The sequence below is a fragment of the Scyliorhinus canicula genome, chromosome 2 (genome assembly GCF_902713615.1).
Source record: "Scyliorhinus canicula chromosome 2, sScyCan1.1, whole genome shotgun sequence".
Taxonomy (NCBI): Eukaryota; Metazoa; Chordata; class Chondrichthyes; order Carcharhiniformes; family Scyliorhinidae; genus Scyliorhinus; species Scyliorhinus canicula.
This window is the reverse complement of record NC_052147.1, coordinates 128,313,535-128,601,892: the sequence shown is the minus strand read 5'-3', so window position 1 is coordinate 128,601,892 and position 288,358 is coordinate 128,313,535. Positions and strand designations below refer to the sequence as shown.

The window sequence follows — 288,358 nt, the reverse complement described above, 5'->3', positions numbered from 1 at the left end:
TGGCCAAGGCACAGAGGGACATGGCCAAGGCAGTGAGGGACATGGCCAAGGCAGTGAGGGATATGGCCAAGGCAGTGAGGGATATGGCCAAGGCACAGAGGGACATGGCCAAGGCAGTGAGGGACATGGCCAAGGCAGTGAGGGACATGGCCAAGGCACAGAGGGACATGGCCAAGGCAGTGAGGGACATGGCCAAGGCAGTGAGGGATATGGCCAAGGCAGTGAGGGATATGGCCAAGGCACAGAGGGACATGGCCAAGGCAGTGAGGGACATGGCCAAGGCAGTGAGGGACATGGCCAAGGCACAGAGGGATATGGCCAAGGCACAGAGGGACATGGCCAAGGCAGTGAGGGATATGGCCAAGGCAGTGAGGGACATGGCCAAGGCAGTGAGGGATATGGCCAAGGCACAGAGGGACATGGCCAAGGCAGTGAGGGACATGGCCAAGGCAGTGAGGGACATGGCCAAGGCACAGAGGGATATGGCCAAGGCACAGAGGGACATGGCCAAGGCAGTGAGGGATATGGCCAAGGCAGTGAGGGACATGGCCAAGGCACAGAGGGACATGGCCAAGGCAGTGAGGGACATGGCCAAGGCAGTGAGGGACATGGCCAAGGCACAGAGGGACATGGCCAAGGCAGTGAGGGACATGGCCAAGGCAGTGAGGGATATGGCCAAGGCAGTGAGGGATATGGCCAAGGCACAGAGGGACATGGCCAAGGCAGTGAGGGACATGGCCAAGGCAGTGAGGGACATGGCCAAGGCACAGAGGGATATGGCCAAGGCACAGAGGGACATGGCCAAGGCAGTGAGGGATATGGCCAAGGCAGTGAGGGACATGGCCAAGGCAGTGAGGGATATGGCCAAGGCAGTGAGGGATATGGCCAAGGCAGTGAGGGATATGGCCAAGGCAGTGAGGGATATGGCCAAGGCACAGAGGGACATGGCCAAGGCAGTGAGGGATATGGCCAAGGCACAGAGGGATATGGCCAAGGCAGTGAGGGACATGGCCAAGGCAGTGAGGGACATGGCCAAGGCAGTGAGGGATATGGCCAAGGCAGTGAGGGATATGGCCAAGGCACAGACGGACATGGCCAAGGCAGTGAGGGATATGGCCAAGGCAGTGAGGGACATGGCCAAGGCATGTGAGGGATATGTCCAAGGCACAGAGGGACATGGCCAAGGCAGTGAGGGATATGGCCAAGGCAGTGAGGGACATGGCCAAGGCACAGAGGGACATGGCCAAGGCAGTGAGGGAAATGGCCAAGGCACAGAGGGACATGGCCAAGGCACAGAGGGACATGGCCAAGGCACAGAGGGATATGGCCAAGGCACAGAGGGACATGGCCAAGGCACAGAGGGACATGGCCAAGGCAGTGAGGGACATGGCCAAGGCACAGAGGGACATGGCCAAGGCACAGAGGGACATGTCACAGGCAGTGAGGGACATGGCCAAGGCACAGAGGGACATGGCCAAGGCACAGAGGGACATGGCCAAGGCAGTGAGGGACATGGCCAAGGCAGTGAGGGACATGGCCAAGGCAGTGAGGGACATGGCCAAGGCAGTGAGGGATATGGCCAAGGCACAGAGGGACATGGCCAAGGCACAGAGGGATATGGCCAAGGCAGTGAGGGTATTGGTCAAGGCAGTGAGGGATATGGCCAAGGCACAGAGGGACATGGCCAAGGCAGTGAGGGACATGGCCAAGGCACAGAGGGACATGGCCAAGGCAGTGAGGGACATGGCCAAGGCAGTGAGGGATATGGCCAAGGCAGTGAGGGATATGGCCAAGGCACAGAGGGACATGGCCAAGGCAGTGAGGGACATGGCCAAGGCAGTGAGGGATATGGCCAAGGCACAGAGGGATATGGCCAAGGCACAGAGGGACATGGCCAAGGCAGTGAGGGACATGGCCAAGGCAGTGAGGGACATGGCCAAGGCACAGAGGGACATGGCCAAGGCAGTGAGGGACATGGCCAAGGCAGTGAGGGATATAGCCAAGGCAGTGAGGGATATGGCCAAGGCACAGAGGGACATGGCCAAGGCAGTGAGGGACATGGCCAAGGCAGTGAGGGACATGGCCAAGGCACAGAGGGATATGGCCAAGGCACAGAGGGACATGGCCAAGGCAGTGAGGGATATGGCCAAGGCAGTGAGGGACATGGCCAAGGCAGTGAGGGATATGGCCAAGGCAGTGAGGGATATGGCCAAGGCAGTGAGGGATATGGCCAAGGCAGTGAGGGATATGGCCAAGGCACAGAGGGACATGGCCAAGGCAGTGAGGGATATGGCCAAGGCACAGAGGGATATGGCCAAGGGAGTGAGGGACATGGCCAAGGCAGTGAGGGACATGGCCAAGGCACAGAGGGATATGGCCAAGGCACAGAGGGACATGGCCAAGGCAGTGAGGGATATGGCCAAGGCAGTGAGGGACATGGCCAAGGCAGTGAGGGATATGGCCAAGGCAGTGAGGGATATGGCCAAGGCAGTGAGGGATATGGCCAAGGCAGTGAGGGATATGGCCAAGGCACAGAGGGACATGGCCAAGGCAGTGAGGGATATGGCCAAGGCACAGAGGGATATGGCCAAGGGAGTGAGGGACATGGCCAAGGCAGTGAGGGACATGGCCAAGGCAGTGAGGGATATGGCCAAGGCAGTGAGGGATATGGCCAAGGCACAGAGGGACATGGCCAAGGCAGTGAGGGATATGGCCAAGGCAGTGAGGGACATGGCCAAGGCATGTGAGGGATATGGCCAAGGCACAGAGGGACATGGCCAAGGCAGTGAGGGATATGGCCAAGGCAGTGAGGGACATGGCCAAGGCATGTGAGGGATATGGCCAAGGCACAGATGGACATGGCCAAGGCAGTGAGGGATATGGCCAAGGCAGTGAGGGACATGGCCAAGGCATGTGAGGGATATGGCCAAGGCACAGAGGGACATGGCCAAGGCAGTGAGGGATATGGCCAAGGCAGTGAGGGACATGGCCAAGGCACAGAGGGACATGGCCAAGGCAGTGAGTGAAATGGCCAAGGCACAGAGGGACATGGCCAAGGCACAGAGGGACATGGCCAAGGCACAGAGGGATATGGCCAAGGCACAGAGGGATATGGCCAAGGCACAGAGGGACATGGCCAAGGCAGTGAGGGACATGGCCAAGGCACAGAGGGATATGGCCAAGGCACAGAGGGACATGGCCAAGGCAGTGAGGGACATGGCCAAGACACAGAGGGACATGGCCAAGGCAGTGAGGGACATGGCCAAGGCACAGAGGGACATGGCCAAGGCACAGAGGGACATGTCACAGGCAGTGAGGGACATGGCCAAGGCACAGAGGGACATGGCCAAGGCACAGAGGGATATGGCCAAGGCACAGAGGGACATGGCCAAGGCAGTGAGGGACATGGCCAAGGCACAGAGGGATATGGCCAAGGCACAGAGGGACATGGCCAAGGCAGTGAGGGACATGGCCAAGGCACAGAGGGACATGGCCAAGGCACAGAGGGACATGTCACAGGCAGTGAGGGACATGGCCAAGGCACAGAGGGACATGGCCAAGGCACAGAGGGACATGGCCAAGGCAGTGAGGGACATGGCCAAGGCACAGAGGGATATGGCCAAGGCACAGAGGGACATGGCCAAGGCATTGAGGGACATGGCCAAGGCAGTGAGGAACATGGCCAAGGCACAGAGGGACATGGCCAAGGCAGTGAGGGACATGGCCAAGGCAGTGAGGGACATGGCCAAGGCACAGAGGGACATGGCCAAGGCACAGAGGGACATGTCACAGGCAGTGAGGGACATGGCCAAGGCACAGAGGGACATGGCCAAGGCACAGAGGGACATGGCCAAGGCAGTGAGGGACATGGCCAAGGCACAGAGGGATATGGCCAAGGCACAGAGGGACATGGCCAAGGCAGTGAGGGACATGGCCAAGGCAGTGAGGAACATGGCCAAGGCACAGAGGGACATGGCCAAGGCAGTGAGGGACATGGCCAAGGCAGTGAGGGACATGGCCAAGGCACAGAGGGACATGGCCAAGGCAGTGAGGGACATGGCCAAGGCACAGAGGGACATGGGCAAGGCAGTGAGGGACATGGCCAAGGCAGTGAGGGACATGGCCAAGGCACAGAGGGACATGGCCAAAGCACAGAGGGACATGGCCAAGGCAGTGAGGGACATGGCCAAGGCACCGAGGGACATGGCCAAGGCATGTGAGGGATATGGCCAAGGCAGTGAGGGACATGGCCAAGGCATGTGAGGGATATGGCCAAGGCTGTGAGGGACATGGCCAAGGCAATGAGGGATATGGTTAAGGCAGTGAGGGACATGGCCAAGGCAGTGAGGGATATGGCCAAGGCAGTGAGGGACATGGCCAAGGCACAGAGGGACATGGCCAAGGCACAGAGGGACATGGCCAAGGCACAGAGGGACATGGCCAAGGCAGTGAGGGACATGGCCAAGGCACAGAGGGACATGGCCAAGGCACAGAGGGACATGGCCAAGGCAGTGAGGGAAATGGCCAAGGCAGTGAGGGACATGGCCAAGGCAGTGAGGGATATGGCCAAGGCAGTGAGGGACATGGCCAAGGCAGTGAGGGATATGGCCAAGGCAGTGAGGGATATGGCCAAGGCACAGAGGGATATGGCCAAGGCAGTGAGGGATATGGCCAAGGCAGTGAGGGATATGGCCAAGGCACAGAGGGATATGGCCAAGGCAGTGAGGGATATGGCCAAGGCACAGAGGGATATGGCCAAGGCAGTGAGGGATATGGCCAAGGCAGTGAGGGACATGGCCAAGGCACAGAGGGACATGGCCAAGGCAGTGAGGGATATGGCCAAGGCACAGAGGGACATGGCCAAGGCACAGAGGGATATGGCCAAGGCACAGAGGGACATGGCCAAGGCAGTGAGGGACATGGCCAAGGCACAGAGGGACATGGCCAAGGCACAGAGGGACATGGCCAGGCAGTGAGGGAAATGGCCAAGGCAGTGAGGGACATGGCCAAGGCAGTGCGGGATATGGCCAAGGCAGTGAGGGATATGGCCAAGGCAGTGAGGGATATGGCCAAGGCACAGAGGGATATGACCAAGGCATTGAGGGATATGGCCAAGGCACAGAGGGATATGGCCAAGGCAGTGAGGGATATGGCCAAGGCAGTGAGGGACATGGCCAAGGCACAGAGGGACATGGCCAAGGCAGTGAGGGATATGGCCAAGGCACAGAGGGACATGGCCAAGGCAGTGAGGGACATGGCCAAGGCAGTGAGGGACATGGCCTAGGCAGTGAGGGACATGGCGAAGGCAGTGAGGGATATGGCCAAGGCAGTGAGGGACATGGCCAAGGCACAGAGGGACATGGCCAAGGCAGTGAGGGACATGGCCAAGGCACAGAGGGACATGGCCAAGGCAGTGAGGGACATGGCCAAGGCAGTGAGGGACATGGCCAAGGCACAGAGGGACATGGCCAAGGCAGTGAGGGACATGGCCAAGGCACAGAGGGACATGGCCAAGGCACAGAAGGACATGGCCAAGGCAGTGAGGGACATGGCCAAGGCAGTGAGGGATATGGCAAAGGCAGTGAGGGATATGGCCAAGGCAGTGAGGGACATGGCCAAGGCAGTGAGGGACATGGCCAAGGCACAGAGGGACATGGCCAAGGCATGTGAGGGATACGGCCAAGGCAGTGAGGGACATGGCCAAGGCATGTGAGGGATATGGCCAAGGCAGTGAGGGATATGGCCAAGGCAGTGAGGGATATGGCCAAGGCAGTGAGGGACATGGCCAAGGCAGTGAGGGACATGGCCAAGGCAGTGAGGGATATGGCCAAGGCACAGAGGGACATGGCCAAGGCACAGAGGGACATGGCCAAGGCACAGAGGGACATGGCCAAGGCAGTGAGGGGCATGGCCAAGGCACAGAGGGACATGGCCAAGGCACAGAGGGACATGGCCAAGGCACAGAGGGACATGGCCAAGGCAGTGAGGGATATGGCCAAGGCACAGAGGGATATGGCCAAGGCAGTGAGGGACATGGCCAAGGCAGTGAGGGACATGGCCAAGGCATGTGAGGGATATGGCCAAGGCAGTGAGGGACATGGCCAAGGCATGTGAGGGAGATGGCCAAGGCAGTGAGGGACATGGCCAAGGCACAGAGGGACATGGCCAAGGCCGTGAGGGATATGGCCAAGGCAGTGAGGGATATGGCCAAGGCAGTGAGGGACATGGCCAAGGCAGTGAGGGATATGGCCAAGGCAGTGAGGGACATGGCCAATGCAGTGAGGGATATGGCCAAGGCACAGAGGGACATGACAGAGGCAGTTAGGGACATGACAGAGGCAGTTAGGGACATGACAGAGGCAGTTAGGGACATGACAGAGGCAGTTAGGGACGTGTCTCACTCACTGAGGGACATGGTCCAGTCTCAGTGCTCCATGGCTGAGGTCATCGAGACCTTGGTTATGATGAGGGCGGGCCTCTAGGACTGGCTGCGCTAGGTAACAGTAGATGCTCTGAAATTCACACCGGCCTCACTTCCATCCCGTAGAATACCCAGGGGTCCATCGAGTACCCCGAGGGAGGAGGAAGTGATGAGGTCTGTGCCAGTGTCGGCCGCAGGGGAGGTGCTGGAACACCTCAGCACTTCCGAATCCCCCCATCTGATACTGGTGTATCTGATGGTCATCGGGCAGATTAGGCTGACATGCCTGGGTGTGAAAGCCACTGTGCAGAGGGGTTACCCCACACTTACAAAGAAAAACACTTGCTTTAACTTTGTCATAACACCAAATAACTAAATTATTGTCACAATCATTAAAATGTTCTCCCACTAAACTCCTTTAAATGCCCAGTTTTATTCCCTAAAATTAAATCCAGAATGATATGGGCCTCATTTAATGATTCTGGTCTATCTTCCTTCTTCAGACTGTTTAACCAATGTATCCAAATCCCCTACTTTCATGTCCCTTTGTCCAAGTGTACATGACTCCTCAGGTACTGAAGTAGTCCATTTCCATATGCAGTAAGACTTGGACAACATTCAGGCTTGGCCAGATAGGTGGTGAGTAACATTCATGTCAGACCCATGGCAATGTAGTTGACTCTTAACTGCTCTCAGAAATGGCTTAGCAAGCCACCTGGTTGTATAAAAGTCCGACAGAAAAGTCAAAAAGGGAATACCCAGCACTGGCCCAGGCATTGGAGTCGACAATGGTACACCCAGCCCCATTGACCATGCGAGAAATTACAACTCAGAATGTTCCAGCAACGTTCTGATACAGTCATACACACCGACTGATCCTTTCTGTTAAAACCCCAGAACCTTTCATCATAATTCCTGGGTCTGTCCTGTCCCATCAGGCAGACCCACTAGAAATGGGCAGCACGGTGGCATTGTGGATAGCACAATCGCTTCACAGCTCCAGGGTCCCAGGTTCGATTCTGGCTTGGGTCACTGTCTGTGTGGAGTCTGCACATCCTCCCTGTGTGTGCGTGGGTTTCCTCCGGGTGCTCCGGTTTCTTCCCACAGTCCAAAGATGTGCAGGTTAGGTGGATTGGCCATGATAAATTGCCCTTAGTGTCCAAAATTGCCCTTAGTGTTGGGTGGGGTTACTGGGTTATGGGGATAGGGTGGAGGTGTTGACCCTGGGTAGTGTGCTCTTTCCAAGAGCCGGTGCAGACTCGATGGGCCGAATGGCCTCCTTCTGCACTGTAAATTCTATGATAATTCTATGATATGAAATGGGGGGTAGTGCTATACGGTCAAGGGGTAGTTTCGCTGGGAGTTCTCAACGTTGGCTCCGGACCCCAAGAAGTCTCATGACATCAGGCCAATCATGGGCAAGAAAACTCCTGCTGATTACCACCTCCTGCACTCCCTCACCTGGTGAGTCAGTGCTCCTCCATGCATGGGAGTCAGTTAACTTGGTTGGCTGTACGGCTGGTTCATGATGCAGAGCATCGCCAACAGCATGGGTCCAATTCCCGTACTAGCTCAAGTTATCCATGAAGGCCTGCCTTCTTAACCTTGCCCCTCACCTGAGGTGTGGTAACTCTCAGATTAAATCACCACCAGCCAGTTCTCTCTCAAAAAGGGGAGAGCAACCTATGGTCCTTGGCGACGATGACGACTTTGATTTCATTTCACTCCTCCATGTTGAATACAAATTGGAAGAAGCACTGAGGGTGGTAAGGGCGCAGAAAGTACTCTGGGTGGGGGAACACCAAGGGTGGCTCAGGAGCACCACTATTAATCATATTGGCAGAATCCAGAAGGACATATCTGCCAGACTGGGTCTGAGGCACTAGAGAGAAAAAAACAACTTGACCTCACCCTCACCAATCTAGCTGCGCAAATGCATCTGGCCATGAGAGTATTGGTAGGAGTGACCATTGCACAGTACCTCCCGAGAAGAAATACTACTGTGCTAAAGGCGATAGGTTTCGAACAGATCTAGCAACTCAGAACTGGGCATCCTTGAGATGATGTGGGCCATCAGCAGCAGCAAAATTGTATTCGATCACAGTCTGCAAACTCATGGCTTGGCTTCCCCCCCATTCTGCCATTATCATCAAGCCAGGGGAATTAAACTTGATTCAATCATAAGAACATAAGAACCAGGAGCAGGAGTGGGCCATCTGGCCCCTCGAGCCTGCTCCGCCATTCAATGAGATCATGGCTGATCTTTTGTGGACTCAGCTCCACTTTCCGGCCCGAATACCATAACTCTTAATCCCTTTATTCTTCAAAAACTATCTATCTTTACCTTAAAAACATGTAATGAAGGAGCCTCAACTGCTTCACTGGGCAAGGAATTCCATAGATTCACAACCCTTTGGGTGAAGAAGTTCCTCCTAAACTCAGTCCTAAATCTACTTCCCCTTATTTTGAGGCTATGTCCCCTAGTTCTGCTTTCACCCGCCAGTGGAAACAACCTGCCCGCATCTATCCTATCCATTCCCTTCATAATTTTAAATGTTTCTATAAGATCCCCCCTCATCCTTCTAAATTCCAATGAGTACAGTCCCAGTCTACTCAACCTCTCCTCATAATCCAACCCCTTCAGCTCTGGGATTAACCTAGTGAATCTCCTCTGCACACCCTCCAGCGCCAGTACGTCCTTTCGCAAGTAAGGAGACCAAAACTGAACACAATACTCCATGTGTGGCCTCACTAATACCTTATACAGTTGCAACATAACCTCCCTAGTCTTAAACTCCATCCCTCTAGCAATGAAGGACAAAATTCCATTTGCCTTCTTAATCACCTGTTGCACTTGTAAACCAACCTTCTGTGACTCATGCACTAGCACATGCAAGTCTCTCTGAACAGCGGCATGCTTTAATATTTTATCGTTTAAATAATAATCCCGTTTGCTGTTATTCCTACCAAAATGGATAACCTCACATTTGTCAACATTGTATTCCATCTGCCAGACCCTAGCCCATTCACTTAACCTATCCAAATCCCTCTGCAGACTTCCAGTATCCTCTGCACTTTTCGCTTTACCACTCATCTTAGTGTCATCTGCAAACTTGGACACATTGCCCTTGATCCCCAACTCCAAATCATCTATGTAAATTGTGAACAATTGTGGGCCCAACACGGATCCCTGAGGGACACCACTAGCTACTGATTGCCAACCAGAGAAACACCCATTTATTCTTTGCTTTCTATTAATTAACCAATCCTCTATCCATGCTACTACTTTACCCTTAATGCCATGCATCTTTATCTTATGCAGCAACTTTTTGTGTGGCACCTTGTCAAAGGCTTTCTGGAAATCCAGATATACCACATCCATCGGCTCCCCGTTATCTACTGCACTGGTAATGTCCTCAAAAAATTCCACTAAATTAGTTAGGCATGACCTGCCCTTTACGAACCCATGCTGCGTCTGCCCAATGGGACAATTTCTATCCAGATGCCTCGCAATTTCTTCCTTGATGATAATTCCAGCATCTTCCCTACTACCGAAGTTAAGCTCACTGGCCTATAATTTCCTGCTTTCTGCCTACCTCCTTTTTTAAACAGTGGCGTCACGTTTGCTAATTTCCAATCCACCGGGACCACCCCAGAGTCTAGTGAATTTTGGTAAATTATCACTAGTGCATCTGCAATTTCCCTAGCCATCTCTTTTAGCACTCTGGGATGCATTCCATCAGGGCCTGGAGACTTGTCTACCTTTAGCCCCATTAGCTTGCCCATCACTACCTCCTTAGTGATAACAATCCTCTCAAGGTCCTCACCTGTCATAGCCTCATTTCTATCAGTCGCTGGCATGTTATTTGTGTCTTCCACTGTGAAGACCGACCCAAAAACCTGTTCAGTTCCTCAGCCATTTCTTCATTTCCCATTATTAAAACTCCCTTCTCATCCTCTAAAGGACCAATATTTACCTTAGCCACTCTTTTTTGTTTGATATATTTGTAAAAACTTTTACTGTCTGTTTTTATATTCTGAGCAAGTTTACTCTCATACTCTATCTTACTCTTCTTTATAGCTTTTTTAGTAGCTTTCTGTTGCCCCCTAAAGATTTCCCAGTCCTCTAATCTCCCAGCAATCTTTGCCACTTTATATGCTTTTTCCTTCAATTTGATACTCTCCCTTATTTCCTTAGATTTCCACGGTCAATTTTCCCTCTTTCTACCGTCCTTCCTTTTTGTTGGTATAAACCTTTGCTGAGCACTGTCAAAAATCGCTTGGAAGGTTCTCCACTGTTCCTCAACTGTTCCACCATAAAGTCTTAGCTCCCAGTCTACCTTAGCTAGTTCTTCTCTCATCCCCTTGTACTCTCCTTTGTTTAAACACAAAACACTAGTATTTGATTTTATTTTCTCACCCTCCATCTGTATTTTAAATTCCACCATATTGTGATCGCTCCTTCCGAGAGGATCCCTAACTATGAGATCATGAATCAATCCTGTCTCATTACACAGGACAAGATCTAGTCAAGAACATTACATACTGTTCTAGGAAACTATCGCGGATACATTCTATAAACTCCTCCTCAAGGTTGCCTTGACCGACCTGGTTAAACCAATCGACATGTAGATTAAAATCCCCCATGATAACTGCTGTACCATTTCTACATGCATCAGTTATTTCTTTGTTTATTGCCTGCCCCACCATAACGTTACTATTTGGTGGCCGATAGACTACTCCTATCAGTGACTTTTTCGCCTTACTATTCCTGATTTCCACCCAAATCAGGAGTGCAGGAGAGCATGTCAGGAACAGCATCAGGCATCATTAAAAATGAAGTTCCTTCTTGGTGAAGCTACAACACAGGGTTACATGTAAGCTAAGCAGTGAAAGCAGCAAGTGATAAGCAGAACCATGCGATCCCACACCTACAGATAAGACCCAATCGTGAATGATGGTGGACAATTAAACTGGAGGAGGAGGTTCCACACTTGACCCCATCTTCAATATGATGGAGGAGATCAGCAAATCAGTACAAAGGACAAGGTTGAATCATTTGTAACTATCTTCAACCAGAAGTGCTGAGTGGATGATCCATCTCGGCCTCCTCCTGAGGTTCCCAGCATCACAGATGCCAGTATTAAGACAATTCAAATCGCTCCACATGATATCAGAAAATAGCTGAAGGCACTGGATACAGAAAAGGCTATGGCTCTGACAACTGATGATTGCACTGTGTTCAGTGCCATTCAGTCCCCCTCAGGTAGTGAAGTAGTCTGTCTTCGTATGCAGCAAGACCTGGACAAGATTCAGGCTTGGGCTGATGGGTGGTAAATAACATTTGTGCCACACAAGTGCCAGGCAATGATCATCTCCAACAAGAGGGAATCTAACCATTTCCCCCTGACACTCAATGGTATTTCCATCGCTGAACCCCCACCTCAACAACCTGGAGGTTACTAATGATTCAAGAAATAACTAGACCAGCCATATTACTTGATTACAAGAGCAGTTCAGAAGCTGGGAATTCTGCAGTGAGTGACTCACATCCTCTCTCCCAAAGCCTCCACCATCAGGAAAAAGTTAGGAGTGTGATGGAATTCTCTCTAATTGTCTGGATGAGTGCGACTCCAACAACACTCAAGAAGCTCAACACCATCTTGGCCAATGCAGACCACTTGGTCAGCACTCCATGTTCCACTTTAAACATTCACTCCCTCCACCACCATTGCACAGGGGCAGCATTCTGTACCATATACAAGTCACACTGCGGAAATTCACCATGGGCGCGATTCTCCGCAAATGCGGAGAGTCGTAAAGGCTGCCGTGAAACCGGCCATGTTTCACGGCAGCCTCCGCGCCCCCTCCCGGGACCCGATTCACCGCTCCCCCCGGTCGGGGCTAGCATCGCGGCCCCAGGAAGAACGGCAGTGCGGGTTTAGCGAACGTTCTCTAAACCCGGCCGCCAAGACTCACGGCGGCTGACGCGCACGATGACGTCAGCCGCGCATGCGCGTGTTGGGCGGCTCCAACCCGCGCATGCGCGGATGACGTCATCGCGCATATGCTTGGTTCACTGTCTGTGTGGAGCCTGCGTTGGTTTCCTCCGGGTGCTCCGGTTTCCTCCCACAAGCCTGGAAAGATGTGCTGTTAGGTGACTTGGATATTCTGAATTCTCCCTCCGTGTACCCGAACAGGCGCCGGAGTGTGGCGACTAGGGGATTTTCCAGTAACTTCATTGTAGCGTTATTGTAAGCTTACTTGTGACAATAATAATAATGAAGAAGAAGAACGGCAGAACATTTGTTCATAAACTAGTGCCTTGAACTAAGAAAGAATCAGCAAGAGAATAGGTGTAAATGAAGGAACAAGATACATACATTCCCGTACCAGCCTCCCCGGACAGGCGCCGGAATGTGGCGACTAGGGGCTTTTCACAGTAACTTCATTGAAGCCTACTCGTGACAATAAGCGATTTTCATTTCATTTCATTTTCATTTCATTTCATTTCATACATTTATCGAAAGTGAATTTGCAACGGTATTACATGACTTATGGAAAACCTTGTTGGAGCAGGTCAGACATAGCGGAGCCGCTAAATTTGAGATAGGGGTCCCAAACGTTTTGGAATGTGTGTGATTTAGAATGGAGTAAGGAAGTCAGGAACTCCATAGGAATACATTCCATAATTATTTTATGATAATTTTGAATCAAAGCAACCTTTTCACTCATCCAGGAATATACTTCCCTGCATCAAAAGTTATGATGCTATACAGCCTTTTTTCCACTAATGTCACTAATCCTTCTATAGGGGAGACCCAGAATTAGGAATAAAAGAACACAATCTAGGGTCGTGCCAAATATCCCCTCGAGCTCTTTTAACTACACCAGACTAATAAGATTACATTTTAACACAGGACCATACGTAGTGCAGTCAGTCACCCATGACTACCTGCACTTTAGGCACATTGAAGATATAGGGCGAGATTCTCCCGAATGCCCGCGATGGCCTGATGCCGGCGTAAAAAACAGCGCAAACCACTCTGGCGTCGGGCGAAATCCTCCGCACTTCCGGGAGCTAGACCAGCGCCGGAGGGGTTGGTGCTGTGCCAGCCGGTGCCAAAGGGCTGGCGCAAGTTAGCGCATGCTCAGAACTGCCGGCGTGGTTCCGTGCATGCGCAGACCGGCCGGTGTATTCTAGTGCATGCGCAAGGGGGTGTCTTCTCCGCACCGGCCCCTGTAGGGCTCTGCCATGGCCGGCGCGGAGAAGCCACAGGAAGGAGTGCCCCCATGGCACAGGCCCACCCGCAGATCGGTGGGCCCTGATCGCGGGCCAGGCCACCGTGGGGGCCCCCACCCCGGGGCCAGATCCCCCCACGCCCCCTCGAGGACTGCACCAGCTGGCCTACCAGCCAGGTCCCGCCATGTGGGATCATGTCCAATCCACGCTGGCGGGACTGGCCAGAAACTGACAGCCGCTCGGCCCATCGGGGCCCGGAGAATTGCCGGGGGTGCTGCTGCCAACGGACCCCGACTGGTATGGCGTGATGCCCGCCCCGCCAAAAAACCGCTGCCGGAGAATACGGCAGCCAGCGTTGGAGAGGTGGGGCGGGATTCATGCCGCCCCTCCAGGGATTCTCCGAACCGGCGGTGGGTCGGAGAATCCCGCCCATAGCAGGATGAAACCAGTGTCTTAAACCCGGTGTAATGTGAAAACAGTGCAATATTTTTTAACTGAGACTTCTTCATTCTATTACATACTTTTATTGGCATATTCCCGTATACTACCTCAGGTCTCCTCATCAATATTGACTACCAAGTCTTTTTCCAAGACCTCAGTGCTTCAGCTATACTCACGCATAATCTAGAACCCAAAGGCATGATTTACTAGGGGAAAACAGTGCTGAGAAATGTTGTACTATTTAACTTTGCCGGTTGTTTTGGCTTCGGCCAGGAATGTCCCATCGAGGCTGCACTTACCTAATTTCCTGCACTGACAGGGTCAGTTCACCAGTGCAGGAAGATGACTTGCGGGTCAGGGCGGCATTTTAATCTTTTAATCCCTGTCAGCCACCCCACTGCGGCCTCTGAACCCCCTGCCTCTCCTGCACCCAACCTACCTCTTTGGGGGGGGGTCCTCGAGCATCCCCCTTAACCCACTTTTCAAGGACAAGGGCAGTTTACATCCCACCCCAGGCAGAAGTGAAGAAGGCGGTTGATGAATTATACACTGTGATGGAACAATCAATTCACCAGACACGTGCTTTCTGATATGAACAGTAGTTTTAATCTACTTACTACAGAGCCAGCCTGTTACCCGGTGATGAACTCTCGGTGAACTGCAGGCTGGCTCTGGACACGGGTATTTATACAGCAGCTCAAGGGGGAGGAGTCATGGGCGGAGCCAAGGGTGGAGCCCTGTACAAACTCCTGAGCATTCCCAGAGCTACTCCCCCTAGTGGTCGGATAACGCTACTATGATTACAAAGATACAGTGTGAATTACCAAGTTACATTCACCACATTCACCCCCTGCAAAAAAACCAAGTCTGGCGGGGGTGGTGGTCTATAAAGTCAGTCTGTCCGGTGGTCGAACTGTCCGCTGTGATCTGCGGGGCACCGGGGCTGCAGCCTCTTGCGGTGACTGGATGGGTGTTGTGTGCTGGGGTACAATGGCGGACTCCAGGGAGGGTTGTTTCCGAGCTTCATACTCTCCTGGTTCGACCGGGGACTGGGGGCGCTGGGGGCTGGCCGGCGTGGGTGCGCGGAACTGGTGGAGCGAGCTCGTGGGCTCGGGAGCGCGAGGGGGCAGCAGCATGGGGTGTAGGGTGAGGGGTCCTTCTGTGGAGGCGCTGGATCCGGCGGGTGCCAGATCCCGGAGGGATTCAGTGTCCTGACGGCCATCAGGGAACTCGACGAAGGCGTACTGGGGGTTGGAGTGGAGCAGGCGCACCTTTTCAACAAGGGGGTCGGTTTTGTACGCCCTGACATGTTTCCTCAGGAGTACGGGGCCCGGCGTCCTCAGCCATGCCGGAAGTGAGACCCCCGTGGTAGTGCCCCTGGAAAAAATGAAGAGCCTCTCGTGAGGGGTCTGAGTGGTCGATGTGCACAAAAGGGACCCAATAGCGTGGAGCGCGTCTGGGAGGACTTCCTGCCACTGGGAGACTTGGAGCTTTCTAGACCGGAGGGTCAGTAGGACGGTCTTCCAGACGGTCGCGTTCTCCCTCTCCACCTGCCCGTTCCCCCTGGGGTTGGAGCTGGTAGTCCTGCTCGAGGCGATGCCCTTGTCGAGCAGGTACTGACGCAGCTCGTCGTTCATGAAGGACGAACCACGGTCGCTGTGTACGTAGCTGGGGAAACCAAACAGGGTGAAGATGCTATGCAGGGCCCTAATGACTGTGTGGGAGGTCATATCGGGGCATGGGATAGCAAATGGGAAACGGGAGAACTCATCTACGACGTTTAGAAAGTAAACGTTCTTGTTAGTTGAGGGGAGTGGCCCTTTGAAATCAATCGCGAAGTATTCAAAGGGCCTAGAAGCCTTGACCAGGTGGGCCCTGTCTGGTTTATAGAAGTGCGGTTTGCACTCTGTACAGATCGGGCAGTCCCTGGTGACCGCTTTTACCTCCTCGTTGGAGAAAGGCAGGTTTCGGGCTCTGATGTAGTGGGCGAGCCGGGTGACCTCCGGGTAGCAGAGGTCATTGTGGATGACTTTCAAATCGGTCAATCTGCACGCTGGCGCATGTCCCGCGGGATAGGGCATCCGGAGGCTCGTTGAGCTTCCCGGGTCGTTGAGCTTCCCGGGTCGATACTTAATATCGTAATTGTAGGTGGAGAGTTCGATCCTCCACCTCAGAATTTTGTTGTTTTTAATTTTGCCCCTTTGCGAGTTATCAAACATGAAGGCAACCGATCTTTGGTCGGTGATGAGGGTGAACCTCCTACCTGTGAGGTAGTGCCTCCAGTGACGAATAGCCTCCACAATGGCTTGTGCTTCTTTCTCGACTGAGGAGTGTCGGAGTTCTGAAGCGGAGAGGGTACGGGAGAAAAATGCGACTGGTCTCCCTGCCTGATTTAGTGTGGCTGCAAGAGCTCCTCTGAGGCGTCGCTCTCAACCTGGAATGGAGTGGATTCATCCACCGCCCGCATAACCGCTTTGGCAATGTCCTCCTTGATGCCGTAGAAGGCCTGGCGTGCCTCAGCTGACAGGGGAAATCGTGTGGCCTTAAAGACTGGGCGGGCTTTGTCCGCATATTGAGGGAGCACTGGGCATAGTAGGAGAAGGAGCCCAAGCACCGTTTGAGGGCCTTGGGGCAATGGGGGAGGGGGAGTTCTAAGAGGGGGCGCACACGGTCCGGGTCTGGGCCCAGGACTCCGTTTTCCATGACATAGCCGAGGATGGCTGGTCTGTTTGTGCGGAAAACGCATTTCTCCTTGTTTTTCGTGAGATTCAGTTTCTGTGCAATCTGGAGAAAACGGTTGAGGTTGGCGTCATGGTCCTGCTGGTCATAGCCGCAGATGGTGACATTGTCCAAGTACGGAAACGTGGCCTGCAGCCCGTACTGGTCCACCATTCGGTCCATTGCTCGTTGGAACACCGAGACCCCATTAGTGACGCCGAAAAGGGACCCGGAGGAAATGGAAGAGGCGGCCATCGGCCTCGAATGCCGTGTAGTGGCGGTTCTCCGGGCGGATTAGGAGCTGGTGGTATGCAGACTTCAGATCCACCGTGGAAAAGAGCCGGTACTGGGCGATCTGGTTTACCATGTCTGCAATCCTGGGGAGGGGATACGTGTCAAGGAGCGTAAATCTATTTATGTTCTGACTATAGTCGACAGCCATGCGGAATTTTTCCCCGGTCTTAACGACCACCACCTGAGCTCTCCAGAAACTATTGCTGGCCTCTATAATCCCCTCACTGAGAAGCCTTCGGACCTCTGTTCTGATAAATACCCTATCCTGCAGGCTGTATCGCCTGCTACGAGTGGCTACGGGTTTACAGTCCTTTGTGAGATTGGCGAAGAGAGGAGGGGGAGGGATTCGCAGCGTAGCGAGGCTGCAGATAGTGAGTGGGGGCAGGGGCCCGCCAAAGCTGAGGGTGAGGCTCTTAAGGTTACATTGAAAGTCTAGGCCTAATAAAAGTGGCGCGCAGAGGTCGGGCAAAACGTAGAGTTGGAATTTTGAGTAGCTAGCGCCTTGGATTGTGAGTGTCGCGGCGGTGCGCCCCTGGATCTGGACCGAGTGGGAGCCTGAAGCGAGCGAGATAGTTTGCCGCACGGGGAAAACGGGGAGCGAACAGCGTCTTACCAGGTCTGGATGTATGAAGCTCTCAGTGCTCCCGGAGTCGAAGAGGCATGGCGTTTTGTACCCGTTGATTTGGACCTCTGCCATCGAGTTTCGCAGATGCTTCGGGGGTGATTGGTCCAGAGGTACTGCGCTGAGTTGCGGGTAGTCGGCGGCTCGATCAGCTGTGCTGGAGTGGCCCCGTGATGACTGTCCTCTGAATTCGTAGTCGTACTCTTCCGATGTGTTGTCCGAGCGTGGAGATGCAGGTCGGGCCCGTGGATCGCATGTGGCGGGCGGCGAGGAAGATGGTGTCCAAGATGGCGGCCCCCATGAGTCGCAAGTGGCTGGCTGCGTGGTCGAGGTTTGCCAAGATGGCGGCCCCCATGGATCGCACATGGCGGGAGGGGGCGGAGTCGGGGCATAGGCCGCAGCGTTTCGGGCCCCGCGGGCCTGCGGGTGTGGAGAGCGATTATTTCGTGCCGCTGGGGAGTTGGAAGCTGGGGCCCTTTTTGCGAGGCACACTCTTGCGTAGTGGCCTTTCCGCCCGCAGCTGCTGCAGGTCGCGTTGCGGGCCGGGCAGTGCTGCCGCGGGTGCTGATTCTGGCCGCAGAAATGGCAGGCTGGAGCAGCATAGTGGCTGGCTGGAGCAGCATAGTGGCTGGCTGGAGCAGCATAGTGGCTGGCTGGGCAGCATGGTGGCTGGGCGGCCGCGTAGCACAGGCCTGGGGGAGTCTCTGGTCGGGGGCCCATGATTGGGTTGCAGGGTCCGTGGGGAACGTGTTAAGGCTGCGGAAGGAGACCTCCATCGTGGTAGCAGCTTCCACAGTTGTTTCTAAGTCTTGGGCCCCCTTTTCCAGCAGTCGTTGGCGCACATAATTAGACCTGAGGCCCGCTACAAAAACATCGCGTACAGCAAGTTCTCTGTGTTCAGCCGCGGTAACCGCTTGATAGTTACAGACATTTGACAAATTATTGAGTTCCCTTAAAAATTCGGCGAGTGATTCTGTAGTCCGCTGGCGGCGAGTCGTGAACACATGGCGTGCGTAAACTTCGTTAATGGGCCTTACATATATCTTATCGAGTACCACTAGCGCTGCAGTATATGAACTGGCCGAGTTTAGTTGTGTAGAGATTCTGTGGCTCACCCTCGTGTGCGGTAGACTTAACTTCTGTTCCTCTGTCGTTTCGGCTGTGCTCGCTTCTGCCAGGTAGGCCTTAAAGTGCCGCAGCCAGTGGGAGAAGATTTCTTTTGCCTCTGCATCCTGTGGGTCGAGTTCCAGGCGTCCAGGCTTGAGGGCCGATTCCATGATCGATCTTGACTGTTCTTAAGTGGATTAAATTGATGGAACCATCAATTCACCAGACACGTGCTTTCCGATATGAACAGTGGTTTTAATCTACTTACTACAGAGCCAGCCTGTTACCCGTTGGTGAACTCTTGGTGAGCTGCAGGCTGACTCTGGACAAGGGTATTTATACAGCAGCACAAGGGGGAGGAGTCGTGGGCGGAGCCAAGGGTGGAGCCCTGTACAAACTCCTGAGCATTCCCAGAGCTACTCCCCCTAGTGGTCGGATAACGCTACTGCGCTTACAAAGATACAGTGTGAATTACCAAGTTACATTCACCACACACTGCTATAAATAAAAATTAAACAGAACACCCGGAGGCCTTGTTCAACATGGCCGAGGGTTCAACCACGTCAACCTCAAGAGTGATTTGCCAAAATTCCACCAACACTTCTCCTATCCCACCAGGGGCACCAACATCCTCGACCACTGTTACACAAACATTAAGGACGCCTACCAATCCATCCCCTGACTGCACTTCAGAAAATCGGATCAAAAGACTTCTCCCAGCATACAAGCAGAAACTTAAGCGGGAGTATCCGGCTAAGAAACTCGTGCAGTGCTGCTCCCAGGAAACAGAAGAGCTCCTCCGTGACTGCTTGGAGTCAGTGGAGTGGTCCACATTTAAGAACTCAGCGACCTACTTAAATGCGTATGCCACCACCGTCACAGACTTCATTAGCAAGTGTGTATAAAACTGCGTACCAAAGAAAGCAGTATGTACGTTCCCCAACCAGAAACCATGGGTTAATCGGGAGATTCACTGCCTGCTGAAGGCCAGGTCTGAGGCGTTCAAGACAAGTGACCCTGACCTATACAAGAAATCCAGTTATGACCTCCGCCAAGCCATCAGGAATGCCAAGAGACAATATCAGACCAAGCTAGAGTCACTGACGATCGACACGGACTCTTGTTGGTTGTGGCAAGGCTTAAACAACATAACGGGCTACAAAGCAAAGTCGAGTAGAATCTCCGCAGCAGCGCACCCTTCCCAATGAACCCAATACCCCTAAGCTCGTTTTGAGCAGAAAACCAACAAACCATTGCCAACCACCCCAGCAGCCGCAGACACACCCATACCCACCGTCAAATCCTTGATTTGTTTTGAAATATTGCGTTCAGTGTTATTTAAAAAGAGAAAAAGAACTCGTTCATGGTCCAAATTAAAGTTAAAGCTTCCGAAGTCAGATCGGCCTTCTTGAAAGTGAACCCTCGGAGAGCAACAAGTCCTGACGGAGTCTCTGGTCGTGCACTCAGATCCTGCGCGGACCAATTGGCGGGTGTGTTTGCGGACACCTTCAACCTCTCCCTCCTGCATTCTGAGGTTCTCACAAAGACCACCATCATACTGGTGCCAAAGAAGAACCAGGGGAATGTGACTCAATGACAACAGTCTGGTGGCCTTGACATCGATCATTATGAAGTGCTTCACGAGGTTGGTCATGAGACACATTAACTCCATACTCCCAGAATGCCTTGATCCACTGCAATTCGCATACCGCCACAACCGGTCCACAGCAGGCGCCATCTCCCTGGCCCTACACTCATCCCTGGAGCATCTCGACAACAAGGACTCCTACGTCAGACTCCTATTCATTGTCTACAGTTCCACCTTCAGCACCATAATCCCAGCCATAGGGTTTCACTCTATGCGGATGACCTGCTTCTGTATGTTTCGGACTCAATAGAGGGGATGGAAGAAATCATTAGGACTCTTGGGGAATTTGCCGGTTTTCAGGGTATAAGCTTAATATGGGAAAGAGTGAAATGTTTGTGGTCCAGGCGAGGGGATAGGAGAGGCGACTGGGAGAGCTGCCATTCCATTTAGGTTAGTAGGGGGAAGTTTTAGGTACCTAGGCATCCAAGTGGCGCAGGAATGGGACCGGCTGCATAAATTGAATCTGTCCCGGCTGGTGGACCAAAAGAAGGATGATCTTCTGTTGTCTCTGGCTGGGAGGGTGCATGACGGTCCTCCTGAGATTCCTATTTGTATTTCAGTGTCTCCCCATCTTTATTCCGTGGTCCTTTTTTTAGCGGGTCAACAGAGTGATCACGTGCTTCGTCTGGGCGGGCAAGACCCCGCGGGTAAGGAAGGTAATGCTCGAGCGGAATCGGGGAGAGGACGGGCTAGTGTTGCCAAATTTTAGCAACTATTACTGGGTGGCTAATATAGCCATGATCAGGAAGTGGGTGGTGGGGGAGGGGTCGGCAGGGGTGCGTATGGAAGCGGCTTCATGTAAGGGCACCAGTTTGGGGGCTTTGGTAACTGTGCCTCTGCCGTTCCCGCGGGCACGGTACTCCACCAGTCCAGTGGTGGTGGCGGCCCTGAGAGTTTGGGGCCAGTGGAGGTGGCATGTGGGAGCAGTGGGAGCATCGGTCTGGGCCCCAATCTGTGATAATCACCAGTTTGCCCCGGGGAGTATGGACGGGGGGGGGGGTCCGGTTAAGGTGGAAAGCGGGGATTGAGAGGATGGGGGATATGTGCATAGAGGGGAGCTTTCACAGATGAGGGCGTTGGAGGAAAAGTTTGGGTTGGTGAGGGGAAATGAATTCAGGTATCTGCAGGTGCGGGACTTCCTTCATAAACAGGTGTCAACCTTCCCGCTCCTACCGCTAAGGGGGATTCAGGACAAAGTAGTTTCTAGAGGGTGGGTAGGAGCAGGGAGTGTCATGGACATTTCCAAGGAACTTATGGGGTCAGAGGAGATGCAGACAGAGGAGCTGAAGCGCAAGTGAGAGGAGGAGCTGGGAGGTGACATAGAGGATGGTCTATGGGCGGACACGTTGAGTAGAATCAACAGGTCCGCAACATGTGCCAGGCTCAGCCTGATACAATTTAAGGTTGTTCACCCGGCTCACATGACAGTGGCCCAGATTAGCAGATTCTTTGGGGTGGAGGACGGGTGCGCAAAGTGTGCGGGAGGACCAGCGAACCATGTCCACATGTTTTGGATATATCCAAAACTTAGGGGATTATGGCACGTGTTTGCGGACGTCATGTCCGCTGTGTTAAAAACAAGGGTAGCGCTGAGTCCAGAGGTGGCGATTTTCGGGGTGTCGGAAGATCCGGGAATCCAGGAGGAGAAAGAGGCAGACGTTCTGGCCACGGCTTCCCTGGTAGCCCGGAGACGGATACTGTTAGCATGGAGGGACTCAAAGCCCCTGAAGTCGGAGGCGTGGCTGTCGGACATGGCTAGCTTTCTCTGGAGAAAATCAAGTTCGCCTTGAGAGGGTTAATGTTAGGGTTCACCTGGAGGTGGCGACCGCTCGTCGACTTCTTTGCGGAAAATTAATCGTCAGCAGACGGGGTGGGGCGGGGGGAGTAGTTTAGATTAGAGTAGGGGGTTAATAAGGGTGGGTGCTGTACATGAGGTAAATGGCATTTGCACTATGTTTATGGTTTCATGTATATTGTTTATTTCGTTGTTGTTACTCTACCAAAAATACCTCAATAAAATGTTTATTAAAAAAAAAGATGCCAATGTTAGTAATTCTAACAATTGTGATAATGGGGGGAATCCTGGGTGATGAATGGTTAAAATACGTGTTTCCCAAATGTAGGTTTTAGAAAGTATACCACAATATACTCTCAATTTGGGAATAAATCTGAGATCAATACCAATATTCTGGGTGGAGTTTAATATCTCAAACACTGTGAGGTTGGTTTCAGATTGGAGATTGTTGCTGAAGATGTTTTGTGTAAGACATTGTTCTGCGAAAATCTGGCAGATAATCGGAAGGATAGCGATTGCAGTGCAAATAATGGAAGTTCCAATGTATTATTATAGCTGTGATAACATACTGAACAGAACTCAATGTATTCATTTCATTTTGTGAGTGTCAACAAATATCCAGTAAATTCCAGAGATTTGAGATGAATAAAGTTTAACTTGAGCCTGTTTGTAATAACTAACAGCATGTGTACACTATAGAACAAATTAACAATGCACAATCTCTTTCATGGTAAACTAACACTATTTGTCAATATTTGTTGTGAAGCAGTTTTCAAAAATCCTCCCCTATTCCTGTGCCTTTTGCTGGTTGGGTAAAAATGGCCTGTAGATGTTTGTGAGTGGACTAGGTCACTAAAGCTAGCGCTCAGGAACAATGGCTAGTGTTGCCAATCTTGCCTGCAGCACAGGGGAGAGAATGAGGACGACTTCAGGGCCATAAATGGCCAAAGAGTATTTGCAGCATAAAGGGAGGAGGGGTGGTTGACAGGATTCTGTATCGACCAAGGGGGAGAATTCAAGAGCACAAGGACATAGTGCAAAGGCAAAGGTAGACAAATGGCTGTGCAATAAAAATAAATAAAATGTGTGATGGCGGAAGGTAAGGACTTCATACAACACCAGGGAGGCAGGATAGTACAAGGTTTATTTACTCTATCCGCAATACTACAATTACACTCCTTACCCTGCAGGGTCACCCGCCCAGGCCTGCTCCCAGGTCGGGGTTTATATCCTGTGAGATTCCTCCCAAATAGGGGGGAGGCTTTGCCCCCTTCCCCCCCCCCCCCCCCCACCCCCACCCCACACACACAAACACAAACACACCTGGGGAGTTTGTACTCCAAGGTGTAGGAGGGGAACTGTATACAATATAGGATTTGGCCTCTGAGGGGATCGTAACAACATGTTAACACAATCATGTCATAATGCTGTGCCTATTATTTTAGCAGATTATCTAGTTTACTTCAAACAGATATTGGTAAAATACCATAAATTTCATAAAGAAACTTGAATCCGTTCATTATTGATATTGAACAGTGGAAGTTCAGCCAAAAGGAACAACCAATCTGTTTATATTTTGCACATTACCAAATATTCAAAGGATATGTATCTAGACTTTTACTGGTAACTCAGGAAACGCTAGTTACCTAGATCCACTCTGCCCCTCCCCATATATTCTTACTGCGGTCTGGGCCTGGAACTCATGACAAGTGAATGTTCATCACATAGGAGTCCCCAATCTCCCACTCCAGATCGAACCTCCAACTGGAATCAACTCAGGCTGAGGATCAAGGTTCACCTGATCAGTAAAGCAGCCCCACAACAATAAAACAGGACCGTGGGCTGACAAATTACTTCACACATTGTAGTCCCGGTAATAATTGTAATTTACCATTCCGACTTATTAATTGTACAGGGGATAGTATCACAGCCGTCTGTCCTGTGTCATTTACATCAAAAGATATGAAGACAGCAAGTTTGAGCTCTGTACTTGAACCCTGAATTTCTCTCCAACACTGGTGCTCAATTTACTTCATGATGTGATCACTTTGTGGTGAATGTGATTCACACCGGATTATAATCTGTACATGTGTCTGTATTGTAAGTGCAGTTGCACTACCTGTCCTCCAGGGGGAGTAGCTCTGGGAATGCTCGAGTTGTATGGGGCTTCTCCCTTGTCTATGCCCAGGACTCCTTCCCCGGAAGCTGCTGTATAAAAGCTCAGTGCCACATGGTCAGCCAGCCAGTTCACCGAAAGTTCAATGGCTAACCGGCTGGCTCTGTTGTGAGTATATTAAAACCGCTATTCTAATCCTACAAGCACGTGTCCGTAGAATTGTTGGTTCCAACAATTTAATATACTCAGGAAACAGTCGAAGAAATCATGGAAGCAGCCCTCAAGCCCGGACGCCTAGAACTCGACCCAGAGGATGCAGAGGCTAAGGAAATTTTTTCCCACTGGCTGAGATGTTTTAAAGCCTACCTGGCAGAAGCCAGCACCGCCAGAACAACGGAGGAACAAAAACTCAGCCTACTGCATGCGAGGGTAAGCCACAGAATCTCCACACAGCTAAATCCGGCCGGTTCTTACACCGCAGCGCTGGCAATATTGGACAAAATGTACGTTAGGCCCATTAACGAGGTTTATGCACGCCACGTGTTTACGACCCGCTGTCAGCGGCCTACAGAAACGCTAACCGAGTTTGTAAGGGAATTGAACAATCTTTCCAATGACTGTAATTATCAAGCCGTTACCGCGGCGGAACATAGGGAGCTTGCTGTGCGGGACGTTTTCGTGGCGGGCCTTAGGTCGAACTATGTGCGCCAAAGACTGCTAGAAAAGGGGGCCCAGGACTTAGACACTACTGTGGAGGCTGCTACCACTATGGAAGTTTCCTTCCGCAGCCTCACCTCGTTTCCCGCGGACCCCGCGACCTCATCGTGGACCCCCGACCAACAGTTCCCCCAAGCCTGTGCCGCACGGCCCCCCCAGCTACCGTGCTGCCAAAGCCAGTTACTCTGCTGCCCCAGCCAGCTACTCGGCTGCTTCAGCCTGCCATTTCTGTGGCCAAAGCCAGCACCCACGGCAGCACTGCCCGGCCCGTAACGCGACCTGCAGCAGCTGCGGGCAAAAAGGACACTATGCCAGAGTGTGTCTGGCGAAGAAAGCCCCAGCCTCTAATCCTCCCACGGCTCAAAGCACCCGTTCCCTGAATTCACAGGCCTGCAGGGCCCGAAATGCTGCAGCCTGTATGCCGACTCCGCCCCCATCCGACATGTGCGACTCATGGGGACGGCGATCTTGGCAATCCTCCTCCATGCGGCTGGCCATGTGCGACTCATGGGGGCAGCCATCTTGGCAATCCTCCTCCATGCGGCCGGCCATGTGCGACTCATGAGGGCGGCCATCTTTGGATCCATCCCCTTCAAACTCTGAAACTCACCTCGACGACTATGAATTCAGAGGGCAGTCATCACGGGGCCACTCCAGCTCAGCTGATCGAGCCGCCGACTACCCGCAACTCAGCGCAGTCACCCTGGATCAATCCCGCCCCAAGCACCTACGAAGTTCGATGGCGGAGGTCCAGATCAACGGGTACAGCACGCCATGCCTCTTTGACTCCGGGAGCACCGAGAGCTTTATATATCCAGAGCTGGTAAGACGCTGTTCGCTTTCTATTTTTCCAGTGAGCCAAACTATCGACCTCGCTTCGGGCTCCCACTCAGTCCAAATCCAAGGACGCACCATTGCTACGCTCACTATTCGAGGCACTAGTTATTCTAAATTTGAACTTTATGTCCTGCCCGACCTCTGCACGCCACTCTTATTAGGCCTGGATTTCCAGTGCAACCTCAAGAGTCTCACCCTCAGCTTCGGCGGGCCCCTGCCCCCACTCACTACCTGCAGCCTAACCACGCTGGGCATCTCCCCCCCTCCGCTCTTCACCAATCTCACTCCAGATTGCAAGCCAGTAGCTACTCGCAGCAGGCGATACAGCCTACAGGATAGGGTCTTTATCCGATCGGAGGTCCGACGGCTGCTCAGTGAGGGGATCATAGAGGCCAGTAATAGTCCCTGGAGAGCTCAGGTGGTGGTCGTCAAGACCGGGGAAAGATTTTGCATGGTCGTCGACTATAGCCAGACCATAAATCGCTTTACGCTCCCAGACGCGTATCCCCTCCCCAGAATTGCAGACATGGTTAATCAGATTGCCCAATATCGGCTATTTTCCATGGTGGATCTGAAGTCTGCATACCACCAGCTCCCAATCCGCCCGGAGGACCGCCACTACACGGCATTCAAGGCCGATGGCCGCCTCTTCCATTTCCTCTGGGTCCCTTTCGGCGTCACTAATGGGGTCTCGGTGTTCCAACGAGCAATGGACCGAATGGTAGACCAGTACGGGCTGCGGGCCACGTTTCCGTATCTGGACAATGTTACCATCTGTGGCTATGACCAGCAGGACCACGACGCCAACCTCCACCGATTTCTCCAAACGGCACAGAAATTAAATCTCACTTATAACAAGGAGAAATGCGTTTTCCGCACAAACAGACTGGCCATCCTCGGCTACGTCGTGGAGAATGGAGTCCTGGGCCCAGACCCGGACCGCATAGAACTCCCCCTCCCTCAGAACCGGCTGGCTCTGTTGTGAGTATATTAAAACCTCTATTCTAATCCTACAAGCACGTGTCCGTAGAATTGTTGGTTCCAACACACTTCATCGAGTGGCTTTCTTCACCTTATCAGTTCGACCTCCCTCCCTAAACTCTGGCCCTTGCTACTTACATTTGGCCTTGCATGACCTGCGCAAAACAATCTTTCTCATCCTGCCTTTGGTCATCTTTCCGAACTCTCAGTATCCTTCTCTTCTGTGAGATGCCTTGTTACATTTACTATGCTGAAGATATCTAATGATGTGGAGATATCGGCGTTGGACTGGGGTGGGCACAGTAAGAGGTCTTACAAGACCAGGTTAAAGTCCAACAGGTTTGTTTCGAATCACTAGCTTTCGGAGCACCGCTCCTGCTCATTCACCTAATGAAGGTGCAGTGCTCCGAAAGCTAGTGATTCGAAACAAACCAGTTGGACTTTAACCTGGTGTCGTAAGACTTCTTACAAAGATATACAAGATCGAGGCCTCCATGCTCCACACATGTGAACATGCTGTTGCTTAATGAGACAGTCAAGAGAAACAGGAATTCTTGAGGACAGCAATGGTTTCTCACTGTCCCTGCTGAAGGCGTGTCTTGTGTTGGATTATGGTGTCAAAGGCCACAGCAGCCCTCCAGTGTGTCACCACCGACTATTCTTCACAATATGGCACAGCGACTATTTGACTTTGTAGGGCATCACAGCTGAGCTCACTCCTGTCCTTTAGTACTATCTGGCAGATGTCAGTGGAAAAGGAATGAGAGAACATTTCCTCGATATCGAAGATCCAGAATATTAACTAACAAAATTTTAAAGTACTATTTAAAATTAACTAATTTTGGCCACATTGCCAGATGCAGATACCCTGATTCCACAGCTTTGTTGGAACCTCTTAAAATATTGGCGACAATTGACACAGTCCCATGGCCTCCTGTGAATAATCACATTCCCAGGGAACATGTGTGAATCTTAACACACTCCCAGGAACCCTTAGCTATGATTAACACACACTGCCATGAATAACCATACACGCCCCTCGACAGACCAAACGTGGCTCCCATGGACTGTGAATAATGGCACTCTCCCAGAAACCCCATGCACTGATTGACACATGCCCATGGAACCCTGTGAATAATCGCACAGTCCCTCAATCGCACGCATGCCGTCAACATTCACACAGTCCAAGGAAGTCCTTGTGAATATTGTTCCGAGAAGCCACCTACGAGTTTTGTCACAGCTCCCAGGACTCCCTACCAATATTTGCTTAGAGAGCCCAGGGAAGACCCTGAGTATTGACCCAGGAACTGCACGTGAATATTGATACACTCCTGGGACACCTCTACATATTGTGACATACCTGAGAAGCACCTGCACTTACGACTATATTCTTGGTGCCCACATGCAAATATTGGTCAGGGGAGCCCTTTATAAATACAATATGATCCCTTTACACATATTGGCATACTGCTGGAGAATCCTTTACAAATATTGATGAAAGATTTGAGAAAGGCAGACCATGCTTGACTGATCTAACTGAAGTTTCAACAAGTAAAGAAAATCGATGAAAGAAATGCAATGGATATTGTCTGTATGGATTTTAAGAAAACATCTGACTGAAGTTCCACATAAAAGGCTGTTTACAACATGGACACTCACGGAATAGAAGAGTCAGTGTCAACTTGGCTAAAGAAAATCGGCTTAAGGACAGCTCTCCAAGCACCAGTTCTATGGATGCTGCTAGTTTTGATAAGTATAAATGACTTGGATTTTGGAATTGTTTTGTTCATTAATTTGTTGTCACCAAAGCCTTAGTAGGGCTGTTGGCATCATCTTGCTTCTTTTATGGCTCCCTTCAAGTTTGCTTCAATCCACATCTCAATGTTGGAATACAGAGAGAATTACAGAGTAAATTTCAAAATGTGCCGATCATACCAAACTTCGAAGTGCAGCACACAGTGAGAATGGTGTCAATAGACTGCAACAGGACATAGATAGTCTAGCAGAGTTATTTTTTTTTAATTTTGAGCACCCAATTCTTTTTTTTCCAGACACAGGAAAAATGTGCAAACTTCACACAGACAGTGACCCAAGGCTGGGATTGAACCCGAGTCCTCGGCTCCGTGAGATAGTCTAGCAGAATGAGCAGACAAGTTGGCAGATGGAACTTAGAATAGAGACGTGTGAGGTGCTGCATTATAACAGAAAGGATAAGGAAAGTCCATGTAGACTTTAAAAAAAAAAAAATATTTTATTGAAATTTTTACAAAATATAAACATCTTAACTCTATTAACAAACAACCGCGGTAACACCCCAAGAACAATACCCCCCCAACTTCAAACAAAAGGAAAAAGAAAAAAAAACAAAAGAGCACCCAAACAACAAAAGGGAAAGAAATAGCACCCGCCACATCCCACAGACCCATGTACACAGTTCTTCCTCCCCCCAATCTAAACCCCCCCCCCTCCCTCCCTCCCCCCCCCCCCCCCGGGTTGCTGCTGCTGTCGGCCTATTTCCCTACCGTTCCGCCAGGAAGTCCAGGAAAGGCTGCCACCGCCTAAAGAACCCTTGTACTGATCCCCTCAGGGCAAATTTCACCCTCTCCAATTTAATGAACCCTGCCATATCATTGATCCAGGCCTCCACGCTTGGGGGCCTCGCATCCTTCCATTGGAGCAAGATCCTCCGCCGGGCTACTAGGGACGCAAAGGCCAGAACACCGGCCTCTTTTGCCTCCTGCACTCCCGGCTCCACTGCAACCCCAAAAATTGCGAGTCCCCAGCCTGGCTCGACCCTGGATCCCACCACCCTCGACACCGTCCTTGCTACCCCCTTCCAAAACTCCCCCAATGCTGGGCACGCCCAAAACATATGGGCGTGGTTCGCTGGGCTCCCCGAGCACCTAGCACACCTGTCCTCGCCCCCGAAAAACCTACTCATCCTCGACCCAGTCATGTGGGCCCTATGCAGCACCTTCAACTGTATGAGGCTAAGCCTTGCACAGGAAGAGGAGGAATTCACTCTCTTCAGGGCATCCGCCCATGTCCTCTCCTCAATCTCCTCACCCAGCTCCTCTTCCCATTTACCCTTCAGTTCCTCCACCGAGGCCTCGTCTACCTCCTGCATCACCCGGTATATGTCCGAAATCCTCCCTCCTCCAACCCACACCCCCGAGAGCACCCTGTCCCGTACCCCACGTGGGGGCAACAAGGGGAACCCCTCCATCTGCCGCCTGGCAAACGCCCTAACCTGCATGTACCGAAACATGTTCCCCGGGGGGAGCCCAAACTTCCCCTCTAACTCCCCAAGCTCGCAAACCTCCCCTCCACAAACAGGTCCCTCAACCTCCTAACCCCTACCCTGTGCCAGCCCAGAAATCTGCCATCAATGCTCCCTGGGACAAACCGATGGTTCCCCCGTATCGGGGCCTCCATCGAGCCCCCCATTTCTCCCCTGTGCCGTCTCCATTGCCCCCAAATTTTGAGGGTAGCCGCCACCACCGGGCTCGTGGTATACCTCGTTGGAGGGAGCGGCAACTGCACCGTTACTAGCGCCTCCAAGCTCATGCCCACACAAGACGCCGCCTCCATCCTCTTCCATGCTGCCCCTTCCTCGTCCATTACCCACTTACGCACCATCGCTGCGTTGGCAGCCCAATAGTACCCACAGAGGTTGGGCAACGCCAGCCCTCCCCTATCCCTGCCTCGTTCCAGGAACACTCTTCTAACCCTCGGAGTCCCATGCGCCCACACAAATCCCGTGATACTCCTGCTGACCCTCCTAAAAAAGGCCTTCGGGATAAGGATGGGGAGGCACTGGAACAGGAACAAAAACCTCCGGGAGCACCGTCATCTTAATGGACTGCACCCTCCCCGCCAGTGACAGCGGTAACATGTCCCACCTCTTAAGCTCCTTCTCCACCTGCTCCACCAACCTTGTGAGGTTGAGCTTGTGCAGGGCCCCCCAGCTCCCCACCACCTGGACCCCTAGGTACCTGAAGCTCTTCCCTGCCTGCTTCAATGGGAGCCTACCAATCCCCTCCTCTTGGTCCCCCGGATGTACCACAAACACCTCACTCTTGCCCAGGTTCAACTTATACCCCGAGAAACCCCCGAATTCACTAAGAATCCTCATCACCTCCGGCATCCCCCCCACCGGGTCCGCCACATTCAGCAACAGGTCGTCCGCGTACAGCGACACTCGATGCTCCTCCCCACCCCGCCCCAAGCCCCTCCAGTTCCCTGACTCCCTCAGTGCCATGGCCAGGGGCTCAATCGCCAATGCGAAGAGGAAGGGGGAGAGGGGGCACCCCTGTCTCGTCCCCTGGCACAGCCGAAAGTACTCCGACCTCCTCCTATTTGTGGCTACACTCGCCATCGGGGCCTCGTAGAGCAGCCTCACCCACCGAATAAACCCCTCCCCAAACCCAAACCTCTCCAACACCTCCCACAAATACTCCCACTCAACCCTATCGAAGGCCTTCTCCGCATCTAATGCCACCACTATCTCCGCCTCCCCTTCCACAGCCGGCATCATAATAACGTTGAGGAGCCTTCGTACGTTTGTATTCAGCTGCCTTCCCTTCACAAACCTCGTCTGGTCCTCATGAATGACCCCGGGCACGCAATCCTCTATTCTAGTGGCCAGGGTCTTTGCCAGCAGCTTAGCGTCGGCATTTAGCAGCTAAATCGGCCTATATGATTCGCACTGCAGAGGGTCCTTGTCCCGCTTCAGGATCAAGGAAATCAGCGCCCGTGACATAGCTGGGGGCAAAGCCCCCCCTCCCTTGCCTCGTTAAAGGTCCGGACCAACAGGGGGCCCAACAGGTCCAAATACCTTTTATAAAATTCCGCCGGAAACCCGTCCGGCCCCGGCGCCTTCCCCGACTGCATGCTCCCTATCCCCTTGACCACTTCCTCCAGCTCAATCGGGGCCCATAGTCCCTCCACCTGCTCCTCCTCCACCCTTGGGAATCGCAGCTTGTCCAAGAAGCGCCCCATTCCACCCCCATCCACCGGGGGTTCCGACCGGTACAGTTCCCCATAGAAGTCCCTGAAGACCCCATTAACATCTACTCCCCTCCACACCACCTTCCCATCTCTATCCATCACTCCCCCAATCTCCCTGGCCGCATCTCGCTTCCGGAGCTGGTGTGCCAGCATCCTGCTCGCCTTCTCCCCATACTTATACACCGCCCCCTGTGCTTTCCTCCACTGAGCTTCCGCCTTTCTGGTAGTCAATAGGTCAAATCTGGCCTGAAGGCTACGCCTCTTCCCCAGCAATCCCTCCTCTGGGGCCTCCGCATATCTCCTATCCACCTGCACCATCTCCCCTATCAGTCTCTCCCTCTCCCTCTGCTCCCCCCTCTCCCTTTGGGTTTGAATGGAGATCAATTCCCCCCTCATCACCGCCTTCAATGCCTCCCAGATCGTCCCCACTCGAACCTCCCCATTGTCTTTGGCCTTATGGTACCTCTCGATACACCCCCGAACCCTCTTGGCCACCTCCTCATCTGCCAACAGCCCCACCTCCATGCGCCAGAGCGGACGTTGGTCCCTCTCTTCCCCCAGCCCGAGGTCCATCCAGTGCGGGGCATGATCTGAAATGGCAATGGCGGAGTATTCCACATTCTCCACCCTCGACACCAACCCCCTGCTCAGGACAAAAAAATCAATCCTCGAGTAGGCCTTATGTACATGGGAGAAAAACGAGTATTCCCTGGCCCTTGGCCTCGCAAACCTCCAGGGATCCACACCCCCCCCCCATCTGGTCCATGAATCCCCTCAGCACCTTAGCCGCCGCCGGCCTCCTATCCGTCCGGGACTTGGATCGATCCAATGGGGGATCCAGTACTGTGTTGAAGTCCCCCCCATGATCAGGCCCCCCACCTCCAGGTCCGGAATGCGGCCCAACATACGCCGTATAAACCCCGCATCGTCCCAATTTGGGGCATAAACATTCACCAACACCACCCGCTCCCCCTGCAGCTTGCCACTCACCATCACATACCTCCCGCCACTGTCAGCCACCACATTTAACGCCTCAAACGACACCTTCTTCCCCACCAGGATCGCCACCCCCTTACTCTTCCCATCCAGCCCTGAGTGGAACACTTGGCCCACCCATCCCTTCCTCAGCCAAACCTGGTCCACCACTTTCAGGTGTGTCTCCTGGAGCATGGCCACATCTGCCTTCAGTCCCTTCAGGTGCGCAAATACCCGGGCCCTTTTGACCAGCCCAATCAGCCCCCTCACATTCCAGGTTATCAGCCGGATCCGAGGGGTCCCTGCCACCCTCCCCTGCCGATTAGCCATACCCCATCCCTTGCCCACCCCCGGCCAGCGTCCCCCGCTCTGCCAGTTTCCCACGGTGGCAACTCCCCCCCTCCAGCACCCCCTGCGTCTTCCAGCTCCTTCCTGACCGTTTCAGCAGCAACCCGGTACCCCCCCCCCCTCCCCTCCCCCCCAGGCTAGGACCCCTCCTAGCCGCGCCCCTCCCTCCACAGCACTCCCGTGAGCCAGCTAACTTCTGCTGACCCCGGCAACTCCCGCCCTACCTTCGGCTCCTCCCCACGTGGGACTGCCCCTCCTCCATTGTGCCCGTCAACGGGTCCACCCTCCCCCCGCTCTTGCGCGGGAAAAGAAAACAGCCAGCAATGACCCGTGCATCTCAGCCCCGGCCCTGCCCCCACCATCTCACAGCGCGGGAAACCCGCAGAAGGCCCGCGCTTTCGCCCTGCTGGGCCCCGCCTCCTCCAGGGCCACTCCCATTGTCAGTCCCCCCCACCAGCTCCCCGCACTGCCCGTTAAGCCCTCTGCCCGAACCCGTCCACTCGACCCCTGCTTAAAAACCCATATAGAAAAAACAGTACAACATTCTTACATTAAACCAAGCAAATGCAAATACAATATTATACAACATCCCCCATCCTAGACCCTCAGTTTGAGTCCAATTTCTCGGTTTGCACAAAGGCCCACGCCTCCTCCGGAGACTCAAAATAATGGTGCCGATCCTTATAGGTGACCCACAGACGCGCCGTCTGCAACATGCCGAACTTCACACTCCGTCTGTGGAGCACCGCCTTCGTCCGGTTGAACCCGGCCCTCCGCCTCGCCACCTCCGCACTCCAGTCCTGGAAGATCCGCACCTCCGTGTTCTCCCACTTGCTGCTCCGCTCCTTCTTGGCCCACCGGAGCACACACTCACGATCCACGAACCGATGAAACCTCACCAGCACCGCCCGCGGCGGCTCGTCGGCTTGGGCCTCCTAGCCAGAATTCTGTGGGCCCCCTCTAACTCCAGGGGCCCCTGGAAGGACCCAGCCCCCACCAGCAAGTTTAACATAATCACCACATAGGCCGCTAGGTCCGACCCCTCCAGCCCCTCCGTGAGGCCCAGGATCCGCAAATTCCTCCTCCTCGACCGGTTGTCCAGCTCCTCGAACCGCTCCTGCCATCTTTTATGGAGCGCCTCGTGCATCTCCACCTTCCCCGCCACGGCCACAACCACGTCCTCCCTTTCGGAGGCCTGCTGCTGCAGCTCCCGGATCGCAGCCCCCTGGGCTGTCTGGGTCTCCATCAGCTCCCTGTTGGTTACCTTCAGCGACTCCAGCAGCTCCAACTTAAGCTCCTGGAAGCAGCGCAGCAGAATCGCCTGCTGCTCCTGAGCCCACTGCCTCAGCTCCTCGAGGCCTTCGCCGGCCGCCATTTTATCTTCCTGCCCCCGTTTTTTCAGAGGTGCTTTCCTCGGTTTTTTCCTTACACCACTCCTGGTCCGGACCATGGGACCGTTGGGGTCGACTCCTGACCTCTTCCCACGTTGGGATTCGCTGCTACAGCTCCGTTGGGGGCCCTGAAAAGAGCCCCAAAGTCCGTTCTCCGTGGGAGCCGCCGGATGTGCGACTTAACTGCTCATTGCCGCCACCGGAAGTCAAAAGTCCATGTAGACTTAATGACACAATTCAAAATGAGTGTACAGAAACAGAGGGACCCGGGACTCATGTGAATCAATCTTTGAAGGTAGCAGGCAATATCGAGAGAGCAATTAGCATAGCAATTGGGGTCTTGGGCACCATAAATAGAGGTACTGAGTACAAATGCAGGCGCCTTTAAATGAACTTTTTAGAAAGCTCTGGTTAGGCCACAATTGGAGTATTTCATCTGTTTCTGGCATCCACATTTTTTAGGAAGAATGTACGTGTCCTTGAACGGGCACAGAGCAGATTTACCACAATGTTTCATGGATGAGAGATTTGAGTTACAAGGTTAGGCAGGAGAATCTGGAGTTGTTCTCCTTGGAGAACAGGAGATTTGATAGAGGTGAACAAGATTATGACCGGCTTAGATAAGAAAGACAAAGAAAAGCTGTTTCTATTGATTACACAGGACTAAGGGACACAGATTGAAAGTGCTTCACTCTCCTGTTTTATTTAAGCTGTTCCATTCTCCAGTTCTATTGAATATTTTACCATTGATCACAACGTATTAGTTGACTTCATTAATCAGTCCCAAGGATCATGCAAATACTCAGACCCCCTATTCAGCCACATCTTGTTAAATTCACGCTGACGTCCAGTGGCGGCCATGGAGTGGTGGCTCCCGCTCGAGGAGGATTTCTTCGGTCCTTCCCCACCCACAGTGTGTGATGTTTGAGGGCAAAAGGTGTGTGAGTGTCCGGGGATTGTCATTCTCCTTTGGTGGGACTTGAAGATGGCTCATCGGATGAGGAGTGTCATGAGGAAGAGAGAGCAGCTGCAGCAGGAATGTTTTTGTGGTGCGACACAGGAGAAGATGGCGGAGAGCAAGGGGGCAATGCTGCCCGCCCAGTGATCTACGGAGCAGCTGGTAGAATTCTTCAACAGCAGGTTCCAGCAGCAGAGGAAGGAGGCTGCAGGGGATTTGGCTAAGGTGATGGAGTCACTTAGGGCGGCGATCGAGCGGGTGAAGTAGAGGAAGAGGCTCAGAGACTGACGATTCACAAGGTGGAGGAGTAGGTGGTGGAGCAGGAGGATCGGTTGACCTCGCTGGACTCCTCCAAGCGGCTATGGATCTGCTGGAGCGACATTGACATCTCTCTCTGAACGTCCCGGCCACTCCCAATCATCTCCATCAGCTTCGGGTAACCCACGTCCAGAGGGAGGAAGAGCTGGAGGTCACTTGGAGAGTTGGGGGGTGGATACTACCTGGAGGGGGGGTGTGGGGGGTGGCGTTGGTGTCTACTCAGTCGTGCTGCTCTATGTAATTCTCTGACCTTCTTCCTGCAATGCTGCTCAGTCCTGATGGTTATACTGTTGGAGGTGACAGCTCCAGTCACCTCGTCCCAGGCAGCACCGGCTGCCTTGTGGCTCACCGTCCGGGACCCCCGGGGGAACAGGACATCCCTCCTGGTCACCACCACGTCCAGGAGCCTCCCCAGGTCAACATCCCCGAATCTTGGGGCTGTTCCCCTCGGCACCATTGTTGCGGGCGAGCTGGGGTTGGCTGAACAAGGTCAATTTAAGTGCTGCTCTACCTTGTTAGCGGGAGGCTGACAAGCACGATCCCGACAAATCGGCTGGCGAGGCGTTAGTTATGGCGAGAAGCCTGTGAGGCCTCGCTAAGTGGACCAATTAATGTTGAATTGCGTTGCCGGTTTTGCTAGGCCGAGCGCCAGGAAACTCGCAGCAATTCCCGTTCGCTACCACAATTGGAAATATTTAATGAGAATTGCGTCCCATATCGTTGGTCTGTATGCTCGCCTCTGGTGCCACATATAACAGGCACACCCACGCCACAAATCTCAGCCCAAACCCGAACCTTCCCAGGATCTCAAACAGGTCTGCCACTCCACCCGCATCCATGGACACCACTACCTCTGGTATCTGGGCTCTCGACAAGGTCTTGATCACATTTAACAGTCTTCTTATATTACTAGAGGGTTGCCTGCCCTATACGAAGTCTGTTTGATCCTCCGCGACCACCCCCGGGACACAACCTTCCATCCTTCCCACCACCAACTTAGCCAGTACTTTCACATCTGTATTTATAGGCGATATGGGCCTGTATTACCCACATTCTAACAGGTCCTTCCCTTTCTTTGGTATCAATGTGATCGTTGCCTGTATTATCGTCCCCGGCAGCTCCCCCTTCTCCAGCGCCTCACTAAATGCCCCCAACAGATGTGGTGCAGTTCCGTCGCAAACTCCTCATATAATTCCACCGGGTAACCATCAGGACTCAGGGCCTTTCCCGACTTCATACCCCTTATACTGTCCAATACGTCCCTCAGCCACAAAGGATCCTCAAGAGCCTGCCTCTTCTCTTCCTCCAACTGCGGGAGGCCGACCCCTTACAAACCTTTCACCCCTGTTCCCCTTTGTCGACTGAACAGAAAAAATAAAAATCCTCCACCTGGGAGGAAACAAACCCCCTTCCCCACCTCCATCCCCATTCTACCCATATCTTCCATTACTCCAGAGTGCCAGCATCGCCATCTCCCAATAAATTTCAGTTCTCCCCCAGTTTCTGCTCCTTGGTAAAGTCATTGGCCACTTCTGGGGGCACAAAATAGTATTCCCGGCCCTCATCACCCATATTTTAGCCGGGTAAAGCACCCCAAACCTGATCTGCCAATGATATAGTACCGCCTTGGCCTTGTCTAACCCTGCACGCTGTTTTGCCAGTTCAGCTCCAATGTCCTGGTACATTCGGACTATCTTCCCCATCTATTCTCAATTCCGCTTCTCCCTGGCCCACTTCAGAATCTTCTCTTTTTCCACAAACTTGTGGAGTCTTATGATCACTGCCCGTGGTGACTCCCCAGCTCTTTGCCTCTGCCTCAGACGAGATGCATGCGCTCTGTCCAGTTCAGGAGCCTTGTCCAGCACCCCCTCTGCCACCAGCATCCTCGAGATGTGCCTCGTGGCACTCGCACCTTCCACCCCTTCAGGCAGGCCACCGATATGCAGGTTCTGCCTTCTAGACCGGCTCTCTTGTTCTCAGGGTCTTGCAAAGGTCTCCTAAGAGCCCCACCTCCGCCTCCAATGCCACTGCCTGATCGCTGTGTTCCGACATCACCCTCTCAATCTCTCACATCTGCAACCCGTGCGTCTCCAAACACTTCTCCACCCTCTCCATCGAGCCCTTCAGGGCTGCCACAGCCCTTTCGATGGCCTTCGAGTGATCCTCCTGCATCTCCTTCCTCTGCTGGTGGAAATCTTCCTTGATGAAGGCCATCAAATGTTCTATCTGGGGGCCTTCCAACTTGCACTGTCCCTTCCTCCTCCGCCATCCTTCCACTGGCTGCTGCGCTACAGGTCCCTTCCAACTCCTTGGCCAAGGCTTTCACCTTCTTCTGCTGGGTTTGGTAACCAGCAGACATACCACTCCCAGGGGGAACTTCTCCGACCTTCAGCTACACTTTTCCATCGAGGTTACTCCCGTTTTCGGGTAAAAAGAGCTTGTTTCTATGCCTTCAAGCAGGAGCTGCCCTGCGTGTGACCACTCACACCATGGATGCCACCGAAGGTCTGCTGCCCAGGTTCTTGTTCGTGTTCCAGAACCTCCCCATCTTTGTTTCTAAGTCTTTTTTAAAGAAGGATAATTTTGCGTGGGCGAGCAGGACTCCGCGGGTGAGGAGGGTGTTTTTGGAAAGGGCCCGGGGGGGAGGGGGGGGGGGGGGTGCAGGGCTGGTGCTGGCGCTCCCAAGTTTGATTAATTATTATTGGGCGGCAAACATAGCAATGGTGAGGAAATGGGCTGTGGAGGAGGGTCGGTGTTAGGGCAAATGGAAGTAGCGATGTGTATGGGGACGAGTCTGAGGGCACCGTTGTTGGCGCCCCTTCGGTTCTCGCCGGCCAGGTACTCCGTGAACCCAGTGGTGGTTTCGGCATTGCGCGTTGGGACAAGTTCAGGCAACATTTTGGGTTAGAGGGCATGTCGCTGTGGGTGCCGATGTGATAATCACAGCTTTGTGCTGGTGGGGCAGAATGTGAGGTTCTGGGGGTGGCGACAGGTGTGGATAGGGTACTTTAGGGACTTGTTCATAAGGTGCAAGTTTGCAGGTCTGGAGGAGCTGGAGGAAATGTATGAGTAACCAAAAGGGAATGGTTTTAGGTACCTGCAGGTGAGGGGTTTTGTGAGGAGAGAGGGGTACCATCCTTCCCGGGGCTGCCGCCTCCGGTGTTGCAGGACAAGGCGTTGTCAGAGGATGCTATTGGGGAGGGCCGGGTGTTGGACATCGACAGTGAGTTGATGGAGAGGGAGGGCACGCTGGTGGAGGAGGTTAAGCGTAAATGGGAGGAGGTGTTGGGTGGGGAGGTGCGAGCCGGGACGTGGAAAGAGGCCCTGTGGAGGGTGAATGCCACCTCATTGTGTGTGAAGTTAAGCCTCATCCAGTTTAAGGTGGTGCAGAGGTCCAGATGGTGGCTGCGAGGATGAGCCGGTTCTTTGCAGGGCTGGAGGATAGGTGTGGGCGGTGCGCGGGGGGGCGGGGGGGGGGGGGGCTGCCAATCCCATCCACAAGTTCATGACATGTCTGAGGTTGAGGGGGTTCTGGCAGGGGTTCTCGGACATGTTGTCCGAGATTCTGGGTTTTGGGGTGGTCCCGAGTCGGAGGTGCCGATATTCGGTGCGTCGGATGATCCAGGAGTCCAGGTGGGAAGAGAGGCTGATGCTTTGGCCTTTGCCTTCCTGATAGCCCAGAGACGGATTTTGTTGTGCCGGCTGGCCTCGGAGCCGCCGATAGCGGGTGCAATAAAAATATTAATAATAATAATGTTTATTGTCACAAATTGGCTTACATTGACACTGCAATGAAGTTACTGTGAAAAGCCCCTAGTCACCACATTCCAGCACCTGTTTTGGTACACAGAGGGAGAATTCAGAATGTGCAAATTACCTAACAGCACGCCTTTCGGGACTTGTGGGAGGAAACCGGAGCACCCGGAGGAAATCCACGCAGACACGGGGAGAACGTGCAGACTCTGCACAGTGACCCAAGCCGGAAATCAAACTTGGGACCCTGGCTCTGTGAAGCAACAATGCTAACCACTGTGCTGCCATGTATGGGTGACTGACCTGTCAGAATTCCTGCGTTTGGAGAAGGTCAAGTTCGCTTTGTGGGAGTTGGAGGAGGAGTTCACCTGGAGGTAGAAACTGTTCATTGGATTCTTCACGGTGGATTGAGGGGTCAGCGGGATATGGGGGGAGCGGGAGGGAGGGGTGCGGGGAGGGTGGAGGGATAAGGAGGAAAAATTCTGAAGGCGGGGTGTGGTGGGGTGCTGGCATCAATGGAGGTTGGGGCCTGGTGGTTTTTGTTCACGTGGACCTATTTTCATATATATGTGTAAAATACCTTGAATAAAAATATTTCTAAAAGCAAAAGTTATATTCACACTGCAGTCAGCCTTTATATTTCAGTGTACAAATGAACATTTTACTCACCAGTAGCTTCTAACTGGGTGCAAGGGATCAAACAGATGATACAGGCTGTGCTGTGAAGATGCAGGAATTCAAGGCACGCCCTCACAGAGCAGACCCCACCCAGCAGACAACAAAGATGGCAATCACTCTCAGCCACGTCAACAGCTTACTTTTATACTTGGCATACATGTCAACTCCCATTACTGGGAGGATTTTTCAAGGCTTCAAAAGTCGAATTATACGCCAACATCTACAGTAAATTTAAATTTTAAATTTGAGGTTTAAGATTTGGGCAAGAGATGAAAGGACTTTTTGTAACTTTTTTGCAGTGTGTCGTAATGACCTGGAATTCACTGCCTATGAGGTGATGTAAACAGAGATAATTGAAGATTTTAGAAGGGACTTGTGGTAAACAGACTTCTTGGGCTATCATGGGAGAGAATGAGATTGAGACTGGGTGGATCGTTCTACAGGGAGCTGGGAAACTGGCCTACATTTGTGTTGTAATTATTCTACGAATCTATTGTCATTCTTCCCTCGAAGCCCAAGTTTTTTAATTCACCCTTTTTCATTGCACAGTACTCAATCCCAAATAGCCTGTTCCCTAGTTAAATTCTCATCAAACTAATCCAGAAACATTTCTTCTACACATTCCAGGAACTCATTTTCTACACCAGGGGTGACAACATTTTTGTGCAAGGGGGCAGATTTCAATTTTTTCTCACTTACAGAATGAGTAAGCGAATAGTGTAGAGTCTACACTAGGGGCATCATGGTGGCGCAATGGTTAGCATTGCTGCCTCATGGCACCATGGGCCCGAGTTCAATCCCGGCCCCGGGTCACTGTGTGGAGTTTGCCCATTCGCCCCGTGTCTGCGTGGGTCTCACCCCAACAACCCAAAGATATGCAGGGTAGGTGAATTAGCCGTACTAAATTGCCCCTTAATTGGAAAAAAAATTGGGTACTTTCAATTTAATTTTAAAAAGTTGACACTATTATAAAAATGAATATCACCAGAGTTCCATAGGTTTCTCTGCCCTCAGAGAGCTGACTGCTGCTAATTTAAGCTGAGAGTCCATAGGAACCCTACAGTGCATAAGGAGGTCATTCGGCCCATCTAGTCTACACCGACCCTCCGAAAGAGCACCCTATCTCGGCCCACTCCCCTGCCCTATCGCCGTAACCACACGCATTGATCATGGCCAATCCACCTAACCTGCACATCTTCGGACAGTGTGAGGAAACCGGAGCACCCGGAGGAAACCCATGCAGACACGGGGACAACATGCACCACACCACAGGTCAGGGGAAAGGTTAAGGAGGCAGGGCCTTCATGAATAATCTTAGGCAGGACAGGAATTGAACCCTCACTGGTGGCCTTGCTCTGCATCCATAACCAGCTGTCCAGCTAACTGGGTTGATCAACCCCCAATCTACACTTTTGCTGCAAATTTGGTTTGTCCAGTCCATATGAAGATTAAAATCCCCAATGATTCACTTCCCCCCAATGCATGTGTCTCTGATTCCCTGATTTATACCTTGGTTTACCCCTCAACTATTATTTGTGGCCGAAGATCAGCTCCCACTAACATTCTAGTTCCTTGCTGTGTCTTACTTCATCAAAACTGATTGTGTTACTTGATTTTCGGAGCTAAGGTCCATCCTTTCTCCTCTCTTTATTCTATTCTATATCCCATTATTGTAATGTTCTTGTTGAATGGCCTTATATTACAAGAACACTTGAAGCTAAAGCTATAAATGATTTATTAAAAATAAAATAACATTAACTGTGGGTCAAATATATACAAAAGAACAGTGAATAACAGTATGATCATGCACAAACAACCTCTCTCTCAACTCCCTAGTCAGTCTGAGGTCACCTGTCTCTAATATTCACTTATATTTTAATGAGACTCCTAGTGGTCAGTCGGTGAATTACAACACAACCATGCTATCACTACATCCCCTTTCCTTTGAAGAAATAAATTAATACACTATCATCAGTATACTTACATGTGCTTTCATTAGCCTGTGAGTCTAACAGTATAAATTTTTTTCTTTAATTTTTAAAATAACTGATTTAGCAGACATATATATATATATATAGAAGAACAGCAAGTATAGTATGTGCAAATGATTCAAATCTACAAAATGAGTCGATCAGGTTTTCTTGTTTGATTGTAATGATGTGTCTTGCATGTGTCACAACAACTGACCACCGTGTCAATATCCTGGTTTATACCTGGCCAGTAAACAGAGTCACGAGCACTTGGTTTACGCTTCTCAATCCCAAAACGTCCTTCATTTATCCTCTCAAGTACATCCTTATGAAGGGATTGTATAACTATAGTGTTCAACTGAAGTACCACTCCATTAATGATACTGAGTTCAGATCTTATATTGTAGAACTCCGTACATTGACCTCTGGGCCAGTGTGAGTTGATATTCCTCATCATTTCATTTTTTCATTTTTCATTTCTTTTTTCACTTCTTGAAGAGTTTGATCCTTCCTGGTCTCTCCTTGGATCTCATGCAGTTTCGTACCCGCTACTGGTGGTAATGTGGAAATAAGATTAACATGCAGATCTAAATCTTCATCAATTTCACTAATATTTTGTATCGACGCACTCGATAATGCATCTGCTAAGGACAAATATTTGCCTGGTGTGGAGATGAGATTGAAGTCATAGTGTTGTAACTTCATCACCAACCTCTGAATGCGCAGAGACATTGGTTGAGATTCTTCTTGATGATGTCAACCAAAGAATGATGATTTGTCTGAACTGTGAAAGTTGAAAGCCCATTGACCTAGCCGTGGAATCTCTCCAAGTCTGTAACTTAATCGAGGCATTCTTTCAGTGCATTCATCCGCCTAAAAAAAACTTTGGAATAAAGATCGGGAGGTTCTGGAACACAAATAAAAACCTCGGGAACCGTCATCTTCACGGACTGCACCCGCCCCACCAACCACAGTGGGAGCACGTCCCACCTTTTATAATCGCCCTTCATTTGCTCCACCAGTCATGCTAAATTCAATTTATGTAACTGCTCCCACCCCCCGCCATCTGGGTACCCAGATACTTGAAATTCGCTCCCACTACCTTGAACAGCAGCTCACCCAAGCTCCTCTCCTGCCTCCTCGCCTGGATCGGGAATACCTCACTCTTCTCCATGTTTAATGTATTCCTCTAATATGCCCATGATCCTACCAATACCTCCCAGTGGGTACGATGTATAGGGTAATAAATCATCCGCATTCAGTGAGACACTATGCTCCACCCGCCCCCGCACTATCCCCTGCCAACCCCTTGACGCTCTAAGCACCATTGCCAATGGCTCTATCCCCAACTCAAAACGCAGCAGGGAGAGTGGCCATCTCTGCCCCATCCCACGATGCTACCTAAAATACCCCAAACCCACCCAATTTGTCCGTACACTCGCTGCCGGTGCCCGGTACAACAACCAGACCCAATCCACAAACCCCTGCCCGAACGTGAACCGACCCAGTATGTCCCACAAGTAATCCCATTCTACCTGGCCAAAGGCCTTCTCCGCGACCATAGCGGCCGCAACCTCCACATTTCGTGCCTCAAGGGGCATCATTATAACATTGAACAAACATCAAATATTGGCCAACAGGTGCCTCCCCTTTACAATCCCTTCTGGTCTTTTCCTTTCACCCCCAGCTCACAGTCCTCAATCCGTGAGGCTAAGATCTTAGCCAGCAACTTGGCGTCTACATTCAGCAATGAAATTGGGCGGTAGGACCCACTCTGCTCCAGGTCCTTCTCCTTCTTTATAATTAAGGAAATTGAGGCCTCCTTCTCCTTTGCCTCATTTAATGCCCTTACCAGCAGGGGCCTCAGGTCCCGCGAGAATTTTTTATAAAGTTCCACCGGGAAGCCATCCGGGCCTGGGGCCTTCCCGCCTGCATCGCCCCCATACCCACCATCACCTCCACCAATCCAATGGCCGTTCCCAGCCCCTTCACCAGGTCCTCTTCCATCAGGGGAAACTCCAACCCATCTAAAAAACGCCTCATTCCCTCCACCCTGGCCGGGGGGGTCCGAATCATATAGCCTCTTGTAAACATCCTCAAATACCTCATTCACCCCAGCAGGTCAAAGACCATATTACCCCCTTCTATCCTTCACCTTTCCAACCCCCCTCGCCGCCTCCTGCTTCCTCAATTGGTGTGCCAACATCCTACTCGCCTTTTCCCCATATTCATAGACTGCTACCCCCTGGCCTTCCTCAGCTGCCCTACTGCCTTACCCGTAGATATCAGTCCAAACCTTTAAGTCAGGCATTGATCTCCTTGTTGCTCAAGGAGGATAAGGATCCGACAGAGTGTGAGTCGTATGGGCCCATATCACTCTTGAATGTGGATGCAAAGGTGTTGGCGAAGGTATTAGCGGGTAGGCTGGAGCCTCCTGAAGGTGATAGGGGGTGATCAGATAGTATTTGTAAGAGGGAGGCAGCTTTTTTCAAACATTAGGAGGGTTCTGAATGTAGTTATGGCACCGGTGGAGGTGAGGGAGACAGAGGTAGTAGTGGAGCTGGACGGCGAGAAGGCATTTGACTGGATAGAGTGGAGGTATTTGATGGTGGTTTTGGAGCGGTTTGGGATTGGGCCACGATTTGTGGATTGGGTAAAACTACTTTACAGGGAGCCGAAGGCAAGTGTCCACATGAATAGTATTAGTCCTGAATATTTTGCTCCACGTCGAGGGACCAGGCAGGGGTGTATGTCCTCCCTGTTGTTTGCGCTTGATATCGAGCCTTTGGCCACCATGTTGAGAAATTTGGGGGTGTGGAGTGGGATAGAGTGGGAGGGGGGGGGGGGGGGGGCGGTGGAGCATAGGGTATCTTTGTACGCAGATGACTTGCTGTTGTATGTGTCGGAACCAACTGCGTTGATGGGTGGTATATTGAGGCTGCTTCGAGTGTTTGGGTCTTTCTCGGAGTATAAACTAAATTTGGACAAAACCAAATATTTTCTGGTGTCCTGGCTGGGAGTGGGAGCAGGGGGTGGGGGGAGGGAGGGGGGGGGGGGGTGGGGGGGGGGCTGCCATTCCGTCGGACAGTAACCCACTTTAGATACCTGGGGGTGCAGGTGGCACGAGATTGGGGGGAGCTCCGTAGATATAACATCATTAGTTTGGTGGGGAGGGTGAAAGTGGATTTGGCAAGGTGGGATTGTCTTCCTCTGTCGCTGGCAGGTCGGGTGCAGGCAGTTAAGATGAATGGATTGCCGCGGTGTTGGTTCACTTTTCAGTGCCTGCCGATCTTTTTATCAAAGGCGTTTTTTAAGGAAGTAGAAAAGATGATTACCTCATTTATTTGGGGGGAAGGTGGCTCGGATTAGGATGGTGCTGTTGCAGAGAAGACGGCAGTCAGGGGGATTGGGTCTCCTGAATTTACTGTATTGTTATTGGGCGGAGAATGCTGAGAAGGTGTGGGGCTGGGTTAGAGGGGGGGACTCCCAGTGGGTTAGAATGAAGGAGAGTCTATGCAGGGGTCAGGGTTGAGGGCATTGGCAACAGCACTGCTCCCGATGGCCCCAGGGAAATACTCAGGGGTCCGGTGGTAGTGGCAACGTTCAGGGTCTGGAGGCAGTTGCGCCGCAACTTTAGGTTGTGGGCGGGGTCAAGGGAAATGCTGATTCGAGGGATCATAGATTTGAACCTGGGAGGTGGGATGGGAATTTTTGGAGATGGGAGGAGAGGGGAGTTAGGGTATTAAAGGATTTGTTTGTGGGAGGCCAGTTTGCGAAGTTGGAGGAGCTGGGGGAGAAATATGGGTTGGGGCAGGGGGAGATGTTTAGATATGTGCAGGTTCGAAATTTTGGCAGGAAGGAGAGACAGAGCTTTCCGATTGCACCGGCCCCCACACTGTTGGAAGAGTTATTGACGGCGGGGGTATTGGGAGAATTTTATGGGTTTATTCTGGGAGTTGATAAGGTATCAATGGATGGAATTAAGGCAAAGTGGGAGGAAGAGTTGGGGGAGGGCGTGGAGGAGGGGTTGTGGTGTGAGGTGCTTCAGAGGGTGAATGCCTCAACTTCATGCGTGAGGCTGGGGCTGATACAGTTGAAGGCGATGTATAGGGCGCACCTCACAAGGACCAGGATGAGCCGACTTTTTGAGGGGGTGGAAGATGTCTGTGAATGTTGTGGCGGGGGCCCCCCGCAAATCACGTCCATAAGTTTTAGTCCTGCCCAAAACTGGAGGGGTATTGGAGGGAGGTCTTTCGGGTAGTTTCAAAGGGTGATGCACGTGAGACCTGAATCAGGTCCCCCAGAAGCCATATTTGGGTTGTTGGGATCAGCCGGGGTTGGAAGCGGGGGGCGGAGGCAGATGTCTTAGTCTTCACCTCGCTGATCGCCCGAAGGCGGATTCTGTTGGGGTGGAGGTCAGCTTCTCCGGCCTGTGCCTCGGTGTGGCCTGCTGTAATTCTTAACGCTCGAGAAAATGAAGTTCGAGCTGAGAGGGAAGGATGGAAAGGTTCTACAACTCATGGGCTTTGTTCATCATGCATTTTCAGGAATTGGATGACATCGAACATTAGGGGGCGGGTTTGGAATGTATAAATTAATGATGATTCTTTTTCATTAGTGTTTTATATTTGAAATGTTGGGAGCTGTTTGAGGGTGGGTGGGATGAGGGGATTGTTGGCGAGGGGATTGCCATTCTATTTTTTGTTATTGTTAATTATTTGTTGTTGGAAATATGATGAAAATGTGAAAAATTAGAATAAAAATATTTCTAATAAAAAAAAGATATCAGTCCAAACTCCATCTGGAGTTTCTGCCGCTCTTTCAGCAGCTCAGCAGAATATCTCCTATCAACGTCTCAGCCCGCTCCGCCATGTCCTTATACGCCCGTATCGATATAAACTTCCCTCTGATTACTGCTTTCAGTGCCTCCCACAGTGTGGCGGCTGAGACCTCACCCATGTCATTCAGCACCACATACCCCCGAATAATAGCCCTCAGCCCCTCACAAACCTCCCCATCTGCTAATAATCCCACATCTAACCTCCACTGTGGGCGCAGCCTCCCCCTCCGATCCACCTGCAAATCCACCCAATGCGGTGCGTGGTCTGAGACCACGATTGCCTAGTACTCTGCCAACAAAGTCCCATCCACCACAAAGTAGTTTTTCTGGGAGTACACCCTATGTACATGGGAGAAGAACGAAAGTTCCTTCGCCCTCGGTTTTCAAAGCCTCCATGGGTCCACCCCCCAACCCCCATGCGCTCCATAAACTCATTCAATTCCCTCGTCACTGCCGATACCCTCCCCGCCAGTGGACTCGACCGATCCAATTTTGGCTCAATAATCGTATTAAAATCCCCCCACCATTATCAGCCGGTGCGAGTCCAGATCCGGGATCTTCTCCAGCATCCACCTCATGAATTCAACATTGTCTCAATTTGGGGTATAAACATTCACCAGGACCACCGGCATCCCCTCCATTTTCCCACTCACCATTACGAACCTTCCCCCTGAGTCTGCTACTCTACTCCCCACCTTGAGGGGCAGCACAGTGGCGCAAGTGGTAAGCATGGTTGCCTCACGGCGCCGAGGTTTCAGGTTCAATTCCGGCCCTGGGTCACTGTCTGTGTGGAGTTTGCACATTCTCCCCGTGTTTGCGTGGGTTTCGCCCTATTGCTCGTTGTGCTTTCTCTTTAATTGCTCTGTTTTAATAACCTTTGCTCTAGAGTCGCCAGGTATCTTTCTGATACCACCACGAGGTTCAAAGCCAAGTGCTGATCAATAACTCAATACACCAGTTAGTAAGTTTCAAATCAAAACACATTTATTATATACAGTCAATCACTACTCATGCATAAACTCTACTTAATAAACTATCACTGCTACTAAAGGCCTATACTTAGCTTTCGAATGGCCCACCAGGTCATTTGTACGGTTCTGAATCTGCTGGCTTCAAGCTGGTATGGAATAATAGCTAGGAGCGTCTATCTCGTAGCGTGCGTTGACTGGAGACTTACTTGGTTGATGCTGCTGCTAGGCAGGTCTCTCCTCGCTGAGAGTCACGGTCAAGAGTTCTTTGAGACCTGCCAAGAGAGCAAACTGACCTTGGGGACTCTACTTTATAGTCCCCAGGGGTTTCGCGCCCTTTTGGGCGGACTCCGGACTTGGTCCCAATTAATTGGACCATGTCCCAATAGTTTTTATCGATTTCCTCCAATACTGGAGTTGTTCCCTAATCGTTGGGCGGCCCCTATGTGTCCGTTGGCCTGCCTTTGTCCTGGCTCCCACTGGCGCCGGGGAGTCCGGTTTGGTCCCGATTGATTCAATGTTTCTGATTGTTTCCGGGGATCGCTCATTAGTATGTAGATGGCTATTGGTTTCGGTTCTGTCTGGGTTCTGAAAATCTTAATACACAGGAAACCTTGCACCTGCTTGTTTTCCTTGTAGCTGGCCAATTTTCCCTGTATTCTTTGTGGGCATCCATTTTGGAATCGGGACGTGGTCACCCCAGGTGGCTACAGCTCCCACAACCCAAAGATGTGCAGGATAGGTGGATTAGCCACGCTAAATTGCCCTTTAATTAGAAAAAATGAATTGGATACACCCAATTTATTAAAAAAAAGAAAAAAAAGATATATTCCCCACCTCAAACCCTAACCCTAACCCCCTTATTTATTAGGAACACCACCCTCCGCATTTTCATATCTAATCCTGAGTGGAAGACCTAACCTACCCAACCTTTTCTTCACCTGAGGAAGGAGCAGTGCTCCGAAAGCTAGTGTTTGAATCAAACCTGTTGGACTTTAACCTGGTGCTGTAAGACTTCTTACTGTGCTCACCCCAGTCCAACGCCGGCATCTCCACATCATGGCCCTTTTCTTAGCCTGGTCTGATCCCCGATCTTCAGACCTGTTTCCTGCAAGAATGCCACATCCACCTTACAGCTCCTCAAATGCGCGAACACACAGTACCTCTTGACTGGCCCATTCAGTCCTCTCGCATTTCATGTGATCTCTTCTCTGCTGGCTGAACTTTTCATTCAAAAAGTCCACCAGCTGCGCCATTGACCACTGAGATGGCCGACCCCTTGCTCTCCGTCATCTTTCCCTCTGTCGGAGGAATCGTTTCTTGCTCTAACAGCTCCTTCCTTCTAAAACCACTTCTGGTCCACTCCTGTATCCTTTTCCTTTAAAACATCCGCCTGTTAGAACACACTCCCACTCTCCCTCGCGGGGAGAGTCCAGACGATCAAAATGAACGTACTGCCCAGGTTCCTCTTCCTGTTTAGATCCATCCCGATCTACATCCCTAAGGCCTTTATCAAAATCCAGGGGGGGGCTAGCCCTCCCAAACCTACATTTCTACCACTGGGCGGCAACAGCCGAGCGAATAAGGGGATGGATCCAGGAGCCAGAGGCCGAGTGGGTGAGCGCGGAGGAGGCCTCATGCGTGGGGACCTCCCTCCGGGTCCTCGCCACGGCAGCACTCCCATCCCCACCCAAAAAACACTCCAGCAGCCCGGTGGTGATAGCCACCCTCCAATCCTGGAACCAACTGGGCAGCAATTTAGCCTGACCAAAATGTCTGACAAAGCTCCCATCGGCAACAACCATAGGTTCACACCAGCACTGACTGACGCCACCTTCAAAAGGTGGAGGCAGGACGGAGGGACACTGACAGTCAGGGACCTATACACGGACGGCAGGATCGCAACACTGGACGAACTGACAGAGAAATTTCGGCTAGCCAGGGGGAACGAGCTAAGGTATCAACAGCTTAAAAACTTCCTACGAAAGGAGACAAGGACGTACCCACAACCACCACGACAGACACTACTGGAAGAACTACTGGACGCAAGCATACTAGACAAGGGAAACTGTAGTGACATGTACAACCGACTGACAGAAAGGGCCGACACCGTACTGGACGCAACAAGAAGGAAGTGGGAGGAGGACCTGGGGATGGAGATAGGGTGGAGACTCTGGAGCGAAGCACTGCATAGGGTCAACTCCACAACAACGTGCGCAAAGCTCAGCCTGACGCAGCTAAAAGTGGTACATAGAACCCACTTAACAAGAACCCGTATGAGTAGGTTCTTCCCGGAGGTGGAGGATAGATGTGAACGGTGCCAAGTAGGCCCGGCCAACCAGCGGGATGGGGCGGGGGGCAGGGAAACGGGAGCCGGAAGGAAGGCCCAGGATGCCAAAACGTGCATGACATCTCCAGGAGCGGGGAACGAGGAAATTAAAGATGGAGGGCGGGAGGAGCAGCAGAAGCGGAGGTGAGCGCGGGACAGCAGCGAGAACCGTCCGGGAGAAGCAGGCGACAACAGCACACAACACAGCACCCAAATGTATATTTTTCCCCCCCAGTCCCCGCCACCCCTGCCCCCCTTTCCCCCCCCCCCGCAAACAGTCGCGTACTTACATGGTGTAAATAATTTGGCCAGATGCACAGAGCTGCCGCTGTCGAGCTGGTGCACAGTACCCCAGCAGTTAGTCTATTTCATATTTTATTGTATTCTATGTTGGGGTGTGCCCTTCTCTTCTAAATATATGTATATATATATATATGTTTCTTATTCTGTGCACATAACGGTAATTATACCTTGTTCAAAAACCCAATAAAAACATTTATAAAAAAAACATCCGCCTGTTAATCATTCAGTCCAATTAAGGACCAATAAAACCGCCTCGAGCAGGAGCTGCCAAATGTGCGACCACTCACACCATGGCCGCCATCGGAAGTCCCAGGCATTCTTTTTCGATTTGAGCGTACCACTGCTCTGTTGTCATCATGGATAGTGATGCAATGCACTGGTTTCCAATTGGCATGTTCAAGTTGCAAAAGAACTGCTCCTGGACCATCGTTCGAAGTGTTTGTTGACACTTTAATCTGCTTAGATGGATCAAAAAATGTGAGAACTGGCGTGGTGGTCAGTATTAAAAGTGCAGTACTTTGTTCCTCTAGTTTAGTTTTCAGAAACCTTCAGATGAAGAATTGTGCACAGCCATCTCAACTGTGATTGCCTCACGTTTTGGTATTTTGGAGTGTTCTCTTTTAATATTCGCGTTAAGACCTTTGGGATCCATACATGTGTGAATATTGTCATTCTTTTTCTTTACACGTACCAGGTCAGTAGGTTCTTCTATCTTTTTGATTACTTTAATTTTGTCACTCTGCCTAGCTCCTTTTCGAGGCGATCCCGAGGAGGTGCAGGTACTCTTCTTGATGCCTGTATCACAGGTTTTGCATCCTCTTTGAGGTGTATCTTGTAGGTGAATGGTAGTGCACCAAAACCTGTGAACACATCGCTGAATTTGCTGCAAATGTTCTCAGAATCATTGGAGTGTCGATCTAATCCTTTGTGGATGCTTATACCAACTGCACTGGACCTAATTCTTCACCTGATCACCTAATAATTAATCCAAACCCTCGGATACAAAATAGAATGGGACAGAATAAACTGTGTTCCTTACCACCAAACTCAGGTCACAAGTACTACAACATTTAATGCTTGAACCATTATAATCTCTCAGAGATATATTGAGTTTTCTTCTATTTGGCTGAATTTTTAGATTTTATAAATCAGTCACGCTGATTAAATTGGCTTTGGCACCAATGTCTAACTTCAATTGGACCACAGTACCGTTCACTTCAAGCCGTTGCAGCCATTTGTCATCATCAATGGCATTTATTTTAAATGGAGCATCAGTTTGCATTCTTTCAAGTGCTGGAGAATTTTCTCATGTCTGCAAAAAATTCTTCTCCTCTGTTATTACCCCAGCAAACACTGGAGACTGGGTCTTCTACTGTGCTGACTGATCTGGGGTTGAGCTTAGAGTAACAATTCTGAGCAAAGTGATTTATTCCTTTGCATCTGGAACAAAAGGTACCGAACACAATTTGGTCCTGAGTCAGGAAGTTTCTAGCGCAGAAAAATTACAGGTTTTAGCTTTTAACTTTAAATCAGTGATGAAAACATCTGTGGACACTTCTGTCGTCTGTAAACGTGATCTAAGAACATAGGCCGGGATTCCCCGACCCAGTACCGGGTCGGTGAATCCCCGGGAGGGCGCGGAAATCGCGGCCCGTCACCCCGACGCTGGCTTCCCCATTCTCTGGCGCCGTTTTTCGGGTGCCGGCGGGATTGCTATCATGCCGGTCGGGGGCCTTTGACAGCGCCCCCCACTCCGGCGATTCTCCGGGCCCCGATGTGCTGAGTGGCCGACATGTTTGGCCGAGTCCCGTCAACGTGGGTTACTCAGGTCCCACACGGCGGGATCTGGATGGTGGGTCTGCGGGGGCCGTCCTGGAGGGGTGCGGGGGGATCTGACCCCGGGGAGGGGGGGGGTCACGGTGGCCTGGCCCGCGACTGGGGCCTACTGATCGGCGGGCGGGCTGGTTCCGTGTGGGCCTACTTTACTCCCCGCCGGGCACCTGTAGGGCTGCACCATATTGCCCAGGGGCCGGCGCGGAGAAGGGAACCCCGCGCATGTGCCGAATCACGCCGGCCATTCCGCGCATGCACTAAAATAAAGCGGCCGTTCTGCGCATTTACGAAAATACGCCGGCCGTTGTGCGTATGCGCAAACTCACGCAGGCCGTTCCACGCTGAATGGAGCTGCGGGGACCACTCCGGCGCCAACCTAGCCCCCTGGAAAGGGGCTGTTGACGCCGGAATCGTTGGCGCCGGTTTTCACGAAGGCGTGGGGACATAGCCCCATTATTAGAGAATCCCGCTCATCGCGTTCATAAATTTCATTCTTTCTGGAGGTGCAATGTTCATCAAATCTTTGCATTACTTTGTTAAAATGTTTACTATCTTCATCGTTTGCAAACATAAATGTATTAAACACAACAATTGCTTCGGGCCCTGCTGCTGTTAGGAGCATCGCTACCATACGGGAATCTGATTAATCTCCGAAAACACAGATTAAATTGTTGTTTAAACACACGCCAGTTGCCGTCCATATTACCATGAAATCTGAGACTCATTGGAGCTTCAACAACTCCATGTAGTTCATTTGTGCAGTCTGCAAAATCTACAAATCTCTGTAGACCTCGTGGCAGGCTGATACTTTCTTCTCAGTGTTTTATACCATCCTGAGGTGGTACCATTCATGTTCTTGTCGGATGGCCTGATTTCTATTACAAGAACACTTGTAGTTAAAGCTATTAATTATTTATTAACATTAACTGTGGGTCAAATATATACAAAACAACAGATGAATAACAGTATGAACATGCACAAACAACCTCTCCCTCAGCTCCCTCGTCAGTCTGAGGTCACCTGAGTCTAACATGCACTTATGTACGAATGAGACTCTTAGTGGTCAGTCGGTGAATTACAACACAACCATGATATCACTGCAATTTCTTTAAAGCCCGTAATACATAAATAATTTTATCCACCTAGGGTATGTTTCCTACATTCCTTGGGACCCTTGATCAATATTGGTACATTCCTGGGGAACCTTTATCCTCTTAGGTGGGGTTACTGGGCTACGGGGTTAGGGTGGAGATGTGGGCTTAAGTGGGGTGTTCTTTCCTAGGGCCGGTGCAGACTCGATGGGCTGAATGGCCTCCTGCTGCACTATTGGGATTCTATGGGATTTGTGGTGTCATTTCTCTTCCCCCTGAGGGAGAACAGAGTTGGGTCAGTAATGATGCTCTAATGATTAAACAGCTTTCTGACACTCGGGCCTAAATATTTCTCCATGAGTCTCGCATCCCACCCAGCCCTCGGCACGCTGAGGGCACAAGCACATTTTTTGAGTACACCTCATTTAATTTCTGTTTTTCCTGCAGCAACCTAAAGGGACCACATTCCTCCAAGGTAGGGAAATAGTCTGAAGAGGCCCCACAAGGTACCTGGCTCAATTGCCTGATTGTGATTGAGATTTTTGCAGTCAGATTTTGAAGAGCTCCTGTGGGCCTGAGTAATACTGACTGCCAGCTGTGCCCTGTTGCACCTCTTGTCCATTGTTGCTGTGGACGTACTGACAGGGAATGTGACATATGCTGTCTCATTCTCATGACCACCCCATCTGATTCCCTTTGCGAGCAGGAACTTCTGACTGGAGAGTGAAGTCGAAAAAACACCTCAAACGTTCACATTGCAGTGATCTGTGAAAGGACCAACTGTGTCAGAGAATGGTGGGGAGGGTACATGGATAGCTGACAAGTACAAAGGTCACATCAGGAGTGTATGCTAGAAACAAATCCCACCATACTTGCCTCTGTATCAGCCGTCACTACAATCTGGGAATAATTCATGATATGGAACACTTTGGCATGTTTCAAGCTGCTTCATGAAGCTAGATATGGTATTAAATTTAACCTGGTTGCTGTTACAATTTATGATGATTGTGTACAAATCCATGCTTTATGAACCTGGAGTTTAGGATCCCTCACACTTTCACACATGAAACAGCCAACATTCCCTGTACAACCTGGAATGTTTCCCAATCCTCCCCACTCTGTTCTGCGCACACAGTTTCAACATCAGGCATGCCCTCGGGTTCAAACCAGAGGTAGCAAACCAATAACAGCTATCAGTGTCAGATAACCTCTTGTCAATTTTATCTCTACCTGCGTAAGGGATAAGAGAAAAACAAATGGTTAGTCCCTCAGTGGTTAATCTGGAGATCCATACGGAGAAGTAAAATCCGACAACTAGGCCAGGATCAGACCCGGGCTTGGTTGGGGAAGTGAACTATCAGCCAGGGTTCCCCACAACTGACGCTACCCAGGGAGTCCTGGTGGGAAATGGGTGCACGTATGCACTGGATGAGCACAGGCTCACTTTGGTTAGCAGGCCCCGAGAACAACGCTCGCACATGTCCCCCACCTCAGAAAACAAACGCTCATCCTCGCCAAAGACAAATGTGTCCTGTGCACCACCTTGGACTTGATCAGACTAAGCCGAGCGCAAGAGGACATGGAGTTGACCCTGTGAAGTGCCTCGCTCGACACCTGATCATCCAGAATAGGATCCAATTCACCCTCTCACTTCACTTTTACCTCATCCAACGGAGCTGACTCTGCTGATAGGATCTGGCCATAAATACACAAAATGCTCCTCCCACCAGACCTGGCTGAAGACATAATTCTCTTCAACAAGGAGGAGGGTGGTGCCAAGGGGAAAGAGGGAAAAGCCTTAGCGAAAAATCACGAATCTGAAAATATCTAAACAGGTTTGAACCAGGCATTTAAATCTTTTTTCAACAGCTCCTTAAAGCTGGCAAATCTTCCCCCCCATGAACAAGTCTCCAAGTCTCTCCAAATCCTTCCCCTCTCTTGACCTAAAAGCCGAGTCTAAACCCTGTGGTAAAGAAAAGGTGATTACTTCAGATAGGGGCCAGCAAAGACATGAAGCTAAGTTTAAAATGTTGTCTGAACTGATTCCAAATTTTCAGGGTGGAAACCACTTCTGGATTCGAGGAAAATCTTGACGGAGAGAATGGCAACGATGCTGTTACTAATGCACCGAGGCTGGAACCCTTTTTAAAAAAAATATATTTTATTCTTCTCCTTTTTCACATTTTCTCCCAAATATACACCCACCAACAACAAACAATAATCAGTAACAAATATGTCAATCCCCATATCAACAACAACGATCCTATCCTCCCACCAAACCCCAAACATTAGCTCGCATGTTCACATAAACAAATGACAAAAAGGAATCTGGGGCGGAATTCTCCCCTACCCGGCCCGGGGGGGGGGGTCCCGGCATAGCGGAGTGGCGCCAACCACTCCGGCGTCGGGCCACCCCAAAGGTGCGGAATTCTCCGCACCTTTAGGGGCTAGGCCCGCGGTGGAGTGGTTGGCGCCACGCCGACTGGTGCCAAAACCGGCGCCAACGGCCTTTGACACCCGCTGCCCAGCGTTGGGGCTGGCCAAAAGGCCTTCGCTGGTTCGCGCATGCGCCGGTGCGTCAGCGGCCGTTGATGTCACCACCGGCGCATGCACGGTAGGGGGCGTCTCTTCCGCCTCCGCCATGGTGGAGGCGGTGGCGGTGGCGGAAGAAAACGAGTGCCCCCATGGCACTGGCCCGCCCGCCGATCGGTGGGCTCCGATCGCAGGCCAGGCCACCGTGGGGGCACGCCCCGGGGTCCGAACGCCCCGCGCCCCCCCAGGACCTCGGGGGCCCGCTCGCGCCGCCAATCCCGCCGCCACCAGAGGTGGTTGAAACCACGACGGCGGGAGAGGCCTGACAGCGGCGTGACTTCGGCCCATCACGGGCCGGAGAATCGCCGCGGGGGGCACACCGATCGGCGCGGGGGCACTCCAATCGGCGTAGCGCGATTCCCGCTCCCGCCGATTCCCGGGTGGCGGAGAATTCCGGCTACTGGAATCACCCATAGTCACCATCAACACACACCACCCCCCTCCCCCCAACCCTCCCACCCCCCCCAACCCTCCCACCTACCCTCCCCAACTAATGTTCGATGTTATCCAGTTCTTGAAAGTGCATAATGAATAATGCCCATGAATTGTAGAACCCCTCCATCCTTCCCCTCAGTTCAAACCTAACCTTCTCAAGGGTCAAGTATTCCAACAGGTCCCCCTGCCACGCCAGGGCACAGGGTGGAGAGGCTGCTCTCCAACCCATCAGGATCCGCCTTCGGGCAATCAACGAGGCGAAGGCTACAACATCTGCCTCCGCACCTGTTTCCAACCCTGGCTGGTCCGACACCCCGAATATGGCCACTTGGGTGCCCGGGTCCAGTTTCACGTGCACCACTTTAGAAATTACCCTAAAACCCTCACTCCAGTAATCCTCTAGCTTTGGACAGGACCAAAACATATGAACGTGATTAGCCCCCCTCCCCGCCCCCCACCCCCGCAATGTTCCCACACATCTTCTACTCCTTCAAAGAATCAGCTTATCCTCGCCCTCGTGAGGTGTGCTCTGTGTGCCTCCTTCAGCTGTATCAGCTCCAACCTCGCACTCAACATGGAGGCGTTCACTCTCCGGAGCACCTCACACCAGAACCCTTCCTCCATATCCTCTTCCAACTCTTCCTCCCACTTTGCTTTGATCCCTTCCACTGGTGCCTTCTCCTCTTCCAAAATAGCTCCGTAAACCACTGACACTACCCATTTCTCCAGACCCCTGTTATCAGCACCTCCTCCAGCAATGTGGAGGCCGGCTCCACCGGGAAGCTCTGTATCTCCTTCCTGGCAAAATCTCGAACCTGGAGGCTGGAACCCTCACAAGAACTTGCCTCCATTTGCTTCCATATGGAACCCACATCACAAAATCACCCCAGTACTTTCTGAATATTGGCTGCTCAATAGTAAACCAATAAATTGGGTAAAGCTAAACCTCCTGAATATCTATCTTTCTGGAGGAACTCCCTACGGATCCTTGGGGTCTTACCCGCCCAAATGAAAGATGACACTAATTTGTTAATTCTGACAAAGAAGGACTTGGGGAGAAAAATGGGGAGACACTGAAAAAAAAAAGAAAACCTTGGAGCGCATTCATTTTATGGGCAGGGGAGGTTATCCCAGTTTGGCAAGTCAGACTTGACCTCATTGACCTGGTTAATATAATTTAATTTCTGAAGCAAGGCCTAATTGTGGGCCATCTGAATTCCCAGATAACAAAAGTTAGATCTAGCAAGACGAAAAGGTAATATCCCCAGATTGACTCTGCTCCCCTCCCCGGGGGGTTAACTGGGAAGTATTCGCTCTTATCCAAATTCAATGTATACCCAGAGAAGCAATCAAAACTCGTAAATAGCTTAATTATCTCATCCATGGGAGATACTGGGTCCAGAATACAAAGAAGCAGATCATCTATGTACAAGGACACCCTATGCTCCACCCCTCCCCAATTTATCCCCCTCCACTTTTTGGAAGGCCTCGGGCACTATGGCAAGCGGTTCTATTGCTAAAGAAAATAGAAGTGGAGACAATGTATATGCCTGTCTCGTGCTCCTATTCAGTGGAAAGTAGCCAGAGTTCGAAGCATTTGTGGGCACATTAATAGTGGGAGGTCTATTCAGTAAACTAATCCAGGATATAAACGTTTGCCCAAATCCAAACCTCCCAAGAATGTCAAAGAGATTCTCCACTCCACCCCAACAAACATCTTTTCTGCGTCCAGGGAAGCAATCAACTCCGGATACTGAAGAGTGGGAGAAGACACCATTTAATAGCGAAGGTATATTGGCGGATAATTGCTGACCCTTGACGAAGCCTGTCTGGTCTGCCGAGATAATTTTTGGGAGGCAGGACTCCAACCGTAGTGCCAACACTTTTGCGAGTAATATAGCGCTCGCGTTCGAAAGTGAAATAGGTCGCTATGACTCACGTTCCATAGGGTCCTTCTCAAGGAACAGTGGCCTGCACAAGTATAACAGACAACAAACCTGGGAGTCATTATCCATATCTAAAATTAGAGAGATCAATTGTTCTGCAAATTTCTTCCAAACCTCAATGGGGAAGTCACCAAGGACAGGGGCTTTACCTGTGTGCATCCACCCAATAGATTTCTGAATTTCCTCTGGGTCCAGCAGAGATTCCAACTCTTCCCACCTCTCCCTCTCCACCACTAGGATGGATGACCCATCCAAAACATCTGTCATGGCCGAACCCTCCACCTATAAAGATCCCTAAGCGGGGTGGAGACCAGACTGCCACTTGAGTCCCTTATCAGCACATTCTCCCTAGAAGCTGTCTGCCACCACAGCTGGAGAGCTAAAAGGCAACTGGCCCTCTCCCTGTGTTCATAAAATACACCCTTCAAACATTGCAGCTGGCCCACCGCCTTACCTGTTGATAGTAATTCAACATTCTTACTTGTCAGCAAGTGAATATTGATGGTCCACCTCAAGGATGGAGATCTGCCTCTGCTGCTTCATCCTCAGATTCCTTTCCATATACACTTTGTAGGAAATTAGCTCCTTCCTGATAACCATCTTAAGGGCTTCTCACAATGTAGAGGTGAGATAAACTCACATTTATTAACTTTAATATATTCCTCAATGGCGGTGGACATGCGTTCGCACGATCTTTTGCCTGCTAACAATGCCATATCAAACCTCCATGGTGGACATTGGGAGGGACCAGGCCCCAGTGTCAAATCCACAAAATCTGGGGCAAGGTCTGAAATACAATTACCGAAAGGAGGAGAAGCCCATCTATCATTAAAAAGTCAACATGTGAGTACACCTGATAGACATGGAAGAAAAAAGAAAAGTCTTTATCATCCGAGTGCAAAGAACATCCCGGGCCTGCCACCCCCCACCTCCCATCTGCTCCAGGAAAACCAACCACGCCTTTCACTTCCCTGAAGGGCCAAGATCAATCCATCCTGGGATCCAGAAAACAGTTTAAGTCATTAAGATGATGCAAAACTAAATCAGGAATGGAGGTTAGCATCTTGTAAATAAAATCCGTATCATCCCAGTTTGGAACATAGACATTAACCAGGACCACCGAGGTGCCTGCCAGAGAACCACAAACAATAACGTGTCTACCATTCGGATCCGCCAAGATCTTAGCGGCAGATAATTGAACCCTTTTATTGACTACAATTGCCACACCTTGGGCCCTACATCAAACCCGAATGAAAAACCTGTCCCAGCCTTCCGCAAATGAGTCTCCTGCAGAAACACCACATCAGCAATCAAACTTTCAAGGTGACCAAATACTCTCGACATTTTCTTTAAATAAATTGAGAGTAGTCAATTATTTTTTTCTGATTAAGAGGCAATTCAGCATGGACAATTCACCTACTCTGCACATCTTTGGGCTGTGAGGATGAGACCCACGCAGACATGGGGAGAATGTGAAAACTCCACACGGGCAATGACCCGGAGCCAGGATAGAACCTGGGACCTCGGTTCCGTGAGGCAGCAGTGCTAACCACTGCGCCACCATGCTGTCCCACTATTTCATCAGTGAACCACCCTGCTCATTTCATATGTAAGTTAGAAGGGTCATCGCGCCGCCTCCTTCTCAACCTTCTCAGTGGCCCATTCAACCTCCTGACATTCCAGGTAACCAAACAAATTGCCCCCCCCCCCCACCACCATTTGGAGTCAGCCATTTCCACCAAGAGGGATTATCCAACAGATCCTTAGAAAGTACAGCAGCCAGGCCGACTCAAATGGCTGCCAAACTCACTAGCACGACTAAACCAAGAAGAATCTGAAGTCACCATCAGCAAACTACCCCTACTCCCCACCCCGTCCCCCTCAAACAATGTCACATCCAAATATACATGCAAAGAACAGCAAGGTGAACAAAATCAACTGGAACCTACTTCTAATAAACCTAACCCCAAACAGAACAAAAACACTAAGCTCGTTAACTAAAACAAAACAAAAATGAGCTGCAGTCACTCCCACCGTATTACTCCCGATAGTTAACTCTTCGGTCAGCAGGGCGGCTCCCACCCAGGGTGGAAAAAAAAGCTAACAGAGAAAGGACAGAAAGTACAAAAACACCTTGAAATATAGTACTCCAACAGGGAGCTATATATGTACATAACAATTATAACAAATTTATCAAAGCCCCCCCATAGAATTAAATCCTCCACTCGCATCCAACTTACAAAACATTCAATCCACCCAGTAACAAAGAAATGCAAACATGAACATGAACAAGGAACCCCAGCAATTCCCCATATCTACATTCCCACCTCCAACATCCAAAAAGCCTCAAAACCTCAATCATCCCGTCCCCAGCTCATGCTTTTTTAACAAAGATATCCACCTCCTCTGGTCTGGAGCATCAAAAAAGTCTTTCCCCTCAAAAGTCACTCTCGGCCATGCTGGGTAGATCACTCCAAAGCCACTCCACTTTTGTACACGGCATCTTTGGCCTTGTGGAACACCCCCTGCTTCTTTGCCAGGTCCACTCCCACATTCGGATAAAGCCTGATGGCTTGGCCTTCCCATTTGTAGTCACGATTCCTTTGTCCATTTTAGGATCCGCTCCTTTATTTGAAAGCTATGAAATTTCACAATATCTGCTCACAGTGGTTCGTTAAGACGGTGCTTCTATTGGAGCGTCCGGTGGACCCGATTCAGCTTGGGAGAGGACGCGAGTCCATCCTCCCCCACCATATTCCCAAATATCTTTGCAAAATACTCTGTGGGTGTTGTGCCTTCCATTCCCTCTGGCAACCCCACAACATGGATATTTTGCCTCCTTGAACAATTCTCCAGATCATTCACTTTCGCCTACAGCGCTTTAGCCACCTCAGCCACCAGAGACATCTCCGCTTCCAGAGAGGCAATCTGGTCACTGTGCCTCGAAAGAGACACCTCCATGATGTGTATCACGGCACCTTGTGCTTTTACCGATTTGTTCATTCTTCTCCAACGGCAACAGAATGTATCGGCTTCCGAAGATCCCCGACACTACCCACTGTTGTTTTTCAAATTCCACTGGCAAGATGCCAGTAACCTTCTCAGCCGTTAGTGGAGTTGCTGGAATCACAGAAATTGCCTCCACCATTTTCTCCACCGACGAGCTCCACAAAGCCTCCGATTCAGTCAATGAGCTTCTGCTTTCAGCCTTTTCCCCCGGTCTTTCTGGGCATTTCCTCTATGTAGGCACCTCATTCCATTCAATGAGTGGGGTTTTAAACAAAAATATCCCCAGAAATTGGTCGAAAAGGCTAAAAGAACAGTACCCTAGCGGGACCCACCTCGTGCACGTCTTCACCTACATATCGCCACCCAAAGTCCTAAAAGTCTAATGATTGCCATAAATCCATTGTCGATTGCTGGAAAAAACCCAGTGGTTCACAAATTAGGACGGGTTATTGGGTTACGGGGATCGGGTGGAAGCGAGGGCTTAAGTGGGTCGGTGCAGACTTGATGGGCCGAATGACCTCCTTCTGCACTGTATGTTCTAAATGTCCTTGAGGGAAGGAAGGAAATCTGCCATCCTTATCTGGCCTGGCCTACGTGTGATGCCAGGGCGCCAGCGATGTGGTTGGCTCTTAAATGATCTCAGAAATGGCTTGGTAAGCTACTCAGTTCAAGGGCAATTAGGGATGGGCAATAAATGATTGCCCAGCCAGCGCCACTCACAACCCATGAATGAATTAAATAATAGACAGTGGAAGCAGAGGGCTGGATTCGTCAGCCGTGCCTGTCGCAAGATTGCCACAGATGAGACAGGGACCATGTAAAGATCTGTTGACCTCGGGCTGGAATTTCCAGTCGCTGGGTGGGGCAGCCGAAGAATCGCGCCCAGAGTCTGTTAAGATTTTTAAGGCTGAGCTAGATAGATTCTTGATTAACAATGGGTGAAAGGTTAGGAATGTGGGGTTGAGGTTACAATCAGATCAGCCATGATAGAACATAGAACATAGAACAGTACAGCACAGAACAGGCCCTTCGGCCCTCGATGTTGTGCCGAGCCATGATCACCCCACTCAAACCCACGTATCCACCCTATACCCGTAACCCAACAACCCCCCCCCTTAACCTTACTTTTTAGGACACTACGGGCAATTTAGCATGGCCAATCCACCTAACCCGCACATCTTTGGACTGTGGGAGGAAACCGGAGCACCCGGAGGAAACCCACGCACACAGGGGGAGGACGTGCAGACTCCACACAGACAGTGACCCAGCCGGGAATCGAACCTGGGACCCTGGAGCTGTGAAGCATTGATGCTAACCACCATGCTACCCTGCTGCCTTTATCTTATTGAATGGTGGAGCAGATGTGAGGGACCGAGTGAACTACGCTTGCTCCTAATTCTTATGTTTGTATGATAGATGGCATTTATTATCAATGTTGTGAATTGACCTTGAGGTTGCAGTGTTGGCTCATCGCAAATGTCTGGGAAGGAGGCAGGGCCGTTGGCATGAGTGAGAATTGATCACTTGGCAGCCTAGTTGAATCTGCTTAGAATCAAAGCCCTCCTGGTATCCCTGGCTTCTAAATGTTCCTCACCACTGCCTCCCCAAGCTCCTCGTCGGATTTATCATGAGAGTCAGCCTCTGCTCCTTGTGGAGTTGTCTTACTATCCCCATCCTCCAATGGTTTTTCCCTTGCCAGAGCCAGATTGTGCCGGTACATAGCAGGCAACGGCTATCAATGAAAAGCGCTCTGGAGCATATTGCGATGCTCCCCCAATCAGTCCAGGCATCTGAACCACATCTTCAGCAACCCTAATGGTCCTCTCGATAACCACCCTTGTGAAGAGATGACTCCTACTGGACCTCTCCTCTGCTGCTGGAGTGGTGTCATGAGTCACCTTTTCAAAGAATAGCCTTTATCACCCAGGGTCTACCCTTTAATTACTTTTTAGGTTTCAATGAGATCATCTCTCATTCTTCGAAACTCTAGAGAATAGAGGCCTAGTTTCCCCAATCTCTCTTCATAAGACCTTCCCGCCATTCCTGGAGCCAATCTGATGAACCTCCGTTGCACTCCCTCTACGGCAATAATATCTGTTCTGAGGTAAAGGGACCAAAACTGCTCACAGTACTCCAGGTGTGGTCTAACCAAGCTCCTATACAATTGACGTAGGACTTTGCAATTCCTGTACTCAAACTCTCTTGCAATAAAGACTAACATTCCATTAGGCCTTCCTAATAGCTCGTTGTGCTTGCATGCTAGCCTTCAGTGACTAATGGGCAAGGACACTTAGATCCTTGTGTACATCTACATTTTCTAATCTCTTACCATTTAAGAAATACTCTGTATATCTGTTCCTCCTACCTGACATTTTTCCACATTGTAGCGTGATCCAAAGGCCATGCTGTGCCTGAAAAGCAGCTCGCAGAGCAATACGGTGACACAGTGGTTAGCACTGCTGCCTCACGGCACCCAGGACCCAGGTTCGATCCTGGCTCTGGGTCACTGTCCGTGTGGAGTTTGCACATTCTCCCCATTTTTGCGTGGTTCTCACCCCCACAACCCAAAAAGATGTGCAGGTTAGGTGGATTGCCCATGCTAAATTGCCCCTTAATTGGAAAGAAAATAATTGGGTAAATGAAAAGCAGCTTGCCGCGTGGCACGCCGTGGCCAATTAAATCAGGGAGACCACATGATCTCGCAAGACATTGTGATGTAAATCCTGACCATTGTAGGTGGGATCACTTTTTGGCAAACCTGCATATTAGAGCGAGGCAGCTAACCTCAGTCTAATGTGAAGACTCCCAAGGTACCTGAGGCTTTGGGATTCACCCCCTTACCTCAGAGATCTCGAGCGAGCACCGTTCTGCACGGGTCCCCACAAATGGGTAAACTGTGGCAAGAGCGAAGCCATGTTCTTTGGTAACTGGGCTGACTGGTCCTTTGTCCCCTTCACCGTCAGATCAGATTTCCTGAAGGTGCTGGGGATATCGTTAGGAGTGGCTGGGCATGTGCCAACAGTTTGGAGGAGCACATCGCCAAGGTAAGACAGAACTGGGCATGTGGGAGCAACGCTCCCTCTCCATTGCGGGGAAAACCTGGTCATCAGGTGTGAGGCACTCTCGGTGTTGCTGTACATAGTGCAGGTCTGGCTCACTCCCCGATCCTGCGCCGCAACAATCACCTGAGCCATCTTCAAGTTCATCTGGAGATCAAAGATGGATCGTGTCCGAAGGGACACCATGTACAAATCTCTGGATAAGGGATGGAGAAACGTACCCAACGCCGCCCTCATCCTGATGTCCACCTTTGTGTGCAGCTGCATCAAGCTGTGCATGGATTCCCGGTGCACCAAGTGTCACTACATACTGAGGTTCTACCTGTCCCTGGTGTTGCGAAGGATGGGTCTGGCCTCGTTGCCGCGGAACTCTCCAAATGATTGGACCGTGCCTTATCATCTGTGCCTCATGGAAAAATTTGTTAAGAAAAACATCTTTGACCACAAGACAATCAAGCAGTGGTCTGCACGTAATGTCCTCGAGGCCTTTAGGTAAAAGGAGACGGTGGATCATGTCGGATGGTTCCCTGTGCAGACTGTCAGAGTCATCTGGCAGAACGCATCCTCACTAGAACTTTCAAACAAGCACCAAGACCTAGCTTGGCTGATGGTGAGAAGAGCACTCATCGTCGGATCCTTCACACACATCCAAAGTCTAAGCGCCTTTGCACGCTGCCCTCGAAGCGGCTGCGGGTAGGATGAGATGGTCACATACCTCATTGTGGAATGTGTCTTTGCAAAGAAGATCTCGAGAGAGATGCAGTGGTATTTGTCCAGGTTCATCCCGAGCGACTCTGTCATGCAGGACTCTGTGCTCTACGGGTTGTACGGGCATACCAAAACAAACATCAACTGCTGCTGAAGGATCATCAACTTGGTGAAAGATGCTCTTTGGTCTGCCCGAACATTGTTGATCTTCCAGGCCGAGTGTTGCAGACTGGCACATTCCAAGTTCCAGGACTACGTGCTGAGGGATGCACTCAGGCTTGGGGCAGTCGCCGCCAAGGCCACTGTGTGAGGCCCTTTAGCAAATATACATCAAGTGGGCGGGAAACTGTGTAAAACCCCTCAGTCTGTATGATTAACACTAACTGTATTGAAGCACTGCAGGTGCAAGTGACCAATGTAAATAGTTTGAGAAGAAATGTAATGTAATCATTGAAATGTATGTAATGTCCTCATTATTGAATTGAAGAAACCCAAGTAAATCTGGACCTCTGGAGAAAATATAAATAATATCGTACTTTACAGTTATGATAATTTGAAATGTTTTTGTCATTTCTTTTAGAGATTTTCTGAATAAAGAATATTTTTGAAAGAAAAACTGGTCTCCACAAGCAGAGACCAAACAGAACGGCACTCGTGGGGGTCTCCCAGAGGATCAGTGGCACCCAGCTGCATCCCTTTCGGGCAGTGTGGTGCCCTGGGTCTGCTGGTGCCACCTGGCACCCTGACATTGCCAGCCTGACACCCTGGCACTGCCACTGTCCAGGTGGCATTGCCAGCTGGCATGGGCACTGCCAGGGTGCCAGGTTGGCACCGCCAAAGTGCCAAGCTGGCATTTTGTGCACAGGTGTGATCAGGCCGGGATGCTCTGTGTGGGTGTTAGGGGATAATGTGTGTGGGGGGGGGGGGGGGCGTGCTGGACACCCTCCCATGTGTGTTGGGGCTTGGGAGGGGAGGTCAGAGGTCACATCAGGGGCTTTGGAGATCGGGGTATTATTTTAAATAGCGTCCCGATCTCTCTGGTGAGCAGAGCTCCTCGCTGCAGAAACCAATGCTATGGGCGGCCTCGGCCGCACGTTCCCCGCTGAGGCTCCTTATTTAATGTGAGTGGCGTTGTATAGCCATATGTTTCTTGATGCTGCGAGCGCCGGGAAACATGCAGCTAAATGCGCTCGCTTTGGGACTTTGTTCCCATTTAGTTGAATAACCCCCAGAGTTTGCCAACGGGAGAATAACCTGTTTATTCTTACTCGCCGTTTTCTGCGTCAGTATATTACCTCCTTTCCCATGCACTTTAATTTTGCTAACAAACTTCCTGTCAGAGAATGTATCAAGCATTTTTAAAAATCAAAGTATACTGTCTTTATAGGAGACAGGTTTAGATAAAGGATCTGGATCGGCGCAGGCTGGGAGGGCCGAAGGGCCTGTTCCTGTGCTGTAATTTTCCTTGTTCTTTTTTCTTTCTTTGTTCTTTGTTCTTTGTACTACATCCACCGACTCCCCTTTGTCAATTCTCTCGGAAATATCCTCAAAAAAAAACAACAGTTTCATCAAACAGGATTTCTCATTCATAAATCCATGTTAACTCTGCCCAATCAGATCATTATTATCCAAGTGTCCATTTATTACATCCTTTATAATAGATTCTAACATTTCCCCACTACTGATATATGACTAACAGATCTGTATTTCTATTATCTTTCTCCCTCCCCCTCTTCTTAAATTGTGGGGTGATATTTGCTACTTTCCAATGTGCAGGAACCATTCCGGAATCCATAGAATTTTGGAAGATGATCACCCATTATCTCCACAGCTTCCCCTTTCCACACTCTGGGATGTAAAATACCAGGTCTCAGGGACTTATCAATCTTCAGTCCCATTAATTTCTCCAATACATCCTTCTTACTAATAGAAATTTCCTTCGATTCCTCATCCTCCCATGTTCCTTGGTTCTCTAATTCTGGGAGATGTCTCATATTCTCCTCAGTGAAGACAGACACAAAATAATCATTTAGCTTCTCTGCCATTTCCTTATTCCCCATTATAAATTCTCCTGCCACTGCCTGTAATGGTCCCACATTCGCCTTATCCAAACATTCCCTTTTTGCATACCGAGAGAAGCTTTTACAGTCAATTTTTAAATATTTTTTGTTGGTTTTAATTTGTATTCTGTTCTCCCTTTATTGCATTCTCGGGTCTCCTTTGCGGTATTCTGAAATTCTCCCAACTATTTACAGGCATTGTTTTTTAGAACCATAGAATCTCTACAGTGCCGAAGGAGGCCATTCAGCCCATCGAGTCCACACCAACTCTCTGAAAGAGCACCCCACCCAGGCCCACTCCTCTCCCCTATTCCTGCAACCCCATAACCCCGCTTAACCGTTCGGCACTAAGGGACAATTTAGCATGGCCAATCCACCTAATCTTTTAATCTTATACACCTAGAACTGAGAATTTCAAACTGATATGAAGAAACATTTCTTGGCTCTGTTATGACACTTTGGGAAAGTGTGCGGTCAGTTTCAGCCCCACCCATCCAGGAGTCACAACACATGTAGATTAATCAATAATTCTTATTACAAAATCCCAAAGTTTATTCCCTTGGCTACTGAATAATTAGAGTCACCAGGTTTGAACGTTTAAACACAATTACTGTTTATTTATAACGAGAACTATAATGAAATACGCAGCAAACACATTTGGTAAAATATTAATAAGTACTTAACTCCTACTTTAACTTGCCTCCCCACCCTCTCACACACATACACAAGACAGACAAATACAGAAGGATGGAAAAGGACAAAAACAACTTAAGTGAAAGAGGAAATAATCTTTGCTTCAGGTGTTGCAGGCTGTCTTCACGGTAAGCTTGTAGATCACAGTCTTTGTTTTGCAGCCTGTACTCACAATTTTCCTGGAGAGGCAGAGTCGCTGTTTCAAGAAACTTTGCTTTCAGTTCGTGGCCTGCCTTCAGGCCTTGTTTTCAGGACTTCAACATCCAGAGGCTTATTGAAGAGAGAGTTAGCTGGTTCCTTCTGGAGAGAGCTACAGCCCTCACTGCGGGCTTTCTGGAGAGAGTTTAGCTGGATCTTTTAGGAGAGGCTTAGCAACAGCTCTCTGGAGATGAATATGCTGGATCTTTTTACTGAGCTGCCAGAATCAAAACTGAAAGCTCCGTAGGTCTCTGAATCATTTCAATAGCAAAAGATCCAATCACTACCCGTTACCGTGCAGAGCACAGCCTTTTGCGCCACTTAATTGGCCACCAGCCAAATCAATCAATCCGAGTCCCAGCCAATCTTTGTTATTGGTGCCAGTCAGTCTATTGGTCCAGTTTAAACCAACACAGGGTAACACATCGACCTCGCCTGCTGCTGAAATCCTCTCCTTGAATTAAAGGCAAAGGCCGCTTGGCTTAAAGACACATGCCCATTAATCATCCATGAATCAGACATGTAATAGTACAAATTAAAGAAAGGGGAAATAAGGGAATAAACAAGGAATAAACAGGAAGGACCCTTACTCATTCGGTTGTGATATTTTGAAATTCCCAGAGAGCTGTGACTACTCAATCATTGAGTACATTAAATGCACAGGATGATTGATTTTTGGATACTCAAGGAATGAAAGGATATGGGGATAGTGCAGGAAGGTGGAGTTGAGGTTGAAGATTAGCCATGATCTAATTAAATGATGGAGAAGGATTGAAGGGCCAAGTGGCCTCACAAGCTCCTACTTCATGCTTTTATTTAACAGTAATAAATGTTCTGGAGATAGGAAAGAAAGGCTATTTGAGTAACAGTCGAGAATCACCCAATTGGATACCCCATTCACTTTCCACTTGGCTGGTGAGGCTAGGAGGCTGTGAGGATATATCAGCTGACCAATAATAATAATCTTTATTGTCACAAGTAGGCTTACATTAACACTGCAATGAAGTTACTGTGAAAGCCCCTCGTCGCCTGTTTGGGTACACAAAGGGAGAATTCAGAATGTCCAAATTACCTACTAACACGTCTTTCAGGACTTGTAAGAGGAAACTGGAGCACCAGGAGGAAACCCATGCAGACACGGGGAGAACGTGCAGACTCCGCACAGACAACGACCCAAGCCAGGAATCGAATCTGGGACCTTGGCGCTGTGAAGCAGCAGTGCTAACCATTGTGCTGCCGTGCTGCCCGAAATGCAGGAGTGCGTGAGCAAGGTGAGATCCATCCAACAAAATGTCAAGAAAACGACAGGTGGACTTGTAACAAAAAGCCTTTCACCTTTTGAAGTTTGTTATGTAAGGAAAAGGAAACTTTAGAATGCCTGAAACTAACAATAAAAGCAGTGCGTGCTTTGAGGAGCAGCTTTGAGGAGAAACATGTCAGAGCTGGAGGCAGTTAGTGAGGAAAGAATAATAGGGCTGTGAAAGCACCAAATAGAGTGACAGACTGCAGGGTATAATCAATGCAGATTAAAGGGAAAATAAAAATCTGAACTACGAGCAGAATTCCTTCAAGGCTGACAGACAAAGGGCAACAACAGAGCATTCAGAGCACAAACATGTAATTAGTGCAGCAAGAACTGGTCTGTCGAATAATATGAGACAATCACATCACAATAAATTACTCTCAAATTACATTGCTTGACCCTTGATATCTCTGTCTGTGCAAATACCATACCATCTGCAACCTCCCTTTCCTCTACCAGTCATTGAACGTCTTTGTCACCTCCCAAATCTATGCCCACCCTTCAACCCCTCAAAGCAGGTTTCCACACGTATCATTGTACCTTATCGCAGTGACAGATGAATCCACCCTATGTGCTCCATGGTAACCTCTATCCTTATCCTGCTTCACTTGGTTGCACTTTGTGATATGGTTCACCACACCATCCACCTCCAATGTCTCTCCTCCATTATCCAGCTGCCTGGGACTATCCTCAATTGTATTTCCACACCCAAGAAATCTTCCACAATGGCTTCTCTTCCCATGCCTGGACCGTTACCTATAGAGTATCCCAAAGCTCTTCCTTCAGTTATTTACTGATTCACCTATTTTTCATCCTTTAAAAAAAATTATTTTGCAGGAAGTGGACATTGCTGGCTAGACAATTATTTATTGCCCATCCCTTGTTGCCCTTCAGAAGGTGGTGGTGAGCTGCCTTCTTGAACCGCTGCAGATCCTGAGGTGTAGGTACACCCACAGTGCTGTTGGGGAGGAATTTGAGGATTTTGACCCAGCGAATGTGAAGGAATGGCGATATATTTCCGAGTCAGACTGGTGAGTGACTTGGAGGGGAACCTCCAGGTGGTGGGGTTCCCAGGTACCTGCTGCTCTTGTCCTTCTAGATGGTAATGGTTGCGGATTTGGAAGGTGCTGCCTAAGGAGCCTTGGTGATTTTCTACAGTGCATATTGTAGATCGTACACATGGCTGTCCTGGGTGGTGTTGAACTTCTTGAGTGTTGTTGGAGCTGCACTCATCCAGGCAAATGGAGAGTAGTACATTACACTCCCGACTTGTGCCTTGGAGACGGTGGACAGGCTTTGGAGTGGTCAGGAGGTGAATTACTCACTGTAGGATTCCTAGCCTTTGACTTGCTCTGATAGCCAGAGTATTTATATAGCTAGTCCAGTTCAGCTTTTGCTCAATGGTAACCCCCAGGACATTGATTGTGGGGGATTCAGAGATGGTAATGCCCTTGAATGTCAAGGGGCGGTGGTTAGCTCCTCTCTTGTCGGAGGTGGCACTTGTGTGGCATGAATGTAACTTGCTTCTTGTCAGCCCAAGCCTGGATATCGCCCAGGTCTTGCTGCATTTGGACATGAACTGCTTCAGTATCTGAGGAGTGCATTCAAGGATATTGGAGGGAATCTATGTATGGAACCAGAGGAAATGGGCGAGATACTAAATTAATACTTTGCCTCAGTATTCACCAAAGAGAAGGACTTGGTGGATGAGAAGAATAGGGTAGAGTGTTCTGAGTCATGTTGATATTAATAAAGAGGAGGTATTCGACATCTTAAAAAGCATTAAAGTAGATAAGTCCCCAGGACCTGATGGGATCTGCCCCAGAATACTGAAGGAGGCAAGGGAGGAAATTGCTGGGGCCTTGACAGTAATCTTTGTATCCTCATTGGCTACAGGTAAAGTTCCAGAGGACTGCAGAGTAGCCAATGTTGTTCCATTGCTTAAGAAGAACAGCAGAGATAATCCAGGTAATTATAGACCAGTGAGCCTTACGTCAGTAGTAGGGAAATTATTGGAAAAGATTCTTAGAGACAGGATTTACTCACATTTGGAAACAAGTGGACTTATTAGTGATGGACAGCATGGTTTTGTGAAGGGGAGGTCGTGTCTCACTAATTTGATCGGGTTTTTTGAGGAAGTGACAAAGGTGATAGATGAGGGAAAGGCAGTAGATGTTGTATACATGAACTTCAGAAAGCATGGCGAAGAATTTTGCTGGAGTGGCGGTCGGCATCGCCACCGGGGGTAGTGGCATGGTTGGGTGACCTGTATGACTTCCTGCGGTTAGAGAAGATAAAGTATGAGTTAAGGGCCTCAGCAGGGGAGTTTGAGAAAAGGTGGGGGATGTTTGTGACCGTGTTTGAGGAGCTGTTCGTCGGTGGGAGGGTAGGTGATGGGGAGGGGGGGCGAAAAAGGAGAAACATCTGTACAAACTGTATAGTTGATTGTTGGGAAGAATGTTTCCCGGGGTGTTTATTTGCTGTCACCTACTTTGATACAAGTTTGAATAAAATGCGTTTTTAAAAAAAAGAACTTCAGTAAAGCCTTTGACAAGGTACCTCGTGGTAGACTGGTACAAAAGGTGAAGTCACGTGGGATCAGAGGAGTGCTGGCAAGTTGAACGCAAAACTGCTTGGGCACAGAAGACAGAGGTAGCAGTAGAAGGGTGCTTTTCTGAATGGAAGGCTGTGACTAGCAGCGTTCCACAGGGATCAGTTCTGGGACCATTGTTGCTCATAGTGTATATAAATGATTTGGAAGAAAATGTAGCTGGTCTGATGAGCAAGTTCGCAGACGACACAAAAATTGGTGGCGTTGCGGATAGTGAAGAGGATTGTCATAGGATAGAGCAAGATATAATCTGGTTGGAGTCTTGGGCGGAGAAGTGGCAGATGGAGTTTATCCGGAGAAGTGTGAGGTAATGCACTTTGGAAAGTCTAATGCATGTAGGAATAATCACACAATAAATGGTAGAACTCTTGCGAGTATTGACAGGCAGAGAGATCTGGGCATGGATGTCCACCGATCACTGAAAGTGGCAACGCATGTGGATAAGATGGTCAAGAAGGCATACGGCATGCTGGCCTTCATCAGTCGGGGTATTGAATATAAAAATTGGCAAGTCATGTTGCAGCTGTACAGGACGTTAGTTAGGCCTCATTGGGAATATTGTGTACAATTCTGGTCGCCACACTACCAGAATGATGTGGATGCTTTGGAGAGGATAGAGAAAAGGTTTATTAGGATGTTGCCTGGTATGGAGGGCATTAGCTATGAGGAGAGGTTAGATAAACTCGGTCTGTTCTCACCGGAACGACGGAGGTTGAGAGGTGACCTCATAGAGGTCTACAAGATTATGAGTAGCATGGACAGAGTGGATAGTCAGATGCTCTTTCCTAGGGTAGGAGAGTCAAGTACTAGGGGACATAGGTTTAAAGTGCAGGGGGAAAAGTTTAGAACAGATGTGCGAGGCAAGTTTGTTACACAGAGGGTGGTAAATATATGGAGCGCACTGCCTGGGGAGGTGGTGGGAGCAGGTATTTAAGGGGCATCTAGACAAATATATGAATCGGGTGGGAATGGAAGGATATGGATTCCGTAAATGCATACGGTTTTAGTTTAGGCAGGTACCATGGTTGGCGCAGGCTTGGAGGGCCGAAGGGCATGTTCCTGTGCTGTATTGTTCTTTGTTCTTTGAGTTGTGAATGGTGCTGAACATTGTGCAATCTTCTGCAAACATCCTCACTTCTGACCTTATGATTGAAGGGAAGTCATTAATGAAGCAGCTGAAGATAGTTGGGCTGAGGACACTACCCTGAGGAACTCCTGCAGTGATGTCCTGGAACTGAGGTTATTGACCTTCAACCACCACAACCATCTTCCTTTGTGCCGGGTATGACTCCAACCAGCTGAGAGTTTCCCCTCTGATTCCCATTGACTCCAGTTTTACTAGGGTTCCTTGATGCCACACTAAGTCAATTGCTACCTTGATGTCAAGGACAGTTTCTCTCATGTTCTTTTGTCCATGTTTGAACCAAGGCTGTAATTAGATCAGGAGCTATGTGATCCTGGGGAACCCAAACTGAGCGTCCGTGAGCAGGTTATTGCTGAATAAATGCCGCTTGATGACCGTTTCCATCATTTTACTGATGATGGAGAATAGACTGATAGGGCAGTAATTGGATTTGTCCTGTTTCTTGTGTACAGGACACACCTGGGCATTTTTCACATTGCTGGGTAGATGTCAGTTTTGTAGCAGTACAGGAACAGCTTGGCTTGGAGTGAGGCCAGTTCTGGAGCACAAGTCTTCAGTAATATTGCCGGGATATTGTCAGGGCCCGAGGCTTGGCAGCATCCAGTGCCTTCCGACATTTCTTGATATCACGTGGAGTGAATCGTATTGTCTGAAGACTGACACCTGTGATGCTGGGGACCTCCGGAGGAGACCGAGATGGATCATCCACTCGGCACTTCTGACTAAAGATTGCTGCGAATGCCTCAGCCTTGTCTTTTGCACATATGTGCTGGGCTCCTCCATCGTTGAGGATGGGGATATTTGTGGAACCTCCTCCTCCAGTGAATTGTTTAATAGTCACAGCTGGACATGGCAGGACTGCAGAGCTTAGATCTGATCTGTTGGTTGTGGAATCTCTTAGCTCTGTCTATTAGTTGCTGATTATGCTGTTTGGCACACAAGTCGTTGTAGCTTGACGAGGTTGACATTTTTTGGTATGCCTCATGTTGCTCCCGGCATGCTCTCCTGCACTCTTCATTGAACCAGGGTTGATCCCCTGGCTCGGTGGTAATGGTAGAGGGGGGGATATGCTGGACTATCAGGTTGCAGATTGTGGTTGAATACAATTCTGCTGCTGCTGATGGCCCAAAGCGCCTCATTCATGCCCAGCCTTAAGTTGCTAGATCTGTTTGAAGTCTATCCCATTTAGCACGGTGGTAGTGACACACGACGCGATGGAGGATATCCCAATGTGAAGACAGGACTTTGTCTCCCCAAGGACTGTTCAGTGGTCACCTCCAACAATACTGTCATAGACAGATGTATCTGCAGCAGGCAGATTGGTGAGGATGAGGTCAAGTATGTTTTACCCTCTTGTTGATTCTCTCACCACCTGCTGCAGTCCCAGTCTAGCATCTATACCCTTTAGGTCCCGGCCAGCTTGGTCTGTGGGGGTTCTACCGAGCCACTCTTGGTGATGGACATCGAAATCTACCACCCAGAATATATTCTGCGCCCTTGCCATCTGCAGTGCTTCCTCCAAATGATGTTCAACATGGAGGAGTATTGATTCATCAGCTGATGGTGGACAGTACGTGGTAATCAGCAGGAGGTTTCCTTGCCCATGTTTAACCTGAAGGCATGAGACTTCATGGGGTCCAGAGTTACTGTTGATGATTCCCAGGGCAACTGCCTGCCGACTGTATGCCACTGTGCCGCCTCCTCTGCTGGGTCTGTCCTGCCGGTGAGACAGGACATACCCTGGAATGGTGATGGTGGTGTCTGGGACATTCTCTGTAGGGTATGATTCTCTGAGTATGACTGTCAGGCTGTTGCTTGACTAGTCTGTGACACACCTCCCCAATTTTGTCACAAGTCCCCAGGTGTTAGTAAGGAGGACTTTTCGGGGTGGATAGGGTTGAATTTTCCATGATTCCATCTGATGCCGCGGTCAATTCCGAGTGGTTCACCTGGTTCCATTCCTTTGTAGTATTTGAATATAACTAAGTGGCTTGCTCGGCTATTTCAGAGGGCGCTTAAGACTCAACCACATTGCTCTGGGTCTGGAGTCACATGCAGGCTAGACCAGGTAAGGAGGGCATGTTTCCTTCCCTGAAGGACATCTACATGATTCCCTCTCTGGACTGCATCCAAAAACACAGCGTCAAGTTCCCTGTACACTCTGATGGCACCAAGCTCTTCCTCACCACTCGCTTTCTCAGTTCCTCGAAGGGCCTGTAATTGTTACAATGCTTTTCTGACATCTGGATTAGCAGAAGGTTCCTTTAATTAAATATCAGGATGCCTGAGGCCATTGTTTTTGGTCCCCTGCCCCTTGGTTCCTTAGCGACCAACTCCATTGTTGAGACTGAAGCCAATTAACATCAGCATTCCATGTGGCCATGTCCTGAGCTTCCCACCATTTCCTCCCCATCACTGTGACTCACTGAATGCCACCTTCTTTTCCAACCCTGCCTCAGCTCACCTGTTGCTGAAACCCTCATCTATAATGTTATTACCTCCATATCAATTATTTGAATGTTCTTTGGCTTCTCATCCTAAACCTTCCAGAAATGTGAACTGATTCAAAATGACCTGGACGATTGGCTCTTTTGCCAAGTCTTTGATCACCTTTGTCAATATCCCATTATGCAGCTCAATGTCAAAGCCTGTCTTATAAAGCTCCTCGAAGTACCTTAGGATGTTTTACTGTGCGAAATGCAAGTTGTTATTGTTCCTGTGTTGTTTCTGTGTTCTGGTGACTTTTATTGATGGTCATCCTAAAGTTCTTCTCATGGATTGTACTTTTGAGGTGTAATCCCTGTTGTAGGGAACATGGCAGCCAACTTACCCACAACAATATCTAACCAATAGCCATGAGGAAAATGACCAGAGAATTTGTTTGAAGAATGTTCACTGAGAGCTAAATATTGCCCAGGACAGATAGAAGGCTCGCAGCTCTTCTTAGAATTAGTGCCAGAAGAGATTTTATGACCTGACAGGAAAGACTCAGTTTAACCTTCACTCTGCTTTGAAATGCCATCCTGGATTTTGGGCTTAAGTCTCATGTACATGTTGGAGATGTGAAGGAGGGAAGGTGCATTTTGTTGGGAATGTCCCTGAACTAATAATTGTGGGAAAAGTGATTGGAATGAAGCCCAGAGGTAACTTCATCAGGATTCTTGTCGGGTGGCATAACACCTCAAAATATAAAAAGCTTTATTAGGTTACTACTATTAATAGAAGGAAAGCAAATGTTTTCGTCATGAAAGTGTCAGGAGGATCCATCTATAAATAGGGGGAACTTGGATTTGCCTTGGCAATATTTCTTGGAAAGATTCACTGCTGGATTGGTCTGTGTGTAAATATTGTGGTATAATTCATTCACACCAGTAAACACCATGCTTGAATTTCTGGCCTGTTTTGCGACAGCTAATCACACTCCAGACTGCTTTGCAGGAGTTTTAATATCCAATATTAAATCCGGATTCCCTTGCCAGGTCATCAATCCAGTGATTTTACAGAAAAGTGTGTGAGAGAACCAGGGTGGATTAACACATAGCACAATGGGACACCTGCTCATGGGCCCCAACCATACATGATTGTATGATGAGCAGGGTTTTTATATGTTGAGGTGTTATGACACCAGTTTGGATTCCTGATGAGGACTTTAGACATTTCAATGAGACCACCTCTCATTCTTCGAAATTCAAAAGAATATAGAGCCATTCTATTCAAACTTTCTCTACAAGGGAACCTCTTCATCGCAAGAATGAAACTAATGAGTCTTTATTGCACCCTAGATGAGGAAATCAAAACTGTTATTCAGGTATGGCTCACCAAACCCCAATATGAATGCACGACTACACAAATGTTATACTCCAAAACCTTTGCATTAAATGCTAACATACTGTCTGCCTTCCTAATTGCTTGCTGTACCTGCATGTTATCTTCCTGTCTTTTGTGTGGAAGGACCCCTAAATCCTTCCAAATACCAACATTTATCAGACGTGCATCTTTTAAAAACAAATGATGCTTTTCCATTCTCCCAACTATTTTTAATAACTTCACATTTCTCTTCATTATACGCCATCGACGAAACTCTTGCCTAATAACACAACTGGTTTATGTGCAGCCTCTTTACATTCTCATCATTTCCCAGCTGACTTTGCAGTAATGTTAAGTTGTAACAGGATACTTTCAAAATGATAACATGATTTGACAGAGTCAACCAGCGGGATTTGCCGTTCTTTATAGATTTGAAAATACCTTTAGTAAAATATTTTTCAACAAAATAAAAGAAGGGAAGTGTTACACCAGCTGTGCTGGGTTTTAGTGAGACTGCATCTGGAGTACTGCGCATCTGGTCTCATTAAGAAAGGATATCATTGCATTCAAAGCAGTTCGGAGGAGGTTCACTCAAATGATTCCTAGAATGACGGGTTTAATCTTATGAGGAAAGTTTAGATAGTTCGGGCTTGGATCCACTGGAGTTTAGAAGAATAAGAGGCGATCTTATTGAAACATGTTAGATTCTGAGGAGACATGGGGCTGGGTTCTTTGGCCGCGCCCGCCGTCACGGATGGAATGGGGATCATGTAAAGGTCCGTTGACCTCGGGAGGGAATTTCCCGTCAGCGGGAGAAAGCGGCTGAAGAATTCCGCCCTCATTGGGGTGGATTTGATCGAATGTTTCGCCCCGTGAGGTAGTCCAGAGCTGGGGCAGATAGTTTAACACCTGGAGGTCTCCCATTTAAGACAGAAATGAGGAGTATTTTTTTCTCCATGGACCATCGGTATGTGGGATTCTCTTCCCTAGGAAGCAGTAGGGAAAGGGTGGAGGTGGGGGAGTCATTGAATATATTCAAGGATGAGTTACATATATTTTAGGTCGTGGAGTGGAGGGACAGAGAGGATAATAGAATTGAGGCCAAAATCAGATCATCCATGATCGTATTGAATGGCAGAATGAGGAGTGACTGGATTCTAGTTCTTATGTTCATATTTTCAAAAACCAAGCATGTGATCTCTTTTTAATATTTTCATTATGGAAAGTTTACATTAAAAATAATCCCAATTTTTAAAACTACATTCTTTCTCTTTCTCTCTCTCGCTCCACATCTTCTTACCAACACCCCAGCCACACTGTCTTCCCCATTTAAAAAAAAATATTTATAAAAAACATGTAAAAACACACTGACACAGTGGTTAGAACTACTACATCACAGTGCTAGCGACCCGGGTTCGATTCGAACCTCAGGTCACTGTCTGTGTGGAGTTTGTACCTTTTCCCCGTGTCTGCGTGGGTTTCCTCTGGGTGCTCTGGTCTCCTCCCACACTCCAAAGATGTGCACGTTAGGTGGATTGGCCATGCTAAATTGCCCTTTAGTGTCCAAAGATGTGCAGGTTAGGTGGGGTTACGGGGATAGGGCGGCGGATTGGGCTTAGATAGGGTGCTCTTTCAGAGGGTTGGGGCAGATTCGATGAGCTGAGTGGTCTCGTTTTGCACTGTAGGGATTCTTTGATTTATAAAGCCGAGGATTTCTTAAGCCTTTTTTTTCCAATTACATTCCCCTTCACGTCCAAAGGTTGCGTGGCGTTTCTGGGATAGGGCAGGAGATTGGACCGAGGTGGGGTGTTCTTTCAGAGGGTCAGTGCAGACTCAATGGGCCGAATGGCCTCCTCCGCACTGTCGGGGTTCTATGATTCAGCGGAATTCTCCATCAGCGGGATCCTCCAGTCCCCCAGCAGTGCACCCACACCCGTGGGTTTCCCGATGGCATGGGGGTGGCCACAATGGGGAACCCCATTGCTGGCTGCAAAACGGAAAATTCCGCTGTCGGCAGGGCCATGCTGGAACACACGGCTTGCAGATGGGAGAATCCCGTCCTCCTGTCTCTAAGTCACTACCTCCCTGACTATAGTAATTTAAGTGGTATTTCCGGCCCTAGACAAACTGTTGCTAAAAACAGTCGGAGCGTACTGAAGGTTCAAAATTACAGCCTGATTATGTCATTAGTGCCACGGCTCAATCTTAATCTACATGTGAGTAAATCCCGCAAGTCCATTTTTCGGCAACTGAAACATGGCAGGAGGAGCTGATAGGCCAGAAGAGGCCTGATTAAGTTTCAAAGCTTTGCCTTTCTTTTCTTGTGGTCTAGGAGAAGCAGGAGCGGCCTCTGTACAGCCCATTCCGGGTCCCATACAGAGTCCTTGAGTCTCCCCAGTTCCAACCACCTTGCCCTGACTGCAACGTGAAAAGGGAATGACCAACTTTCCTCAACATCCCCAAGCCCCCGTGCGATCCCAACACGATTACATGCTGGGTGTATTCTGAAGGGTCCTCAGCTGCAAACTCCTGTCACTAGCTCTGCAGTTCCAGCCGTGAGTCAAGCTGACTGGTGTCAATGGGGACTCTGCATGGATTTTTAAAAATGGGAGCCTATCATTATGATTGGCACAGACTCCACGTCCCCGACAGTGCTGGGTTTGCTGCCCACTTCTGCACCCTCCCTGGCGTCACAGGGAAAAATAATGCCAAGAATGCACTGAGCTCACCAGCACCATACCTTATCAGTCCGAACTGGCACCAACGGGCACAAAAGCTTTGATTCAGCACATTGCAATGGCCATTGATTTTAATAGGGTTGAGGCTATAAGCACTGCTTAATTCTGATTTCCATATGTTTGCCGTGGAGGCAACAGAGTGAAGATTTACGAGAATGGACTTCTGGTGGTGGTTTTAGTTTAGGCAGGCACCATGGTCAGCGCAGGGAGAATGCAGAGGTACACTGAAATGAGAAGGGAGGGATGCAGAGGAGACAACATGGCTCAGGGCAGAGGTAGCTGCTCCCAGGGGGTAGCCACCACACTGGTGAGTATGCTAGTATGAGGGAGTAAGAGGAAGGGTGTGCTGTGGCGCAGCTCCCAAAAGGGAGGAGTGCCTGGCAGAAGGGGGCGAACGAATGTCAAAGGGGGGAGGCGTGTTGGGGGGGGGGGGGCAATTGGGATACGAGGATTAGGTGGGAAGAAGGGGGGGGAGGGTAGACTGCTGGTCACAACAGGTTACACATGGGGATGGCTGGAAAACAGTGGTCATCTTGGATGGCCCTCAAATAATCCCGGCATGCAGGGCACATCCACGTGGTAAGTAGGCTGACCCCGCAGGAGAGAGGAGAAAGAACCCCCCCCTCCCCCATCAGAATAGCCACCTGGAATGTCAGGAGACTCAACAGCCCAGTCAAAAGATCTAGAGTCTTCACCCATCTAAAAAGCCTGAGGGCCGACATAGTCTTCCTCAAAGAGATACAACTGAGGAAGAAGGACCGATTGAGGGTAAGGAAGAGCTGGATAGGACGAGGGCAAGGGGACTGGTCATACTGTTGAGCAAAAGGACAAACTTTACAGCGATTAACACGGTGATGGATCCAGGGGGATAGTATGTAATGTTAGCGGTGTCCTGGAAGGGGCACTGGTAGTGCTGGTGAATAGATACACCCCTAAACTGGGATGATGAGGACCTCATAAAAAAACCATGGCGGAGATCCCCGGCCTACACTCTGACCGACACATCATGGGGAGGGACGTCAACTGTGCACTGGACCTAAGGACGGACAAATCCAACCCCAATTTAGGGAAACAATTGGCAATGGAACATCTTTATGGAGCAGATGAGGGGGTTAGACCTGTGGAGGTTCAACCATCTGAGGGAGAAGGGGCTCTCCATCCTCTCCAAAGTTCACAAAGTATATACTGTATCGACTTCTTTGCAGTTGGTAAATCGGTGCTTCCAGGGGTAGTAGGGGCCGAATATTCTGCAATAGTAATCACCAACCACCAAAGTAGACAAAATAATCATGGTGTGTGTGTGGAGGGTGGGGGTGGGATGGAACCCTAGGATACCCTAGTTTCGGGCCTCACGGTAGCATGGTGGTTAGCATCAATGCTTCACAGCTCCAGGGTCCCAGGTTCGATTCCCGGCTGGGTCACTGTCTGTGTGGAGTCTGCACGTCCTCCCTGTGTGTGCGTGGGTTTCCTCCGGGTGCTCCGGTTTCCTCCCACAGTCCAAAGATGTGCGGGTTAGGTGGATTGGCCATGCTAAATTGCCCGTAGTGTAAGGTTAATGGGGGGATTGTTGGGTTACGGGTATACGGGTTACGTGGGTTTAAGTAGGGTGATCATTGCTCGGCACAACATCGAGGGCCGAAGGGCCTGTTCTGTGCTGTACTGTTCTATAACTGGGCGGCCAAGGCAGAAAGGGTATGCGGATTGATCAAGGAGCTGGGGACGAATGGGTGAGAATGAAGGAGACCTCCAGAATGGGGACATCGCTCCGAACACTGGCCACGGTCCCACTCCTATTGCATCCAACCAAGTACTCAAGGAGCCCGGTGGTGGTGGCCACTCTGAGGACTCAGGCACCATTTCCATTTGGGTGCAATGTCCACCACGGCCCCCATCTGCAGAAACAATAAATTCACTCCTGCAACAATAGACGCTTCCTTTTAAAGGTGGAGACAGGACAAAGGCGTACTGACGGCAGGGGACCTATACGTATTCAACAGAGTAGCGATTCTGGGGGAACTAGTGGACAAGTTCCGAAAGGGAACTAGCTTCGGTACATGCAACTAAGGAACCTCCTCCGCAAGGAGACCGCAACGTTCTCCTAGCGGCCTGGACAAACCTTACTGGACAGACCTCTGACATCAGAAAACTGGGGGACAGTAGTTGCGTCAACATGTAGATTTAGATTTAGATTTACTGTCACGTGTATCAAGGTACAGTGAAAAGTATTGTTTTGTGTACAGTCCAGGCAGATCATTCCGTACATGAAAAATATAGGACATCCGATCAATACACAATGTAAATACATAGACATGGGGCAGCATGATGGTGCAATGGTTAGCACTGCTGTCTCACAGCGCTGAGGACCTGGGTCTGATCGCGGCCTCGGGTCACTGTCTGTAGGGTTTGCACATTCTCCCGTGTCTGTGTGGGTCTCACTCCCACAACCCAAAGATGTGCAGTCTAGGTGGATTGTCCACGGTAATTATCCCTTAATTGGAAAAAAGATTAATTGGGTACGCTAAGTTTTTTTAAAAAGTAAATACGTAGACATAGACATCGGGTGACGGATAACTAAACCATGAAAAAGATGAATGAAGCAAGACTCACAGCTATGTGTGTGTGTGTGTGTGTGGAAGCTGTCAATCGCAGCCCACTAAAGGAAGGTGCTCAAGGTGTTTATACACAGGTCACTGCTTTCTCGTTCCAGGAATTGACATGTGGTGCTTCCTGTGTCCAAGCCAGTGGGTGTATGCCCAGGTGAGTGTTACAACAGTGGGTTTTTTCACTGCCTCTGTCGGGACTGCTCTCTAGCTTCCTGACAGGTTTCTCTTTTCTGGATGGCTCCCTGACAGGGGTTTCATTTCTAGGGGGGCAAGAGGCCAAACAGGAGAAATGCAGTGATCTCAGAGAATCATAGGAGGTTACAGAGTTCTGGAAGGGAGAGATTTGGAATTGGAGTCAGTCCAGCCTCAAGAGAGTTGGGTACTTGGGTAAGTATGGAACAGGTTGTGAACAGTGATATTTTGGATAAACTGACATTTTTGAAAGTCAATAATTGCGGTTTTGAAAGGGAGGTGACAGCACCCAAGGGCAGGAAACCATTTGCAAAGTCAACCCATGTGGGTTTAGTAAGGGGAATTAGGTGATGAGCAGATGAATGGTGATCAGGAACACGATGAACTGAAAGAGAGCATGAAGTGAGTTACAGGTTTTGAGTTCAGGCAGAATGGGGCCTAGGATTAACTTTCACTTAGTGGACAAGGGAGATGGTTAAATGTGGGAGGAGGCCATGCAAGTTGCAACTGATCTGATCATCATCCTCAATGACAGAAATGTAACTCTCTACTTCCCTGTCGGCATAGTTAAAAACTCAACATAATGGCAGGTAACAGATAACTCCACTCCAGACATAATCATATGTTAATTAAGATAAGATTAAACGAGTTTAGTTATAAAGACTGTATCAACACAGGATCAACCTGCGGCTTCTGACCTTGTGTAACCCTCAACTCTTTCAAATATGTTTAAAAATGGTTGATTAGGTAAATTGTTTCAACATTCCTGCAAAACCAACCAACACAAAGGACACTTGCATGCAAGCCCCTTGGTGAGTCAGTCTGTGCATAGATAAAGCACCCTAACAATGTGAGATGAGAATCTTTAACCAATGCAAAGTAACACCATAGCCCCAAGAGGTTAGGTCTAATTGGGTCTTATGATAAAATACCAGGATCAGAACTGAATTCTTCCATCTTATCCATTCATTGGCTGGGGGCATTTTAGTCACTTTTTTTAAAAATCCAGAATTTTCTGTGGTAGCAATTTGCTGCCTTGAGTATGAGAGTCTCCCGTCCCGCCAGCGGTGTTCCCGATTCCATCCCACTCTCTGGAAGCAGGGACACTGGAACATTTCAGACAGCTGCTACACAACTGAGTATCTGTCTTGAGGCTGAGGGGCTGTGCAATTCCAGTTTGCTGTCCCTCTCCCACAACATGGTGGTTCAAGGTCCAGAGAGAACTGAAATTAAACTCTTAACCATTTCGCTGGACACCAACTCGTCTCCCCCAACCCATTGATGGATCTGCAGCCCCTTAGAAACCAGCCGTTAACATTTGAAATGCCCACAGCTTGAGCTCTGAAGACCTCAAGTATTTCTTACTCCCAGGACTGCTATGATGCAAAATGTGAGAAATACACAGTTTAATAAGGGAGCCCAAAACGAGTAAAAATAAGAGCAAAGTTTTATTTACAAACAATATATATATATCCCGGTAGACTCCTACCACGTTCCTGCTTGATCGGTGCCTTACTGGCTGACCTTATATACACTGGGTCATTGAGAAACCACGCCCTTAACAGAGAGCTCATATTCCGCAAGGATCAGGGGGAGACAGCATTCCCACCCCACAGGTCCCGTGTGGGATATTACACACAGAATTATATATTGCCTTTTATTTATATTCTAATGTCATTGTCTACCATTAGAAATAGGACCTCAGCATAATCACACTCGGTTCCAGTCTCTGCCTCGTCTACCCCACATTTATGTTATTTTCGCAACCCCAGTCTGGGGAATTTTGCCCCCCCCCCTCCCCCCATGTTACTTTGCACGTGCTGATTGGGGCAGTTATCCTGACCCAGGACCTCTGACTCAGAAATCAGAAACATTACCTGAGGAGGCACCAACAATCTGTTCGATGCAAATATTCACTTTGGAGTGAATGAAGTTTGTACAGTTGCAGCCTGGAATGATAGCGTGGTTAACAATTTCAGCATGTGGTGACTTTGACAGCTGCTGACAGGGGGTTTGAATGGTGGAGACTGTCTCGAGTAAACGGCACAACATTTCCAGAATTTCCCTGCTGAAACACAGAGCCCTCAAGCCCCTAGTTGAGGTGAAGCAGCAGAAAGATGGCAGTTAGTGACAGAGGACCCCAGTGCAACTCTCACTTTTATACAGCTTGCCCTGTTACATCATAGAAAAAAATCAGGAACCTCCTTCACTCCTGTTATTCAGCAATGAGGAACGTGGCGTACAGCCCAGGATAACGCTAATATTTATATCAACACTGACATGTAATTAATGTGGTCTTCAAGGACTTTTACGGGGAACTGTACCGGTCGGAGCCAACGGGGGAGAGGAGGGGAATGGAGAGGTTCTTTGACGGCCTTTCTTTCCCGAAGGTGCAGGAGGAGAAGGTGGAGGGGTTAGGTGCGCCGATTGAGCTGGAAGAGCTAGTTAAGGGGACCGGGCAGATGCAATCAGGGAAGGCACCGGGGCCGGATGGGTTCCCGGTGGAATTTTATAAAAAGTTTGTGGACCTAGTGGGCACCTTGCTGGTGCGGACACTCAATGAAGCGTGGGAATTTTAGACTTTGCCCCGACGATGTCGCGGGCGCTGATCTCGTTAATTTTAAAGAGGGATAAGGACCCCCAGCAGTGTGGTTCATACAGGCCCATATCTCTCCTCAACGTGGATGCTAAGGTCCTGGCAAAAATCCTGGCCACCAGGATAGAGGACTGTGTGCCAGGGGTTGTGCACGAGGACCAGACAGGTTTCGTGAAGGGAAGGCAGCTGAACACGAATGTGCGGAGATTGTTGAATGTCATCATGATGCCGGCGATTGAGGGGGAGGCAGAGATAGTGGTGGCGCTGGATGCGGAGAAGGCCTTCGATAGAGTGGAGTGGGGGTACCTATGGGAGGTGTTGGGGAGGTTTGGATTTGGTGAAGGGTTCATTAGATGGGTAAGGCTGCTATATGAGGCCCCAATGGCGTGCGTGGCCACGAATAGGAGGAGGTCGGAGTACTTCCGGCTTTACCGAGGGACCAGGCAGGGTTGCCCCCTGTCCCCCTTGTTGTTTGCACTGGCAATCGAGCCGCTGGCGATGGTGTTGAGGGATTCAGAGAGGTGGAGAGGCTTGGTGCGAGGTGGAGAGGAACATAGGGTGTCGTTGTATGCCGATGACCTGTTACTGTATGTGGCGGACCCGGTGGGAGGGATGCCGGGAGTGATGGAGTTGCTAGCTGAGTTTGGGACCTTTTCAGGTTATAAATTAAATTTAGGCAAGAGCGAGGTGTTTGTGGTGCACCCTGGAGACCAGGAGGAAGGAATTGGTAGGCTCCCGCTTAGGCGGGCAGGGGAGAGCTTTAGGTACCTGGGGGTGCAGGTGGCCAGGGACTTGGGGACTCTTCACAAGCATAACTTCACCAGACTTGTAGATCAGATGGAGGAGGAGTTCAAGAGGTGGGACATGCTGCCATTATCGTTGGCAGGGAGGGTACAGTCCGTCAAAATGATGGTGCTTCCGAGGTTCTTGTTCCTCTTTCAGTGCCTGCCCATCTTTATCCCCAGGGCCTTCTTTAGGAGAGTGACTAGCAGTATTTTGAGCTTTGTGTGGGCACATGGGACTCCAAGAGTGAAGAGGGTGTTCCTGGAGCGAGAGAGGGATAGAGGCGGGCTGGCGCTGCCCAACCTTCTGGGGTACTATTGGGCAGCCAATGTGTCAATGGTGCATAAATGGGTGATGGAGGGGGGAGGGGCGGCGTGGAAAAGAATGGAGATGGCGTCATGTAGAGGTACGAGCCTGGGTGCCATGGTAACGGCACTGTTGCCGCTCTCCCCTAAGAGGTTTGCCACGAGCCCGGTGGTGGCGGCGACCCTAAGAATCTGGGCAGCATGGTAGCATAGTGGTTAGCACAAATGCTTCACAGCTCCAGGGTCCCAGGTTCGATTCCGGCTTGGGTCACTGTCTGTGTGGAGTCTGCACGTTCTCCCCGTGTGTGCGTGGGTTTCCTCCGGGTGCTCCGGTTTCCTCCCACAGTCCAAAGATGTGCAGGTTAGGTGAATTGGCCATGATAAATTGCCCTCAGGGTCCAAATTGCCCTTAGTGTTAGGCGGGGTTACTGGGTTATGGGGATAGGGTGGAGGTATGGGCTTGGGTAGGGTGCTCTTTCCAAGAGCTGGTGCAGACTCGATGGGCTGAATGGCCTCCTTCTGCATTGTAAATTCTATGAAATCTGGGGACAGTGGAGACGGCATCGGGGGGAAACAGGGGGCTCGATAGAGGCTCCACTGGGTGGCAACCATCGGTTCATCCCGGGGAACAAGGATGGGGGATTTAGGGGGTGGCAAAGGGCGGGCATCAGCAAATTGAGGGACCTGTTTATTGGCGGGAGGTTTGCGGGCCTTGGGGAACTGGAAGATAAATTTGGCCTTCCCCAAGGGAACATGTTCAGATACTTGCAGGTCAAGGCGTTTGCTAGGCGACAGGTAGAGGGATTCCCTTTGCTGCCCTCGCGGGGGACGATGGACAGAGTGCTTTCGAGGGGGTGGGTCGGAGAGGGGAAGGTGTCTGACATCTATAAAGTAATGCAGGAGGTGGAGGAGTCGTCAGTGGAGGAGCTGAAGGCTAAATGGGAGGAGGAACTTGGGGAGCAGATAGAGGACAGGACTTGGGCGGATGCCTTGGAGAGAGTCAACTCTTCCTCCTCATGTGCGAGGCTTAGTCTCATCCAATTTAAGGTGCTGCACCGGGCCCACATGTCCAGGACTAGGATGAGTAGGTTCTTTGGGGGTGAGGACAGGTGCACCAGATGTTCGGGGAGTCCAGCGAACCACGCCCATATGTTCTGGGCATGCCCAGCACTGGAAGAATTCTGGAAGGGGGTGGCGGGGACGGTGTCGAGGGTGGTTGGATCCAGGGTCAAACCAGGGTGGGGACTCGCGATTTTTGGAGTTGCGGTAGAGCCGGGAGTGCAGGAGGCGAAAGAGGCCGGTGTCCTGGCCTTTGCGTCCCCAGTAGCCCGACGAAGGATTCTGCTACAGTGGAAGGATGCAAGGCCCCCAAGTGTGGAGACCTGGATCAGTGACATGGCGGGATTTATAAAATTGGAAAGGGTCAAATTTGCCCTGAGAGGATCAATACAAGGGTTCTGTAAACGATGGCAGCCTTTTCTGGACTTCCTGGCTCAAAGATAGGTAACTTGGTCAATAGCAGCAGCAACCCCGGGGGGGGGGGGGGGGGGGGGGGGTGTTCCTTATTGCAGTGTCTATTCTGTAACTTTATATTGTGTTAATTTGCGTTGTTGTTAAAATGCTGTGTTGTTCATGGAGGTGGGGCGAATGTTTATGATTGTTAATATTATTGTTATTTTTGGTATTTTACTATGGTGCGTTATTGTTGTATAAATTCAAAATTTTTCAATAAAAATTATTTTTAAAAAAAAACACTGACATGTAATTAACCATGAAAAGTTGGACTTCTGGTGGAGGCCATGGAGTGAGTGGTCGTACATTTGGAAGCTCCTGCTCGTGCCCTAAGTCGCTAAGGGTGTCGGCGATGGCTAGAGAGCTGAAGGGGTTAATGGATCGCATGAAGGTTTGGGAGGCTGAGGACGAAGAGGTTCTTGTACTTGTCACATGTGCACCGGATATACTCCTGGATTGATTATTTTGTGGTGGATAAAGCGCTGCTGGCGGCGGTGGTCGACTCGGAGTATTCGGCGATTGTGGTTTCCGACTACGCACCGCACTAGGTAGATTTGTGGGTGGGGTTCGGGGGGAGGCCCAACAGCCGCAGTGGAGGTTGGATCTGGGGCTGCTGGTGGATGAGGGGGGATGTGAGCGGGTGAGGGCTGCCACCTGGGGTTATATGACACGGGCTGAGGGAGGTGATGGTCGGCAGGGGTGCGATGCAGGCAGGGAAGGCCCCGAGTTTTATAAGAAGTTTGGTGCGGAGTTGAGGCCACTATTAGTGAGGCCGTACAATGAGGCGAAGGATTGGAGGAGCTCCCCCCAAATTGCCACAGGCTTCCGTCTCACTGATTTTGAAGAAGAATATGGACCTGTAGCAGTGTGGGTCGTACCGCCCGATATTGTTGCTCTATGTTGATGTAAAGGTGTTGGCAAACGCACTGGTGTCACAAATAGAGGATTGCGTGCCGGGGGTGACAGGGGTGGGCTAGACGGGATTTGTAGAGGGGCAGCAGTTGTTGGGGAATGTGCGCAGGTTGCTCAATGTCATTATGATGCCCTCGGGGGGACAGGAAGTAGAGGTGATAGTGGCAATGGATGCGGAGAAGGCCTTTGATCGGGTGCAGTGGGCGTATATGTTGGAGGTGTTGGATCGGTTTGGGTTTGGCCAGGAGTTTGTCGGCTGGTTTAGGCTGTTGTATTGGGCACCATTGGTGAGCATTCGGACAAACAGGATGAGTTTGAGGTACTTTGCGCTGCATTAGGGAGGCAGGAGTGCCTACTCTCCCCCTTGCTCTTCACGCTGGCAAAGCGGGGGCGGAGCAGGGGCAGCGCCCTCTCTGGCGACTGGATGTGGGGCTGCTGGCGGATCAAGAGGTGTGTGGGCGGTTAAGGAGGGGTATTCAGGATTATGTGACAACGAATGACACGGGGGGGGGGGGGGTAACAGCGGCAGCGGTTTAGTAAGCTGTGAAGGTGGTGTTAATCTCTATTAGGTCCCACTGAGAGAAGAGGGAGAGGGCGTAGAGGGAGGAGTTGGTGGGAGAGATACTTAGGGTGGACAAAGGTGCGCAGAGGCCCCCGAGGGTGGGCTGCTAAAGGAGCGCCGGAAATTACAGGCGGAGTTCGATTTGCTGACCACGGGGAAGGCGGAGGCACAGTTGAGGAAATTGAAAGGGGCAGTCTCCGAGTATGGGGAGAAGGCAAGTAGGATGCTGGGGCACCAACTGCGCGGAGGAAGGCGGCCAGGGAAATCGGGGGAGTGTGGGATAAGGAAGGTAACATGGTGTTGAGCCCAGAGTGGATCAATGAAGTCTTCAAGGAGTTCTACGGGAAGCTGTACGAGTCAGAACCCCCGAGGGGAGGGGAAGGGATGAAGCAATTTATAGATTGGCTGAGGTTCCCAAGGGTGGATAAGGAGCGGGTGGAGGGACTGGGGGCCCCGATTGAGTTGTAGGAGGTAGTTAAGGGGCTGGCAAGTATGCAGTCGGGCAAGGCCTCGGGTCCGGATGGCTTCCCTGTAGAATTTTATAAGAAGTTCTCGGAGCTGCTGAGCCCACTCCTGCTCAGAACCTTTAATGAGGCAAAGGAGAGGGGAACCCTCCCCCCGATGATGTCGCAGGCATTGATCTCGCTCAGTTTGAAGAAGGAGAAGGATCCGCTCCAATGTGGGTCCTACACGCCGATATCGCTTCTGAATGTAGATGCCAAATTGCTGGCAAAAATTCTGGCCACCAGATTAGAGGACTGTGTCCCGGGAGTGATTGAGGAGGATCAGATGGGTTTCGTTAAGGGCAGGCAGCTGAACAGGAATGTGAGGAGGCTCCTGAACATTATCATGATGCCCTTGGAGGGGGGGGATGCGGAAGTGGTGGCTGCAATGGATGCGGAGAAGGCCTTTGACAGGGTGGAGGGTGAGTACCTGTGGTAGGTTTGGATTCAGGAAGGGATTCATAGGGTGGGTCAAGCTACTGTATCAGGCCCCCGTAGCGAGTGTGTCCACGAACCGGCTAAGGTCGGAGTATTTCAGGTTGCACCGAGGGATGAGGCAGGGGTGTCCCCTGTCCCTGTTGCTATTCGTCCTGGCAATTGAGCCGTTGGCCATAGTGCTTTGGACTTCAAGGAACTGGAGGGGGCTGGTCCGGGGGGGGGGGGGGGGGGGGGGGGGGGGGTTGAGGAACACCGAGTTTCTCTATATGCGGACGACCTGCTGTTGTATATTTCGGGCCTGCTAGAGGGGATGGGGGAGGTCATGCGGATACTGGGGGACTTTGGCAGCTTCTCGGGACACAAGCTGAACGTGGGGAAAAGTGAGCTGTTTGTCATCCACGCCAGGTGCCAGGAGGAGAGACTGGGGGAGCTCCCGCTCACGATAGTGGAGAGGAGCTTTCGATATTTAGGTATACAGGTGGCTAGGAGCTGGGATGCCCTACACAGGCTCAACTTGTCTCGACTGGTGGAGCAGATAGAGGGACATGTCCCGCTTTCCCTGGCGGGACGGGTGCAGACTGTGAAGATGACGGTTCTCCCCAGGTTCCTCTTCGTTTTTCAGTGCCTCCCCATTTTAATCCCCAAATCCTTTCTCAAGAGGGTGAACAGGATTATCACGGTATTCATCTGGGAAAATAAAACCCCGCGGGTCAAGAGGGCATTCTTGGAGTGTAGCCGGGGGGGGGGGGGGGGGGGGGGGGGGGGGGGGGGGGGGGGGGGTGGCGTTGGCATTGCCGAACCTCTGCAGCTACTATTGGGCGGCGAATGTGGGCATGATTAGGAAGTGGGTAATGGAGGAGGGGGCGGCGTGGGCGTCATGCAAAGGCACCAGCCTAGGGGCACTAGTAATGGCACTACTGCCGTTCTCGCCAGCACGGTACACCATAAGCCCGGTGGTGTCAGCGGCACTGAGTGTCTGGGGTCAGTGGAGGAGGCACAGGAAGGAGGAGGGGGCCTCAGTTTGGACCCCGATATGGAACAACCACAGATTTGCTCCGGGCAGGATAGATGGGGGGTTCCAAGGCTGGTATAGGGCAGGCATTAGAAGGATGGGAGACCTGTTTATAGGTGGGACTTTCCCCAGCGTGCAGGCGCTGGAGGAGAAGTTTGGCCTCCCCCCGGGAAATGCTTTCAGATATCTCCAGGTTCGGGACTTTCTCAAGAAACGGTGGGGACATTTCCGCTTTTACCCCCGCGAAGGATACATGACAGGGTGGTGTCTGGCATCTGGCTAGGAGAGGGGAAGGTGTTGGACATATATCAGGAACTGCAGGAGGCGGAGGGAGCCTCAGTGGAGGAGCTGAAGGGCAAGTGGGAGGAGGAGTTGGGCAAGGAGCTGGATGTGGGCCTGTGGGCGGATGCCCTGGGCAGTGTGAATTCATCCGCATCAATTGATTCAATTTAAGGTGGTGCACCGGGCTCACATGATGACGGCGAGAATGAGTAAGTTCTTTGGGGTGGAGGTGTGTATTTTTGTTTTGTATAATGATAGCAGCCACCTTGTTTTGTTAAATATTTTGCGTTTATTGTTTTTATTTTTGTTATGTAAAAATCCTGGTTGGAAAAAGCTTTAATAAAAATAATTTAAAAATATATATATATAATGAATGGATGGAGAGGGAGGGCGCTCCGGTGGAGGAGATTAAGCACCATTGGGAGGAGGAGTTGGAAGGGGACGTGTGGGCCTAGAAGTGGAAAGAGACCTTGCGGAGGTTGAACGTGTCCTCATCGTGTGCGAGGTTAAGCCTCCTCCAGTTTAAGGTGGTGCACAGGGTCCATATGACGGCTGCGAGGATGAGCCGGTTCTTTGCAGGGGTGGTGGATATGTGTGCGGGAGGGGGCGGGCCGCGAATCACGTTCACATGTTTTAGGCGTGTCCACAGCTGAGGAGGTTCTGGCAGGGGTTCTTCGATGTTATGCTCGAGATTCTGGGTGTGGGAGTGGCCCCCTGTCCGCAGGTGACAATATTCAGTGTGTCGATAAATCCAGGAGTCCAGGTGGGGATAGAGGCCGATGTATTGGTCTTTACCTCCCTGATAGTCCGGAGAAAGATTCTGTTGTGTTGGCGTGACTCAGAGCCGCTGAATGTGGGGTATGGGTCAGAGACCTGACAGAATTCATGCAGTTGTAGAAGGTCAAGTTCATTTTGCAGGGATCGGAGGAGGGTTCACCTGGAAGTGACTCCGCTTCATTGATTTCTTCAAAGTGGATGAGGTGTTGGGGGAGGGCTAAAGGGGTAAAATTAAGAAGACAGGGTACAGTGTGGCGTTGGCATCAGGGTAGGTGGGGGATTTATGGTTTCTGTTCATGATGTTTTGGTCTTCTGATAATTTCATGTATAAATGTAAAAAGCCTTGAATAAAAATATTTTTGAAAAACGTGAAAATTTAAAGCATGGAAAAGTGCTTCCTCATCATTAGCTCAGGCATAAGTAGTGGATAGAGTATTGCAAATGGCATGGACAATTATCCTGGACAGGACTAGACTCTAACCTCACTGATAATAGTGCCCAATTCTAAAGGTCGTTTTTCATTGCACATGATCATAGTTTCCAGCCAGTGTGGAATTAAAAATTAGTATGAATAGTCTCCCCGATTCCAACCTTTACAGTCCATCTAATACTGTCGGGGCAAGTATATAGAACCGATTCATAAAATAACTTAATGCCAGTCCATCTGATTTATCATCAATATCACAGATTTCTAAATTGTTATGGTGCAGAAGGAGGCTATTTGGCCCATCGTGTCTGCATTGGCTGTCCAAACGAGCATTATAACTTAGTGCCATTCTCCTGCCTTTTCTCCGTGCCCCTGTACACTGTTTCTATTCACATAATATTCTCTTGAATATCTCAAATGAACCTGCCTCAACCACACTTCCAGGCAGAGCACCCAGACCTGAACCACTTGTGTGAAAAATGTTTTCTCAGCTCACATTTTCTACTTTTGCAAATCAATTAAAATCTCTGCCCTCTTGTCCTCAATCCTTTAATGAGTGGGGACAGATTATCCCTGTCTAATCTCTCCAGGCCCCTCATGATTTTGAACATCTCTATCAAATCTCCTCCTAGCCTTTTTCTCTGTGAGAGGAACATTTCTAACCTCTCCAATCTATCCTAATCACTGTAGTTTCTCATCCCTGGAATCATTCTTGTGAACCTCTTCTGCACTCTCTCCAATGCATTCACATCTTTCCAATGGTGGGACAGCCAAAGCTGTGCACAACACACCAGCTGAGGTCTAACTAGTGTCTTGTGTAAATTCAGCATATCCTCCTTGTCCTTCTACTCCATGCCCATATTAATAAAGCCCAGAATACTATATGCATTATTAATTGCTCCCTCTACCGGTGCTACCATCTTCAATGATTGATGAACATCTACACCCAGATTCCTCTGCTCCTGAACCTCTTTAAGAATTTTATCTCTTATTTTATATTGCCCCTCCATGCTCTTCCACTCACAGAGCATTACCTTACACTTCTCTTTTTCTTTAAAGTTTAGAGTGCCCAATTCATTTTTTCCCAATTAAGGGGCAATTTAGTCCCAATCCACCTACCCTGCACATCCTTGTGTTGTGGGGGCGAAACCCATGCAAACACGGGGAGAATGTGAGAACTCCACACGGACAGTGACCCAGAGCCAGGATCGAAACGGGGACCTTGGCACCATGAGACACCGGTGCTAACCACTGCACCACCGTGCTGCCCTGCCTTACATTTCTCTGTATTGAACTTCATCTGCCACCTATTTGCTCTTGCCACCAACTTGTCTATGTCCCTTTGAAGTTCCTCTTCACAGTTTACAATACTTCAAAGTTTTGTGACATCTACAAACTTTGAAATTGTCCACTGCACGCCAAGATCGAGTGCATATATATTAGCAAGTGTCCCAATACTGACCCCTGGGTAACACCACTATAAACCTTCCTTCAACCAAAAAATATCCATTCACCATAATGCTCTGCTTTCTATTATTCAGCCAATTTTGTCTCCACGTTCCCACTGTCCCTTTTATTCCATGCGTTCTAACTTTTCTCACAAGTCTGTTGTATGGAACTGTATAGAATGCCTTCTGAAAGTCCATATACACCACATCAACAACATTACCCTCATCGACTCCTTCTGTTACATCCTCAAAAGATTCCAGCAAGTTAGTTAAACATGATTTCCCCTTTAGAAATCCATGCAGGCTGTTCCTAAGCAACCCACATTTTCCCATGTGACTACTAATTCTATCCTGAATAATTGTCACGAGAAGTTTGCCCACCACTGATGTTAAACTTCTAGCCTGTAATTGTTGGGGCTATCCTTACAGCCTTCATTGAACAAGGGTGTAACATTTGCAATTCTCCAGCCCTCTGGCACCTTCCTGTCTGGAATATTATGACCAGAGCCCCTGGAATGATAAAAAGAGAATGTCGCCTGTGCGTTACAAATTCATTTAAATAAATGGACTCAGGTCTTTGGGATGAGAATGGGGAACCTATTGAATCTTTGTACTGTTATGGGAGAGGTGTTTTCAGAACCCCAAAATGTTGTTTTTGAAGCACACGGCTTGTTCCCCAGGTGTAGTATTACAATTATGGACACGTGGTTTTTAAAACAAAACAATATTTATTCCATGAACTCAAATTAACCTTTTAAATAAACATTGGATCTCTTAACACCCCTTACTTCAAAGATAACCCCGAAAATTATACAACACTACCCAATCCTGCAAACTGTTCCTTTACACATCCAAAAGACTTAACAAACCTTCAAAAACAGACATGAGGTTACATTCAATATATTTATAGTCTTTGGATTTGCAGATATCAACAGACCAGCTTGGTGTTTGTTCCTGCAGCTCTCAGCAAAACACAGACACTCCCAGCTGCTCTGTCAAACTGAAACTAAAAACCCAGAACTAACCTCAAAAATGGCCGAACTGAGCTCAGCTCCACCCACTCTCTGACATCACTATTTTCTTAAAGGTACATTGCTTAAACATCCATTTCTTAAAGGTACTCTCACATGACACCTCCTTCCAAGATGGTTTCATTTTTAACCTTGCACCATCAATTAAGAAATGCACACAGTAATAATACTTTCTCGTTTCAAAAAAAATAAATAACACACGCAAACTGGCATAATAATATAGTCCATTTTTCCTGTTCTACTTCCTCCAACCGAAAACCTTCTCGATCGACAGTCTCTTTGAACAAGAAAGTCTCTGCACGATCCATCCATTCCTCTACTCCTCGGCATTTCTCTTTAGAATCAGATACTTTAGTTCAATCTGACCACAGAGCCCCTTGCAATTCTCCAGTACAGGAGCATTGGTGATCACAGCTTTCAGGCCGTTAAATGCCTGTTGACACTCCGCTGTCCATTGGAATTTGTTACGCTTCTTGAGCAAGTCCATCAGTGGAGCAACCACACTACAAATATTTTGCACAAAGGTTCGATCAAATTAATTCATGTTAAGAGATCGCATTATTTCCCTTTGTCTTGAGGGTATCGGAAACTCCTCAAGGAAAGTGATTCGGGCTTCTCTAAATTCACTTTCGGCTAGGTTCATCACCAAACCTGCCTCCTGAAGTCAATCAAAGAACTCCATACAATGTTTAAAATGTTCTTTCCATGTCTGGAAGTTGGAAATAAAAGCAGATTGTCCCACTTTCTCAATGCAATCCTTCAAACGTGGGATAGGATAAGAGTCTGTTCTTGTAACTGCATTCACCTTTCAATAGTCCACACACAACCGTTGGGTACCGTCTGGTTTAGGTACCATCACTATGGGTGAGCTCCATTGGCTGCAAACCACTTCAATTCTGTCATTTTTAAGCATACTCTCAATCTCTTTGTTAACCTGTGCCAATTTTAAAGGGTTAAGTCTATATGGATGTTGTTTGATCGGAACAGCATTTCCCACATCTACATCATGTATAGCCATTTTAGTACTTCCCAATTTATCTCTACAAACTTGCCTATGTGATATCAATAACTCTTTCAGGTCAGTTTGTTTTTCCTCTGGAAGGTAACTTAACAATTCATCCCAATTTTTAAGAACATCCTCATTTTCCAATTTAATTTGAGGTATGTCAAATTCACAGTCATCTGCATTTGGTTCGTCACTTTGAGTTAGAATCATTAAAACCTCCTTTTTCTCTCCTTCCCTTTCAAAGTACCTTTTAAGCATATTCACATGACACACTCGGTGTTTTTACCACATAATTCACCTCACTTAATTTCCTTTCAATCTGATACGGTCCACAAAACCTAGCTTTCAAAGGCTCCCCTACCACTGGTAACAACACTAAAACTTTATCTCCACTTGCAAAACTACGAACTGTGGATTTCTTGTCCGCTACCCATTTCATCACATTTTGTGCAACTTTCAAATGTTCACCTGCTCTATTTAATCGTTCCCTAAAATTTGACATATAATCCAATAGTGTAATTTCTGATTTCTCACCCACTAATTTTTCTTTGATCCAATTTTTTCTTTGGTCCTCTTACCTCATGACCAAAAATTAGTTCAAAAGGACTAAATTTGGTTGATTCATTAGGTGCATCCCTAATTGCAAACAGTACGAATGGAATTCCTTTATCCCAATCCTCTGGATAATCTTGACAATAAGCCCTCAACATTGTCTTTAATGTCTGAAGCCACCTTTCTAACGCTCCCTGCGAATTCTGGATTGTACACAGTTGATTTAAATTGTTTTATTCCTAAGCTATCCATAACTTTGAGGTAAAATTTGATCCTTGATCTGATTGTATTTCTAAGTAACTCCTCCACAATCTTTTTAGCTGGAATATTACGTACTGGAATGGCCTCTGGAAACCTAGTAGACACATCCATTATTATCAAAAGATATTGACTCCCACGTTTGGTTTTAGGAAGCGGTCCAACACAATCAATTAGGACCCTCGTAAAAGGTTCCTGAAATGCTGGAATGTGTATTAAGGGTGCTGATTTTATCACTGCTTGAGGTTTCCCTATCACTTGACATGTGTGACATGATTGACAAAATTTAACTACATCTTTATGTAGTCCAGCCCAATAAAAATGTTTCTGGATTTTAGCTTGAGTTTTCCTTATTCCCAAATGACCTCCCACTGGTACCTCATGTGCAACACGAAACACCTCCTTTATATACCCTACTGGCAATACTACTTGATGAACTTCTGCCCACTTTTTATCCGCCTGCATATGTACAGGTCTCCATTTTCTCATCAAGACGTCACTTTTACGGTAATAACACTCTGGTATACTCTCAGATTCCTCTTCCGTATATGCTTTCTGTTACATCCTTTTTATTTCTACATCTTTTTGTTGTAACTCCGCCAATTTTCCTGAACTAAAAATATCTGCCTCATCCTCCACCTGTTGTTGTTTTTCAACCACTTGATCAAAAATCGTTTCTGATAATTGCACTTAAACTTCATCTTCACTCTTTGATTTCTCCTCGTGTCTTAACCTGTGACTTTGCGACCTTGTTACTACACAATCCGGACAAATCCCAGGATATTCGTCCTTCAACACTTCAGTTGTCTGATTTTCCACTGGCTTATCAACCACAGTAGGCATCACTCCCACCTGTGATCCAGCTATATCATTACCCAAGATAAACTGTATTCCTGGACAAGATAGTTGATCTATTACTCTTACTACCACTTCACTACTCTTCACTGGGCTTTCCAACCTTACCTTATAAAATGGAACGCTACTCCACTCACCCTGAATTCCACATATCACCACCTTTTCTGGCAACATTCTTCCCAAACTACATAAATCCTCATCTCTTACCACTAAAGATTGACTAGCCCCTGTATCTCTTAAAATTGTGACTTCTTTACCTGCTCCTCCTGAAAGACATGACTAAACCTTACCCACACAAGTAAATTCTTTAAAGACATCTGGCACCTTCTTAACAATTACTTCTTGAACAGGCTGTACAATCGTTTGCACCTCCTTTGCTTCCCTTGGGCTTTCCTTTACCACTCTAACAAATCCCACTGTCTTATCCTGTTTTACCACATCAGCCTTCCCAGTGTTTTCCTTCAACCACCAACACTGTGACTTTACATGGCCTAGTTTATTACAGTGAAAACATTTGAAACTTTTCATTTCTTTTCCACCCTCCTGGATTTCTTTTTAAATCTGAGGTACACTCTCTTTCTTGTCTTCCATCAGATCACCTTTACCTTTACCACTTGAGTATTTCTCATGTCCCCAGTTTCTACACCTCACCGGCTGAAACTGATGTCGGAAACCAATCTTTGATTTATGAACTAATTCATAATCATCTGCCAGTTCTGCTGCTAATCTCACAGTTTTAACCCTCTGTTCTTCCACATGAGTTCTCACTACATCAGGAATTGAATTTTTAAACTCCTCCAAAAGTATAATTTCTCTGAGAGCTTCATACGTTTGATCTATTTTCAAAGCCCTTATCCACCTATCAAAATTACTCTGTTTGAGCCTTTCAAACTCCATGTATGTTTGACCAAATTCTTTCCTTAAATTTCTAAACCTTTGTCTGTGGGCTTCAGGCACTAGCTCATATGCACTTAAGATGGATTTCTTCACCTCCTGGAACATTCCAGATACCTCCTCCGGTAGTGATGCAAACACTTCACTAGCTCTACCTACCAGCTTTGTTTGAATTAGTAACACCCACATGTCCTGTGGCCATTTCATTTGTTTAGCTACCTTCTCAAATGAAATGAAAAAGGCTTCCACTTCCTTCTCGTCAAACCTTGGCAATGCTTGGACATATTTAAATAGATCCCCGCCACGCCTTCGACTTTGACGCTCTTTCTCACTATCCTCATCATTATCATCCAACTATACTTTTCCCTTTACATCTGCCAATTTTAACCAACTGTCTTGTTTCATGGCCATTTTCTGAAGTTCAAACTCTCTCTCTGTATCTTTTCCCCTGGTCTGTAACTCCCTTTCTCTTTCTTTTTGTTCTGCTAGGGCTATTCTTTCTTTTCTCCTTTCTTCTCTCTCCTTTTCTTATTCCTCTCTCTCTCTTTCGTATTCAAGGTGCTTTAATTCTTTCTCATGTTCCATTTGTTTAATTTGGAACTGAATTTTTGCCATTTCCAATTAGTCAAACTGTATCTCAGGCAACTTTAAATGCATAGCCACCACCATAATTACCTCATCTTTTCACATTTTGTCAGGTAATGTCAACTGCAATGTTTTTGCCAAATCTAACAGTCTGCTTTTAGTCCCTGTCCGTAAGGTACTGCGTGTGACAGTCTCCACCCCCAAAAACTTCTGAGCCTCTGAAAGAGCCATTGTCCACAACAAACTTAAACTAAAATACCACACCAGAAAAGCAGCAATCCTTCACTGTCTTTAAGTTCACAAAAGCCAATCCAATAGATAGACTTTTATCCCAGACAAGCCCCCAATTGTTATGGGAGAGGTGTTTTCAGAACCCCAAAATGTATCATGGAGTACAACCAACCCCCATTTTTAATGGATTGTCACTTTTGAAGCACACGGCTTGTTCCCCAGGTGTAGTATTACAATTATGGACACATGGTTTTTAAAACAAAACAATATTTATTCCATGAACTCAAATTAACCTTTTAAATAAACACTGGATCTCTTAACACCCCTTACTTCAAAGATAACCCCGAAAATTATACACTACCCAATCCTGCAAACTGTTCCTTTACACATCCAAAAGACTTAACAAACCTTCAAAAACAGACATGAGGTTACATTCAATATATTTTATAGTCTTTGGATTTGCAGACATCAACAGACCAGCTTGGTGTTTGTTCCTGCAGCTCTCAGCAAAACACACAGACACTCCCAGCTGCTCGGTCAAGCTTAAACTAAAAACCCAGAACTAACCTCAAAAATGGCCGAACTGAGCTCAGCTCCACCCACTCTCTGACATCACTATTTTCTTAAAGGTACATTGCTTAAACATCCATTTCTTAAAGGTACTCTCACATGACAATACCTAGGTTGATATCCGTTTGTACACAGATTAGAACCCACAAAATTGAGCATCTGCTTTTGGAAGTGAAATTTTCACTCAAATCATTTTGCAATTAAATAGTTCACCTGAGTTAGGGCAGCATAGTGGCACAGTGGTTAGCACTGCTATCTCACAATGCCAGGGACCCGGGTTCAATGTTAACTTAGGGTGACTGTCTGTGTGGAGTCTGCACGTTCTCCCCGTGTCTGTGTGGGTTTCCTCAGGTTGCTCCCGTTTCCTCCCACAGTCCAAAGATATGCAGGTTACTCAATGGACCAAATGGCCTCTTCTGCACTGTAGGAATTCTATGTTCTATTCTAATTCTAAGTCCATTTTCGCCACATAAAACAGAAACATTCACACGTGCAAATTAATTAAGAAATGCTGAGTTACCCCGAAAAGAAACAAGAAAAACTATCCAGAGTTGAATTATGCTGAAAAAGGAAAAGTTATTGATATAATCTGATCGACTGACTCTCACTCTTGCTCCAGTGCATCAGCACCTTTTTCAGGTGCAAATTAACCCACATCAAGTATCCTCATTCCAACCATTTTGATTAACATAAATAACCAATTAAATAAAGTCAAATGAACCGAAGGATAAATTAAAGGGACAGTCCCTTGAAGGGAAACTGCCTTAAACAAAAAGCAAATGAATCTTAAAAACAGGGTTTTTCAAGCTCAGGGTTACGATCCATGGGTGGCTCACGGGCAGGTGTTGGGTGGGTTGTGGAGTGATCGGTTGCGGCATTCCCGATCACAGGAGAAGCGTCCAACGTCCGCGACCGTCTTTTAAAAATGACAGCCGCAACCGGCTTTTGGGTTGAGAATGTCGGCTGCAGCTGCCAGCAGCTGTGGTATTTTGCCTTGCTCCATTTGATTGGCACCCAGATTATTAAATGGGTGATTAGCTTTCCTAATGTCACATCTGGCACCCCATTGTCCCGCTGACTAATAGGAGGCGGCGAGGACAGTACTTTCGGCAGTGGGACTGTTGGAGCTCGGGCCTGTGAAGGACACGGAGAGCGGCCGAGAGAAGTTTGTGTGAGGGATGTGAATGACGGGTTACAGTGCTGGCAGTCAGCACCAGTTCACTGGCTTCTACAAGTACTTTAAAGCCTACACCATCACAGGGAGGATGAATTATGTGCCAGCTACATAAACAGGAATTGTAGCAATCTGTTTGTTCTTCAAAATGAGATCCAAGAAGAAGGCATCAGCAGTTTGGGCAGCACGGTAGCATGGTGGTTAGCACAATTGCTTCACAGCTCCAGGGTCCCAGGTTCGATTCCCGGCTTGGTTCACTGTCTGTGCGGAGTCTGCACGTTCTCCCCGTGTGTGTGTGGGTTTCCTCCGGGTGCTCCGGTTTCCTCCCACAGTCCAAAGATGTGCAGGTTAGGTGGATTGGCCATGCTAAATTATCCTTTGTGTTCAAAATTGCCCTTAATGTTGGGTGGGGTTACTGGGTTAAGGGGATAGAGTGGAGGTGTGGGTTTGGGTAGGGTGCCCTTTCAAAGAGCCGGTGCAGACTCAATGGGCCGAATGGCCTCCTTCTGCATTGTAAATTCTATGTCTATGTCTAATCACAGAAAATAAATGATGTGTGGTTTTCCTCGGGGGTAGGGCAAGTGGAATTTAAGCACCAGCATGTGAAATCTGAATGAATGTTTGAAACCTCTTGTGGTGAATGTGATTCACACCGGATTATAATCTGTATATACATGTGTCTATATTGTAAGTGCAGTTGCACTACCTGTCCTTCAGGGGGAGAGCTACTCTGGGAATGCCCGAGTTGTACGGGGCTTCTCCCTTGGCTCTGCCCAGGACTCCTCCCCCGGAAGCTGCAGCATAAAGATCAGTGCCACATGGTCAGCCGGCCAGTTCACCGAAAGTTCAATTGCTAATAAGCTGGCTCTGTTGTGAGTATATTAAAACCGCTATTCTAATCCTACAAGCACGTGTCTGTAGAATTGTTGGTACCAACAATTTAATATACTCAGAAAACAGTCGAAGAAATTATGGAAGCAGCCCTCAAGCCCGGACGCCTAGAACTCGACCCACAGGATGCAGAGGCTAAGGAAATTTTTTCCCACTGGCTGAGATGTTTTAAAGCCTACCTGGCAGAAGCCAGCACCGCTGGAACAACGGAGGAACAAAAAATCAGCCTACTGCATGCGAGGGTAAGCCACAGAATCTCCACACAGCTAAATCCGGCCAGTTCTTACACCACAGCGCTGGCAATATTGGACAAAATGTACGTTAGGCCCATTAACAAGGTTTATGCACGCCACGTGTTTACGACTCGCCGTCAGCGGCCTACAGAAACGCTAGCCGAGTTTGTAAGGGAATTGAACAATCTTTCCAATGACTGTAATTATCAAGCCGTTACCGCGGCTGAACATAGGGAGCTTGCTGTGCAGGACGTTTTCGTGTTGGGCCTTAGGTCTAACTATGGGCGCCAAAGACTGCTAGAAAAGGGGGCCCAGGACTTAGACACTACTGCTACCACTATGGAAGTTTCCTTCCGCAGCCTTACCTCGTTTCCCGCGGACCCCGCGACCTCATCGTAGACCCCCGACCAACAGTTCCCCCCAGCCTGTGCCGCACGGCCCCCCAGCTACCGCGCTGCCAAAGCCAGTTACTCTGCTGCCCCAGCCAGCTACTCGGCTGCTTCAGCCTGCCATTTCTGTGGCCAAAGCCAGCACCCACGGCAGCACTGCCCGGCCCGTAACGCGACCTGCAGCAGCTGCGGGCAAAAAGGACACTATGCCAGAGTGTGTCTGGCGAAGAAAGCCCCTGCCTCTAACCCTCCCACGGCTCAAAGCACTCGTTCCCTGAATTCACAGGCCTGCAGGCCCCGAAATGCTGCAGCCTGTATGCCGACTCCGTCCCCACCCGACATGTGCGACTCATGGGGGCGGCCTTCTTGGCAATCCTCCTCCATGCGGCCGGCCATGTGCGACTCATGGGGGCAGCCATCTTGGCAATCCTCCTCCATGCGGACGGCCATGTGCTACTCATGGGGGCGGCCATCTTGGGATCCATCCCCTTCAAACTCTGAAACTCACCTCGACGACTACGAACTCAGAGGGCAGTCATCACGGGGCCACTCCAGCACAGCTGATCGAGCCGCCGACTACCCGCAACTCAGCGCAGTCACCCTGGATCAATCCCGCCCCAAGCACCTACGAAGTTCGATGGCGGAGGTCCAGATCAACGGGTACAGCACGCCATGCCTCTTTGACTCTGGGAGCACCGAGAGCTTTATACATCCAGAGCTGGTAAGACGCTGTTCGCTTTCTATTTTTCTGGTGAGCCAAACTATCGCCCTCGTTTCGGGCTCCCACTCAGTCCAAATCCAAGGACGCACCGTTGCTACACTCACAATTCAAGGCGCTAGTTATTCTAAATTTAAACTTTATGTCCTGCCCGACCTCTGCGCGCCACTCTTATTAGGCCTGGATTTCCAGTGCAACCTCAAGAGTCTCACCCTCAGCTTCGGCGGGCCCCTGCCCCCACTCACTATCTGCAGCCTAACCACGCTGCGCATCTCCCCCCTCCGCTCTTCGCCAATCTCACTCCAGATTGCAAGCCAGTAGCTACTCGCAGCAGGCGATACAGCCTACAGGATAGGGTCTTTATCCGATCGGAGGTCCGACGGCTGCTCAGTGAGGGGATCATAGAGGCCAGTAATAGTCCCTGGAGAGCTCAGGTGGTGGTCGTCAAGACCGGGGAAAAATTTTGCATGGTCGTCGACTATCGCCAGACCATAAATCGCTTTACGCTCCTAAATGCGTATCCCCTCCCCAGAATTGCAGACATGGTTAATCAGATCGCCCAATATCGGCTATTTTCCACGGTGGATCTGAAGTCTGCATTCCACCAGCTCCCAATCCGCCCGGAGGACTGCCACTACACGGCATTCGAGGCCGATGGCCGCCTCTTCCATTTCCTCCGGGTCCCTTTCGGCGTCACTAACGGGGTTTCGGTGTTCCAACAAGCAATGGACCGAATGGTAGACCAGTACGGGCTGCGGGCCACGTTTCTGTATCTGGACAATGTTACCATCTGTGGCTATGACCAGCAGGACCACGATTCCAACCTCCACCGTTTTCTCCAAACGGCACAGAAATTAAATCTCACTTATAACAAGGAGAAATGCATTTTCCGCACAAAAAGACTGGCCATCCTCGGCTACGTCTTGGAGAACGGAGTCCTGGGCCCAGACCCAGACCGCGTGCGCCCCCTCTTAGAACTCCCCCTCCCTCATTGCCCCAAGGCCCTCAAACGGTGCTTGGGGTTCTTCTCATACTACGCCCAATGGGTCCTTCAATATGCGGACAAAGCCCGCCCACTCTTTAAGGCCACACGGTTTCCCCTGTCAGCTGAGGCGCACCAGGCCTTCAGCCACATCAAGGAGGACATCGCCAAAGCAGCCATGCGGGCGGTGGATGAATCCACTCCCGTTCAGGTTGAGAGCGACGCCTCAGAGGTAGCTCTAGCAGCCACTTTAAATCTGGCAGGGAGGCCCGTTGCATTTTTCTCCCCTACCCTCTCCGCTTCAGAACTCCGACACTCCTCAGTCGAGAAGGAAGCACAAGCCATCGTGGAGGCTGTTCGTCACTGGAGGCACTACCTCGCAGGTAGGAGGTTCACCCTCATCACCGACCAACGATCGGTTGCCTTCATGTTTGACAACTCGCAAAGGGGCAAAATAAAAAATGATAAAATCCTTCGGTGGAGGATCGAACTCTCCACCTATAGTTACGATATTAAATATCGACCGGGGAAGCTCAACGAGCCCTCGGATGCCCTATCCCGTGGGACATGCGCCAGCGCGCAGATCAGCCGTCTGAAAGCCATCCACGTTGACCTCTGCCATCCAGGGGTCACCCGGCTCGCCCACTACATCAGAGCCCGAAACCTGCCTTTCTCCAACGAGGAGGTAAAAGCGGTCACCAGGGACTGCCCGATCTGTGCAGAGTGCAAACCACACTTCTATAGACCAGACAGGGCCCACCTGGTCAAGGCTTCTAAGCCCTTTGAACGCCTTGCGATCGATTTCAAAGGGCCACTCCCCTCCACTAACAAGAACATTTATTTCCTCAACATCATCGATGAGTTCTCCCGATTCCCTTTTGCCATTCCATGCCCTGAAATGTCACACAGTCATTAGGGCCCTGCATAGTGTCTTCACCCTGTTCGGTTTCCCCAGCTACGTGCACAGCGACCGGGGTTCGTCCTTTATGAGCGACGAGCAGCGTCAGTACCTGCTCGACAAGGGCATCGCCCCGAGCAGGACTACCAGTTACAACCCTAGGGGGGACGGACAGGTGGAGAGGGAGAACGCGACAGTCTGGAAGAGAGTCCTACTGACCCTCCGGTCTAGAAAACTCCAAGTCTTCCAATGGCAAGAAGTCCTCCCAGATGCGCTCCACGCAATCAGATCCCTCCTCTCTACAGCTACAAGTTAAACCCCTCACGAGCGACTCTTCATTTTTTCTAGGGGCACTACCACGGGAGTCTCACTTCCGGCGTGGCTGAGGACACCAGGCCCGGTCCTCCTGAGGAAGCACGTCAGAGGGCACAAAACTGACCCCCTTGTTGAAAAGGTGCGCCTCCTCCATTCCAACCCCCAGTACACATTCGTGGAGTTCCCGGACGGTCACCAGGACACAGTATCCCTTCGGGACCTGGCACCCGCTGGATCCAGCCCCCCCCCACCCCCGCTGAGGAACCCCTTACCCCGTTCCCTATGCTGCCGCCCCCTTGCGCCCCCAATTCCGCAAGCTCACCCCACCGGTTCCACGCACCAGAACCAGTCTGCCCCCAGCGCCCTCAGTCTCGGTCGAGCCAGAGGTGTATAAAGTTCGGACGAGACCCACCCCAGAGTCTGCCATCGTACCCCAGCTCTCAACACCCACCCAGCCACCGCAAGAGGCTGCAACCCCGGTGCTCCGCAGATCGAAAAGAACAATTCATCCACCGGACAGACTAACTCTGTGAGCCACCACCCCCGCTGGACTCGATTTTTATCACAGGGCGTGAATGTGGTGAATGTGATTCACACCGGATTATAATCTGTATATACATGTGTCTATATTGTAAGTGCAGTTGCACTACATGTCCTCCAGGGGGAGTAGCTCTGGGAATGCTCGAGTTGTACGGGACTTCTCCCTTGGCTCTGCCCAGGACTCCTCCCCCGGAAGCTGCTGTATAAAGATCAGTGCCACATGGTCAGCTGGCCAGTTGACTGAAAGTTCAATGGCTTGCTGTTAGGCTGGCTCTGTTGTGAGTATATTAAAACCGCTATTCTAATCCTACAAGCACGTGTCCGTAGAATTGTTGGTTCCAACACCTCTGCAATCGTGTCACAATAATGGTGTATTATCACTTATCAGTCTTCACAAATAAAACTCATGGGACTCCATGTGCTGTTTGAAAACAAGAGAGAATGCCATTTGAATGCATGCCCTCTCAGGGGGATCTGGCAGTATGCAGACCTGGTGGCCATTGGGGCAGACTGTCTCCTCCTGACTTCAGCACGCTGTCTCCTCCTGACTTCAGCGTACTGTCCCAGGACCAAATTTCTTTTTAAAAATGGCAGAATCCTTCCACCAGAAGCAGCGGCAGAGACCAGGTCACGCACCTGGCACCTACACTGACATCTCGTGATCTGCGCTTTGGCCGTAAAATCACGGTGGAGAGATTCTTCCATTTTGTAGGTGCCAGCAAACAAGCAACAGGATTGTGTGAAGCAGTGAAGATGGATTGGTTTGTCATAAGGAAGAGAGGTCCAGAGGCACAAACAGGCCAAGATCTCACAACTGAATCTGCTGGAGTGAACTTCACAGGAGAGTCCATAGCAGGACAGGGAAGCGCTGGTATGAGCTCCAGGGGATCTGGTGAACAACCCATTAAGAAGCTGAAATCAAGAACAAAGCAATATAAAGATGATTTCTTGAGGTATGGCTTCATTAACTGTACCAGTGCAAATCAGGGTGCAAAGCCCATGTGCATTATATGCAGGGAACTACTGGCAAATGAAAGATTAAAACCCTCAAAACTTCAAAGGCATTTAAAGGCTAAGCACGGTGAGTTTTTTTTTAATAAATGTTTTTTATTGAGTTTTCATATTTTATATATGACAAATTACAAATTATTAGAGAGAAAAAAAAAACACAAAAATTTAGCATGAATATTTACAGGTAAGCATCTTCATAACAACAATTGCGGCCGCCCCCTTTAGCCAACATACATATTTTACATTCCCCAATATGGCCGAGGCACATGTTTATAGGCATTTATTTATAGTTTGGTTTTGGGCCTTGGCTTGCCAGCAAACCCCCATAACGAGCCCGTAACCCCCCCCCCCCCCTCCGGCTACCCTCCCCCGATTCCCGTCCATTTTCCCCTGATTCTTGGCCACCCGACTATTCTTCCTCTTGTACGTTGGCCACAAACATGGCCCGGAACAGTTGCATGAATGGCTCCCACGTTCTGTGGAAGCCGTCTTCCGACCCTCGGATGGCGAATTTGATTTTCTCCATTTGGAGAGATTCCGAGAGGTCGGACAGCCAGTCTGCAGCTCTGGGCGGTGCTGCTGACCGCCAGCCAAACAGAATTCTACGGCGGGCGATCAGGGAGGCAAAGGCAAGGGCGTCCGCCCGCCTCCCCAGGAATAGATCTGGCTGGTCTGAAACCCCGAAGACCGCCACTATCGGGCATGGCTCCACCCTCACCCCCACCACTTTGGACATAGCCTCAAAGAAGGCTGTCCAGTACTCCACAAGTCTGGGGCAAGACCAGAACATGTGGGCGTGGTTGGCCGGGCCTCTTTGGCACCGCTCGCATCTGTCCTCCACCTCCGGGAAGAACCTACTCATACGGTTTCTCGTTAAGTGGGCTCTATGTACCACTTTTAGTTGCGTCAGGCTGAGCCTTGCGCACGTGGAGGTGGAGTTGACCCTATGCAGTGCTTCGCTCCAGAGTCCCCACCCTATCTCCATCCCCAGGTCGTCCTCCCATTTCCTTCTTGTTGCGTCCAGTACGGTGTCGTCCCTATCTACCAGTCGGCCATACATGTCACTACAGTTCCCTTTCTCTAGGATACTTGCGTCCAGTAGGTCTTCCAGTAGTGTCTGTCGTGGCGGTTGTGGGTACGTCCTTGTCTCCTTTCGTAGGAAGTTTTTGAGCTGCAGGTACCGTAGCTCGTTCCCCCCCAGCTAGCTGAAATTTCTCCGTCAGTTCGTCCAGTGTTGCGATCCTGTCGTCCGTGTATAGGTCCCTGACTGTCAGTGTCCCCCCCGTCCTGTCTCCACCTTTTGAAGGTGGCGTCAGTCAGTGCTGGTTTGAACCTATGGTTGTTGCAGATGGGAGCCTTGTCCGACATTTTGTACAGGCCAAATTGCTGCCGCAGTTGGTTCCAGGATTGGAGGGTGGCTGTCACCACTGGGCTGCTGGAGTGTTTTTTGGGTGGGGATGGGAGTGCTGCCGTGGCGAGGGCCCGGAGGGAGGTTCCCATGCAGGAGGCCTCCTCCGCACGCACCCACTTGGCTTCTGGCTCCTGGATCCATCCCCTTACTCGCTCGGCTGTTGCCGCCCAGTGGTAGAATTGTAGATTCGGGAGGGCTAGCCCCCCCCTGGATTTTGTTTTTTGTAGGACCTTCTTTGGGATCCTAGCATTTTTACCCCCCCATACGAACGCCATGATAAGCTTGTCCAGCGCTTTGAAAAAGGCTTTGGGGATGTAGATCGGAATGGATCTAAACAGGAAGAGGAACCTGGGCAGTACGTTCATTTTGATCGTCTGGACTCTCCCCGCGAGGGAGAGCGGGAGTGTGTTCCATCTTTGCAGGTCCTTTTTAACTTCCTCCGTCAGGCTGGTGAGGTTCCATTTGTGGATCCCTTTCCAGTCATGGGCTATTTGGAACCCCAGGTAGCAGAATTTATGTCGGGCTTGTTTGAACGGCAGCCCCTTTAGTGCTGCCCCCCCCCCCCCCTTGCGGGTGTACTGGGAAGATCTCGCTTTTGCTCATGTTGAGTTTGTTACCCGAGAAGGCTCCAAACTCTTTCAGGAGCGCGATGATTCCGTCCATGCTGCTTTGTGGGTCCGAGATATAGAGGAGCAGATCATCGGCATAGAGTGAGACTCTGTGCTCTCTACCTCCCCTTCGGATCCCCCTCCAATTTTTTGCTGCCCTGAGCGCGATTGCTAGCGGTTCGATTGCTAGTGCGAACAGCAGCGGGGACAGTGGGCATCCTTGTCTGGTGTCCCTGTGCAGCTGGAAGTATTGGGAGTTGGTATTGTTGGTCCGTACACTCGCCATGGGAGCGTTGTATAGGAGCTTTACCCAAGCGGTCACGGTGAGTTTGAGGACAAACTCCTTGATTTGTTTCAAAGGATGCAGCGAGAACTTAAATCATCATCTGATGTCATTAGTAGAAATGTAGCATTGAATGACGAAGGAAATGAGATTGTGAGGCTGATCTGTCGCATTAAAGGTAAGTGAAAATGGTGGGTCGTGAAGTTCGCGGCGTGGGTCGCGAAGGTCGGCTGCCGTGGGTCGTGAAGGATGGCCAGTGTGGGTTGCGAAGGTTGGCCGGCGTGGGTCGCGAAGGACGGCCAGCATCGGTCCTGAAGAATGGGCAGTTTGTAAAAATGAGTCCTGGGCAAAAAAGTTTGAGAAACACTGATTTAAAACATTAAACCAAAATGTGATCGCAGGTGGGGCTAACTATTACTATTAAAGCGCTGTTTGATTAGGAGAAATACGGTGCTGACATTTGAACACTGGGACGGTGCTGCTGTGCCGTCAGCAGCTGATACGATTTCATCACTTCACAAGAGAACCCCCAGATCGAACTGGAGGGAAATAACCCAAAGAGACACGCGGTCGCTGCCTGCAAACCATTAACGTCACTGACATTGCCAGGTCATCAAACACTAAAGTACAAAAGAACAGTGGCATTCAAGTTTCAGCCATTGGGAGTCAGTCTGGCCGCTTGTTCAAACCTGCCAAGGAGGGAGAGGAACAAGAGATCTGGGGAGAAATCAAAGTGAAATTTCAAAGAAATTGAACAAGTTTATATTCCACATCCGAGAATGACCAAGATACTGAGAGCGTGTAGTGTGTTCAAATCCCTCAAACATGGCATTACAGCTTGCAATCGTGCACAGCGGCCGGTGTGGAGTTTGGGCAAATCGGGAGTCAGGATATTCAGCAGCAAGGTAAATGCATTTCTTTTGTTTTCACAGCTATTACACACTCTCTGATCTGGAGTAATTCCTTCCTGGTCATGTCTGGAGCAAATAACGCTTGGTTAAAAAATAAAAACTTTTTCGATGCCAGATTCATAGAACAAGTCGAGATTTAAATGGGCAAACACATTTGCAAAAGTCTTTCGGGTTCTATTGGGGAAGAAAACGTGTTGATTTTAAACGAGGGAGCCGGGATTTGAAAGGCATTTGTTTTGTGTATACCTGTTTCCCATCTGGGAATCACCAGGAGGGAGGTAAGATTGCAGGAGACATGGCTTTAGTAACTTGTTGCATTGCACATTAGCCGGTTACATCATCCCTCTCCCGCGGCAATGCTGAAATACACAGTTCTGCCAATAATTAAATGATGAATGTAAAGAAATGGGGTGCACACAGTGTAAAGCCAAAGATGTATTTCCGCATTGTTAGGAGGGGGATCCAAAGCCCTGTTTATTTTTGAGTAAAGTCCTGTCGCTGTTTTGTGTTGAGTGAGGCTGATCACCCCTTAGACCCGGGTGCCCGTGTTACTGGCGCTCGCTCGCGCACGAGGGGGTGGCTCTTGCGCGCGCACTCGGATGGGTGCGATGAATCTGCGCGTGACTGCAGGACGGACACGCGCGCGCGACTGAACGACCGCCTCTGCGCGTGCACGGAAGTGGAAGACTGGCTCCGCGCGTGCACGTGGATAGTTGGGCTTCATTTTCCCAGCTCCTTGCACTAGAGAGTCTATTCCTGCTGGACCCACCAGGATGGTATCACAACTCCCTCCTCTTAGCTTATTTCTTCCCAACCATTACCTGTGCCCCAGCAGATCATGCCATGTTCCAAGGCTACCCCCTCCCCCCCCCCCTTACTTTTACCTCCCCCAGTCAGGGTTGCTGCTGTAGCCCCCAGGGTGTGAGCCTACAGCTCTTATTGAGTTGGAAGGATGCACACTTGACACATGGGAAGAGATAAATGGGTAAGAAATGTATGAGGAAGACACTGCACTGCTGTCACAGGAAATGCAAGTAAATCCCTTGTGGTTGTGTTGTCAAGGACACCATTTGGTCTTTAGTCCAGCTTAATAGCCACCTCAGTCGCGGGGTATGAACTAATTGGACTGAGTAGAAGATTCTTATGCTGCATGTTTACCAAGTTTGGACTTGCCAGGGGAGTGTAGAAATCCAAAAGGAACAAACTGCTATAAATCTGAAACCAACCAAGTCAGACAGCATCTGTGGAGAGGACAGACTGGATAATCTTTTCACTGTGAAGCCTTCATCAAAATAGGTGAGGGTTCTACCTGGAAAGTGACCTTGTTTAAAAGCAAATTACTGCGGATGCTGGAATCTGAAACCAAAGAGATTAGCTGGAAAATCTCAGCAGGCCTGGCAACATCTGTAGGGAGAGAAAAGAGCTAACGTTTTGAGTCCAGATGATCCAAAGGGGTCATTTTCTCTTTGAAGTGACCTTGTTTGTTCTCTCAATAGAGAGTGACTAACCTGCTGTGTATTTCCAAGAAGGTTTTACGTATCGGTGAGATTATTGGACACCAGCCCTCATTCTCCCAAGACTCTCTTCACATTCAAAGTTTGCTGTCAGTTTAGGAACACTATAGGGTCATACTCAAGTTCTGCAGTGGGGACTGAGGATTTGCCAACTAGCCTCTTCTTTGACCTTGGATATTGGTAGGACTCCAGGGGACAGCAGTGTGAGTACATACACTGTATTACTCAAATTGACCTATGTTGGAAAGATGTCAATGCCTTTTTAATGGATGACAGTAGATAAACACTCCATGTCTGGTCTCAGGCATGTTTTAACAATGAGGTGCAGTGGAGAGGGGTTAAATCATCTCTAATATTCTACTACAACTCATAGGAGACACTCAGAATGATAATGGAATTGTCTTACCCAGCTTGAGAAAGGTATTTTTTATAAGGTGAATTGAATGGTGAAGAAAAGTGACAAAAGTGAACGTCAACTGTCTTCACTTCCATGTGGATCACTGGTGCACGATATTAATTGTTTCAGGGATCGGGCAAACTGAAGAGAAATTCACATTCCGTAACATTTTTACAACTCTACCATGTCCTAACGGACGTTACAGCTTTTTGGATGTGTTGTAGTGTAGGAAAAGCAGCAGGTAATTTGCATACAGCAAGCTTCCATAGACAGCAATGTGACCTTCTATTTCAGTTTTAGACATTTGATTGTTCTGGTAGATTAGCATGTTGACTTTTCATCCTTTCCACTGAGCTGATAACTGTTCTCTTTCCTTGCAAGGAGGGCTTTGATTCAATGTTAATAAATGCAACACTGTGAAAGAGGAATAAGCAGTGGAAACATAAGGTCATAATATTGGACATGAATCGTATTTGTAGACAATTGAACACAAATGTGGGACAGTAGCAAAGACAGCAAACAACATTTTGGTGTATAGATAGCTAGAGAATGGACCATGGGTTCCAAAAGGGTGATGTTGAGCTCATAAGGAGCACTAATTCAGAAGTTCTGGGGAGTTTGGGCAATCATTGATTCAGAGAGAAGAAACACTGAATTCATCAGCTGGACGTAAGAAGAGAACAGGAAAGTGTGTTTAAACTGGAAGGGGTGAAAAGCGCTGAGACTTTAGCAAAGCTGTCAAGATTTGAAGCCATGTCCGTAGATTCAATTTAACATTTTGACAAACTGTGAGCAGAGTGTGTCGCAAACTTGAGCTGAAAATGGTGGTGAAGAGAGTTTAGATTTAACTGCTTCCTCTGATGGCTAGGAATTGTGTAGGATAGACTGCCTGGGGAGAGTAAATTGAGATCAAGAGGAGCCATAAGCTTTTTTTGATGAATGACAAATACAACTTGTTTTGAAATATAAACACAGAAAATAGAAGCAGTTGGAGGCCATTCGGCCCTTCGAACTGGTTCCACCATTCATTATGATCATGGCTGATCATCAAATTCAATACCCATATCCCTCCTTCTCCTCATATCCCTTGATCCTTTTAGCCCCAAGAGCAATATCTATCTCCTTCATGAAATAACACACTGTTTGGCCTCAACTACTTTCAGTGGTGAATTCCACAGATTCACCACTCTCTGGGTGAAGAAATTTCTCCTCACCTCAGTCCTAAAAGGTTTACCCCTTATCCTCAAACTATGATCCCTATTTCTGGACTCCCCCCACCATCGGGAACATTCTTTCTGAATCTACTCTGTCTAATCATTTTAGAATTTTATAAGTTTTTATGAGATCCCCTCTCACATTTCTAAACTCCAATGAATATAATCCTAACCAACTTAGTCTCTCCTCATATGACAGTCCCGCCATCCCAGGAATCAGCCTGGTAAACCTTCGCTGCACCCTCTCCATAGCAAGACCTTTCCTCAGATAAGGACACCAAAACTGCACACAAATACTCCAGGTGTGGCCTCACCAATGCCCTATACAATTGTAGTAAAGCACCCCTATTCCTGGACTCAGATCCTCTCGCTATGAAGGCCAACATTCCATTTGCCTTCTTTATTGCCAGCTGTATCTGCATGCTTATTTTCAGTGACTGATGCACGAGGACACCAAGGTCTCGCTGAGTATCCACCTCTATTACACCCATTCAAATAATAGTCTGCCTTCCTATTTTTGCTACCAATGTGGATAACCTCACATTTATCCACATTGTACTGCATCCACCCACCCACTCAGCCTGTCCAAATCCCGCTGAAGCATCTCTGCATCCTCCTCACAATTCACCCTCCCACCCAGCTTTGTATCATTTGCAAATTTGGAGATGATACATTTAGTTCCCTCGTCCAAATCATTAATATATATTGAGAACAGTTGGGGTCCTAGCACAGATCCTTGCAGTGTTCCACTAGTCACTGCCTGCCAATCGGAAAAAAAAACATTTATTCCAAATCTTTGCTTCCTGTCTGCTAACCTGCTTTCTAGCCATCTCAAGACATCACCCTCAAATCCATGCGCTTTAACTTTACATAGTAATCTGCAATGTGAGATCTTGTAGAAAGCCTTCTGAAATTCTAAATAAACCACATCCATTGGTAATCCCTGGCCAACTCCACTCGTTAAATCTTTAAAGAATTCCAGTAGATTTGTCAAAATGATTTCTCTTTTGTAAATCCTTTGTCTGATTATACCAGATTATACCACTGTTTTCCAAATGCTCTGCTATGAAATCCTTGACAATGGACTCCAGAAACTTCCCTACTACCAACGTTGGCTCACTGGTTGAGAGTTCCCTGTTTTATCTCTACCTCCCTTTTTAAATAGCGGGGTTATATTTACTACCCTCCAATCTGTAGGAACCTTTCCAGAATCCAAAGAATTTTGGAAAATGGCCACCAATGGATTTACTATTTCTAGGGCCACTTCCTTAAGTACTCAGGGATGAAGAGTATCAGGCCCTGGAGATTTATCCACCTTCAATCCCATGGATTTCCCCCAAACTATTTCTCTATTAATACAAATTTCCTTCAGCTCTGCACTGTTTCTCAGAACTTCTGATACATTATTCATGTCTTCCTTTGTGGAGATAGAAGAAAAGTACAAATTTAGTTCCAAGCCATTTCTTTGTTCCCCGTTATGAATTCCCTCGTTTCTGACTCTTAAGAGGCCTACATTTGTTTTTGTCGATCTTTTTCTATTTACATATCTGTCAAAACTTTTACAATCCGTTTTTATGTTCCCTGCTAGCTTGCTTTCATATTGTATTTTCCCCATCTTAATTAATCCTTTGGTCTGCCTTTGCTGAATTTTAAACTGTTCCCAATCCTCCGGTCTATTGCTTTTTCTTGCTAGTTTGTATGCCTCTTCTTTAAATCGAATACTATCTCTAATTTCCCTATTAAGCCATGGCGTGGCCACAGTTCACTTTTTACTCTTGCGCTAAATAGGAATAAACACCTTTTGGAGTTCACCTATTCATTCCTTGAAAGCCTGCCATTGCCTGTTCACTGTCCTTCCTTTTAGTAATGTTTCCCAGTTCATCATAGCCAACTCATGCCTCATACCATCACAGTTACCTTTATTGAGATTCAGGACTCTGGTCTCAGAATCAACTCCCTCGCTATCCACCTTGATAAAGAATTCTACCATATTATGGTCACTTCTCCCCAAGGGTTCTCTCAGAACTAGAATGCCAACTAATCTTTTCTCATTGCACAATACCTAGTCCAAGGTGGTCTGTTCCCTGTTTACTCAATGTTTTGGCCCAGAAAACCAGCCTGTATACAATCCAGAAATTAATCCTATTGTACTGTGACTAATTTGACTCACCCAATCTATATGAAGTCACCCATAAATGACCATGCTAAATTGCCCCACAGTGTCCAAAAAAAGGCTAGGTGGGGTTACTGGGTTGTGGGGACAGGGTGGAGAGTGTGGGTCTAGGAAGGGTGCTCTTTCAGAGGGTTGGTGTAGACTCGATGGGCCGAATGATCTCCTTTTGCACTACTGTATTGATTCTATAATCACAGATGTTCCTTTATCACATGCATCTCTGATTTCCTGTCTAATGCTGTTCCTAACATTACAACTACAGTTTGGTGGTCTGTATATCACCCCTATGAATATCTTTTGCCCCTTTGTGTTTCTTAACTCAATCCATACAGATTCCACATCGTGTGTGCTAATATCTTTCCTCAACAATGTATCAGTATCTTCTTTAATCAACAATGCAACACAACTCCACCTTTTCCTTTCTCTCTGTCCTTCCTAAAAACTGGATAGCCCTCAATGTTTAGTTCCCATCCTTGGTCACCTTGGAGTTATGTCATCGAAATCCCAACTATGCCATACCCCTCTACATCTATCTGCGCAACTAATTCATCCATTTTATTTTGAATGCTCCCAGCGTTCAGGTACAAAACCTTAAGGCTCGTCCTTTTAACGTTCCTTGTCTCGTCCCCGCTATTTTTAACAAATAATAATCTTTATTATTGTCACAACTAGGCTTACATTAATACTGCAATAAAGTTACTGTGAAAAACGGGGAAGCAGGTATCGTATATTTTACACTTTCTACATCCAGGCTCAGGAAAACTGGAGGAGTGAAGAGGTAGGAGTACTCATGTTATTTGAAAGTTTGGGTTGTCCTATTTCATCAGTATTTTTTAAAAATTCCAATTAAGGGGCAATTTAGCGTGGCCAATCCACCTACCCTGCACACCTTTGAGTTTTGGGGGTGAGACCCACGAAGACAAGAGGAGAATGTGCAAACTCCACACGGACAGTGACTCGGGGCCAGGATCGAACCCAGGTCCTGGGTGCCATAAGGCAGCAGTGCTAACCACTGCACCAATGTGCCACCCCCCTATTTCATCAGTAAACCACCCTGCTCATTTCTTAGTAAGTTAGAAGGCTTAAATCTTTATACAAACTTTCCCAGACTTGCTGCATCATCATAAAGATAAAAAAAATGGGCATATCATTTCTGGTGGAGGCCTTTCCTCTGATGAGGATGAGAGGGCAAGAAGGGAAAGTAAGGTCGGTTGGCCGCAGACATTGTCATAGAATTTGCCCACAAAATCCACAACAGCACAACCTGAAGGGGTTGAAGGCCAGCAGGGTTTGTGAGGGCGATGGCAGTTTCCTCAGGGGTTCCAGGGTGGCCTGCACTGTAGCCCCTGCCCCCACATGTTCCCCTGCCCCCTCCACTCCCTCCTGTGAGGGTCATTGCGGTTTCCTCAGATATGACCATTATTGGCACAGGGGAGGAAGAGCTGCTGTCGTCACCAGGAGTCCTGAGGTCCATGGAGCCGCAGGTCATCAGCCAACGTGAGGTTTGCTTGTACCTCTCTGCTTACCATAGATAGACAAGCAGCTCGCAAAGTCACCATGTGCCACATCCCTCTCTCACATTAACAGTATCCTGCTGAGGGAAATGCCAGTGTGTGGTCACAGGTCTGAGCACAATCCCTCCTTGATTTGAACTCCATTGTGTGAACCAGGACGCACAGACCCTCAGGGATTCCTGACAGATCTCCATTTACATCCTGTTGGACATCCAGCTTTTGCTGCCTAGCTGGATGACTTAAGATGGCTCAGCATCGTCCTGGTCTCCAACACCATCACCACCTTCTTAAGGGCGATCAGGAATGAGTAATAAATGCTGTCCTAGTCAATGATGTCCACACTTTGTAAATGAATTAAGAAAAATACTGGGATATGTTCCTCTAATTTTGGCCTCTTGAGCCTCCTCGATGTTAATTGCTCCACTCTTGGTGGCCACACCTTCAGCCACCAAGGACTCAGTGCTGTTGCATCCCCACCTTTATCTCCCTCCTCCTTTTAATATGATCCTTAAAGATCACCTCTATGTCAAAGCTTTTGACTATATGCCCTTATATATCTCTGTGTCTGGCTAACAATTTGTGATGCATCTTGAAATGTTTATTATTTTCAAGACTTTACATCAATACAAGTTGTGTGTTGTGAGTGGAATATTGCCCTTTGTCTGGATGACTGGAATATATGAAAGGGGTGGAAGGAATGTGACAATTTTATTAAGCTCTGGTTAGACGGCATTTACATCCTTTATGCCCAATTCAGGGAGCGGGTCATGTCAGGCGGTGACTTGATGATGGGGCTAGCCAGGGGGTGTACCTGGGTGAAGATTGTTTACTGGTGTGTTTGCTGTGGCACCTGGACAATCGAGTTGATGGCGGGGTAGATGGGGGACCCTTTCCCCCTGGGAGTTGCACTCCACCTCCCAGCTCCCTGAGAGTGCAGCTCACAAGGTGCATGCCTTCTGAGACCAGTCATGCTTCACGCCGTTCTGATACCGCTATTCGAAGGAAACCGGGAATTTGCTGGCGCCTCCTAGTCAAAATTTATCCTTCAAGCAACACAGCTAAAGCAGATTATCTGGTTATTATGGCTATTATCGCTTTGTGTTTTGTGGGTGTGGGAGTGCTGTGCATAAATTGGCTGCAGCATTTCCTAAATTACAACATTGATAGCACTTCAAAAAGTACTTCACTGACTGTGAAGTGCTGTGGGAAATCTTGAGGATGTGATATTCCATTTATTTTTGCAGTGATGTCAATTGACAAATAACTATTGGCCAGGAAATTGAGAATGACTCCATTGCTCTTCGTCAAAATAGTGTCAGGGGATCTTTTAACCTCACTTGAAAGAGCAAGTGAGGCCTTTGTTTAACACCTCATCTGAAAGACAACCCAATCACCAGTGCAAAACTCTCTCGGCATTGCACTGGAGTGTCAGCCCAGATTCTTTGCTCAAGACTCTGGAATGGGACTTGAACCCACAACCTTCAAACCCAGACATGGGTTCCACCCACTGAGTCACGACTGATATTCAGGAGAGAAATTACAAACCCTTTCTTTATGTAATGTGTGATAATAAATGTGGCACATTCAGCCACCAAAAATACACTAGATACTGGCTCAATCAACAATCTTAAATCTGAGATTCATAGATTTTTGCTGAAACAATTAAAAATAATTGTGGTTGGATGGAGGCACGATACAGATCATCCATTACCTTATTGAATGTTGAAATAGGTGTGAGGGGCTAAATGGCCAATTCCTGTTCCTTATATACTGACTTTTTGACAACCATGGACTGGTTCTGTAAATGGTATCGCTTCTGTTCCTGTGGCTGCCTGTATATGCCCTGATATATCTCTATGTAATTATTTATAATGGATATTTCTGACCTGTATTGCTGTAGCATCTTGAGTAGGATTGGTACATCTGCCTGAGCTGCATGGTGCAGTTAGTAAGTACATCACAGTAAGGTGGTGGCACCTTTTGCCCATCCATCTGATTGGGAACTAGCCTGGTCTCAATAAGCAGAAGGTTCTCAGAAGCTGAGCCAGAAGACATTCCCGGGAATCTTCTGATCATTTCTGCCTGCAATGAACCTGGTAAGTGCAGGAGATAAACGGATGCCACAGGCAAGAATTTTCCTGTGGGCCTCTAAATCTCACATAACAAGAGTCAGAAAACATTGCTTAGTGTAATTAATAGGCCCCAAGCAGTAATAATAACATTGGACAGATTATTAAGTAGGAAATAATTAGAGCTTGTGCCATGTGAGAGTACCTTTAAGAAATGGGTGCTTAAGAAATCTACCTTTAAGAAATGGATGCTTAAGAAATGTACCTTTAAGAAATGGGTGTTTATCAGTGATGTCAGAGTGTGGGTGGAGCTGGGCTGTCTGTCAGCTTTTTACTTTTGTTTTAAGCTGTTTTCTCAGGATATCTTTTAATTTCGTTTTCAGTGTTGGAGCTGAAGCCAGACCAAGCAGGCGCACTGCTGTTCTCTCTGCCATCAAAAGACTATCTCTTGATCATTTGGTGAATTAAGAATTATAAATGTTCTCAGTAGTGAATATAAACCTAATGTGCTTCTGTTAAAAGGTGTTTCTTTTGTCTTCTGGATGTTGTTTGGGAAGTTATTAAGCATTACTTAGTGTTGTATTATTTGGGGGTTGTATTTGAATTAATGGTTGCTAAGGTGTTCACTATGTTTTAAAAAGGTTAACTTGAGTTCATAGAATAAACATTGTTTTGCTTTAAAAAATACTTTTCCATTTCTGCTGTACCATACCTGTAGAGTTGGCTATGTGCTCCCCATACCACAATCTATTAAAAGTTGTGGGTCAGGTAAACTCCATGATACACTTTGGGGTTCTCTAAACCCTGGCCCATAACACTTGTTACAAAGGCAATCTGATAACCATGATGGATTAATTTGTATATAGACAGAACAAATCAAATCTGGAACACAAGTTTGTAGAATGCTGTTTCAGCAACTTCCTGGAACAAAATATTGTGGAACCAACTGGGGGGAAAAGCTAGAACTGTGAAATGAGGAAGTGTTATTTAACTCCCAATCCTTAGGAAAAAAATCAATACAATTGAATTTCATATTAAGTTTGAGAGTAATAAACTTGAGTCCACACAGCAAAAATCTTAAATTTAAATTGAGTTAAATAGATGTGAAGAGTTACGACACCTTGGCCTAGTTCACAGTCAATTTCAGCCCCACTCCAGTCACAACACAAGTGAATTAACCAATAATTCTTATTAAAATAAACCCAAATCTTTGGCCCTTGGCTGCCCAATAATTATAGTCACAATGTTTATAAATTTAAACAATTACTGTTTATTTATAACTAGAACAAATATGAAATATAGAGTAAACACAGATCCTTAATTTTGAGCTAATACCTGAATCCCCTTTAACTGTCCCAGCCTCTACAACCCCCCCCCCCCCCTCCCCATACACAAAACAGACAAACACAGGAGAAGGGTGGGGATGGAAAGTAAATTTACTTATAGGATTAAGGTCACAAGATAAAAGTCCTTGCTTCAGATGATGAGTTCTTCAGTGCACTTCTTCACAGTATGAGTGTGGTTTAAGGTCTCTGGTCTACAGCATGTAATGGTCATCTTTGCAGTTCAGCTTTTTCAGGAGAGCTTCAGACCAGCCTGTTCTAGAGGGAGAGTTACCAGACTCTGCTTCACCTCAGCCTCTTTTTTGCAGAGAGAAAGAGATATCAGATTCAGGATTATGCTTGCACAGCCAGTTCAGCAGAGAGAGTTATCAGACTCTCAGTGGCCTTTTGTTAAGCATTAACTGGATATTCCTGGAATGTGTGGGTTCGATTCCTCCATCCAGCCTGCAAAAACAAAAGTGAAATGTACTCCAGCCTTGTGACACTATGAAACATGTCAGTGGGATAAGAACAATCACCACTGGCCACCGAGCTGGGCTCAGACATTTTAGCCAATTTATTGGCCACCAGCCAAGTCAAGCAAAGCAAGTCATCACTGATATCACCTGCTGCTGCAATCCTCTGCTTGAATTTAAAGCTGCTTTGCCTTAAAAGATACTGGCTGCATTCAAATCACAGGTCCATTACTCATTCATAGATCAAAATGGTAATAGCAAATGAAAGGGGGAATAAACAGGAAACAAACAGGAGGGACCCTTACAGAAGAGACAGCTGGCTGAAGTTAGATTGACTAAATAAGTTAAAAGATATGGTAGCAAATATGCAGGCAACAATGTAAAGAAGTTGTTCAAAAAAGGTATGTTGCATTTAAAAACAGCTAATTGAGAACAATGTAGCATGCTTTACTAGTGAAATTAAGACCTCAAGATATTGAGTCTGCTCCGCCATTCGATCATGGCTGATATGTGGATAGCACTGTAGCTTCACAGCGCAGGGTCCCAGGTTTGATTCCCAGCTTGGGTCACTGACTGTACGTTCTCCCTGTGTCTGCATGGGTTTCCTCTGGGTGCTTCGGTTTTCTCTAACAAGTCTCGAAAGACGTGCTGTTAGGTGAATTGGACATTGTAAATTCTCCCTCTGTGTACCCGAAGAGGTGCCGGAATGTGGCGACTAGGAGCTTTTCACAGTAACTTAATTGCAGTGTTAATGTTAGCCTACTTATGACAGTAAAGATTATTATATGTTCCTCATCACATTCTCCTGCCTTCTCTCCATAACCCCTGATCCCTTATTAATCAAGAACACCAGATTTGTGCTTGGGGTGCTGTTACTTGCAGTGCTACAGACCAAGAGCTGGAAGGTGAAATTAGACAGATGAGTTCTTTGTAGAACATAAGTAAAATAGAACATAAGAACTAGGAGCAGGATAGGCAATTTAGCCTCTCGAGCCTGACCATTCAATACAATCATGGCTGATCTCATCATGGCCACAACTCCACCATCCTGCCCATTCTCCGTAACCCTTCAACCCCATACCAATTAAAAATCTGCCTAACTCCTCCTTGAATTTACTCACTGTCCCAGCATCCACCGTACTCTGGGGCAGTGAATTCCACATATTCCTGACCCTTTGGGAGAAGTAGTTTCTCCTCATCTCTGTTTTAAATTTGTTAACCCTTATCCTGAGACTATGATCCCTCATTTTAGAATGCCCCACAAGAGGAAGCATCCATTCCACGTCTACTTTATCCATACCTTTAATCACCTCAATTTGATCTCCCCTCATTCTTCTAAACTCTAGAGAGTATGGGCCTAAACTGCTCAATCTCTCTTCATATGAAAAACCCCCCTCATCTCAGAAATCAATCTAGTGAACATCCTCTGAACTGCCTCCAAAGCCACTACATCTTTCCTCAAATAAGGGGATCAAAACTATGCATAATACCCCAGGTGCAGCCTCACCAATGCCTTGTACAGTTGCAACAACAGTTCCTTACCTTTGTACTCTATTCCTTTAGCTATAAATGCCAACATTCCATTTGCTTTCTTTATTACCCGCTGTACCTGCATGCTTGTTTCCTGAGGCTCGTGCACGAGGACACCCAGATCACAGTGTAATTTGCAAATTTTGCTATAGTACCTTATATCTTGTATCCAAGTCAAAAGTATATGGTGTAAATAGTTGAGGCCCAAGGACCGAACCCGCTAGTTACATCTTGCCACCCAGAAAAAGACCCATATATTCTGGACAGAAGACTCTTTGTCTTCTGTCCATCAGCCAGTCATCTATCCCAGCTAATGAATTACCCTAACCCCATGTACTCCAATCTTGTGTATTAACCTTCTGTGCGGCACCTGTGCGACACCTTATCAAATGCCCACCTGAAGTCCAAATATACCAGATTTACAGGATCCCCATTATCCACTTGGCTTGTTACATCTTCGAAGAACTACTGTTTGGGGACCTATAGATTACTCCTACCAGGAACTTTTTCCCTTTGCTATTTCCTATTTCTACCCAGACTGATTCCACATCTTGATCTCTGGCGCTTATATAATTTCTTATTACAACACTGATCCCTTTCTTCACCGGCAAAGCTAAACCATCCCCCTTTCCTTTCAGTCCATCTTTCCAAAATACCAAGTACCCTTGGATATTCAATTCCCACAACTGGTCTCCTTGTAACCATGTCTCAGTAATCACCACTAAATCATACCCATGTGTCTCTATTTGCACCATTAACTCATTAAGGATAGTAGTAGATTAAAAAAAAGGACTTGTAATATTGCAAATATTTAATTTAAGTTTCAGTTAACTGGTGCATTCAAGTTTTGAATTTAAACAAAGCTTTGCAGTTAACTGTCAGTGATCAGTTAACTGGTGCATTCTCCATGGCACACACCTCTACCAATCAGAGTCCGCTTGCCAACAAATTAGCACTCTTCTCATGAAGTATAAATTGTTGTTCCCTTTATATTTGGCATTCTTGTGAATTAGCTTGATGAATACAAAACAAAAAGCTTCAACAACATGTGTCTTTTCTGAGCAATACTCAAGTTCTGTAATATATACCAAACGACTAATAAGGTTATTACGATGTAATAATAATGGAAACATAGCTTAACGGCGATGCAGAGTAGGTGCTTAATATTCAAAGATGGAAAGTCTGTAGAAAAGATGGGGAAGGGAAAAAGAAAGGTGGGGTGGCAATACTGATTAGTGAACAGAGATTGGGGAGTCCTAGTGTTGGCAAAACAGGATGTCCTTAAGGGGGAAAGGAAATAGTCCATTTAGTTAGAGTTGAGCAATGGAAAGTGTAAAACTATGCTACTGGGGTTATTCTATAGGCCTGAAAACAATGAGAAAGATAGAGGAGCAAATCTGTAGGGAAATCACAAGTGGTGAGCAAGAACTACCAGGGTTATATCAGGGGACTTTATAATTCCTCAAATTGTGATAACGTGAAGAGAAAGGAGGGATTTCTGTAATGTATACAAGAGAGCTTCCTTGACCAGTATAATCCTGGTCTAACGAGAAAGGAGACATTGCTAGATCTGATGCTAGCGAGTGAGGTATGTGATGAATGTAGGAATTTCAGATATTTTGGGTGGGATTCTCCGAACCTCCGGACCAAAATCGCGATCGGAGCGAGGGCGGGTAGGAGGCCATTGACAGAGGCCCCCACGTGATTCTGTGAGTTCCCAACGGCGTAGTTCTAACCACGTTTTTCCTGTCGGGAGCGATCGTGAGCCCACGGCCGCCCTGGTGGGGGTCGGGGGATCCTTCATCGGAGGGTGGGGGGGGGGGCTCACAGACGGTCAGGCAAGCGATCGAGCGGCCCCGATCCGCGGGCGTGCGCGATCTCGGGCGGACCTACATTCCTGGTGCCGCTCCGTGGGCTGAGTCCGCCATATTGCACGGGGCGGCCGCCGCAGGTCACCACTGTGCGCATGCGCGGACAAACGACTGGAAGATCAGGGCCCCATATCCGCAGCCAGAGCTGCGGGAAGCACTCCGGGGCTCTGCTAGCACCCTGCAAATTGGAGAATCACTCTGCACTTTCTTAAGTCCGCGTTTTGACGCTGTCGTGGGACATAGCCCCATTATTGGAGAATCCCGCCCATTGGAGAATCCCGCCCATCGTATTAGAGGTATTTTGTGCAGTAAGGGTTAAAAGCCTGGGTTAGTGTGTGTATGACTGCTGCAGTAGTGTTTTTCCTTTTTATTATTAATAGACACTAATAAAATGAATAGACACTTGGAGAAAAGCAAATTACTGAGGATGCTGGAGCGGTCATCTAGACTCGAAACGTCAGCTCTTTCCCGATAGATGCTGCTAGACCTGCTGAGATTTTCCAGCATTTTCTCTTTGGTTTCAGACACTTGGAGAAGTTTGACTTGATTAAGGAGAGGCAGCATGAATTGGTAAAAGGCAGATCATGATTAATTAAACAAATTAAATTTTTTGAAGAGGTAACAGGAGTTTGGTGAGGGCAATTCAGTTGATGCCGCCTGTAAGGATTTTGAGAAAGTGTTTGACAATGAACCACATCAAAGGCTGGTTGATCAAATTGGGATTCCATGGAATTAAAGGAGTGTCTGATCGGATTAAGAAAACAGGTTTAAGGACAGAAACAGTGAGATGTGGGCTGGAATTCTCTGGTTGTTGCGATTCACCTTTCCCGCTGGCAGCACACCCCTACCCGTGGGTTTCCGGCAGCGTGGGGTTGCTTCAATGGGAAGTCGCGTTGACAAGAGGCGGGAGTATAGTCCCGCTGCCAGCGAACGGCGCACCGCCAAGAAACACGAGGAACTGGAGAATCCAGCCTGCAGTAAATGTTATTTTCAGACTGGAGAACAGTGGACAGTGGTGTTTCCAAAGTCTCATTGGTAAGAAGACCACTACTTTTCTTGATACATATGACTTGGATGTTGGAATACAGAGTAACATTTCAAAATTTGCTGATGATCCTAGAGTGCAGCACACAGTGAAGATCTAATCGACCACAAAAGACGTAGATAGGCTAGCAGAATGGGTAAAGGAAATTTAATGTGTGTTGATGCTTTTTGATAGGAGGGACAAAGATTTAATGACACAGTTCTAAAGAGTATGCAGGGCAGAGGGAGCTGGGATTTCCTGTGTGTTGATCTTTGAAGGTGGCACGGCATTTTTTTTGTTTAAAAAAAAAAAATTCCAATTAAGGGCAATTTAGTGTGGCCAATCCACCTACCCTGCACAGGTTAGGGTTTAGTGTGGCCAATCCACCTACCCTGCACAGGTTAGGGTTTAGTGTGGCCAATCCACCTACCCTGCACAGGTTAGGGTTATGCGAGTAAGACCCACGCAGACATGGGGAGAATGTGAAAACTCCACATGGACTCGGGGGACTCGGATTGAACCCTGGGACCTCAGCGCTGTGAGGCAGGGCATTTTAAGAGCATATGGGATTTGGGCTTCATGAAAGCAGCAACATTATGCTGGCCCTTCGCAAAGCTTTGCAAGCCACAATTAGACTATGTTATCTTCCGCCTCCGCCATGGTGGAGGCCGTGGCAGCGGCGGAAGGAAAAGAGTGCCCCCACGGCACTGGCCTGCCCTCCAATCGGTGGGCACCGATCGTGGGCCAGACCACCGTGGGGGCATCCCCCCGGGGTCCGATCGCCTCGCGCTCCCCCCCAGGACCCCGGGGGCCCGCTCGCGCCGCCAATCCTGCCGCCACCAGAGGTGGTTGAAACCACATCGGCGGGATTGGCCTCTCAGCGGCGGGACTTAGGCCCATCGCGGGCCGGAGAATCACCGCGGGGGTCTCGCCGATCGGCGCAGCGCGATTCCCCGGGTGGCGGATTTACGCTGGCCCCGGGCGATTCTCCGACCCTGCGGGGGGTCGGAGAATTTCACCCGGGTTTAGAGCTGCTCCCATTAACTGGTGATGCGTGGACCAGATTGAAAGTTTTGGGCTGCAGGGGAACGTGAGAAAGAACCTTTTACATGCAGTGAGGGGTAGTGATCGGGAATGAGCCGATTACGAGGTTGTTGGAAGTGATTCCACGATCAATACTTTCAGAGGAAAATTGGTTGGACATTTGAGAGAAATAGATGTTTGGGAGTATAAAGATAGAGGAGGTGAAAGAGACTGATTAGTTTAGCTGGACAGAAAGCCACCATGGACTCAATGGGCCGACGACCTTCTTCTGTGCCATAATGACTCTATGACAAAGAAAGTAATGAGAATGTTAGAGAAGCACCGCCGAGAGGAAGACCCGCTCACCAGAAATAACGCCATTACAAGCTGGGCCCCACCCCAGCTAACTCCGACCTCCATGGTCAAAACAAGGAATTTAGCACGGCTCCTCATTGCAAAACCTCAATCAGGATCGTTCCTAAAAAAGACAATTATAAAATGTGCACTAGTATAAAATAAAGGATTTAAATACACGCAGAGGCAGAGCTCGTGCAAGCGCAGCCACTCCCGCCCTCACATCACATGACCCACCCCCCCCGGAACAAGTAAATTTGAGGAGGACAAATTTCAGGGAGTTGAAAGGAATTCTGACCAAGCTAAATCACAGATTGGGAGTATGCGAGCAAGGGGGACCTTGAATGGAACTTAAAATATTTTTGGAAACATTTAAAAAGAATGGTCTAGTTTGAGGATCAAAGAGGATATTCTCTGGTAAGGCAGAGAGCAATGGTGTGTACTTTGCATCTTTCATAACTGAAGAAAAAATGCTGCAATAACATAGTCAGAGAGTGGTGGTGTAGATGTTGGATGGGATAAAAATAGATCAAGAAGAGCTATTCAAAGAGATGACAGCGCTCAAAATGGAGAAGTCATCAGGTCCAAATGGAATACATACTCAGGTTGTTGAAGGAAGTAAGGGTGGGGAGTACGCCACAGGACTGGAGGATTGGAAATGTGCACCCCTTGGTTCAAAAAAGGGAAGAGGCATAAATTTGTCAAGTGCACACCAATCAGCCAGATATCAGTGGCGAGGAAATTGTTAGAAGGGCAAAATCAATTGTTTCTTGGAAGAACAATGAAAACAGAAAATGATGGGCAGTATCTGAGAAGAGAGAAACAGAGTTGACTTTTCAAGTCAAAAAGCTGACACAGGAAATATGGAGTAAGTGACCTCCTCCTGTGGTGGATTATTGTACATTGTGGGAAGGTGATAGGAGGTGCGAAAAGTGGCAAATATATTTTTTTCCTACAAAGCAATTTAATCAAATATTGGCTGCTATCGTCACTGATAAGAGATTGCTTCTCAACTTTAAAGGACTGGTGTGGTTTCTGACCTTGGTGCTCTCATTATTAGTTTCCTGCTTTGTAAATCACATTGAGGCTCAGACTTTCACTCCCAGTCAGGAGTGCAGAGTCAGGAAAATTCCCAGTTTCGCAAACCTGACTTGGGAGAATGTCCTCCCAATTTATGCCCACGCCTCCTGGAGACAGTTTGGAGGCAGTCACAGGGTTGCTGGATGCGGAGACGGCCTGTGCAAATGGCCTGCCTCGGAAATCTGGTATTTTTTTCTCAGCTGCAAAAATCCTAACAAAACATCTCACAACTCTCATCCCCTCATCCTCATACAGTCCCCATACCCCATCCATGCCACCTCATAGCCACCTCTACCTACCCCATGGTTCCTTGTACTGTCCCTGCCAACCTATGCTCAACCCGCATGGCGCTTCATACCTCCCATGTCAACCTATGCACCTATACTCAACCCCCAGACTACTATCTACCCCTTCCCCATGGCACCTCATACCCTCCATGCCAACCTATGCTCCTCTTTTCTGCTCCCTTTGCACCTCATGCCCTCCATTCCAATGCTCCTCTACTCAATCCTCATGGTCCCTCATACCGTCCATGTCAACCTATGCTCCTCTACCAACACCCCATTGAACCTTTATTGTCCCATGCTAACTCATGTCCCCACTCACCACCATTTGCCCCAAGCCAACTCACCCAGTATCATCTATGGGCAGACCTCAGGACCTGTACTGAGATGGATAAAATAAAGTTCTAAGTGTCTATTGATAAATTCACTATTTCAAAAAAACACTCTGATTAAATACCCACTCACTACAATTAAATCCCTTCAACTACGTTACTCTTATAACAATAAGCATTTGTATTCACAGTTTTACATCGAAGACTATCTAATTACTTGGAACTTCCAATCAAACTGTGATAATGATAGGTTGTGAAATCAGTCATGCATGCACCAATTGTATCTGTAGCCCTCAGGCTTGTGTCAGCAAACAGACTGAAATGGCTTTTCATATTGTGGACAGTTTTTTTCTAAAAGATTTCAAGGTCATGACATTTCAAATGCCTTGACCGCTCCCTTGACAGCTTTACCCTCCAGTCAGCTTGACGATTTCAATGCGTTAATCCATTTTTTACACCCATTTGTGTTACTTTGAACATTGCCTAAATCAGGGGTGGGCAAACTTTTCCGTGCAAGGGTCACATTCAGAAATTCACAATTTTAAAGGGCCGCATAGTATATTAAGTAAAATAATTACTTCACCCGGTTATGATTCTGGGCGCCTCATGTAGAACATAGAACAGTACAGCACACAACGGGCCCTTCGGCCCTCGATGTTGTGCCGAGCAATGATCACCCTACTCAAGTCAACGTATCCACCCTATACCAGTAAGTAACCCAACAGCCCCCCCCCCCCCCCCCCCCCCTCCCCCATTAACCTTAAATTTTTTTTTAATGACTTGGTGGGCCGCATAAAAACCTTTGGCGGGCCGCATGCGGCCCGCGGGCCGTAGTTTGCCCACCCCTGGCCTAAATCTTAACTCTTCCAAAGGCATTTTGGGATCTCTCCAAATTGATATCCTACCTCTCCAAAGAACTTTCTCGCTTGTCCCCTTGGAAAATCAGATCTGATTTTTATGGGTATTTTATATGGTGTAGCTGTCTCCATAAACGATGAATGTGTAAAGTGCAACCATCCCCGTTCTCCTCCCACATCCCTTGAAAATAGTGTGTGCCGATTTCTGGGGCGGGGTGGGGGGCTTCTGTATAAGAGCCCGCGTTGTCATTCTGGTTCAGCCAGAGACCCTATTTGGTATTGAAAACATTCCTCCCATTAGGCCCCCAGCATAGATTGTAGTTGGCAATTTGGTGATTCGAGGTGTCATTCTCTCTCTCCTTTTTAACTCAGTACTTCTCTGCTGATAAGCATGTGAATTCCTTTTGGAAATAAATCCTGTGGATGCTTGATGACCTCTGATTTGAGTGGGCCCTGGAGCTTGACTGAGATTTCAGGGCCAGTTTGGCAGGGTATTTAATTGGTGGGTGTCACAGCTAAAATCAGATCTTATTCTCACTGTGATGGTTCGTTTGTCCCCTGATGTCTATATATAATAGCAGTTTTCAGCAGGTTCACTGTACAGCAGTTAATGTGTGCAGGAGTCCATTTGCAATGCTTTAACTTCATACAGGCTGGGAAGCAAGCCTGACACCAGCCTGTGTGACTTGGCATGGCACTAGGTGATACCCCTATGCATTATTTATACGGTTTAGCTCAGTTGGCTGGACAGCTGATTTGTGATGCAGAGCACGGCCAACAGCACAGGTTCAATTCCAGTACCGGCTGAGGTTATTCCTTCTCAAGCTCGCCCGTGGTGTGGTGATCCTCAGGCTAAATCACCACCAGTCAGCTCTCTCCCCTCAAAGGGGAAAACAGCCCATGGTCATCTGGGACAATGGTGACTTTACTTATTTATTTATTCTAGTGTTATCCTGTCCCATACATTGTGCACAAACTAACTGAGATGTTTAACTTTTTTCAGGCCCTAACAGCACAAGTGATCCTTGACGATGGGACAAAAATGAAAGGATTGTCATTTGGGTACCCTCACTCAACTGCAGGAGAGGTCGTATTCAACACAGGATTGGTTGGGTGAGAACAGTGTGACATGCATGAAGCTTCTGCTTTCCTTTTCCCTGTCCTGATGACCTTTCACTGACTGGGGGGGGGGGGGGGGGGGGTACACTTGTCACTTCCTAATTTCGAGGTAGCAGTAGGCAGTTTGGGTTTCGGATTTCATTTCCTTGCCCAAGGCACACCGTGTATTTCCTCGAAAGCTAAGCATGGGAAAAAGCAGCCTTAACTTAACTTAACCTTATGGCTCTCCTGTAGCATGATGTAATTACTTTGTGACATGGATAACATCGAAGATCACTCTTTATCACGGGATTTTCGATGGTGGGAAAATAATAGCTGTTGTGCTCTGTATTTATCTGCTAAAACCAACTCCCATACCCAGATCCATGAGTGGGCATCCTTAAAAGTGACCAACCCCATCCCTGAGGCACCTTTAAATGAGACCTAACCATCTTCAGAAAGCAGTCTGACATAATTAAGAATACCACGGTGCCGACAGAATCACCTCTCCCATTAATTCCAGAACTTCTGCGTTTACCTGTTGGTACCAAGATTCCACATGAAAACTTTGGACAGAATCAATTAATTTCTGTGGAGATGAGCTTGATGCTGCCTCAGTTTGGCACTAAATTGGTCATGGGTGGCATGGGAGGTAATAAAATGTCTCACTCAACAAAGGCGTTATTCTCAGTTGTGGCTCCTGTGTGTGTTAATAGGGCGTTGTAGCACCTCATTTGTGCTATGCCTTAACCTTGATGGGCTTAGTTTTGTTCAAAGTGCTGCTCTGCATTGGGAATTATCCTAATCCTACTGTATGAAGAGGATATTTTTTGTATTCACGGGATGTGAGCGTTGCTGGCAAGATCAACATTTATTGCCCATCCCTGTTGCCCTTGAGAATGTGGTGATGAGTTGTCTCTTTGAACAGTTGCAGTCCATGTGGTGTAGGTACATTCTCAGAGCTGTTCGCGAGAGAGTTCCAGGACTTTGTTCCAGTGAGAGTGACGAACGGTGGTCTGTGACTTAAGAGGGGAACTTGCAGATGCTGGTGTTCCCATGCATCTGCTGCCCTTGTCCTTCAGGGCTGTTACAGGTTTGGAAATGTTGTCAAAGGATGTTGGTGAGTTTCCGCAGTGTATTTTTAATATGGTACACACTGCAGCCACTCTGTACTGGTGGTGGAGGGAATGAATGTTTGCGGTGGTAGATGGGGTGCCAATCAAGCGGGCTGCTTTGTCCTGGATGGTATTGAGCTTCTTGAGAGTTGTCAAGCTGTACTCATCCAGGCAAGTGAGGAGTATTCCATCACATTCCTGACGTGCCTTGTAGATGGTGGACAAGCTTTGGGGAGTCCACAGATCTTTGAGCAGGTCTACAGATCTTTGAAAGTGGCAACATAAGTGGACAAGGTAGTCAAGAAAGCATACTGAATGCTTGCCTTCATTGGTCGGGGCATCGAGTATAAAAACTGGCAAGTCATGCTACAGTTGTATCGAACCTTGGTGAGGCTGCACTTTGAATATTGTGCACAATTCTGGTCGCCACACTACCAGAAGGATGTGGAGGCTTTGGAGAGGGTGCAGAGGAGGTTTACCAGGATGTTGCCTGGTCTGGAGAGGCTGAATAGACTCAGACTGTTTTCATTAGAATTATGGGGGTTGAGGGGTGACCTGATAGAGGTCTACAGGATTATGAGGGGCATGGATAGAGTGGATGGGCAGGCACTCTTCCCAGGGTGGAGGGTTCTTGACAAATACATGGATAGAATTGGTATAGAGGGATACAACACAAGGAAGTGCTGAGGGTTTTGGCAAAGGTTAGTATCATGACCGGTACAGGCTTGGAGGGCCGAAGGGCCTGTTCCTGTGCTGTATTGTCCTTTGTTCTTTGAGTCAGGAGGTGAATTATTCACCACAGAATTCCTAGCCTCTGACCTGCTCTTTTAGCCACAGTATTTATGGTGGCTGGTACAGTTTAGCTTTTGGTCAATGGTAACACCTCCGATTTTGATAGTGGGGGATTCTGTGATGGTTAAGCCATTGAATGTCAAGGGGAGTAGGCTAGATTCTCACTTGTTGGAGATGATCATTGTCTTGTATTTGAGTGACTTGGCATCAACCAGTACATGTCCGAATGTTGTCCAGGTATTGCTGTATGTGGGCATGAACTTTTCCAGTATGTGAGGAGTTATAATTATAGGATGCCTACAGTGCAGAAGGAGGCCATTCAGCCCATCGAGTCTGCACAAATCCTTTGAAAGTGCGCCCTACCTAGGTCCACTTCCCCGCCTATCCCTGCAACCACACAATCCCACCTAACCTTTAGACATTAGCATGGCTAATATACTTAACGTACACTTCTTTGGATTGTGGGAGGAAACCAGAGCACCCGGAGGAAACCCACACAGACACTGGGAGAATATACAATCTCCATACAGACAGTTACCTCAGGTCGGAATTGAACCTGGGTCTCTGGTGCTGTGAGGCAGCAGTGCTAACCACTGTGTGACCATGCCACATCATCAATGAATATTTCTACTTCTGGCCTAATATTGGAGGGGAAATAATTAATGAAGCAGTTGAAGGTGATTCAGCCAAGGACATTACCCTGAGGAACTCTCACAGTGATGTTATGGAACGGAGGTGATTGGACTCTGAGAACTACAACTATCTTCCTTTATGCTAGGTATGGTAAGAAGTCTTCCAACACCAGGTTAAAGTCCAACAGCTTTATTTCAAACACGAGCTTTCGGAGCACTGCTCCTTCCTCAGGTGATGCTTTATGCTAGGTATGACTTCATCCAGTGGAGAATTTCCCCCGATTCCCTACGATATCTTTGATTTGGGCTCTGGTTGTGCTGAGTGCCTCCAATTGTATCGCTCTGGCTCTAAGCTCTTCCTGTAGCTGGAATCCAGTGATTGTGCCTCCTCCCAGCCAGTAAGGGAAGTTGTTGTCAAGTAAACTCTCAGTTTGCACAGCAAGCTACTTCAGAACCCGTACAGTTGTGATTAGAAGCTCCCAAGATGGATGCAGGCACATGCCCTCTGTCATTGTAGAACAAGTTGGCACATTCCTCAAAATGGCAAGCCAATGATTCGTGGTATTCTTGCAAAACATTGGTGAGTGCCACGTGATATACCAGCACTACAGGTCTGCTAATTTCCTCATTTTCTGACCCTGTCTGTGCTGCACCCAAGGCTGAATTAGCCTGCAGTCTGGTCGTGTCTTTATTTTAATAAGGTGCACGCTGATTCTTCCATCACCCACAAGCAGATCTTTCAGCTCATTACTGCATGTCTGTGAATTGAGTACTGCCTACAAACAGTACACATTGCATTGTAAGAATTACAAAGAGCAAAGGTACTTGCAAAGTTTTCTTCTGTTGATATTTTTGATTATAACATTTTTATTTTTTTTAGCTACCCTGAGACCTTGACAGACCCAAGCTATAGAGGACAGATCCTGGCTCTCACATCCCCCATGGCAGGAAACTATGGGGTGCCAGACACAAAGAAATTGGATGAATTGGGATTAATGAAATATGTAGAGTCTGAATTTATCCAGGTAATACTTGTTACCCATGAAGGTGTACTTTGTAAGTGGGCAAGTTTATTGATCTCTTGATGAAGCATTATTCACCCTAATTTGTTGGAATGTATGATCAAATTTGTTTATTTGCTGTTACGGGGAAAATCTGTTACATAAAATGATGATTGACATTGTATCCAAAGTGTGATAATGGCGGAGTTAGAGAAACACTACTTACTGGATTCAGTGTGTGGGAAATTCCATTCTGAAGTCGAAGTTATGTGGTGGGAATGAAAGACATGGGGCGGGATCAGCCGTCCCGCTGCACCCGTTTTCTGGTCCCCCCCCCCCCCCTTCACCTTTTTCCTATGTCGAGACTTGGTGCAGCTTGTGGTATCGGCACCTGATGTGAGTCAAATTGTGATTGGGGACCAAGAAGGTGAAAGCAGCGTCTACTCGCATCAAGAGCTGTGGATTTAAGTCGAGCGTGCCAAGTGCACACCACTTAGGTACAGGCATAAAAGTGAACCTTCCATATTCTAACTTGTGGAGATCTTAATTTGGAGGGGGAGCTTAATTCCAGCGAGGTGGGCTTTTAATGAGAATGAATGAGATGCTAATGCTGCAAAAGAATTAATCGACATTGTTCATCAGAAAACCCAACCTGCCTTAATCCGCCTTCAACCTGCTTTAGTCCGCCTTCAACCTTCCTTAATCTGCCTTCAATCTGCCTTAATCCGCCTTCAATCTGCCTTAATCCGCCTTCAACCTGCCTTAATCCGCCTTCAATCTGCTTTAGTCCGCCTTCAACCTGCCTTAGTCTGCCTTCAACCTGCCTTAGTCTGCCTTCAACCTGCCTTAGTCTGCCTTCAACCTGCCTTAGTCTGCCTTCAACCTGCCTTAGTCTGCCTTAGTCTGCCTTCAACCTGCCTTAGTCTGCCTTCAACCTGCCTTAATCTGCCTTCAACCTGCCTTAATCTGCCTTCAACCTGCCTTAATCTGCCTTCAACCTGCCTTAATCTGCCTTCAACCTGCCTTAATCTGCCTTCAACCTGCCTTAGTCCGCCTTCAACCTGCCTTAATCTGCCTTCAACCTGCCTTAATCTGCCTTCAACCTGCCTTAATCTGCCTTCAACCTGCCTTAATCTGCCTTCAACCTGCCTTAATCCGCCTTCAACGTGCCTTAATCTGCCTTCAACCCACATTCAACCTGCCTTCAACCTGTCTTCACCCCGCATTTAACCCGCCTTCAATCAAGTCCTGGGACAGGAGTCGGGATTCTCCCATCCCGCGGCAGAACATTTTACGACGGTGTGAACGGGCCACTGCCGGGAGTAATTCTGGCCCCTACAGGGGGCCAGCACGGCACTGGAGCGGTTCATGCCGCTCCAGCTGCCGATCCTGGCGCTGACAGTGCGCTGACAGTGCGCGGTGGCCTCCTGCAACGCGCCGGCCCTGACGCAACATGGCACAGGACTACAGGGGCCAGCGCATAGGCCCGCCGTTCAGTGGGCCCCGATCGCGGGCCAGGCCGCATCGGAGGGCCCCCTACCCAAAAGGCTGCTACCCGACCCTTGCACGCAGAGTTCCTGCCAGCTGCGAGCTGGTGTGGATGGCGCCGGCGGGACTCTGCCGTTTCCGCGCAGCCGCTTGCCCCATCAAGGCCAGAGAATCGGCGGCCGATTCCGGGCCAAGAATCGGCGGACCGGCCGTGTAGAGCGGCCCGCGGCCGGTGCCGTGCCAAATACGCTAGCGCCAATGGAGCCAATTCTCCGCTCTGTGGAGAATCGCATGCCGGCATCGGGGCGGCATGGCCCGGTTGCGGGATTCTCCGGCCCAGCCCCGGGCTGAGAGAATCCCACCCAGGATTCCTAAAGCTCATCCTGATGTTGGGAAACTGATATTTGGCTTCAAGCCAAATTAAGTTTCCCCCATCCACCACACTGGCAGAAACGGCAGATAGAACATAGAACAGTACAGCACAGAACAGGCCCTTCGGCCCTCAATGTTGTGCCGAGCAATGATCACCCCACTCAAAGCCACGTATCCACCCTATACCCGTAACCCAACCCCCCCCCCCCCCCCCCCCCCCCCCCCCGGTATAGTTTGATCCGGGTCCTTGCAGTCCATGGCACAAAGTCCAATGATCCTTGTTTGTTCAAGAAATACATTTGGATAAGCCGTAAGATTGGGGGCGCGATTCTCCGATTGCGGGACAGAGTGTCCGCGCCGTCGTGAACGCCGTCATGTTTCATGACAGCGCAAAAAGGGCGCGGGCACTAGCGATTCTGGGGCCAGCACAGCGCTGGAGCTGTTCACGCCGCACGGCCTCACTTCCTGGCGTGCACTGGGGGCTGCATCAACTCGCGCATGAGCAGTTGGGCCGTGCCAACCTGTAAATGTGCGGGGGACTTCTTCAACGCGCCGGCCCGATGCAACATGCCGTGCGGCTTCAGGGGCCAGCCGCGTAATAAAATAGGGCCGGGGCTGGAGAGGCCAGCCTGCCGATCGGTGGGCCCCGATCACGGGCCAGACCCCATTGGAGGCCCTCCCTGGTGAAAGAGTGCCTCTCCACTCCCCACAGGCCACCCCCTGACCCTGCGCGCAGAGTTCTTGCCGGCTGCGAGCAGGTGTGAACGGCCCCGGCGGGACTCTGCCGTTTCCCGCGCGGCCGCTCGACCCATCAAGGCCGGAGAATCGGCGGCCCGACCGTGGACAGCGGCCCGTGACTGGCGCCGGACCAAACGCACTGCCGCAAATGGCGTCGATTCTCCGCTCCCCGGAGAATCGCCTGCTGACGTCGGACCAGCGCTGCGGGAAAAAATGGAGTGAACGGCGATTCTCCCATACAGCGCGGCATGGGAGAATCCGGCCAGGAAGTCATAATAGTAGCTACGACCACCTGTAACCAGGCTCGGGAACTCCAGCCTGATCCACAAGCCACTCTAAGGACCAGGAAACACACTTGGGCTCAGCTGATGTTAGACTTTGTGGCAGGCACTTTCCAAACAATTGTGCTCTATCACACTTCCAACCTTCTGTATGCAGATGTGCTACGGTACAGAACCAGTCAAGGATCCTAGACTGTGATTCAGAGTTTTACCAACAGTGTGAGTTTATTCCATTTCTGGCTGAGGTAGGCTTGGAATCTACCTTCTTACCCTGTCCCTGAGTGTGGACAGCAATAGGAATCCTCCTCTCACAAAAAAATGGACAAGGAAACTGCTCAGGCCGCGTCAACAGCACATAATGATCCAAGGGTCCTCCTGTCTTTGGGCAGAGCATACATGACAGAACTGTTTCCTGGACAAGGTTTGGACCAGGAAAATTAGGAAAAACAGTGACAATCAGAGGGAGAAGGTTAGCCCAAACTTGGATTGCATTTATCAGCTCCATCTGCATGTCATTGGGTGTAAAATGGCAGAGTGTAGCAGCAAGCCGGACAAAAGGCGAGGAAGCCGCCAGTCCATAGGCAGCTATTCCCAACGTATCACTCGGCTCATAGCCCAAAAGAAGCTGAAGGGGCAGGTTTCCGTTAGCAATATCAGTCTTAAAAGATTGTGGAGCTATTTCTAAAGGTTTTCCTGGTGCAAGAAATAAAAAATAGACCCCCCCCCCCCCCCCCCCCCCCCCCCCATATCCAACCCCGGCACACGTCACAGAACAAACAACCCCCACAGAAGCCCCCCTTGCAAAAACACCCCCTGCCAGGAGCAATGCTCAGGCAGTAACCCTCTCCCAGCCTTGCATACCCACGCCCTGGGAGACCTGCCATGATTCAAGCCACGCCTACGTGAATGGGCAATCATAATGGGGTGGCTGTGGGGGGGGGGGGGGGGGGGGGGGGGGGTGTAGTCAGGCGTAAAGACCTAATAATGAGATTTAAATGTATCTCAGGATTCTCATTGCATCATGACATGGTATAGGGGCTGGTTTAGCACAGTGGGCTAAACAGCTGACTTGTAATGCAGAACCAGGCCAGCAGCGCGGGTTCAATTCCTGTACCGGCCTCCCCGAACAGGCACCGGAATGTGGCGACTAGGGGGGCTTTTCACAGTAACTTCATTGAAGCCTACTTGTGACAAAAAGCGATTATTATTAGATGGGAGAGTAGGCGGGAGTAGGCGGGGACAATCGCAACAGGAAATCGAGATTTTCTGCTCCTGCCGGCGCATCCATCCATCCCCCCTACAACCCCCCCCCCCCCCCCCCCCCCCCCCCCCCAACAGGAATGGAAGATCCTCCAATTGAGCCTAATAGATCAAACTTTTAAGTGACAAGTTATTTGCACTATAGAATTGTACCAGAGATCCTCAAAAAAGTTTTCAGCATTAGTTAACCCACCTTTTACAGTGCAGGATTTCTCAATGGGCCATAACGGCCGACCTGTCGGGCAGTGTATCTGAGGGGTACCCAGAGATGCACTGTGACCCCGCTCAACTCCATCTTCACCTGGACATTCACGGGTAAGCATTGCATGGAATTTGCCCAGGAAGTTCAAAATTCCTTTGAACACTTTACCTGCACTCGGAACCATCCAAAACATCCATTTAAATTGGAAACTTCAGATGGCCCTGAAAGGGTTACACGAATAGTTCCCCAGAAAAATGAGTTATGATCCCCATAGAGAATGATAACTTTTAAGGGGAAATATGAGCTTCCAGTTGATAGCTAAAAGTATAACACAAGATTTCACGTTTTAAGATGTTTATTGTAACAAACAAGGGCAGAACTTTGAACATAACCAAAAGAACCACTAACAGGTATACGTTACACAATTCTTTAGTAGACATTCCGTGCTTCCAGATTCAGATTTACATATGAAAATTTCCTTTCCCAGCATGGAAACGTTTAAGTCTAGAACTGTCTTTCATGCTGTGGGTTTTCCTGGAAACCTCTACGTATAGCTTGAGCTAGGCAATGTGTCCAGGCTCATTGTAACTCCCCAAGAATGAGCTCTTTCCAAACAAAAGGTGAGCTCCCATCTGTATTTTGGCAAGGTGAACCATGGAGATATTAGACCATTAGCTGTTCTTTCTCTCCCTGAACCTGACTGACTAACCTGCATGTGATATTCAATTATATTTTAGGAAAGTCCAATAACACAATGGGCAAAATGTTCAGGCCCTTGCCACCGGCATGATCTTTCAGTCCCATCGATGGCAACTCCCCCCACAGCACATTCCCTAGTGGCAGAGGGTGGGCATGTGCAAAACCCCATTGACGTTGGCGGGACTGGAAGATCTTGCTGCCAGGCAATGGCAGGCTACCTCTGCCATCAGAAAATACATCCGGGGGGTGGAGGGAAATCTCTCCAAATGACTTCCTTGGTATCCTTCTTCAGTCAAAACCCATCTCCATGGCAATGGCAATCACACAGGCCTTTAATTCAGATGGAAATGCTGATTGGCTATTCTTCAGACTCTAACTAGCTTTTAACTTGAAAGTAAATGGGCATTTAAAAAAAAAAAATTTTTATTGAGATTTTTGAAAAATGTATAACAACAGAATAATAATAATAACAATAATAAACACCCCCGGCACCCATAACAACGCATATAACGAACCCCCCCCACCCCCCCCCCAAACCCAATAAACAACAAAATAAATTAACAATAAATTAAATTAACATAAACAATGCCCCCCTGAAAACCGCTCCCCCTCCCCCCCCAGGTTGCTGCTGCTGCTGACCTAGTTCCCTATCTTTGAGCCAGAAAGTCGAGGAAAGGCTGCCACCGCCTAAAGAACCCTTGTACTGACCCCCTCAGGGCGAATTTGACCTTCTCCAGCTGTATGAATCCCGCCATGTCATTGATCCAGGCCTCCACGCTTGGGGGTCTCGCATCTTTCCATTGCAACAAGATCCTCCGCCGGACTACTAGGGACGCAAAGGCCAAAACACCGGCCTCTTTCGCCTCCTGCACTCCCGGCTCCACCCCAACCCCAAATATCGCGAGTCCCCATCCTGGCTTGACTCTGGACCCTACCACCCTCGACACCGTCCTTGCCACCCCCTGCCAGAATTCCCCCAGTGCCGGGCATGCCCAAAACATATGGGCATGGTTCGCTGGGCTCCCCGAACACCTAATGCACCTGTCCTCACCCCCAAAAAACCTGCTCATCCTCGTCCCGGACATATGAGCCCTGTGCAGTACCTTGAACTGGATGAGGCTAAGCCTCGCACACGAAGAGGAGGAGTTCATCCTCTCCAGGGCGTCCACCCATGTCCCCTCCTCAATCTGCTCCCCCAGCTCCACTTCCCACTTAGCCTTCAGCTCCTCTACCGATGCCTCCTCCACCTCCTGCATCACCTGGTAGATGTCAGACACCTTCCCATCCCTGACCCACACCCCCGAAAGCACCCTATCCCTTACCCCCCGCGGGGGCAGCGAAGGGAACCCCTCCACCTGCCGCCTAGCAAACGCCTTGACCTGAAGGTACCTGAACATATTCCCCGGGGGGAGCTCAAACTTCTCCTCCAGTTCACCCAGGCTCGCAAACCTCCCGTTAATGAACAGGTCTCCCAACTTCCTTATGCCCGCCCTGTGCCACCCCAGGAACCCGCCATCAATGTTCCCTGGGACAAACCGGTGGTTCCCCCGCAGCGGGGCCTCCACCGAGCCCCCCACTTCCCCCTGTGTCGCCTCCACTGCCCCCAAATCTTGAGGGTAGCCGCCACCACCAGGCTCATAGTGTACCTCGTTGGAGGGAGCGGTAACGGCGCCGTTACCAGTGTCTTCAGGCTCGTGCCTCCACAGGACACCATCTCCATCCGTTTCCATGCTACCCCCTGCCCCTCCATTACCCACTTGCGTACCATCGAGACATTAGCCGCCCATTAGTACCCAGAGAGGTTGGGCAGCGCCAGCCCCCCTCTATCCCTGCCCCGCTCCAAAAAGACCCTCCTCACCCTCGGAGTCCCGTGCGCCCAAACAAATCCGTGATGCTGCTATTCACCCTCCTAAAAAAGGCCCTCGGAATGAAAATGGGGAGGCACTGAAACAAAAACAAAAACCTCGGGAGCACTGCCATTTTAACGGACTGTACTCTACCCACCAACGACAGCAGCAGCATGTCCCACCTTTTAAACTCCTCCTCCATCTGCTCCACCAACCTAGTAAAATTAAGCTTATGCAAGGTCCCCCAACTCCTAGCCACCTGAACCCCCAGGTACCTAAAACTCCTCCCTGCCCTTTTTAGCGGGAGCCTACCAATCCCCTCCTCCTGATCTCCCGGGTGTACAACAAACAGCTCACTCTTGCCCAGGTTCAACTTATAGCCCGAGAAACTCCCAAACTCAGCAAGAATCTCCATCACCTCCGGCATTCCCCCCACCGGGTCTGCTACATACAGCAACAAGTCATCTGCATAAAGCTACACCCGGTGCTCCTCCCCACCCCGCACCAGACCCCTCCACCTCCCCGACTCCCTGAGCGCCATGGCCAGAGGCTCAATTGCCAATGCAAAAAGCAAGGGGGACAGGGGGCATCCCTGCCTCGTCCCACGGTAGAGCCTGAAGTACTCGGACCTCCTCCCATTTGTCGCTACACTCGCCATCGGGGCCTCGTACAGCAACCTCACCCATTTAATAAACCCCTCCCCAAACCCGAACCTCTCCAACACCTCCCACAAGTACCCCCACTCAACCCTGTCAAAGGCCTTCTCCGCATCCAATGCCACCACAATCTCCGCCTCTCCTTCTACCACTGGCATCATTATCACATTTAGCAGCCTTCGCACGTTAGTGTTCAGCTGCCCCCCCTTCACAAAACCCGTCTGATCTTCATGTATCACCCCTGGCACACAGTCCTCTATTCTAGTGGCCAAGATCTTCGCCAGCAACTTGGCGTCCACATTCAGCAGTGAAATTGGCCTGTATGATCCACACTGCAAGGGTCCTTATCACGCTTCAGGATCAGGGAAATCAGCGCCTGTGACATCGTCGGGGGCAAAACTCCCCCCTCCCATGCCTCGTTAAAGTTCCGAACCAACAGGTCCGCGTATTTTTTATAAAATTCAACCAGGAACCCATCCGGTCCCGGTGCCTTCCCCGACTGCATGTGGCCAATCCCTCTAACCAGCTCCTCCAACTCGATCGGCGCCTCCAGTCCCTTCACCTGCTCCTCCTGCACCCTTGGAAATCACAGCCTGTTCAAAAAGCTCTCCATTCCCCCCCCCCCCCCCCCCCCCCACCACCGGTGGCTCCGACCGGTACAATTCCCTGTAGGAGTTCCTAAAGACCCCATTGACCTCTGCCCCCTGCCGCACCACATTCCCACCCCTATCCTTCACTCCACCAATCTCCCTAGCCGCGTCCCGCTTGCGAAGCTGATGTGCCAGCATCCTGCTCGCCTTCTCTCCATATTCATAGACCGCTCCCTGTGCCTTCCTCCACTGTGTCTCCACCTTTCTGGTGGTCAATAAATCAAACTTAGCCTGCAGGCTACGCCGCTCCCCCAGCAATCCCTCCTCCGGGGCCTCCGCTTACCTCCTATCCACACTCCCCCACCAGTCTCTCCCTCTCCCCCCTCTCCCTATGGGCTCGGATGGAGATCAGCTCCCTCCTAATCACTGCCTAATCACCCGGACCTCCCCAGTATCATTGGCCTCGAGGTACCTCTCAATACATCCCCGGACCCTCCTACACACCTCCTCATCAGCCAACAGCCCCACGTCCAGACGCCAGAGCGGGCGCTGGTCCCGCACCTCCCCCATCTCCAGATCCACCCAATGCGGACCATGGTCCGAAATTGCTATAGTCGAATATTCGGCATCCTCCACCCTCGGGACCAGCCCCCTACTCAGGACAAAAAAAATCAATGCGGGAATAAACCCTGTGCACGTGGGAGAAAAAAGAGTACTCCCGAGCCCTCGGCCTCCCAAACCTCCAGGGATCCACTCCTCCCATCTGGTCCATAAACCCCCTCAACACCTTGGCCGCCGCCGGCCTCCTGCCTGTCCTTGAACTAGAACGATCCAGTGGGGGATCCAGCACCGTATTGAAGTCCCCCCCCCATGATCAGGCCCCCTGCCTCCAGGTCAGGAATGCGGCCCAACATACGCCTCATGAAACCAGCATCATCCCAATTTGGGGCATACACATTTACCAACACCACCCTCTCCCCCCTGCAGCTTACCGCTCACCATCACATATCTGCCGCCACTATCAGCCACCACCTCAGACGCCTCAAATGCCACCCTCTTCCCCACCAGGATCGCCACCCCCCGGTTCTTCGCGTCGAGCCCTGAATGGAAAACATGCTCCACCCACCCCTTCCTCAGACGAACCTGGTCCGCCACCTTCAGGTGAGTCTCCTGGAGCATGGCCACGTCCGCCTTCAGCCCCTTCAAATAAGAAAACACCCGGGCCCGCTTCACCGGCCCATTCAACCCCCGCACGTTCCACGTGATCAGCCGGATCAGGGGGCACCCCTCCCCCGTCGACTAGCCATAGCCCATCAACTGCTTGCCCCTGGCCAGCACCCCCCACTCGGCCCGTTTCCCACGGCGATAGAACCTCACCGCGACCCCCCCCGACCCGCACCAGCTCCTCCCTGGCCAATCCAGCAGCAACCCTCCTACATTACCCTGTGAAGGGTTGAAACTGAGCTAAAGTGCATTGGTAGACAGGCGCTGTGAAGCCTGTACCCTGCACTGATTAGCTGCAGCTTCTGGTTAATGAGAGAAGCAGGAAAGGAGCATATAACATTTACATGTTGGAAAAGAGAACCATGCAGAGATGCTTCGTTTCCTGACTGGACATAAAGAGTGAAAAGTGAACAGTGGCAACAATGAACTCTCCTTCCCCTTTCTTCTACCCCTTCCATGCACAGGAAGTTATTGGCCCTCTCTTTATCTGTCCAAGGCTGAAGCATTTGGCAGTTCCTTGCTCTCTGTCTATACGTGCTGCCGTTGTTATATCTCCAGTAACAAATGGCCAGTTTCTGGCTGGAGAAATGAGAAATTTTGTACCAACCCTAGGAGTATTTGATGGCACAGTTTGAAGACATTTTACTCCAGACAGCAGGATTGGGGGAGGCGGGTGCTGTGATTGCTTATTCCGGGTACCTGAAGTGGAAAGCAATCGGTGATAAACTTAAGAATTAATTTTAAGTTGCAACGGACACATGAGCACTGCGTGCAATAATCTCTTGCTCTGTTACTTCTAGGTTTCTGGATTACTAGTGCAGGATTACAGCCACGAGTATAGTCACTGGAACTCGGTTAAATCACTGGGCGAGTGGTTAAATGAAGAAAAGGTAAATTGCGATTGTCTATTAAGTACAGATTTAAGGTGCCTTAACCATGGCCTTTTTCCAGTTTGTGAATGTTGGAGTGAGGTCCCTCACGTTGGCTAGAGATTTCACATCTGGTCCTATTTATGCCCCTGCCAGAGGTGCAGATGCTCTGTAAGAGTATAGTCCAGGACCTGGGGGTGCTGAGACTAATTGTAGCAGCATTGTCATTGCCCAGCTGGTTTGGGCAGAATGCAGATTAGACCTGGGGCAAAGGATCTTTATTCTTCAATTACATTTTGCATTTATCTCTGAGCTATCTGAGGATCTTGGGAAAAAACTGTCAACAAATGTCCAAATATTCTTTGGAAGTGGTACAATATGGCTTTAACGCTGAACATCTTCCCTGGTTGGTGAATCAGTAACTGGAAGCAAAAACTTAACAACAGAGTGAAGGAAGCAGAGAATTGTTTTTAGTCAGTGTGTTGTTGGAGCAGAGAGTTGCTGGCACGTCTTAAGTGTGTATTGGAAGTCCCCACGTTCCTATAGTGCTGAGTTCCATGGGCCTACAGGCCAACGCAGAATCATAGAATGGTTACAGCACAGGAGACCATTCAGCCCATCGATTCCATGCTCTTCCTGCAAGAGCAACTCAACTAGCCCCACTTACACACCCCCCCCCCAACTCTTTACCAATAACCCTGAATAAATCTTTAGATTCTTGTCCAATTTATTTTAGAAAGCTACAGTTAAATCTGCTGCCACCACACTCTCGGGCAGTGCATTCTGGATACAAACCACTTGCGCTGTTTAAAAACAAAAAATTTTTCATGCCACCTTCGATACTTTGTGCTCTACTTCTTGCCCCTTTCGCCAAAGGGAACAGTGTCTCTCTATTTAGTCTGCCTAGATCCACCATGATTTTCAATACTGCTGTCAAATCTCCCCTGAACCTTCTCTTCTCCAAGGAAAACTGTCCAGTTTCTCCACGTACCTGGATTCCGTCATTCCCAGGATAAGTCCTGTAAATCCTACCTGCACCCCTTTCTAAAGTCTAAGCATGCTCTTGAATTGAACACAATATTCCAGTTGAGCCCAATCTAATGTTTCATATATTTTGATCATAACTTCCTTGTCTTTGTACTCTGTGGTTCGATTTACACTGCATCCATTTGAACTCATTTGCCCTGCCACCAAGTGATTTGTGCACATATCCTTGATCTGTCCGTTCCTCCAGCTCCTGCAGAATATACTCTTTTTATCTTACATTGACTCTCCTTGTTCTTCCTCCCAAAATGAATCACTTCACATATTACATTTCATCTGCTACTTGTTCCCCCCTTCCCATTCCACTAGCTCGTCTATGTCCTCCTAAAGTTTATCACCATCCTCCCCGCAGTTTGCAATATTTCCAAGTTTTGTGTAATTTGTAATGCACACCCAAATCTCATTAAGGCTATTAATATAGATCAAGAAAGGTACTGGTCATTGTACTGATCCCTGGGGAACACCACCTCATCTAGTGTGGAAAAGTACTGTTTATCACAACTATGCTTCCTGTCACGTAACTAATGTTATATCCATGCTGCCATTGTTCTTTTTATTCCATGGGCCTCATCTTTGCTGACACATTTACTGTGTGGCATTTCATTGAAAGCCTTTTGGAAGTCCATACACATCACATTAAGCACTCATCAGCTCTCTCTGTTATTTCATCAAATACTCAATCAAGTTTGCCTTTAACAAATATTTCCTTAATTAGCCCGCCCTTGCCCTAATGATTATATTTTCGTCCCAAATTGTTTCTATATGATTTCCCACCATTGAGGGTAAACTGACTGGCTTGAAGTTGCTAGGTTTATCTTTACACCCTTTTCTGAACATTTGCGATTCTCCAGGCCTCTAGCATTGTGTCGTATCAAAGGAGGCTTGGAAGATTATGATCAATTTCAGCCTTTACTTCCCAGTATCCTCATGTACATCCCACTGACCCTGGCGACCTATCAAGTTTGTACAAGCATTGCACACACACAGACAGACAAAGCCACACAGTGGAGAGAATCACCTGCAACGCACAAGTCATGCATGACCACAAACAAGTGCACTGTCTCACTGAGAGACAGAAGAGCCACTTGTGCCTGGATTGTGGGCACAGCCAATGATTCTACCTTGTTCTTTGGTATAACCATTACCTGGAAGGTCTTCTGAACTTGTTGGCAGAGTTCGGTTCCTGGGAATACTGCCCATAGGCCTCAAGTAGGCTTTTGGGGATGATGAAGCTGACTGGGAGTTTTCAGACTTGCAAAGACTTGCAGTCTTTTTTTTCTTTCTTCTTTGTCCCTGTGGAATCTCGTTAATTTGCCAAAGAATGTTGCTAAAGTTAGAAATTGCCAGTATTTTATTTCCCCCCGGTGTTTGGTTCGCACGGACTCTGCTGGTTTATTTGAAATCATGCTGTTGTCCTTCAGTGAATTGACCAAGTGGTCATTGTGCTAGCCTTGATGAGCATCATTGTATTCAACTGTGGAGAGCAGTTGAGCTCACTCCTGGCCTCACTCGGTGCCAATAAACATGCCCACCAAAGTACCAAAAATACCAGAACTATGACCTGGCTGAAATGACCTGATTATGTGCCTGAGATCTTTCTAGTCTGAATAACCTTTTGACACTGTGTCCAAACCCAAAAGCCTGGAGTTTACCTGGTCTGCAGGGTCCATCTTCCTTAGGCCTGTTATCATAGAATTCCTACAGTGCAGACGGACGACATTCAGCCCATCGAGTCTGCATCAACTCTGTCTCACAGCGCTGAGGATCGGGTTCGATCCCGGCCCCGAGTCACTGTCCCTGCGGAGCTTACACATTCTCCCCGTGTCTGCGTGGGTTTTCTCCGGGTGCTCCGGTTTCCTCCCACAAGCCCCGAAAGACGTGCTTGTTAGGTGAATTGGACATTCTGAATTCCCCCTCTGCGTACCCGAGCAGGCGCCGGAGTGTGGCGACTCGGGGATTTTCACAGTAACTTCATTTCAGTGTTAATTGAAATGCCTTCTTGTGACACTAATAAAGATTATTATTATTTTGTTGTGGAACAGATTCCAGCCCTTTATGGAATAGACACCAGAATGCTCACAAAGATTGTCCGGGATAAGGTAAGCAGCATGGTGGCCATTTTGAAATTCTCACAACAAAATTGAGTTTTCCTGAAAGTCATTTTACACATTTAAACAAAATTCTTCACAGGGAACAATTCTCGGTAAAATTGAGTTTGAAGGCGATCCTGTCGAGTTTGTAGATCCCAACCTACGAAATCTGATGGCAGAGATATCAACCAAGGTAAATTTTATTTAACATTCTGTTTGTTTTTATAGATTTGTCTGGTGAACAACATGTAATTTGCTCTCAGCTACTTTCAGAGATTTGCAATTTTAAACTCCTCATTGTCATGAGGGTGATTCCAGGAGAGATTGAGATGTGGTGAATGGGGACTGCAGTGTGGTTGGGAGGATCACAGAAAAAAATACAATGCAGAAGAGGCCCTTCGGCCCATCGAGTCTGCACCAACACGTAAAAAACTCCTGACCACCTATTTAATTGCATTTGTCAGCACTTAGCCCATAGCCTTGAATGTTATGATGTGCCAAGTGCTCATCCAGGTAATTTTTAAAGGATATGGGGCAACCGGCCTCTACCACCCTCCTAGGCAGTGCCTGGGAACCTTCCTCTGGGTAAAAAAAGACAGTCACCTCCCTCTGGGTAAAAAGGTTTTCTTCACATCCTCCCCTAAACATCCTGTCCCTCACCTTGAACTTCTGTCGCTTCGTAACTGACCCTTCAGCTAAGGGGAACAGCTGCTCCCTATTCACCCTGTCCATGCGCTTCTTAATTTTTTTATACCTCGGTCACATCTCCCCTCAGTTTTCTCTGTTCCAACGAAAACAACCCATACCTATCCAACCTCTCTTCATAACTTAAATGTTCCATCCCAGAAAACATCCTGGTGAATTTTCTGTGCATCCCCACCAGTGCAATCACATCCTTCTCATAATGTGGTGACTAGAATTGCACACAGGACTCCAGCTGCGGCCTCACCAAAGTTCTATACAACTCCAACATGACCTCCTTGCTTTTGTAATCTATGCCATGATTGATAAAGGCAAATGTCCCATCTGCCGTTATCAATCTATGGACAAACACGCCAAGGTCCCTTTGTTCCTCAGGACTTCCCAATGTCATGCTGTTCATTGAATATTTCCTTGTCACATTTCTTCTTCCAAAGTGCATCACCTCACACTTTTCGGTATTAAATTTTATCTGCCTATTTGACCATCCTGTCTATATCATCCTGTAACCACCCTGCCAATCTTTATGCCATCTGCAAACTTGCTGGTCCTACCCCCCACATAGTCATTTATGTTGCTTACATAAATGGCAAATATTAGGGGACCCAGCACAGATGCCTGTGGTACACCACTGGACACTGGCTTCCAGTTACTAAAGCAGCTGTTTGTCATTACCCCCAACAAAGCCAATTTTGAATCCACCCTATCAAATGAATGGCAGATGCAGTACAATTTGAAAAAATGTGAGGTTATCCACTTTGGTAGCAAAAATGAGACGGCACACCATGATCTGACTGTGCAACGAGACCTGAGCGTTCTTGTACACCAGTCACTGATGGTAAGCATAAAGGTACAGCAGGCGGTAAAGAAGGCAAAGGGTACGTTGGCCTTCATTGCGAGAGGATTCGAGTACAGCAGCAGGAATGTCTTATTGCAATTATACAGCGCTTTGGTAAGGCCAAACTGGAATATTGTGTGCAGTTTTGGTCTCCTTATCTGAGGAAGGATGTTCTTGCTCTAGAGGGAGTGCAGCGAAGGTTTACCGGACTGATTCCTGGGATGGCGGGATTGACTTATGAGGAGAGATTTAATCGGTTTGGATTGTATTCACTGGAGTTCAGAAGGATGAGGGGGGTGATCTCATAGAAACCTATAAAATTTTAATAGGACTAGACAGGGTAGATGCAGGAAAGATGTTGGCTGGAGGCACGGTAGGACACTGGTTAGCACAGTTGCTCCAGGGTCCCAGGTTCGATTCCCAGCTTGGGTCACAGTCTGTGCAGAGTCTGCACATCCTCCCAGTGTCTGCATGGGTTTCCTCTGGGTGCTCCGATTTCCTCCCACAGTCCAAAGATGTGTAAGTTAGGTGGATTGGCCATGATAAATTACCCTTAGGTTAGGTGGGGTTACTGGTTTACAGGGATAGGGTGGAGGTGCGGGCTTAAGTGGGATGCCCGTTCCAAGAGCCAGTGCAGACTCGATGGACCAAATGGCCTCCTTCGGCACTGTAAATTCTACGATTGTATGTTGATCTTGAATGTGGGTATGACCAGAACCAGGGGTCACAGACTGAGGATGCAGGGTAGACCATTTAGGACGGAGATGAGGAGAAATGTCTTCACCCAGAGCGTGGTTGGCCTGTGGAATCCGTTACCACAGGAAGTAGTTGAGGCCAAAACATTGTATGTTTTCAAGAAGCAGTTATATATAGCACTTAGGACAAAGGGGATCAAAGGATATGGTGAGGGGGGGAAGCGGGGTTACGCTTTTGAGTTGGAAGATCAGCCATGATCATAATGTATTGCGGAACAGGCTCACAGGGCCGAATGGCCTCTTCCTGCTCCTATTTTCTATGTTTCTGAATTACCCTGTATCCCATGTGCATTTGCTTTCTTTATAAGTCTCCCATGTGGGACCTTGTCAAAGGCTTTGCTGAAATCCATGTAAGCTACAACAACTGCACAACCCACATCTACACCAAGTCACCACCTCAAAAAATTCAATCAAATTTGTTAGGCATGAGGAGGACCTAGGTAATAGATTTCTGGAAATGGAGACTGAAGTGTGGTCAGGAAATGGGGTTGCATTGTATTGGGCATGGGGAGCTCCCATTGTGGTTCCAGATTGAGAAGTTCCCCGTACACCTTGCATCTAGGCTGAAAGCTGAAATTATCATTATGGTTTTATTGTGCCAGTGTGAAATCCCTTGACAAGGGTAAGAAACCTGATTAGAATATCTGATGTTGAGGGCAGCACGGTGGCGCAGTGGGTTAGCCCTGCTGCCCTACAGCGCCGAGGTTCCAGGTTCGATCCTGGCTCTGGGTCACTGTCCGTGTGGAAATTGCACATTCTCCCCGTCTTTGCGTGGGTTTCGCCCCCACAACCCAAAGATGTGCAGGCTAGATGGATTGGCCTCGATTAATTGCCCCTTAATTGGAAAAAATGAATTGGGTACTCTAAATTTATATTTAAAAAAAGAATATCTTGGGACATTGTTGAATTTGTGCTGGAGGAGTGTGTAAAATGTATGTACATGTTGATGCAGTTCCACCTAAGAATGCTGAAATTTTACTTGTGATCATTTTGTATGAATGAAGCATTGGTACATGTGACAAAATTTGTTGTATTTCGACAGGAAGTTAAAATCTACGGCAAAGGGAATCCAATCAAAATTGTCGCAGTGGACTGTGGTATAAAGCACAACATAATCCGACTTCTTGTCAAGGTAGCTCCACCTGTCGCACCCACAACCTCAAGCAACAGCATTTTTAATTTATGATCACACTGCCGCTGCACTGCACCGGGAGCAATCTCCAATTTCAGTTACAGTGGGATTTAATGAATTTCTTTTGTTTCCATGGGAGGGGAGGTTTCATGGATGGTCATTATTGCCCCAATATTTGCCTGCAATCTATGTGGGCCATGATTCGGGGACAGTTAGTATCTGAAATGGGGGGGACTTTCCAGTCCTTCGCACTAGTGGCATCTACTGGTCCCATCAAAGGTGGTTTCCCTGCACCGTCCAAAACACTGCAGACATCGACGGGACTGGAACATCCTACGGCAGCCAATGGTGAGCTGTCTCTGCTGACAGAAAGCACGCCATCGGGGGTGATGGTGGGGAGGACAGAAAAATCCAGCCCTTTGCCTAGAATTGCAACAATATTTGTGTAAATATTAGCACAACCTAATTTCAATGATGGCCCCAAGAGTATCCCGGCATCGACTTGTATTCGCCTGGTTTCTGGAGGAGGGCCCCATACCCTTCCTGATCTTTCCTCATTTTTAAATTGTGATCCCAAATAGTAAAATGACCTGCCAGTCAACCACAGAGAACCTCATTGGCAAAAGCTGAGGTTCTGACTTACTGAGTTACCGACCTTTACACGTAGCAGAAATAACATACTCCTACCCAGGGCAATGACTTTTATCTACTTTGACTTGAAGTGTAGCTTAAGGAGAACTGTTGCGATGGGAAGCCAGGGGAAATTTCCTTCTTGATATGTATGACTGCAGATCTTTACCAATTTTCAGTAGGTTACCAAGTGAATGAAGTCCAAGGAATATAATAATAAATGGTGCTATTTTCTTTTCCAGAGAGGTGTTGAATTACATTTAGTTCCATGGGACTATGATTTTACGAACATGGAGTACGATGGACTCTTCTTATCCAATGGCCCAGGAGATCCCACATTGGCAAAACAATTAGTCGCAAATGTACACAAGGTGTGGGCTTCACCTCATTCGGTGTAAAAATTTTCTTTGCAGTTGTCAGTTGAATGTTTTATAAAGTGGTCACCTCTTTTTTTAATGTATGGGAATGTAGGCCGGGATTCTCCAATCCCACGGCCAAGTTCTGACGCTGGCATCAAAAGCGACGTGAGCCACTCCGGCGTCAACGGGCCGCCAGGCCTGGGTATGCACCCCTTCCCAGGGGGCTAGTACGGTGCTGGAGTGGTATCCGCTGCTCCGGCATGCCACGGCCGGCGCGGGTCCGCGCATGCGTGCCACGGTTGGCGCGAGTCTGTGCATGCGCGCCACGGTTGGCGCGAATCCGTGCATGCGCGCCACGGCTGGCGCAGGTCCCCGCATACGCGTGGATTCCCGTCTCTGTGCCGGCCCCCGGGTAATATGGCGGAGCCCTACAGGGGCCCGGCGCGGAGGAACATAGGCCCCTCCAAGGAAATAGCCTGCCCGCCAATCGGTAGGCCCTGATTGCGGGCCAGGCCAACGTGGGGCCTCCCGGAGTCGGTCCCCCCCCCCCCCCCCCCCCCCCCCCCCCCCCAGAACGGCCCCCACAGCCAGAACTCCGTGGTCCCACCTGATGGGACCATACGTAAACCACGCTGGCGGGACTCGGCTGAATTCGGCGGGCACTCGGCCCGTCGAGGCCCGGATGGGCGTCTGCTTTCAACGGCTCCCGACCGGCGTGGCAGCGATCTCACGAGCACCCAAGAATCGGCACCGGAGAATCGTGTGGGGTCGGAGAATCACGGCCATAGTGTTCCGAGTGTTCACTGCCTCATTTCTAGAAGAGAACATCAGGCTCTCCTTGCTCTGTAATTGATGGTTGGCTTTTATATTGTTCTTTAGGTCATTCAAAGTAATCGGCCTGAGCCAGTGTTTGGTATCTGTATGGGGAATCAGCTGACAGCATTAGCTGCTGGAGCCAATTGCTACAAACTACCAATGGGAAACAGGTACGAGAAACCATAGAAGTCATTATTAAAGATGTTATAGCAGGGCATTCAAAAAATTCAATCAACTAGGCAGAGTCAACTTGGTTTTGTGAAATGAACAGCATATTTAACCAATTTATTGGAGTTCCTTGAAGGAGTCCCACGTGCTGTGGATAAAGGGGAACCGGTGCATGCACTGTATTTAGAATTCCAGAGGTATTTGATAAGATACCATATCAAAAGTTATAGCGTAAAATGAAAGCTCACTGTATATTGGCATGGATTGAAGATTGGCTGACTAACAGGAAACAGAGTGGGCACAAATGGCTCCTCTTCTGGGTTGGCAGGATGTAACAAGTGGTGTGTCACAGGGATCAGTGCTGGAACCTCAGCTTTTTACAGTTTATGTTAATGACTTGGATGAAGTGATTGAAGGGATGATTGTTAAATTTGCTGGCGACACAAAAATAGGCAGGAAAGTAAATTGTGAAAAGGACATAAGGAAGCTACAAAGGGACACAGACAGGTTAAGTGAGTGGACAAAGGTCTGGCAAATGGATTATAATGCGGCCAAATGTCAAATTGTCAAGAAGAATAAAAAAGCTTATTATCTAAATGGTGAGAGATTGCACAGATCTGAGATGCAGAGGGATCTAGCGCATGAATCACAAAAGATATTATGCATGTACAGCAAGTAATTAGGGAAGCTAATAGAATGTTATTGTTTATTGTGAGGGGAATTGATTACAAAAGTAGGGAGATTATGCTTCAGTTGTACACGGTACTGGTGAGATCACATCTGGAGTACTGTGCACAGTACTGATCTCTTTATGTAAGGAAAGATGTAAATGCGTTAGAATCAGTTCAGAGAAGATTTTCTAGACTAATCAGGAATGCGTGGATTGTTTTATGAGACAAAATGGTTGGAGAGGTTAGGTTTGTATCCACTGGAGTTTAGAAGAGTGGGAGGCGACTGATCAAAATGTTTAAGATCCTGAGGGGTACTGACAGGGTGGATGTGGCAAGGATGTTTCTTCTTCTTGGAGCACCTGGAACTAGCGGGTCACTGGGGAAAAAAATAAGGGTTTTTTTTCTCAAGAGGGTTGTGAGTCTCTGGAACTCTTCTTCAAAAGGAAGTGGAAGCAGAGTCTTTGAATATTTTTTAAAGTAGAGCCAGATAGATTCTTGATTAACGAGGGGATGAAAGTCAGGGGTTAGGCAGCAATGTGGAGTTGTCATTACAATCAGATCATCCATGAATTTATTGAATGTCAGAGCAGGCGCAAGCGGGAGTGGCCTAATCCTGTTCCTAATGTCCGTATGTCTCCTGTGTTCTATTCTTTTTCTGCCCCTTATTCAAACCTTTGTGTATGGTTGTGATGTAGTGTCCTTTCAGTGATACTGGATTAACAACAGAGTTTTTCTCTCACCATGGCAATTTATCAAATCTGGTGAATTTTGTGCTAACGTCAGGCAAGTGACCCTGGAAGCTGATTAATCTTTATCTCAAACCAAAATGCCTCACTCACGTTTGGCTCCCTACCCAGTCTGACCTTCCTGACACCAATTCTACACCACGTCGTTCATCCTTTCTCTGTCTCTGTGGCCCATTTTAAAAGGGTATCTTGCAGTGAACACTTCTCCCACCAGTTAGACTTCAGATCTCTGCCCAATTCAAGGACTAAATACTGGCCAACCTTCCATTGGCCTTTGATATTCGTATGCCCCATTGAAACACAGCCAAGATTGTTCTGTGGGTGCTGGGGGAGAGTGGATGATGTTGGTCTCTCTCTTGTTGGTAGCAATGTCTCCCTACATGAGTTACTACCATCCTGAGAATTGGGTCGGAATCCTGTCGCCGCACAGGTGGGAGAGATAACTGCATGCCCAATGGTTTGAAAGAAGCAGGGTAAAAGTGCTTATCCCATCTTCTGGAAAGAGTTACTGGGACAAGATCAAAAGTATCGAATAAGAGGATTGTTGATCAGTTTGTTGAACGATGCTATTTCTTCGAGAGGCTGTAATTGTGCTCCTCGGTGCTGGAGGGGCAGCATGGTAGCACAGTGGTTAGCACTGTTGCTTCACAGTGCCAGAGTCCCAGGTTGAATTCCCGCTTGGGTCACTGTCTGTACAGAGTCTGCATGCTCTCCCTGTGTCTGCGTGGGATTCCTCTGGGTGCTCCGGTTTCCTCCCACAAGTTCCGAAAGACGTACTTGTTAGGTAATTTGGACATTTTGAATTCTCCCTCTGTGTACTCGAACAGGTGCTGGAGTGTGGCGACGAGGAGATTTTCACAGTAACTTCATTGCAGTGTTAATGTAAGCCTACTTGCGGCAATAATAAAGATTATTATTATTATTATAACCAATCAGGAAATGGGCTGAAACTACCCAAACTGAGCATTCCAACCTCTCTATAAATGAGCAATGGGGTTTGTGCTTTGCTAAAGTGTAATGTGCTCGCTGAGTTTGAATCTTTATCTCTGTTGGCCAAATGTGCAGAGTTTGATACAGTGCCCCTAAGGCACTTGCATAGCTACAGTGGTGAGCGAGGTTACAGCTTATTGTTACACCAGTCAATAATGCTTACCCCACTGGACCAAGGCCAGATAAAGACACTGCTGTTTGGGAACTGAGAAAAGGGAAAAGGTATGAAATGAGGCAGGGAGTGGAAAATAATCCTGAAACTGCATGGATTTGCATATGGATAATCCTACAAATATTCACCTACCAACTCCTGTTTCTCTAACACAGAGGACAGAACCAGCCTGTAGTGAATGTAATGAATGGCCAGGCATTCATCACTGCACAGAATCATGGATTTGCCATCGATAGCACAACTCTACCAGAAGGATGGAAGGCAATGTTTGTAAATGCTAACGATGGCACCAATGAGGTAAGCAGAGATTGAGAAGAAAAAGTATGTAAAAGTGCTCTCATAAGAATAACAAATATTTTTAAATAATAGCTCAAGAAAATACCAAATTTAATGCTGATTCAAGTAGAGATTGGTCTGTCTGTGAGGCAAATGCAGATTGGTCTGTCTGTGGGGCGAGTGATGATTGTTGGTCTCTCTGTCTGATGAATGGCAATCGTCTGTCTGAGGCGGTGGCGAGTGGTCACTCTGTCTGTGGGATGAATGCAGATTGGTCGGTCTGCCTGTCAGGTGATTGGTCAGTTTCAGTTTGGTGAGCGGTGATTGGATGGTCTCACTGTGATGATTGGTTGAAAGATAAAAGCAAATTACTGCGGATGCTGGAATCTGAAACCAAAGAGAAAATGCTGGAAAATCTCAGCAGGTCTGGCAGCATCTGTAGGGAGAGAAAAGAGCTAATGTTTCGAGTCCAGACGACCCTTTGTCAAAGCTAAAAGACAGAGAAAGTGGGAAATATTTATACTGTGGAGTGAGAATGAACATAAGAACTAGGATCGGGAGCAATGAGGGACAAAACTCCATTTGCCTCCTTAATCACCTTCTTAATAAAAGATGAGTCATAGGCACAGAAACCAAGGGAATAGGGTGCTAACAGCCACAGAAACCAGGAGAAAGATCTGTGATTAGTTGAAAGGCGAGTGGTGATTGGTTGGACTGTCTGTGAGAGGAGTGGTGATTGGTTGGTCTGTCTGTGAGGCAGGTGGTGATTGGTCGGGGCTCAAATAGAAATAAATAATGGAGTTGACTTGTGAAATATAATTCAAAGATCACAAACAAAGGGAGGGAATTTTCTATTCACCTGGGCAGAATATACAGCACAATGACCGTAACAGAGTGGTAATGTTACTGGAATGGTACTTGTGAAGGAGCAGGCTTTACTCCGAGGACATGAGTCCAGATCACATTACAGCTGGGGAATTTTAATTTAGTTCACAGATTTGGAGTAAAGTGTCAGTCTAATTAACAATGATCATCAACTACCGGATCTTCATAAAAAAACATCTGGTTCACAAATGCGCTTTAGGGAATGAAGTCTCTTTCCTTACACGTAACTCCAGACCCACACCAATGGAAGACAGTCAGTTATAGTAAACTGCTTCAGGAAATTTCAATAAGGATAAAACCTGGCATTGATTGACCTTGGCACTGGTAATGACAAAGACACACCCTGTTAGTAGATCCTGCAATGTCCTCCTCACAAAGGTATGGAGACTTTTGCTAAAATGTGGAGAGCTGTCCCACAGACTAGTCGAGCAACAGCCTAACATAGGTATACTCACTGAATCGCACCTTTCAGAGGGTGTCCCAGACACCACCATCCCCATCCCAGGACAGACTCACCAGAGATGGTGGCACAGTGGGGAACAGTTGGGAAGGGAGCATTCCTGGGAGTCTGCACTCCCACTGACTCTGAACCCTATGCCTGCAGATCTAGTAGCTGAAGAGCCGGGCTCTGGTTATATACTCCAGGTTGCTCTGCCAAATGGTTGGAGCTTGGGAAGCATTTGTTGCACATGTTGGCGTAGAATGCTCCCCACTATGTGGATGTGCTGAGCTCTGGCATGAAACCTTTCCTGCATGCTAAATTGGCCATTTGAATGCGCTGACAGGCACTTGTTGTGATGGCCTTGTTAGACCAGAAAGGCAGCTTAGTACTGTGGTTACACCTGTGCCAGATTACATTGTTCGGATTTTATTTCATGTTTGTGAAGTTATAGTATTGATGTTGCTCCCTTCATTCTGAAATAAGATTGTTGTATTGCTTCCAAAAAAAGCATGAAACTCCAAAGCAGTAATTAGCTCATGAATTAAGAGTTTAAGGACTATTGTTTTAACAGCCAACTCCAATTACAATTGCAGAACACTCGATAATGACAGCTCCATATTTTTTGGCATTCTCACACAATTTGCACTCTCCTCAGCTACACTGTGCAAACTGGTTGCTAGTTTGCCTGAACATGACTGGATCAAATTACACATTCCAAACAAATTTTTGAGTGTGTATTGTCCTCTAAGGGGCCAGTAAGAAATCTGGTCCAACCACCCATTATTGGAAAGAAACACACCCTCCTGCCCACTCCCCTCCCCCATCACTTCCAGTGTCTCTCAGCTAATTATAATCACACACATCCCAAGATAAAATATTAACACACAGGAATTTTCTGCAATTATACTGGTTCAAGTCAAAAGGTTGGACGTAGCAGAAACCAGTCCAGTTCTGGTTGTTGCTGTTCATTTTCTTGTATCCTCATGGAGACCTGTTCTTGCAAAGCCTTTTTTGGCATCAGCATAAATGACTGTAGAAATAAATAATGATACGATGGTTTGGAAGTTTCAATTTATTATTTGAACGGGTGGACTGTTGAAATAGACACCGACAAACTGGGTTCACGAATGGGCCTGATTTCAGCTGTAACTTCCCAGTTACACGCCCACAGGAACTATCACTTCACTGATAAATCTAGAATTCTAGATTTCACTAGCTTGCGTCGGGATTTAATGTTGTTATGGATGTAGGATTTCACAAGGTGGTCATGTTTTAAAATGGTTCCTCAAACTTAAAATGAGACAAATATTCTGGATAGGGAAGAAGGTGGTCATAATAAACCTGTACATGGAGACAGGCCCATGTGATCTGCTTGTTATGGGAAAAGAAACCAAAAGCAATTCAAAATCAAGTGACAATTTTCACACCTTGGTGTAGAAAAGAGACACCCGATTTTTGTAGAAAGACACAGGCTAGAATTTAATGCCCACTCGTGGTGCTCATTGCAATGGGGAACTAACTCTCAGGTGGTGGTGGGATTTCCAGTCCGGGGTAGGGGGGGGTCCTTAATTCCAGGAAACCCCGCCGCTGGCCACTTAACTGCCTGTTGAGTACTTAATATGGTGGACTTTCCCAACAGAGACGACTGAGGTATCCGCCAGTTGTGCAGTTGTTGCAGCTACTGCGGTGCATAGGAGGAAAAGGTAGTTTTGTGTTAGCAACCAAAAGGCTGCCGATGAGAGCTCATTCTCTGTTTGAAGAGAAGTTAGAACAAAAGTTTTTTTTTGTACTTTTTCGTTCACAGAATGTGGGCTTCGCTAGCTAGGCCTTTTTTATTATCCATCCCTGATTGTCCTACGAAGGTGGAGGTGAGCCAGCTTTGTTAACTACAGCAGTTCATGTGGTGTAGATACACCCATAGGAGACAGAGTGGGGAGAGAGGGGCTATCGAAGGGAAATGTGTGCTGTCTCGGGATTGTTTTTGCTGTTGGTTTATGGGTCTAACATATGAGATGCTGCAAGGACAACAATAAGGAAACTATGGTGCTGGTGCAGGATAGGGTTATTCACGTCATTAACTGGCAATGGGAGACGATTAAATGAAAACAATAAATTTAATTCATTTCTTACAGGGAATCGTACATGACACCAAACCCATTTTTACTGCACAGTTCCATCCTGAGGCAAAGGGAGGGCCAACAGATACTGAAGTAAGTAAAATATGTATTCCAGTGTACATGGTGTGGTTGGAAAGGCAGCTAAAACACCAGTGGGCATTCTGATTATTTAATCCACACCACTTCAAACAACTTCACTCTCTCAGCTTCAACTGAGATAAACACCAAATGCAACAATCCCAGCTTTAGGCCTCAGATCCTGAGGGTAATTTGAGCTGTATAGGTGAACTAGTGGTCTGTCACTGTATAACACTGAGATATAGTACTGGTGGGTACAGGTCTGCCACTGTGTCACACTGGGGTACAGTACTGGTGGGTACAGGTCTGTCACTGTATAACTCTGGGGGTACAGTACTGGTGGGGACAGTCTGTCATTGTATAACACTGGGGGTACAGTACTGGTGGGTGCAGATCTATCACTGTATCACACTGGGGTACAGTACTGGTGGGTACAGATCTATCACTGTATCACACTGGGGTACAGTACTGGTGGGTACAGATCTATCACTGTATAACACTGGGGGTACAGTACTGGTGGGTACAGATCTATCACTGTATCACATTGGGGTACAGTGCTGGTGGGTACAGTCTGTCATTGTATAACACTGGGGGTACAGTACTGGTGGGTACAGATCTATCACTGTATCACACTGGGGTACAGTGCTGCTGGATAGAGGTCTGTTGCTGTATAGCACTGGGGGTTCAGTACTGGCGGGTACAGTTCTAACCCTGAATAACACTGAGGTAAAGTATTGGTGGGTATAGGTCTCACTATACAACACTGCGGTACAGTGCTAGTGGGTACAGGTCTGTGACTGTATAACACTGGGGTACAGTACTATTGGGTACAGGTCTATTCCTGTATAACACTAGAGTACAGTACTGCGGGATTAGGGTCTGTCGTTGTATAACTCTGGGGTACAGTACTGATGGGTACAGATTTGTTACTATATAACATTGGTGTACAGTGCTGGTGGGTAGAGGACTGTCACTGTATAACACTGGGGTACAGTACTGGTGGGTACAGTTCTGTCCCTGAATAACACTGTGGTGGGTACAGGTCTCACTGTATAACACAGGGGTACAGTGCTAGTGGGTACAGGTTTGTCATTGTATCACACTGGGTACAGTACTGGCGGGTACAGGTCTGTCACTGTATAACACTGGTATAAAGTACTGGTGGGTACAGATCTGTCCCTGAATCACACTGGGGTACAGTACTGGTGGGTACAGGTCTGTCCCTGTCTAACATTGGGTACAGTACTGGTGGGTACAGATCTGTCCCTGTATAACACGGTAGCATGGGCAGCACGGTAGCATGGTGGTTAGCGTCAATGCTTCACAGCTCCAGGGTCCCAGGTTCGGTTCCCGGCTGGGTCACTGTCTGTGCGGAGTCTGCACGTCCTCCCCGTGTGTGCGTGGGTTTCCTCCGGGTGCTCCGGTTTCCTCCCACAGTCCAAAGATGTGCGGGTTAGGTGGATTGGCCATGCTAAATTGCCCGTAGTGTCCTAAAAAGTAAGGTTAAGGGGGGGTTGTTGGGTTATGGGTATAGGGTGGATACGTGGGTTTGAGTAGGGTGATCATTGCTCGGCACAACATCGAGGGTCGAAGGGCCTGTTCTGTGCTGTACTGTTCTATGTTCTATGAACACTGGGGTACAGTACTGGTGGGTACAGGTCTGTCACTGTATAACATTCGGGTACAGTACTGGTGTAGACAGGTCAGTCGTTGTATAGCACTGGGATAAAGTACTGGTGGGTACAGATTTGTCCCTGTATAACTCTGGGGTACAGTAATGGTGGGTACAGGTCTGTCTCTGGATAACATTTGGGCAGCACGGAAGCATAGTGATTAGCACAATTGCTTCACAGCACCAGGGTCACAGGTTCGATTCTCGGCTTGGGTCACTGCCTGTGCGGAGTCTGCACGTTCTTCCCGTGTGTGCGTGGGTTTCCTCCGGGTGCTCCGGTTTCCTCCCACAATCCAAAGATGTGCAGGTTAGGTGGATTGGCCATGCTAAATTGCCCTTAGTGTCCAAAATTGGCCGTAGTGTTGGGTGGGGTTGCTGGGTTGTGGGGATAGGGTGGAGGTGTGCGGTTGGGTGGGGTGCTCTTTCCAAGAGCTGGTGCAGACTCGATGGGCCAAATGGCCTCCTTCTGCACATAAATTCTATGTTATGTCAGGTACAGTACTGGTGGGTACAGGTCTGTCCCTGTATAACACTGGGGTACAAAACTGGTGGGTAAAGGTCTGTCACTGCATAACACTGGTCTATAGTACTGGTGGCTACAGGCCTGTCACTATAACACTGGGGTTAAGTATTGGTTGGTACAGGTCTGTCACTGTATAACACTCGGGTACAGTACTGGTGTAGACAGGTCAGTCGTTGTATAGCACTGGGATAGTGTACTGGTGGGTACAGATCTGTCCCTGTATAACACTGGGGTACAATACTGGTGGGTACAGATCTGTCACTGTCTAACACTGGGGTACAGTACTGGTGGGTATAGATCAGTCACTGTATAACACTGGCGTACAGTACTGGTGGGTACAGATCTGTCACTGTATAACACTGGCGTACAGTACTGGTGGGTACAGATCAGTCACTGTATAACACTGGGGTACAATACTGGTGGGTACAGATCTGTCCCTGTATAACACTGGGGTACAATACTGGTGGGTACAGATCTGTCCCTGTATAACACTGGGGTACAGTACTGGTGGGTACAGATCAGTCACTGTATAATACTGGGGTACAGTACTGGTGGGTACAGATCAGTCACTGTATAACACCGGGGTACAGTACTGGTGGTTATAGATCAGTCACTGTCTAACACTGGGGTACAGTACTGGTGGGTACAGATCAGTCACTGTAGAACACCGGGGTACAGTATTGGTGGGTACAGATCAGTCACTGTATAATACTGGGGTACAGTACTGGTGGGTACAGATCAGTCACTGTATAACACCGGGGTACAGTACTGGTGGGTATAGATCAGTCACTGTATAACACCGGGGTACAGTACTGGTGGGTATAGATCAGTCACTGTCTAACACTGGGGTACAGTACTGGTGGGTACAGATCAGTCAGTGTAGAACACCGGGGTACAGTACTAGTGGGTATAGATCAGTCACTGTATAATACTGGGGTACAGTACTGGTGGGTATAGATCAGTCACTGTATAACACCGGGGTACAGTACTGGTGGGTATAGATCAGTCACTGTCTAACACTGGGGTACAGTACTGGTGGGTACAGATCAGTCAGTGTAGAACACCGGGGTACAGTACTAGTGGGTACAGATCAGTCACTGTATAATACTGGGGTACAGTACTGGTGGGTACAGATCAGTCACTGTATAACACCGGGGTACAGTACTGGTGGATACAGATCAGTCACTGTATAATACTGGGGTTCAGTACTTTCCGCAGCCTCTGACAATCAGTCCCTCAGTCTCCCTTTTCCCTCTCTTTCTCCCAAAAACAGGATTGTCCATTGGCTGACGTTGGAATCGGGAAATTTGATTGGTCGGAGAATCGGTTCCAGCGAAATTGTGGGGGGTACAGATTTCACGCCAAATAGCAATTCTCCCGTGCCTTGACAGCCACTCCACACATACAGTAAACGCTCTGGAATATCATTATTCACAACTCCAAGGTCCCAGGTTCGATTCCTGGCTTGGGTCACTGTGCGGAGTCTGCTTGTTCTCCCCGAGTCTGCGTTGTTTTCCTCGAGATGCTCAGGTTACCTCCCACAGTCCAAAGATGTGCAAGTTGGGTGGATTGGCTATGCTAAACCAGTGTGAGCTGGGAATATACTGTTGCCCAGTGTGAGCTGGCAATATACCATTGCCCAGTGTGAGCTGGCAATATACCATTGCCCAGTGTGAGCTGGCAATATATCATTGCCCAGTGTGAGCTGGCAATATACTGTTGCCCAGTGTGAGCTAGGAATATACCATTGCCCAGTGTGAGCTGGCAATATACCATTGCCCAGTGTGAGCTGGCAATATACCATTGCCCAGTGTGAGCTGGCAATATATCATTGCCCAGTGTGAGCTGGCAATATACTGTTGCCCAGTGTGAGCTGGGAATATACCATTGCCCAGTGTGAGCTGGCAATATACCATTGCCCAGTGTGAGCTGGCAATATATCATTGCCCAGTGTGAGCTGGCAATATACTGTTGCCTAGTGTGAGCTGGGAATATACTGTTGTCCAGTGTGAGCTGGGAATATACTGTTGCCCAGTGTGAGCTGGGAATATACTGTTGCCCAGTGTGAGCTGGGAATATACTGTTGCCAAGTGTGAGCTGGGAATATACTGTTGCCCAGTGTGAGCTGGGAATATACTGTTGCCCACGTGAGCTGGCAATATACCATTGCCCAGTGTGAGCTGGCAATATACTGTTGCCCAGTGTGAGCTGGCAATATACTGTTGCCCAGTGTGAGCTGGGAATATACTGTTGCCCAGTGTGAGCTGGGAATATACTGTTGCCAAGTGTGAGCTGGGAATATACTGTTGCCCAGTGTGAGCTGGGAATATACTGTTGCCCACGTGAGCTGGCAATATACTGTTGCCCAGTGTGAGCTGGGAATATACTGTTGCCCAGTGTGAGCTGGCAATATACTGTTGCCCAGTGTGAGCTGGGAATATACTGTTGCCCACGTGAGCTGGCAATATACTGTTGCCCAGTGTGAGCTGGGAATATACCATTGCCCAGTGTTTGTTGGGAGTGCCCAGTGTGTGCTGGGAATATACTGTTGTCCAGTGTGAGCTGGGAATATACTGTTGCCCAGTGTGAGCTGGGAATATACTGTTGCCCACGTGAGCTGGCAATATACTGTTGCCCAGTGTGAGCTGGGAATATACCATTGCCCAGTGTTTGTTGGGAGTGTCCAGTGTGTGCTGGGAATATACAGTTGCCCAGTGTGCGCTGGGAATGTACCGTTGCCCAGTGTGAGCTGGGAATGTACCGTTGCCCAGTGTGTGCTGGGACTGCACCATTGCCCAGTGTGTGTTGGGAATATACCGTTACCCAGTGTGTGCTGGGACTGCACCAGTGCCCAGTGTTTGTTGGGACTGTACCAGTGCCCAGTGTTTGTTGGGAATGCCTAGTCTGTGCTGGGAATGTACCGTTGCCCAGTGTGTGCTGGGAATGTACCGTTGCCCAGTGTGTGCTGGGAATGTACCGTTGCCCAGTGTGTGCTTGGAATGTACCGTTGCCCGGTGTGTGTTGGGAATGTACCGTTGCCCAGTGTGTGTTGGGAATGTATCGTTGCCCAGTGTGTGCTGGGACTGCACCGTTGCCCAGTGTGTGCTGGGAATGTACCGTTACCCAGTGTGTGTTCAGTGCTGTGGCAGATGGTGAATCTGACTTCATTTTATGAAGAGGTCACGACTGGGATTGCAGAGAACCCTCAATGATTGTCGCTGGAGACAGTTAGTGGGGGAAGGTGGGTCCTGGGCCAGTTTTACCAGAGCTATGTGAGCATGAGCTGGCGAGGGTGGTGCTGGAGAGAGGACAAGGGAGGAGCCTGGGTGGTGATGTGAGTGGTGGGGTGGTGAGACTGGGTCGGTTGAGACCTTGGTGGGGGTGGTGTCAGTTGAAGCCTTTGGACTTCCAAGCGGAGAATGCTTGTGGTGTTTTGGGGAATGGGCAGGGGTCTGGGACAAATTGGATCTTTTGAAGAACATGCATGATGGCCGGTATCATTCTGTGAACATGCTCGAGAATATGCTACTTAATAACTGATTGTAATTCGAATTGTGCTGGGTTTGTGGAACTATTTTGCACAGCGTTGAATATTAAAATCACTAACTCACTGTTTCTTTTTCAGTTCTTGTTTGATGCTTTTATTTCGCTAATCAAGAAGGGAAAAGGGACCAGCATTGCCTCGGTTATGCCAAAAGTTCGCCCGCCCCCGGAGAGACTGAAGGTTGGTTTTCCTCAGTTATCTGCACATGAAGTAAACACAGTATTTTCTAATCAGTCCACCTGCCGGCATTCTTCTGTCGTGCTGACTGATCTGTTGGAGGAAAAGACATGACAAAAAAAGCCAGGTTTTATCTTTCTCGCGCTAGTCCCTGATTCATTCTCTGCCTCTCTCTCTGTCCATCCCTTTCTCTCTTATCTCTCATTTCCCTGCAGACCTGGGCCGGGATTCTCCCCTACCCAGCAGGGCGGGGGGTCCCGGCGTAGCGGAGAGGCGCCAACCACTCCGGCGTCGGGCCTCCCCAAAGGTACGGAATTCTCCGCACCTTTAGGGGCTAGGCCCGCGCCGGAGTGGCTCCCGCTCCGCCGATGGCGCCAAAACTGCTGCCAACGACCTTTGGCGCTACGCCGCCCGGCGTCGGGGCTGTCCGAAAGGCCTTCGCCGCTGCGCATGCGCCGGAACGTCAGGGCCACTGGCGTAGGGGGGTTCTCTTCCGCCTCCGCCATGGTGGGGGCCATGGCGGCGGCGGCCAAAAAAGAGTGCGATTCCGCCACCCTGCGGGGGGGGGGGGTCCTCTCCACTATTTGACTCTGCCATCTCAGTGGCTTCTTGAACTGCTGTACCAACTTGATGCAATTGGTTGACTAGATTACTTCCGAGAACAGTTAAGAATCAACCACATTGATCTGTGACTGAAATCCCCAGACCAAGCCAGGATAATGGTTGTGTTCTTTTGACGATTTAAGAGCTTTATTTATTACTGGGTTCTCAAACTTCTCTGGTCAGATTTGAATTTAAATTCTCTGGATTACTAGTTCAGTAATTTAGCTGCTGCACAGAGACTAAAGTCCTCCCAGCTTTTCCACACGATTACTCAAAATGCCAAGGCACTATTTGAAGAGGAGCGGCCCTGCTCAGTACTGTCCTTTATCAACACTTCCCAACTGGCTTTCACCCCATTTCTAGTTTATCAGATGTTTCACGTGCAAAAAAAGCGGTGTGCTCCGTTATAAAACTCTTTTTCTTTTGATAATTCATTCCTGGGATGTGGGCTTTGCTGGCTAGGGCAGCATCCCCAATTGCACCTGAGAAGGTAGTGGTGAGCTGCCTTTTTGAGCCACAGCAGTCCCTGTGGTGTAGGTACACCCACTGTGCTGTTAGGGAGGGAGTTCCCAGATTTTGACCCCGGACAGTGAAGGAACATCCAAGACAGGATGGTGAATGACTTGGAGAAGGAACTTGAAGGTTCCTGTTCCTGTTCTTGGAGGTCAGGGATTTGGAATATGCAATGAAGAGGTTTTGTTAAGGTTTCTGCTGTGCATCTTGTAGATGGTCCACAAGCTGCCACTGGGTGGAGGGAGTGAACATTGAAGATGGTGCATGGGGTGCCAATGGCGCAGGCTACTTTGTCCAGCATGATATTGAGCTTCTTGAGTGTTGTTGGAGCTGCACTCATCCAGGCAAGTGGGGAGTATTGCATCACACTCCTGACTTGTGCCTTGTAGATGATGGACAAGCTTTGGAGAGCCAGGAAGTTAATTATTCACCACAGAATTCTCAGACTCTGATCTGCTCTTGCAGTCATAGATTATATGACTAATCCAGTTTTCATTGATTGAAGCGCTACTGACCACCAAAAAGATGTTTGTGTTGTACAGGGCTTTTAATAGACCCATCTGGAATAACCACGTTCAATTTTGGACACCATGGGTGAGATTCTCTGTTTGCCCAGCCCCATGCTTCTTGGTGATGTGCCGTTTGCTGGTGGGGGGATTCTCCAGTATTGCCACTTGTCAATGGGATTTCCCATGAAAACCACCCCACGGTGCTGGGAAACTCGCGGGTGGGGGTGTGCTGCTGGTGGGAACAGAAAATTGCCAACAACCAGAGAATTCTGGCCAGTGCATGCAATTCTTCCGGCTGGAAACGGGGTGTGATTCCGATTGCAATCCATCCACACTTGAAAATTCATTGGAGGATTTGAATTTTGCATCAGCACTGAGACGGACGAGCCTAAACAGCCTGCGAAGCCCCCGCCAAGCCTCGCTGCACCGAGAGGGCACCCTAATCTCAAAGTGACAGAAAAGAGCCCCACCCCCAACATTGCTGGCATCAGAGCTTCAGTACCCCACCCCCCCCCCCCCGGTTATTGCTGGTGTCAGTACCAGGGCCCACCCCATGCCCGGCTATGGAGTGGCCAGCTGCTCCTCCCCTCATGCCCAACCAATTTCAGGCAATGCCTCTTTATGCCCTTTCTCCTTTTCATGCCTTTTCATGCCCCACCTCTTGGCTTTGCCAAATTGACACTGTTCCCTGGTACCATTGGTAGTGGTTCCCGTACCAGACTCCCCGGACAGGCGCCGGAATGTGGCGACTAGGGGCTTTTCACAGTAACTTCATTGAAGGATACTCGTGACAATAAGCGATTTTCATTTCATTTCATTTAGTGCCAACCAGGCACTGCCAGTGTGCCAGAGGCTATATCCCGAGCACCTAGTGTCTCCAATTGCCTCTGAGCCCCCCTACATGGTATTCACAACTGGTCTCCGGTGATGGCGACCAGCACTCATTCCCGCTGTTTCAGCTTCACCGGCGGAAGGGGAAATCCCGCGAGCAGGGAGAATCCGGCTTTATTATGATGAACTATATGTCAATGCTTATTTAAGTACGCTCATCTGGTTCATGCGCAGCGAGGGAGTATGGCGTCCTATTCAGCACCGAGCATGAACTCTTTTTAGAGGCTCTCCTACTATTCTACTGGAACTGAGGGATGTGCACTGGGGGCAACGGGGCAGAGAATGACCCCCTATCTTTCGGGGACGAGGTATTCCCCTGGAGGGGGCTGCAGTGCAGATTTGGTAGAATGGTACTGGGGCAAAAATAGTTAAATAATAGTTAAATTGGTTAGCACTGCTGCCTCATCCGGGTTCAATCCTGGCCCTTAATTGGGAAAAATAAAAAAAAGTTAAATTATCAGAACCGGTTTCATAGCTTAGCATTATATTTCTTTAATATCGAAGTGTGATGTTAAAATCATGAAAGGATTTGATGGGGGAGATAGAGAGAAACTAATTTCTCTGATGGGTAGCCCACGAGAAGGGGGAATAACTGTAAATTAGAGCTTTGCTATTCAGGTTGATGTCAGGAAGCATCTCTACAAAAAACGATGGTGGAAATCTGGAAATCTCTTCCCCGTTAAAAATACAGATTTGCCAATTAGTCCAAAGATGCACAGGCTAGGTGATTGGCTTTGTTGAATTGCCCCTTAGTGTCCCAACGTTAGGTGGGGTTACGGGTTTGCAAGGGAGTGGGCCGAGGTAGCGTGCTCTTTCAGAGGGACAGTGCAGACTCGATGGGCCGAATTACCTCCTTCTGCACTGCAGGAATTCTATGATTCTAAATGGTGGTTGAGGGTCTGCATGGCCTCTGGAGATTACTACATTCCTTCATAATGTTCTTCTGCTGTTTTCAGGTTTCAAAGGTTCTAGTCTTGGGATCCGGAGGCCTTTCGATTGGCCAGGCTGGAGAGTTTGATTACTCCGGGTCACAGGCAATCAAAGCATTAAAGGTGAGTTCTCATTTTGTGTGTTCTGGCTTTCTCTCTGTCTGTCTGACAGACATCCAAGATCCTCCAATGTCCTGTCCCAAGAACCTTTCTCATAGCATCGTTCATTGGCTATTTGTGCTTGGCGCTCATCACACACACACACACTCACACACAACCTAAGACACCATCCCACGAGGGGAGCATGAACTTGCATGGGCCAGATTCCCTCCAGTATCCCATCCTCCCAAACTGGAAGCAATCATCTCAGTGATGGGCAACATAGGCCACTGAGTGGGCTGTATGAATTGCCCTCCTTCATCTCAGTGGGCTGCAAGACTTAAATCGGGCTTATTCACTAACCATTACCCCATGAAGAAGATTAAATACATTTAATACACGTCAAATATTTCATAATGAGTTACAAAAGTGCTCAATCATTTAAATATTGTCATCAACTTCAAATGTTAAAAACAAAATGAATATTTATGCTTGACTGGTCGCAGGGGCAGTATACGGCTCTCACAGCCAATGTTGTGAGCAATCAACATGCATTTCACTTCACTTACCCTTGTTTTACACGCATATCACTTTAGTCACACCAGTAGGATACAACTGCCTGGACAGAAATCAAGGGAATGTGGTGTCCCTGTCGTGGACAGCAGTCAGTCAACAAAATGTCTCGTGGGCCGCACTCAGAATGGGCCATATGTGGCCCCCGGGCCGTAGGTTGCCCACCACTAAATGATATGGTGAGTAAGGTTAGGACTCGGAAGATGGGCAAGGGGGAGAAAGTCCACCTCTTCCCCAATGAAGGGCTACAGAATTGCCACTTTGGGGCCCTTTTGTGTCCAGCCTTAACGTTAGGCTGTCAGGTGAATTATGGATCCGGCGGGCAGTGTGGGGGGAGGGGTAAAGTAAAATGACCAAACCTACATCTTGAAAGGGAAGAAAATGAGGGGGAGGCCTCCATCAGAGATTCCTTCTGACTGGGGTCACCATCCACTCACCATCCGCTCAAGGCCCAGAGATCTCCGGACTCCAACTCCCCTCTCGTGAATCACCAGGCTTCCCATACCCTTCCCTCCCTGGGATTGATGCCACTTTCCTACTCTCCTGCTCTCTGCACTTAGTTCCAAGCATGTTGCTGCAGTGCCTCATCCGGCCACTGCAGGGCAGTGCCTAGAGGGGCTGAAGGACTGCCTACTAATTTGATTGGCCAGAAGTTCTCCATGGCAGGTCTTCAGCCTACCTGTGAATGGAAGACCCACCTTCTGCCAATCAACTTCTCCACCTCCAGCCTCTCTAGGGCCTTCCCCACCTGGGCCTTCCTGACCTATTCCCAATTGCTGGACCCTTGCTGCTACCATACTGTTTTCCTTCCCTCCACTTTTACTCACTGCCTCTCAACTCGTTCCGCCATCTTGGCCCTGTGACCCTTCAGTGGCTGGTGCCTGTACACGAAGGTGTGCTCTGAATCAAAGGTGCAGCCAATCAGCTTCACAATATTCATTGCTTGTCCAATCGCAGACTGATTCTTTTGCACGTTTTATGCTGATAGGTTTGCTGATAAGCCTATCAGCTGGAAATACGGGAGAGATTCAGTCTCTGATTGGGCAAGCTGATGCTTGCAGATCTTTCAGTCAGTTTCACTGTAATTTTTAGAATGAGTCCATGGGCTGGACACAGAGGCTTCAGAGGCAGGCTTGTAGCCTTTGGGTTGCGGTTTGGACAAACCTGCTCCGCGCTGCCCCATCAAACCCTCCAGGATATACACATCACCAGTTAGATACAGAGTAAAGTTCCGTCTACGCTGCCCCATCAGAAACTCCCAGGACAGATATAGCACGGGGTGAGATACAGAGTAACATTTCTCTACAATGCCTCATCAAACACTCCCAGGACAGGTAAAGCACGGGGTTAGATACGGAGTAAAGTTCCCTCTACATTGTCCTCATCAAACTCTCCCAGGGCAGGTTCAGCATGGGATTAGATACAGAGTAAAGTTCCCTCGACAATGCCCCATCAAACACTCCCAGGACAGGCACAGCACGAGTTTGATACAGAGTAAAGTTCCCTCGACAATGCCCCATCAAACACTCCCAGGACAGGCACAGCACGAGTTCGATACAGTGTAAAGTTTCCTCCACACTGTGCTGATTAAACAGTCCTCGTGTACAGATGGAATAACTGGGCTAACAGTCAGGGAGCAGCAGCCTGTGTCGGGGATAATTAGTGTTGACTGTCTAATCGAGCCAGTGTAATTGTGTGCTGTGGATTATTATTCCCTTTCCCGTTATAGGAGTGTGTATTAAAGTTTTGAAAGATTAATACATTCGTCCATGCTGAATGTATTATGTAATGGTTTATTTATTTTTGTTTATTTTTCTCTTTTAGGAAGAAAACATAAAAACGGTGTTAATGAACCCAAACATCGCATCAGTGCAGACAAATGAGGTGGGAACTAAGCAAGCAGACACAGTTTATTTCTTACCTGTCACCCCAGAGTTTGTGACTGATATTATTGAAACGGAAAAGCCTGATGGGATACTGCTGTCAATGGGAGGGCAGACTGCCTTGAACTGCGGTGAGTGATTTACAGCATTGGTACTGTTCTTCATTAAAGTATGCCTTATTTTTTAGGCACTTTCCCCCTCACCTATCCAAAGTTTGACTCGTTGCACATTTACAGCCTCTGCTATCTGGTCCAACTGGCTACTCTATATTTGTGAGTGTGACACTGTGACATATCAGCAGAGTGCTTGACCATGAAGGGCTCCATGTTGTTCACCCAATGTTTTCGTGCACACTAGCAATTCTAGCCATGGCCACTGTGTAATGATGAGTAGCAGGTAGATTGTCCCAGGGTGATTAGTATAGGAACTGCTGCCCGTTCAGGTCAGTTGTCTCAATACAATTTCACTATTTAATTGAATCCAATAGTCACCTGGCAATGTAAAAATTGTGCTGGACAATTTTGAGGTCTATTTGTATTGGAGAGACTGATTCCATCTGGATTGTGTCAGCAAATGTTTTAACTTTCAGAAATCTCTGCACTGAATGTCGTTTACAAATAGACAGTTGTCTATTTGGGGATATCTAGGGATGGGAGCTGGTCATGCGCTTGTCCACCATTCTGTAAGATCATGGCTAATCTGTGACCGGACCGCTTTTGTTCAATTACGTTTAATATCTTTGAATAACAGAAATCTATCAGTCGAAGATCTAAAAGTTAGAATTGATCTTGCATCAATTGCTGTTTGTGGAAGTGAATTCCAACTTTTCCCATCCTTTTTGTGGAAGTGTTTTCCAATATCAATCCTAGTTTGATTTGTGACCCCCAACCCTAGACTCCTGTCCAATGGGAATATTTTCGCTCTATCTACGAAATCTGTTCCCCTTACCATTGATATTTAGCAGGTCAGGCAACCTATGTGGAGAGAGAAATAGAATTTACAGGGTCTGTTTTGAGTGTGTACAACAGGGTTTTCTTGGTGCCGGCAGTGCCGGGGACAATCCCGGTAACAAACGGGATTCTTTTTTGCCTTTGGCATTGGTGAGGAACGCTCCACTGAGGCCATGCATACACCTCACTTCCTGCATGACGAGATCTGGATACAATTATTAAATGCCGCCCCGGGCTTCGTCACAACGACAGCTTGCTAAATTCTCATGTCAGTGCATTGTCAATTGGCATTAACATGGCAGTGCCAATATGCCCTGGAGGGTATTTTTCACTTACCCACAAGTTGTGTCTGACAACCAAGTTTTGGTGCAGCATGTAGCAGAGCGGCCGCCTGTGTTGGAGCTCCCATCGGAGGTGGTAACTTTGGCTCTACACGTATGACCAGCATGGAAATTGATCCCGACAGTTTTTAAACCTGATCAGCGGAATTCTCCTTTGAGAGACTAGGTGCTGATGCTGGGACTGAATTGTGAGTGTTCTATGTTGATGAAAGCGGTGCCAGTCCCGGAGTGATTCAGGTCCTATTAATCGGCTAACACCGGCGCTACATAGAACTCATCAATTCCAATGCATGCCGACCCTCATTCTAGCCAAGATGATGCACTGGTTGGGCTGGAGCATGCCTATCCCGTTAATGGGTTGGCTATGGCCAGAGGGTACCTAGGGGAGTGGCCTGGAGGGGCATCCATTCAACCCGTGGCGCTAAGTTCACTGTGGACACTCAGCGGCGTGTGCAGCCGGATTACTGCCTTGCAGGCTGCTGCAATAATGGCCCATGCCAGTCCACCATGGCCCTATGTTCCCCTCCTGGCCACCGCCCCCAATGTTCCCCTGGCTCCGTCAGATGCCCGCTCGGCCAGCGACGAACTGTCAGAACATTATAGCGATGTTGGGCACTTTTCGTATCTCCTCTCCTTCAGCGACCACGGTGCCTGTGTCCTGATTTGAAATACCACAGGTGAATCTCGCTGTCGGTACTTCCTCCTGGCGGAGGCAGAGCATTGCGAAAGGCCCGGAAATGCCAATTTGGGCCCATTAATGATATGCCAATGGCATTTACTATACCATTTGCATGCCCACGTCGGCGTGCAATGTAGAACGTATTTACGCTGATGACGAGGGACTGGAGCACGGCATTCCGTCTGCCGCCCGGCAACAACCTTGATTTCCAGCTGACGCTGAATTCTCTACCCGATCGTATTTCATGTATTTTACTTCAGTAAAGCCTTTGACCACGTCCCTCATGGCAGACTGGTACAAAAGGTGAAGTCACATGGGATTAGAGGTGAGCTGGCAAAATGGATACAGAACTGGCTCAGTCATAGAAGACTGGATGGAAGACAATGGAAGGGTGCTTTTCTGATTGAAGGGCTGTGACGAGTGGTGTTCCGCAAGGATCAGTGCTGGGATCTTTGCTGTTCGTAGTTTATATAAATGATTTGGAGGAAAATGTAATTGGTCTGATTAGTAAGTTTGCAGACATCACAAAGGTTGCTGGAATTGCGGATAGTGATGAGGACGGTCAGAGGATACAGCAGGATTTAGATCGTTTGGAGACTTGGGCGGCGAGATGGCAGATGGAGTTTAATCCGGACAAATGTGAGGGAATGCATTTTGGAGGGTCTAATACAGGTAGGGAATATATGTGAATGGTAGAACCCTCAAGAGTATTGACAGTCAGAGAGATCTTGGTGTTCAGGTCCACAGATCACTGAAGGTGGCAACACAGGTGGAGTAGGTAGTCAAGAAGGCATATGGCATGCTTGCCTTCATTGGCCAGGGCATTGAGTATAAAAATTAGCAAGTCATGTTGCAGCTGTATAGAACCTTATTTAGGCCACACTTGGAGTATAGTGTTCAGTTCTGGTCGCCACACTACCAGAAAGATGTGGAGGCTTTAGAGAGGTGCAGAAGAGATTTACCAGGATGTTGCTTGGTATGGAGGGCATTAGCTATGAGGAGAGGTTGAATAAATTAGGTTTGTTCTCACTGGAACGAAGGAGGTTGAGGAGCGACCTGATAGAGGTCTATAAAATTCTAAGGAGCATAGACAGAGTGGATAGTCAGAGACTTTTTCCCAGGGTAGAGGGGTCAATTACTACGGGGCATAGGTTTAAGGTGCGAGGGGCAAGGTTTAGAGGAGATGTACGAGGTAAGTTTTTTACACAGAGGGTAGCGGGTGCCTGGAACCTGCTGCCGGAGCAGGTGGTGGAAACAGGGACGATAGTGACATTTAAGGGGCATCTTGACAAATACATGAATAGGATGGGAATAGAGGGATATGGACCCCGGCAGAGTAGAAGATTTTAGTTCAGATGGGCAGCATGGTCGGCACAGGCTTGGCCGGCCGAAGGGCCTGTTCCTGTGCTGTACTTTTCTTTGTTTTGTTCTTTGATACCAGCGTCGCTGGACGGAGAATCCCACCTGATGTCTTGGGTTTCCCACAGCAAGGTGATGCAAATAAGTGCTGATCCAGGTAACCAAAAAAGCAAGAAACAGCTTCAAAGGCGGAGGTTTTGTGTACCCGGGGAGGGGGGGACCAAAATGGCGGCAGAGGTAATCTCTGTGCCGGGGCCGATCCCTTAACACTCTGGTTGTGGAGCTGCAGAAACTGCGGTGTGAGGTTTCTGGAGATCACGAGAAAGTGATTGAAGTGGCAATTTCTTCAATCAGAGGAGCTCTGCGTAAGGTGGACGAGGTGGTGAAGCAGCAGAGCTGCAGGAGGTAGGAGTTGCTCTGTTGAGACAGAGCAACCGGATTGTCAGTTTGGAAGTAGAAATGGCGAAGATGGTAACCGATATTAAGGGCGAGATTCTCCCAAAACGGGAGAAATCGTAAAGCTGCCGTAAAACCCGGGCGGGTTTTACGGCAGCGCGCCCCTTCCCGACCGGGGACCGATTCTGGTCCCCGGTCGGGGCTAGCAGCCCGACGCCGTAGGCTCCGGCAAGACGGGCTTAACGAAAATCGTTAAGCCCGCTTGCCGGAGTTAGCGCCGACTGACGCGTCATATGACGTCAGCCGCGCACGCGCAGTTTGGAAGGCTCCAACCCGCGCATGCGCGGGTGACGTCATCGCGGTTTGCGCGAAACCCGCGCATGCGCGGGCCGGGTTGCCCCTCAGCCGCCCCGCGAATGGATACTGCGGGGCGGCGGAAGGACAAGTAGTGCGCGGGCATCGGGCCCGCTGCCCGCGATCGGTGGGCACCGATCGCGGGCCCATGGCACCCTTGGCACGGCTGTGGTACGGCCGTGCCAATCGGTGCCATGGTTATTAATAGCAAGTTTGTGACGCCGTTTTTACGAACGGCAAGACCAGGTGTGTTTGCCGTTCGTAAAAACGGCGGAAAGGGCTGGGACTTCGGCCCATCTAACAGCTGAGAATCGCTGCCGGCCGTAAAAAAACGGCGGCAGCGATTCGGGTCGGGACTTCGGCGGGGGGGGGGGGGGGGGGGGGGGGGGAGAATAGCGGGAGGGCGGCAGAAATGTTGGGAAGGCCCTCCCGCTATTCTCCCACCCGTCGTGGGGGGCGGAGAATTTCGCCCTAAGGGTTTGAGGAATAGGATAGACGACCTAAAGTTGGTCGAGAAGACAGAATTTGAGGGTGATTGGATTGCCAGAGGGTTGGAGGTCTCAAACCCGACGGAATTCGTGGTACAGTTGCTCTGGAAGACGGTGGGGGTGGAGGTAATGGCGGCCCCTCCTGAGCTGTATCGAGCCCACAGATCACAAAGGCAGAGGCCTCGGGCTGGGGCGCCAACTCAAGCATTTGTGGTCTGGTTCTATAGTTACCAGGAAGAGGAAAAAAATCCTAAGATGGGGAGAAGAACATTGGAGGAGCAGTTGGGAAGACCACGGTTTGCAAATGTATCAAGATGTCTGTCCGGAACTTGCCAGGAGGCGCGCAACTTTTAAGCAGGCTAAGATGACACCTGTCATGTTCGGTTTGACATGATTTACCCCGCACATCTTTGGGTGACCTATGAGAATGAATGCTGTTACTTCGAGACTCCAGAGGAAGATGAGGCATTCGTCCATATAAAAAGAATTGCGGTTGAAATAATTGTATTTGTTACAAATTGAAAGAAATATGTTTGGAGAAGATGAGAGGGTTGTTGGAATTTCTGTTCGTAGGTTCAATTTTTTTTTTGTAGACAAAAAGAATAATCAACAGAGAACATTGACAAATGGCACATCGACAAACAGTGATTGGTTACAGTGCGGAACAAGGGGCCAAACAAAGAAAATACATGAGCAAGAGCAGCATAGGACATCGTGAATAGTGCTCTTACCAGGAACAGATCAGTCCGAGGGGGAGTCGTTGAGGAGTCTAGTAGCTCTGTGGAAGAAGCTGTTCCTATGTCTGGATGTGCAGGTCTTCAGACTTCTGCACCTTCTGCCTGATGGAAGGGTCTGGAAGAGGGTAAAGCCTGGGTGCGAGGGGTCCTTGATAATGCTGTCTGCCTTCCTGAGGCAGCAGGAGGTGTATACAGAATCAATGTGGGGGTGGCAAGCTTGTGTGATACGTTGGGTTGAGTTCGCCACACTCTGCAGCTTCTTGCGATCTTGGACCATTAATTCTTAATGTTTGAAGAGGTGGGGCTGTCTGTTGCTTTATATGAATTGGATGGGGGTTGTTTACTGTTATTGTTGCTCACATTTGGAATTTTAAAATCGTTTTGGGCTAGTAGGGCTGGTTTGGTACTTGGGAATTTTTGTGGTTATTAAAGGTTCTCTGTCTGGGGGCTACCCGCTGGCTAGATTAATTAGTTAACGGAAGAGAAGACACAGAGTTATGTGCGGTTTATAGAAGGGGGTGGAGGTTCATTTAGTTTGAGCTCCGGGGTGATAATTTTTAGCTCAGGTGTTCAAACCCCACACAGGCAGCAGTCACCCAATGTCGGAATTGAACCCAGGTCTCTGGTGCTGTGAGGTAGCACTGCCAATCACTGTGTCACCGTGCTGCCCTAATTCCCTGTTGCACCTTCGTGTTCGCTTTCAGTGAGTCATGAAGAAGGACACTTGAGGTTCTTTTGCATATCAACACGCCCTGATTTCTGACCACGGCTCTGTTTTGTCTATGGCAGGTGTCGAGCTGCATAAGCAAGGAGTACTGGAAAAATACGGTGTTCAAGTTCTGGGAACCCCTGTCAGCTCCATCATGGCTACAGAAGATAGACAGCTGTTTGCGGACAAACTTTTGGAAATCAATGAAAAAATAGCTCCGAGCTTCGCAGTAGAGACGGTGAGACACGGGCAGAAATGTTGCTCCACATTTGCTTTTGCTCCCTTATTCCTGTGTGATCGTCATTTTCCCTCTCTTGGATCTGCTGTATTGTTTGTGTCCTGGAGAAGACCCCCTGATCACTGATTAGGTGTCTCCTGTAGAAGGCTCCCTGATCACTGATTGCGGGTCTCCTCGGGAAGACCCCCTGATCACTGATTAGGTGTCTCCTGTAGAAGGCTCCCTGATCACTGATTGGGGTCTCCTCGGGAACGCCCCCTGATCACTGATTGGGGGTCTCCTCGGGAAGGCTCCCTGATCACTGATTGGGGATCTCCTCGGGAAGGCTCCCTGATCACTGATTGGGGATCTCCTCGGGAAGGCGCCCTGATCACTGATTGTGGGTCTCCTCAGGAAGGCTCCCTGATCACTGATTGGGTGTCTCCTGGAAAACACCCCCTAATCACTGATTGGGTGTCTCCTGGAGAAGTACCCCCGGTTAATGATTGGGTGTCTCCTGAGGAAGGATCCCTGACCATTGATTGGGTGTCTCCTGGAGAAGACTCCCTGATCACTGATTGGGTGTCCCCTGGAGAAGGCTCCCTGATCACTGATTGGGTGTCTTCCCGTGGATGGCCCCTTGAATTGTGCTGAAATCGTGCTTGGGAAAGAGTTTGTTCAGAGCTTTACTCTCAGCTTGTTTTCTCTCCCACCTTGTAGCTAGGTACTGCCCTAAAACCTCACGTAAACAGGTCAATGGGAGTGTCCCAGTGGAAATGGGCCAGTAGGGGTGTCTTGGGTAAATGGGACTGTGAGGGTGTCCCAGTAGACCGGGTCAGTGGGGGTGCGCCATTTAAATGGGCCAGTGGGGATGTCCCATGAGACCGGGTCAGTAGGGGGTGCCCCAGTAGGGGTGTGCCAGTGGAGAGTCTCAGTGGAAACGGGTCAGTGGGGGTGCGCCATTTAAATGGGCCACTGGGGATGTCCCATGAGACCGTGTCAGTAGGGGGTGCCCCAGTAGGGGTGTGCCAGTGGAGAGTCTCAGTGGAAACGGGTCAGTGGGGGTGCGCCATTTAAATGGGCCAGTGGGGATGTCCCATGAGACCGGGTCAGTAGGGGGTGCCCCAGTAGGGGTGTGCCAGTGGAAATGGGCCACTGGGGAGTCCCAGTGGAAACAGGCCAGTGGTGAGTCCCAGTGGAACGGGTCAGTGGGGTGTCCCAGTGGAAACGGGTCAGTGGGGTGTCCCAGTGGAAACGGGTCAGTTGGGGTGTCCCAGTGGAACCGGGCCAGTGGGGAGTCCCAGTGGAATGGGTCAGTGGGGAGTCCCAGTGGAACCGGGCCAGTGGGGAGTCCCAGTGGAATGGGTCAGTGGGGAGTCCCAGTGGAACCGGGCCAGTGGGGAGTCCCAGTGGAATGGGTCAGTGGGGAGTCCCAGTGGAAACAGGCCAGTGGGGGTGTCCCATGTAAACCGGCCAGTGGCGGTGACCCAGTGGAAATGCGCCTGCGGGGAGTGTGCTTCCCAGGGGGTAATGTTCGATTTTGGAAAGGAACAGAAGGTATTTATGCTTAACAAATGGTAACTTGGAACTGAATGTGTCCAAACTGAGTTCTTCTAATGCTTCCTTAACTCGACAGCTGGAGGATGCCTTCGAGGCCGCAGAGAAGATCGGATACCCTGTCATGGTGCGGTCCGCTTATGCACTTGGTGGCCTTGGTTCGGGTCTGTGCAACAACAAAGAAAAACTCAAAGAAATTGGTGGAAATGTAAGTTAACGTTTCTGAACCTGCAGGTTGACGAGCTGTGCTGTGAAGGTGTTGCGCAGGTGCCACGGAACACTCTGGCCTGGATTTTCAAGTAGATGGAGAGGGGGGCCCCTCCCTTCAATCAGACCCAATTTCTTTTGATGGGATGTCCAAAACACGACTTAAGCACTTTAAACCTAACAGAAGAAGATATAAAGTTCCCCATTCATAGACATTTACTGCACTGAAGGAAGCCATTGTCCACACTGATTAACAAAGATCTGATTACACTAATCACATTTTCCAGCACGTGTTCCATTGCTCTGGAGTTTACAACAGCACAAGCGAATATCTAAATACTTCTCAAATATTTCGAGAGTTTTTGACTCACGCACCCTTTCAGGCAGTGAGTTCCAGATTCCCACCATCATCTGGGTGAAAATATTTTTCCCCAACTTCCCTCTTGGCCTATGACCTCTTTAACCTATGCCCCCTGGTTATTGAGCCTTCCACTAAGGGATGAAGTACCTTCTTATCCACCCTGTCTATGCCCCTGATGATCTTTTACACCTCTATCACGTCCCCTTCTCGACCTCACTGCTCCAAGAAAACAACCCCAACCTATCCAATCTCTCTTCATAACGAAACTCTCCAGCCCAGGCAGCATCCTGGTACATTTCCTCTGTACTCTTTCCAGTACAATTACACACTTCCTATAATGTAGTCACCAGAACTGCACACAATACTCTAGCTGTGGCCCAGCCAGCGTTTTGTACAGTTCCAGCATGACTTCCCTGCTCCTGTATTCTATGCCTCGGCTAATAAAGGCATATATCCCATATACCGGCTTAACTGCCTCATCTACCTGCCCTGCTACCTTCAAGGGTCTGTGCATATGCCATCTCAGCTGTTCTCTCCTCTGAACTACTTGTCAGGATCCCAACCCCCTGCCAATTTAGTTTAAATCTGCCCCAACAGCACTAGCAAAGCTAATTCATGGCACAGGGAGTAATCCGGAGATTATCACCTTTTGAAGTCCTGTTTTTCAGTTTCCTACATAAATCCATAAAATCTGCTTAAAGTTACGAGAGTTCTTCAGAAAGATATGGTACCCTTTTGGTTCTGGGACACCTTTGGGAGCAGTCAGGTGCCCTTTGGGAATGTTTAAGATAGCCATGAATGTGTGAAAAAAGTAGGCAAATTCATTGGAACAGTGAAGGGATCTGCGAAGGAATTTAAAACTCCTGCACTTCAAATATTTGAAATGGTCTGACATGTTTAAAAATATGTTTGGTTTTTATGTTGACCTAAGCCCGAGGGTTATCATTTTGGATCAGTGCTGTGTAATGATATGTATATAGTCAAGTTAGTGAAGGATTAATTATTACATCTCTGTGAACTTCAAACACTAGAGGGCACCACCACTTCTCTGTATATAAATCAGACCTGAGGAAATTCTGGGTGGTGAGTGAAGGCGAAAACATGAGAACAGCACTAGAAGAAGATTAGATTAGACAAGAGTAAACATGAGGTTAGATCATAGTATAGTTAGTGACTATTTAGATTATTGAGTGCTGCTGGACAGATTCAGTATTCCTTTATTATTAATTATAGCTCAGTAGAGTGCAAACTTCATTAAATTAATAGTTTTCATAGATTATCATAGAATTTACAGTGCAGAAGGAGACCATTCGACCCATCGAGTCTGCACCGGCTCTTGGAAAGAGCACCCTACCCAAGGTCAACACCTCCACCCTATCCCCATAACCCAGTAACCCCACCCAACACTAAGGGCAATTTTCGACACTAAGGGCTAATTATCATAGCCAATCCACCTAATTTGCACATCATTGGACTGTGGGAGGAAACCGGAGCACCCGGAGGAAACCCACGCACACGGGAGGATGTGCAGGCTCCGCACAGACAGTGACACAAGCCGGAATCGAACCTGGGACCCAGGAGCTGTGAAGCACAATGCTACCACAATGCTACCGTGCTGCCCAAATTAGTTTTACTTCAATCTAATGATTGGTTGATTCTTTGTCATCAACACATCGGATCATTCTGGAAGAAAAGGCAAAGAACAGAATGTATTACCACTAAGGGTAATATAACATGCTACCAGGGGTTGAAATATAACTTGGTATCTGGTGCTGAAGCTAGTTAGATAGTTTAGTAAGGCTTTAGTCAGAAAAACTAACACGCAACTTGAATTTCGAAGCTCAGACCTGTTCCTGCAGGAATCCAGGATGATGGAGAAAGCTCACGCTACATGCCAACTCCGGATCACCGGTAAACTTGTTGTTAACTGGCGAGTGTTCAAGCAGCAGTTCCAATTGCATCTGGCTTCTTCAGATTTGAATAATGCGAGTAATGATCGTAAATTAGCTTTATTTATAATAACGGCTGGTCCACAAGCCATAGAACTGTATTACTCATTTCAATTTGCTACGCATCTTCATTGGATAATTCAGATAAATGAAACTTTTGAGTGTTTTGTCTTCAAAAGAAGAATGCAAAATAAAGGTGAATCAATTGATTGCTTCGCGACTGATCTCAAATTCTTAGCTGAAACATGTAATTTTTCCTGTTAAATGATTCAATGATTGGGGATCAAATTGTATTTGGAATAATCAATGATAAGCTCAGGGAATGTTTGTTGAGACAGAAAGATCTCAGGCTTGAAAATGCAATCAAAATGTGCCGAATGCATCAAATTAAAAGCCAGTGTAATGAAATTTTCCTCCGAGAAAAGGGCGCAAAAATGAACCTCGAGGTAGAATGTTTTAAGGCCGTGTTGCAGCTCAAAAAGCTGCACGTTTCGGACAGCACCATCTTGCGCACGCGCGTTCTAAACCTACACATGTACACTTTGCAAAAAGATGCGAGACGGAAGAAGAACGATCTGCGTATGCGCGAAGAAGCTTTGTTCGTGATGATGTGTACGTAATGACATATGGAAGGTATGGAAACGCCCACCCTCAAAAAAAAAATGTCCAGCATACGGCAAGATTTGCTCACAATGTGGCAAACACAACCACTTCGCTGCTCAGTGCAGATCCACTCACAAATTAAAATCTTCGAATTCAAATTTGTAACAAATGAATATTAGAAGTGTGGGTACAAAGGAAGAAGGTTTTCAAGAAAATGTTTCCAACAATTTAGATGCTTATTCTTTGGAAGACTCCTTCTTCATAGGCATCATTGAGAAGTATGATGAAACCACAGAAGTCTCATCTCTCAAGATAGTTCACTCTATCAACACAGATACGGAATGGAACACTTCAAGTTAATAATTCTCCAATCAATTTTAAACTTGACGCTAGCACTTCTGCAAATTTGCTCAATAGGCTTGACTTGTGAAAGCTGAAGCAAACTCTGAAGATCAATAAATCGACTTGTCAATTGCGTGACTACAATGGCAATGTCATCACTTCAATGGGATCTTGCTACTTGTTCGTGACCAATCATGACACAGCGATATCTTTTAAGATTTCAGATTGTTGATTCAAAAGAATCGTCACTCTTAGGGTGCACAAGTCTGCATGGATCTACACCTAATTCAGAGGATTTATAGTGCGAGTTCATCTCAACTACCTATTCAAGACGACATTCAAGGGATTCTGGATCGTTTTCCGGGCGTCTTCGAAGACATGGGTACTCTTCCCTTCCGGTGCAAGGTTCAGTTACAACCAGTAGCCAAACCTGTGGTACACCCGCACCAGAAGAGTTCCTGCACCACTTCGAGAGAGCTTGAAGCTTGAACTTGCTAGAATACAAAGTCAAGGCATTATATCAAGAATTACAGACCTGACTGACTGGGTCAGTTCCATGGTTTGTGTAAAGAAACCTTCTGGTGATTTGAGGATATACATCAACCCTGAAGATCTTAAAGAATATTAAGAGAGAGCATTATCTTCAACCCAAGAGAGAAGAAATCACTAGTGAAATGGCTGATGCTAAAACATTTTTCCAAACTGGATGCCTCCAGAGGACTTTGGCAAACACAGCTAGATAAATCCAGTAGAAAGTTGTGTCCTTTCAAGATGCCTTTTGGTAGGGACTGTTTTAACAGTTTGCCATTTGGAATTATCTCGGCATCAGAGATTTTACATTGTTTGATGGAACAGATGACTGAAGGTATTGAAGTTTCCAGATCTACAACTCCGTGAAAGTATTTTCAACGATGTGAGGGCATCTTCCAAAATTTGTGAAGGTTCCCAGAGGACAGTAAAAACTTCGGAGTCTCCGCAATAGTGGTTTCAGATTATGCTCCGCACATGGTGGATATGGTGTTGGAGGTGGGGCTGGCTCAGCGGCCAGTGTAGAGTTTGGATGTGGGGCTGTTCGGGGATTTGGGATTCGGTGTGAAGATGGATAGGGTGATTGAGTCTGTGAGTTTACCAAGAATGGGGAGGTGTCACGCTCAGTGCTGTTGGAGGCCCTGAAGGTGGTGGTGAGAGGGGACATAATCTTGCGTAAGGCACAGTGAATAGGGAGGAGAGGGAAGCGTGCCAACAGTTGGTGGACAAGATTTTTGAGGTAGATGGAAGGTACTCGAGTGCTACACCCCTGAGCTTCTGGATTGTAGAAGGAAGGTGCAGATGCAATTTGATATTTCACCCACTGATAAGGTGATGTATCAGTTGCAGTGCTTGAGGTGGGTAATGTACAAATATGGGGAGAAGGCCAGTTTTCATTTGGGTAGTTAGTTGAGTGAGAAGGCAGCTTCCTGAGACATAATTCAGAATCGGGATTTGGGTGGTGGGCTGGTGTCAGCGCCGGACAAAGTTAACTGGGTGTTTGAGGTATTTTACAAGAATCCCTTGAGGTCAGAGCCGCTTGAGGAGGGGTCAGATATGTGTAAGTTTCTGGAGGTGCTGGAGTGTCTTAAGGTGGAGAAGAAGGATCGCAAAGGGTTGTAGGAGCCATTTGGGGTGGAAGAGCTATTGGGCAAATGTAGAGAAGACTGAGAAAAGGATACTTCACTCCAGGAGTGATTTTACGCACAAATGAGGGATATGGTATATTAAAACAAACTTTATTACTGACATGGTATTAATAACTTTAAGCTTATAAGTACAAAGAGCTTTCAGTTATCAGTTAAACAATGCTTATCAATACAATGACATAATAATCCTTAATTACTAACTTTATTTCCACTCAAAAAACACTCATCTCAAACCAAAATCCACTTTTAATTACAGTTAACAACTCAGGAACTTTCTGTAACGAGATGTCTTGGATAGACCACTTTGAGAAAAAGATATCCTTCAAGAATCAGCTGTTGATTCCTGCCTGTCTCAACTTAACTGTTTAAACTGCCTAGGCACATTTTTAACTCATTATCTTGAGGTCAGCTGCTTCTAGTCTGTCCGCAGTCAAATCTTGGAACTGAATTGTTTGGAAAGAAACTGTTGGTCTGTCCACAGACAGATCTTTAACTGAACTGTATTGAGACTACAGTTCTTATCTGTTCACATCCCAATCTAAAACTAAACATTTTTAAACTTCAGAAACTGCTTCAGTCCCTGGCTCCTCCCATTAAAGACATCATCTAACTAAGCTGAACAGAAGGGCTGGGATACTCCAATCCTGCCGCCAGGTTCTGACGGCGCCGTGAAATGTGGCACTAGCCACTCCCGCGTCAATGGGTCTCAACTGGCAGCTATCCACCCCTTCCTCGGGGGCTAGTACGGCGTCGGAGTGGTGTCCGCAGCTCCGGCGCCTGAAAGCCGGCGCGCCACGGCCAGCACACGTTCACTCATCCCCGTGGGTTGCCGTCTCTGCGCCGGCTCCCGGTCAATATGGTGGAGCCCTACAGGGGCCCGCTGCGGAGGAACATATGCACCCCACGGAACTAGCCTGCCCGCCAATTGGTAGGCCCCGATTGCGGGGCAGGCCACCATGGAGGCTCCCCCCCCCCGGGGACGGATCCCCCCGTGCCCCCCCCCCCCTAAACCAGGACAGCAGCCACAGACAACTCCGAGGTCCCGAGGGTGGGACCATACGTAACCCACGCTGGCCGGACTTGGCCGAACTCGGCGGGCACTCGGCCCGTTGAGGCCCGGAGAATTGCCGGGGGGGTGGTGCTTTCAGCGGCCACCAACCGGCGCGGTGGCAATCCCGCGGGCGTCTGAAAATTGCCGTTGGAGAATCGGCGAGCCGGTGTCGGGGCGGTGTGGCGCGATTCTCGCACCCCCCCGGCAATTCTCCAACCGGCACAGGGTCGGAGAATCCCGGCACATGTCTTAATTTTCTACTCCCCAGTGAACCCTCTTCGTATAAACAGAAGTCCATTAGCCCAAACTTTTATGATGCTTTAATTGCACCTACGACTCAAAACAAAGCCTAGCTGTCTTTCAAACCAGGATTTTTAAAAACATAACTGCAGCAGTCACACATTAGCCCAGGCTTTTAACCCTTACTGCACCAAATATGTATAATACAATATATCTGATATTCCTACATTCATCACACTGTCAAGTCTGTATAGTATGAGCTGGATTAGATTTTTGAGTTTTTTTACCATTTCCACCTTGTTCCTAAATGCTACACATGGTGGATACTGGGTGAGTTGGCTCGGACAATATGAGGGGCCATGGAGGATGGGTGGGGCAGTGAAGAGGGGTGAGGGTTAGAAGATACTAACATCTTCTAAAATAATTGGGACCGTCTGAGAGAGCTGATGTGCGTTATCTAATCAGCCTGCCTTAGGACTCGACTACTCCCCTTGACCTAGCATCTGTGTGGTGTCAGCTGGCTCAACTTCACCATGCACCCTCCCACCTGGAGCATAAATCTCGCTATTTGAGACAGTTTTTAACCAAGGTCATCCCAGCGAGTCGAGAAGCTTCCCGACGTGAGCTACTTGCTTCGTCCTCCAGATTCCGACCCAGGGTCACAATGGTGAACCTGAAGCCCATCTCCTGGTATGTTTGGAGACGGGAGGGCTTCCACTTAGCGGGAGAGAGTGTGTGAACACGCCGTCATTTTACCACCTCCGTCCAATTTAAGTCCAATCGAGACCCTTAACTGGGCAGTTAAGCAACACCTAAGGAGTGCATCGAGATGTCACTGATTTTAACCCAACGGCGGGCAAGCTTTTGTCACTAGCGGAGGGGGAAAAGAAGCAAAGCTATGTGGAATTCTTGTGTCTGGGATGGTGGTCTGGGACGTGGCCGAGTGGTAGCATTGTGTCCCACATTCAGAGACGCTCCATGTCTGATTAAGGGACCTGGCATCCGGAAGCTGTGGGAGGGAGGGAACCCGTTTAATTATTATTTTTGCATCCCTCTTTTCCCCCCTGTGTTTGTTTGTGAGTGTGTATGTTTGTGTGTATGTATATATAGAGGGTGGGGGCAAGTTAAGGGGTGTATGTGAATTTGACAATAGTTAGCCTGTTTTGCAAAACCAAAATCATTACCACCAGGCACTGTTTACAAAAACGGGAGCTATGTTTCTGATAAATTGTTGAACAGAGACTGGACTGCTTTACAGTGCCTGATTGCAAGATAGGATACCGTTTCTCGAGCTTCCCATGAGCTTCACTAGAACAGTGAGGGAGACCAAGGACTGAGACATCACGGTAGGAGTGGGGTGGAGAATGAAAATAGGTGCTGACTGACTGACCACGCCACCTCTCTGACTAGAATAAAGTAAAGCCGCAAAGTGGCTCATTTGTGCTTCTTTTACGCTTCACGAACTGGTGTATGTACACACTTTAACTGAGTCAGTTTGGCCTGTGCTTGATATGGATTTTATAGACAAATTGGCCTTCTGGATTTTAAAAAAACGTTGTCTAACATTGTGTTATTACAGGTTTGTCTGCAGCTTGCTTTACATTGAATAGACATGTTTCTGTTTGTTTCTTAAACCTATGAATATTAAAAACAATAATACAGTACCTCTGTAAATGTGTATTGAATGAATATAACGTTTGAGAATGAAACATGTGAGAATGGCTTGAAACGCAGTCTGATAGTTTCCGGTGTAAGTCCAACTCTAGTGAATGTATTTCATCTGTCGAGCCCGCTGTTCATTGGGCACAGTACCTGTAAAGATCGAAACACAACTGTTTTAGAATTTGCAATAACCATCATTTCAAATCATTGTTGCACCCAGAAATGGCCTTCATGGTGTGACAATTATTTGTGTGTTATGGACTGGTCTTGTTTGTGAAAAGTTTCAGTTTTGGGGTAAGATCTTGGTATTGCCGAAAGGAGTGATGGCCAAAGTTTTGAGTTGTGGAATTGCTGTGTGACAGGTGTTGTGATAGATTGGGTTCACTAAGTTTGACTGCTCAGGACATGAGGCAATCTCAAAATACATACTGAGGAGAGGATAGGCAAATGCATGAGCCCAAATACCTAGAACACTCTGTCGCAGCAGTGGGTGTGGGTGTGTGTGTCCCTGTTTCACACGTCTGTCTCTCACTGAGGTATAGGGCGCGATTTAATGGCTGCGTTGTGAGAGCGCAACAAGGCTGTTAAATCGCTGGGGAGGCCAGAATTGAGAACCGTGCCGGGTGGCGATTTGGTTGCGATTGAATCGGCCGTTCCCATTGGTGAAATCAGGACCCCGCTCGTCGGGGAGCTCGCCACATTTCCCACTCGCTACCACACTTCGAAACATTTCCATTAAATCGCACCCATAGTCTTAGGGTGACTTATCTTATCCAAGTGCACATTCTACATGAGTCCATACCACGCAAAGTGCATTTCTATCAAAGTCAGAGCTCTCTTAGCCTCTCACCACAATACAACATCCCCTTCCCACAGTAGACTGGACATGCTACAGAGCCATGAACCTAACCTAGTGCCCACTTGCGCCAAGCCCCCCCCCCCCCTCCCCACACACATCTCCCTCCCTTCTCAGCTTTGGGTACAACTGGACACAGCCCCAGTGTCTGAACACTTCTCTCTGATGATTGCCTCTCCCTGAGAGGTTTCCTTGCTAAATTGGGGAAGACAGGCTGAGATGAGAATCATCTGAGGAGGGGAGCAGCGCACTCCTGATTTGTGCTGCATCATGTAATGGCTTCACCCAATCCTTTCTTGTCAGAGATATTCTTTTACACACTCTGTTTTCCCACAATGCCTCCTCATGCCAAGAGTTGACCTCTGATTGGAAGAAGCGCACAGCCCACCTCTCCTTGCCTTCAGGCTGTTGGCTGACGTCGGGAGCTAAGTTTTGGGAAGATTGATTTGATTCTGTCTTTGCTAGTGGTCTAATTTGGGACTGGAACTTGTGTATCATTTGATTCTTCATTCTCTGCCACCAGCTATATTGTGCGCCCCCCCACTGTGCTTTCATCAGTCTTTTAAAGATCCCCCCGCCAGCCTGGGCCTGGCCCTGTATATATTTCTCATATCCCTGTTGCTCCTCTGTTGGTTTTAATGCTGCTTCTATCACCCACTTATATAAAAAATACAAACACAGAATGATTTCCCAGAGGGTGTTTGTGCGTGGGAATGGTTTGCGGGAAGTGCGTGAGGCCTCACAGTAGTTAACACACCACAAACACACAAGACAGCAGCTGAAGATTGGAAACCAGAACAACTGTCCCTCTCTGTTGCTGAGTGGGCTGATTTTCCAATATTTTTATTGGTTTGCATACTTCTTGTTTTATGTGGAATGACATGGAAATGACAATACAGGAACAGCAATTTGGTACAACTGTTTATTCCCCTATCCTGCATCCATCTATCTAAGTCATTTGTAAATGTTGACATGGTTTCAATCACAAACACATTTCGCAGACTCGCAAACCATTTTGATACCAAAAAGCAGAATCACATACTACCAAAGGAGGCCATTCCGCCGCCTATCATGTCTGTGCTGACTCCCTGGTACAGCTTTCCGATTTAACCCCATTTTCCTCCTCTTTCCCCACAGCCTGGCAAATTTTCCCCCTCCAAGTATTTATCCAATTCCCTTTTTAAAGTTGCCACTGAACTCGCTTCCACCAGTTTTCCATTCCAGGACCATAACTCCTACATAAGTACATTTTTCCGCATCTCTCCTCTGTTGCTTTTAATTGTCTTCAATCTGTGTCTGCTGGTTACCAACCTTCCTGCCAATGCAAATAGATTCCTGTCAATCTACTGCATAATATCGATCATTATTCGGTCTCTTAACCTTCTTTGCTTTCAGGAGAGAAATCCCAGCTTCTTCAGTCTTCCTATATTTATGAAGTCCGTCAACACTGAAGTCACTTCTCCATTATACCCTTGACGTCCTTCATAGTGTGGTGCCCAGAATTGAACACAAGGCTCCAGCTGAGGAGCCTGCATTACCGGTTTTTTTGGGGGGCTGGTTTGCAGTCCCAGCAGTGGCCACCACTTCTGTGGCACTGCTGGGACATTAAGAGCTGCATGCCTTCTGATTGGTTGGAAGCTCTTGGAATCGGGGCATCTGCCTCAGGCGCTGATGTCTCAACCTCAGGAAACTAATGTCTGGGGGTTGTAAGATCCGATCATTTCTTTCAGGGCTGGTGGAGATCGACTTACCCCCCCCCCCCCCCCCCCCGCAAACTTTTCACCATATCGGCCTTCAATCCCAGCCTGTATTTCCTCAGTGCAGGCAGTGATTTGCACTGTGCCCGTTGTATTGCTTCAACATTCTCCCGACAGAGTGGAGGCCGAAACTGCACAGGGTACTTCAACTGTGGTCTAACCAAGGCTTTGTTCAGATTCCACGTCACTTCTGAACCCTTGTATCCAATGCCTCTGGTCATAAAGCTCTGTATCCCATTAGCTTTCTTTTGGCCTTATTCACTTGAGTTACTGCTTTGATAGACTGATGTGCCTGACCCTCCAAGTCCACATCTTTTCCACATCACCCAACTGCCCTCCATTCAAAGACTAATTTATTTTCTGGCCAGATTTGACTGTCTCACTCAATGACATTGAATTTCGGCTGCCACTATTTCGTCCTTTCTCCTCTCTTATTTTCCTTTCACTGTGTCCTTTGCTCCACTTATTTTACTGATGTCTCCATTAGTTTTTACACTTCTGCAAATGGTTCCAGATTCAAATTCATAGATGTACATTCTGAATAGAACTGCCTAATGATAACACCAGGCGTGGTCTATACTGGATGCAATTCAAAAGCCCTTCTCCTCCTTTGCATTAATTGACAGTGCTACCTTTCTAATGGTTGTTTGTTCCCTTCTGTTTAGGCCTTTGCGATGACCAATCAGATCCTTGTAGAGCAGTCACTGCTGGGCTGGAAGGAGGTGGAGTATGAGGTGGTTCGAGATGCAGCTGACAACTGTGTCACTGTGTGTAACATGGAGAACTTTGACCCCTTGGGAATTCATACAGGTAAAACTGTCTGAGGAAGTAAGCGGAACTTTCTGTGGTACTATGTTGGATTTGAGAATATAGCTCTGTGTCAGGGCCTCAAACTGTGAAACTCGTGTCCCATCCTCGTGTAAAGCCAACTAAGTACCTGATTATTCAGTATTTTATTCCCTCATTCCCTTTGATCCTTGCTGAGCTGCAGTCTAATGTATAACAGCCTATTTGCTGTTGGTGCTCAGCAATCTTTAAATGTTTCATTGTTTCCAGCAACATCAGGAGACAGATAAAAGCAAATTACTGCGAATGCTCGGATCTGAAACAAAAACAGAAAATATTGGACAATCGCAGAAGGTCTGACAGTATCTATGGAGAGTGAACATAGAACATACAGTGCAGAAGGAGGCCATTCAGCCCATCGAGTCTGCACAGACCCACTTAAGCCCTCATTTCTACCCTATCCCCGTAACCCAATAACCCCTCTTAACCTTTTTTGGTCACTAAGGGCAATTTATCATGACCAATTCACCTAACCTGCATGTCTTTGGACTGTGGGAGGAAACCGGAGCACCTGGAGGAAACCGGAGCATCTGGAGGAAACCCACACAGACACTGGGAGAACGTGCAGACTCCGCACAGACAGTGACCCAGCGGGGAATCGAACCTGGGACCCTGGAGCTGTGAAGCCACAGTACTATCCACTTGTGCTGCCCATGACACGGAAGCTAACATTTTGAGTCTGGATGACCCTTTGTCAAAACTTTGTCAAAGAGTCATCCAGGCAGGAGTCAGATGTCTGCCATCAATCTTGTTACAGCCCGTCCCTATTGTTCAGATAGTGATGGGCAGTGAATTGGTAGGTCAAGACTCTCAGAAAATTCCCACTGGAATGGGAAAACTAGTTTTCCCTTTTCTCCTCCGAATCCCACAGGGCATTGAGTCCAATCATGGCAGTTCCAATTTCAGTTAGCTATGGAGGCACAGAGAAGCTCCCAAACCTGGGACCCCCTATGCTGTGATGCCCTGGGGCATGACAGAGTGGGTGATATCCTTCACTGGCCAGCAGGGAAGTCTTGCTTTGTTGTCATGTTGTTTTTCATCTCGCTGCGGAACTTGAATTCAAATAGTTAAATTGTGCCACAAACTATGTGTTGAGTTAAGATAAATCAGATTGAAGCTGCCAGCAAAGAGATGAACTCTGCTGCTCTGATGCAACACAGGGAGGATCTGTGATGCTGGACAACTGATCCCCAATCTCTATCAAGGTACAGTGAGGGATGTGAAAGACTTTGTGAATGAGCAACTTTCCCCCTGATCTAAATTTGAGACGGTAGGTGTTGAGAAGATTGAGGATCAATTAAAAATGGAAATTAAAGGTCTTAGTTTTGCCTTGTCTTCCCTCCATTGTTAAATATATTGACTGGTGGAGGACTGACTAACACAGGCAGAATGACTCAAAGAGCCAGCTTCTGGATCCTGGTGCCATCTTTAAATGGAGCAAACTGCTGCCAGATTGAAGCACCTTCCCCTATTGGGAAGATGAGGTTTGGAGCTGGTCTCTGAAACCACCTTCACATTGCACTTGCAAATAAAAAATGTTAGTTTTAAAATGGAGACATCAATTTGAAGGTGCAAAGCTCATAAAAATGACCAGATTGAGAAATGGGAGATTGGGGAATGGGGATAAACGGTATGGTGTAACACCAAGCTCATGGTTTTGAGGCACAGAGTTTCGATGAGGTGGACTGAATGAGAGTGGGTGTGCTTGTGCAATTGGGTTAAGTAAATTGGTTTCAAGTTCTGTTTGCCCTTGGACCCTGTAATTCTCACTCTTGTGACTCCTGTCCTTTGTATCTTGTGTTTTAGGTGATTCAGTTGTTGTAGCCCCGAGTCAGACCTTGTCCAATGAGGAATATCACATGCTGCGCGAGACTGCTATCAAGGTGGTGCGTCATTTGAACATTGTAGGAGAGTGCAATATTCAGTATGCCCTGCACCCCTCATCTCTGGAGTACTGCATCATTGAGGTCAATGCCCGGCTGTCCCGTAGCTCAGCATTGGCTTCCAAAGCCACAGGGTAAGGAGAGGGAAAGGGTGGGGGGGAGGGGGGGATGCACTTAGCATAAATACACTTTAAAAGGACATCCTGTGTGGCTGTTAGCAATCTAAGATAAGTATAAAATATATCAGAACGGAGAGGAGCCACCTTCACATTACTGCACATTGCAAGGTATGTACAGCATAATGATCCAATTAGAGCATGCAGGTGTTTATTTTCTACATGAGCCACCTGTCACCCAAATTCATCTAATCCCATCCATCTCGCCTCCCATTCCTTTCTCCTTCATGTTTATTTTGCCTCCATTTGGACAGGAGATTATTTGCCCCATCTTTTCATTATGGTATAAAACTGTAAATGCTGGAAAACCTCACCAGGTCTGGCAGCATCTGTGGAGAGAGAAACAAAGCTAGCATTATGAGTCTACATGACTCTCCTGCAGAAACTGGAGATCTTTCTCAGGTTTGACTCAGTTTATTGACCATTTCTGCTCTATTTCCATTACATATTTCTATATTTATTAATTTATTTTCATGTAATGTCCATCATTGTCATTACTTGCCAGTTTATTGTGTATTCCTTAGTGGCCCTATCCTTCAGGTCTCCTAATTTATTTGCTTCATATGTCTAACATGCTTCACTATTATTCTATTGCCTTTCTAATTATTTTTAACTTCTTTCCTAACCTTTTTGTCTTCTCTCTGTTGTCTGAGCATTTAATGTATGCCCTTGTCAATAGTTTAAATTTTGCCATTATTTCTTTATTCATCCATTGTGGTATCTGTTACTGACTAGTTTGTTCTTGCTTTTTAGTGGGATATATTCCTCCAGAACTCCACTGATTCCTATTTGAAATGTTTTCCACTGTTTTCCTTTTTTTTGTTTGTCGTTGAGTTTTTCAAATTTATATTCCCCAGTTCTAGTCTCGTCCATTTCAAAACTAGCTTCTTTCCAGTTTATTACATTGATCTGTATCCTCTTCAAACTTTATCTTACGCTGTTATATTGCTTAATTATTCTTTCCATTCATCTCCCTTATCAATTCTGCCTTATTAATTCAATGCTAGATCCAGCTCCTCCCTTGCTGGGCTTTGTACTAATGGCTAAGAAAGGATTCATGCTCATGCATGTACCCCATTTACACCTTTGCCTGTTCAGCTTATATTGAAGTCGTCAATGACTTGGATGATTATCACATCAGATCAGTCATAATGCTCATTGAATGGCAGTGCAGAATTGATAGGCTGAATGGTCTACTTCTGCTTATATACCTTAAGGTTTTATGGTTAGAATCTCCAATGTGTATCATTTAATGTCCATTACTAAATTCACATTTTTAACTACATATTTCTACCCCCAAGCCCTTTTCACAATTAGGTGGTCTTTAGTATATCCCTAATAGTGTGATTAATCCTTCCTTATCTTAATTCATAGGCCTGAAACATTTGCCGTTCAGGCGTACACACTCACCCCTGGAGCGTAATTTCACTCTAGCTGGCAAACATGGGCAGCTACTTTGAAATGTACTCTTTGAAAGTCTGAGTACTGCCAGGGAGGGGGACAGGAGGGCAGGATCCGAGAAAAAGGAGTGTACAGGTTGACATTTCCAATGAGCCTGTTAGGGGCATAGCATCTGTGGAGCTGTCTCAGAGAGCTGCTGACCGGTGAAAAATAAGTTGCACTGTAAAAACTGTGCAAAGAGTGTCTCGGCAGCAGCATATTCAAACACAACCCTCAGTCCCCAGACACCTTATTGAATTTTATTTCAGCCCAGACAGTTTGTCACGCCCTATTTCGAGGCTGAGGCTAAAATACAAAAGCCACCTGGGCAATCGGCCCATCAATCAACCCTAAAAGCAGATGCGTCACGTAAAATTGTGTTCAATTGGCCCTTTAATGGGCCAAGTTGTTCGCTTGACTGTCAGCGGGCATGACTCCCGTGCACCGACACAATATTGCACAAATGCGTGATAATGTCGGGACGCGCACTCAATGTCTTTTTGCTCCAGGTCGGGTGCATGCTCACCTGAACAATGTCATATTCTGGTGACGGAGATTCCAGTTCAAACGTATGGAAATGATGTCCATTTTGTCTACTTCATCGACAGTCAATCTGTTAGCTCTAATTAGCACAGTTCCCTGAGAAGAGCTACATTAATGCTTTTGGGGGGCATTTTATCCAAGGCTACCTTTTGGGTGAAAGATCATTAGTGAAGATGTTCACGCTCTGGTGTTGTTTGATGGATCACCATTGGCTGGTATTTATTACAATTCTGACTTACTTCTGGATATCAATCGAGGAAACCAGACAGGATAGTTAGGGACAGTGGGTACACTTTAAATAAATCAGTGGACAGTTTAATTCTAGATGTGTGCTGGCTGGAAATTGAGTTCCGAGTGGCTCATCAATCATCCTTCCAGCTGCCATGTGAAACACTGTCTGCCTCATCAGCGTGGCCTGTGATTTCACATCCTGGGACCTGGAGATAAAATAGCCCTGTGCAAGCCCCATTTCCACAAATGTATTCCATTAGATAATGAGGTTCCGCGAAAGCATTCTAAGTTTGGAATATTGGTGGGAGGAGGGGTCAGAGGGGAATACACAGTCCAGGGGCTGTACTGTGGAGATTCAGAAGTCACACTTTACACTTTAAGCTTCATGACATCTGATCTGCTGTTTGAGTGACTGGTCTGTAACTCAACCAGCAGCACCTGTGTCACAGCCTGAATTACATTCCTCTTTGACATGACCCATGCACTCTACACATGACTTCCTGCGCAAACATATTTAACACACATTACCTCAACATTCCCCTCCCTCCTGCCTCCCCGCCCTGGCCCCCTACTTCTCCCACACTGTTAGCTCCCTCTCTCTTTGGCCACCCTCTCCCTCAGCATTGCTCTTTTTACTTCCCCCTCCCTCCTCTAACCCCCTCTACCACTGGACCCTGGCTTGCTCTGGTTATGATCGCACTGTATCACCCCTGATGCCACCAGATGTTAATTTTCCAACTGGACTCTGGTGAGGATGGGTTCCTGGGAAACTTTCCCCTTCCCTAGCCATAGGGTGAATTTAGCGTAAGAATTGCTGCCCTAATTGAATTCAGTTAACTGTAGAGGGACAAGTGGAATCGGTATTTCAACTTTGCTGTTGAGATTCAGAGGGCGGTGTCAGCAACACTCCAGCAGGTCCATAGTTGATTGGAGGAGTCCCTCAGGCTACGGGTGCAGGATATGCTGCCGGCAATGTGTGACACCGAGGCCAACACTGCTAGGGTGCCAACCACAGTGGAGAGCCTGGTGCACGATGTCAGCAGCATGAGTGGAGGTGTCCACGTGTGGCTCAGTTAGTCACAGAATGGCTGAGGGCCTCAACAGCGTGTCCCAGTCACTGGGGAACGTGTCCCAGTACCAGGCTGGCCTTGATGAAGTCTTGCAGAGCTTGTCCCAGTCTCGGGTGGGCATTGCGAGGCTCTCAGAGCACTGGGGGACGTCTCCCAGTCCCATGTGAGCGTAACTGAGGCGCTGCGCGACATGGCCCAATTTCAGGCGGGCATAGCCAAGGTGCTGCAGAGCATGTCCCGGTCGCTGGTGGGCATTGCTGGGGTGCTCGAGAGCATGTCCCAATCTCTGAGGAGCATCGCTGTGGGCATCGGCACTGTGTTGCAGACCTTGGGGAGCCGCGAGGACTGGCAGAGCCAGATGGCGCAAGTGCTGCCGGGGCTCCATCCAGCTGCCCCTCCATCCTGAGTGAACCCCAGGGCCTTATGGGCACCGACTGTGAGGAGGGGGCTCCTCAGACACACCACGTGTAGGTGACGGCTGTGAGTGAGCACTCGGCTGGCAGGCAGGCAGGGGTCAGACTATGGCATTGAATGAGGAGCACTGGCGTTCAGCTCGCAACGGGTTATAATCACCCCCCCTGCCCTTGACAGTGACCCATTGACAGTCCCATCACCCAGGAGTGATCGGTTACACAGATCCTGGGAGGGTGGGAAATGGTGGTGGAGGGGAAATGGTGGGGAGGTCACGGAGGGTGTGCTCGGGGAAGGTGAGTGGGAAGGAGGGGCGGTTGAGGGAGAGGGGAATGATGGACGAGGCCACGTCCTAGGTGAAGCCGATGGGGCTTGGCGGACCCTCACTGCTGCTGCCTGTCTTGCAGGTTCTCCCTGGGGTCATCCTCCAGCCCCTCCTGGTCCAGTGCTGCTCATCCTCCTCCTCGGAGGTGGACACATGTTCCTCCACGTCCAGCACATCACCTTGCTGCGGTGCCAGATTGTGGAGGGCACAACAGACCGCCGCAAACTAGGCGAACCTCTGGGAGGGTATACTGCAGTGCACCCCCAGAGCCGTCGAGGCATCGGGGCCGCATTTTGAGGAGTCCGATGCACGCTCGATGATAGCCCGGGTAGCTGCATGGGCCTCGTTGTAACGGGTCTCTGCATCGGTTACCATACTGATGTCATTAGCCAGGTCTTCAGCAGGTACCCCTTATTTCCCAAGAGTCAACTGCCATTCTGGGGTGGTCCTCAAAGAGGCCGGGGATGTCCGACTGCAGCCATGTTGTAGCAGTCCTGCACACTCCCCAAGAAGTGTGCACACACGTGCATGATCTTCATGTGGTGGTCGCACACAAGCTGTATGTTCAGGGAGTGGGACCCCTTCCTGTGATGCATGGCACTCCTTGGCGGCCCGGTGAGCACCAGGCGACTTGCGTGCCATCAATTAGCCTCTGGACCTGGGGCAGCTCATCGATGGAGGAGAAACCTCCTGCCCAGGCATCATGTTGGGCTTGGTCCATGTCAAAGTTTATATCGTTCGCTGCCTGGGCAAATAGGGCAGCCGTGACCTCACGGATGCACTTGTGGGCTGTAGCGTGTGAGATGCTGCACAGGTCCCCCCGTCGAGCCCTGAAATTATCCTGAGGCGTAGAGGTTCAGGGCTGCGGTGATCTTAACGGCCACCGGGAGTGGGTATCTTCTTTCTCCATGTGGTGCTAAGTCCACAAGGACATGGCACAGGTGTCACACCATCGCCTTGTTGAGGCAGAGTCTCCTGCGGCATACTGTCTTTTAAGACCAGCGACGTCTGTACACCTTGGGCTGTCGTGGGACTCCCCTCCGGATCCCTCCCTGGCCTGAAGGGCAGCTGGGTTCCCAGGGTGTGGGGTGGGGCCCTGCAATGGGCCACTGCCTCGCACTTCCACAATGCTGCTGCCGTCACCTCCTCAGGCCTCTGGCAGCCTGGCCTGCCAACAGCACCATGAGGGCAGCCTCTTTGGGGTCCAAGATATCGTCCATACCGTTTAATACCTGTAAGTAATTGGGAGAGAGTGTGAGACTAACAACCAGCGGTGTCTTCCACCCCGGGTCCCTTCAGCCCCCCCTTTCCCCCCCCACCCCCCTGCTGTCAGCATGCCCTGCCCATGCACCCCTGACCGGCGGGGTCCCTGCTCACCAGACTTCACACCCTGTACCCCAGACCCCCCCACATAACGTCATTGGGAGCTGGTCCCCTCCCCAGTGCACACCCCCACCCCCTGGTCACAGAAATGTCCCTGGTGCTGGGGCCCAGCCCCTGGGTGTTCAGATGTTAGCCGCTGTGTCCGTGGTGTTACCTCTCACAGTGCCCAGGCATCAAGGTCTGATTGGGATGCCTGGCAATGACACCTGCATGCTACGCGGCATGCCCATCCACCGGGATCCACTTGGGATGTGCAAAGTGCTCACTTAACTACGATTGGCAATTTCCGATTAGCAATAACCTCCAGCCGCATGGCCAGCCACAGTGGGAGTTATGCGTGGTCTATGGGGCAGGCGGGCAGATGCTGGGGTTTGCCACCGGAACAGGACCAGGGGTTGGCATGGCGGACCCATGGATGTTGAGATACCCATCTCCTTCCCCCCCCCTTGCCCAATCCAGGCCACAGGCGATCACCCCCCCTGCTTTGTGATGGCCTCCACCGATGGTGGCCCACCCTGACCGAGCAGCCCCCCCCCCCCCCCCCCCCCCCCCCCCCCAACCCCGAGCACCAGGGCAGCAACCCGAGTGGCCCTGAGTTCAGGAGCGAAATGACTACTTACTTGCTCGAGTCCTCACAGCAGCTCTTCCATCATCTTCACATTTTTGAAAAGGAATACTAATCGGTGCCGCATGACCACTTGTTGAGGAGGACATCCTATCACGGGGCCATTAGATAGGGGTCACTCCGATTAATTGAATGGCAATTGGGCTTAAGTTGCCATCCTCTTGATGGGTTTACCATGTCTCCTGTGCCAGGCTCTGCCCACCTCCGGGCTCAGGCCCTCTGGTTTCTCAGGGTCATTTGGCAGCTCTAGTCTTTTTGTAACCACTTCTGCCAAAGCCAAGAGATCAAACGGGTGGCCTTTCTGTAGTCTCTGCAGGAAGCAGAAGATGTGGTATTAAAATACTCTGATACTTAAAAGCCATAGTACGTCAGTCTGTGCACATCCCTCTGTGTATCTACAAGAGCCTCACATCTAGGAAGGAAATCACTCTTTTACCCTTTTTGTGGATACAGGTTTTTTGACTCTCTGTTAGTTTGTTCCTCTCACTTTCCCTCCAGCTACCCATTGGCTTTTGTGGCTGCCAAACTGGCCCTGGGGATCCCTCTACCCAACATCAAGAATGCAGTTTCCGGGAAGACCACTGCGTGCTTTGAGCCGAGTTTGGATTATATTGTAACCAAGATTCCACGGTGGGACCTTGACCGTTTCCATGGCGCCTCTCGTGAGATCGGCAGTTCAATGAAGAGTGTTGGGGAGGTGAGTGGGTTTTGTCCTACATGCAACTCCTTCTCCAGTTCCTACATACATGTATTTGATGTCTTCAATTCTCTGGCCTTTATGTAGGGTCTTCCATCTTCAGCCTCTTCCCAGGATGAAGGAGTGATCATTGACATTTTAGTTAAGCCCCGGTCAAGTTAAGAAACCAGACTTGTGTGACTAAAGGCTTTGCTCAAAGTTCTATATAAATCCCGCAAAACTGAGTATTTTACATTTAAGAAATAAACTCAGTAGAATTTTGCGAGGTGCCAGATTTGAGGTCTGTGTGCCGGATTTTGATGGAATAGTAACCAGAATATTCTCTGTGGGTTGGGTAATGGGTATCCAGTAACCTCTCCAGTCTGTAAATCTATTATTCAGAACACCAGTTGTCCAAATTTTTTTAAAGCAGACCCTAGCAACTCACAACATCACTTTGGAAGTGGAATCATGGAAGAAGATAGAATAAAATACTGCTTTAGAATGTTTTATCATTGTTTTAGGCTTCAGGTAAATAATTGTATTTGGTGTTTTCCGGTGCACACACTCGTGATTAAGTATTTGATCATCATTCCGATGCCCAAAAATGTGACAGTCCCAAACATTCCAGACTGGAGAGGGTGCAGCACGGTAGATGCAGATAGCCTGTGGGTCTGACTGACTTACTGCTCATCATTCCCATGAATCTCTGAAGAGATTTCCCTGGTATCAAAAGAGTGAAAGCATCTTTGACCTCAGGATCTCTACACAGCATTGAGTAGTAAGAGCCTTTTCTTCCACCTGTCAGTGTTTGGAAATACTTGGTCTGAAGCTGGGTCTGATTGAGTTGGGTGTTTTCCTCTCAGTGACATGTTTTGTGTTGTCCAGGTAATGGCTATCGGTCGAACATTTGAAGAGAGTTTCCAAAAGGCGCTGAGGATGTGTCACCCATCTGTGGAAGGCTTTGTTCCCCGACTCCCCATGAAGAAATTGTGGTCCGATGATTTTGACCTGCAGCAGGATCTGGCTGTTCCATCTATTACCCGGATTTATTCCTTGGCAAAGGTAATGACCGTTCATTGAACAGTGCTCAGGACCCAGGTCTTGTGCCTCCACTGTTCCCCACCGAGATGCTGACAGTTTTCCCTGTTGTCCTCTATTGCTTTTTTTGGGATCTGAGCATTATCGGCAAGGCCAGAATTTGTTCTCCAATTCTAATTGCACCTCAGATTTGTGGCGCTTCAAAGTCAGGGACACGATGAGGTAATTTGCTAAATTGCCACCACTGACCACCCTCGCTAAACCCCCCCCCCCCCCCCCCCCCCCGCCCCGCCCCGCCACAACCCCTTAAAGAGTAGTGATACAAGCAATTTAGTGCAGAAGTTGTAGAAAAGCAGCTTTAAACAATTTATTAACCACCAGACATATTCTTCTCCTTGTGGTACACTTAGTGCTTATCACCTTGTCCTGCAATGCTATCACATGGTCAGAGGAAAGATTGAGGTTTTCACATTGCACTGTAGTGAAGTGATGCTGGCACTTATTAGGGTTGCCCCCCACCCCAGGCTGGACATATTCTGGGAGACATGGGCAGAAGTGACACCATGGAAACCCGGTGGCTTGGCACCAGCGCTTTTGGGGTCAAGGGTGGCAACTCTTCAAAACTGGCAAGTCAGCTACCTACTTGATTGAGAAACAAGGTTGTCATCTGGAATCTATACATTTAACAGAAAATTCAAAAAGTAAAGAAAACAATGGCTATTCTGCACAAAACGGATGGGATCCTTAACATTTAACATTTTGCAGATGCACGTTGTCCTTTTTTGATCTAATTTCTGTTCTGTGTTATTAATATTGACATTGCTCATCATCTGGGCCACTTTTAAAATGCTGTTCATGTGATTCCATTTCTTTTACTCTCTTTAAACCCACAAACAAACCGAACTGAAGTCGAAGCTCCCTGAAAATGTTAAAATAGAAAGTAATCATGGGCAGCAGCGATTTTATTCTTTGTGCAGTGAACCTAAAATAGCTGCATCTCAGAACTGTTTATTTTGTAATACAGACAGAACTCCCCAGTAGACAGACGCACATGCACGCCTGTAACTGAGACTCAGTGAGGAAAGCATGGATGTCCAACCGAGAGCTAGCCGGAAGGGAATGATGTGTGTTTCTGTGCTCCAGCGCCGTGTTTGCAGCCTGCTGCAAAGTGAGTTGGAGGATGTGTCCATGTGAAACATTTATCAAGGACAGAGAATGCTGAAAATACACAGCATTTGTACTGAGAAAATGGCCTTTCAATCTCCCGGAATGCTTTCTTTGGCCACTGGGAGCTCGGGTCGACCCCTGGCAATTCCGGGGAGGTTTCCCGACCGTCGTGCCTATATTCCGCTTCACTGGGCTGCCGTGATCTGCTGCAATCTATTCTGGCTGAGCTACATAATTCTGAGCATCACCTTCCCTGGCCTTGGCCGTGTTGTTGAAGGTTTTCCCCATGTCTGCTGGGCAGGCGAACCTTGCTGGTGTTTTCAATAACCGTCCCATATTAGCTTTTAATATTGCAAAATAGACTGTTAATGGGATTGTAATTTGCCTGAATGAAGAAGTCTGGATTTCTGCATGAATGCTCTCTGCAAGGATGGATCCATTGTGTTGGGACTGTTAAGTAAGCAGCGATATTCCAAACAAAGCCCGCGGTCTCTCACTATGTTTTTACTCGAACAGAGGTTTTGACCTTCACACCCAGCAAGCATTGCAGAGCTGCAGTTACTTCCTCCCCACCCCCCCCCCCCAAACCCGTCTTTCATTAATGTGTTGATTATTAATTAATCTATCATTGTTAAGAACCTTACCCCAGATTGCGCTGACTCTCGCTATAACTGACAGGTGTCTGACAAAAACCTCCAGAAAAAGACCATGTCCTGCTTTCATCATCTCCTGCTGACCGCAGGATTCCTGGTCAGGCATTTCCAGGGTTGGAGCCAGGAATGGGAAGAGCCAGTGTATTACTAGAGGCTGAAAACAGAAATACTCTTGCTCCACAAGGATGTACATCTTTTAAAAAGTTCAAACATGTCTTTCTCCTGTCACCCTCCGTAAGGATCCTTTCAGGATCATTATGACGAGCTACCAAGTACCTGAACAAATTGACCACAGCCCAAATGGCGTCTTCAGAGGTCACAATCCAATTATGCAGGCTGCGCCAGGAAGAAATGTTGTTCTCTTTGCTCCACACGGGACTCACACGGTGGGAATGATTGTATTCCCCGTGTCCTTTGCGGAATATGAGCTTCCCTGCCAAGGAGGCAGGGGAAGCTTAATTGCCATTGTATATAAGGTCGGCCAGTTCGGGACCAGACCCAGTTGGGCACCACCGGCAGCAGTGCACCTTAAACCGTGTAAATAAACCTTTGTTTCTTTTGTTCAACTTGGTGTGCACTCCCTGTAGCATCTTAAACCTGGCGACGAGGAGTAATCCTGGTGTGCTGTCAACGCTGCAGCTATGCCGGCTCAGCCACCTCCCTGCATTTATGTTTCTTCGTAGGAGCCTTGTTTTTTCGCCAAGCCCCTGTTCGGGAAGCCGGATGCCTTTGACGCCGGAGGTATGGCCCAGGAGGCAGCTTTAAGGCATTTCAAGAGATGGTGTTGTACTTGGGAATGCTAACACACTACGATTTGGGCAAGCCATTGATCATCATGTATGATACTTCGCCCTATGGGATTGGGGCCATTCTGGCCCATCGGAGGCTGTATGGTCAGGAGCGGCCATTCGTCTTTGCATCCTGAACGCTGACCATGGCTGAACGTAGTACATGCAGATCGAGAAGGAGTATCTGGCGGTGGTATTCGGGGTAAAAAAGTTCCACCGACATCAATGACTGCCATTTCTACATTGGGACAGACCAGCAGCACACATGAAGATGTAGAGTTCACCCAATGAAGGGCCCCATCATCCACCATCGGTCCCAACTTCCCCTCCCACTTCACTTTCACCTCATCCACCGGAGCCAATTCCTCACACAGGAGCCGCTCTGTAGATGCCAGACGTGCTACCATCCTTCGACCCCGCTAGAGAAAGGATCCTCTCCATCAGCAGCAGAGCGGTGCCATGGGGAAAAATTGGGAAGGATCTTAGTACAGAATTCCAGATGTGGAGATACCTGAATAAGTTCAACCCCGAAAGTCCAAACCTAGAATCCTTACAGTGAAGAAGGTGGCCATTTGGCCCATCGAGTCTACACTGACTCTGTGAAAGAAGCCTAATCCCCAGCCTTATCCCCAAAACCCCACTGAACCAGCACATCTTTGGACTTCACCAGACTTCACCAAACTTCACCAACAGTTCCTCCAAGCTGACAAACCGTCCCTCCACAAACCAAATCTCTCAAGCCCCTTCCCTCATAATGCTACAAATGTGGTGTCCAGTCTTGATGTCTCAAACAAGTGATTAACACAAATAGGAGCAAACCTCAGTATGGATTTAAAGTGCTGCCTGAATTAACTCCATATCCTTCGAGTGGACACAGCCACTGGGTTTGAAGAGTACCATGCTGGAGAAAATGGAAGCAAGGCCATCACCAGCACCCCTAAACTAGATCCCCTACATGGCCTTGTCTCCCTCCGTTCCCATATGGATCCCGGATCAATGCATCACCCCAGCATCTTCTCAACATTGGCCGCCCAATAATAAAAAACTAAATTGGCAATGCTGGGCTCCCTGACTGATTTTGCCTTTGAAAACCTGTCCTGCGGAACCTCGGGTCTTGCCCGCCCATATAAAGGAAGATATCAATCTATTTACCGTAACAAAAAAAGATTTAGGGAAAAAAAACAGGAAGTCATTGACAAAGAGACAAAATATTCATTGTAATAGACTGCACTCTGCCTGCCAAGGACAGGAGAAAGTCATCTCAATTTAGCAAATCGGACTTAACCTTCCTCACCAGACTCGTGTAGTTCAATTTATGGAGCTGGGCCCAATCATGGGCCACCCGGACACCCATATGCCGGAAACTAAAGCTGGCAAGGCGAAAAGGCAACGCCCCCAAGTTGGCTCCCCTCCCCGGGGGATTAACCGGAAAGCACTTGCTCTTTTACAGATTCAACTTGAATGAAAATGAAAATCACTTATTGTCACGAGTAGGCTTCACATGAAGTTACTGTGAAAAGCCCCTAGTCGCCATATTTCAGCGCCTGTTCGGGGAGGCTGGTACAGGAATTGAACCGTGCTGCTGGCCTGCCTTGGTCTGCTTTCAAAGTCAGTGATTTAGCCCTGTGCTAAACCATCCCCTGTATCACCTGATGAAGGAGCTGCGCTCCAAAAGCTAGTGATTCGAAACAAACCTGTTGGATTGTAACCTGGTGGTGTAAGACTTCTTACTGTGGCCTTGGATGGTGGAATGATAGGCGCTCGGGCACCTTTCAGCCTGGCGGTCATACACATACCGCTTTCCACGGTATTTTTCCTCTGGCCTCCATGTGACTCCAGACCCACAGCAATGTAGTTGATTTTTAAATGTCCTCTGAAATAGCCACTCAGTTGTATGAAACTGCTATAAAGTCAATGAGAAGGGAAGAAACCAAACAAACCACCTGGCATCGACTGAGGCACCGGAAACGATAACAGTAAACCCATTCCTGTTAACCCTGTAAAGTCCTCCTGACTAACATTTGGGGCCTTGTGTCAAAATTGGGAGAGCAATAGCCTGAAATAGTCATACTCACCATGCATTTGTATGTGGACTGCTTCACTATCTGGCGAGTTTGCAAATGGTGCTGAACATTGTGCAATCATCAGAAAACGTCCCCACTTCTGACCTTTTGTTGGAAGGAAGGTTATTGATGAAGCAGCTGAAGATAGTTGGGCCTTGGACACTACCCTGAGGAACTCCTTCAATGATGTCCTGGGATTGAAATGACTTCCAACAACCACAAAGACTTTACTTTGTGCCAGGTCTGATTCCAACCAGTGGAGAGTTTCCCCCCTGATTCCCATTGACTCCAGTTTAGCTTGGGCTCCTTGACACCATACTCAACCAAATGCTTCCTTGATGTCAAGGGCAGTCACTCTCACCTCACCTCTGGCTCATTTGTCCATGTTTGAACCAAGGCTGTAATGAGGTCATGAGCTGAGTGACCCTGACGGAACCCAAACTAAGTGCCCGTGGCCAGGTTATTGCTGAGTAAGTGCCCCTTGATAGCACTGCTGATGACTCCTTCCATCACTTTGCTGATGATGCAGAGTAGACTGATAGGGTGGTAATTGGCTGGGTTGGATTTGTCCTGTTTCTTGTGCACAGGACACAACTGGGCAATTTTGCACATTGCTGGGTAGATGCCAGTGTTGTAGCTGTACTGGATCACCTTGGCCAGGGGCATGGCACATTCTGGGGCACCAAGTTTTCATTACTATTGCCAGGATATTGTCAGGGCCCATAGCCTTTCCAGTGTCCATTGCCTTCAGCCGTTTCTTGATATCACATGGAGTGAAACGTATTAGCTGAAGACTGACATCTGTGATGTTGGTGACCTCCGGAGGAGACCGAGATGCATCATCCACTCGGCACGTCCGGCTGAAGATTTTTGTGAATACCTGAGCCTTGTCTTTTGCATATATGTGCTGGACTCCTCCACCATTGAGGATCGGGATACTTGTGAAGTCTCCTCCTCCAGTGAGTTGTTTAATTGTCCACCACCATTCATTACTGAATGTGGCATACCTGATCCGTTGGTTGTGGAATTGCTTAGCTCTGTCTGTTACTTGCTGCTTATGCTGTTTGGCACACAAGTAGTCCTGGCTTCACCAGGTTGACACCTCATCTTTCTGTATGCCTGGAGCTGCTCCTGGCACCCACTCGCACTTTTCATTGAACCAGGATTGATCCCCTGGCTTGGTGATAATGGTAGAATGGGGGATATGCCAGGCCATGAGGCTGCAGATTGTGGTTGAATACAATTCTGCTGTTGCTGATGGCCCACAGCGCAGATCCAAGGTAACACAGGCTTCGTCTCAGGGCTCGAAGCCTGGACTTAATTCCTTCCATTGATGACATTTGCCCAGGCCACAAGAAGCATCCTGAAGTTACATGGCATAGGGACGGAGGGGCCCTGCAGTGCTTCTATCTACTAAATTCTTAACAAAATTTCATATATTAATCGACTGCCCTAACTTAGAAAAAACATAGTGGTCATTCACACGAACACAAACTAAACGCCTCCCTACTGTCCTATTAATTCATAGAATCATTGATTATATGAGCTTCACCCCTCAATTTATTTTTTATTGTTTTTGGATAGCTCACATTTGTGTCATCCATTTTGTATACTCCAATGCTGTCTCTCACTCTCCATTCTCTTACTGGGTCTGTTCTTATGCTTTGTCTCACTCTATCTGTACCCATACTGATTCTGTTCCTGTGCTCTCTGTCTCACATTCTCTATACTCCATCTGTTTCTGTTCCTGTGCTCTCTCTCTCTCTCACTCTCTACTGCTTCTGTGCCTGTGCTCTCTCTCTCTCTCACTCTCTACTGTTTCTGTGCCTGTGCTCTCTCTCTCTCTCACTCTCTACTGTTTCTGTTACTGTGCTCTCTCTCTCACTCTCTACTGTTTCTGTTCCTGTGCTCTCTCTCTCTCTCACTCTCTACTGTTTCTGTGCTCTCTCTCACTCTCTACTGTTTCTGTTCCTGTGCTCTCTCTCACTCTCTACTGTTTCTGTGCTCTCTCTCACTCTCTACTGTTTCTGTTCCTGTGCTCTCTCTCTCACTCTCTACTGTTTCTGTTCCTGTGCTCTCTCTCTCTCACTCTCTACTGTTTCTGTGCTCTCTCTCACTCTCTACTGTTTCTGTTCCTGTGCTCTCTCTCTCTACTGTTTCTGTTCCTGTGCTATCTCTCTCTCACTCTCTACTGTTTCTGTGCCTGTGCTCTCTCTCTCTCACTCTCTACTGTTTCTGTTACTGTGCTCTCTCTCACTCTCTACTGTTTCTGTTCCTGTGCTCTCTCTCTCTCACTCTCTACTGTTTCTGTGCTCTCTCTCACTCTCTACTGTTTCTGTTCCTGTGCTCTCTCTCTACTGTTTCTGTTCCTGTGCTCTCTCTACTGTTTCTATTCCTGTACCCTCTCTTTCTCTACTGTTTCTGTTCCTGTGCTCTCTCTCTCTACATTTCTGTTCCTGTGCTATCTCTCTCTCTCACTCTCTACTATTTCTGTTCCTGTGTTCCCTCTCTCTCTCACTCTCTATATCCAACTATTTCTGTTGCTGTGCTCTCTCTCGACACTCCTATTGTTGCTGTTCCTATGCGCTCTCTCCCCCTCTCTCGCGCTCTCTACTCCAACTGTTTCTGTTCCTGTGCTCCCTCTCCCACTATCCATCCCCCAGTCTCCTTCGTCTCTCCCTCTCATACAGAAGGCATTGGCAGGAACTGCACTGCAGCGCTGTGAGTTTGGACAGACCTACAGCATCTCTTTCCCAGTGCCAGCTGTGTTATTGGGTGTGAACAGGTCTCTGGACCACTGGGGGTGTGGGTGAAAGCTGAAATCCACCCTGTTCTTGCCTGGTACCCACAAGAATCTTTTAGTCGAGCTTAGGGTCTGATAATGATGGTTCACTTTTTGCTTCTTCTGCCCCTGCTTTCTGAAACCAGTTGTATTGTGTGGGAGTTAGTTAAAAGTGCCAGAAGTAATTTCAAATGTTCCAACTGATTCGCCACAGCCCTCCTCCAGCTATGTTTTGGAGGCTGATTGTTTTAATCTGTTGATGTGAGAAGCTTTGTGTGATATTTTCTCTGTTTATCTGCCAGTAGATGTCTGTTTTAGCGTCACCTTTTGCTGATTTTACTTCTACAGGCGTTACACAGCGGGATCTCCATAGATAAGATTTATGAGCTGACTGCTATAGACAAATGGTTTCTCTACAGACTCAAGCGGATAGTGATGTTGGAGAAAGAGTTAATCAAACATAACAGGTAACTAACTACAAGCAATGGGATACTGATGTAAACATGTCATTGTGTCCAGAGATGTTATATATATATATACCCTGTAATAGTGGTCGATACTGCAGTGACATAAAGGGCAGTCTCACAATGAGGGGCCAAGTAATCTGAAAGCTTTTAGAAAATCGCAAAAGGCATTGCTGCATCCTTTTTACTGACAGTGTAAGGGCTTGCCTGACCCTTACCGCTGCTGACAGTCCTCCATCTGTCCGCTGACCATGTGGGTCCTCCCTGGGCCTGTCTTCCAGCCACTCCTGGTCCATCTCCTCCTCGTCCTCGGAGGTGGCCACCTTTTCTTTCACCTCCTACACGGTGCCCCACTGTTGTGCCAGGTTGTGGAGGGCACAGCAGACCACCACAAAGCAGGCGGCCGTCCGGAGAGTGTATTGCAGTGCACCAACAGAGCGGTTGAGGCATATGAACCGCATTTTGAGGAGTCTGATGCACCGCTTAATGACAGCCTGGGTGGCTGCATGGGCCTCATTGTACCGGGGCTCTGCACCAGGTACTGGCCTCCGTACTGGCGTCATTACCCAGGTCCTCAGCGGGTATCCCTTATCCCCCAAGAGCCAGCCCCCCATCCTGGGGTTCCCCTCGAAGAGGCTGGGGATATCCGACTACCTCAGCATGTAGCTGTTGTGTACACTCTCTGGGATGTGTGCACACGCGTGCATGATTTTCATGTGGTGGTCACGCATGAGCTGGACACTCAGGGAATGGATCCCCTTCCTGTTGATGAAGGACTGCCAGACGGCCCAGTGAGCACAAGGCGACATGCGTGCCATCCATTTCCCCTGACCCTGGGGCATCCTGATGATGGTGGAGAATCCTGCAGACCGGGCATCCTGTTGTCATCCGTGACCTCATGGATGCACTTGTGGGCTGTAGCTCGTGAGATGCCACACAAGTGCCCACTCAAGCCCTGGAATGATCCTGAGGTGTATAGGTTCAGGGCTGCAGTGACCTTGATGGCCACCTTGAGCGGGTATCCTTCTTCTCCACGTGGTGCCATGTCTGCAAGGACATGGCACAGGTGCCACACCGTCTCCTTGTTGAGGCAGATCCTCCTGTGGCACACTCTGCCTGTCATTTGTTCTAAAGACCAGTGACACCTGTACACCTGGGCTGTCACTGGCCTTGCCCTCTGGATCCCTCCCTGACCTGATGGGCATCCGGGTCCTCAGGGTGTGGGACGGGGCGCTGAACATGGGCCGCCACCTCAAGTCTATGTTGATGCTGCCTCCACACCTCCTTCCGTGACTGGCCACTACGAGGGAAGCTTCTGAGGTTGCCAAGATACCATCCATTGCGTGTATTATCTGTAAGAAATTGGGGAGGTTGTGAGACTGATGACCATCAGTGTCTTCCACCCTTCCCATTTCCCACATCCCCTGCCATCCAAAATGCCCTGCCCACGCACCCACTGCTCTGGTCAGTGGACCCGAGAAGCTGTACCCCAGACACTTGCACATGGCGTCACCTGGACCAGGTGCTGGTCCCTTCCCCGGTGCACACACCCACCCTTTGGTCGCCGAAATGTCCCCAGCGCTGGGACCCAGCCCCTGGGTGTTCGGATGTTGACCTTTCCGTCGGTGGTGTTGCGTCCTGCAGTGTTCAGGCATAGTATCCAGGCATCACGGTCTGATTGGGATGCTAGGCAATAACTCCCACATGCTACATGGCATGCCTATCCACAGGAATCAACTTGGGAGCTAGGAAGTGCTTACTTAACTACGATTGCCAATTCCCAATTAGCCATAGCCTTCAGCCATGCGGCCACAGGCCTCCACGGTCAGGGGGAGTTATGGGTGGTCAGTGGGGCAGACAGGCAGGGACTCGGGTTGCCCTCAGAATGGGAACACACGATCCAGGGGATGGCATGGCAGACCTGCGCGCGCTGGTCACCCATCTGTCCCCCCTCCCTACCACCGATGCTGGCCTGGGAGCTAAGATGGCTACTCACATCCTTGGTTCCCCTCAGCAGCCCTTCCACCAGCTTCGTGTTTTTTAAAAGGTGTATTAATCGGTGTCCACGTGGCCAATTGCTGGGGAGGTGGTTAGATCATGGGAGGCCATTAGATAGGGGGTTGCTCCAGTTAATTGTATGGAGATTGGCCTCAAGTGGTGATTATTGGTTTCTCACCATGCTACAGCGAGTTCCTGACTTTGCCAACGGGAGCAGGCCGGTTAGATCGCAAACCGATTCGTGCCCGGCGTGGTTCTCATTTTTGGCCTCTCCTGCGACTAAACGGCCTCCCTTAAGCGCATCGCAGCCATTAAATCACGGCCTAAGAGTTTTTAGATGGCGGTGAGGAACTTGCTGAGAAAGTCGGCGGGAAATTCCCAGCACAACCCGCCACATGTGACACTTACAAACCTTTTCCTTAGGTCACGCCCAAAGTAAACGTTGATCCCTTCAAGGATGAGACTGGGGAATTAATAATAGGAAACAAGGAAATGGCTGAGAGTTTGAAGGAGTATATCGTACCTGTCTTTGTCATAGCAGACACAAAAAAATTACAAGAATAGTAAAAAAAAAATCAACGAGCAAAAGGAAGGAAGGAACTTGCAGCCATCACTACCACGAGAGAAAATTACTCGGAAAATGAATGGGACGAAGGCTGACCAGGCCTCATCCTCAGGTCTTAAAGAAGTGTCTGAAGTGATAGTCAGGCTTTTTCCAAAAAAATCCTCGATTCTGGAAAGATTCCAGAAGATTGAGAAACAGTAAATGCAATACTTATATTCGAGAAAGAAGTAACAGAAAACACGACACTATAGGACAGTCAACCTAACATCCATAATTGGTAAAATGCTGGAATCCCAGTATATTGAAGACATCAAAATACACTTAGAGTCAACATCGTTTTATGGCTTGATGAGTCTAGGGGGGGGGGGGTGGGGGTGGGGGTGGGGTGGGGGGGGGGGGGGGGGGGGTGGGGGGGGGGGGTGGAGAGATGAGGTGGTGGGACAGCGAGCTTGGAGTGACCAAGGGATTTTCTTTGTCTCACCTGTTGGGCGGAGCAGACGGCCATCTTAGGTGGGCCTGAGGCCTAGAAACTGCTGGCGAAGGTATGACGCATCACTGTGGTAATGGCTGACTCGAGGGTGAAGGGATGTGAGAGGCAGCCGACAAGGTTAATAATAATAGTCACATGGAACTTGCGTAACCTGGGGGGACCAGTAAAGAGGACAAAGGTTTTTGCTCATTTAAAGAATCTGGGAGCCGACTTGTTTTTACAAGAGACTTACATGCGGAAATGGGATCAGACTAGGCTCCAGAAAGCCTGGGTGAGCCAGCTGTTTCACTCTGGCTTCAATAGGAGGACTCGGAGGATGGGAGTTCTAATTAATAATAGGGTTCCAGGCGGAGTGGGTTACAGCGGATCAAGGTGGACAATGTTTGATGGTAGTAGGGGCATGAGAGGGGAAGCAGGTAGTTCTAGTGAATGTGTATGCCTGAATTGGGACGATGTATAGTTTATGAAACAGTTGTTGGCTACGATGCCGGATTTGGACACACACCAATTGATGCGGGCTATTCTCCAGCTGTTTTCGGCGCGGGAGCTGGGGGTTTCACCCAGCTGATGGGTGATAACCCCTCACCAGTCCTGGAATCAGCGCTGAGTTTGCCGTTGTAAAACGCCCACAAATTCTCCATTTCAGCCGGCACGTAGCCGCTGAAACAGAGAATCCAGCCCATGGTTTTATGAAAGGAAAATTTTGTTTGACTAATTTATCAGAAATTTTTGAGGATGTAACAAGGAGAATGGATAAAGGGCAAACAAGAGACCGATTTCCAAAAGACATCTGATGAAGTGCCACGTAAAAGGTTACTGCACAAGATAAGTGCTCAAGCTATTGGGGGTGATATGTTAGCATGGATTTGGTTAACGGACAGAAGAGTGTCAGAATAAATGGGTCATTTTTCAGAATGACAAACTTAATGCTCTGTGCCCCAGTACTCGCTTTGTAGCGAGCTTGTACAGAGGTCACACTCGGATGGCAAATTGAGCAAGAACTTTGCTAGGTCGTTCACAAATCCAACAAATCGTTGCACCATCTTCACACCTGTTGGTTGCTGTATCTCTGTTAGCTCGCACCTTTTGTGAAAGTCCTTTCACTGCCAGTACAGGGCCCATATACTTGACTTCAATGCAGTTTTTTCTTGTCCAGTTTCAGGTTCATCGGGCAAGCTCTCTCTAACTGTCTCATAGATTCTGATCACAATATTTGATGGCTTCTTCCATCAGATATCCACCTCCATATACTGGCAGATCATCCACGATTGTTTCCACTCCTGGAAGGTCACCTTAAGCTGCCTCCATTTATATGCTTCTAGAGCAGTAGAAATGCTAGGTAGCGTGTACAACCACCTGTACCTCAAAAATAGCATCCAGAAGATGTTGTTTTCACTTTACTTTCCATATCCCTCCTTTGCATCTAGGGTGGCAAAGACCTTTGCCTTGACAAGTTGCAGCAATATTTCTTCAATGGTTGTCTTTGGTAAATGGTTCTTCCATTTCTCAATTGTCTTGTGCTGGAAGGCCACAGCTGCCTCTCAGCATAGTGCTGAGTCTCATTAGATCCCGCATCAATAATCTTTAGCTGATGATTGACCACTCCAGAATTCTGCACAAGTCAACAACTCTCCTGAGAGTAAGTTTCTCTTTTCTCAGTAGAAGTGCCCTCACTGGGGACCTGTTATTCCTAAGACAATCCTGTCTCGGATCAGATCATTGTTCAGTTGCTCAAACTCACAAGATTCAGCTGGACAGCTCAATGCAGTCGCGTACTGATCAATATTCTCTTCCTCGTCCTAGGTGATGTTGAACACATAATGTTCATAAATAACATGAATAGAGGGTTCAAATTGGGTCTTCAAGGCCTCAAAATTTCACGAGACTGACTTTCACGAGCAATAGTTTGTAGCACTCTTTCCAGAGCATTGATAACAGAGATCATAGAATCCCAACAGTGTAGAAGGACATTTGGCCCATCAAGCCTGCACCGACCCTGCCAAAGACCACCCTACCCAGGCCCAAACCTCTTTCCTATCCTTATATCCCCACACAACCTTTGTACACTTAAGGGCAATTTAACTTGGCCAAACCACCTAACATGCACATCTTTGGACTGTGGGAGGAAACCGGAGCTCCCGGAGGAAACCCACTCAGACCGTCACCCAAGGTCAGAATTGAACCTGGGTCCCTAGCGCTGTGAGGCAGCAAGGCTAACCACTATGCCACCATGCTGCTCACATTTGTTCAAGTGTCCTGTTTAACTCTGTAGCCATTTCATAGTTCTGCCATTGCAACTGGAAGAATTTCCAATATGTTTTCAAATCTCCCTTCATCTACACAGAAGTCGATACTGGAATATTCAGAGCCACACTGACTCACCTTGCGGTCACTGTCCTGTACAAAGCTGCAGTCTGAAATTTCAATTATTCTCTGCTGTTCTTTACAGCGGCTGTCTCTCTTACAACTATCAAAATCCACTCAAATTTCAACTGCACACACCTGACACCATGTTTCATGTGCTGTGGAAAACTGGCTTCCGCAGAAAGCCTTTGTTTGAACCAAAATGACCATAGCAGTCACGACTATGGCAAGCCACAGTACAGTGCATTCCACCAAACACTGTTCACTACGTTTCCAAGTTTCATGCCATCTGCAAATTTCAAAATTATGCCATATATCCCCAAGTTTTTAGGGGCTGGTTTAGCACACTGGGCTAAATAGCTGGCTTTTAAAGCAGACCAAGGCAGGCCAGCAGCACGGTTCAATTCCCATACCAGCCTCCCCGAACAGGCGCCGGAATGTGGCGACTAGGGGCTTTTCACAGTAACTTCATTTGAAGCCTACTTGTGACAATAAGCGATTTGCATTTCATTTCATTTCAAGTAATTAACATACATGAAAAACCACAGTGATTCCAGTACTAAACCCAAGGAAACTCCACTGAATACCTTCCTTCAAAAAGCAGCCATTCATCACAACTTTCTGTTTTGCATCCCTTTGTAAATTTAATATCCACGCTGCTGCTTTGTGTGAATTATGTGCTCAAGGTAAGTTTGCAATGGTGCGAGTGGCGAGTTAGGGAGTGGCAATCCCAGGTACCTGGTGAAGCCATTCTTTTGCTACTCCAACAGTTCACCTCCATCCCAACCATATCCATATTATTTCCATTCCCATTCCACCATTCTTGAAGCCTCATGGAGGGATATTGCCAAATTGAAGGCTGTAGGCTCATCCTCATTCAGAGCAGGATAGGAACTTTCCAAACTAATTTCACATGGATAATGAATGGAAAGTGGGATTCTTCACCTTGTCACCTTAGTTGATTTGAACTGCAGAGGCCTTGTGCAGCTGAACTATAGAGCTCATGAATATCTATGAGGTGACTTATTTTTGTACCATGAAAATCCTATAGCCTTATTTATAAAAAGAAAACATGTCCTGCAACAAATCCTGTTCACTCCTGTTGACTTGTGCTTGATGACCTGTATTTGCAATGAAAGGTGGGTGTCGAGCTGGTGGGAAGGAGGACGTTATCCCAGTGGTTTGGATAGTGGAATGAGAGCATTTCTGGCAGGGCCAGCATTTGCAGTACATCCCCAATTGCCTTGAGGTGGTGGTGGTGGTAAGACTCCTTCTTGAACCGCTGCTGTCCATATTCACAGAACCGGAAAGCTGCCATAGGAAATCTGGAAACCAGGAGCTTCTGTCTTTATTGAATCTCCATCGATCTGCTCGGCATTGAGGCCTCACACAGGCAGGGGTAATCAGGGGGGGTTGTGAGTCTCTGTTTGACCTACAACCCAAGCCCAGTGATGTACGGTTGCATTAACAAAGCATGTCAGTTTGAGAGAATTAATTGTACAGCTTTTCCGCTGCGTTGTTGCTTTAACTGCTTTGGTCTCTTCCATCAGTGAAACCATTTCTGACGAATTGCTGTTAAAAGCAAAGCAAGATGGATTTTCAGACCGACAGATTGGGGACTGCATTGGCCTAACTGAACTTGATGCAAGGAAGCTGAGGGTACACAGGAACATAAAACCACAGATTAAGCAGGTCAGTCACTGTATTTACTCTATGAGCTGTCAGTAGACATGCCCCTGTCCTTCATTGGAGATGATTTTTATCAGCAGTGCTAAGTCATAACAAAGTCCTGGTTTCAATCTCTAGTAAATGTTGAGTTATCTGATCTCAAGCAAGACAGTAATCAGAATCACAAAATTGTGCAGGGCAAAAGCCATTCAGCCCATCATCAGAACTATCACTCTCCTGGTGCAATCCAGCCACCAATTTCACATTCAGATATTTGCTTCAAATGCTTCTTCAATCTTCCTTTAAGAGAATCATTGTCTTTTACCAACTATTCCCTGGATTGAATGATCCCAAACTTCAACCACTTTTCCTCATGAAGAAGTTACTTCTAATTTATCTCTCCTCATTGTGCGGACTCCCCAACCAGAGGGAATAGAGGCTTTCATTTCATGTCCTCCATCGTAATGCTTTAAAATTTAATCTGCTGCCAATTCTTTCTGCTTTAGTCCCTTCCCTTAACTAGAGTCTCTTCGCTATATACTCCAGCTGCAATCCTGAAGTCGCAGTGCTGTACACGCTAACCACTCCTCAAGATCCTGATCTATCAAGCCTGAGTTCTATACTTTCCCTTGTATTAAACCCGTCCATAACCTTACTGCTTCCTATATCTGTAACTTCTTCCATCCCTACAATCCTTCAAAAGCACTGCACTCCTCCAATTCTGCTCTTTGCAATTCCCTGCTTTTATTCTTCACCGAACAAAGAACAAAGAAAAATACAGCACAAAAACATATCCTTCCGCCCTCCAAGCCTGCGCCGACCATGCTGCCTGTCTAAACTAAAATCTTCTACACTTCTGGGGTCCATATCCCTCTATTCCCATCCTATTCATGTATTTGTCAAGACGCCCCTTAAACGTCACTATCGTCCCTGCTTCCACCACCTCCTCCGGCAGCGAGTTCCAGGCACCCACTACCTTCTGTGTAAAAACCGTGCCTCGTATATCTCCTCTAAACTTTGCCCCTCGCACCTTAAACCTATGCCCCCTAGTAATTGACCTCTCTGCCCTGGGAAAACGCCTCTGACTATCCACTCTGTCTATGCCTCTCATAATTTTGTAGATGTCTATCAAGTCGCCCCTCAACCTCCGACGTTCCAGTGAGAACAAACTGAGTTTATTCAACCTCTCCTCCTAGCTAATGCCTTCCATACCAGACAAAATCCTGGTAAATCTCCTCTCTAAAGCTTCCACATCCTTCTGGTAGTGTGGCAACCAGAATTGAACACAATACTCCAAGTGTGGCCTAACTAAGGTTCTATACAGCTGCAACATGACTTGCCAATTTTTATACACAATGCCCCGGCCAATGAAGGAAAGCATGCCATATGCCTTCTTGACGACCTTCTCCACCTGTGTTGCCACCTTCAGTGACCTGTGGACCTGTATACCAAGATCTCTCTGACTGTCAATACTCTTGAGGGTTCAACCATTCACTGTATATTCCCTATCTGTATTAAACCTTCCAAAATGCATTACCTCACATTTGTCTGGTTTAAACTCCATCTGCCATCTCTCCGCCCAAGTCTCCAAACGATCTAAATCCTGTTGTATCCTCTGACCGTCCTCCTCGCTATCCGCAATTCCACCAACCTTTGTGTCGTCCGCAAACTTACTAATCAGACCACTTACATTTTCCTCCAAATCATTTATATATACTATGAGCAGCAAAGGTCCCAGCTTCGATCCCTGCGGAACACCACTAGTCACAGCCCTCCAATCAGAAAAGCACTCTTCCATTGCTTCTCTCTGCTTTCTATGACCTAGCCAGTTCTGTATTCATCTTGCCAGCTCACCCCTGATCCCGTGTGACTTCACCTTTTGTACCAGTCTGCCATGAGGGACCTTGTCAAACGCCTTACTGAAGTCCATATAGACAACATCCACTGCCCTACTGCATCAATCATCTTTGTGACCTCCTCGAAAAACTCTATCAAGTTCGTGAGACACGACCTCGCCTTCACAAAACCGTGCTGCCTCTCGCTAATACGTCCACTTGCTTCCAAATGGAAGTAGATCCTGTCTCAAAGACTTCTCTCCAGTAGTTTCCCTACCACTGACGTAAGGTTCACTGGCCTGTAGTTCCCTGGATTATCCTTGCTACCCTTTTAAACAAAGAAACAACATTGGCTATTCTCCAGTCCTCTGGGACATTACCTGAAGACAGAGAGGATTCAAAGATTTCTGTCAAGGCCTCAGCAATTTCCTCTCTAGCCTCCTTCAGTATTCTAGGGTAGATCCCATCAGGCCTTGGGGATTTATCCACCTTAATATTTTTCAAGACATCCAACACCTCGTCTTTTTGGATCTCTGTGACCTAGGCTATCTACAACCCTTCTCCAGACTCAACATCCATCAATTCCTTTTCTTTGGTGAATGCTGATGCAAAATACTCATTTAGTACCGCGCCCATTTCCTCTGGCTCCACACATAGATTCCCTCCCCTGTCCTTCAGTGGGCCAACCCTTTCCCTGGGGAAATTCCTTACTTTTTATATGCGTGTAAAAAGCCTTGGGATTTTCTTTAACCCTATTCGCCAATGAGTTTTCGTGACCCCTTTTCGCCCTCCTGACTCCTTGCTTAATTTCCTTCCCTATTTCCTTATATTCCACACAGGCTTCGTCTCTTCCCAGCCTTCTAGCCCTGACAAATACCTCCTTTTTCTTTTTGACAAGGCCTACAATATCTCCCGTTATCCAGGGTTCCCGAAATTTGCTATATTTATCCTTCTTCTTAACAGGAAAAGGCCGGACCTGAATTCCTTTCAACTGACATTTGAAAGCCTCCCACATGTCAGATGTTGATTTACACTCGAACATCCGCCCCCAATCGAGGTTCTTCAGTTCCCGCCTAAAGATGTCATAATTAGCCTTCCCCCAATTTAGCACATTCACCCTACGACCACTCTTATCCTTGTCCACCAGCATTTTAAAACTTACTGAATTGTGGTCACTGTTTCCAAAATGTTCCCCTACTGAAACTTCTATCACCTGGCCGGGCTCATTCCCCAATACCAGGTCCAGTACAGCCCCTTCCCTAGTTGGATTATCTACATATTGTTTTAAGAAGCCTTCCTGGATGCTCCTTTCAAACTCTGCCCCGTCCAAGCCCCTAGCACTAAGTGAATCCCAGTCAATATTGGGGAAGTTAAAGTTTCCCATCACAACAACCCTTTTACACCTTTCCAAAATCTGTCTACGTATCTGCTCCTCTATCACTGGCAGGTGTACCTCCAGCTATTTGGACCTCAAGCGTGATGATTTTCTTCCTGAACCGTCCCATCTTTCTACCTCTCCCTTCTACTTGTAGATGCCTCCTTAAAACATATGGACGCTATTCTCAGGCCTCGATGCGTTCTCGTTTGAGCGAAACGTGGCCTGTGAATAGTGGGAGAGGCCAAAAACGAGAACTATGCCAGGTGCCAAACAGTTTGCGATGCAACCAGCCCGCTCCGGTAGGCAAAATAATCGAGATCTCGCTGTAGCGAGGCGTGAAACCAATTATCACCACTTAAACTCTATTTCCATACAATTAACAGGATCGATCTCATGTCCACCGGCCTCCCATCATTCCTTGGCCTCCCTAGCAAGTGGGCACCCTGGCACCAATTAGTACTCCTTTTGCAAAGGAGGGGCTTCTGCGGGAAACCAAGTAGGTGAATAGCCATCTTTGCTCACAAGCAAAGAGCCTGGGGGTGCTGCGCTTGCTGCCCCAGTGTTTGGCGGATGTGGGGGACCTCAGCAAGGGGGAGCGCCTCCATAGGGGTGGGGTACCAATGCTGGGGAGGTGCTGGGCGGGGGCAACTGTGTGCGGCACCAGCATGCCAACCTCTGGATCATGTGCACCCGTTCTGGGGGAAAACCTAGCTCCTGCCTGTATGCCCCACCGACTAGCGGCTGAAAGCTATTGTTGGTAGGGAATTGGCAATCATGGTTAAGTGAGCACCTCACACAACCCCAAGTGGATTCCCGTGGGTGGGCGGGCCATGTAGTATGTGGGAGTCATTGCCTAGCACCCCAATCAAACCTTGATGCCTGAACACTGTGCCTGAACACTGCGGGAGGCAACACCAGACACGCAGCAGCCAACATCTGAATTCCCGGGGTTGGAACACAGATCCAGGGATAAATCCATGGCCGGAGGGTGGGTGAGTGAGGGGGGAGTGACTGGAGAGATGGGCCAGCGGGTTGGAGGTCGGGCTGCACTGTGGACAAAAGTGACAGAGGTGTCAACTGCTTGTGGTCAAGGGTCATTAATGTGTCACAGGTGCCCCACAGTCCCGATGGTGCTTTTGGTGATCCTCAAAGTGCTTAGCTAGCTCTACCGCTACATCTAGGTGTGTCCCCATCTGAGATGAAGGCAGCCAGCTGCTTACCTCGTCCCATGGCTTTCGATGCCCTGGCGGGCATTCTCTGAGTGCTCTGGGGCCAGAGGGCCCCGTGGTCACTTGTCAGTACATGCACAACTGTGCCACCCTTTCTCTGGTTCTGACCTCGATCCATGGCCTCATCAGAGATGTGGAACTCGGGGGAGCTGGTGGTCACCATCCCCACTCCATGGGACGGGCCTGGGTTGGCACCCAGCACCCCCTCCTCCCGCTCTGTACCCATAGGGCCCTGGGGCTGGTTCGCGTCCCTGCTGCCCCTGTGCATTCTTTCTTTGCCAGCCCTAGCGGCTTCCCGCTGTCTGCACAAAGATGTCAATACGCCTCAGTGATTGGGACATGCTCTGCAGCGCTTCGGCAATGCCCACTCACCTGCAACTGGGACAAGTTCCGCTGCGTCTCGACCATTCCCATCTGACATGTCCCGCAGAACCTCGTCAAGGTCAGCCTAATACTGGAACACGTCCCCCATTGAGTCAAACATTCTGCCAAGGCCCCCAGCCAGGGCTGTGCTGACTCCGCAACGCCTTGGACACCTTCACTCATGGTGCTGACATCATCACCAGGCTCTCCACTGCGCTTGGCACCCGAGCAGTGTTGGCCTCGGTGTCACACATTGCCAGCGTCATCCCCTGCATCCGTAGCTATGGACCTGCTAGAGTGTCGCCGACATCTTCTCCTGAATGTCTCGGATGCTCCCTAATGTCTCCATCAGCTCTGGGTAAACCTGTTCCAGAGGCTCAGCATCAGGCTGGACCCAGCTGGGTCCTGGGATCCAGCAGACCCCCAACTGCTGTCTCGCCTGGGGGTTCCTACCTCCACCTAATATGCATCAGCAGCAGTGTGGTGCTCACGGGATTGTGCTCAAGAAGCCTGACTACTAACGTTTCCCATCGAGGTGTGTGTGCGCTAGTGGAGGTGGAGATGACAGCAGTGACGTGTCGATCGTGGCATTCTCAGAGCTCTCCTCCGAGATGTTCTCCTGGGAGGCTGGAGAGGAGACCACCCCGGATGGGCCGGTGCCGTGAGCTGGAGGATCTGCGGGAGAATGGACATGTGGTCAGTGGGAGGGATGGGTCAGTGCGTATGGCAATAACAACTCACGTGTGACATTTCCTCCGGGTGGGGCACGGTGGATCCTTTGCAGCGTTCTTCAACCTCCGCATTGGTGACCTCTCTGACCTTTGCTTCTGTAGGTCTGAGCCCTCTCCCGGCGATTGTGAGCGAGACACAGAGAGGGCATCATTAGCCACACACCTGGTTCACAGTGGTTGGCGGGAAGATGTGAAGGAAGGGTTGGGGAGGGGGTTGAATGGAGAGGGGGGGTGAAGGGAGGGTTGGGGGCAGCACTTGGGGGCGGAAAGGTCTCTTGGGGGTGTGGGGGGGGGGGGAGGGGGGGCATTGGTGTCAATTCACTCGTGCTGCCTGGTATAGGTCGTTGACCTTCTTGCCACACTGGAGGCCGGTCCTTCTGGTCACACTCCCAGAGCTCACAGCAGCCGCCATCTCCTCCCAGCGGCACTGGCTGCCCTGTGCCTTACCCTGAAAGACCCTCTGGGGAATAGGACATCCCTCCTTGCCTCCACCGCATCGAGGAGCCTCCCCAGGTCAGCATCCCCAAACTTGGGGCCGGTCGTCTTGGTGTCATGGCTGTGAGCTGAGTGGGGCTGGCTGTGCAAGTTCTGTTTTACTGCTGCTCGACCTTGATATCGGGAGACTGGCGAGCGTGGTCTCGGCAAGCCCCAGCGAGAAGCACGTGAGGCCTCGTGAAGTGGAATTAAATATTATTGCGGGCCTTGCCGGGCCAAGCACCAGGAAGCTCGCGGCAGTTCCTCCTCGCCACCACACTTAGAAAGCTTTCCAAAGAATCGCACCCTATATCTTCAATCACCTATTTTGGTCATCTTCCTAAAATCTTGCATCAGAATGCTCCTGCAAAATGCCTTGGCACGTTTTGCCATGTTAAAGTCACAATATAAAATAAGCTCGTCTTTTTTCTCTTGTCCTTCTTCTCTTGACTCCTAACATTAAAACCCAACATGACTAGACACAGAGTCAGTGCTTAAACACCTCCAGGGATGGTCCTGAACCACAAATGGCTGCTGGGTTTGCCTGCAGAGGGCTGGCAATCACAGTGCTTCAAATTATCATGATGGGTGAGCTTTTTACTGTGATAAGCTGTATAACACAGGTTCATTAGTGCAGTAACAAGGGAGATGGCTGGCATGGGTTAGAATGGGCTGAATGGTTTGCTTTGCTGTAAAACTCTTATCGGGTTAACATTTTGCCAAGGACACAAATTGGGCGGTAATCCTTCAACTATTGTCTACTATTATTGCATAATACTGGGTTAAAACTTGAGCACTGTTTAATCTTGGCTAGAGACTCATGCACGAGAATGTTTTGGGCGCAATAGCTACGGTAAGGCAAATATCTAAACTAGAAGGCTTAGAGATTGACTAATAAACTTTGAAAGGGAGAGGGGAGAAGCGCCTTAATAGAGATACATAAATAACATTATTTCACAGAATGCCAAGATAATAAAACGGCATTGTAAGTTAAAACTGGTGAAATAAATGTTTAGGGGAACAGCACGAAAAGTTACACATAGAGTGGAATGTTCTCCTGGATGAGTAACCGAGGGAAAGGCTTTGGACTAAGCCGAGGCAAGCTACGATGGCCCAAATGGCCAGGCCCATTCACACTGACCTATTGCTTTTCTTTGCTAGATTGACACGCTTGCTGCAGAGTATCCAGCTGTCACCAATTACCTGTACTCCACCTATCACGGAGAGGTGAGTCTTGCTAGGTTAACTCTTTTATTTACTGGCTTCAGCTGTACTTTTGATCAAAAATAGATGAATCCTGTTTCTGTTTCAGGAGCATGATTTGGATTTCAATGATCACGGAATAATGGTGCTGGGATGTGGACCATATCATATAGGTAAATTTAAAACCCACCCCACAACTACATTTTTGAAGCTTTGCAGTCGTGTTTCTGCCCCACTCACAGCCCTTATCAAAGGCTCAACTGAGTGAGACTGTAGTGTATTATCCCTGCTTTTCCTCATGCTCTACAATCTCAGAGTAGCTTTTGACATGCTCAAGCCTGGATCCAGCCTCTCTTTTCGATTTTCAGCTGGGTGGGACTGCCACTGATGGTTATCATTCCAGTTGTGGCCAGCGAATCATCTCCAATGGAACCTTTTCTCATTGTTATCTATGGAACCCCCAAAGCATTTATTCTCGTCTTCCTCGTCTCCATACTGTTCCTAGGGAACATGATCCAGAGACATACAGTCAGAGAGTTTTACAGCACAGCAGGAGGTCCTTCAACCTATAGTGTCTGCGACGGCCATCAAGCTCCGCTCTATTCTAATCACATTTCCCAGCACTTGGTACGTAGCCTTGTCTGCTATGGCGTTTCAAGTGCTCATCTAAATGCTTCTTCAATGTTTTGAGGGTTCCCTCCTCCACCACCCTGCAGGCAGTCAGTTCCAGATTCCCATCACCCTGTGGGTGGAAAAAATGGTTTTCCTCAAATCCCCTCTAAATTTCATGCCACTTATCTTAAATATATGCCTCCTGGTTATTGGCCCCTTTACTAAGGGGAAATGTTCCTTCCTACCTACCTTTATCTATGTCCTTTATAATTCTGTACACCTCAATCAGGTCCCCCCTCAGCCTTCTCTCTCTCCAAGGAGAACAACCCCAGCCTAACCAGCCTCTCTTCATAGCTGAAATGCTCCAGCCCAGGCAGCACCTTGCTGAATCTCTTCTGCGTCTTTTCTCGTGCAGTCACTTCCTTCCTGTGGTATAGTGACTAAAACTGCACACAGTAGACTAGTTCTGGCCGAACAAGCATTTCATACAGTTAGAAACATAGAAAAAGTAGGAGCAGGAGGAGGCCATTTGGCCCTTCAAGCCCACTCTGTCATTCATTATGATCATGGCTGATCATCTAATTCAATAGCCTAATCCAATTATTCTATCATAACCTCCCTGCTCTTATATTCTGTGCCTCGGCTAATAGAGGCAAGTATTCTATAGGTCTTCTTAACCATCTTATCTAACTGTCCTGCTGCCTTCAGGGACCTATGGACAGGCACACCAAGGTCCTCTGGTCCTCTGTGCTTCCTAGTGCTCTACTGTTCATTATGTATTTCCGATCCTTGTTAGTCCTCCCAAAATCCAACACCTCACACTTTTCAGGGTTAATTCCATGCCACTGTTCTGCCCATCTGACCAGCCTTTCTATAGAATCAGAGAATTTACAGTGCAGAAGGAGACCATTCGGTCTATCGAGTCTGCACCGTCCCTTGGAAAGAGCACCTTACTCAAGCCCACACCTCCATCCTATGCCCGTAACCCAGTAACCCCACTTAACATTTTTGGTAACAAAGGGCAATTTAGCACGGCCAATCCAACTAACCCGCACATCTTTTAACTGTGGGAGGAAACTGGAGCACTCGGAGGAAACTCACGCAGACACGGGGATAACATGCAGATTCCGCACAGACAGTGACCCAAGCCGCGAATCGAACCTGGAATGCTGGGGCTGTGAAGCACCTGTGCTAACCACTGTGCTATCATCCTGTAATCAAAGGCTTTCCTCGTCGCCTTTTTATACAGATACATAAATAACATTATTTCACAGAATGCCGAGATAATAAAACAGCATTGTAAATTAAAACCAATTTTCCACCAATTTCCGTGTCATCTGCGAACTAACCCCACATTCACGCCTCTATCATTAATGTACACTACGGACAGCAAGGGATCCAGCACCGATCCCTGCAGTACACCACTGGACACTGGCTTCCAGTCACTAAAACAATGTTCGGCCATCACCATCTGCCGCCTGACAATAAGCCAGTTTTGTATCCAATTTGCCAAATTGCCCCGGATCCTATGTGTTCTTACCTTCTTGATCAGTCTCCCATGTGGGACCCTGTCAAAAGTCTTACTGAAGTCATGTACACTACCTCAACTGCACTGCCCGCATCCACACACCTAGCCACCTCCTCGAAAAACTCAGTCAAATTTATGAGACATGCTCTCCCCCTGCCAAAGCCATGCAGATTGTCCTGATTAATCCTTGACACTCTGAGTGGAAATTAATTCTGTCCCTTAAAATTTTTTCCAAAAATTTCCCCACCCCTGATGTTAGACTCACTGGACTGTAATTAACTATTTTCCCTACTTCCTTTCTTGAATAATAGTACCATAGTAGCTAGCCTCCAGTCCTCTGGCTCCTCACCAGAGATGATTTGAAAAATAACATCAGAGCCCCTGCAATCTCCTCCTTTGCCTCACACAGCAGCCTTGGATACATTTCATCTGGGTCTGGGAATTTATCCACTTTTCAGCCCACTTTATTATTAATAAAATCGTTTAACACCCCCTCCCTCTCAATCTTAATCTGTTCAATTATATCACACTCCTTAATGTCTCTTACAATCTTTCCCCGCCTCAGTTCCATTTTCTATTGAAACTTTAATCTATGCCTTTATCACTTTTTCCGATCGTCCAATGTGTGGTTTCCCATTCTTTATCTTCTATAAATATCAGCTCATCCAGAATTCTGCTGCTGTATCTAACTCGCCTGAAGTTCCATTTACTACCCCCCATGTCTGCTGACCCACAATCCTTCAAAGCCTCCAATTTACAATCTGTGTTTAATTCACTTCCTACCCCTCCTTCTCGATCTAAGTAATCTCCTCCAACCTTCGTAACCCCGCGCTCAACACATCATGGCGGGATTCTCCAAGCCCGTGCTGTGTCTGAGAGTCCCCGGGGGGCCGTGCGAATCCCGCCACGCTGCTCTGGTGCTGGGACCCAATTCTCCGGAGGGCGGAGAATTGGTGCCGGCACGCCTATAATTGGGGGCCGCTCTACACCCCCCCCCCCCCCCCCCCCCCCCCCCCCCCAGCGATTCTCAGCCCGGGATGGGCCGAACGGCCGTACAAAAAAAACCAAGTCCCGCTGGCGCCGTTCTAACCTGGTCTTACCCAGCGGGGCCTCGGCGTGAATGGATCTGGGGGAGGCCTGGTTGGGGGGCGGGGGGTTCCGACCCCGGCAGGGGACTCCGTTGTGACCTGCCATGTTGCGTCAGGGATCAGCGCAGAGAAGGGAGCCATTGCGCACACACGGCAATCGCGCCGGTCCCACTGCGCATGCACAGACCTGCAGTGCTCATCTGACGCTGGGACTGGCAGCTGGAGTGGCGTGGGTCGCTACAGTGCCGTGCTGGCCCCCTGTAGGGGTCAGAATCACTGCTCCTGAGGCCATGTTGACGTTGTGGGAAACGGGACAGCGCTTACGACGACGTCAACACTTAGGATCAGAGAATCCCACCCCCATATCTTCAAATCCATTGGTTCCACTATTGAAAGTCCTGCCTGTTGCTGTATGAACTCCAAACTCTGGAATTCCCTCCCCCCGAAATATCTTTGCCTCTAAAGACCCTTCTAACCCTCTCATGAATTCATGGATCATTCCTCATAATATCTCCTCCGCTAATCTACCATCATTTGCATGTGATTATGAAACCATAGAATCCCAACAGTGCAGAAGGAGGTTATTCAGCCCATCGAGTCTGCACTGTCCCTCCAAAAAAACACTCTACCTACCATTCCCCCACCCTATCACCATAACGCCAGTTACCCTGCACAACCCTGGGCACCTTAACCAAGGGGCAATTTATCAAGGCTAATCCACCGAACCTGCACATCTTTGGACTGTGGAAGGAAATCGGAGCATCCGGAGGAAACCCACACTGACACGGGGAGAATGTACAAATTCCACACAGTCACCCAAGGAATTGATCCCGGATCCTGGAGCTGTGAGGCAGCAATGCTAGCCACCGTGCAGCCAGGGGAAAATTGTACAGCTATTCGACTGTAGTGTATTTTACCTTCACTCATGACAGACCAGACAAAGACTCTTGAAGTTATAAACTAGTATTTATTTACAAGCTATATGCGAGGGCTATTGGCATTCTAATTAGGACACCAAAAAACCCAGATTCAAGAATGGTACTACGAAGTTATACTTTGAGATTCGATTACAAAAGATTAGCATATGCAATAATTTGTTACTCGTTATCTAAGTCCAATCATGACTATTGATAAAGGTTTCATGATACATCGTATACAAGAATAATTAACCAATCACATTAAAGGTCCACATGCTAATTAATGTATCCAATCATTACAAAGGCACGTATGTTGTCTTGCAGTTAGTGATATCGGTGGTCCGGTATCTGGGTGCAGGCATCAAATCACCTCCCTATCGCTATCAGCAGACTTACTGGGGACATCACAATGGTACCTTGTTACACATTGTACAATAGACCTTGAATTGTAACATATGCAGTTTCTCTGCCTGAAAACTGGCTTCTCAGAGACACACTGTGTCCTTGTAATATCTGTTACACTTGGCAATACCATAGTCTGAAATTGAAGCATTCAACTTCCCCAATAAAATGGTGGAACTGTCGGTTTTAAAATGGTTGCGGTGTACTATCTAGTATCTAAGGATGCCCAAATTGTCCTCTTCACTGATCCTTGTGTAACTCCACTTACAACTGATCTTCAAGCAAAGCTTATAGCTATGATTACAAAGCCTCTGTCTACAGAAATGCAGCTAATTCCTCAACTGTGCATTATTGCATTGTAACAGCTGAGCAGAAACTGATATTGTTTCTTCCTTTAACATTGGATCCAACATAAACTTGTCTCCTGGCTATATTTTTCCGTCAAATCCTTTGAACTCGCCCTCACAATGTCCCTTGTTGAGTACTTGCGCGACAGCTCATCATTTTCTTCAACGACGGTGGGGCGGTGTTTGGGGGGGGGGGTTTGAGCCCATGCTTGATGCCAGTGTAAACGGCGGCGTGGGCCCAAAATCCCGTGAGAGATGGGAACCGAGATTCTCACTGGTCAGATCTCGCTTCCCTATTTTCCACATCCTTCGCCTGAAATGTCATGTGGTTCCTGTCCTGAAAGGGTGGGGACCTCATCTCAATAAATTTAAACGTTTAAACATATTGATTCCTTGTAATATGTTCCCCTCCCTCACTGAATGTTCATATGGCGAGGTTCACAACAGGTTTAGAAAACTTCAGGCAGTCGAGGGGAACCCGGTGATGGCAAGTATAGCCTTGGAGGGACAGGGAAATGTCAAGGGTGAACCCTCTGGGGAGCCCCATTGCGGGGGGGGGGGGGGGGGGGGGGGGGGGGGGGAGGGGGGGGGGGGGTACCCCTTATGTGTGGGTTTTCACATGGAAACTGACACTCTGCCGACAAACTATGGGAAGATTCTGCCATACATTTCATATGATGCCAGTATTCAGTTCCCACTTGTTAATTTGATACTGATTCCTGGAGTGCCTACTTCTAACCAAATGGATTGGCACCCTCTTTCTTTACTAACTTGCTGTTCAAGTTGGATGACTACATTCAGGTCACGATTCAGTGGCCTCCTCGTTCCCGACTTGGCATCGGGATGAGGCAGCTCATATTCGCTGATGTGACCATCAATTCACGAGACACTTGCTTTAGGAAGTGAACAGTGGTTTTAATCAACTTACAACAGAGCCAGCCTGTAACACGATGAACTCCAGATGAACTGGTGGCTGGCTCTTCGGCATCATCCTTTATACGTCAGTCTAGGGGGAGGAGCCGTGGGTGGAGCCAAGGATGGAGCCCAAGGACAAACTCCTGTACATTCCCGGTGCAACTCCCCCTAGTGGTAGGGCAACACAACTGCTCGTATGTCGAGCTTACAGTGACATGGTATAATATATATATTACAGTGTGAATTACATTCACCCTCTACAAAAAAATCAAGTCCGGCGGGGGTGGTGGTTCAGAGGTTGAGTCTGTCCGGTGGTCGAGTCGTCTGCTGCGATCTGCGGAGCACCGGGGTTGCAGCCTCTTGTGGTGGCTGGATGAGTGTTGTTGGTTGGGGTACGATGGCGGACTCCGGGGGGTGATTCCGTCCGAGCTCCGTAACCATCTGGTTTGACTGGGGACTGGGGCCGCTGGGAGCTAGCTGGCGCGCCAAACAAATGTAGCGAGCTAGTAGGCGCGGGGGCGCGGTTGAGTGGGATGTAGTGTGAGGGGCTGTTTAGCACAGGGCTAAATCGCTGGCTTTGAAAGTAGACCAGGAAGGCCAGCAGCACAGTTCGATTCCCGTAACAGCCTCCCCGAACAGGCGCTGGAATGTGGCGACTAGGGGCTTTTCACAGTAACTTCATTTGAAGCCTACTCGTGACAATAAGCGATTTTCACTTTCACTTTCAGTGGCAGTGAGGGTGCTGGATCCTGCGGGTGCTAGGTCCCGGAGGGATACGGTGTCCTGACGGCAGTCGGGGAACTCTACAAAAGCGTACTGGGGGTTCGAGTGGGGCAAGCGCACCTTCTCTACAAGGGGGTCAGTTTTGTGCGCCCTAACGTGCTTCCTTAGGAGTACGGGGCCGGTGTCTTCAGCCATGCCGGGAATGAGACCCCCGTGGTAGTGCCCCTGGAAAAGATAAAGAGCCTCTCGTGAGGGGTCTGGTTGGTCGCGGAGGGACATAAGAGGGACCTAATAGCGTGGAGCGCATCTGGGAGGACTTCCTGCCAATGGGAGATTCCTGAACCGGAGGGTCAGTAGGACGGTCTTCCAGACCGTCGCATTCTCTCTCTCCACCTGCCCGTTCCCCCTGGGGTTATAGCTGGTAGTCCTGCTCGAGGCGATGCCCTTGTCGAGCAGGTACTGACGCAGCTCGTCGCTCATAAAGGACGAACCCCGGTCGCTGTGTACATAGCTGGGGAAACCGAACAGGGTGAAGATACTGTGCAGGGCCCTAATGGCTGTGTGGGAGGTCATATTGGGGCACGGGATAGCGAAGGGGAAGCAGGAGAACTCGTCTATTACGCTCAGGAAGTACACGTTCCTGTTAGTTGAGGGGAGTGGCCCTTTGAAATCGATTGCGAGGCGTTCAAAGGGCCTAGAAGCCTCGACCAGGTGGGCCCTGTCTGGTCAATAGAAGTGCGGTTTGCACTCCGCACAGATCGGGCAATTCCTGGTGACAGCTTTTACCGCCTCAGTGGAGAAAGGTAGATTCCGGGCTTTATTGTAGTGGGCGAGCCGGGTGACCCCCGGGTGGCAGAGGTCATTGTGGATGACTTTTAGGCGGTCGCTCTGTGCGCTGGCGTACGTCCCGCGGGACAGGGCATCTGGGGGCTCGTTGAGCTTCCCCGGTCGATACTTGATATCGTAACTATAGGTGGAGAGTTCGATCCTCCACCGCAGAATTTTATCGTTTTTAATTTTGCCCCTTTGCGAGTTGTCGAACATGAAGGCAACCGATCTTTGGTCGGTGAGGAGGGTGAACCTCCTACCTGCGAGGTAGTGCCTCCAGTGACGAATAGCCTCCACAATGGCTTGTGCTTCCTTTTCGACTGCCGAGTGTCGGAGTTCCGAAGCGGAGAGGGTACGGGAGAAAAATGTGACTGGTCTCCCTGCCTGATTTAATGTGGCTGCTAGAGCTACCTCTGAGGCGTCGCTCTTAACCTGAAAGGGGGTGGATTCATCCACCGCCCACATGGCCGCTTTGGCGATGTCCTCCTTGATGCAGTTGAAGGCCTGGCGCGCCTCAGCTGACAGGGGAAATCGTGTGGCCTTAAAGAGTGGGCGGGCTTTGTCCGCATATTGAGGGACCCACTGGGCGTAATAGGAAAAAAATCCCAAGCACCGTTTGAGGGCCTTGGGACAATGAGGGAGAAGGAGTTCTAAGAGGGGGCACACGGTCCGGGTCGGGGCCCAGGACCCCGTTTTCCACGACATAGCCAAGGATGGCTAGTCTGGTCATGCGGAAAACGCATTTCTCCTTGTTATATGTTAGATTTAGTTTCTGTGCCGTCTGGAGAAAATGGTAGAGGTTGGCGTTGTGGTCCTGCTGGTCATAGCTGCAGATGGTAATGTTATCCAGGTACGGGAACGTGGCCCGCAGCCCGCAGCCCGTACTGGTTCACAATTCGGTCCGTTGCTCTTTGGAACACCGAAACCCCATTTGTGACGCCGAAGGGAACCCGGAGGAAATGGCAGAGGCGGCCATCGGCCTCGAACGCCGTGTAGTGGCGGTCCTCCGGGCGGATTGAGAGCTGGTGGTATGCAGACTTCAGATCCACCGTGGAAAAAATCCGATACTGGGCGATTTGGTTAACCATGTCTGCAATCCTGGGGAGGCGGTACGCGTCGAGGAGCGTAAATCTATTAATGGTCTGTCTATAGTCTACGACCATGCGGAATTTTTCCCCGGTCTTGAAGACCACCACCTGAGCTCTCCAGGGGCTGTTGCTGGCCTCTATGATCCCCTCACTGAGGAGCCTTTGGACCTCCGATCGGATGAACACCCTATCCTGCCTGCTGCAAGTGGCTACAGGTTTACAGTCCGGCGTGAGGTTGGCAAAGAGAGGAGGCGGGGGGGGAGATTCGCAACGTGGCTCGGCTGCAGATAGTGAGTGGGGGTAGGGGTCCGCCGAAACTGAGGGTGAGACTCTTGAGATTACATTGAAAATCAAGTCCCAATAAGAGTATGGCGCAGAGTTCGGGCAGGACATAGAGTTGGAAGTTAGAATAGCTAGCGCCTTGGATTGTGAGAGTTGCGGCGGTGCGCCCTTGGATCTGGACAGAGTGGGAGCCCGATGCGAGGGAGATAGTTTGCCGTGCAGGGAAACGGGGAGCGAACAGCGTCTTACCAGATCTGGGTGTACGAAGCTCTCAGTGCTCCCGGAGTCGAAAAGGCACGGCGTGCTGTACCCGTTGATTTGGACCGTCACCATCGAGTTGCGGAGATGCTTTGGGCGCGATTGGTCCAGCGTGACTGCGCTGAGTTGCGGGTAGTCGGCGGCTCGATCAGCTGAGCTGGAGTGGCCCCGTGATGACTGCCCTCTGAGTTCGTCGAGGTGAGTTTCAGAGTTTGAAGGGGATGGATCCCAAGATTGCCGCCCCCATGAGTTGCACATGGCCGGCTGCATGGAGGAGGATTGCCAAGATGGCTGCCCCCATGAGTCGCACATGGCAGGCCGCATGGAGGAGGATTGCCAAGATGGCCGCCCCCATGAGTCGCACATGTCGGGTGGGGGCGGAGTCGGCATACAGGCTGCAGCATTTCGGGGCCTGCGGGCCTGTGAATTCAGGGAACGAGTGCTTTGAGCCGTGGGAGGATTAGAGGCTGGGGCTTTCTTCGTCAGACACACTCTGGCATAGTGTCCTTTTCACCCGCAGCTGCTGCAGGTCGCGTTGCGGGCCAGGCAGTGCTGCCACGGGTGCTGGGGCTGGCCATAAAAGTGGCAGGCTGGGGCAGCATTGTGGCTGGGCGGCCGCGTGGTGCAGGCCTGAGGAATTCGCTGGTCGGGGGCCCATCGCGGGGTCCGCGGGGAACGAGGTGAGGCTGCGAAATGAGACCTCTATAGTCGTAGCAAGTTCAACAGTATCTTCAAGATTTTGGGACCCCTTTTCCAGCAGTCGCTGGCGCATGTAATTTGATCTCAGGCCTGCAACAAGACATCGCGGACAGCAAGTTCTCTATGCTCTGCAGCAGTTACAGCCTGATAGTTACAGTCCCGAGATAGAGTTTTTAGTTCTCTGAGGAATTCTTTGAGTGATTCCGTAGGCCGCTGGCGGTGAGTATTAAACACGTGTCGCGCGTAGACCTCATTTACAGGCCTCACGTACATTTTATCGAGTAGAGCTAGGGCTTCAGTATATGAGCCAGTACAGTTTAGTTGAGTGGATATACGGTGGCTCATCCTCGCGTGCAGTAGGCTGAGTGTCTGCTCCTCCGTCGTTTCTGTGGTGCTTGCTTCAGCCAGGTAGACCTTAAAACATCGGAGCCAATGCGAAAAGATTTATTTCGCCTCTGCATCCTGTGGGTCGAGTTCCAGTCGCTCAGGCTTGAGGGCTGGGTCCATGGTTGTTCCTTACTGTTTCCTAAGTTGATTAAATTGATGTGACCATCAATTCACGAGACACGTGCTTTAGGATGTGAAGTGGTTTTAATCAACTTACAACAGAGCCAGCCTGTAACACGATGAAGTCCAGATGAACTGGTGGCTGGCTCTTCGGCATCATCCTTTATACGTCAGTCTAGGGCGAGGAGCCGTGGGTGGAGCCAAGGGTGGAGCCCAAGTACAAACTCCTGTACATTCCCAGTGCAACTCCCCCTAGTGGTAGGGCAACGCAACTGCTCGTATGTCGAGCTTACAGTGACATGGTATAATATATATTACAGTGTGAATTACATTCACCACATTCACGAGAGGCCTCATGCAAGATTCACGATGCTCAAAATGTCCTGCGAAAGTCAACAGAATCTCGGGAGACGTCACCATCTGGATCTTGCCCTCACTGGGCATGAACCAAATCAGCATATTTATGGCTCATTTAAATATATGTTCGGCAGACCCTTTGGCACTGCCAGCCAGGCGCCACTCAGATGGCAGGGGTACTTCCAGGCGCCCAGGTGCCAGGTTGGCACTACCAGGAATTGGGGCCGGGGAGGTTCTTACCGGGGGGTGGGGGTTGGGTTTTCCTGGTTTCTCCGCGGACCTTTTCAAGGTTGGGAGGGCAGGGGGTCGGGTGAAGATGGTACAGCTTTCCAAAATGGCGCCTCGATCTGCGAGGAGACTTGCTTGGCAGCAGGAAATCACTCTTATTCCGGCCTCGGTATAGAGAATGTCCCCTAAGGCCAAATGAAACGGAAAATGCCATTGAATAGCACAATGTTTCTTGGCAGTGTAGGTGCTGAGAAACACCCTGTTAAACATGCCATTCAGCGGCCTATAACTATAGTATCCCACATGAAGTGGGATGAATCGCGCCCTCAGCCTCCCAGTATTGACTATGTTGCCAGCTGTTCCTTTAGATCAGGAACCTTGAACTTCAGCACAAGCAATTGGAGGAACCTTCTGCTCAAACAAAGAAATGGAAGTATGGACAGCTTTTCAAACAGTGCAGAAAATGGACAGTGTGAACCTCAGCTGTCGCCTCTCACTGCCTACCATACCAAAACTAAGTGTTAATAAGAACAAACATGACTCAGTATTTTAAACCATCAGCCAGGCAAGTTCAATTCAGCGGACTACTTTTCATGACACCCGTTGCCGACAGTACTAGTAGCTGTGAAGAAAAAGTTGCCTGAAGAACATCTTAACTACGTAAGCCTAAATGCGGCGGTGAAGTTGCTAAAATTTAGTTAATATCAAAGTAGCAACAAAATTATTTGGGCGCTGCAATTATTTATGACAGCATTGGAATGACAAAACTGAAAAGATGTGATTGACAGAGTGTCTGCAACAAAACCATTCGGTAATAACCCTCACCAGGCCCACGGGATAACCTAATCCAGCTCCCCATGGGACTCGTGGAATACGAGCTTCTCCACGAATGGGCAGAGATCTGCCCAGCTGGGGCTTATAATTAACCTGCTTAAAAGCTGGCCAGACAGGGGCCGTCACGTTGTTAGTCTCGACTAGGATTTATACTGTAGTGACCGTTTCCTTTGACTCCAAATAAACTAGCGTTTAATCGCCTAGTCGACCTCCAGAATCTTTATACATTCACACTGTACAAATTCACAGTGCTCAAAATGAGCTCACAGTTACAATCAATCTGATCTTGTATTATGTGCCAACTGCCCTTGTATCCTGTAATCATGGAGAGGGCAGCATGGTGGTACAGTGGTTAGCACTGCTGCCTCACAGCTGCAGGGACCCGGATTCAATTCCAGATTGGATTATTGTCAGTGTGGAGTTTGCACTTTCTTCCCAAGTCTGTGTGTGTTTACTCCGGGTGCTCCGGCTTCCTTCCACAGTCCAAAAATGTGATAGTTAGGTGGATTGGCTTTGCTAAATTGCCCCTTAGTGTCTTAAACATTAGGTGGGTTACTGGATTACGGGGATAAGGTGGAGGTCGGGGCTTAAGTAGGGTGCTCTTTCCAAGGGCCAGTGCAGACTCGATGGGCTGAATGGCCTCCTTTTGCGTCGTAAATTCTATGAACATATTGTAGTTATAGCATACGAAGGTCACCAGGGAATTGTCAAACCAAATAACTCCTTTGTGAATAGGAATTATTCCCAAATTGACCGCAAGTACACAGGTCCCTAAAGGCAGCAGTTCATGTCGACAAGTTTGTAAAATAGCATATGGAGTGCTCTACTTCATTGGCTGAGGTGTAGAATATAAAAGTATGGATATAATGTTGGAATTGTATAAAACACTGATGAGGCCACAACTGGAATATTGTTTGCAGTTCTGGTCACATTACAGGAAGAACATTATTGCTCTGGAGAGAGTGCAGAGGAGGTTTGCAAGAATGTTACCAGGGCCAGAGAAGTGTAGCTAGGAGGAGAGATTGGATAGGTTGGGGTTATTTTCCTTGGAACAAAGAAGGCCGAGGGGTGACTTAATTGAGGTGTACAAAATAATGAGGGGAAGGGATAGGGTGGACAGGATAAAATTGTTTCCATTGATGGAGAATTCCAGAACTAGGGGACTTAGATTCAAAGTAAGTGGCAGAAGTGCTGTAAGATACAGGGCTATGGGCCAGGAGCAGGATGGTGGGATTAGAAAGGGCACGTGGGTGTCCTCGGGCTGGCATGGACAGGATGGGCTGAATGGCCTGCTTCTGTGCTGTACCATTATTGTGGTTCAATGGTTCTAAGATAGAACACAAAATCAATCAGTGTTCCCATGTCCAGCAACCACAATGTCTAATCTTCGTGATCACTCAAGATGTCCAAAACACCTCCAAGATCATGGATTGTAGTGAATGTTGTTTCCCAAATGTTCACACTGGGGAACGTTTGTTGTCACTGATAGTCAAAGCAGATTCCCAGTCTATAGAAATAATTATGTCTACCTCAACAAAGGTAGTCATCATAAACCTTTACTGGATTCTCACTTTTCTTGCAGACTGTATACATGTGTATGGTAGCTTTAAGTAAGCAATGTGAATAATGTGATTCTTAATACACCATGTGCAGTGTCAGGCATTTCAGAACAGGCTCTTGTGTCGGCAGGTAGCAGTGTGGAGTTTGATTGGTGCGCAGTCTCCAGCATCCGGACCCTGAGGCAGCTTGGGAAGAAGACAGTGGTTGTAAACCACAACCCAGAGACTGTGAGCACTGATTTTGATGAGTGTGACAGGCTTTACTTTGAGGAGCTCTCGCTAGAAAGGATCCTGGATATCTATGAACAGGAGGTGAGACATCAGCTCAAGTCCTGCCTGAGCAAGTGCCTGTCCACAGGTGTTGTCAAACAATCCATAGACAATCATAGATTCTTATCATATGATTTATTCTGCAAGAATGGAGAAATGATTAGTATTCTTCCTTGACTATAAAGGGTTGAGGGTTGTCAGTGAGATGTATTGATTAGTGGGTTGAGGGTTGTCAGTGAGATGTTTGATTAGTGGGCTGAGGGTTGTCAGTGAGATGTATTGATTAGTGGGTTGAGGGTTCTCAGTGAGATGTATTGATTAGTGGGTTAAGGGTTCTCAGTGAGATGTATTGATTTGTGGGTTAAGGGGTCTCAGTGAGATGTATTGATTAGTGGGTTGAGGGTTCTTAATGAGATGTATTGATTAGTGGGTTAAGGGTTCTCAGTGAGATGTATTGATGAGTGGGTTGAGGGTCGTCAGTGAGATGTATTGATTAGTGGGCTGAGGGTTGTCAGTGAGATGTATTGATTGGTGGGTTAAGGGTTCTCAGTGAGATGTATTGATTAGTGGGTTGAGGGTTGTCAGTGAGATGTATTGATTAGTGGGTTGAGGGTTGTCAGTGAGATGTTTGATTAGTGGGTTGAGGGTTCTCAGTGAGATGTATTGATTAGTGGGCTGAGGGTTGTCAGTGAGATGTATTGATTGGTGGGTTAAGGGTTCTCAGTGAGATGTATTGATTAGTGGGTTGAGGGTTCTCAGTGAGATGTATTAGTGGGTTGAGTGTTCTCAGTGAGATTTACTAATTAGTGGGTTGAGGGTTGTCAGTGAGATGTATTGATTAGTGGGTTGAGGGTTGTCAGTGAGATGTATTGATTAGTGGGTTGAGGGTTGTCAGTGAGATGTTTGATTAGTGGGTTGAGGGTTGTCAGTGAGATGTATTTATTAGTGGGTTGAGTGTTCTCAGTGAGATTCACTAATTAGTGGGCTGAGGGTTGTCAGTGAGATGTATTGATTAGTGGGTTAAGGGTTGTCAGTGAGATGTATTGATTAGTGGGTTGAGGGTTGTCAGTGAGATGTATTTATTAGTGGGTTGAGTGTACTCGGTGAGATTCACTAATTAGTGGTTTGAGGGTTGTCAGTGATATGTATTAATGAGTGGTTTGAGGGTTGTCAGTGAGATGTATTAATGAGTGGTTTGAGGGTTGTCAGTGAGATTTACTGATTAGTGGGCTGAGGGTTGTCAGTGAGATTTACTGATTAGTGGGTTGAGTGTTCTCAGTGAGATGTATTGATTAGTGGGTTGAGGGTTGTCAGTGAGATGTATTGATGAGTGGGTTGAGGGTTGTCAGTGAGATGTATTGATTAGTGGGTTGAGGGTTGTCAGTGAGATGTATTGATTAGTGGGCTGAGGGTTGTCAGTGAGATTTACTGATTAGTGGGTTGAGGGTTGTCAGTGAGATGTATTGATTAGTGGGCTGAGGGTTGTCAGTGAGATTTACTGATTAGTGGGCGGAGGGTTGTCAGTGAGATGTATTGATTAGTGCGTTGAGGGTTGTCAGTGAGATGTATTGATTAGTGGGCTGAGGGTTGTCAGTGAGATTTATTGATTAGTGGGTTGAGGGTTCTCAGTGAGATGTATTGATTAGTGGGTTAAGGGTTCTCAGAGGAATGTAGTGATTACTGGGTTGGAGGTTCTCAGTGAGATGTATTGATTAGTGGGTTAAGGGTTCTCAGAGGAATGTAGTGATTACTGGGTTGGAGGTTCTCAGTGAGATGTATTGATTAGTGGGTTGAGAGTTCTCAGTGAGATGTATTGATTAGTGGGTTAAGGGTTCTCAGTGAGATGTATTGATTAGTGGGTTGAGGGTTTGCAGTGAGATGTATTGATTAGTGGGTTAAGGGTTCTCAGTGAGATGTATTGATTAGTGGGTTGAGGGTTTGCAGTGTGATTCATTGATTAGTGGGTTGAGGGTTGTCAGTGAGATGTATTGATTAGTGTGTTGAGGTTTCTCAGTGAGATGTATTGATTAGTGCGTTGAGGGTTTGCAGTGAGATTTATTGATTAGTGTGATGGCTGGGTTCACAGTGAAGCGCTTTTAGTAATCAGATTGTGACTTTTTTTTCCTCAGAGTTGTAAGGGGTCTATTATTTCTGTCGGTGGACAGATTCCAAACAACCTGGCTGTTCCGTTGTCCAAGTATGGTGTGAACATTCTGGGCACCAATCCAATGCAGATTGACCGCGCTGAAGATCGTGCCGTTTTCTCCGGGGTTCTCGATGAGCTCCAGATTGCTCAGGCTGCGTGGATGGCTGTCAATTCTTTGGTAAATAGAATCAACATAGTGAAATGTAATGATGGCCAAAACTGAGGAATTGGTCTGGGTCAATGTGTACATTGTGTGGAAAATTGGGCATGCTGGAAATTTGAAATGTCGACACAAGCCGTTTCAAACTTACATCACAAATGCATCAATGTTTAGAGAGGTAGGTTCACATTTTGTTGTCACTCCCACAAAGTTTAAATCTGCCAATTATCTCATTATTTTGCATAAAGAGAAGAGAAAAATGTGATGATGGTTAACTTCTAAGCTGTTCTATAGTGGGTGATCTGTATTTGTTGCATTGGCAGAGGACGGGCTGCATTTATAGAAGGTGGGCAGCACTAGAAGAGGGTGGCAGCTCAACAGCACGGCCTGTGTGTGGGCAGCAAGGCACCATCCTCTCCTTCAAGCCCAGATTTTGTCTGTCTGAGCCAGAAATTGAAACCTGGCAGCTAAGTGCATTCAGGGTGACAAAATCAAAGTAGCCAGACAGATTGAAGGTACAGATGAGTGATGAACTACCCCCCCCCCCCCCCCCCCCCCCCCAATATGGCTGCATTGTTCTGTCGGGAACGCTGTTGTAATGGGCTATGGGGAAGACTTAATCCAATACATTACCATGACAGTTTGCATCTATATCGCATCACTACATAATGATTATAATACTATCCCAAAATGCTTCACTGGTCCACATTCAATCACCAAACCTCAGCAGAAAGCACTTAACTCCCATTTCTGTGGTGAGGAGCTGTCAGTCATAGTAAGAGTGTTTATAAACATTGTGGTTCACATCAAAGTAGGGGACTTGACATGCAGCCAAGCATGCAGAAATCACAGAATCTTCACAGTGCAGATGGAAGCCATTCAGCCTATTGAGTTAGCATTGGTTCTTGGAAAGACCATTCGGCCTAGTCCCATTCCCCTTCGTTATATCTGTAACCTTGCACATCCTTTTAAATGACAATTCAATTTCCTTTTCGAATACCTCGATTGAACCTGCCTCCAGTACCCCCTCAGGAAATTTAATCCAAACTTCAAGCACCCTCTGGGTGAAAACATTTTTCCTCACATAATTTCTACCCTTTTTACCTATTATTCTGAATCTGTGCCCTCTAGTTCTTAATGCTGTCTTGAGTGGGAACTGTTTCTCACCATTTACTCTGTCAATACCCCTCAGGATCTTGAATATCTCCATCAAGTCTCCTATCAGCCTTCTCCTCATAGTTACAGTTATTCATCCCATTGTGAATATCTTCTGTACCATCTCCCAACACCATCTTTCCTCGGGTATGATGCCCAGAACTGGGTGCTATACTCCAGATGATGCTTAACTAGGGTCTTATACAATTTCAACATGACTTTCTTTCTCTTGTACTAATGCCCCTAATAAATAAAACTTCGGATACCATGGGCGGGATTCTCCGACCCCGCGCTGGGTCGGAGAATCGCGATTCACGCAACGCCGACTCTCTGGTCACCAGAGAATCGGCGCCATTGACGTCGGCGTGGTGCCGGTCAGGGCGGCTGAAAGCGACCCCCAGCCCGGCGATTCTCCACACGCAATGGGCCGAGTGCCCACCAAGTTGGGCTGAGTCCCGACGACACCGTTCGCGTGTGGTCCTACCCAGCGGGACCTCGGTGTTCATGTTGTGGGGGGCAGCCAGGTGGGGGGGAGTGGGGATCCGACCTTGGGGGGGGGGGGTCCTCCACGGTGTCCTGGCCTGCGATTGGAGCCTACCGATCGGCTGGCGGGTTCCTCCGCGCCGGGCCCCCGTAGCTCTCTGCCATGTTGTGTCGGGGGCGGCGTGGAGAAGGAAACCCACACGCATGCGCGAACTTGCGCCGGCCGTAGCGCGCATGTGGGAACTCTCGCCGGCCGTTGCGCGCATACGCGGACCTGCGGCACCTGTTCTGACGCCCATATCGGCAGCTGGAGCAGGATGAGGCTCTCCAGTGCTGTGCTGGTCCTCTGTGCAGCGCAGGATCGCTGATCCTAGGGGCCTGTTGACGCTGTTGTAAAACGCTCCGGCGTTTACGGCCGCGTCAACACTTAGCTCCAGGATCAGAGAATTGCTTTAATAACTGCTCTCAATACATGTGCTTTAATAACTGCTCTCAACTTACCTTCCATCTTCACTTTATATATATACATGTATGCCAAGGCCCCTCTGTTCCTACACCTACTTTAGACTTTCTTCCTTTAGTTTACACTGTCCACATTCTTCCTGCCAAAATGAATCCCCTCTCACTCCTCGGCATTGAACTTCAACTGTCACTTGTCTGCCCAATGGGAGTAGGTTACTCGGCTCCTCGAGCCTGCTCTGACATTCAGTAAGATCTTGGCTGATCTGATTGTAACCCCACATTCCTGCCTACTCTCATAACCTTACACCCTTGTTAATCAAGGATCTATCCAGCACAATCTTAAACATATTCAAAGATTCTGCTTCCATTGCCTTTTGGAGAAGAGAGTTCCAGAGACTCTCAACCCTCTGAGAAAAAAGTATTTTTCCTCATCTCTGTCTTAAACAAATGAACCCTTATTTTTAGATTCTAGATTCTAGATTCTCCCACAAGAGGAATCATCCTCTCCACATCCACCCTATCAATACCCCTCAGGATCTGGAAGATCAGCACCAGTGTCTCTGTAATTTCCACTCTTTCCTTTCTCAGTATTTTTGGATGCATCTCATCTGGACCCGGTACCTTGTCAGGTTTATATAAGGACAGCCTTTATAGCACCTCCTCTTCCTCAATTGTAAATTCCTCGACTGTACCACTAAGCACCTCTCTCACCACAACCTGGGTAGCATCCTCTTCCATTGTAAAGACAGATTCAAAGTACCGTCGCTACTCATAGAATCATACAATACAGAAGAGGCCCTTCGGCCCATTAAGCCTGCACTGGCAAAAAATAAACTACTTGAATCTACACTATTCCCACTTCTCAGCACTTGGCCTATAGCCATAAATGTTATGACACTTCAAGTGCTCATCCAAGTACTTTTTAAAGATTGTGAGTTTCCTGCCTCAACTATCCTCCCAGGCAGTGCATTCAAGATTCCCACCAGCCTCCAGGTGAAAAACATTTCCTCAAATCCCCTCTAAACCTCCTGACTTTCACCTTCACATTGTGCCCCTTGTTATTGACCCTTCAACTAAGGGGAACAGCTGCTTTCTATCCACCCTGTCCATGCCCCTCATAATCTTGTACACCTCAATCATGTCCTCTCTCAGCCTTCTCTGCTCCAATGAAAACAACCCAAGCTTATCCAGCCTCTCTTCATCGTTAAAACGCTCCATCCCAGGCAACATCCTAGTAAATCTCCTCTGCACCCTCTCCAGTGCAATCACATCCTTCCTATAGTGCGGTGACCAGAACTGAACACAGTTCACCAGCTGTGGCCGAGTCAAAGTCCTGAGTAGCTCCAGCATAACTTCTCTGCTTTTATAATCTATACCACAACTGATAAAGGCAAGTGTCCCGAATGCCTTCTTAAATACCCTGTTGACCTGTCCTGCCACCTTCCGGGATCTGTGGACATGCACCCCAGATCCCTCTGCTCCTCTGAGCTTCCTAGTGTCCTGCCAACCTTTGTTGTGTTACTCCTTCCAAAATGAATCACCTCACACTTTCCAGGTGAAATTCCATTTGCCACTGGTATACCCATCTGACCAATCCATCCATCTATATATATATATATATATATATACATCAATGCTCCTCCTGTTTCCATGTGCCTCCCGAATCAGCCCTACTCTTTCTTTTACTATTAGTATTTGTACTCAAAGATCCCTTTCTTCCTCCAACCTATCTAGACTTGCACCCTCCAAACGAAACTGAACTCTCGTCCTTCCTACCAAAATATCATATCTGACTTTTAGCTGCGCTGAATTTTATTTGCCCATTTTGTAGTTTATTAATGCCCTCCAGTAATTTGTTGCAGTCCTTTCTCACTGTTGAGTAACCTCTTCCCCAAAATAATTTGATGTCATCCGCAGATTTAGAAATTGTGTTTTAAATTCCAATATCGAAGTCATTGACATAGATCGTAAGCAACAATGGTCCCGGCATTGATCTTTGGGGAATGCCACATCCCACCTTCTATCAATCAGTTTCTGCCCTGAAGTCAGCTATCAATTCATTCTGTCACACCCCCGACTGCATATTCTGACATTATTAATTAGTCTATTATGGGGCACCTTAGCGGAAGCCATTTGAAAGTCCAGATAAATGACATCTCCTGTATTACCATTATCTACTATCTCTGCTATCTTTTTAAAAAGTCAGTAAAGTTGGTCAAGCCAGACCAACTAGTAAGACCAATCAATCAAATAAGATTTTCCCTTTTGAAGTCTATGCTGACTTCTCATTACAGTATTATATTTTGAATCTCCAGATGTTCCTCTATTCTCTTCTTTAGTGAAGACTCAATTATTTTTCCTGCCACTGATGTTAAACTGAGTGGACCAGGAATCATTTGACTACAGTTGTGCAAACTACAATTAAGCCAGAGAGGGACTACAGAGCATCTATCCGAATAGTATCTTTCACATAGGGCCAGATATGCAGTCTTCCTTCTTTACATATTTCTGCCAAACTACAAGTCTGTAAATCCACCTGTGAATTTTACCCATGTGTCATATCACAGGAATCTGCTATTGATTATTATCTGGATGATCTTTCCATTCAAGTGTTAAATGTGAGAAATGGAAAGGGAAAATAGAACAGAAATTACTGAGAACACACAACAGACCAACCAGCTTCTGGGAAAAGACTAGTTAATGTTCAATGTATAGATACCTGAATAGAGCTGCAATTCTGATAAAAAAAACTTAGCCCCACTTCTCTGTCATGGGACTTGGAATGCCGTGCTATAGATTCCCAAATCTGTCCATTGGGAGGTGGATTTTTGTTGTACAGTAAGTGTCACATCCACTGACTGACTTATTTTTGATGCTAGGATGATGCACTTTCATTTGCTGACAATGTGGGCTACCCCTGCTTGCTGAGGCCATCTTATGTCCTAAGGTAAAGCTAAAACTTTTGGGTTTGGGGATCCAGCGGTGTGTGGAGTAAGGTTTAGCAGCTAACCACTGTTGATATGTAGAGATTTCATGCCAGTGTTTCACTTTGATCCTCCCAGTGGTTCAGCGATGAATGTGGCTCACGATGCGACAGAGATGAAGAAATTCCTTGCGGAAGCGGCCCGTGTCTCTCAGGTACCTGCTCTGATCCCTGCCTTGTGCTTATTGATTGATCTCCGTTTCCTGATGTCTGATTATGTTCACTCTGCTGCTTTTGCACTCTTTGTGGATGTACCATTGAACAGCATAAACGACTGATTGTCTTACTTTATCTGTATGGAGTACAATGGAAAGATTTTGGTTAAATTGCAACGTTTTTATGCATTTTAGTTGCCCTGAAAAATGGTCTATTCTTAAGATGAATCCATTTTGCAAAATAACACTCGCCACATCACCATTAATGCAACAAGAAGAAGAGAAACATTTAATATTTTATAAATTGGTGAGAAACGTAAATGTTGCTGGGATTTGGATGCCCTTGTACAAGATATATAGAAACTGAACATGCAGGTACAGCAAGCTATTCAGAAGGAAATAATACATTAGGCTTTATTACAAGAATAAGGAAGTCTTGCTGTAATTGTGCAGGGCTTTATTGAGTCTGCACTTGCAGTAGTGCGTACCGTTTTGGTCAGGAGACAAACACCTTTCTTAGACCGCAATAAAGATCGATCTCTGGGATGAGCAGTTGTCCAGGGGGATTTGTGTAGAATGGTACTATACTGTTTGGAGTTTACAAACATAAAAAATAGGAGCAGGAGTAGGCCATTCAGCCCTTTCAGCCTGCTCCACCATTCATTCTGATCATGGCTGACTATCCAACTAAGTAACCTGTTCGCGATTTCCTTCTATAGTCTTTGAATACTTCAGCCACAAGAGCTACATCTAACTCCTTTTGAAAACATCCATGTATTGGCCTCAAATACTTTCTGTGGTAGAGAATTCCATTGGCTCAACACTCTCTGGGCGCAGAAACCTCTCCTCAATATTAAATGGGCAGCACAGTGGTTAGCACTGCTGCATCACGTTATCGAGGCCTCGGGTTTGATCCCGGCCCCGGGTCACTGTCCATGTGGAGTTTGCTCGTTCTCCTCGTGTCTGTGTGGGTCTCACCTCTACAACGCAAAAAGATGTGCAGGATAGATGAATTTGCCACGCTAAATTGCTCCTTAATTGGAAAAAAAGAATTGGGTACTCTAAATTTATGTTTTAAAAATCTCAGTCTAAAATGGTTTACCCTGTATTCTTCGACTGTGACCCCTGCTTCTGGACTCCCCCGTCATTGGGGAGATCCTTCCTGCATCTACCCTGTCTAGTCCTGTTAGAAGTTTACAAGTTTCTTTGAGATCCCTCCTCATTCTTCTATTCACCCTCTGAGCTCCTTTATTTAGCCACAGTATTTATTTGGCTGATCCAGTTAAGATTTTGGTCAATGGTGAACCCTGTGATGTTTATAATGAGGGGATTCAGCGATGGTAATGCTATTAAATGTTAAAAAACAATGATTAGAGAATCTCTTTTGCTGGTGATGGACATTACCAGACGCTTGTGTAGCACGAATGTGACTTGTTACGTGTCGGCTCTAGCCTGAAATTTGTCCAGAATTTACTATACAGCAGGCACCACTTACTTCTGAGGAGTCAGAAATGTGAAATTATCAGCGGGCATCCCCCCTTCCTAATGAAAAACATGTTTTGAATTTGTGAAAAAGCACTCTTTCTGCTCACACTTAACCACCTCTTCTATTCACAGGAACACCCAGTTGTCCTCACCAAATTCATTGAAGGAGCACGGGAGGTTGAAGTTGATGCAGTTTCAAAGGAGGGAAAAGTAAGAATAAACTTTAATGAGCCAATGTTCAACACATTTAGAACACAACGTGATATTTGAAAGGAGTTGCCGCTGCCAGATCCTAACTGGTACAGAAGGTCTAACCAGCTCCTTAATGTCTGTTCGCTCCTCAGACTAGATGCTGTCGGCAATGAGACTGGTGGAATAATCTTTTAGGAGGCTGCTTCCCATGTACCACCTCTGTGTAAAATAGGATTGTGGACCAGCTCCTGAGGCTTGAGCTCTGGGGCCTCAGCAGGCTCACATGGAGAGGCAGGTGTTGCTGAGCTAGGTCAGGGGTGCCTCAACATTGGCTTACGCAGAAGGGCTGCAGTGAAGACGGCCTGAAGCTTGTCGAGACATCGGGAATGGAGAGAATCCCCTCCTAGGACTTATTCACGGATGAGGCTGCAGGTTTGCATCCCTGCGGTCCTACCCTTGGGATAATGAACCTATGACTCTGATGGCATCCTAACCTGCTACCTGGAAACCACTTCAATTTTCCCAACTATCTGTGCACAGGGGAAGATAGATTCTGATGTCAATAAAATACTAGCACCGACTCAAAAGAGGCCTTAATTAGAATAATTGGATCCCATCTCTATAATTATGGAGAGCCAGAATGGATTTGTAAAAGGCAGATTTTCTTGGCTAATCTGATAGAATATTTTGATGAACTATCCCAGAAGGTTAATGGACAAAATCCAGTGGATGTTGTCTATATAGCCTTTTAGATAAGTTTTTGACAACGTACCACATAAAAAGCTGATTAACAAAATTGAGGCTCATGGAAGGTTGTCAGCTTGTATAAAGCATTAGCTGAAGGATGGAAAGCAGTATGTCATTGTAAATAGTAGCTTTTCAGACTGGAGTTTGGTAGACTGGTATTCTCCAAGGGTCAGAACTAAGACCAATGCCATTTTTCATATATGGAAATGACTTGGATTTGAAATACAGAGTAAAATTTCAAAATTTACCCCAATACCAAATTTGGAAGTGTGGCAAAACAGTAGGGAATATTGCCAATTAACTGCTAGCAGAGTGGACAGACAAGTGGCAGATGATGTTTAATACAGAGAAATGTGAGATGGTAGATTTTGACAGAAGGGATGGGGAGAGGCGATATAGACTGAACGGCGGATCTTACAGAGCGTACAAGGAGCAGAGGGACCTGGGGGTGCATTTCCATCGATGTTTGAAGGAGGCAGGACATATTGAGTTAGCAAAACGGATGGGAGATTGAGCTTCATCGAGCTATTGAGTACAAAAGTAGGGAAGTTATGCAAAGCTTTATAAAGCCCTTGTTAGGCCATCATTGGAGTGTTGTGAAAGATGTGGATGTTCTTGAGTGGGTGCAGTGGAGATTTATTTGAATGGTTCCAGGGATGAGAGACTTGAGATACGAGGTTAGGCAGGAGAATCAGGAATTGGTCTCCTTGGAGCAAAGAAGGTTGAGGGGAGATTTGATAGGGGTGAACAACATTACGGCAGGTTTAGGTAAAGTAGGCAAAGACAAACTTCTGATTAGCTGATGATAGAAGAACTAGGAGGACACAGATTTAAGGCTTGAGCAAGAGATCCAGAGGGATGTGAGGAAGGACCTTTTTACAGAGCAAGCGGAATGACCTGGAACTTGCTGTACACAAGGGTGGAAGAATGGTTTGTGGAGGTGTGTTCCTCAGGAGCAGTTTATGTGCCTTGCCGTTGGGTGACCGTGAGTGGCTAATTGCCCTGTTTGTTTCTGCCCCTGCTAGGTGCTGGCACACGCGATCACTGAGCATGTGGAAGATGCAGGTGTTCATTCTGGCGATGCAACATTGATTCTCCCAACACAGACCATCAGCCAAGGAGCCTTGGAGAAGGTTGGAAGCAACTCATCGAGTAGAATCATACAGAACAAAAAGAGACAATTCGGCCTATCATAATTATGCTAGCTGTTTGAAAGAGCTATATAATCAATCCCACAGCCAGTTCTTTCCCCACAGTCCTGCAAATTTCTCTATTTCTTTGTGTTTGTCCACTCCCATTTTATTTATTTATTTATTTTTAAATACATTTAGAGTACCCAATTCAGTTTTTCCAATTAAGGGGCAATTTAGCGTGGCCAATCCACCTAGCCTGCACATCTTTGGGTTATGGGGGCGAAACCCACGCAAACACGGAGAGAATGTGTAAACTCCACACGGATAGTGACCCAGAGCCGGGATTGAACCTGGGACCTCGGCGCCGTGGGGCAGAAGGGCTAACCCACTGCGCCACCGTGCTGCCCTGTCCACTCCCATTTGATGGGTACTGAAGAATTTGTTTCCCTCACCCTTTCAGACAGTACATTCTAGATGATAACAACTCAATGCATAAAGAGATTCCTCGTCTCTTGCTAATTATTTAAATCTTGACCACCCTGTCAGAGGATACAGTTTCTCCTTATTTAGTCTACAAAATACTGAATGGTTTAGAATGATAGACCTTTATTAAATGTCCTCTTAACCTTCTCTGCTTAGAATAGAATAATCCAAGCATCTTTCCGCATAACTGAACCAACGAATCAGTGTTGTCAGCTAAATGAATTAAACATTGCATTCTTGCTATTGTCACTGAACGTTTTCCATAGGAACAGGAGCAGACCATTCAACCCCTCAAGTCTGATCCATTCAATTAGATCATGGCTGCTCTGTATTATCCACACTAATCTTTGTATTCTTTGCTATTTTAACGGACAAAATCTACTGATCACCATCTTGAAAGCTTGTGCAGGGAGTTTGGGGCTGAGAGTTCCAGATTTACTTCCCGATTTCATTCCTGATGGTGCCGAGCTTGTGACTGTGATTGTGCCTTCTTGTTTTAGGTTCCTCCGGAGGAAATAGTTCCTCTACCATATTGGATTCTTTCAACATTTTGATCATCACTCGAACTTCTAAAATCTGAGCTTCTTCCTCCACCGTCAGCATCCCTACACACATATGGTCCAGCACACAAACCTGGGGCGAAATTCTCCAACCCCCAGCAGGGTCGGAGAATCGCCTGGGGCCGCCGAAAATCCTGCCCCCGCCGTGGCAGAGATTCTCCGCCACCCGGGAATTGGCGGGGGCGGGAATCTCGCCACGTCGAGCGGCGAGGCCCCTGCGGCGATTCTCCGGCCCGCGATGGGCCGAAGTCCCGCCGCTGGGAGGCCTCTCCCGCCGCCGAGGTTTGAACCACCTCTGGTGGCGGCGGGATCGGCGCGCGACCGGGCCCCCGGGGTCCTGGGGGGGGGCGCGGGGTGATCGGACCCCGGGGGGTGCCCCCACGGTGGCCAGGCCCACGATCGGGGCCCCCCGATCAGCGCGCTGGCCAGTGCCCTGGGTGCACTCTTTCTCCTCCGCCACCGCCACGGCCTCCACCATGGCGGAAGCGGAAGAGAAACCCGCAGAGCGCTTGCGCCGGTGGTGACGTCAGCGGCAGCTGGCCGCTGACATCACCGCCGGCGCATGCATGAACTGGCGAAGGCCTGTTGGCCAGCCCCAGCGCTGGGCGGCGGGCCTGAAAGGCCGCTGGCGCCGGTTTTTGCACCAGTCGGCGTGGTGCCAACCGCTCCGGCGCGGGCCTAGCCCCCAAAGATGCGGAGAATTCAGCACCTTTGGGGAGGCCCGACGCCGGGTGGGAGAATCGCGGGAGGGCCGGGCGACTCACAACATGCCCCCCTGGTGCCCCCCACGATTCTCCCACGCCCCGCTCGGAAGAATCGCCGCTCGCCGTTTTTCACGGCGACCGGCAATTCTCCGGCCCGGATGGACCGAGCGGCCTGACGTTCCCGACCGGCTCACGACGGCGGCAACTACACCTGGTCGCTGCCGTCGTGAACATGGGCGCCAAATGCTGGTTTGAAGCTTGTGGGAGGCGGAGAGGGGAGAGAGCACCACGGCCGTGCTTGGGAGGGGCCGGCGTCTCAAAGCGATGCACTCTTTCCCCTCCGCTGCCCCGCAAGATCAAGCCGCCACGTCTTGCGGGGCAGCGGAGGGGAAGACGGCAATCGCACATGCGTGGGTTGGAGCCGTCAGCCATCGTGACGTCAGCTGCACATGCTCGGGTTGGAGACGCCCAACCTGCGCATGCGCGGCTGACGTCACTTAGGCCGCCGCCGTCAAGTCATTCTGAGCGCACCGCCTTGACGCAAGCGTCAAGGCCCGGCGGCCGAGAGTTACGGAGCGCTGCTCCTAGCCCCCCGGGTTGGGGTGAATAAGGTGAGAGGAGCGGCCTCCGAGGCCGTCGTGAAACTCGGCCGAGTTCATGACGGCCTTCCCGATTTATCGCGGGAGCGGAGAATTCCGCCCTTGGTCTCCCGATGGGAGAATTTCGCCCATCCCGATGGGAGAAAGGGGTGGGACATGATCCATGCAGTGTGGGAGTCACAAAATGATGGAGTAGATGTGAACACACATGAAAGGTAGATAAGATCTGTGTAATTGTCATAATCTGACGTTTTGTTTTAAATCCCCTGTTCTTTAATTCATTGACAATAGCAAACCGGTCCCAATGTCCCAGAATCTAAAACCCTCCCTTTCGCACCATCTCTTCAGCCATGTATTTATCAGATATATCCTGCTATTTCTACTCTGACCAGCACATGGCACCGGTAGTAATCCTGGGATCATGACCTTTGAGGTCCTACTTTTCAACTTGCTTCCTAACTCCCTATGTTCTGCTTTTAGTACCTCATCCCTATTTTTACCAAGTCATTTGTACCAATGTGTACCATGACAACTGGCTGTTCACCCTCCTTTCCAGAATATCCTGTAAGCCCTTCGGGACATCCTTGATCCGAGCATTAGGGAGGCAACATACCACCCTGGAGTCCTGTTTGCAGCCATAGAAACATCCCTCTATTCCCCCTACAATCGAACCCCCCATAACTATTGCATTTGCACACTTTTTAATGCTCCCCTCTGCAGCAGAACCAACCGTGCTGCAACAAATTTGGTTGCTGCTGCTTTCCCATAAGGGGTCATTCCCCTCAACAGTATCCAAACGGTATATCTGTTTTGCAGGAAATGGCCACAAGAGATTCCGGTCCTGCACTGCTTATCTCGCTTTCTTGCTCTGCCTGGTGATCATCCTTTCCTTTCCTGCCTGTGGAGTCTTAACCTGTGGTGTGAGCATCTCTCTAGACGTGCTAACCACAGTACTCTCCGCCTCCCGGATGCTTCACACTGTTCCCAGCTTCTGCTCTAGCTCCAGGGCTTCCAGGAGCTCAATTTGGAGACACTTCCTGCACACCTGCTGGCCCTGGGCACTGGAAATGTTCCCGGATTCCCATATAGAGCAGGAGGAACACACCATGGTCTTGAGCTGTCCTGCCATGACTTACTCCTTTAAATTAAACCTTTTGGACAGTACGTAAAATCAAAAAGTATTAATTACTCTAAAGCCCTTCTTCTGTGGTCCTTGTTCCTACAGAATATTGTCCTTACAAACTTTAAACCACAAAATATAGACCTTACAAACTTTAAGTGATGAAAATGGTAAATGCTTACCCGATCGTACTCACCCGATCAGCTGCTTCCACTTTCCCCACTTTACTTTTGAATCTTGACTTCACTTAGGAACTCCAAACTCCAAGCTAGCACTTAGATTTCTCACTGCACTCTGACGCTGTTTTCAATCTCCTGACAATCAGCTCTCTCCCTTGTAGCCTCTACTCCAGGACTAGGTGCTGCTGACTATCTGTCCCAGTGTCCTCCTCTCACACACTCTCCTTTATGTGATGTTCTGTCTTCACCTCCCTCTGTTGGGGGAGGGGGGCTTCAAGCATTCTAACCTCCTGATGAAGTACCTTAAGTAAGGGTCTTGGGGTTTTACATAGTGGTTAGTCCTCAGGTAGTGAGTGATGGTCAAGCTGCTCTGGGCGATCCGCAGGGGAGTGCTGGACATCTCATTCTGTGGGTGCCTGGGACCATAGGGCTGATCTGGCTTGTCCAGCCTTGCTCCTCCCTATTCACTTTGGTAACCTGTGGACTCAGTTGTTCAGACCCAGAAACCAGCATTCACAATAAGGTCAGGTGAGTCAGATGTTTTGAAGGCATCTTGGCCTCTTTAGAGGATTCCGGTTCAGGGTCCGGCCCGGGTGCTAGCACAGCTGTAGAGTTCCAGCTTCTGGTGCTAGAAGCCTTTGGTTGGCACAGCAGCAGGCAGTCAGTTGGTCCTTGAACCTGGGCCGGGATGACAGGAAGATGGGCTTCTGGCAGTGGCCTCCCCCACATCCATGCAGGATATGGCCCCAGTACCTGTTGGGGTGGTTAATCTGTTCTTGCCTTGTAATTCTGCATAATGGTGGACAAGTTTAGGGTCCAATCTGGTTTGGGTCCCTTTGCTGGTCGTTTGGGTGATAGGTTCAGTGTCCTTTAGGAGAATCGTCAGTTGTTGCTGTACCTCAGGGTGGCTTATCAACTAGGTGAGCCATCACCCTCTTTCTTTCTGGGCCAATTTGGGAACTTTTCTGCTCCGCATTTAAATTTGCCATTAAGTGGTCAGTGACATCGATCACTTAATCAATCACCGACTCGGGCCCGTGGCTTTGGAGGGGGTGCTCTCCTAAAATGTTCCATATCCTCTGGAATGCCACTTCCCCTGGGAGGCGGTACAGCTCCAGTTACCGTCCCTGGTGGCTTTTGCATTGGGGGAGGCAGTTTCCTCAACAACTCTGAGGGATTTCTGATTTCAAATTCAGAAAGGTGTCTTTGGGTATCCAGACCTCCTGCTCCCTCAGCAGGGATGTCAGCTCCTTCTTAATTTAAATCGGGGCAAGGTAGTCACCTTACCAATGGAGTATATATTCGGGACTTTCCTGGCAGCCCTCTTATAAAAGTGAAAAGAAGGTTTAAGACATCCACACCTCCTGCTTATCCAGCGGTGCAGACTCCTTTCGTGTTAAATTAGCTGGCCGGATCAGGGGACTTTCTGCTTCCCATGGCTCCTCCTCAGAGTACCGCCCATTCCTTTAGGAAACTTGGGAATTAACTACAACATTTGCTCTGCCTTTTGAGCAGCTTTAGATATGACTTATTCATGGGCAATGACTTCCGCAGTATAATTACTGTTGGGAGTGGCCCGAAACCGATGCTGCCCCATGTCTTCTGGGACACTCTGGCTCACACGGGGCTGGTTAGCTTCTACTGCCCATGTCGTGCGGCTCTTCGACTGTGTGAGGCAGCTCCCTCACTGACAGTTTTGCTGCCTGGGGATGGCCTCATTCCTTCTGTAATTTACAAAGGTGGCGCTGGTCAATTCGGTGTCTGACTTACTCCCTTCCTAGAGTCGCACAGTCAGAGAGTTTTACAATGCAAAAAGAGAACTCTTGGCCTTTCGTGTCTGTGTCGGCCAATTCTTCCAAACACTTTGAATTTTACTGTCCTAATCTCAGCCATTTTAAACACAGGTAGCTTTTCCAGTGGCCCCTGCTGGGTGGTTCTGCCCCCTGCCCAGGGTCTCTGAGCTTCTTTCAGCTGCCTGCCACACTGTAGAGTTTTGCTGAAATTGTTTGGGTTGCTGTCAGGCAGAATTCAGAACAAGTCACATATCTCTTTCATACCTCTATTTTACCCTCAGTTAAAGAAACAGTCCCAAGGCAAATGGTAACATGATGATTAATGCAATTTCTCTGGACTGGGAAGGGAACAATTAAACTGTTCAATCTAAATTCTCTCTGCCCAAATTGATGTTGGAGGTTTTAAGAATGCCTTTTTCGATCCTTTTCTCTCTCAATCCAGTTTTTCTAAGGAATGCTGCATGCCGTGAAGTCCCTGCTCCAACTAATGTTTCAGAAAACGGACCTGAGTGAAACTCATTGCCTTTACAACTTGAATTGTTTTGTATCTCCCAGTCTCTTTGGCAAATATAACCTATCATTAGAACCCCCAAGGGAAAATGCTCAGTGCCAGAGCTCACACACGGTGAACAGTCACTTGGGGAGATGTTAGATCCAGCAAAGGCCATTTCCTTCCGGTGGGAAGAAAGTTGAAAGGGCAAATAAAAAAATGTGCTAATAGATGAATCTGTGAGGTTAACGTCAGAGTGTCAGTGCACCTCAGGATCATTCTGAATTGACACTGATCATTTCCCCATCTAGTGCAACATAGGAAATGTTGAATATCCATTAATCACCTGGGAAATCTTCAGCTAATACTTGGGAAATCTCAGACCCCTATCAATTACCCAGGAAACCATTGGCATTTGGTAATTACAGAGGAAATTCTGGAGCCCGTTAATTACTCTTTGTATTCTTTGTGTTTTAGGTGAAAATTGCAACCAGGAAGATATCCAGAGCATTCGAGATTTCTGGCCCTTTTAATGTACAGTTTCTTGTGAAGGGAAATGATGTGATGGTAAGCAACCTGCTGCAGCATGTTTAAAATGTGTTGCCCTGGTATTTATAGGGATGGTAAACCAGTGAAACTCTATTGAATGCCTCATTTCCTTCTGTGTTTGGTTGATAAGAATGTTTGTTTTAACTATCTCCAGCTAGTTATGTTGGGCGCGATTTACTATTGGAGTGGTCCGAAACTGATGCTGCCCCATCCAAAGAATCTGGAGCTCACCCAGTGAGCGATCCAGATGATGACGTCTCGTGAGATACTGTTAAATCTCGCAAGGCGTTTCGAGCGTCACAGATCTCGCAAGAGGCCTCCCACGGATTCAGTGGTCTCATCAGAGGCCAAGCCGGTTCGATTCCGGCTTAGGTCACTGTCTGTACGGAGTCTGCACATCCTCCCTGTGTGTGCGTGGGTTTCCTCCGGGTGCTCCGGTTTCCTCCCACAGTCCAAAGATGTGCAGGTTAGGTGAATTGGCCATGATAAATTTCCCTTAGTGTCCAAAATTGCCCTTAGTGTTGGGTGGGGTCACTGGGTTATGATAGGGTGGAGGTGTTGACCTTGGGTAGGGTGTTCTTTCCAAGAGCCGGTGCAGACTCGATGGGCTGAATGGCCTCCTTCTGCACTGTAAATTCTATGATATGATCCCGACATCAAGTCAGGTGGGACGGGGCCTCAAAATTTCGCCCTTTGGGTTTGTTGCCATGTGGAAGAATTGTGCCTCACATCTTCCAATCAGCATTAGTGCTGGATGCATTTCCACTGCCTGCAAAGTTTTCTACACATTGACAGCATTTTCAGCTCGGACTTCTGTTTCCAGCTGAAACAGATATGGGCCAGCGCAGCATCTCCAGGGTAAGTCCAATCATTGCAGAAGAGTCGGAGGAAGGAGTATGTGTGGTATATGAACTTCAGTGCTGGTGTGATGCTAGCTATGTAGGCCTTAAAGTCCCACAGACTGGCAGATCATGTCAAACAGCATGTTCTAGTTGCTGTTCGCAACAGCCAAGGTACAGACTACCCAACCAGCCCACGCTTACAAAACACAGTGTCCGACATTAGATGTGATTCCGTGATCGGAAAACATTTGCTAAATAATAATTAAGCTGACAACCAATTTAAGATTGTCATTAGACTTCGCAGTGTGGCATGGTTCTGTGTACTGGAAGCTACCTGTATTACTGCACCAGACCTGGTTCTGTGTACTGGAAGCTCCATACATTACTGCACAGGATTTGGTTGTTTGCAGTCAGAAAGAACACAATGGCTGGGATTCCCCGAGCCCGCACCGGGTCGAAGAATTGGCGGTGATATGGGAAATTCCCGCCACGCCGCTCCGACGCTGGGCCGCTGATTCACTGGCAACCGCGAGTGACCGGCCGAACTCCCGACGAGGTCCGCCGGCGTGGTTCCAACAGCGGCCGTGGTGCACGTCCTGGTTGCGGGGAGGTGGTGGGGGGGGGGGGGAGGGGATTTGACTCTGGGGGGGGGGTTTCCCCGCCAAATCCCTGGCGACGGACAATTCGGCAGCCGGCGGGGGCAGGATTCACGCCACCCCCTTGGGGATTCTCTGGCCCGGCGGGGGGTCGGAGAATCCCACCCAAGGGCTCTCTTGATTGGTGGTGTGGGGGGGGGGGGGGGGGGGGGGGGGGGGTAATATATTAGAATGGTTGGATGATTGCTGAATAGACAGGAAGCAGAGAGTTGAGATAAATGGGGATTTTCAAGTTGGCAGGGTGTGACGAGTGGAGTGCCGCAGTGGTCAGTGCTGGGGCTTCAGCTATTTACAATCTATATAAATGGCTGAAACGAAGAGACTGAGAGTAATGTAACAAAGGTTGATGATCATACAAAGGCAGGTGGGAATGTAAGCCATGAGGAGGACCCAGAGAGATACAGGCAATAAAGTAAGTGGACAAGAAGGTGACAATGATGTCGGCAAGTGTGAGATTAAAAAATATAGCAAAGCAGAATTTTCTTTTGAATGGGCATGAAACATTTAAATGCTGAAGCTCAGAGAGACATGGGTGTACCTACATAAAGAATGCAGAAAGTTAGCATGCAGCATAGCAAGCAATTAGGAAGGCAAATAGCAATAGTCACTGGAGTAGCAATCCAGAGGCCAAGTCACTGACATTGTCAGCTGTCTGTTCCCCATATAGATCTGGGTTGCAATTCACATTTGACCCTGATATTGTGATCCCAAACCAAAGGGATAACTCCTGCCTGTGGTTGGAAAATAACTGTTTCAGGGAACTTAACATTTGGAAAGCTAGGCAGAATGAAAGTGGAGGAAGAGTAACCCTGATAATAAGGAACAGCACGGTGGCAGTGTTTAGCCCTGCTGGGTTCGATTCCACCCTTGGGTGACTGTGTAGAGTTTGCTCCGGGTGTTCCATTTCCTCCCACATTCCAAAGATGTGCAGATTAGGTGGATTGGCCATGATCAATGCACGGGGTTACGGGGATAGGGTGGGGGAGTGAGCCTTGGTAGAGTGTTTTTTTGTAGGGTTGGTGGGCTGAATGGCCTCCTTCTGCAATGTAGAGATTCGATGGATAAAGGAATAGTACTGAGAAAGGATCTTGCCTGACAAGATCAAAAGATCGAATGGTGAGGGTGGTTGTGGAAATTAAGAATAATAGAAAGATGATACAAAATTGGGTGGGAGTGTGAGCTGTGAGGGGGATGCAGAGATGCTTCAGCGGGATTTGGACAGGCTAAATGAGTGGACACATACATGGCAGATGCAGTAAAATGTGGTAATTGTGAGGTTATCCACTTCAGAAGCAAAAATAGGAAGGAAGATTATTATTTGAATGGGTGTAAATTGAGAGAGGTAGATATTCAATGAGACCTTGGTGTCCACGTGCATCAGTCACTGAAAGTAAGCGCGCAGGGACAGCAGGCAGTAAAGAAGGGAAAAGGTATATTGGCCTTCAGAGTGAGAGGTTTTGAGTATAGGAATAAAGATGTGTTACTACAATTGTATAGGGCATTAGTGAGACCACACCTGGAGTATTGTGTGCCGTTTTAGTGAAATGAAAAATGAAATGAAAATCGCTTATTGTCACGAATAGGCTTCAAATGAAGTTACTGTGAAAAGCCCCTAGTCGCCACATTCGACGCCTGTTCGGGGAGGCTGTTACGGGAACCTGAGGAAGGATGTTCTTGCTATGGAGGTTGTGCAGCAAAGGTTTACCAGGCTGATTCTGGGATGGCGGGACTATCATATGAGGAGAGACTAAGTCCGTTAGGATTATATTCATTAGAGTTTAGAATGAGAGGGGATCTCAGAAATATACAAAATCCTAACAGGATTAGACAGAAAGAATGTTGCCGATGGTGGAGGAGTCCAAAATTAGGGATCATAGTTTGAGGATAAGGGGTAAACCTTTTAGGACTGAGGTGAGGAGAAATTTCTTCACCCAGAGAGTGGTGAATCTGTGGAATTCGCTTTCACAGAAAGTAGTTGAGGCAAAAACATTGTGTTATTTCAGGAAGGAATTAAATATACCTCTTGCGGCTAACTGGATCACGGGATATGGGAGGAAGGCAGGATCAGGGTATTGAACTTGATGATCAGCCATGACCAGAATGAATGGTGGAGCAGGCTCGATGAGCCACCTGAGCTCCTCCTGCTTCTATTTTCTATGTCAGAAAATAGGGACTACTTCATAGGCACTCTCACAGTAGTAGATGGAATATTAAGCAAGAAGTAACTAACTTGCAAACAAAACAGTGCGACAGTCCGCTGGGTAGGCAGTGGCATACTGATAACGTTACTAGTCTAGCAATCCAGTGGCCGAGAGGACATGCTCCAGGGACACGGGTCAAATACCCCATAGCGCCTGTTAGAATTTAAATTCAATTGATAAAAAGCTGGAAATAAAAGCTGATTTCAGTAATGATGAACATTGTTTTACCTGCCAGGTATCGATTGGGCCTTTCCCAATCGATATCTTCCAAACCCTCCAATCTGAGGGTCGTTCCTCGATGGGTGGGGCGGTCCCTACGGTTCTTTGTGTTGGTTACTGTGGCGCCATTCTGTCTGGGCGTCTACTCAAAAGTATCCATTGATACTTAAATGTTTCTATTGTGCGGGGTCTGGATCTGGATCACCTCATTACTATGCAGATCTGTTCCCATTTGCACCTTTGGCTGAAACTCTGCACCTGGCCAAAAACTGATTTCTGTACGTGCAGAATGCAAATTAGTCTTCTGCAAACTGCTTGTCCTCACTAAGACTGTTTTTTCCCTGCAGCCTTAGCAGTTCTCCATTTTGTAGCCCAGTGTCCATCTTAGATGGCTACACTACCCACTCCACCAACTTGTGTATGCCTTTCTGAATTTCTCCACTGCCCTCCTCACAGTTCACAATAATTCCTTTGTGTCATCCGCAAACTTTGAAATTGTCCCCATGATCATTAATATATATCCAGGAAAGCAAGGGTCCCAATGCTGACTCCTGCAGAATACCACTGCAAACTTTCCAGTCTGAAAAATATCCATTGACCATTACTCTCTACTTCCTATTATTCAGCCAATTTTATATCCACATTGTTACTGTCCTTTTTATTGAAAATGAAAAATGAAATGAAAATCGCTTATTGTCACGAGTAGGCTTCAATGAAGTTACTGTGAAAAGCCCCTTATTCCATGAGCTCTTAACGTTTTGCAAGTCCGTTGTGTGGCACTGTATAGAATGCCTTCTGAAAGTCCATGTGCACCCCATCAACAACATTACCCTCATCGACTCCTTCTGTTACCACCTCAAAACATTTGAGCCAGTTGACATATTAGGTTGTTGCTACCCAGGGATGCTTTTACTCTGAGGTTGTTAGTTAATTCTGTCATGTTACACAATACTAATCTGAAATAATCTGCTCTTTGTTTGGTTCCAGTTTGCCCTACATTGTGGTTACTGTTTCTGGACCTGTAGACCACTCCCACTAGTGACTTCTTTCCCTGACTATTCCTCTTCTCCACCAAACCGATTGTACATCTTGATTATTTGAGACTTTGGGTGCGATCTAACGGCGGGGTTTCTAAGTGTCAATTATGGAGGGTTTTGCTGGGAGATCCTTACCTCTATTTAATGACGCTTAGTCACTTTGTGGGGTCCTGGGGAGTTTCTCACCTGTTTAGCCGACTTAGAATTTTTTTCAGCACTAGGAAGCTGAACTCGGCCGCCATTTTGAAAGGGTGCCACGATCTCTAAATGAGGTTGTGGGTCACCTCACCTATGGGCAATGTCACCTCCCACACAAATGGACATTACCCCACACTCCCTCAAGTGAGAATACTCTGCTATGGGGTCTCTGAGGGCCCTACTCTACAAGCCCCTCACGGCCTCTTACAGACCCCCCCCTTCCAGGGCCCCAACCAGTCACTCGCCCAGAAGGCCCTTTGTTCCTGCCCTGCACGCCCCCCCACCATTCATGCACCCCCTCCACCCTCCTCTCATGGGCATGGCCCCCCTCAGGCTCTGACCCTTGGCAGTGCCACCTGGGCACCCTTGAACTGCCACCCTGGCAATACTCCTGCCAGCTTGGCAATTCCACCCAGGCACCTTGGCAGTGCCAGGATAGCAGTACCAACATTCCAGCCATGCTGTGCCAAGGTGCCCGTGTTCCAGGGGGAGGGCCATGGAGCCAGCTTGCACTATCCCAGACCACCCTGGAGCCACGGATGGCCAGGGAGACTCTCCGGGTGCTATTCCGCCTGATCCTAGTTTGTGTGGACCAGTACCGAATGGCGCCTGGCTGAGGATTCCCTGGAGAGGCCGTTAGATACCTAGAGGCAGGTAGATCCCGGGTGAGTAGGCCATAGTAGGCTTAAGGCCTACTGCAGCGAGTGTGGTTGATTCCGCTCTATGTGGGAGGGGTTCTGGTCGTGCTACGTCATGAGACTTAGGTAGATCATGCGTGGTGTAGTGGCTGTCAGGAAGCCCATAGGAGGCTTCACACGGCATCTACCGGCCATGCTGCGCTCACGTTCGGGCGCAACGTGGCCAGCAGATCATGCCCATTGTGTTTGAACTTGGTTAAGCAGATCAAGGGATCTGAGTGGGGTAAAGATTATGTGATTAATGGGAGGAGCCAAGTCTGTAGCAGGCAGTTCAGATTAAGTCTCTCAAAGACAATAAGACTTGCAACTGCTGTCTGAAAGGGTTTCTCTCTCTCTCCAAGCAGTCTTTCCAAGAAATCTCTATCCAGTGAATAGCAAATATCCCTATGTTTGCTAGCTTTATTTACAAGTGGCTTTTGACCTGTGGTGGGCTTTGCTTAATTGGAGATAGAGAAGATATCAATTAGAAGTTGACGTGTTCCCTTTTATTGTTCAGAACTTTTTAAACTGACAATTGTAAGCTATTGTAGTTTAATTCTGTGTTAAGAATGAAGTTTTTGTAATATAAAAGATACCTATTGGTCAGTGGAATCACTCCTAGAGCGAAGTATGCTGACAGTTGTGTCACTGGGGGGGGTTCTTGTGCCAGGGCCTGAGGAATAGCGGGAGGAGGCCAGGAGGTCGTTGAGGGGTTGGGGTGGACAGGCACAATACACCATTGCCTCAGCCTGCCAAGCAACCATGCGACTGCGCACTGTGAACTTAGGGGCACCGGTCATATGGGTCTCCTCCCAGGGCACCCCCCTGTGTGTGGTTGGTGTGTGTGGGGAGTGCAGTGTGTATATGCAGTTACAGCTTGTCAGCCTCCCGAGTATCAATCATGGACCCGACGAATCCGGCATTGTTTCTCATTCGAATAGATGGTGTTCCACGTGGCACCGGTGATCAATCGGTCCAGGTACTGCGCCAGTTTTGCTGTCATTGGAAGTCCACAAATCCTGCCCCGGCGCCAACACATTTGGCTGGATTCTCCGATCGGCAATGCCAAAATTGTGTTCGGCAATCGGCCGGAGAATGCGTTTTTACGCTGGAATCGGGGGCGGTTCCGTTTTTATGATGCTCCGCCTCCTCCATGCTTTTTGTCTGCACTGGAGATTTACTTGAAATGTAGTCTGCATCATCTATCCCTGCAAGGCAGCATGTGCTAATTCTGCTGTACAAGCACTCAGTTTAGACTAGCCATGAATACTTTGTTTCTAATTCTTTCTTTCAATGGTTGTTAGGTGATCGAATGTAACCTCCGAGCATCCAGGTCCTGCCCCTTTGTCTCAAAGACCATTGGAGTTGATCTCATCAATGTGGCTACACGAGTGATGATCGGAGAGAGCATGGATGAGGCGCTCCTCCCCTCACTGGAAAACCCCATCATACCTACTGAATATGTGGGCATCAAGGTACTGATAACATTCCTTGGAATAGGCTGGAGGTAGGAAGGAGGTAACAGCTTCTAATGGAGCATTCATCCTTCACGGCATTTGACAGTTTTATTAATCTGGTTGGTGAATGTGGTGCCGTTAGAGAATGCAGGTTCTATATGTTGTTGTGTTATAAGTGTGTATGTGTACAAAGTGCATGCGCGTTCCTGAGGTTTAGTTCCTTGTTGCTTTCTGAGCAGTATATTTGTCTCAGTTTCCACCTCTCAATTTGCCAAACATCATAACTGTACTGCACCAGCAGGAAGATATCCTGTCCTCAAGCTCCGAGTAATCTGAGTTTAGAATTAATTCGGCATCAATTCTTTCTCTAAACCTTTTGACCTCGCCATATCTCTCCTTGTTTAAGATTCTCCTATTCCGCCAAGCTTTCATGTCATCTTCCAAAATCTCGCAGCATCAGAATCACACAGTGTAGAACAGGCCCTTCAGTCCATCGGATCTGCACTGGTGCATGAAAAACACCTAACCAACCCACCTAATCCCATTTGCCAGCACTTGGTCCATAGCCTTGAATGTTATGACGTCCCAAGTGCTCATCCAGGTGCTTTTTAAAGGATATGAGGCAACCCGCCTTTACCACGCCCCCAGGCAGTGCATTCCAGACCGTCAGCATCCTCTGGGTAAAAATGTTTTTCTCAAATCCCTCCTAAGCTTTCTGCCCCTCACCTTAATCTTGTGTCCTCAGGGCAGCACTGCTGCCTCACGGCGCCGAGGTCCCAGGTTCGATCCCGGCTCTGGGTCACTGTCCGTGTGGAGTTTGCACATTCACCCCGTGTTTGCGTGGGTTTCGCCCCCACAACCTAAGGATGTGCAGGGTAGGTGGATTGGCCACGCTAAATTGCCCCTTAATTAGAAAAAATTAATTGGGTACTCTAAATTAATTTTTTTAAATCTTGTGTCCTCTCGTAACTGACTCTTCAACTAAGGGGAAGCTGCTTCCTATCCACCCTGTCCATGCCTCTCATAATCTTGTACACCTCAATCGGGTCGCCTTCAGTCTTCTCTGCACCAGAGAAAACAACCCGAGCATAGCCAACCTCTCTTCATAACTTTAATGTTCCATCCTAGGCAATATCCTGGAGAATCGCCTCTGCATGTATTTTTGGCTAAGAATGGCAGCACGGTAGAACAAGTGGCTAGCACTGTGGCTTCACAGTGCCAGGGTCCCAGGTTCGATTTCCCCACTGGGTCACTGTCTGTGCGGAGTCTGCACATTCTCCCCGTATCTGCGTGGGTTTCCTCCGGGTGCTCCCGTTTCCTCCCACAGTCCAAAGATGTGCAAGTTTGGTGGATTGGACATGATAAATTGCCCTTAGTGACCAAAAAGGTTCGGAGGGGTTATTGGGTTACGGGGATAGGGTGGAAATGAGGGCTTAAGTGGGTTGGTGCAGACTTGATGGGCTGAATGGCCTCCTTCTGCACTGTATATTCTATGTTCTATCCAGGTCTTTTCAAACAAAATACTCCTGTGAAACACCGGACAATTCTTTCCTACATTGAAGCCTAATTTGTTACTATCCACACTGAAACCAACTGGCAAATTCTTTTTTTCTAATCGCAATGGCTTGACGAAATAAACATCGATACCAAAGCTCTCTATCCAGTTCAGGCTTAGTTGTGCCGGGTCGGCACAGTGGTTAGCACTGCTGCCTCAACCCCAGGGACCCGAGTTCAATTCCGGCCTCTGGTATCTGTCTGTTTTGAGTTTGCACATTCTACCTGTGTCTGCATGGATTTCCTCCGGGTGCTCTGGTTTCGTCCCTCAGTCCAAAGGTATGCAGGTTAGATGGATTGGCCGTGCTAAATTGCCCCTTAGTTGGGGTTGCAGGAATAGGGCGGGACATCGGGCCTAGGTAGGATGGTCTTTTGAAAGGTCGGTGCCGACTCGATGGACCGAATGGCCTCCTTCTACACTGTAGGGGTGCTATGATTCAGCTTTGGTGATGTCAAGTGTCCTCTTTCTCCGAGAAAACCTTTGGTGGCACAGTGCCACAGTGAAGTGATTCCAACCTCGGGTGTCAGCGTAGGTTTCCTTTGGGTGCTTCGGTTTCCTCCCACAGCCCAAAGATGTGCAGGTTAGGCAGAGTACGGGGATAGGGCAGGAGAGTGGGCCTGGTAAGTGCTCTGTCAGAGGGTTGGTGCAGACACAAATGGCTCCTTCTGCACTGTAGGGATTCTATAACATTTTTGCACACTGGTATGAGATTCATAAATGACAGGGGCAATGGTGCAGCCAAGAGACCATGATGCAAAGAAAAGGTGGTCAGAAAAGATGGAAAGGTGGTCAGAAATTTTCAATGTGAAAAAATTGATGGAAAGACAGAGCTGTTGAAGGAAAAAGTGAGGATTTGTATATTACCATCTCTCAGGAATTTCATCCAATTTTTAAATAAGTAGATTCATTGGGATTTTGTGTTTTAGCAAACACAACAATATGACAAAATAAATACATTGCAGCGAGCAAGGAAACAAACGGCTCAAAAACACGAATGCAGAGGGAAACAGGAAAGCAACATTATAACTGGTTCAATACAATCATTAGACATAACTTGAGTCCCCTATAATTCCAACAGAGGCCAAGGGAAAACAGGATGAAAACATGGTAAATGGTGTAATCCCCCCCACAAGTCTGCCTGCAATTACCACGGGAAACCAGGATAGATTTTCCGCCCGATATCCGGGTGCATTCATCCAATCTTTATTCTAAGCAAAATTTAAATGGGTTACATTTTTATGTCAAACAAGAGACTTGAGATGACTGAGGTCATTCCACTAAATATGCGATCAGCTCTGGCAAAGTAAATGTGGTAAGATCTGGTTTTCAACTGCAGAGGGTGCTGTTGTTCAGTAATATTAGACAGTTTCAGCATCCATGGTGTAAATATGTGCTGCATTAAATTCCCACTAACAGCTGCTTTACAACAATGGGAAATTCTACATATTTAAGACTACTTTGGTTATTTGCAGGCTCCCATGTTTTCTTGGCCGCGACTGAGGGATGCAGACCCTATTCTACGCTGTGAAATGGCATCAACTGGAGAGGTACCAGCATTTCAACACTCCACTAATCTTCATAGACAAAAAACTTCCATTTACTTCTTAACCTGAGAGTAACTACAAAAAGTGACCTTTTCAAATGTTTCCTGTCTGCTGTCCTCAGGACAAGTACAAAGATCGAATGTGAAAGTATTTCATGAATTCAGGACAATTCAAAGGGTTTTCCAGCCAATGATTTTTTTTGTAGGGCAGTCTCTGTTTTAGGACAAACAGCAGCCAATCGGTGCACAGCAAGACCCCACAACCAGCAACATTTGTACTGATGTCCAATGAGGGATAAATTTTATTCAAGACACTGGGGCAAACTGCCCTGATCTTCTTTAAATAGTGCCATGGGATCTACTGTGTTCACCAAAGGCGGTCTGGGTTTAACACCTTATCAGAAGGGCAGCACTTAAGACAACACAGTCCTCAGCCCTCAATCAGACCCTCAGACAGCATAGCCCTCAATCGGCCCCTCAGACAGCACGCCCCTCAGACAGCACAGCCCTCAATCAGCCCCTCAGACAGCATAGCCCCTCAATCAGGCCCTCAGACAGCACGCCCCTCAGACAGCACAGCCCTCAATCAGCCCCTCAGACAGCATAGCCCCTCAATCAGACCCTCAGACAGCACGCCCCTCAGACAGCACAGCCCTCAATCAGACCCTCAGACAGCACGCCCCTCAGACAGCACAGCCCTCAAACAGACCCTCAGACAGCACGCCCCTCAGATAGCATAGCCCCTCAATCAGACCCTCAGACAGCACAGCCCTCAATCAGACCCTCAGACAGCACGCCCCTCAGACAGCACAGCCCTCAATCAGCCCCTCAGACAGCATAGCCCCTCAATCAGACCCTCAGACAGCACGCCCCTCAGACAGCATAGCCCCTCAATCAGACCCTCAGACAGCACGCCCCTCAGACAGCATAGCCCCTCAATCAGACCCTCAGACAGCACGCCCCTCAGACAGCATAGCCCCTCAATCAGACCCTCAGACAGCACGCCCCTCAGACAGCATAGCCCCTCAATCAGCCCCTCAGACAGCACAGCCCCTCAGACAGCACAGCCCCTCAGGCAGCACAGCCCCTCAGACAGCACAGCCCCTCACTCAGCCCCTCAGACAGCTAGCCCCTCAATCATACCCTCAGACAGCACGCCCTTCAGACAGCACAGCCCCTCAGACAGCACGGCCCCTCAGACAGTACAGCCCCTCAATCAGACCCTCAGACAGCACAGCCCCTCAGACAGCACAGCCCCTCAATCAGACCCTCAGACAGCACGCCCCTCAGACAGCATAGCCCCTCAATCAGACCCTCAGACAGCACGCCCCTCAGACAGCATAGCCCCTCAATCAGACCCTCAGACAGCACGCCCCTCAGACAGCATAGCCCCTCAATCAGCCCCTCAGACAGCACAGCCCCTCAGACAGCACAGCCCCTCAGGCAGCACAGCCCCTCAGACAGCACAGCCCCTCACTCAGCCCCTCAGACAGCATAGCCCCTCAATCATACCCTCAGACAGCACGCCCTTCAGACAGCACAGCCCCTCAGACAGCACGGCCCCTCAGACAGTACAGCCCCTCAATCAGACCCTCAGACAGCACAGCCCCTCAGACAGCACAGCCCCTCAATCAGACCCTCAGACAGCACAGCCCCTCAGACAGCACAGCCCCTCACTCAGCCCCTCAGACAGCACAGCCCCTCACTCAGCCCCTCAGACAGCACAGCCCCTCACTCAGCCCCTCAGACAGCACAGCCCCTCACTCAGCCCCTCAGACAGCACAGCCCCTCAGACAGACCAGCCCCTCACTCAGCCCCTCAGACAGCAAAACCCCTCAATCAGCCCCTCAGACAGCAAAACCCCTCAATCAGCCCCTCAGACAGCACAGCCCCTCACTCAGCCCCTCAGACAGCACAGCCCCTCACTCAGCCCCTCAGACAGCACAGCCCCTCACTCAGCCCCTCAGACAGCACAACCCCTCAATCAGCCCCTCAGACAGCAAAACCCCTCAATCAGCCCCTCAGACAGCAAAACCCCTCACTCAGCCCCTCTGACAGCACAGCCCCTCAGACAGCACAGCCCCTCAATCAGCCTCTCAGACAGCAGAGCCCCTCACTCAGCCCCTCAGACAGCACAGCCCCTCAATTAGCCCCTCAGACAGCACAGCCCCTCAATCAGCCTCTCAGACAGCACAGCCCCTCACTCAGCCCCTCAGACAGCACAGCCCCTCAATCAGCCCCTCAGACAGCACAGCCCCTCAATCAGCCCCTCAGACAGCACAGCCCCTCAGACAGCACAACCCCTCACTCAGCCCCTCAGACAGCACAGCCCCTCACTCAGCCCCTCAGACAGCACAGCCCCTCACTCAGCCCCTCAGACAGCACAGCCCCTCACTCAGCCCCTCAGACAGCACAGCCCCTCAATCAGCCCCTCAGACAGCAAAACCCCTCAATCAGCCCCTCAGACAGCAAAACCCCTCAATCAGCCCCTCAGACAGCACAGCCCCTCACTCAGCCCCTCAGACAGCACAGCCCCTCACTCAGCCCCTCAGACAGCACAGCCCCTCAGACAGCACAGCCCCTCAATCAGCCTCTCAGACAGCACAGCCCCTCACTCAGCCCCTCAGACAGCACAGCCCCTCAATTAGCCCCTCAGACAGCACAACCCCTCAATCAGCCTCTCAGACAGCACAGCCCCTCAGACAGCACAGCCCCTCAGACAGCACAGCCCCTCAGACAGCACAGCCCTTCAATCAGCCTCTCAGACAGCACAGCCCCTCACTCAGCCCCTCTGACAGCACAGCCCCTCACTCAGCCCCTCAGACAGCACAGCCCCTCAATCAGCCCCTCAGACAGCAAAACCCCTCAATCAGCCCCTCAGACAGCAAAACCCCTCACTCAGCCCCTCAGACAGCACAGCCCCTCACTCAGCCCCTCAGACAGCACAGCCCCTCAGACAGCACAGCCCCTCAATCAGCCTCACAGACAGCAGAGCCCTTCACTCAGCCCCTCAGACAGCACAGCCCCTCACTCAGCCCCTCAGACAGCACAGCCCCTCAATCAGCCCCTCAGACAGCACAGCCCCTCAATCAGCCCCTCAGACAGCACAGCCCCTCAGACAGCACAGCCCCTCACTCAGCCCCTCAGACAGCACAGCCCCTCACTCAGCCCCTCAGACAGCACAGCCCCTCACTCAGCCCCTCAGACAGCACAGCCCCTCAATCAGCCCCTCAGACAGCACAGCCCCTCACTCAGCCCCTCAGACAGCAAAACCCCTCAATCAGCCCCTCAGACAGCACAGCCCCTCACTCAGCCCCTCAGACAGCACAGCCCCTCACTCAGCCCCTCAGACAGCACAGCCCCTCACTCAGCCCCTCAGACAGCACAGCCCCTCAGACAGCACAGCCCCTCAGACAGCACAGCCCCTCAATCAGCCTCTCAGACAGCACAGCCCCTCACTCAGCCCCTCAGACAGCACAGCCCCTCAAATAGCCCCTCAGACAGCACAGCCCCTCAATCAGCCTCTCAGACAGCACAGCCCCTCACTCAGCCCCTCAGACAGCACAGCCCCTCAATCAGCCCCTCAGACAGCACAGCCCCTCAATCAGCCCCTCAGACAGCACAGCCCCTCAGACAGCACAGCCCCTCAATCAGCCCCTCAAGACAGCACAGCCCCTCAGACGGTTCAGCCTCTCAGACAGCACAGCCCCTCACTCAGCCCCTCAGACAGCACAGCCCCTCAGACAGCACAGCCCCTCAATCAGCCCCTCAGACAGCACAGCCCCTCAGACAGCACAGCCCCTCACTCAGCCCCTCAGACAGCACAGCCCCTCAATCAGCCCCTCAGACAGCACAGCCCCTCAGACAGCACAGCCCCTCACTCAGCCCCTCAGACAGCACAGCCCCTCACTCAGCCCCTCAGACAGCACAGCCCCTCAGACAGCACAGCCCCTCACTCAGCCCCTCAGACAGCACAGCCCCTCAGACAGCACAGCCCCTCAATCAGCCCCTCAGACAGCACAGCCCCTCAGACAGCACAGCCCCTCACTCAGCCCCTCAGACAGCACAGCCCCTCAATCATACCCTCAGACAGCACGCCCCTCAGACAGCACAGCCCCTCAATCAGCCCCTCAGACAGCACAGCCCCTCAGACAGCACAGCCCCTCACTCAGCCCCTCAGACAGCACAGCCCCTCACTCAGCCCCTCAGACAGCACAGCCCCTCAATCAGCCTCTCAGACAGCACAGCCCCTCAGACAGCACAGCCCCTCAGACAGCACAGCCCCTCAGACAGCACAGCCCCTCAATCAGCCCCTCAGATGCTGCAGCCCCTCAATCATATCCTCAGACAGCACAGACCCTCAGAGAGCACAACTCTCACTCAGCCTCTCAGACAGCACTGCCCCTCACTCAGCCTCTCAGACAGCACAGCCCCTCACTCAGCCCGTCAGACAGCACAGCCCCTCAATCAGCCCCTCAGATAGTGCGCCCTGCAATCAATGCTACGTTGGAATGTCAGTCCAGATTTTGTGTGTAAGTCTCTGGAGAGGGACCTGAACCCACAACTTTCTGACTCCAAGGTTAGCTCTCCAACCGAATAGCACGAGCAATTTAATCTAAATACAGTACACAGGAATGAGTAAGTGTTGAATGTTCTACATCAATCTAAATGTTTGCCCTGCTTTTGCTTTGCAGGTTGCTTGCTTTGGGCCAAATATTTACTCTGCATTCCTGAAGGCAATACTCTCCACTGGCTTCAAATTACCTCAGAAAGGGATTCTCATTGGAATTCAGGTACCGGTATCCACCTCACCTACAGGAAGTCTTGTTCACACTGGGTGTCTGTATAACCACACTCATTTGACACTATCTTGGTCTCAACTCTTATGACCAGGGCTAGTATCCCAGGATTCTGTGTACAAGTGAAGCCAGCGTCTGCTAGACCACCTCCCAGGAACCACATTGTACCCACAAACAACTGTTGATAGATTGGCAAATGCCAACTATGGCATTTTGTGCACAATAACATGACCACTGTGTTTGGAAGTGTCACAGAATGTTTACAAGTGAATTGCAGGTAATCTGGACACTAGAATATAAGAAATAGGAACTGGAAAAGAACAAAGGAATCCTGGAACCTGCTCCATCTGTCAATAAAATCATGTTTGAGCTTCGACATAATTCCACTTTCCTGTCTTATCCCAATATCCTTTGATTCCCTCAGTGTTAGAAAAGGTAGTTTGAGAGTCAGCCTGTGCCTCGCCGGACTGATCATTGCAGCTCCCACTATGGGTTTTATCCCTTTTCCGAGGGTTTCTAGCTTTAAAAAATAAAATGTCTTTAAACTACTTCTTCCATTTCTCTGTCTTGGGCAGCATGGTAGCATGGTGGTTAGCATAAATGCTTCACAGCTCCAGGGTCCCAGGTTCAGTTCCCGGCTGGGTCACTGTCTGTGCGGAGTCTGCACGTCCTCCCCGTGTGTGCGTGGGTTTCCTCCGGGTGCTCCGGTTTCCTCCCACAGTCCAAAGATGTGCGAGTTAGGTGGATTGGCCATGCTAAATTGCCCGTAGTGTCCTAAAAAGTAGGGTTAAGGGGGGGGGGGGGGGGGTTGTTGGGTTACGGGTATAGGGTGGATACGTGGGTTTGAGTAGGGTGATCATTGCTCGGCACAACATCGAGGTCCGAAGGGCCTGTTCTGTGCTGTACTGTTCTATGTTCTATGTACAGCGCAGGGGTAGCACTGCTGCCTCACACACTGGGATCAATTCCGGCCTTGGGTCTGTCTGTGTGGAGTTTGTATATCTCCCCATATCTGCGTGGGTTTCCTCCGGGTGCTCTGGGTTTCCTCCCACAGTTGAAAGATGTGCAGGTTAGGTGGATTGACCAGGATAAATTGCCCTTAGTGTCCCGGGATGTGCAGGTTAGATGGGGTTACAGGGATAGGGCTGGGGAGTGGACTTGAGTAGGGTGCTCTTTCAGAGGGTCAGTGCAGACTTGATGGGCCAAATGGCCTTCTTCTGCACTGTATGGATTCCAAGGTTAATTGAAAACTAACGTCAAACATAGCTATGAATATTGGAATTCATTTAGATTCTGAACCTAGATAGTCAGTGAGCATCTTCAGCTTATAAAGAGCTGAGTAGATTTAGATCATGGACTGACAGTTAAATCCACCAACAGATACTGACAGATGAGTAATAATCTGTGAGCTATACAACAAAGACTGATTTCCAAATTACGATAGCAACACGTGATCGTCCCTCAGATTGAACTGAAATTCTCACTTTAAACTTTTTATTTTCACAGAACTCCTTTCGATCAAAGTTCCTTGACACGGCACAGCAGCTTCATGAGCAGGGATACAAGGTAGGTCTGGGGAAGGGATCAAACAGCCCTCAGCATTTGCAGATTAGATAGAGCAGTGTATCCATGCACTGCTTACTGAGCACCATTACAGCGGAAAGTCTGCAATGTGTGACACGGTGGGACAGTGGTTAGCACTGCAGCCTCAGAGCACCAGAGGTCTGGGTTCAATTCCGGCCTTGGGTCACATTCCATGCGGAATTTGCACATTCTCAGCATTGGTATCCTCTGGATGCTCCGGTTTCCTTCCACAGTCCAAAGATGTGCAAATTAGGTGGATTGGCCATGCTAATTGCCCTCAGAGCTGTATCCAGGGATGTGCAGGTTAGGTTATGGGGTTACAAGGATAGGAGGGGGAGTGGCCATGGGTAGCGTACTCTTTTCAAGGGTCGGTGCAGACTCGATGGGTCGAATGGCCCCTGCACTGCAGAGTAAAATGGATAGGGACAGGAATGGACCCACCGGCAAAATTCTTTACGGACAATGGGGGAGAATTTGCTAATGATGCATTTAGAAATACATGTGACAACGTGACTATCACAGTTATGAATACTGCTGCAGGAAGCCCATTTAATAATGGTGTGTGTGTGAAAGAAACCATGCAGTAATAGATGACATGCTCCAGAAAATTTTGGCAGACAGACCAAACTGCAAGCTAAATTCAGCTTTAGCATGGGCGGTACATGCAAAGAATGGTTGGGGGCGATAGTCCCTATCAATTAATGTTTGGTAGAAATCCTAAAATTCCATCCATTTTGGATGACCAGCCTCCAGTTTGGGAAGGGACTACAATTAGCTCTGCCTTTGCTGAGCATTTAAATGCATTACAGAGCAGTAGAAAAGCTTTTTTGGAAGCAGAAGTTTCTGAAAGAATTCGCAGAGCTTTAAGGCATCAAATACCGTTTTTCAGCAAGGAGACATAGTATATTATAAGAGAGACAATTTTAATGAATGGAAAGGCCCAGTGAAGATCATAGGCATAGATGGCAAAACAATTATTTTGCAACATGGCAATCAAACTGTTAGGGTACATTCATCAAGGATAATGGGTACAGATTACAAATTTTCAAATTTAGACAGAGCAGACAGACATGACGAAGAGCCAGGGTCATCTGGTACGCACGTGTTACAGAACTATGAAGACCAGTTAACTGATATAGACAGGGTTTCTGTAGAGGAACACAACACTTCTGGTGAATTAGAACAGGCCATTTTACCGAAAGGGCAACTGCCAAAAGTTGGTACAAAAGTGACATACTTGCCTGAAGGGTCTAGTCAATGGAAGGATGCAACTGTTATTAGTACAGCAGGGTAAGCCACTGGAAAGTATAAACATTGGTTGAATGTACAGCATTCAGGGGAGGGAGTCAAGACAATGGATTGGGAACACGAAGTTCAAAAATGGAGGGCACAGAAATGCAGTGCCAGTTCAGATAGTATATCGGATAGTAAACAGGTCCGCAGGAAAAGGTCGAGAACTATTGAAATGACATCCCACAGCAGAAGGGAAAGATCAAGCAGTAACAGTACAGAACGGGATACCAGGCGGGAGAGGGGACGTAGTTTATCAAGGTCCCGGAACATGAGAAAGACTATGAATATTGATAGGAGTAGAAGCCCACATGCACGTGAGATTTTGGTTGCTTCCAATAAGTTAGATGAAAAAGTTATCAAAGATGCCAAACAGCAAGAACTGCATAGTTGGAGTGAATTTTGGGTATACACAGAAGTACTGGATAGGGGACAAAGAGCTCTATCCCACAGATGGAGTTGCATGGAAAAGGTTCTTCCAGCTGGAACTTATGAGGCAAAGGCCAGGCTTGTGGCAAGGGGATTTGAAGAAAACTTAGAAGATCAGGATTAAGGGTAGATTCACCTACAACAGGAAAGGTTATTTTAAAGATCTTCTTGTCTCTATTAGCCACAAAGGCATGGGAATGCAAATCCATAGATATAAAAGCTGCCATTTTGCAGGGGCATCAGCTCCAGAGAGACATTTTTCTCCGTCCTCCTAAAGAAGCAGCTAACACAGAAGGGTAACTGTGGAAGTTGAACAAATGTGCATATGGATTAAATGATGCGTCTAGAGTCTGGTATTTTTCGGTAACGTCAGTTTTGTTAAAGTTAAGCTGTTGCCAGTTGAAAGCAGATCCGGCAATGTTTTACTGGCACTATAAAGGAAATCTTTCTGGCATCTTTATGATGTATGTCGATGATTTTTTGTGGGGTGGGAGTAGTGATTTCGAAGCTATTGTAAACTCTGGTTTGAGGAAAGAATTTAGGGTTGAAGTCAGGCTTCCGGTGCATTTAAATATAATGGACTGGAAATCGGACAGACTAAGTTAGGGGCAACTTTATGTCAGCAATCATATTTGGAAAGCATCAGCCCAATAGCAACTAATCGTGGCCGGGTTTCACAAAAAGACGCAATGGTTTCAAAGATGGAAAAAGAGCAACTGCGAAGTTTAATTAGGCAACTGAATTGGTTAGGTAGACAGAATAGAGTTTTGATGTCTTAGAGTTGAGTACAAAAATGAATGATCCCAAAGTGGAAGACATAATAAGAGCAAATAAAGCATTGGTCAAACTAAAAATTCAGGAGTGTGTTTTGAGGTTCCCGGTTTTAGGTGACTTGAAACTCATAGTTTAATAGTGATGCGTCCTTTGCAAATTTATGTGATGGGGTTTCAAGCGCAGGAGGTTTTATAATTTTCCTTTTGGGGAACAATGGCAAATGTTGCCCTCTTGTGTGGGAAACAAAGAAAATAAGGAGGGTGGTCAAAAGCACTTTGGCTGCTGAGACGTTAAGCCTTGTAGAGGCGATGTATATGGTCTTTTATATATCTCAGATAGTGACAGAAATTTTGGGATTAGGGAATTTGGGTAATATACCGATTAAGTGTCACATTGACAATAAATCCCTGTGGGAAAATGTGCACTCTACAAAAAGTGTCAATGAAAAAAGGTTAAGGATAGACACTGCAATTTTGAAGCTGATGTTGGACAGAGGGGAAATAGCAAAAATTAAATGGGTCGACAGTAGCCATCAATTGTCAGACTGTTGTACAAAAAGAGGGGCTAGTTCACAGAAACTTTTGGATATTGTTAATGAAGGGCGCCTGTTTCTGTGACTTTTTTTCCTTCCAAAAATGAAAAAACAATTGCGTGTGTGTTTTTGAGTTTCTTATAATTTTGTTTTCACTCAATTAATTTTTTTTCTCCAAGGAAGGGGAGACTGTTAAGTAATGGGTTAAGGGACATTCCAATTAGTTGCCTTATTATGTTAAGTATCCAATAATTGACACTGATATGTAAAGAGGCCTTTGTGTCAGGTGATGTGATGATAAGAGTTTTGTGCTGAGTCTGTTAAAGTAAAATAATAATAATAATTGCCTATTATCGCAAGTAGGCTTCAATGAAGTTACTGTGAAAAGCCCAAGTCGCCACATTCCGGCGCCTGTTTGGGGAGGCTGGTACGGGAATTTTTTGTGAAAAGGAGCAGAACCTTTGACTCTTTATACAACAGCAACTAAACGTCTAACATGTACCAGGCAGTGCCGGCACATCACCATTTCCCTGTCCTGTACCAGAATCACCATTTCCCTGACCTGTACCAGGCAGTGCCGGAACATCACCGTTTCCCTGTACTGTCCCAGGCAGTGCCGGAACATCACCGTTTCCCTGTACTGTACGAGGCAGTGCCGGCACATCACCGTTTCCCTGAAGTGTACCAGGCAGTGCCGGGACATCACCGTTTCCCCGCAGTGTACCAGGCAGTGCCGGGACATCACCGTTTCCCCGCAGTGTACCAGGCATTACCGGCACATCACCGTTTCCCTGCAGTGTACCAGGCAGTGCCGGGAGGTCACCGTTTCCCTGCAGTGTACAAGGCAGTGCCGGGACATCACTGTTTCCCCGCAGTGTACCAGGCAGTGCCGGGAAGTCACCATTTCCCTGCAGTGTACCAGGCAGTGCCGGGACATCACCGTTTCCCCGCAGTGTACCAGGCAGTGCCAGACGTCACCGTTTCCCTGTTGTGTACCAGGCAGTGCTGGAGGTCACCGTTTCCCCACAGTGTACCAGGCAGTGCCGGAGGTCACCGTTTCCCTGCAGTGTACCAGGCAGTGCCGGGACATCACCGTTTCCCTGCAGTGTACCAGGCAGTGCCGGGACATCACCGTTTCACTGTTGTGTACCAGGCAGTGCCGGGAGGTCACCGTTTCCCTGCAGTGTACCAGGCAGTGCCAGACGTCACCGTTTCCCTGTAGTGTACCAGGCAGTGCTGGACGTCACCATTTCCCTGCAGTGTACCAGGCAGTGCTGGACGTCACCATTTCCTTGCAGTGTACCAGGCAGTGCCGGGACATCACCATTTCCCTGCAGTGTACCAGGCAGTGCCGGGACATCACCGTTTCCCTGCAGTGTACCAGGCAGTGCCGGGACATCACCGTTTCCCCGTTGAGTACCAGGCAGTGCCGGGAGGTCACCGTTTCCCTGCAGTGTACAAGGCAGTGCCAGACGTCACCGTTTCCCTGCAGTGTACCAGGCAGTGCTGGACGTCACCATTTCCTTGCAGTGTACCAGGCAGTGCCGGGACATCACCATTTCCCTGCAGTGTACCAGGCAGTGCCGGGAAGTCACCATTTCCCTGCAGTGTACCAGGCAGTGCCGGACGTAACCATTTCCCTGTAGTGTACCAGACAGTGCCGGGAGGTCACCATTTCCCTGCAGTGTACCAGGCAGTGCCGGGACATCACCATTTCCCTGCAGTGTACCAGGCAGTGCCGGACGTAACCATTTCCCTGCAGTGTACCAGGCAGTGCCGGACGTCACCATTTCCCTGCAGTGTACCAGGCAGTGCTGGACGTCACCATTTCCCTGCAGTGTACCAGGCAGTGCCGGGACATCACCATTTCCCTGCAGTGTACCAGGCAGTGCCGGGAAGTCACCGTTTCCCTGTAGTGTACCAGGCAGTGCCGGATATCACCATTTCCCTGCAGTGTACCAGGCAGTGCCGGACGTCACCATTTCCCTGCAGTGTACCAGGCAGTGCCGGGACATCACCATTTCCCTGCAGTGTACCAGGCAGTGCCGGACGTCACCATTTCCCTGCAGTGTACCAGGCAGTGCTGGACGTCACCATTTCCCTGCAGTGTACCAGGCCACATCGGGGCATCTCCTTTTCCCTGTCCTGTGTCAGGCTAATGCAATAACTGCACTGGAGACATACAGGAGGAACAGAACCACTTTAGCTGCTTATTTGACCCTTTCCTCCTCCTTCGTCACCTGGGGATCGAGTTTTGTCGGGGGCCTGTTCTACTGCCCCCTCATACCGTATAGGACCTCCCAAAATTATTTTCCCTATGTGAGCCCTCACCCTGTGCCAGCCGTACCGAGAACTCAACTGCAATTGAAAAGAATATAACCATTTATTTGGAACCTGTCATAACTTTTAGAATCAATGGTGTAAGTGTTGCAAAGGACAATGTGATTGTGCCTTGACATGAAACCCACTCTGTTTTTCGTTGAAGCTTTATGCAACGGAAGGCACGTCAGCATGGTTAAACGCCAATGATGTACCCTCAGCACCCGTGTCCTGGCACACAGCAGACGATCACAGCTCCTCAGCTCCTTCCTTCACCAAGTGAGTGCCTGTAATATCCTCTGTACAGTTACCTGAGCTGAGTAATAGCCATTAGATTCATAGTAAATTAAATCTATCTTTACATATGTAAATGCTTTGTTGACATGCTTTCCAGTCCACCTCTCAATTTGCAGAGCCTCTTTGAAAGGCAAACAAACCGCTACGATTTTGCAGAAATGTGCCTTTGTGAATATTTCAATCTGGGACAATGTCAGTTTGGACAGAACGATTTTAAACCCAGCATTAAGGATTGAGAAAACTAGATTGATTCTGGAAATCACTTGCTGTTGTAACCCTCACGAGACCTACGGGCTTGGAGCAATCGGTCTCCCCGTCAGTTTCATTGAGTACGAGCTCCCCCTCTAAGGTGCGGGGAGCCCGAGGACATTCATGATTGAGTTCTATATAAAGTCAGCCAGATATGGAAGCCACAGAGCAGACCCGGCTGGGATCTGATGTATATTGCAAATAGAATTGCTTTGCGATAAACATAGTTTTCTTTCACCTCCTTGATTCGGTCTCGTTTGTGACCTACTAAACGTATGTTTAAAATTCCTGAACCTTTTGCACTGGTTGACTGGTTTTGCCCTGATTTTGCTGAAATGTAAACCTTGCCCTACAGACTTTACAAACATGGTTTGACAAAATGCCACGCAATGGGTTACTTTATAATCCTGCTGGAATTGCAGGGAAGATCCTGGGTAGATAAGGAATTGGTTACATTGTTGTGGGCATAGGGGGCGGGATTCTCTCAGCCCGGGCCCGGACTGGAGAATCCCCGCGACAGGCACGAATTGTGCCACACCGCCCCGACGCCGGCACGCGATTCTGAATCGGCTCCATTGGTGCTGCGTGGTTGGCGCGGCGCCGTTTGGGGGCCGCTCAACGTGGGCGGCCGATTCTCGGCCAGAGATGGGCCGAGCAGCCATCGTAAAAATGCCGAGTCCCGCCGGCGTTGTCCACACCTGCTCTCAGCCGGCAAGAACTCGGCGTGGAAGGGTCGGAGGGCGGCCTGTGATTTATTCAAATTCAGAATTCAGGTGCGGCTATTGGATCGATACGTGGATTACGGTAGAACGATGGGGTGTAGATTAATTTGTTCTTAATCTGGGACAAAAGTTCGGCACAACATCGTGGGCCAAAGGCCTGTTCTTTGTTGTATTTTTCTATGTTCTAAAGGGCGTAAATTCTTCCTTTCAAGAATTATAAAAATAATAATTTGTTAGGGTTATTTTAAACATTTATTATAATTCAATGATTGGGCATGGTACAAGGGCACAAAGGTAATCTTCACTGTTTGAACCCATTATCTGCAGTATTAGGTCTGCCCCTTTTCAACCTGGACCGCTGGCAGACTATGGGCTGACACTACACGAGTGCCTCCCTTTACATAACACTCCGAAAGATAAATGGCAGTCACAATGTGTATTTGGCAGAAGCAAGTTTATTGCAAAAGATTTTGGCTGCTGCTGTCTGTATTTGCTGAGCGTCGTTAACTCTCCTCCAATCTTTTTTAAGCCTAATTCATGATGGAGTCATCGACTTGGTGATAAACCTGCCCAACAACAACACCCGCTTTACGAGGGAAAACTATCTGATCCGACGAATGGCCATTGATCATGCTGTACCCCTCATTACTAATTTCCAGGTAACAACAATATCTACACCTAGTACACCCAAGAAGAAATGATGGGAGAGGTATTGCTTGCCTACTGAAATTCCAGTGCTTTGGTAGAATATAGACCTGTCATGTCTAACAGCCAGTGGGGAGGGAGCAGGGTGGGGGAAAGGGGGTCGGTGAAGTGCGCCTCGCCAAGAGGATTCAGAATTGAAAAGAGAGGATTCTTTGTTTTTACACACTCTTTCATTTTTGCACTACATTCTGCTGGACAGGAAGAAGTGTGTTAAGATGCAGCCCGCAGAGTTATTTCTATCTCCACCCCCCCAGCATGTGTAAGGAGGCTGCTTATGGGAGCTTACTGTGCATAAATTGGCGGCCTCAGTTCCTACATTGCAACAATGATGCAGAAACAGATGAGGAGGAAGAGAGAGTGTGCAAGACTTTCCAACTTTCCCTTTCTGCTGGGTTAATGGATGAATGACAGCCTTTCCCCTCCTATAACTTGTTCCCACAAATGATGTGCCCTTTTTCCCCCAGGGAGAATAGGTTGGCTATTATTTTCCACCTCCGACTGATTTATTTGACAACTATTGAAGTAATTGTGTCACTTAAGGGAATGTATTTCAGGGTGTGCTGAATTCTTTTTGTAATATATTGGAAATATGAAATTGTTTCATGTCAGGGAATCTGGACAGTTCATTTAGTTTGTTGCTGCAATTTTAGGAATTATATTAGTCTGTAAAGTTTAAAATGGTTGCTGTCATTAGATTGAAATTTGCTGACCTTATGAGGTTACTAAACGTCTTCCTGTACTGGAAGGGCTCTAGCGTTAGAAAGTTGCGACCTCTTTCTACCTGTGCTATTTCTTCACACATGGTTTTAATGTTGGCATGTTGTTTGACACCCACATCCATGTAGCATCCTTCCTGCGCATACTGTCTGAAATGGTGTTTTGTATGGCTCACTCATCCCGCCTCCAGGGAACCCGCCATGGAGTGGGGGGCTTCATCTTCAGCGGGACTGGAAGTTCCCACCAGTGGAAAGAGCTGAAGAATCCCACCCTATGCCTTCGACCTGTGTACTGTTTGTAGAGTGGTCCAGCTCTATGGTCCAGCATTTATTTCTCCCCCAGGCTTCCCAGGTACATTTTGTCAATTGTCAAAGTAGGGTACAGGGGAATGTCTCTGAATGTTAATGGTTAGAAACATTAGAGAGCCCAGCACAAACCTCAAGGTCACTCCGCTCAGTCTGATGTCAAACCTCTCAATAACCTATACCTATTTCAACCTCTACCTTCAATTACTGAAGTGTACAAGATGCTCAAGTTTCAACTTTTTATTTGATGATGCTATTGATTTCCTCTTGTACCCTTTCAGGTGGCAAAGCTTTTTGCTGAAGCGATTAAACATTGCGGTAAACTGGATTCTACCAGCCTGTACCACTACCGAGAGAACAGTGTGATCAGAGGATTGTAGTGAGTGGCTGCCCTGAGCCTGGCTTGTGCAGGTCCTCACTCCATGTGTACAAAGTTGGTTCTCTGATACAGACAAAACCTGCTCTTGTTGTTTATAACAGTTTAATAAAGAGAGATTTCATTGCGACCATGACTTGCAACTAATTCAGCTCTTGTTCAGGAGGTTCAAGCACTATGTAAATAACTCCTTGTTTTATTATCTCTATTTTCTCCCCACTATAAATGGAGAGGGGAACCTCACACTGAGGCATGGGAACTGGCAGGAGCATTAAGAGCACCCCACCCTCTCCAGCCTAATGTGTGCCTCTGAACTCCTCCAACCCTGTGGCAATCATAGGATTTCAGTTCACAACTTTGGACCGAACAGACAATTTATTTGCAACAGGAGTAATGTCCCTCTTTCCACATAACTTTATGAGGTGTTCTCCATTGCAAGTGCTGAAGCCCCTTTGTCTTCAAACTGAGAATGGTCCTGAAATGATGTGTCAGTCAGTGCCTTGCTTCGCTCCTGTTAATGATTACAAAGCAGCGGTAGGTACACTTTGACATTCTACCTCGACCAAGCACCTGGAGTAACTTGATTTCTTGCATTGGAACATTGGAAATGGTCCTGTTTACATTGGCAGAGATTGGTCAGCCCAACATTGGAACCCAGATTAAGTGCTCTGCACTACCAGCTGATCCCATCCCCCAGCAACCCAGTCCCCTTGACAAATTTGCACTGCTCTTGACTTGACTGTTTTCCCCCATTATAACCTCACCAGTACACATTTCCCCTCCACAGTGGCTATGGTGTGTATACCTCTGACATGGGAGTGAGCTCAGCCCCTGTGATACCAATGAGAATGCTGGTTCTTGGTGTCAGATGTGTTTAGTGATTGTACTGGTTCTGTGGACATCTGGCAGTGTCAGTCACACCCCCCAGCCCCATCACAGTAATAACAGAAATCGTTCCAAAGGAAGTTGAGTTGCAGAATGATGTTATCGGTGAGATGTGCCCATGTGACTGATTGTCTGCACACGCAGGGCCACAGTCTGACAGTTCTTTTCATAGTGCTTTGTGTTCATTTCATTCCTCTGTTGTAAACCTGTGTAATTCCTTTTAATTGTAACTGAACAAAAATAAATCATTGTTTAATTAAACTCAAAGCTGTGCAGTTGGTGTGAGAATTAGAATGTGACCATGTCCAGCTAAATCACTTGAACAGCTGCTCTGAACACAGGAACACCCTTTTGACTATCTTACTTTGATGCATTGCATTCATGTACACCTCTTTTCCTTCATCTGCCACTTTCCTAGATGGGGTATAGTTCTATGGATCTTGGGCACCATCCATCTGCCTCCCCAATGGATTCACTGAACATTGAGAGTGGAATTTTTCCAAGGCCCCACAGGCAGGAGTGCAAAAATCAGTTTCACGTCGGACTTTGGGAGCTGGGGTAGGATTGAACACTAAATGAGTCTGGCTTGTCAGTATCCTGAGTGGAAGGCCAAGTAAGTAAGGACCTGAAACCCAAAGGCAATAGACCAATAGGAGCGAAATGCAGGCAGTCCTATTCACTGTGTTGGCCAATCTCTACGATTGGGGGTTCGTGACCTTGTTGAGCTCCAGGCTCGCACTCGCACTGTTACTGCCGTTTATCATGCACTTGTTTGTGACACAGAGCATGTAGCTTGTAGGAAGTTAATTACAACACTTCAACTACACAAGTAAACAGCCTGCTCATTTCTATCATTGCTTCCCTGCCCAGACCAAGATTGTTCCTGTTCAATGTGTTTGTTGACCTATCGTTTACCTTCATTTCTCATTTCAAATGTCCATGATTGCAAGTTACAAAGTTCCACTCCCTGGAGGAGGCGGTGGTGAAGGGTTGGGGGGGGGGGGGGGTTGCTTCATGTGTATTTTGGCATTTGCACCACACACAATTTTCTGATGGAAAGATTCCAATGTTCCTGGATTCCAGTAGATGCCTTACTGATGGGTGAAAGGATTGTGTTATAATCAATGATCAAAACAATGTCAGAATTGCTCGGTTGAATTTTTTTCCACATGAACAGATGTACTAAAACGGAATATAAGAACTCAATGAAGGTATCAATTACTTCCATTAGACAACGATTATAGACTTACAGCCCATCTCTGGAACTTGCGACAACAAGTTTTCTGATTATTGCCGTGTGGAGAGAAGTAATTTGAGTGAATGTACTTGGAAGAAAATGCAGTCAGATTTCAGACTGAAGGCAGCCCCCAGGTACCCAGCCTTCAATCTACTAGGTAGTAGTAGTTGCCTGGGTGATAGAAATACAGATTGTTTAAACAATGTGACAGTAAAAAATCTGTTTAACTAAGCTGCTCACTGCAGTGTGCTTCAATGCATTGAATTGTCTTGTTCACGTCTGCCATCAGTTCCATAGTGGATCAAGTAGAGGAGCAGCAAACATATTCTTCCTGGGAAAATAGAAACAGGAGGTGACCGTTCAATGTCCTGAGATTTATCATTGAATATAAACTGAACTTGGCCAGTGGCACAAATACTGTGACTACAAGAACAAGTTAGAGGCTGGGAATTCTACAGAGAGTATTGCACTTCCTGAATTGTCCAACAGCTACAAGGCTCAGTCAGGAGTGTGATGGAAAACCCACTTGCCTGGATGAGTGCAGTTCCAACAACACTCCAGAAGCTCAATACCATCCAACACATAGCAGCTCCATCCTCCACCTTAACCATTCACTCCCTCCACCACCGACACACAGCGGCAGCCGTGTGCACCATCTACATGATGCACTGCATCAACTTACCATTGCTCATCAGTGACATAGTGGTTAGCAGTGTTGCTTCACAGCTCCAGGGTCCCGGGTTCAAATCCGGCCTGGGGTGATTGTGTGGAGTTTGCACTTTCTTCCCTGTGGTTTCCTCACACAGTCCAAAGATGTGCAGGTTAGGTGGATTGGCCATGCTAAAATTGCTCCTTAATATCCAAAAAGGCTAGGTGGGGCTCCTTCTGCACTGTAAATTCTATACTTCTATGATCTGACAGCACCTGGGGATACCACCTCTACCAACTAGAAGGACAAGGTGCATGGGAACACCACCGCCTGGAAGTTTCCCTCCAAACCACACACCATCCTTACTTGAACTGCACAATTCAAGAAGGCCGCTCACCACCACCTACTCTAGGGCAATTAACGATGAACTGCAAGTGCCAATTATATCTACGTCACATGAAAACATTTTAAAAAACTGCGGAAAATTTTTCATTCTCGACCTTGAAAATGTTAATGAATCTAGTATTTGCTACACTAAATAACCAAAATGAGCACTCGCTGAAAAATAAATTACTTTGGGGAGATTACGTCATTTCTTGGTGGAGTACGGTATTCAGACATCTTGAGAAAGTTTTTTGAGTTGAGTTCGGATCTATCTACCCTCTAGATCATAAGTAAAGTATATTGCTCTCACAGTAGGACAGCTTAAAATAAAGATTAATGGTATTTAAAACAGTGCAGACTTGTCTGAAGGCAAGGAAGAACAAGTCATTTGAAATAGCCTTTTTAAGACATACAGTCAGAGTCTGCAGGAGTTCTAACAGGAGCAAATCTGTTCTGAAAAGCAAGTATTACTCTGTGCCATTGGGATGTAGGATGGATTGAGATGTATTTCCTTTATTGTTGTTAATTGGGAATAAAGATTGTAAGAAATGTATTGTATTTACAGTATTTAGTAATACTATTGAGGGGTAACTAAGCTATTTTTGGGTGTGAGGTTAAAGATTTTAAAACCATGTTAATAAAATTTTGTTTTAAAAATACCAAACCCCTATTTTTCCGTGCAACCACTCCTGGAGTGAAGTATTCTTTCTGCAAGGTCTTACAATATAAACTAAAATATTGGGGGCTTGGTCCAGTATCCTAGCCACAATTGGGCTCTGGTCTGGAATCGTAATAAAATTGGGAGCATATCCGGGATCTTAAGTAAAATTCCTTGTTTGGCTTGAGGTGAATGAACTGAAAGACAGTGAGTGTGTGGAACAATTGCATGCTTTCAGGTTTTGAAAGTTAAATAGGGAGTGACTGGACATGATTCTTTCAGGTGCAAACATTTCCCAGGGTGTGGATGAGATTACTTGGGATGGTTTACAAAAGGTGAGTAAAACAAAACCTTTGGGTTTGGCAGAGAAGCTGCAGTTAACCTTATCTAATGGGGTCAGGAAGGTAGAGATAATACAAGCCATTTAAATTTGCCAGAGTCACAGCTGGATTCATTAGAACTAGCTTGAATTCAATTGCAAATAGATATGAAGAAATTGGAAATAGAAGAAAAGGAAAAAGAGAGGGCTTATCAAATAGGAGAAAATTTGAAGTGGAAATGGAAAAAGTAACGAAGGAGGAAGAGAAACTGAAACTGGTACATCAACGGAAAATTTTAGAGTTAAAGGCAGAAGCTGAGGAAGATCTAGAGAAAGAAGAAATGCTTCCTAGTCAAAAGTTTAGTTGGGATATGTGCAAATATATTCAAGCCTTGCCAAGATTTGATGAAAAAGATGGGGAAGCTTTTTTCATCTTATTTGAGAAAGTGGCTAAACAATTGAATTGGCCGAAGACCACGTGGGTAGTATTGGTTCAAACAAAGTTGGAATGCAGAGCTAGTGAAGTGTTTGCATCACTATCAGTGGAAATATCCATGGGTTATGATGAGGTGAGAACAACCAGGTCAGATGTATATGGAATTTGAAAGAATAAAATAAAATAATTTAGATAGGTGGATAAGAGCATTAAAAAATAGACCAAACACACAAAGCTCTTAAGGAAATGATTATGTTGGAGGAATTTAAAGATTCACTTCCCACAGTAGTGAGAATCTATGTGGAAGAGCAAAGAGTTAAAACTGCGAAATTGGCAGCAGCAATGGCAAATTATTTTGAATTGGTTCATGAAGCAATGTATGATTTTCAATGTCAATTTAAATTTGTGATGGATAGACACTGGGAAAATGAGAAATTAACAGATGGTCAGTGCAAAGGAGGTTAAATTGGTGATGTTAAGGAGAGTGTGCCTCTGAGTAAGAAGGAAACCTACGATAGTGGAAGAGAGATAGAAAACTTGTGTTTTCATTGTAATAAAGTTGGACATGTGAAGTCGTAGTGTTAGTGGCTTAAGAAAGTACTGGGAAGACAGATTGAGTAAAACAGGAAAAACTAGTGGGATTTATTGAAGTGGGAAGAAAAATAATTGTCCCAGCAGAAGAGGTGCCACCTCATGTACAAACTGTTCAGAGGCTTGTGGGTAAGCAGGTGCCTGAACTTGTGAAGAATGTTATTTGTGAGGGTAACGTTTGTGTGTACAAGGTGGAGGAGGTAAGGACATTAAGATCTTAAGGGATACAGGAGCAAGTCAATCTTCAACAGTGAGAAAAAGGAGATGTGTAGTTTGGAAAGAGCATTGCCAGAAAAGGTGGTAATATGTGGAATTAGCGGTGAGAGGAGTAGTGTGCCCTGTAAATTACGGTTAGAGAGACTGTCGAAAAGTGGTGAAGTGGTGGTAGGAGTAATAGAAAAATGACCGTTGGCAGGGGTTCAATTTATCCTTGGTATAGAACATACAGTGCAGAAGGAGGCCATTCGGCCATCGAGTCTGCACCAACCCACTTAAGCCCTCACTTCCATCCTATCCCCATAGCCCAACAACCCTTCCTAACCTTTTTGGACACTAAGGGCAATTTAGCATGGCCAATCCACTGAGATCTTGCAAGAAGTGTATCCTGGAGTGTTTCCTGATTGTGTGGTGACAAGATCACAAAGCCAATGGTTGAGGCAGGAAGTAGAGAATTTGAGAAGTACCAATAGGGAGGCTGAGGTTCAGTTCTCAGAAATCATGGGCGGGATCTCCGACCCCCTGCCGGGTCGGGGAAACGCCAGGATGCGGCGTGAATCCCGCCCCCGCCGTCCGCCGAATTTTCCAGCAATGGAGATTCGGCGGGGGCAGGAATCGCGCCGCGCAGGTCGGCGGTCGCTCGCAGTGGCCCCCCCCGGCGATTCTCCGACCCACGATGGGCCGAAGTCCCGCTGGTTTTTGCCAGTCCCGCCGGCGTAGATTAGACTAGGACCCTTACCGGCGGGACCTGGCGGGGTGGGCGGGCTCTGGGGTCCTGGGGGGAGGGGCGTGGGGCGATCTGGCCCCGGGCCAGTGGCCTGGCCCGCGATTGGGGACCACCGATCCGCGGGCGGGCCTGTACCGTGAGGGCACTCTTTTCTTGCGTGTCGGCCATGTCAGCCTCCGCGATGGCCGACGCGTAGGTGAACCGCCCCCTGTGCATGCGCGGGGATGACGTCAGCAGCCGCTGACGCTCCCGTGCATGCGCAGACTCACGCCGGCTGGCGGAGTCCCTTCGGCCCCAGCTGGCGTGGCGCCAAAGGCCTTCCACGCCAGCCGGTGGGGCGCAAACCACTCCGGCGCTGCCCTAGCACCTGAAGGTGCAGAGGATTCCGCACCTTTGGGGCGAGCCGACGCCGGACTGGTTCACACCACTCCGTCCCGCCGGGACCCCCCGGCCCGCCGGGTGCGGGAGAATCCCACCCCATGTTTGATCAGATGGTTGGTAAAGAACAGCAGCAGGTGGTGGATGAAGTGGATATCTTTAGTTCAAGAAAGTCGATTGAATTACAGCAGAAAAATTCTGAGATGAAGCAGTTTTATCAGAACGCATATTGGAAATAGAATCTGACTGTATGCCAAAATGTTATTACATTAAAAATGATGTATTAATGAGAAAATGAATATCTTTACAGATTCAAGCAGATGCAAAATGGGCAGAGGTTCATCAAGGGGCAGCACGGTGGTACAGTGGTTAGTTTTGCTGCCTCACAGCGCCAGGAGCCAGGTTCAATTCCAGCCTCAGATGACTATCTGTGTGGAGTTTGTACATTCTCCCCGAGTCTGCTTGAGTTTTTTTTGGATGCTCCGGTTTCCTCTCACAGTCCAAAGATGTGCGGGTTAGATGGATTGGCCATGATAAATTGCTCAGTGTCCAAAGGTTAGGTGGGAGTTACAGGGATAGTGTGGGGAGTGAGCCTAGTTGGAGTGTTCATTCAGAGCATTGGTATAGATTAAGGGCCGAATGGCCTCCTTCTGCAGTATAGGGATTGTACTATGAAGTGATATTACCAGTGGGTTATAGAAAGGAAGTTTTGCAGGTAGCACATAAGGTTCCAGTAGAGGGTCATTCTGAAGTAAGGAATACTCAAGCAAAAATACAAAACTATTTTTATCAGCCTGGGCTACATAGGATGTACTTGAATTTTGATGTACATGTCACACATCTCAGTTAATAGGGAAACCTCAGGTGGTAATCAAACCAGCACCTGTAGGGGCAGCACAGTGGCACAGTAGTTAGCACTTCTTCCTCACGGTGCCGAATTGCCGCTTAATTGGAAAAAGACAAATTGGGTACTATTTTTTTTTAAATAGCACCATAATACCCATTTCAACACTTGAGGAACCTTTTAGTAGGGTCCTAATTGATTGCGTGGGACCCCTGCCTAAAACAAAAAGTGGGAATCAGTCATTGTTGACCATAATGGATGTGTCTTCTAGATTTCCAGAGGCAATGCCATTAAGAAACATTACATCTGAGAGGTTTGTAGAGGGATTAACCAATTTCTTTTACTAGATATGAACTAAGAAATTTAATCAGATCAGGGATCCAATTTATGTTGAAGTTATTCAGGCAAGTTATGGGTAGTTTAGGAATAAAACAATTTAACTCGATGGTGTATTATCTGGAATCACAAGGGGCATTAGAAAGATGGCATCAAACTCTAAAGACCATGTGAGGGCCTATAGTCAAGACTATCCAGAGGATTGGGACAGAGCAATTCCATTTGTACTATTTGCAATTAGGGATACACCTAATAAATCAACTAAATTCAGTCCATTCAAATTAATTTTTGGTCATGAGGTGAGAGGGCCATTTAAATTGATCAAAGAGAAATTAATGAGTCAGCATTTGGAGTCTAGGTTGTTGGACTATGTGTCAATGAGATTAACTAGGGCTGGTGAGTTGGCTAGGAAACATTTAAAATTGTCACAACATGTTACGGCAGCCTGGGCTAGTGTGCGGTTGATTGACCCAGGAGTCCCATGACAAGTGAATTAACCAATAATTTGTATAAAATTTGCTTAACCTTTAGCCCTTGGCTGCCCAATAATTTAGTCATCAGTTTTGGAAGTTGAAACACAATTAATGTTTATTTATAATAAAAATAAAGATGAAATGTGATCATAACGGAATAATGGCCAGCTAACCTATTACCCCTCCCTCTCCTTTTGACCATCCCACCCTCTGCCCACACAGGACAGACCAACACATAGGAGTGGGAAAGTGTGGAAATAATAAGGAATAAGGCAAAGAAAAAAATAAAGATGAGAGTCTTTGCTTTAGTGCATCATTTCCCGCTATGAGTGAGATTTAAAATTGTAACTTTGAAGCCCATATTGGTTTTCCTGCTGTTTTTAAAACACTGAACTCACACCTTTCCTGGGGTGACAGAGGAATAAATTGGGATAAATTGTTGAGTCAATATTCTGAGGAAAATCAAAATGGCGGAAAGAGTTATTAGTCACATAGAGCTGTATGTGGTAATATGCCCAAAAGTAATTATGGTGATGTAGATGTAGGAAAGGCTATTCCCATTAAACAACAATCATAGTGGCACACTCTACTAAAGTTAGCAGGTACAAAAGGAGATTTGACAGCAAGCCATCATCAAAGTCAGTTGCAGCGATTGGAGATCACCCATTGTCATGGTACCAAAACTGGATGGAACTTGATTGTGTGTGGACTATAGAAAGGTCACACCAGTTACAAAGTTAGATTTGTATCCTATTCCTCATTTGGAAGAATGTGTTAAAAAGGTGGGACAAGCAAATTTTATTATCTAACTTGACATACCTAAAGGATATTGGCAAATACCTTTATCAGGCTTTTGTGATGCCAATAGCCTGTATCAATTTAAAGATATGCCACTTGGAATGAAGAATGCGCCAGCAAAATTGCAAAGATCAACCAAC

The 288,358-nt window shown here is 48.5% G+C and overlaps 1 protein-coding gene across 1 annotated transcript; it reads left to right on the top strand.

Moving 5' to 3' along the window:
* The first annotated feature begins 110,268 nt into the window (after positions 1-110,268).
* On the top strand, positions 110,269-280,439 carry cps1 (carbamoyl-phosphate synthase 1, mitochondrial). Its single transcript, XM_038786419.1, has 38 exons — positions 110,269-110,700; positions 130,744-130,853; positions 134,258-134,402; positions 144,536-144,625; positions 147,691-147,747; positions 147,839-147,931; positions 151,073-151,162; positions 152,035-152,163; positions 153,031-153,137; positions 155,870-156,011; positions 159,450-159,527; positions 165,333-165,431; positions 168,901-168,996; positions 171,370-171,559; positions 177,522-177,679; positions 179,295-179,423; positions 190,585-190,729; positions 192,572-192,782; positions 199,351-199,549; positions 200,417-200,593; positions 208,371-208,489; positions 215,454-215,595; positions 222,743-222,808; positions 222,894-222,957; positions 236,087-236,268; positions 238,356-238,550; positions 243,512-243,579; positions 243,695-243,770; positions 245,388-245,465; positions 247,220-247,327; positions 253,733-253,822; positions 260,939-261,109; positions 264,119-264,193; positions 268,884-268,982; positions 270,495-270,554; positions 276,083-276,195; positions 277,714-277,843; positions 279,193-280,439. Exons 1-38 carry the CDS (start codon positions 110,575-110,577, stop codon positions 279,289-279,291), a joined length of 4,506 nt encoding a protein of 1,501 aa, XP_038642347.1. The 5' UTR covers positions 110,269-110,574; the 3' UTR covers positions 279,292-280,439.
* Positions 280,440-288,358: the final 7,919 nt, after the last annotated feature.

What these genes read in the sequence shown, in the direction of transcription:
- cps1 (XM_038786419.1), top strand. Translation starts at nt 110,575, where the DNA reads ATGACCAAGATACTGAGAGCGTGTAGTGTGTTCAAATCCCTCAAACAT. An exon ending in CGAGCTTCGCAGTAGAGACG is followed by an intron (nt 177,680 to 179,294) that starts GTGAGACACGGG and finishes TTAACTCGACAG; the next exon opens with CTGGAGGATGCCTTCGAGGC. An exon ending in TCAAAGAAATTGGTGGAAAT is followed by an intron (nt 179,424 to 190,584) that starts GTAAGTTAACGT and finishes CCTTCTGTTTAG; the next exon opens with GCCTTTGCGATGACCAATCA.